This window comes from Dermacentor variabilis, chromosome 6 (assembly GCF_050947875.1).
Source record: "Dermacentor variabilis isolate Ectoservices chromosome 6, ASM5094787v1, whole genome shotgun sequence".
NCBI classification, from domain to species: domain Eukaryota; kingdom Metazoa; phylum Arthropoda; class Arachnida; order Ixodida; family Ixodidae; genus Dermacentor; species Dermacentor variabilis.
Genome location: NC_134573.1, coordinates 148,588,905 through 148,874,352, shown reverse-complemented (window position 1 = coordinate 148,874,352; position 285,448 = coordinate 148,588,905). Strand labels below are relative to the sequence as shown.

Genomic DNA, 285,448 nt, shown 5'->3' with positions numbered 1-285,448 from the left:
CAGCGGTCAACGACTCTGGTATAGAAACACTGAAAGATGAGAAACGTCTGGCAGACGTTGCTCTATGCCTCCTCTGCTTCTCAACTGTTCTCACAAATTAAAATCTTATACCCCCGAAAAAAATACCATTTGCGCGCGTGGCACTCGACGCTCCCACCTGCCATCTTTTTTTTCTTCCTCGATTGTCGGCCGCGATAACATTTGAGCACCGAGAAGGCTTCCCTTGAAACGGTGAGAGCACGGCTATATAGCAGCGTATCTGCGCTAACGGCTTCTTTTTTCCCCGCCCTCCAGAATCACGGACTGCGAAGTAGCCACCGTGCGCTCCCCGAAGAAGTTAACACGGAACGGTGTACGGCTCAAATGTATTCGGGGTGCCGAAGAATAACAACGAAGCAAAGGAAATAAGAACAAAGGAACAGCTGTCATTATCCGCGAGAGAGAGATAGAAAACGGTCACGAGCGAGGAGGGCGCCTCTTGCGGCAGAAGTCTGCAGAAACGGCGTGTACTGTGACGGGGGCCAACGCGAAAACGAAACAATACTAAGACACGCAAACCGAAGTGTGTCTGCATGCGAGTGTTTGCGTGCGCAGCCGAATGCGCTACACGTAAGGAGGGCTGGAGGGAAAGCTCGTAAGTTTATAAACCGCAGCGTGCGCTTGTAGTGAAGAGCTCGCGGCGTGCTGGCGGCGCGTGGTGGATTTGGAGACCACGGGCGTGAACTGAGGCTTAGGGATGCGCGGCCGGAGCGGAGCGGCAATCTGCGTGTCTGTCGCCACGAGGCGAGCGCGGGGAGGATTTCGGGGCGGGGTGCACACGACGGGGCCGAGGCAGGCACGGGGCTGTAATTAGCTAATGGTTCCCGAGGAACACCGGTTCTTCAACTACCCCCCCCCCCCCCCCGTCTCCTGCTGCTGCAACGCCCCTTCGTGCCTTTCTTTCGCTAGACACGTAATTGTCGGGGGCATCGAAAGGTGTTAATGGCCTCTTTAAGGTTAAGCGGCCACGTTTGAACACTTCATTTCCTCTCCCCGATAGCGTGCGTGGAAAAGGTGACATTGTGTTTGTTGTCTTGCTTGTGTACTTATTTTTCCCTGCTCTGTTGATAGCTCTTTTTTGTCGATCGCTGAATAAACGTAATGTTAGAAGCGTTTATTCTTTAGCAGCGTGTCCTGTACGTAGCCTGCTTCTTCGGCTCTCGTTTTTGCTGCTGGAAATAACACGTCATGTTATAGGGCAGTCACACGTCACCATGCGTGTTGGAATGCATGATGCCTCGGTGAGGAGTATAGATCACGATATATTGACAGCGTGACAAGAGAAAAAAAGGAATGTTGTTAATAAGATGGTTGGACGAGGGCGCTGCAGACACTGAGCCTTCCTTTACAACTACACTGCGGTATAGTTACAGGACGTGGTCATGAGGAGTGAGAGAGAGAGAGAAAAAAGCAAGGATAGGAAAGGCAGGGAGGTCAACCAGAAGAGCATCCGGTTTGCTACCCTACACTGGGGGTGGGGGAAGGGGGAATAGAAAGAGGAAAAGGGTAGAAAGTGAGCACTGAGTGCGTGTGGGCGGGACACTATGCACAGGGACACTATAAATGGTCTCGTAAGCCGGTGCACTTCAAATGCGCTTTTCGTGCCAGTGACGGGTTTGGAGTGAAAGTACGGTAAACGTATGGTGTCCTTGACAGTGTTGGTGGATTGTTATTTGTGTAAATCCGTCTTTTTTTAATTGTTATTTCACTTTGAGAAGACAGAGAAACTAAGATGAAAGGTGTAGCGGATAACTGTCCGATTTGCTACCGTGCACAAGGGGGGGGGGGGGGTAGAAATCCGATCAAGGCGCCTGATCAAGATGCTTATTAGTCTTTCATACATCCCCGTATACAGTTTTTCATAATTTTTCACGTCTATCTTTCTCTCTCTGTCCCCCTTCCGCTCTCTTTTTATCCCCCTACTCCCTCCCCACCGCGCAGGGTAGCCAAATAGAACTACACCTCTGGTTAACCTCCATGTCTTTCTTTGCGTCCTTTCTTTCTCTCTCCCTCTTCAATTCGAGAGAAAAGAATCAAGTAGCGTGCTTATTTGAGGCACCCATTTCCCTCCGGCACTTTCTTAGCGGCCAACAGCACAGTTACTGTGTTCTAGCATCGGATGCATTCCCAGGGCTGACTGTCGATGTCGTCACTGAATGTAAAAACAGCGCAATCCGAGTGTCGTGCTAATGCAATAGAAGCATATATTAGAAGGCTACACGCAAAAAAAAAAAAATCGAGCTGGAAGTACACCAAGTAAGGCTCACTGATGCAGATGAATAAAGCAGAAAGAGAGGCACACTCGAAAAAAAAAAAAAAGGTGGGAGGGTGTGGTGTTGAGAGGGGGGTTGTGTAAAGCCGCTGATGGCGGGTGTAAAACCTGCGCAGGAACTATAGCGCACGCGCGCCTGGGGCGCAATACTAAATCGCACTTCAATTTCGGAACGGGTTGCGTGCGTCGGCGGCGGCGGCTTCGAGGTAGGCTTTAATCGAACCATTACGTTGTGCGGGCAGGTGCACGGCGCAAGCGGCCTCGCCTCCGCGATGGAAAATCGACAGCCCGTCAACGGGGGGTCCGCCTCTCAGATGTGGGTCAACAGAAGAGAAGCACCACGGGCGAGAGCACAGGCACGCGGGGTGCGAACGAATTGCACTGCGTTTTTTTTTTTTCTAAACTGAAGAGAGAGATAAGAACATGTTGGTGAAAGAGCCACATGATACGTATTAAGACTTCTAAACCTGTATTTTATTGCGTCATTATTTGTCGTATATATATATATATATATATATATATATATATATATATATATATATATATAGTGAGTGAGTGAGTGAGTGACCGCGAGGAAGCGGTTCGCCTGGGAGGAGCACCTCCCGCCGTCATCTTATTTCAGCCGTAAACCAATTGAAACGGCGCACTCATCTTGTAAGAAGTGCGTGTGTGAGCTTCCGTGCTGCCAATATTTGGATGTCACAACAAATTGATTTTTTAACAGCTTACGTCTGAGGTTCTTTCACGGCGCCCTTTAAACGCCAAGCTGCGACCAAACAGTCTCAAGTGGTCGACGTAATAATAATCGGAATCCGAAAATTAGACATCTGCGGTTGCCCCAACATCCTTTAAGATCTTTTCCACGTCTCAGTTTTCTTCTCTTGTTTTCTTTCCTTTCTTTTTTTTTGGGGGGGGGGGAGGAGGGGTTGGTACGAATCAAGCGCGCGGAAACCACAGGTCTTCGCGCTTAATCGACGATTGCGTGGCATAGCCAACAGCGTCCCCTCCCCCTCGCCCCCTGGTGGTCAACAATCATTTAGTCATCGCCGTCGAAAGCAGCAGCAGCTGATGCGGTCGCGAGAAGTTGTTCACAAAACTCCGCCGGCTTCTCCAGCCCCAGCCGCTCCCTTTTTCGGACGAGCATCAGCCGTTAAAAGAATTGACCCCGGGGCGCACTGTATGTACACCGCACGCGGGCAGCAGAGCACGACCCGTGTAATTACCTCGCGTTGTCCCTTTGTTACACCTGGGCGGCGCAAGGGCGTTCGGGGGAGAAGGCATGCGCAAGAGATTAAGAGGGAACCGACGGGTGCCTTACGTCGCAAAGGGGGCCCTCTGCGCAGATTGTTGGCTATAATTCAGCTCACCTGCGTTCCGTTTTTCGTCGTTTGCTTTATCGTTCGGCTGCGTGCCCACATGTAAAGTTCCCGGTTTCGGGACGTTGGTTTCGAGCCACGGAGGATGGCCGCGTGCCACGTGGAGTAGCGGTGCGCTTAGGTAGGAATGCTCGAGACGCGAATGGGGCAGCCATATCTGAGCCGAGATTTGTTTCTGTGGTATTGCCATATCTGGTTCGGACGGCACATTTTCATTCCTTGCTTTTGGGCAAAAGCTCCACAGGCGTTCATTCCGTCGATCTCTATATTTAGAGTGTCAGACAAACACACGTGCTGTATGTATGTATGTATGTATGTATGTATGTATGTATGTATGTATGTATGTATGTATGTATGTATGTATGTATGTATGTATGTATGTATGTATGTATGTATGTATGTATGTATGTATGTATGTATGTATGTATGTATGTATGTATGTATGTATGTATGTATGTATGTATGTATGTATGTATGTATGTATGTATGTATGTATGTATGTATGTATGTATGTATGTATGTATGTATGTATGTATGTATGTATGTATGTATGTATGTATGTATGTATGTATGTATGTATGTATGTATGTATGTATGTATGTATGTATGTATGTATGTATGTATGTATGTATGTATGTATGTATGTATGTATGTATGTATGTATGTATGTATGTATGTATGTATGTATGTATGTATGTATGTATGTATGTATGTATGTATGTATGTATGTATGTATGTATGTATGTATGTATGTATGTATGTATGTATGTATGTATGTATGTATGTGCTAAGTGAAGTACGTTAATCAAATAAATTATGGGCTGTACGTGCCAAAACCACGATCTGCGTGGTTATGAGGCACGCCGTAGTGGAGGACTCCAGAATAATTTGGACCACCCGGTGTTCTTTGACGTGCACCTAAAACTAAGTACACGGCCGTTTTCGAATTTCGCCCCCATTGAAATGCGGCCGCCCTGTCCGGGATTCGATCCCGCGACCTCCTGCTCAGCAGCCCAACACCATAGCCACTAAGCACGAAGAACGTTCAAATAAACGTGATGTACGTGAAGGACATATATATGTCCTTTACGTATGTCCCGAGAAAATGCAACTGGTGGCAGGGCGCCGTCACAAGCTACTCATCTCTAGATCGCGTACCATGTGGCGGCGCCTCCCAGGACCGTCTCGACGAAGAACTGCACAATTTATGCGAGCACGTCCGTCCCGTTTCAGCAACCGCGCACAACACTGCACGCAGCGCGCGCAATGCACACCTGAGCGCGCGGCCAACATGCGTGCGTGTGCCGCCGGCTCGCGTGCTCAGGCGGGCGTGCGTAATGTGTCCCGCGCGTCCGCTGTGGGATGGCTCCGCGGCTGACCCTCGGGGGTCAGTGGGCCGTGACCCCGGGCAGGGCGGCCACGCGAGGAGCGCATGCGCAGGCACGCGCCCCACGTGTGGACAGCACGCGCTCACCGGCCGCACCTGCAGTCGGCTGTATACGTCTATAAACGTTGCCCACGGTTTGTACAGCGACCGGTTGCGAGAAGTTTCCCTCCGCAAGCTGCTTGCGCTGATATAGCTTTGGCTGTGCTACTCATCAACGCTCAATCTACATGTACTTACGAGATAAGGAAATTTTTGTGCTTCAGAGAACAACTTTGGCTCTTGTATAGGTGTGTTTCTCTTACGCACCGCCTATAGATGAGGTTACTGAAATGTCAGTTGCTGCTGTTTGAAGGTGCACGCTAATCTATTCATTTATTTATGCTTTGTTTCTATACTGTTCGCAAGCTTTTTTTTTTTTTTTACTTTCCTTCTGCGTCCTGTCATTTCTTTAGCTTTTTCCCTCAGCTTCCTGGTGTTGAAGCCCTCCTCGATATTGCATTGCCATTTCATCTACTAAGGCCAGCACCTTTTCGTGTTGATTAATGTCTTCTTTGACCTCTTGCTGATTTGTGTTTAGCTGATTTTTAATCTTACTACACCCTTCATCGGAGTCCAGTGATGGTTGTGACTGTTGCCCTTGAAATCACATGCTGTGGTTACCCTGTGAGGAACAGTCACATCCTCCCGGCCAAGCAGGGTTTCCGGCTGCGGATGCGTGTCTCTGCTTTGGTAGGTACCTTCTAGTTAAAGTTACATGTGTCATGATTGTCACCTGAGCGCTGCGCTGAGAACGATTGTACAAAAGAAAAATGCCATCGACCACTGTGGTGTAGTGATTGCGCCAGCGGAAGACGCAATCAGTGCACAATGCATCAATTTGTATACAATGTATTTTGGTGACGCCGAAAGGGCGAAGTTCACCGCAAATAATGCCGCTATATCAGTTTGCCTATATCTATAGGACTTAGACGTATATGGTGCAGTGGGCAGCAGCGAGCAATGAACAAGAGATAACAGGTCGAAAATACGAGCTCCGATTAGGCGGTCGGAGGCACATTCGACTCTGTATGCTGCGGACGACTAGAACAGTTTGCAAGACTCGTGCGCTGCAGCGGCGTCTCGAAACCAGCACTGGGCACGGCGTATCAGATACTCTGTAAGCCTGTAGACTTGCACTCCCAATCGTATCCCGCCGTTTGTGCGCGGACAATCGTTTGTGCACGTGCGGACAATCGTCCCCAAACCGTGCCGATATCCTGGCCACGTCAAGCGACCGCAAAGCGCACGCAACCACTGCAGGGAAGCACATACGAAGCCAGTTGAGCCACTCAGCTGCGCACCAGTCCGGCGCTCGAACATCGCGCCCCACGACCCTATGTACTCGCGCGCTACACACATATAGCGCTCAACACGCTGACGCGGCTTACGGGCCCGCGCAAGCGCCGAGCCCAACGGATGCCCGCCGCAGGGCTGTGCCCGTGGGGGTGGTGATGTTTCCAGATGGGTAGACAAGCCACCCACCGCCATCGCGCCGCTGAGCCGGCAAATTAGTAGCGGCGTCCGCGCGGCGTTCCTCACTCGAGCCGTCCAGGTGCTTCGCGAAAAAAGCCCGCGTCGACAAAAGCGCCGCCGACTTGCGCGCCGTCTGCAGCTCACGCACCTTGGTCGGCGGTGGCCCGCGGCGCCGACTCGCATGAGCGCCCCGGGCCGATCGCGCCTTCGGACGAAGAATCCTTCGAGTGTTGTGCGGCACGCACTTCGGGCCCCGCTCACTCTCTCTCTCTCTCTCTCCTCCCGGTCCTCTGTGCCTTTTGCTGCCAGCCTTTCGCTTGGCCCCGTTTATGGTCACCGACGTTTCCTTTACAACGCGCGCGCGCGCGCTCGGTTCGCGTAACGACTGATGGAAGTCCCTCCCGTAAATATGAGTTCGTGGCGCTTCGCGCGTGTATTGCTGCCGCCGCCTGGCCCGCCGTGATTGAAGGAAAGCGGGAGCGCAGCTGAAAGACCGTTATACTTGGTGACTTGAAGCCGGAAAGGAAACCGGAGAGAGAGATGGTTTGAGGGCGTTGAGGCTACGTAGAAGCTCAGGGTCAGGAAATGACATGGCTCTCGACAAAAAGTGAAAAGTGTTGGTTGCAGGCTTGTGCTTACGAGACTCCCTGGGCCTTGAGTTTAAGCACACCGGCGACGAAAAGAAATGCGTAAGGAAACTTCAATTTCACATGTGGTTTCGGGGTACGCAAGCAAACCGTTGCTTACCATATTGGGTGCCTTGTTCTCTTACGAGCCCAAAACGGCCACAGAAGCTCTGCTGCGATATTTGAAGGCTACTGGATTGAGTCAGCGTCTGTGATCCGGACTGAGGGACCGAACGATATACCCAGTAGACTTTCTCTTCTTCTTTTAATCTTTCCATCCCCTTTTCCCTTTCCCCAGTGTAGGGTAGCCAACCGGGCTCAGTCCTGGTTAACCTCCCTACCTTTCCTTTATCATTTGCTCTCTCTCTACGAGCCTGAAATAACTATGAATATTCGGGGTAAATGTTGGCTAGTGGATAAATGGATCACACTGATTACGAAAGAGAGGACAAAGCCGCCCATAAATGAAGATAACAACGAAACGCGCAGAATGAGCTTTCAACAGCTAAGTTGGAGGGAGGGATCGCCAAGAACTCATCTCGCACTTCAAGATGTTTGCCACTCAGTTGCGTTGAACTCGGCATTCCATGAAAGTATTTACTTTAAGGCAATAAGTGATTTAAAAATGAACGCCCGCAACCATCATTCACCCGTTACCCTGCCTCCAACCTCTACGCCACTCCTTAAGAACACACACGCGCACTTTTTTGAGACACTGTGCAAGTTGTGCCACAAAGCGAATTATTAGGCTTGAGACAAACCTGCATACCGTGAACCCCCAAGATAGATGCCCACCCGAAATGAAGAGTCAATCCACTCGAAATGTGAAACGGACTAACATTCGGTGTGATTACCCACCGCGACATATATTTCAACGGCTGTAGCGTTCTGCTGCCCAGCATGAGGTCGTCGGCTCGGCTGCCTGCTGCGGCCACCGCATTTAGATGGCGCGAAGAAGGGGGAGGGGGCAGTAATTAAGAAGCAGTTGTGTACTTAAATTTAGGGGAACGTTAAAGGACTCCTAGTCGTCAAAATTAATTCGGAGCCCTTGGCCCACTACAGCGTCTCTCAAAGTCCCGGTGGCGCTTTGGGACGTTAAATTTCTGTGAATTGATCAATCACTCTGTATGAGGCCATGGACGATATAACCTAATGGCGGAGGGCGCGGCCTTGTGTCCATTGCTCCACAAAGACATTTTTAATACTACTACTATTCCAATTCTTTTCCCTTCAGTGCTTATATAGTCACGGTGTAACGCCTATGACAACAATCGGCGGGTCATGACCGGTGGATGACAATATTATAAGCCAGGTTTTGATAAGAAATGAATAGAATCGAGCTAATACAATCGTTACGTTACACCGGTCCAGTGATCATTAATGGAGATGAAGCGTTTATTGTTCTCTATCCCTTCCATCGAACACGTGCGGACGTATCCAGACGCGTTCACCAAAGCCACTACATTTGTTCGTTTCCCTTATAACAGTGTCATATTAGGATAGCAGTTATAAAGGTTCTCGGCGGTCAGCGCCAGTGATTACACCAAATATTCGAGAAACAATATTACCCTTTTGGAAGTCCTTTCACGAAGATACAAGAGTTAAAAATGTAATTAATTCAATCCGATCACGAGCACATCATGGCTTTCATTAAGTAATCACGTTTGTTGAGAGTGAAAATCAGTTTTACTTGCGCGCACTGATCGTGCGATATTTCGGATGCGTCATGCAGCGTCTACTCGTACGTATAGTATTTACGCCGCTTTCTTGACTCTATCATTTCGAGAGCTGATAGAAAAAAAAGCAAGCTATAAGAAGACTAATTGTGTATTGAACAGAACCGTAAGGCCATTTGCAAGGTGTTCTCTTTTGGTGCATCTGTGTTTATTTACGCATGACATTTACTGTCCGCCCCACTGCGGTTCACAATACACTGGCACAGACAGTGACAGTGGCGCTGCACTGCGCTTGCTGATTCGAAGATAGGATCGAACTATCCGAATCACGTGACGCACGCAATGTAACAGGGGACGCTGTCACGTTCCGCTTCCGTTGCTCGCGTCGAAGATGCACGCCAAGCAGTGAAGGCCTGCGCGGACCGGTACATTTGCATAATGACAGTTCGGGGAGCATCGTGCACGTTTAGAAATTTCCGAGACGGCGTAAGCGACCCCGGAGAGTGCACAGCTCAACGTAAGAACGAAAATTTTGAAGGAAGCAACTGTTTGTGGGGGGAAAGCGCCGCAGATGTTTGAATACATCGACGGCAACGTACAGTGACGTGTGCATGTGTGCATGCTGAAGAGTTCAGACACAGAAGTCAATGAAAAACAGCTGCGCATCTTGAAACGGCTTCATGGTCCTCCGTTTGAAACGTTATTTGTTAGTTTGTGTACAGTGCAATAGCCATAAAGAAATTGTTGTTGTTGATTGACTGATAGACGTAGTCTAACGTCTCAAGGCTTCCCGCACCCATCGGAATGTGGTGGCCGTGGACGGGGCTCGAACCCGGAACCTTGCGTTCAACGACCGGCGTCTACCCACTGCGCCACCGCGAATGTTGATATGTTTTTTTTTTTAACGCTTACATTGTGTAGAGCAAAAAGAAGCTTGTGTGTTAACTTTACAGGCGTTCTGCAAGAATCAATGTGTTGAGATCGTGTGCGACAGAGCACATCAAATGTGTCCGGAGACTGCTGTCCTTCTCAACTGCGTAAACTCACCCTGTATATCACACAGGTGAACGGTGCCTTCAAGCAAAGTGCAGTATTCTACGCACATCCTTATGACTTTCAGTACCAGCGCTACGCATTTGGCATTTGGAAAGTTATGAATTATTTCCGTGGTGCATCTGGGTCCGAATTGAGAAGTCTTTTCTTTCACAAGAACTGTTTGCTAATCGGATACGTTCGCCACCATGAACGTCGGACTTTCGTTCTTACGAGCAACATTAACGTACGAAATGTGTACCCAAAACGGGCCTTGTTTAGATTATTTCGTGTTCTTACAGGAAACTGTGTGATCTTACAGGCATTATAATAAAGCGCTATATTAGAGGGTATACCATCAAGTACTGCATCAATAGGAGAGTTTCGGCTGGATGGATGGATGGGCGGGTAGATGGATGCTATGAGGGTCTCCTTTAAAACGGTGCCTACAAGCACCTTCAAGTTTTTATTTTGCCTAATGTCCTGCTTATGTTAACACATATACGCACATACACTCATGCGCGCGCGCATTTGTGTGTGTGTGTGTGTGTGTGTGTGTGTGTGTGTGTGTGTGTGTGTGTGTGTGTGTGTGTGTGTGTGTGTGTGTGTGTGTGTGTGTGTGTGTGTGTGTGTGTGAGAGAGAGAGAGAGAGAGAGAGACCACAACACCACGTTGTTTGTGGTCTCCCTACTTTTCGCCACCAGACTTGCTTACTTATTTATTTATTTATTTATTTATTTATTTATTTATTTATTTGTACATACTGCAGCGCAACTCTATAGCAGGAGTGGATTAACAGAGAGAAATTATACACCGCAAAGTACGATAAAACGATGAGGGTGATGTGTTAAGACCATACATTTTAGATGGCAGATACAAAACTTTGGGATGGGCATAGGCGAACAAGCCCACGTAAGGAATTCCAGTTTTCTGTGGAACGAGGGAAAAGCTGAATCTAAACATATTAGTGGGCGTGCAAAGTAGGGCATCAAGTTTAACTTGTGATGCCGTCTTGCCGATGACTCTGGCGCGAGGTTAGTGTAGTTATCTTTTGAAGGTCTAACGGGAGAATTGACAATGCTGTGCAAGAAATCTAACGATGCTATGCGGCGACGTGAATGGAACGATGTTTAATTCAAGGAACGAAGTGCAGAAGAGGATGAAATGTAACGATCATAATGATGACATTGAGCCGTGTTTACTTTCCCTCTCTAATGTTGCTCTCTGAGCGCTCTCTGGTGGTCAACGGCCTCGACATGGTGAATGGTGAACATACGAGGTGCTACCCAAAAGTTCGGAGAACTTGAAAAGTGTGGGCAAACTGAGTGTGGTACACGTGTCCGCCACTAGATGTGGCTAGTAGTATGCCTTGCGGACCGGTGTGCTGAACGGAATGTATCTAAGAAGAAGCATTGTTTTGCAAAGTCTTGGTTTGCAACGCATTGTTTCACTGATTTGGCGCATTTATTAACAACCAATATGGCAGACTTTAAGGAGCAAAGAATTTGCTTCAAGTTTTGTTTTAAACTTGGCATAACTGCGGTATAAACTCATCATATGCTAGAGGACGCTTTTGGAGTCGACGCCATGAGCCAAGTAGGAAGTTTTTATGGCATAAAAGTTTCAAAGAAAGTCGAATATGTGTTGGCGATGATGGACGTTCTGGACGCCCATCAACGAGCACAACCCTGGAAACGATAGTGGAAGTTCGTAAGGCTATCTTTGAAAATCCCACGCTATCTATAAAGGGATGTCTGCGACATCGTATCACAATCGTACGGCCCAGTTCAGCCGATTTTGTCGGATATTTAGAACATGAGGCGCATTGCTGCAAAATTCGTGCCAAGACTGCTCAGCGACGAACAGAAGCTGCACCGTGTTTCTCTTTGCACGGAATTGAAGCAACAATTCAGAGACAAACCCGCATTCCTGTCCACTATAATATCCGGCGATGAGACATGGGTTTATGGCTACGATCCGGAAACCAAAGAGCAGTCGTCACAGTGGAAGTCGCCTGATTCCCCGCGGCCGAAAGAGGCACGTAAAGTTCGTGGCGATGTCGAGTCCACGCTTTTTTTTTTCCCACCTACATGGCATTGTCCACAAGGAATTCGTACCTCCTGGACAAACAGGGAATGGCGAGCTTTACTGTGACGTTTTGAGGCGCATAAGAGATAGCATTCGTTGCAAACGTCCGGAGTAGTTGCAAACGCCCGTCACGACAACGCGCCCGCTCATACCGCTCGTTGTTCGACAATTCCTGACTTCCAAACGAATTACGGTACTTCCGCACCACCTGACCCCGCCCCTTGCGACTTTTCCTTGTTTCCAAAGTTGAAGTTGAGGCGGAAAGGACGTAGGTTTCACAATGTTGAAGAAATGCAGTCGGAATCGCACGCAGTCCTCAACACACTGTCGCCTGTAGAGTTCCACGAATGCATGGAATTGTGGCAGAAACGCTGGGATCGGTGTGTACACATGCTCAAGGGGACTCCTTTGAAGGAGACATGCTGATTAACTGTTGTGGCGAACACATTTCTTTTTTACGACTGAATTCCCGGAACTGTTAGGTAGCACCTCGTACTTCTGGTTCGCTGTCAAAGAAATTCCGACGCCGCCGCTAAAAGTGGCACGTTATGACCACTGAAGACGTTTAGGCTAAGTTAGCGCGCCAAAAGAATTTGGAAACAAGCCATACGAGTATAGATCTATTTCTGCTGTGTCCACAACGCTGCATGGATGAAGACACATTTGTTCTAAGTACTTGTTATATATATATATATATATATATATATATATATATATATATATATATATATATATATATATATATATATATATATATATAGAGAGAGAGAGAGAGAGAGAGAGAGAGAGGTGAGGAAAGACAGGGAGGTTAGCCAGTATAAGTACCGGCTGGCTACCCTGTGCTGGGAAAAGGGGTAAAGGGAATAAAAGGCGAAAGAAGACAAAAACTGAGAACTTATCATATATATGTTACCAGCGTCAGCCACTGGCATCTCTCCGCTTCTGGCGAAATCGCCCACGGGCTTGCAGGACAGATAAGCACAAAGTATCCAACAATATAGTTACTATAGTAGGATACAGCTTAAAGAAACAGCAGTTGGCAACCAAGGCACACGGACTGCGCGGGTTTGTGTTACTCTGCTAACCAATCACAGAAGCAAACGAAGTCGTCGTCATGTGACGTTTTCAAAATGGCGTCGCACTTGATACCTCCGGAGAGTCTGCGGTCCTTGAAGAGTCTTTCCATCGCCGGAAGGGATGAGGTGTGCAACAGACATCGACAAAGTGTATGGAGTCTGAGCATTTCATTCCTCAGAACTCCACGGTACAGTTCATTTCACCGCTGAGTCCGTTTTACTCATGAAACTTCAATGCCAACTGAAGTGAAACTTTACAGTAAATAGTTGCAGCGAAGCAAGCGTTTTATTTCAGTTCAATAAAGACTTAGGCTTTCATCATTCCACTGTAATAGAGGCGTGAATACGTATGAAATTAGGCGCTTATAATTTTATTTTTGTGGTTACCGCCTTATTTAGGAAACAGGGAAAGTTTGAGGTACGAACTATTTACAGCCTTGCGGCGAAACAGTGGCTGGTGGTTATGAGGGCGTTTGCGGGGCTCCACTGCAGACTTGAGTTGTATCCGACTATAGAGGGAACTCTGGTTCTGTGATTGGTCAGCTACCGCTCAGACGCTGCATTTAAAGCTAACTGTATCACTGAAAATTAGCGATTTGCGGAGTCACAAATGCGATTGAAGCCGCAAGGACGAAGTTCACGCATTATTAATTTACAGCTCACCGTTCCACGCTGGCTGAATCGTCATTGTTGCAACTCCTGTAAATAATAACTCTGTAGTGGCTTTTAAAGAAAATGTGCATAAAGTCACGTCCTCGGTGCCGCCATGTCGCTGCATTCACTCAGAGACATGGTAAGACACGTGTTATTGTCTCGCTCACTTAACACAGACGTCAAACGACCAGCGACCCCGGGAGTACAATTTCGTTATACAGGTTCTTCGCTATAGACCCCGATTTTACGAGCGGCACACGAATCGAGCGTATAGGCGCTTCTCCAGACCACACAAAGTCTCGCGACAGCGATTAATATTGGTGAGTGACAGTGCCACATTGCATGATATCTATAACCTTCCCAGCTCGGTGCACTACAGTGGTGGTCTTTTTTTGGCTCATTGAGTATTCATGGCCGACTGAGTCGTAAAAACCAGAGTCGTAAATGGAATAAAGAGACCTCGCCGGCATTGTGATGCTGACAGGCGTCTAGATGTTTTGGAGCCTCCTCCCTACTCTCCCTTTTCTCCCCTTCCCTGCTTCTCTTGCCTTCTCTCGCGGGACTTGGGGGTTGGGCTGGGAGTAGTAAGTACGCGTTTTAATCGTATGGAGACGCTCTTTCCGCTGACCGCACCACGGAGGGCCTGCCGAATTCGTGCGCCTGCGATTCATAAGGAATACTTGCGATGTCGTGGACGCATAGTAACGGTCTGTTCCTCCATCTGATAATCGGAATAGGCGGCTGCAGTGAGGCTAAGCCATGGGTTTTCCTCCTGTGTAGTTGAGACTGCCAAACACGAAAGTCGAGTACGAAAATCTCATCTTTCGAGCGACCTGCCGAATTGCCTCAGCGCCTTTGGTGTTCTTTGCTTAGGCACCATGCAGGTCACGGGTTACACTATACCACCCGTAGCAGCTGCGTTAATATGGCGGCGGTATAAAAAAAGAAGTTAGTGTGCTTAAAGAGCCCTATGCTTTCGAAATTAATCTGAAAGTCCCCCAGCACGGCGTCACTCACTGGAACATTAAGTCCCATAAGTTGAATTCGAATTCATTTTTCGTGCACACATGAGAAACATTAATGTATAGTTTGGTTAATATAACCGTTTGTGTTGCCTCATTTTTCCCGTCATTAACCTTGGCTGAACCTGGAATGTTAAACCGTCTAACGCTGTAAAGTGCCGGCTGGTTCAATTATTTAGAAACCTCAGAGCCTGCCTAAACAGTGCACTTGAGTGACCAAGCGCCGAATTCACTAAGGCTTACGTCCGTAAGGGGCTCTCTGCCGTTGGCTGGCTGCCTTCGCCACTGCGTCCAGCGTCAGGATTGGGCACGATTTCCACTTTCGAACGTTTCTAGCGTAAGAGGGGAACACATGCCTAGGTTTTTTTTCTGCAGGAAAGTGCAATAACAAGAAAAGAAATTGCACGATTGCCGCGCGAACAGTCGCGCGGCGTTCGCCGATGCAGCGAACTCCCACCAGCTCGCTATCGCGAGTAACGACTTCGTTCTCGAAATGTGCCAGGCTGTGCTTAACTTGGCCTCTCGAGAAGCGCCGGCGTAAGACGATGGTGCGCACGGGTCGAGTCGACTACCGAACACTGAGGAAACGATGCCTGCGTACGTCGGCTGGAACTATCTCGGACCTCCAGCTTGATGCGCTGGCAGAGGCTGTGGCGGGCGCGCAATCGAAGCACTGCAGCTGTGTGGTAGTAGACAGCGCCTGCGTGCGTATTTGCTGCGGCATGCGAGACCCCAACAGCACGCCGCACATGAGGCCGCGCGTACGCTATCGCGGGGGAAGGAGGGAGGAAGAATAAAGGAGCAAGGGGGGACGCCTGCGGGGGTCAACGCAAATCCCGCCCCTATGTTGTACCCCCGGCTGCGTGTTGTATCCGTTCGCAACCTCGTCTTCTACGCAACGCGCCTCTTCCGTGATCGCTCCATGTTCGGTCTCTCTTGTATTTGACTTTTCGTCATTGTCTGCTGCATTAGTTTACGTCATTTCCCCGATTGCCTCTCCTCGTGTTGTTGTTTTGCTCTTTCTCGTTATTAGGAGAAGCGCGCTTCATCGATGTGTTTCGGGTGTATCGAAAGTTGCGGCTTCAACGAATGGTAAAATTTGACTGCTACACATTACGCGACCGCATGCCTGTACCCCACCCCCCCTCCCTCTCTCTTTCTTTCTTTCTTTTTACACGTCCGTGATTCCAAGTTTATTCGCTGGATTGCGCCTTGTCGTACCAGCCGTTGCTGTTAATCGCGCCGACTAGAATAGCCACCTAAAAGAAATACGCAGAAAAACCTGCGTGTCTGACTTATTCTGAGAATTTGCGCGCCTTCTCAGAGGCCATTTGCGCAATCGCAGTCCTTCACTCAAAGGCAGCCCTACAATCTGTGCTATCAGCTCCGCGTCGCGGGCCGTACGAGCAGCTCGTATTCGATATTAGATGCCTGCTCCGTACATCACATGAGAAAGGATACAACGTGACGTTTCAGTGGCAGCCAAGTCACTGCGGCGTCATAGGAAACGAAGACGCCGATAATGGCACTCAGGTAGCTCTTGAAGACACACAGAGTTCATACCACTTTTACGGTCCGATGCAGCCAGCAGATTTCGAGTGTTTGCACAGGAGATCACGCTCTCTTTATGGTGCACACCAAGCAGCCAGACCAACCGGAGCAATCGTCAATACCACCTGCCCTCTTTGATGTATCTCTGTAAGCCAACTGGACTCCGCCGAAGAGAGACCACTCTGCTTTATCGCTTATGGCTAGGGGTGGCATTCACGAAATCTTACTACTTTCGCATTGGAATGACCGACAACGCTCTCTGCAATGCCTGTCCTTGCGAGGAGACGTTATAGAACACATTCTGTGCGACTGTCCTGAATATATTGTTCAGAGACAGTCCCTGGCGTCCGTTCTGGCGCGCCTTGACAATAGACCATTGTCAGTTGAAACGATTTCCACATGTCGCCGATAGAAGACATCGCAGCTGAAAGCGACGAAGGGACTACTTCGGTTTTTGAAAGAGACGTGCTTGGAAAGCGACTGTGACAGTGATGTCATGTACCACGCAAGAGTGACGGAATGTAATTGACGATGTCTGTGCTGTGCTATGTGCTCCCTCTCTCTTTCCTCCCCATCTTTAGTCACCCCATCCCGCTCCCATGTGTAGGGTAGCAAACCGGTTGAGCTAAACTGGTTAACCTCCCTGCCTTTCCTTTTCCACTTTTTCCTTCCTTCCTTCCTTCCTTCCTTCCTTCCTTCCTTCCTTCACTCGTCTTTGAATTATCACAATTTGTGTAATAGTATTTGCTTAGAGACTAATTGTAAATAATTAGTTACGAATTATTTACTGTTCACACCTCTGGCAACGTTCCTTCCATAAATGCTAAAACGACCCCTGAGTATAGAGTGTTGCACAGCGTCCTCAAGCAGCCAAACTCTCTTATGTGTAAATAAGTGTGCCGCCACGGCTTGGGTGGTGTTTAACAATGAAGCCTCGTGCGTTTTCGTTTACTAGTGACCGGCGGAGTGAAAGTACATTGATATGATTAAGACATTAACATCCTATATATGGGGTGCCCCAGCTTATGTAATCCAATCGGTTATAAGAAAAAGAAAGTTAAATATAGCGTGGTGCAAGATACGATTTTAATACCTATGGTGTTCTGACGCCAGAGGAACACCATAGATTCTCCAAGTGCATATTACACCGTGTTTTCTTGCTTTTTTTCTTGGAACAGCTTAGCCAAAGTTATCTGCGACGCGTTATAACATGCCCATTCCTTGAGCACCTTTACTATTCTGCACTGTGTTTCCTTTAACGTGCTTTTGTTGCTGACTTGAGCTCCAATTTTGTGTACTCTCTTGTCGGCGGTCTGATCCCATCAGATATTCCACACCCACCACCGTTGTAAGCGCTATTACCTGTGAACAGTCGCAAAGCTGAGCACAGATATAATCTCGCATCAACACGGTTGGTATTGTAGATTGACGCAGGGAGCAGGCTAAATCGGAGGTGCAGTCTCGAGGGACAACATTTACTCTTTCTTTATTTTACCTAACCTCAAACGGACCCTTTATTCCGTGCTTCCCTTGGTATCACCCGCTATCTTCTCGTATAAATTATTCCCATATCGAGCCTAGGTCGTCTGCAATCCTTCCAATATCCAGCCGCTCGCGGCCAACTCGAGCGAAGAGATTACGTCAACGACGCCACACTCAATCCGCAGCATTTCCCCGGTCGGTTCTGCCGTCCTCGCGGAGCAGCAATAGGGCGGCCAGCGCGCGATATCGCGCTCCTCAGTCCTCTCTCGCGCGCTCGACCTCTCCGCTGAGCGCGTCACAAGCGCAGCCGACCGAGCAGCGCGGGCGGAGACGCGCCTGCGCCGTGGCTTCCAGCGCGAACGCGTGAACGGCGGAGATAAAAAGTGCGCGCGCGAGTCCGTCCCGCGGGCGAGAGAAGCGCGTCGCCTCGGGAGAAGCGAGAAAGAAAAGGAAATAAGCCTCGCGAGGGCAGCGGCGGCGCCGATTCAATTAGGGAAGCGGCGCGCGAAGAGCCACTTCTGCTTCCCCTCCTACCTCGCTCGTCGCGAAGAGCGACCCTGCCTCCCTACGCCGTTGCCCTGTTCACCCTCGCCCGCTTTCCCGCGGAGCGCGCCAGACACGACGTCGGCGGCGATCTCCGTTGCGCGTCGCCGGAGCGGAGCGAAGAGCTCGCTCTGGCATATGATGGGGATGGAAAGGTGAACGAGGTCTCTGCAGCGGGCTCCCTCCCTGCTCGTCTGCCTCCCGCGCGCGAGATTCGGGAAAATTGGGAACGGCGTCTTGCTTGCACTGTCGCCTGAGACGCTCGTGATATATACGTGCTTGCATGGAAAGTGGCTCGCCGACGCTATATGGAGCACGCCGTCCGCCATTCGCCGTGGCTCGAAAGGAAGAAAAAAAAATGGAAAAAGAGGAGCACCGCTGGCGGTAGTTGGCACTCTCGAAGAAACAGTGCCGAAGTCTGTTCTTCACGTTTTGCTTAGTTTTTACTTCGTATTGTTTTTGTCTTTCCAGAGCCTGTGCTCTTGCATATGATATGCTAAGTGAGGCGGCATTAAAACGTGAAACTAGGAAGACAAAAAGTAGCTAGGTCACGTTGCCTGCATGACTGAAGCTTTATTCTTGGCCATTAAATGCCGGGAAGACGGCGCACCCATGGTTGCAAGGTTATAGTCTCCGTATTTAGTGAGTTAGTGCAAGAAAAGGGCTAATTACAAATTTATAAATACGTTTCTAAGTTACCGAAAACACATCGTTACACCATCTGCGTTTATTTGCAGATTTATATTGGAAGCGATTTTCGTATCCCAGTGTTCGAATATTCTATTGATGTGGCTAAAGTAAGAAAGAAAAGAAATACTGGCCGTCGGGTTTGCTATCTGGCTTGCGGTCGGACAGCAAGTATAAGCGTAACATATTCTTATTTAACTTTGACGCATTTGTCCTCCCAACGGACGTCGGGGAGACAGTAAATACACGAAATAATGTCACACTTAATTGTGAAGGTTATGATTGCCTCTTTGAAGTCAATCTATATTCATAAAGTTGTAGCAAGTTGTATGATCAACAAGTTGCAAGCCATAAATACACGTCAAATGTGTGTAACCAGACATCAGAAAAAAGAAGTTGCTCACAAGTCATGCTTTTCATAACCACAGACAAAGCACGTAGGCAGGCGAGCCTGTTTATGCCATTTCTGTCTTCATTTTTATTTTCAAGAACGTGTTGTCGCATAACAAATAACTTGTTATCGAAAACGAGCTATTAATATTTCAGAAAGCTCACTCCTTTCGTCAGTGCTAAGATTTTCCTATATTATGCGTGACCCTGCTAATTTCTTGTACTTTTCATTTTACTGTACATCATATCCACTAGTGTTGCATGAGGAGAGGTCAACCCCCTTGTCTAGAACGCGCTCCTGGCGGAGCAGCTCCTGATGCATTAGCTGACCAACAGTTTGCCCTGTTGGTCAGCTAATGCATTCGTAAGCGTAGCCGTCCTTGGTCACATCCAGCCGGTTTCCTACAACGTGTTATCGCGAATGTCTCTATAGCACAGCCCGCAGAACGTTCTAGACAAGTGTCTTGACCTCCATGTGTTTCGTTCTAGTGAAAACGATTTCCCAATTCGTTTTTGCTGCTATCAGTAGCTAACATGTTAGCGAACTTTGGCCTCTTTAGAACCAACCAAGTGCTGCCCACCGTCCTCGAATCTTCGCGCAGCGTATAGCACGTTCACACCACATACTCAACCTTTGTCGTCGCGTAATTTATAGCTCTTAACCGCACATATCTGTGGCTCTTTTCAGGCACTCAATGAACGAAATATCCTTTAGCTCTGAGAACGCTTCGCTATATGTATACTGGACTCGGAACAAAGCTTTGACTAAATTTATATGCTCGTCGAGTATACCCTATCAAGAGGCCGTCCACGCTGATTTAGGATGCACTTTCGTCAAAGCGTTTCAAAAGCGCGCGCTCCGTAGAGCCGTATCGCGTTACGCTTGCGCCCTGAGCTGAAGCCACGGTCATAAGGTTTCCACTTTCAATGCTGCTGGCGCATTCAACGGCGTCAGAAAGAGCGGGGTGCCCATTGAAAAAAGCGGTATCGTCGCGAAGTCAGCGGGGTTGCTTTCAAAGTGCACCGCGAACCACGGAGATGCGCCCCGTTTATTTTCTTTTTTTTTAACATTCTTGTGAAACGGTTGAGCCATCGGTAAGGTCGTTACGGCTCGCCATAAATAGCTCGTGTCAACACGAAAGGCACCTGCCGCACTGGAGGCCGTAAATTCCGGGAGCAACTCGTGGTTCGGGAAGCTCTCCGAATCTGAAAACGTGAAACGGAAAAACAAGATGGCAAGACATCGCTCGGCTTAACACTCCGGTCGCTAAAGCCACCACAACCACTGCCACAACCACAACAACCGCTGTCGCCACAGCCAATACGGATAGCGTACACTTCACCCTGGAAATCAAGACGTATACCACTGCTCATTAGTGAATTTTCGAAACGGTCTTGTTCAGCCTCTTACAGCATCACACATATGAGTTCGGAAGAGAGCCGGTTATAGCTTTCATTAGGCAGTCTGATGTTCCTTGTTTCTATGTCTTGGCATTATGTGCATGTCGCTGCTTTATTACTGACTTCAAGAATAAGAGCAGAGAGTGCTGCCGCGTCAATAAATAAGATTAGGCGTGTTTTTGTTACAGCCGGTATTGCCTTATTTTCATCTTCGCCTCGCTCTATTTCCCTAACTCTGTTTCCTTCTTCAAAATTTTCTTAATTATGGCGCCGCAATTACGCGTATTCGCTACGGTAACCGATCATTAAAAGCGGCAGATTGCTTGATCTACACGCATGCTCGAGTCATCGGCAACGCGATAGGTCATACCTCCATGGTGTTTGGCATTAGGTTTTGGGTGCTATGGCAGCTGCTTCGTTGAATTTCACACAATGGCCGCGTCGCGCTAGTATTCACTGGACACGTGAAGCGTATGTAGTCGTGTTAAATCATGCCACTCGACCAATGTTTCTCTGAATCGCAATCTACGCATAACAAGGGAACGATGTTACAGCTAAACTCGGCCGCAAACTTCAAAGTTTTCACAGTGTGTTCCTACTCGGCAAAAAGAAAGTGTAATCGGTTGCACCGACACGACTCTGGTCGCCCTCCCTGGCGATGGCACTTCGACTGGGCACGAGGGCCCCCCCTACGAAAGTCACTCACGTATGAGGCGCCAACAATGACTGTTCAAACGAGCTCGCTCGCCTGGGGGCGAATCACAATGTAACCATTAGAAGGGTATAACCTCTATTGCACGAGCGTGGTATACAGACGCTGGCATAGGTGCAGCCATGATACCGGCAGTGAAAGTCAAACTGCGGGCGGCGTTGACAGCGCACCGGCTGCCATCGCGCCATCGACATATTCCTCGGGGAAACCGTAATGCTTCCTCCACTTCCTTTCTGTTTTTAAGCTCTTATTTTTACGCTAGCTTCTTTCAGCAAGGGGGAGCGGGAGTCATCGACGTATGCCAGCTCAGAAGAGTCGGCTCTCGCTGCACACTTTCCGCGGCATCCCGCACATGCGTTGTGTTGGTCACACAGTGGGTGAACGGGTCCGTAGTTGCGTGCAGCCTCGTGGTGATGCTGCGCGCATCTTTGTGTATCCGAAATACGGGCGGATACCCAGGATGACCGGTCGCCCGCTGGGTGCCTCGAGTATAGGTGGTCGTTCGGGGGAGGTGTGGTGGGGCGTTGAGAGGGGGCCGGGGGCAGTGAGCGACGGGAGCCGCAGCGGGGTGGCTCGGTGTTGTAAGCGAACGTGTCAAATAGACAATAAGTTGAGATGTAGCGCCCTGGTTGCTGCTCCTATTTCCCCCGACGTCCGCAGCAGCAAACCGTGGGTGGGGAGAGCGCATCTGCCGCGGCCATTGCGGTGAATGGGTGGCTGGAGGTTCGACGCTTTCTCGCGAAGCACAGTGTAGGTGCGCACGCATGCGAAGTGGCACCACTTAATCCTCTAGGGTGCGCGAGGGGCTTTATGCATTGTTGATGGAGGCTGCGGTTTATGATACTGGCATCTTTCTTTTCCTTTCTCTTTCTTTTTGAAACATTCGGGTCTGAGTCCGGAGGAAAATGGGGACGGTCGGCGACAATGCATGGTAACCCTTCCTATAGGAAGAGTTAGCTCATTGTTTTTAAAGCAGGTTGGAAGGTATGCGAGCATCTTACTTCTCTATGTCATAGTCTGCTGCGCATAGCCTTCTATGTCATTGCTGACGTGGAGGAGCGCTGTGTATACAACGAAATAGTGCTATTGGAGGCACTTCTAGGACTTGTAGTGTAGGGTCTACCGTTATTGATGACAGTGTTCCGTGTAATGTGACAGCACTCACGATGTGGGTCTCACTTGTTTCTTTTTATTGTTCTTTCTGTTTACGGGGGCATGCACCAATAGTAGCTGTAATAAATGTAGTGGGGCTGTGTCACCATGTTCACCGTGGCTCATGCGAAGAAGCGTTTTGTTAAGGAGAATTGAAATTCGTCGTCCTCTGCGCGGGTTGTTCAAAACCAAACCAGCCATGCTCTGGTAAAAAAAAAAAAAACTAATTTTTAAAAGTATCTGCGAGAGTTTTGTATACCACTTTCTCGAAATGAATACGAATGTAGTCACGGAGACCATATGCTTTCTATTCCAAAATTCGAATATTCCCGCACTCCTACCACCCGGAAAATGTTTGTCTCCCCAGTCCCGCCTGCCCCTTCGCGCAAGAACCTCACTCTCCCTCTGACAGAATCGGTGCATTTCGTATGCAGCAAAATGTGATGGTCACAGCAAAGAAAATTTCATCCGGTGAACATGACTTCATATTCGTACATCTATGGCTCCCCAACAGCTCCCCGCCACTCAGCGGTACACGTAATCCCTAGATAATCCCTGACCCGTCGGTCTTTTTTATACCCGTACGTGTTGCATCGGTGTCCTGCAAGCGACACCTGGTTTCACCTACCGCTCAAATCCCCCGTTTGTGCCACGCCTGTGCAGCTTAGTCGTGATTAGGGGCTTCCTGCCGCTTTACCTTGCCTGGAACGGCATCGTTTTTTGCAGCCTTGCTGTTCGGGAAAGGTGCTGAGGACGGCAGGCACGTGAAGCCGTCACGTCGCATTAATTATTGACGCGTACGATGTGGCATCTTATTTGGCCCTCGTTTTGCTTCGATGTGAGGTCACGCGACCCGTGTGGCTTCTGGAGGGCGTGCATCCGAAGGATTAACCGTTCTTGATCGGTTATACTGTCTATCTCGCTCACAAATGTGCCGTACAGCAGATAACAGGCCTTGCGATAAATGACTCGAGGACTCACGGTGTTCTCGCTATTGCATGATCGCGAATAAGGTCATGGGTGATTACCAATAACATTGACAATTCTATGACTATTCCTAGGGAGCTTGAGACGTGTAAGGGTGCTTGATTCCCGGAAAGTCAAAATAGACAAATAGTTTATTTTTCTATGTGAAAATCCAGGACATAAGGGCTGAGAAAGAAAGCTGCTCGTTAGGCAGCTTGACACAGCTCTCACTCCCCGATAACAAAAGCAGCAGTACACTCTGCACGTATATTCACTCAAGAAAGGTGCAAAACAGGCCAGAGCCAGAAGGATATACACAACTTCATTGTAAAATTTGTTCAGTGACATAAAACAAACTACAAGAACATTTCCCTTATCTCTATTTCCGTAACACGCACGCACACACACACACACACACACACACACACACACACACACACACACACACACACACACACACACACACACACACACACATATATATATATATATATATATATATATATATATATATATATATATATATATATATATATATAAACGAGAAGGAAAAGGGGTTAACCGAGGGGCCCGATATTCATTAATCATATCATAAGAAGGGGGGGGGGGGGCTACGAACAATGACGCCAAGGAAAACACAGGGGAAATTACTTGTAACTACTAGTTCAATTCAAGAAATGATGCCTTAATGAATGAAAAATGGGATGAAAAAACAACTTGCCGCAGGTGGGGAACGATGTCTATGCCATGTCTTCGCATTACGCGTGCGATGCTCTACCAATTGAGCTACCGCGGCGCCGTTTTCCTATCCACTCCAAATTTTTTGACCAGTTGCCATCACGCAAAAAAATCACGTACTTGTACCTACTTGCACGTACTCGTGGTGCCTGCGGCAGAAAGGATGTTCCACATCCGCCGCCAAGTGGTGGCGCTGGCTAATTAACACTTCCAAGGTTAGTTGTAGCAGTAAGACATAAATATCCAAGAAAGTAGGTGAAAAAACGGCGCCGCGGTAGCTCAATTGGTAGAGCATCGCACGCGTAATGCGAAGACATGGCATAGGCATCGTTCCCCACCTGCGGCAAGTTTTTTCATACACTTTCATTTCCATTAATGTATTGTTTCTTTAATTCAATTAGTAACAAGTAATTTCCTCTATGTATTCCTTGGTGCCATTGTTTGTTGGCTTCTTATAATATATATATATATATATATATATATATATATATATATATATATATATATATATATATATATATATATATATATATATATATATAACTTGGGAATGTCGGAATGGTGTTCTTCAGCATTTGTTCTGCGTAACCGGACCTTACTGCTGTGCGTTTCCAATATTCTGGATATCTCATGTCATAGCTACTCGGTGCTAACCAAGCAAGTTATCTTAAAAAGCAGACTTTATGCTTGCTATGCGATTGTTGGCCCCTAGACATGAAAACTATAGCGGTAACATGATAAAAACAATGCGGCAACTCCAACGAGTTGCAGTCATATACAGTGAAGCTTTGTGTGACTGTATAAAGAGTCGGGACACTCACTCACTCACTCACTCACTCACTCACTCACTCACTCACTCACTCACTCACTCACTCACTCACTCACTCACTCACTCACTCACTCACTCACTCACTCACTCACTCACGCACGCACGCACGCACGCACGCACGCACGCACACACGCACGCACGCACGTACGCACGCACGCACGCACACTATACCTCATCATGGTTTCAGAGACAGCTTGAGCATACGTACGTAGCGGAATACCAATCGATTCTACCCGCAGTAAGCGTTTACTTCCTCATTACCGTGCGGATGTACGGAGGCGAGCTTTCGTGATCTTTTTTTTTCACTCCCCCGCACGGCCGGCGTCGCCGCCGGCGTCGCCGCCGACTCGGATGCGCCGAGGCGAGGCCGTGGTGTTGGCCAGCTACGTATTTCGATGGGTAAAAATGCGAAAACACCCGTGCAAATAGATTTAGGTGCACGTTAAAGAACCCCAATTGAGTGGTCCAAATTTCCGGAGTCCCGCACTACGGCGTACCTCATCATCACAAAGTGGCTTTGGCGCGTAAAATCCATAATCTAATCTAATCTATCTAGTTTATGTACATGTATCGATCCGTTGCAATAAACTCTTTTCAAAACTATAGGCTTCGGTAATGCAGCCCGTGTATGTGGTCCCGCCTATTTTCTCAGTGCTAATTCCTACCCTTGCTATTAGCAGACGTCGAAAGCGCTACATTTTGCTGCATCAGGAAGGAGTATAAATAGAGTTACCGCTTTTTTATGGATGACACTTCGGAGCAGGAGGAGCAGGAGGAGCGAGAGTGTAGCTTTTCCTTATCTCTATCAATCAATCAATGGAACTTTAGCTTCAAGAAGAGAATAAAACTTGTACAAAAATACTTGGACTATAGTAGGCAGTAGGTTAGGGAATCGCCGCGGAGTTTTCGCATTCGTATCCATCGCACGATCCATGCACGCGTTACCGCTTTATGCTATATCTCGGCGTTTGGATGAGCTATCTAAATGGAAAGAAGCCTTCACATATGTATGCCAATCTGAGCAACTGCTGCATAGGCTGCGTTGCTCTTCCGAAGAAGTTTGTCCCGACAAATCATGATACGAACATTTCGAATCACAACGGGAGTACAATATATACCACCAGTGCGATGTCATACAAGCAACTATTCCCTAGCTCTTTCCCGTTCCCCAGAATAGGATGGCCAGCCAGACGCATTTCTGGTTAACATCTCTGCCTTCTCTCTTTATTTCCTCGTCCCCCTCATACAAGCAACTGTGCACTACACCAAGTGTTTCCTTTTATGCAAAACATATTAAAATACAGTCTACGCGGCTCGGTGGATGTTAGCAGAGGGAAAATTTTCAACATAGATTTCATTAATCAACTTTTTCATTAAATACCTTTTTTTTAAGTGTTCGGCAATAATAAACTGGTATACCATAACAAAAGGAAATTTATTGCTATATTTGTAACAACAGTTCAGGTGGCCGCAAATTGGAAAACCGTGCACACTAACACTTGCAAGTAAAGCAAACAATTCTCCCAGCTGCTATTTGCCATCCGATACCGAACATTCCCTCAGCTTTCACGGCTACAGCCGTACTGGCACTACGTGTGTAACCAAAATACAGACAAATGGCTAAAATAAACCGCTCTGAGAAGTTGTTTTCTATTCGAGTGAGGTAACTTCTATCTTCTATAATCGCTGATAATCACGATCAAAAGCCGATTTGGGGCTCCGACTCAAGTTACGTTGCTGATTCTTTTTTGATTGGCATTTGTTGCAGACCACGCCGTCGCACGCCGTCCTGCCACTGCCGCAGAGAAGCATTTTTGGAACTTGCTTCGCATCACTTTTCGTGCGAGAAGAACGGCGGCGCCACCTGAACGCGCCGACGGAAACTTTACTACTCCATATTCTAGCGACACCAGTGGCCGCGCGGCAAAGCAAAGTGATGCTCTTGTTGGCCTCCGAGACTAGCATACGAAGCGCTCTAAGCCAATAGAGAAGCTATGCTCGCTGTTTCTCTCCTTTTCGGCAGATGGCAGCACGCCTCAATTATTATTTTTACAGAGCGCGTGCTTCTACACGCGGTTACTACTACCCAGACGCTGATTCTTTATGCCCCGACAGGCCTGAGCTAGAACTTGACGCTTTTCAGTCACTGGAACAAAGAGGGGCCCACTGCCGTTTTACTGCGCTGTCCAACAAAGCTTGCGCTTAGCTTGGACACGCGCTGCTGATGTGAGGTACAGTGAGATCTTTTAACAATATTTTTTTTTAAAATATAGTGAACTACCACACAGACAGCCCACAGCAGTGGCGTAGCCAGGAAGAGGGGCACGCACATGACAGAGGGCAGGGAGCCAGGTTGTGAGAGGGCTGGGAAAGCCTCCTGCTACACCAATTTTCTTTATTTTTTGGTGGGATGGGGGCGGGGGAAAGGGAAACATGTATACAGGGTGTCGCAACTATCATGCACCAAGTTTTAAAAATGTGCAAATGTCACGTAGCTGGACGCAACCAAGGTAATGCTGTTTGCCGTCGCTTGCAGATACTCAGATTAATTTTTGCATTCCTCCCAATTACAGTGTTAATTATTTGATCAACTTCTCAAATATTATACTTGAATTAAAAGTGTCACTGAGAAAATTGCAGAGCATTATGAGAAACTCCCGGTACAGCTTTCTGCTGCTCAATATGTGCTACATAAAAGTGTTTCTCCGAGCGTGAAATAAGCCCGCGAATGCACGCAAGGTGCCTCCAGCGTCAATTCGCACGGCAACTTCGCGTGTATTCGCGGACTTCTTTCATGCTCGTTGCACGTCATAGAAGACACCCAGATGTTTTGAGATCCTGGCCTCACAGAAGCATTTGTCCAGAAAGTCACACGAGCTTTTCCACGGTACCTCAAGGCGTCAAATTGAGTACCTGGCCGTTGATTTGCAGCGCCTTGTCTAGCGCGCTTGAATAACTTATTTACTGGGAAGGTCTAAATTAACCTGTACACTTTAAACATTAAGCAGCACAGACGATGCTTCACTGTGCAGCATGTCCACGTTGACTGTGGAACCCTACTACATACCAGGCTTGCCTTTTTGCCACTATTATTGTGGTTCACTGAAGTACACAAGATGCTTCACTGCGGGGAAATTATGAGATTTTTTGGGGGGAAACATATAAGATTCCTGCCGTGTTAATTTCCTTTTTTCCGTGCTTTCCCTTTTTTTCGCTCATAGGAATGAACGAAGTAAAGATTTAGGAATTCAGCCGACACCAACGCTAGCGGTTCATAGGATGAGTTCGTCAGTGCTGGTTGTCCTAATCTACATGTTCATACATCGAATCCAGACGTCAGGCCAGACACTGCATATTTAGGTTATTTCTAATGGCCAAAAAAAAAAAAAACACGTGACTTCCGGCACACTTTCAATAACGCAGCTGGGCTGGCCGTGGCACGGAAGCATGGAGGAAGGTTCCTTCTTCCATGATTTGTGTTTTCCCCTCCTTGGTTTCCCAGGCTTAGCAAGAGCAGGGTTTTTTAAGATAATAAATTTGAAAACATTTGACACTGTGCAATGACATTATTAGGGAAATGCACACTCACTGCCATCCACATGGATTGTCATTGTTATTATCTTCAGCTTCCAGTAGTGCAACATACTAAAGAGAAACTACAAGAAAAGCCACGCGGATTATTTGGACAATTACGGAGGCTGCCGGGAAAGCATGTAGCTGATGTCGCTTCGAAGTTCTCGGCGCCATTTCGGACGGTTGCATTACGGGTGACGGAAATTTTACGAATTATATCTTGTTGTGCTTGTAGGTCCATACAGTTCAGGTACAGCAAACGTATAGCTGTAGGGTTCTGTAATGAGGCCCCTTCGTGTTGTCTGAGGACATACAGTGGCGCCATCTTCCGGGAGCGCACCTCTGATGTGGCATGATGTACAACACGGCGAGCTCCTCAGTTTGGCTGCCGGCGCTCAAACGAGGAAACACGCGGGCACCCTCTTCGGCGTGTGCCCTAAAAACAAGTGAAACTGAAAACTGACGGGTCCTATGCAAACTGCAAACGTACAAAGCTATGCACGGGCCTTGTGTTCTCGAAATACAATGCAAGGCAACTGGGTGTAGGCGATGCAACGCAGGAAGATGCATTGCATCGCCCACACCCAGTTGCGATGCAGGAAGAAACATTCGTTCGTTATATTCGTTTTGTGCACTAAAGACAGCAGCCATTATCATCTCATTTCAGCGATCGTATGGATTCTCAACGAGAAGCTGCACGTGCGCGTGCGGGATAGTAGTTGTACAAACAACTTCTATCCTGAATTGAAGTGCCCCAGACAGTCTGTATGTTATTATTGCGCGACCTTTACATTTTGCTGTGAGTGGCACCTCCTGTGTCTATCACGTTCCTTTTCTTTTTCTGTTGTAGTTGGAGCATATTTTTTCGAGATCGCCAGTTAACAAAATTCTGCAGCTTGTTACACTCCTGTAACGCGTGAAGGCGAAAGCCTGCTGCCCACGTGGTAATGCATTAAGTTATGCGATCCGAGGAGTCAGACTTCTTGTAACACATAACGAGCCGCATGTGCGAAGTAAACGATCCGAAGTGTGGGTGTGCACTGTAGTAGTCGAAGACGTGGCCACGGCCGGTGATGATAAGGGATGTTTGCAAACAAGCTTTTTAAGAAATAACTGTTGCTGCGTGAGTGGCCTTCCGAAAATCTTAAATATATGATTGCCCCCCCCCCCAAAAAAAAACAAGTTGTCGAAAAATAAAAGCGCTCTTTGCAATGAATAACTCACTGGTTGTAAATCTGCTACATCTCTAGACTGTCAAAAACATTAAATTACAGATTACGCGGAAAAATCGAGTGTTGTCATGTAGGCTTCCACCGCAAAAGCGAAAATACAACTTGCATTATCCCTTTCTGTTTCTACATTGCTTCAAAAGCTTTTGTAGTTGTTTCGCTTCTGATAAATTGCGATACTTTGTTTAGCAGACGGAGAGCAGTTACAACACTTTAATAAGACGTTGTTGCGAACGCCACCGCTTTCGAAAGAGTCATTTGTGCCTGAAATAAATAAATGAAAGGAAAAAAAGTATGCGTGGATCACTGTGGATAGCGTGTACGACTCCCAAATGCATATAGCTGTTGTGACATGAGTTGGAATGGTCATGGTTGCAGGCGAGTTTGTTTATATATATATATATATATATATATATATATATATATATATATATATATATATATATATATATATATATATATATATATATATATGTGTGTGTGTGTGTGTGTGTGTGTGTGTGTGTGTGTGTGTGTGTGTGTATTCGCCCTGTGACGATCGTGAAGCTAGAGTTGAAGAGATAGCCTGACGGCGACATAATGTTAATGACGACAATGGTTGTCGCCAGCGCAACAAAATGAACACAGAAACAGGGAAAGCGGAGTATCGAGCGCATTTACTTCTGTCGCAGTTTAGAAAAAAAAGAACGGGCAGCCGCAATTATTAGTATTATCATCATCACTATGTCATTATGGCAATGACGGCATCGCAACAATATAAAGTTTCAGCTTCGCCCGAAATACGAAGCATCGATTGCGATAGCAAATGATTAGACACCTATTCGAAGCAAGGATAGTAACCTTATCGGCCTTATAACGTTGTGAACATTCGCTTACTAACCAAATTAACAAGCATGAGGTCACGCGCGCACAGGCAAACATAGCACATCACACTCGATGACCGCTGACGCTCGCCGTCGAAACGCTGGCGTGAGGGAGAGCGGCAGCAGCAGTGAGCGAATTGACCTTCGTGCTGCCTCTCGCTATAAGTGGCGATAACAAAGCGCACACGAAGCTATCAGCACTGGGTGCACCTAGACTCTGTACTCACCGCAGGTCGTTTTCAAGATAGGGCCCGCGCGGCCGCGCTCAGCCGCGCCATACGCAGCCGCCGCCGGAGTAGAACGTCTCCTTGCTGCCTTGCGCGCGATGGCAGACGGCGCTTTCCACCCCGCCTTCCTACCTTGCGCGCGCGTCGTCGAGCCACCATCGTTCTCCGCTCGCACTCGCAACATGCAGCGCGCGGCCACGATGTTACCGCGCTTGGAATTTGTACAGAACATCACGGCGACGCCGGCGACATTGGTGGAAAAGCGCCTGGAGTGTCCATATAATTGCTTTCGCAATAAAAGAAAGAAAATCAGTCTTTCTGTTCGATAAAAGAATGTAGGTGCACGGTTGAGAAGTGTATCTTTGTTTGTGCGTTATCAGCAATCTTATTCTACATTGTGACAGCGCAAACGGGCCGACACGAAGAAGGTCACCGACAAGCGGTTTCCGTGACGTTCTATATAATTCCATTCTCGAGAATGGAATTATATATATTATATAGCAGAAGCCATGGAATAATATAGAAGGCCGCGATCGCGGCCTTCTAATTATTCCATGGCTTCTGCTATTATCCATCAAGGTGTCTGCAACATTTTAATTCCCTGAGAAGCAGCCTGGGACTGCAATGCACGTACTGGCTGCTATTAAGAACGACAAGAATAGTTGATCTGGTACTAGAAGAGAATTGAGTGGCGCTAAATTATTTCAGAGCCTTCCGATGGCAATATACAAATTAGCCGGAGAGCAGATGGAGGCGTCATTGTAATACATATAACGACAAGAACGACATTGCATCAACCTCCTAGCCAGTGTTGCGTTTCGCCTGCGACACGTGGTTTTGCCGGCGCGACTGCGGCGGGGCGGCAGACATTTTGGCCCGATCGTCGTCGCCGCAACGCTCCCCGCCAGGTGTTTCCAGGCGCGACTGCGGCGATGCGACCGCAAAGGATCACCCTCTCCTTCCAGTCATTGTGCCTGAACCAGGCGATGCGACAGCAGGGGCACCCTCTCCTTCCAGTCATTGTGCCCGAACCAGGCGATGCGAAAGCAGGGATCACCCTCTCATTACAGTCATTGTGCCCGACCGGCAGCGCTACGACAGTGTGCGTCACCATTAGCCCATTGTACATTCACGTGCTCGTCTATTGAGGGGTTCCTTCTTGCCCTCAACTGCGAGAGTATAAAAACAGCTGCCCCCGGACGCCAAAAGGAGGGCTCCGATTTCTTCTGTTGAGTAAAGTGCTCTCCCGTCTCTCTTCTTCGATCAACCTGACCGCCAACTCTTTGCGATGTTAAAATAAACAAGTTGTTTTGTTGTTACCAGTCGACTCATGCTTTGCCGGGACCTTCGGATGCTTCCAGTTGTACCCCAGGCCGCCAGGCCGACGCTACCCTTGGGGCTTGCGACCCAGGTACAACCACGGGCGTCAGCGCCGAGTTCCCAACAACAGATCGTACCAGCGGTGCGATCCAAACATCTGGTTGGCAGCGGTGAGATCGCCTCCGACTCCAAACAACTGTCTGCCAGCGGTGAGATCGCGACAACGGAGGCCAGCAGCAAAGAGATGCAGTTGACTGTATGCTGAGCAGCTCAACAACGATCCGGGAGCAGTGCAACGAGCCCTGTGTGATGACTGGTTGCCTGCAGCGGAACGACTGCGCTGGACTCTTGGCTGCGAGGTTTGGTGAGTGCGGGACTTTCTTCTTCTGAGCTTTGCCAGGCTTTTGTTAGTGTCAGAAACAGAGCTGGTAATTGTGGTTGTCGTTGCTGCCGGGTTAGAGTGCGGCAAGACAATAGTAAGCAGTAGAGAAAGCAGCATTCAGAGCAGCCATGGATTTGAAGTCGTTGCGCAAACCGAAATTGTTGGAGCTTGCAAGAGAGTTGGGTCTGGATGTCTCAGACAAACTCAGAAAACCAGAACTGCTAAAGGCTATTCTTGAGTTAGAGGCTGAGGATGACGAGCTGTCGGAATGCCTTGAGACCATTGAAGAGAGGGAGACTGCAAAAGAAAAAGAAGAGAGTGAACGTAAAGAACAGAAAGAGCGAGAGCAACAAGAGCGTGACCGTCAACACGCTTTGGAAATGAAGCGTCTTGAGGTAGAGATGGAACGCGCTCGTAATGGAAGTCAGGCACACGGTGCAGGAGAACGCGTATTGTTCAAAATGACTGACCTGATGCGGCCGTTTAAGCTTGGAGAGGACATTGGTTTGTTCCTGGTTAACTTTGAGCGAACGTGCGAGAAGCAGGGGTTCTCTCGGGAAACGTGGCCACAGCGCTTGCTCACTTTGTTACCCGGCGAGGCGGCCGACGTAGTCGCTCGCTTGGATAGAGAGGAGGCAGAGGATTTCGACACAGTGAAATCGAGTCTTCTAAAAAAGTACCGGCTGTCTGCGGAGGCGTTCCGTCGGAAGTTTCGGGAAAATGAGAAAGGCAAAAGTGAGTCATATACAGAGTTTGCGTATAGGCTTATGTCAAACATGCAGGAGTGGCTCAAAGAAGAGAAAGCGTTTGGTGACCACGATAAAGTTCTGCAGTGCTTCGGGCTAGAACAGTTTTATAGTCGGTTACCGGAGAACGTGCGATACTGGGTCTTGGATAGGCCCGACGTTTGTACGGTGGCTAAAGCCGCTGAGCTAGCCGAGGAGTTTGTGACGCGTCGGGCTCGCGGAGCTAAGGACGGTCAAAAGGGTGAATTTGGCTCGAAGTTTGAGAGGCCCAAATTCACGCCCATGAGAGCAAAGGGGAACACGCGTAGTGCGGATGCGAGTGGAAGCAGTGCGACCGAACCTAAGGAGACGGCGGCAGCCGAAGCCGAACGCAGAAAGCGGTTCGAGATGATGCAAGCGCGCGTTTGTTATACGTGCCAGAAGCCGGGTCACTTTTCGGCGCAGTGTCCGGAAACAACACCAAAAGTTGTGTTTTTTTCAATAGGCAGCACTGACGAGAACATGAAGCTTCTCGAGCCTTACATGCGAGACCTCCTCGTGAACGGGAAAGAGTGCCGAGTGCTTCGCGATTCCGCAGCTACGATGGATGTAGTTCACCCGTCTTACGTAGAACCCCATATGTTCACGGGCGAGTGCGCATGGATCAAGCAAGCCGTGGAAGCTCATAGCGTGTGTCTGCCGGTAGCAAAAGTGCTTATTGAAGGACCTTTCGGAGCGCTTGAGACGGAGGCGGCAGTGTCATCTATGCTGCCACCCCAGTACCCGTACCTATTTTCAAACAGGTCCGATCACCTCCTGCGCGAGAAGGGGCTTTTGTTTGGTGAAGCTAGTGTTCAGGCCTTAACCAGATCGAAGGTTCGGGAGCTCGCTGCAAAGGCGGTAGTTGCGGGGCCGACGTTATCAAACAACGAAAAAGGGTCAGAGGCGCAGCAAGCTGATATTCAGAGCACGCCCGAACTGAATAAACTTGAGTCTGTAACGTTAACGGCGCCAGATACTGGAGAGGAAACGCCCGACACGGGAAAGTTAGAAGAGCTATCTACTGATTTGCTCATCGCGCCTACGTCAGACGGACTTGATAGGTTGCTAAAAGTCAGCCGGTCGGCTTTGATAGCCGAGCAAAAGAAGGATGGCAGCCTAGAAAACATTCGCTGCAATGTCAAGGAAGGTATCGCCAGGAAAAATGCGCGTTTTGTGGAAAGAGGTGGAGTCCTGTACCGGAAGTATCTAGACCGCAGAGGAGTGGAGTTCGATCAGCTGATCGTGCCTCAATGCTATCGTCAGGATCTGTTGCGCTTGTCACACGGGGGTTCGTGGTCCGGACACCTAGGAGTTAAGAAAACTAAGGACCGTCTCTTGCAAGAGTACTATTGGCCAGGGTGTTTTCGGGACGCAGACCACTTCGTGAGGTCATGTGACACCTGTCAGCGGGTGGGCAAACCAGGGGACAAATCAAGGGCGCCGTTGAAATTGGTACCTATCATAACGGAGCCTTTTAGACGGCTCGTTATTGATACAGTGGGACCTCTGCCGGTAACAGCCACGGGGTACAGACACATTTTGACTGTGATCTGCCCAGCGACAAAGTTCCCTGAAGCAGTGCCGCTTAAAGAACTCAGCTCAGTTGAGATAGTTAATGCACTACTGTCCATATTTGCGCGAGTTGGTTTCCCTGCGGAAATCCAATCAGATCAGGGCACAGTGTTTACTAGCGCTTTGACGACAACTTTTCTCGAAAGGTGTGGGGTAAAGCTGTTACACAGCTCAGTGTACCACCCACAGTCGAATTCCGTTGAGAAGCTCCACTCCGTCATGAAGCGCGTGTTGAGAGCGTTGTGTTTTGAACATCGAACTGACTGGGAGCTGTGTCTGCCTGGGGTGATGTTTGCTTTAAGGACCGCGCCGCATGCGGCTACGGGGTTTTCGCCAGCTGAACTGGTGTACGGTCGCTCGCTTCGATCTCCGCTTCGCATGCTTCGAGAATCATGGGAAGGTAGGGGCGACGACCCAGTCGTGGTGGAGTACGTACTTAAGCTCCTCGAACGCTTAAGAAGGGCACAGGAGTTGTCAGGTGAAGCAATGACAAAGGCCCAGCAGAGGGCCAAGGTTTATTATGATCGGACAGCCAGGGCCCGTCGTTTTGAGGTGGGCGATGAGGTCATGATATTGCGCACATCGCTAAACAACAAACTAGACGTGCAGTGGGAGGGCCCAGCACGAATTGTTCAGAAACTGTCGGACGTTAACTACGTGGTAAGTCTGCCAGGAAAGCGGAAAGCACAGCAAGTTTACCACTGTAATCTGCTCAAACCTTATAGACAAAGGGAAGCAGTGGTGTGCATGATGGTAAACGTTCCTGAAGAGCTTCCGCTCGAGCTTCCGGGACTAGGCTCAGTGACGAACAGGGAAGACACCGGTCAAGTCATTAGTGACCTTATCAGTAAAGCACCGCTGTCGCCTGAGCAGAAAACCGAACTACACCAGCTCTTACAAGAGTTTCAAGGTCTGTTCTCTGAGAGGCCTGGTAGGACTTCTGTACTTACTCATGATATAGAACTTACCTCCACAGAGCCAGTACGATCCAAGGCGTATCGGGTGTCACCCCGCCAGAGCGATATTATGGAGGCTGAGGTAAAGAAAATGCTACAGCTCGGTGTTATTGAGGCAGGTGAGAGTGATTATACCTCCCCTTTGATTTTAGTTGAGGTACCGGGCAAGGAACCTCGTCCTTGCGTCGACTACCGCAGGCTTAATTCCATCACTAAGGATCAAATTTATCCGATCCCTAACATCGAGGAGCGCCTTGAGAAAGTTAGTAGCGCTCAGTTTATTTCCACCCTAGATCTTGTCAGGGGTTATTGGCAGGTTCCACTTACAGAAGAGGCTAGTAGGTATGCGGCGTTCATTTCACCAATGGGAACATTCCGTCCTAAAGTGTTGAGTTTTGGTTTGAAGAACGCGCCATACTGTTTTTCAAGCCTCATGGATAAAGTGTTGCGGGGACAGCAAGAATTCGCTTTACCGTATCTAGACGACGTAGCGATATTCTCCGCATCCTGGTCTGAGCATATGGCACACTTGCGGGCAGTGCTAACCCGCCTGCGCGAAGCGGGCTTGACAGTCAAGGCTCCTAAGTGCCAGTTAGCACAGGCCGAGGTTGTCTACCTCGGTCACGTGATTGGTCAGGGTCGTCGCCGCCCCTCTGAAATAAAAGTGGCCGCTGTGCGAGACTTTCCGCAACCGCGCACAAAGACCGATATTCGGTCGTTCTTAGGTGTCGCCGGCTACTATCAGAGGTACATCCCCAGGTACTCTGATATCGCGGCTCCCCTGACGGATGCTCTAAGAAAGACAGAGCCTCAAACAGTCGTCTGGGACGAGACAAAGGAAAGAGCTTTTAGCGCCCTAAAGAGTGCCCTAACGAGCCAGCCTGTGCTACGATCGCCAGACTATACAAAAGGGTTCATTGTTCAGTGCGATGCTAGTGAGCGAGGCATGGGCGTTGTACTGTGCCAACGGGAAAAGGGAGAAGTAGAACACCCCGTCCTGTATGCTAGTCGTAAGCTGACCAGTCGTGAGCAGGCGTATAGCGCCACCGAGAAAGAGTGTGCATGTCTCGTGTGGGCCGTTCAGAAATTGTCATGCTATCTAGCCGGCTCGAGGTTTATCATTGAGACGGATCACTGCCCTCTCCAATGGCTACAGACCATCTCTCACAAAAATGGCCGCCTCCTGCGCTGGAGCCTCGCTTTACAACAATATTCCTTTGAGGTGCGTTACAAAAAGGGGAGTCTCAACGGTAACGCCGATGGCTTAAGTCGAAGCCCCTAACGTAGGAATCAGCCTCAAAATTGTTGGTTACGGATGTTTTTCTTCCTGAGGCAGGATTTTTTTTAACATATTGCTTTTGTTTAGTGTTTCAAAGTGATGATATGCTTTCTAGTGCAATTTTCCAATTTGTGGACGCGTTCTGAGTGATGCTAGACTACTGTAAGGAACTAGGCAGTGGTATAAAAAGGGGAAAGAGCCTGGCAGGGCTTAGTGAGGGTTGTGCCGTGCTTGCTGACTGAGCGGTTGAGTTTCAGCGTAGTTCTAACGCTTGCCGGGAACGAGAACAAAAATGTGAACTCTCCCGAAGTCACTTTGCAGTGTCCCGTGCGAACCTGAACGAGAGAACGAGGCCTTCTCTGTGCGCTGCGCTCAAGAAACGTCGAGGGACGCCCGACTTCGGTTATGAGCATCATCGAGCGACATCCCTCCGGACAGCGGATGCAGTCCCCTGTCCATCGGGATCTCCTTTCCCCGGCGGGGCGGTCTGTTGCGTTTCGCCTGCGACACGTGGTTTTGCCGGCGCGACTCCGGCGGGGCGGCAGACATTTTGGCCCGATCGTCGTCGCCGCAACGCTCCCCGCCAGGTGTTTCCAGGCGCGACTGCGGCGATGCGACCGCAAAGGATCACCCTCTCCTTCCAGTCATTGTGCCTGAACCAGGCGATGCGACAGCAGGGATCACCCTCTCATTACAGTCATTGTGCCCGACCGGCAGCGCTACGACAGTGTGCGTCACCATTAGCCCATTGTACATTCACGTGCTCGTCTATTGAGGGGTTCCTTCTTGCCCTCAACTGCGAGAGTATAAAAACAGCTGCCCCCGGACGCCAAAAGGAGGGCTCCGATTTCTTCTGTTGAGTAAAGTGCTCTCCCGTCTCTCTTCTTCGATCAACCTGACCGCCAACTCTTTGCGATGTTAAAATAAACAAGTTGTTTTGTTGTTACCAGTCGACTCATGCTTTGCCGGGACCTTCGGATGCTTCCAGTTGTACCCCAGGCCGCCAGGCCGACGCTACCCTTGGGGCTTGCGACCCAGGTACAACCACGGGCGTCAGCGCCGAGTTCCCAACAACCCTGAAAAGTACGGTATTCCAGCCAGAGGATGCGCCCTTATTGCCAAGTGATCAAGACCGAGTCAAGCGACTGCGCTGCGCCGCCATTGTGGTATTCCCCTTCCGAGACCTGCAGCCCATGTAAACTGCCGCGCCGCCGCCGACTCGCGAAGGGAAAGGCGAGGCATGACCGCTAGGCGGAAAAGAAGAAAACTACCACTATACTGCGGGGGCGCAATCGGTTGCTTCCGCCAGCCGTGATGAGTGGAGGGCAACACCATATGTGGTAGTGTCAGAGGAAACCGGGCTTGGCGTCACGTCACCGGACACTCCTGTCTCATGAGTGGAATGAAGCACCTTCTGGTGCCTCTCTCCCTGCGAACGCGCGAAACTAAGCAAAGAGGTGAGAAAAGCTAACGCTCTTTAAAAGGCTTGCTAAAGTGGGATCATCCAATGTCGACAAGCAGCCCAAGCCAGCTAATACTAAGCCATTGGCGCTTCAGGCCAACGTATTCAGCGAGCCAAGCTGTGATTACTGGGAGAGGTGCTGCTCGCGCCTGTTATGTTGTTGACCGCTTTCCTCTTGCCACTGGGATTGTGAGCATTGTGTTCTCCCTTTCAACACTGCGCGAAAAAACGAAGACGCGCGTGTGCTTGCGTTTTTTCGGCACGGAAGCGGAGAGAACAGCGGTTTCGGATAACCAGACTTGGCGTACATGACGCCATTTGTATCCCTGCTATGGATCTGTGGAGTACCGACGATTTATATACGGGACATCTTGTGTGTTCAGGATGTGCTTCGACTTAGCACGTAGTGTGCTGCGACAATCATGTAGGCGACTAAATCGTTGATCGTGCAGATAGCTGTGCTCTGTTATAACATGTAAATACGTGAGCCCCAAAAGTATCTCTGTTGCTCAACTTCACGTGGAGAGATGAATAACTCTCTTTATTCTTCCTTCGACTTCGCGAACTCTAACTACTCACCAACCAGCCATTCTAGTCATGAAGATAGGGATGACGGCGTGGGCCCACTTATAGCGTCTCTCATATAGGCATTATTGCGTTACAGCGATGAGAGACTCCGCAGGCAAGAATCGTCAGCCAGTGCGTGTTGTTCTGCTCGCGGAATCTTTTAATGAGAAGTATTCTCTGAACCGTAACAATTTAAATGTGTTATATATATTGTACCAGAGCACTTCAGCGCCATTTCTGTGCCAGCACGGCGGTAGAAGTTGACATTCGTGTGTTTCTCGCTCTGTCGTTCTTTCGGGCTGTGGCTGCCTTGTGTTAGTGGCCCTTTTCCAGACGCTGTGCCCACGTTGCTGAGACAGATGTGCCTGTTACAATATATGTGTGTGTGTGTGTGTGTGTGTGTATATATATATATATATATATATATATATATATATATATATATATATATATTTTTTTTTTTTTTTTTTTTTTTTTGCCCGGAACCCTTGTGTCACCACCTCTTAAAGTTTGCCTTTGTGAAAGACTGCTCTTTTGTTACACAGGCCCATATCGCGTGCTTCGCCACGTGACCGATGGCACCTATGAAAAATCATTCTAGCCACTCCTACTACGTCCTCCGCTGTGACAACCAGCAGTGACATTGTCCACGTCGCCAGACTTAAGTCCTACATCTCTCTACGCGCCTTAGGTCTTTAACAAAACCGGACGGTGCTTTTGCCGCCGAGGAGGTAGTATTACGATACCATGAACAGATGCTCAAAAGACGAGCCGCCGCGAAAAAGACGAGGAGGTGCCTAGCTCTTGGCGCAAGCGTGTATCTGCCTGGCGGTCTGGCTTCAGCGTAAATACAGTGTAAATAGACTCTTTTGTCTGTGTCTTTCCACGCGTAGCAATACATATATATTGTCCCACGGCGGGATTCGAACAGACAACCTCTATAGCACAGCAACTCAATGCTGCAAACATTACGCCATAGACGCGTGCGTCGACAAGCGGAATATAGAAGACCCTTAAGAATTTCTCGCGTCTGTGCACCATGCTGAGGCGCTTGTAACCCTTCGCATTACGAAGATGTCAACTGCAGTTGAATCTGCCGAACTTTCTTTTATCAGCCTCAACCCCACCACCCCCTCCCCCTAAATGCAAGGTTAGTACTGTTCTTATCGATAATTGTGAGACAAAAGCCACAATGATAGTGCGAGTTTCCGACAGATCCAGCTATGCTTGGCACTATTCCCCAATGGGAAACACTCTTCTGGCCCAACCATGGTCGGGTGCATCGTGGTTATCCAACTATTGGTTGGGTCGAGCGTGGGAATGGACACTAGGCTTAAGTAGGCAGCTGACTGCTACAGGGTACATACGCTGTGGCAGCTACTATATGGGTGGCCTGGTTTACATTGCGCCTTGCATTTCCCGGCAAAGATTATAGGAAGTCTCCGACTTGGCCTACGGCAGATCCAAAATTGAAAGAAAGAGCTTTCGGGTAGATTTGGACATTTCGTTTTGACAGACAAATAGTTCTATAGTGGGCGTACACACGGCAGGCGCATTTATTATTTCCTGTGTGGTAAACTCACAAACTCTGAGCCGCGGTCCTCTATGCCTCCTCCCGCCATAAAACGGACGCATAACACCAGCGGACGTGCACTGTTATTTTTCTCTCCGTTACATAACTTGTATTTTTGCCTTGTGTTAACAATTTCGCATTTGTATTATTATTTCTTGTTCGATCCTTTTTATGCCTTTATTGTTGTCTTACCATAATGCCTCCTCCCCCCTCCCAACCTACACACACACACACACACACACACGCACGCACGCACGCACGCACGCACACACACACACACACACACACACCCCTCCGCTACTGAATGCTCCTCTGGCGCCGGTAAGGAAATATGAATAACTTGATAATATGAGAAGTTCTGTAGACTCCTGATGTATCAAAATTAGACTCAGTCCAGTGAACAACACATGCAAAGAAGAGACGCCGCGAACATATACAGCAAGCACCGCGGCGTCGAAGCACAAGCAGAACAGGCGCGAACGCGGCGGGTCCCTTCTTCACTTCCAGGCGCCTTCCTCCTCCCTCTCGGGGACAAATATAATCTCGCCGATTTGACAGACGGGTCGTATAAACGCACGCCGGCAGCATACACTTTATACAAATACTTAACAATGCCATAGAGAAAGCCAATGCAGCAAGGAAGCTTGCAGATCCCCTATTTCTCGAACCGCCGCAGCTCCCCGCGTATAACGCGGTTGACGAATCAAAATTTTTTGACGCCGACTGAAAATATTTACCTACGATATCGCGCACGCTTGAGCTGCGGAGCTGGTAGCGTGCGGTTATAATTTAAATGTCACAGGAAACGTGTTTCTCTCCGGCGAAAAGCGATATTTCTACTCATTAATCTGTACCACGTGCAGTTAGTGCGCTGCGCCGGTCGTATATGGTGACTCGGCGTTACTCCAACTCTGGATTCTTGTTGACCTGGTAGGGCATTGGCGAAAGTGTAGTTGACTATAGAGTGGGCCCCGCTATTGCCGACATGTGGCTGACGGCGAAAGTAGGCGGCCAACTCATTGCCAATCGTCGGCTATCTGTCAGTTCTGCCTATAGGTCACCGCTGCTTCCAAAATGCATGATTAGGTGACTCCATATTTTGGGGCGTCGTCGCGTGCGCTGCCCACAAGATGCCTAATTTAGGCGATATCTCAAACGAAAAATAGTTCTGTGGTTAGGTTGCCTGGATTAAACAGAATACACAGGCTGACATTTTCAGCTTATCGTTTAAGTTGTTTCTGTTGAAGTTTGTATCTCTCTAAACCATGCCACGACATGGACAGAAGATGCCTGCCTTGTATGTCCAACGACACAGATGGAGATTTTGCTTTTCACAGCAGCATGAACGAGAGGGTCACTTGTGTTGGATTTTATTGACTTGTATTTGGATTGTATCGTTGAATTCGGATTGGTTTTCGCACTGTTGAATCTGACACTCTAAACTAAAACTGTGAAGCTGGGCAAAGTTGGATGAAAAAAAAAAAAGAAAGATTGCAAGTTTAACATGAGACATAGAAGAATGATAGGTGTAACGTTAAGGGATAAGAAAAGAGCAGATTGGGTGAGGGAACAAACGCGAGTTAATGACATCTTAGTTGAAATCAAGAAAAAGAAATGGGCATGGGCAGGACATGCAATGAGGAGGGAAGATAACCGATGGTCATTAAGGGTTACGGACTGGATCCCAAGGGAAGGGAAGCGTAGCAGGGGGCGGCAGAAAGTTAGGTGGGCGGATGAGATAAAGAAGTTTGCAGGGACGGCATGGCCACAATTAGTACATGACCGGGGTTGTTGGAGAAGTATGGGAGAGGCCTTTGCCCTGCAGTGGGCGTAACCAGGCTGATGATGATGATGATGATAGAAGAATGGAAAGCAGCACGTAGATTTCCGGTTCTTCTTTTGAGGACTTTCGTTCTTGCATAGCAGACACGACCTTCGGTTTTCACTGCACTCCAATGCATCAGCGGAAACTTGTAGTTCTCGCTGGTTGGCGCTTGTGTGTTTACATTAAGTCAGGCGCAAAGCATACGACCACACGAACAACAAGTTTACCGTTCGTCCAGTGTTTTGTTTGTAAGTGTAGCTGTTTGCTTCGTGCTAAACTTACTGTAAGAATCCAGAACATGAATCGGTGACAAAATGTGGATTCGCTCTTTCAATGCCGTCGTATTGAGCGGGAACATTGTTCGCTGCGCACCAATTTACAGAAAGCGCAACAAAGAAGAAAGAAAGCTGTTTGTAATATGAGACTGACAGACTCCACGCTGCAGAATGCAAACAAACAATCCCAAAGACCTCCACTCTATAAGATCACTTTATTAATTCGAGGGACACAGCGCAGAAGTACATTAGTATACAGATACACAAAAAGCACAACCGCACACTCACGTCACGGTTAATTCACATTTTCTCCAGAAATACACCTGTTGGGGTATCGACAACAGTTCTTTGTCTCATACCTCTCTCCGTATATCTTCCGCGTGTGTGTGTTTTGTCCGAGTTATACAAGGTGTTCACTCGTTTTCATTCTTTTTCTTCTTTCACCGTTCATATCTGTCTACGCAGCACCCACATAAAGCAAATGCATAACACGCTTGGGGCGTAACACACCTACTGCGTAGCGCAATTCTTTGGCCACGTTGGTTTACACATTTCCGCCAACACGCTCGTCGACGGGCGTGTTGGCGGAAAGAAACTCTTGGAACGATCGAAGCCTTTTCTCCCCTCGTTCATACAGGCTGGCACAAATGCATTGCAGCTAGACCGGCCGCTGTGAGACGCCACATATTTGGACATATAAGTTACGCAATGCACCAGTTCACGCCGAGTTCACACTGTTTCATTTATATATATATTCTCAAGTTTGGCAAAACTTATATTCTCGTTGTTGTGCTCTTGTCGTGGCCTCGCGATGAAGTTTTCGGTTCAATAATGTGATGTGGTATTTTACAGTGGACAGATACTCAAGAAGATGCACTCATACTTGCTCGAGAAGGTAGACGTAACCGGAAACAAGGAGGTGGCCACACACATGTACGCTCAGCTACACCAAGCCGAGAAATAACGAAAAAAAAACGTATGAAGAGAAGAAAAAACTATATAGAAAGGAAAGCGAGGACAGCACTATTAACGTAAATCAACGTTCCAGTATCAGTAAAAAAAAAAGAAATAAAGTGAGGTATCATGACCCCACCGCATGAATTGCCGCAATAGACATGAACTTTCTGGCAATCAAGAATAAAAAAAGAAGTATAACGCAGTTAAGCGCTTCACGACGGTGTACTGCTTTAAACCTTTTTTTTTTTTTCGACCACGTTTTGTAACACTCACAAGAGCTCAGCTTGATTCATACTTGGATACAGGCTGTGCTTACAAATATTTTCATGTCTGCAATAAATAAGCGTGTTGGAACTTGTCCGCAGCTGCAGACTACATACTTCCAGTGCGGAGGATATATAAATATACGGTTTGATCTACTTTTCTTTTTTTTTTTTCTGACTGTTGAGATGTTTGCGTAGCTAATTACATCTCACTGACCGTCTCTGTGGCGTTTTGCTTTTTTATTTCGATGTAGCATTAAAATAGGCATGAATGTAGCATCACTATACATTATTACTGTTTCTCAGTTCAACCTACTCAAGTGCCTAAAGTTGAGCTAGCGCTTTCTACAGCTTACAACGGTGCTGGACGGAAGCAAGAATTGGAGCGTGTGAGCGTAAGAGGCCTTGCAGTATGTGCTAATTTGTGTCATTTAAACGTAAAATAATAAATTCTGGACATCAGTGTTTCTTAAATATACTTCAGCAGCATCAACGCTCAAGCACACTCGCACACACGCTCACACAAACACGAAAATATACTAGTTAAATTTTTTAACATCCCTGTCTTACATATGTGACAGCTCTAAGCATGGAAGTTCAGCTTTCCCTGAACAAGACAGCAGTATTCCGTGTTCACAAAGTACAGATCAGGGCACATTAGTGTCGAGCGTGCTGTGAACACTGATGACGTGTCGTTGTAGCAAAACACATAATGTTTTCAAAAAAAAAAAAGAAAGAGAAAATGCCGCTTGTGCAAGCGGGCTCGGCTATAAAGAATGCTAGAAAACAAAACTACACAAGAAACACTGTATATTTGAGTCCAAACAATCGTGTTTACAGGAAGAGGCGTGTACAAAAGTTGAGGTACACTACGATCTATGACTCGCATGCTTCTCACCAATGCGTTTGCTTCCGACGTTTCCCATTCGCTTGCGTTTCGTGACTTTCGCGAGACACTCGCACAACCGTTCGCAGTTGCTGTGACCTAGCGTACGCGTCAAGTCAGTGTACGAGTGACCGGATACGACATCGGACCGCGTATTGGGACCACCACTGTGGAGCTTACACCCGACGGCAAAGGTTTTTCCGAGCACGCGTAGATAGCGCGAGACACTTTCCCCCAAATTCTCAACTCAGCCTACATAGAATACAGGGTTTGCTTAAGGTGGAGCACTCTATACACATTTCGATTGAAGGCCGAAGGTGCTGGTACCAACAATCTTTTGTGGATGTCGTCCCGAAAGCGCACAGTTTGAGAGTCCTACAGTCCTAGTCAATTTCGCGAGCTTTGAAGTGGCAGGCATGCTCCAGAAGCCCTGTGACAGAGACTGGTGACAAGGTGGTGTCGCTTGCGGGTTGGTTTGCGAACGCTGTCAACGACTGCACACGAGTTTGTTTAACCTCGAAGATCAATTAGCGTCCGGAAACGCCGCTACTAGTGTGCGCGATTCTCCAGAGTTTGGATGCTGCTCCGAGAATCGTTCTAAGGCGGTCGTTGCTCACTGCTGAGACGCTTGCGAGATGGCTTCTTTCCTTCGCCACTTCTTACTTTCCGACCCACACCTTTCCGTTTTCGTAGAAGTATGGGAAGCTTCACGTGAACTGCTAAACTCGGTGTCTGAGAATTAGCGATTTCAGTGCTTGTCGTCACAAGTCGCCATATGGCTTATAGCTTGTAGTTTACCGTTTAGATGATGGCGCTGCGCATTGCGAATGTGGCGAAAAAAAAAAATAAGATGGCAGAGCTAAAGCGCCTCTATGGGGGTTCTATACGTTGTTCATTCTTATAGTTAAGCATCTCCTACTATTTCTGAACTGAGATTGAAGTACACATGAGTCTTTCTGGCTGATTACGGGTTTCCTATACGCTAGTGAGATGCTGTAGTGAGGCTGTTGCTATTGTGACCACACTAAATTAGAATACGGTTTTCTTTGTCCTGTCTTTTGTTCTTCGAACAGACTCAGGTTAACGTTCAGTCTTGTCTTTCGCATTCATGTACGGCCAATCACGGTTCAAAAATCAAACATCTTCACATCTGGCTTTAAGTCCACATCCTTTACCGAGACCTATGGATTCCATAAATACGCAAATTCGCCTAATTTTCCGTCGCTCTTCTACTTCCAATGGTAGCAGTAAACGCATGCACAACTCAACATTGTCTGAGTTCTTGCTCTTTTTTTATAACTTGTGTATTTTTTTTTCTCAGACGCCTAGTTGAACGCTTTATAAGAGTACATCAGAGGCCGTTACTTCCACAATATCATTGCTGCCAGCGGCTTCCGTCGCCACGGGCCAATCCAACGGGAAGTGGATTGCGACAGAGCGCCGTTCCTCTTGCTTGCGTTCTAAGATTCATTCTCCATGTTACCCTGCAGCGCTGAAAAACCGAGAAAACACAAATATGCCGGGCGAATAGGCATTCAGTCCGAGTTCCTACTACCAGACCTCATTTTCTTACAGTTCTGAGGCATGGTGGCCGGACAACGCGCACAGGGAAACTCGCGGTCTGCAGTTTCCCCCACACAACAATCAACACACACTTGGGGCCGGGGCGAGGAAGGAATCAAGACGTAAGCGGGGACCACAATCCTGCATAGTGCTGAGTCAGTGAAGGGGCTTGCGGTCGAACGGCGAGGAATCGCCAAGCACGCCAAAGGAGACCCGCCCTCACCGAAGGAGACGCATGACGCAGCTATTCTTTCGCCACTGCCGACGTATGCACAAGTCAACGCCGAAGCTGCTGCCGTCACGCTGGTTTCAGGACAGGGCCGTCTTTTCGCTGAGTCAGCGACTGCTGCGAGATGGCAAAGCATGTCGAAAGAGGGTCGCGGCATGATTCGACGCACGACACAGCATTTTTCTTTCCGCCGCTATCGATGCGCACGTCGATGACGAAGCTGCGGCTGCCATCCTGCCACCTGGATTGGGCCTTCTCTTTTGCTGAGTCAGCGGCGCGGCTCGCTGGTAACCGGTAAGAAATAGCCAAGCATGACGAAGGAGGCCCGCAGCCTGACAGCACACATGAAGCAGTGATTCCTTCGCTTCTGCCGATGAGCATGTCGACGCCGAAGCTACTGTCGTCACGCTGCTACAAGGACAGAGCCGTCTTCTGCTGCTTAACAGATTGGGACCACAGGAAGGTTTCGTTTTACTTTATTTTTACTCGGCGGTCTCGTTTTGACGGGTCCGAGAAGTGTCGACAGAAGCAGAAGGCATCAGTGCGCAAATCGGTTGCTGAACAGAAGCACACGGCACATTTGCAAGGCAGTCGGTGCGTATCACGTGACGGCTTACTGCTAGGAGAACATGTTACTCCTGGTGATGGCGCTGCTTCGTGCAGGAAGGCCCCGAATAATACCCTTGTTAAACAGGTATTCTTAACCACGGCTACCGCAAACCGCCGTTATTCACTTATACAGTTCTTCTCGTGCCGCCTAGTTCCTCCTCTTCAAGCTCAGTGGTTTCCCACTTGCTGCCCGCCAGTTACACTTCGCCGCCACCGACGTGGGCGCGACGCGCGTCTTCAGCAAGCACACGCTCCTCACAGCTGGAAGTTGTGCATGGACGTGGAGTACTCGGAGCGGTAGTTTGGAGCGGCGGCTTGGCCGCCCTTGGAGCGCGTCGTCCGGTGCGAGTACTCGGAGAACCTGTCTGCGTCGTGTTGCGGCGGCGCCAGTCCTCCACCGGGCTGCGGCATCAGCATCACGGGCTGCAGGTTCATGGACTTCCGCGACGCCGTCGACTGGTTGTCCGCCATGAAGGCGCTGTTCACCTCTCCTGCATCGGAGGACACAAGACAGACAGGGAAACGCGGATGAAGCGACTGCACCGCTGCCAGGTGAGCAGTAAACTCATTCTGAAGTGAGAAAGGCTTTAAAGAAAACAGGAGAGAGTGGCGGCAGCTTTGTGGGGCTCAGGTTTGTTGTAAGCCCAACGATTGGGATGGCGAATTCGGTAAACTGGAGGAAAGAGGAGAAGAGGGAAAGACAGAACATTTTACATTTCATACGCGCCATGTATTCGGCTTGATTTACGCTTCTTTATCTTACGCACATCGTTTTTCCTTTCTTTTTTTGTACTTTTATACTTTTCTAGGCCCACGCTGGACGTCCGCTTCCTTCCTAACGTTTCTTTCTTTTCCTTCACCCATAATATCGCGTCACCCATGTCCTGTCACAATCTTTTGTCAAGCGACCCTTCCTGTCCTACAAGAGAGCCTCGCGAACGTCGCAGCGCGTCACGCAGGAACACGAGCGCGGCAAAGCCCCATTCACGGGAGACAAAGGGCGCGTTGAAATGAGAGCTACATACGAGTTGGGTTCGACGATACAAATAGCGCGGCGAGTTCATTCTGTTCCGAACAATGGGCCCTCGGAGGATGTCTCCGCCCCTGCGTTTATGGGTGCAGGTCGCCTCCCGGCGCCGTAAGCTTTTCAATGAGCCAGAAATAACAGCTCACGCGCCGGCGTCGCCGCACCTCGCGTGTGTAACTGGTAGGTGCGACACGCGGAACCTGCGAAGACGGTTATTTATTGCAGTGCTTCGAAGCCGGTTCTTCTAGAGACGGTTTTCCGTTGGCGCCGCTACTCGTAACGATGGGTTCGTGAACACATGTAATGCAGGTGATAACGTGATGTGACGCTGCGCTTAAGTTTGAGCCCGCACTTAAATCTTTGTCAAATGTTTCGAAGCCACGCCACGGGTAACCGAACTTTTCACCCTGTTTTGTCTTTGTTCACTTCATTCAAAGAGGAAACTAGGACGTAAGAATATGCCGCAAGGCTGCGTAGGAAGACGCCAAGGTGTAGCGCGCCCGGTAATTCGGACAATTTACAGGCACTCCGGGACGCCTGCCTGAAAACAGTTTCAATGAATTTAGTGCACCATGACTTAGAATCTTTTAACAAATAGTGTAGATTGCGTGGATTATGAATTACCCGCCTATAGCTCAGCGACTAGGTGCTCCGGTGCCGAGATGAGGTCGTAGATTTGACCCCCAGTTAGTTCCAGTGGGGAAGGTATGGAAAACACAATTAGAAAGAAGAAGAAGAAAAAAAGAAGCGCCTGTGAACTCAGGTGTAGATGCCTGTTAAAGATCAGCACCCTACAACTTCTGTCACGGACCCTAAACTAAGATCCGGAGGGGAAGGACCGATGTACTATTGTGCAGGTATCTATCTGCTTCAGCATAAAGAAAGGACATAAATTAACGATAAGTTTTCGTGAAAAAAGAAAGCAAAGTGCTCCTTAATCTGCTTGTCGATTTCAAGCTACATACGGGATACCCTGTGCGCCAGGAAGCCGGAGAGCGATCGAATGAGGGCAGCACAATCGTGGAATTCCTTGCTGAGCCCATTTCTACGCTGTAGTCTGTTTCACAGGAACCGAAATAACCATTTATTTATTATAAATGTGGCAAGAGCAGTCGTAAGCGGCGATAATTTCTGTACGAACTGAACGTTTCAGTGCACATGTTCGTGCCTTTGCACCAAGAACCTGTATACGCATTAACTTCTCCGTGCCCCCCCCCCTCTTTTTTTTTGTTTGTTTTGGAGGCGCAACGCACTGAGTCTGTGCTTCTTATCTCTTGTGGCGTGTCATTTCTGAGCTGGTTGCTTTTTCGGCGCAGAAAGTTAATTGCATCTGCCCAAGACCACTGCCGAAGACCACGTTCAGCCAAAAACTTCAGAAAAGATAACGGCCAATAAGCCCGCATATAAATAGAAAGAAATGGCAAGGTCTGGACTGTGCATGCGAATATAGTAAGTCCTGCGGAAACATAGCAGGCGAGCACCAACGGTTGGCACCGAGAACTAAACACGTGCGGCGAGTGGCCGTCTTCTCTGGGTCGCCGGTGAAACGCTTCGCTTCACAGGCCTTTCGGTGCATCGCAAGAAACTCCCAGCGTTCTTTTTTTCTTGTCTTTCTTTCTTTCTTTCTTTCTTTCTTCCTTCTTCTTCTTCTTTTTTTTTTTTTCAGGCACATGAGTTAGGGCAGCGAAGCGTTTCCCCTAGCCGTTGTCGACATGCTGCCCTCGATCTGTTTTGGACCGTTCTTACAAGTTTCGCGGCGAATAAATATCGGCGATTGACACCGATAGCTAAGTGCGTGTTTGTGTGGAGAGTGGGGACGGGGATCGTATACGAGCGCGCTTGTGCCCACGTGCAAGCTGAGTGTTAATTCAGACTCAAACAAAGACATGGCGAAGACAAGTGACAGAGCTGTAAACAAGAGAGAGAGAGAGAAATTTATTTACAGAAAGGCAGAGAGGTCGGCCTGAGCTATAACTTGCTCTGGCCTGCTACTCTACTCTGGGGAAAAGGGACGGGGAGGGAAAGGGCTGATGAATGATGATGGTATAAGGAAGAGATGCGTATATACAAATTCACAGAGTTGTGGTATCTCTAAAGGCGTGCGTCCAGCCCAGTGGCTTGGAGAAAAGCTACAGCGGCTCTTGTGACCAGGGCTGCGCTGGTTGCATTAGGCCAAGGACCTAAAAGAAACTCGTCCGATAGCGGTCTCTCATGGATGTTTGCTATGGAAGAGACAAGTTGCTGTCGTTCTTGCGCGTACGCGGGACACACGCAAAATATATGTTCAAGTGTTTCTGGCACCTCACAGCATTCACAGTTTGGGCTAGTATCACTGGCACCTATCATATTTCTATAACGGTTGGTGAATGCGACACCAAGGCGAATCCGGTGCACCATGCTCGTGTGGTTTCTATTGAACTTTTGAGGCATACGAAATCGCATTTCTTGGTCCCATTTGTGTAATCGCTTGTGTCGTCGATCAGGTTGGGCCCAGTGTTCCAACGTAGAGTTGTGGTTTACGCGACGAAGTAGGGCGTTTGTGTCTGTTCGTGAGAACGGAATGCGTACTTCACAAGCATTATCTAAAGCAGTTTTTGCTTCAGCGTCTGCCTGTTCGTTCCCTATCACGCCACAGTGTGACGGTATCCACTGAAAGGTGACATTGTGGCCATTTCTAGTTGCGTGGTCGAGATACTCTGTAATTTCTATAGCCATAGAATGATACGGGCCCCGTCTGAGGACACAGTCAATCGTTTGCAGAGCTGGCTTGCAATCGCAGAATATCGTCCATGCGTGAGGACGCTCCTCGGAGAGAAATCGAAGTGCTTCCCGGATAGCAACAAGTTCTGCGGCAGTTGATGTTGAGCTATGGTCTAGTTTAAACCGGCGAGCGATGATCATATGTGGAATGACGAAGGCTGCAGTGGAGGCATATGGTGTGACAGAGCCATCGGTATACACATGTACAGTATCTCCGTACTCTGTAGAAATGTGCAACAAGGTGAGTTGCCTGAGGCCAATAGATGCAACGAAAGACTTTTTAGTAATTCCAGGGATCTGCAATGTAACGACAGGTTTAGGCAGAACCCACGGGGGTGTTCTCGGAATACAGGCGGGAGAGAATCTCGACGGCAAAACACTCTGATGCCGCGATATAGTCATTGAAAAGCTGGAACCTGGGTGTGTGGTAGGGAGCGATGACAGAGGATGGTGCCTGTGTCGGGTCAACACGCGGAGGTACATTCGAAGAGGCTCGCAGAGCAAGTACACCCGAATAGGACAAGCACGAGCTTCCGCTATTGTTCCATTGGTTGACGTGCATCGTGGGAGGCCCAAACATGTGCGCAATGCCTGAGCTTGAATGCTCTCGAGCGCGCTCACACAACTAAGTCCCATGCTTGAGAGCGCCGGCATGCTGTACCGTATATACCCTACGAATAGGGCTCGGTACAATTGGAGTAATGACGACTCCGAGGGGCCCCATCTTGTTGCTGCCACGACGCGAAGGACGTGAACAAAAGTCTTCAGCTTTGACTTCAGTGCGGCGACGTGTCTTGACCAAGATAATCCCCGGTCTATGACTAAGCCAAGGAATCTGTGGTGTGTAACCGTAGGTATCGCTACGCCGTCAACAATGATCGGATACCTGGTCATTCTTTTTCGCGTGAACGTAATCACAGAACATTTTTCAGTTGAGAGTCGGAGGCCTTGACGCCGAAGATACTTAGCTGTGATTGTCACTGCACGTTGAAGCCTAGCACGCATTTGGGGACGGGTGGCTCCAGATGCCCATATGCATATGTCGTCGGCATATGTGCTAATCTTTACCGTGCTAGGAAGTTCGGATGCAAGGCCAATCAATGCAACATTGAAAAGAGTTGGACTGAGAACTCCCCCTTGTGGAACACCTCGATGTATATGGTACTGTCCGGTGTCGCCATCACTTGTCGACATATACACCGTGCGGCCACTGAGGTAGCTAACAATCCATGTATATAGTCGGCCACCGATGTCTAAATCTTCCAGTGCATCAAGGATTGCATAATGTAGTACATTGTCGTATGCACCCTTAATATCCAGAAAGACAGCTCCAACTAACCGACGTCGACTTCTTTCCTGTTCAACAGTGGAGACCAAGTCGATAACTCCGTCAATCGAAGAACGGCCTCTTCTAAATCCGTGCATAAAATCAGGAAAGCAATTATTTCTCTCTAGAAACCATTCCAGTCTTGACAAAACCATTCTTTCCATTACTTTGCCGACGCAACTGGCTAAGGCGATCGGTCTGTAGGAGGAAAGCTCGTTGGGGCACTTTCCCGGTTTAAGCAGCGCTACAACGCGACTGCATTTCCAACCATCTGGAACATTTCCTTTCTCCCACGTCGTATTATAAAAAGATAGGAGAAGACGTCGTGATTCGGTGCCAAGATGGCAGAGTGCAGCGTACGTGATTCCGTCTGGTCCTGGTGCCGAGGAGCGTCGAGAAACTGAAAGCGCAGCGTCAAGCTCTTGCATCGTAAACGGTACTTCGAGCCGCTCATCAGGTGACGGGGGTGCGATGGTGACAAGGGATGAAGTCACTGCATTAGATGCGTCCACAATCAGTTTACAGTAGTCCTCTGCTACCTCCAATTCGGTCCGGCGTTGATGTAGAGCCACCGCATGGAATGGGTGTCTTTGTTGTGGAGTTGCCTGGAGACTTCGTATGACCCGTGTTTGGATCTGACTGCTGGTACGATCTGTTGGGAACTCGGCGCTGACGCCCGTGGTTGTACCTGGGTCGCAAGCCCCAAGGGTAGCGTTGGCCTGGCGGCCTGGGGTACAACTCGAAGCATCCGAAGGTCCCGGCAAAGCATGAGTCGACTGGTAACAACGAAACAACTTGTTTATTTTAACATCGCAAAGAGTTGGCGGTCAGGTTTGACCGAAGTAGAGAGACGGGAGAGCACTTCACTCAACTGAAGAAATCGGAGCCCTCCTTTTGGCGTCCGGGGGCAGCTGTTTTTATACTCTCGCAGTTGAGGGCAAGAAGGAACCCCTCAAAAGACGAGCACGTGAATGTACAATGGGCTAATGGTGACGCACACTGTCGTGGCGCTGCGCACGATCTCGTAGCACCCCGTCGTGGCGCTGCGCACGATCTCGTAGCACCCTGTCGTGGCGCTGCCGGTCGGACACAATGACTGTAACGAGATCCCTGCTTTGGCATCGCCTGTTTCGGGCCCAATAACTGGAATGAGATCCCTGCTTTGGCATCGCCTGTTTCGGGCACAATGACTGGAACGAGATCCCTGCTTTGGCATCGCCTGTTTCGGGCCCAATAACTGGAATGAGATCCCTGCTTTGGCATCGCCTGTTTCGGGCACAATGACTGGAATGCGAGGAGGATCCCTAGGCGGTCGCATCGCCGCAGACGCGCCTGGAAACACCTGGCGATGAGTGTTGCGGCGACGACGATCGGGCCAAAATGTCTGCCGCCCCGCCGCAGTCGCGCCGGCAAAACCACGTGTCGCAGGCGAAGCGCAACAGACCGCCCCGCCGGGGGAAGGAGATCCCGATGGACAGGGGACTGCATCCGCTGTCCGGAGGGATGTCGCTCGATGATGCTCATAACCGAAGTCGGGCGTCCCTTGACGTTTCTTGAGCGCAGCGCACAGAGAAGGCCTCGTTCTCTCGTTCAGGTTCGCACGGGACACTGCAAAGTGACTTCGGGAGAGTTCACATTTTTGTTCTCGTTCCCGGCAAGCGTTAGAACTACGCTGAAAACTCAACCGCTCAGTCAGCAAGCACGGCACAACCCTCACTAAGCCCTGCCAGGCTCTTTTCCCCTTTTTATACCACTGCCTAGTTCCTTACAGTAGTCTAGCATCACTCAGAACGCGTCCACAAATTGAAAAATTGCACTAGAAAGCATATCATCACTTTGAAACACTAAACAAAAGCAATATGTTAAAAAAAATCCTGCCTCAGGAAGAAAAACATCAGTAACAAACAATTTTGAGGCTGATTCCTACGTTAGGGGCTTCGACTTAAGCCATCGGCGTTACCGTTGAGACTCCCCTTTTTGTAACGCACCTCAAAGGAATATTGTTGTAAAGCGAGGCTCCAGCGCAGGAGGCGGCCATTTTTGGGAGAGATGGTCTGCAGCCATTGGAGAGGGCAGTGATCCGTCTCAATGATAAACCTCGAGCCGGCTAGATAGCATGACAATTTCTGAACGGCCCACACGAGACACGCACACTCTTTCTCGGTGGCGCTATACGCCTGCTCACGACTGGTCAGCTTACGACTAGCATACAGGACGGGGTGTTCTACTTCTCCATTTTCCCGTTGGCACAGTACAACGCCCATGCCTCGCTCACTAGCATCGCACTGAACAATGAACCCTTTTGTATAGTCTGGCGATCGTAGCACAGGCTGGCTTGTTAGGGCACTCTTTAGGGCGCTAAAAGCTCTTTCCTTTGTCTCGTCCCAGACGACTGTTTGAGGCTCTGTTTTTCTTAGAGCATCCGTCAGGGGAGCCGCGATATCAGAGTACCTAGGGATGTACCTCTGATAGTAGCCGGCGACACCTAAGAACGACCGAATATCGGTCTTTGTGCGCGGTTGCGGAAAGTCTCGCACAGCGGCCACTTTTATTTCAGAGGGGCGGCGACGACCCTGACCAATCATGTGACCGAGGTAGACAACCTCGGCCTGTGCTAACTGGCACTTAGGAGCCTTGACTGTCAAGCCCGCTTCGCGCAGGCGGGTTAGCACTGCCCGCAAGTGTGCCATATGCTCAGACCAGGATGCGGAGAATATCGCTACGTCGTCTAGATACGGTAAAGCGAATTCTTGCTGTCCCCGCAACACTTTATCCATGAGGCTTGAAAAACAGTATGGCGCGTTCTTCAAACCAAAACTCAACACTTTAGGACGGAATGTTCCCATTGGTGAAAGGAACGCCGCATACCTACTAGCCTCTTCTGTAAGTGGAACCTGCCAATAACCCCTGACAAGATCTAGGGTGGAAATAAACTGAGCGCTACTAACTTTCTCAAGGCGCTCCTCGATGTTAGGGATCGGATAAATTTGATCCTTAGTGATGGAATTAAGCCTGCGGTAGTCGACGCAAGGACGAGGTTCCTTGCCCGGTACCTCAACTAAAATCAAAGGGGAGGTATAATCACTCTCACCTGCCTCAATAACACCGAGCTGTAGCATTTTCTTTACCTCAGCCTCCATAATATCCCTCTGGCGGGGTGACACCCGATACGCCTTGGATCGTACTGGCTCTGTGGAGGTAAGTTCTATATCATGAGTAAGTACAGAAGTCCTACCAGGCCTCTCAGAGAACAGACCTTGAAACTCTTGTAATAGCTGGTGTAGTTCGGTTTTCTGCTCGGGCGACAGCGGTGCTTTACTGATAAGGTCACTAATGACTTGACCGGTGTCTTCCCTGTTCGTCACTGAGCCTAGTCCCGGAAGCTCGATCGGAAGCTCTTCAGGAACGTTTACCATCATGCACACCACTGCTTCCCTTTGTCTATAAGGTTTGAGCAGATTACAGTGGTAAACTTGCTGTGCTTTCCGCTTTCCTGGCAGACTTACCACGTAGTTAACGTCCGACAGTTTCTGAACAATTCGTGCTGGGCCCTCCCACTGCACGTCTAGTTTGTTGTTTAGCGATGTGCGCAATATCATGACCTCATCGCCAACCTCAAAACGACGGGCCCTGGCTGTCCGATCATAATAAACCTTGGCCCTCTGCTGGGCCTTTGCCATTGCTTCACCTGACAACTCCTGTGCCCTTCTTAAGCGTTCGAGGAGCTTAAGTACGTACTCCACCACGACTGGGTCGTCGCCCCTACCTTCCCACGATTCTCGAAGCATGCGAAGCGGAGATCGAAGCGAGCGACCGTACACCAGTTCAGCTGGCGAAAACCCCGTAGCCGCATGCGGCGCGGTTCTTAACGCAAACATCACCCCAGGCAAACACAGCTCCCAGTCAGTTCGATGTTCAAAACACAACGCTCTCAACACGCGCTTCATGACGGAGTGGAGCTTCTCAACGGAATTCGACTGTGGGTGGTACACTGAGCTGTGTAACAGCTTTACCCCACACCTCTCGAGAAAAGTTGTCGTCAAAGCGCTAGTAAACACTGTGCCCTGATCTGATTGAATTTCTGCAGGAAAACCAACTCGCGCAAATATGGACAGTAGAGCATTGACTATCTCCACTGAGCTGAGTTCTTTAAGCGGCACTGCTTCAGGGAACTTTGTCGCTGGGCAGATCACAGTCAAAATGTGTCTGTACCCTGTGGCTGTTACCGGCAGAGGTCCCACTGTATCAATAACGAGCCGTCTAAAAGGCTCCGTAATGATAGGTACCAATTTCAACGGCGCCCTCGATTTGTCCCCTGGTTTGCCCACCCGCTGACAAGTGTCACATGTCCTCACGAAATGGTCTGCGTCCCGAAAACACCCTGGCCAATAGTACTCTTGCAAGAGACGGTCCTTAGTTTTCTTAACTCCTAGGTGTCCGGACCACGAACCCCCGTGTGACAAGCGCAACAGATCCTGACGATAGCATTGAGGCACGACCAGCTGATCGAACTCCACTCCTCGGCGGTCTAGATACTTCCGGTACAGGACTCCACCTCTTTCCACAAAACGCGCAGTTTTCCTGGCGATACCTTCTTTGACATTGCAGCGCACGTTTTCCAGGCTGCCATCCTTTTTTTGCTCGGCTATCAAAGCCGACCGGCTGACTTTTAGCAACCTATCAAGTCCGTCTGACGTAGGCGCGATGAGCAAATCAGTAGATAGCTCTTCTAACTTTCCCGAATCGGGATTTTCCTCTCCAGTATCTGGCGCCTTCAACGCTACAGACTCAATTTTATTCAGTTCGGGCGTGCTCTGAATATCAGCTTGCTGCGCCTCTGACCCTTTTTCGTTGTTTGATAACGTCGGCCCCGCAACTACCGCCTTTGCAGCGAGCTCCCGAACCTTCGATCTGGTTAAGGCCTGAACACTAGCTTCACCAAACAAAAGCCCCTTCTCGCGCAGGAGGTGATCGGACCTGTTTGAAAATAGGTACGGGTACTGGGGTGGCAGCATAGATGACACTGCCGCCTCCGTCTCAAGCGCTCCGAAAGGTCCTTCAATAAGCACCTTTGCTACCGGCAGACACACGCTATGAGCTTCCACGGCTTGCTTGATCCATGCGCACTCGCCCGTGAACATATGGGGTTCTACGTAAGACGGGTGAACTACATCCATCGTAGCTGCGGAATCGCGAAGCACTCGGCACTCTTTCCCGTTCACGAGGAGGTCTCGCATGTAAGGCTCGAGAAGCTTCATGTTCTCGTCAGTGCTGCCTAATGAAAAAAACACAACTTTTGGTGTTGTTTCCGGACACTGCGCCGAAAAGTGACCCGGCTTCTGGCATGTATAACAAACGCGCGCTCGCCTCATCTCGAACCGCTTCCTGCGTTTGGCTGCCGCCGTCTCCTTACGTTCTGTCGGACTGCTTTCACTCGCATCCGCACTACGCGTGTCCCCCTTTGCTCTCATGGGTGTGAACTTCGGCCTCTCAAACTTCGAGCCAAATTCACCCTTTTGACCGTCCTTAGCTCCGCGAGCTCGACGCGTCACAAACTCCTCGGCTAGCTCAGCGGCTCTAGCCACCGTACTCACGTCTGGCCTATCCAAGACCCAGTATCGCACGTTCTCCGGTAACCGACTATAAAACTGTTCTAGCCCGAAACACTGCAGAACTTTATCGTGGTCACCAAACGCTTTCTCTTCTTTGAGCCACTCCTGCATGTTCGACATAAGCCTATACGCAAACTCTGTATATGACTCACTTCTGCCTTTCTCATTTTCCCGAAACTTCCGACGGAACGCCTCCGCAGACAGCCGGTACTTTTTTAGCAGACTCGATTTTACTTTGTCGAAATCCTCTGCTTCCTCTCTATCCAAGCGAGCGACTACGTCGGCCGCCTCGCCGGGTAACAAAGTGAGCAAGCGCTGTGGCCACGTTTCCCGAGAGAACCCCTGCTTCTCGCACGTTCGCTCAAAGTTAACCAGGAACAAACCAATGTCCTCTCCAAGCTTAAACGGCCGCATTAGGTCAGTCATTTTGAACAATACGCGTTCTCCTGCACCGTGTGCCTGACTTCCATTACGAGCGCGTTCCATTTCTACCTCAAGACGCTTCATTTCCAAAGCGTGTTGACGGTCACGCTCTTGTTGCTCTCGCTCTTTCTGTTCTTTACGTTCACGCTCTTCTTTTTCTTTTGCAGTCTCCCTCTCTTCAATAGTCTCAAGGCATTCCGACAGCTCGTCATCCTCAGCCTCTAACTCAAGAATAGCCTTTAGCAGTTCTGGTTTTCTGAGTTTGTCCGAGACATCCAGACCCAACTCTCTTGCAAGCTCCAACAATTTCGGTTTGCGCAACGACTTCAAATCCATGGCTGCTCTGAATGCTGCTTTCTCTACTGCTTACTATTGTCTTGCCGCAAACTAACCCGGCAGCAACGACAACCACAATTACCAGCTCTGTTTCTGACACTAACAAAAGCCTGGCAAAGCTCAGAAGAAGAAAGTCCCGCACTCACCAAACCTCGCAGGCAGGAATTCCGCGCAGTCGTTCCGCTGCAGGCAACCAGTCGTCACACAGGGCTCGTTGCACTGCTCCCGGATCGTCGTTGAGCTGCTCAGCATACTGTCAACTGCATCTCTTTGCTGCTGGCCTCCGTTGTCGCGATCTCGCCGCTGGCAGACCGTTGTTTGAAGTCGTAGGCGATCCCACCGCTGCCAACCAGATGTTTGGATCTGACTGCTGGTACGATCTGTTGGGAACTCGGCGCTGACGCCCGTGGTTGTACCTGGGTCGCAAGCCCCAAGGGTAGCGTTGGCCTGGCGGCCTGGGGTACAACTCGAAGCATCCGAAGGTCCCGGCAAAGCATGAGTCGACTGGTAACAACGAAACAACTTGTTTATTTTAACATCGCAAAGAGTTGGCGGTCAGGTTTGACCGAAGTAGAGAGACGGGAGAGCACTTCACTCAACTGAAGAAATCGGAGCCCTCCTTTTGGCGTCCGGGGGCAGCTGTTTTTATACTCTCGCAGTTGAGGGCAAGAAGGAACCCCTCAAAAGACGAGCACGTGAATGTACAATGGGCTAATGGTGACGCACACTGTCGTGGCGCTGCGCACGATCTCGTAGCACCCCGTCGTGGCGCTGCGCACGATCTCGTAGCACCCTGTCGTGGCGCTGCCGGTCGGACACAATGACTGTAACGAGATCCCTGCTTTGGCATCGCCTGTTTCGGGCCCAATAACTGGAATGAGATCCCTGCTTTGGCATCGCCTGTTTCGGGCACAATGACTGGAACGAGATCCCTGCTTTGGCATCGCCTGTTTCGGGCCCAATAACTGGAATGAGATCCCTGCTTTGGCATCGCCTGTTTCGGGCACAATGACTGGAATGCGAGGAGGATCCCTAGGCGGTCGCATCGCCGCAGACGCGCCTGGAAACACCTGGCGATGAGTGTTGCGGCGACGACGATCGGGCCAAAATGTCTGCCGCCCCGCCGCAGTCGCGCCGGCAAAACCACGTGTCGCAGGCGAAGCGCAACACCCGCCATATCTTAGATAGAGGCTGTCTTGGATCTAGGGATCCACAGAAAGCCCTCCAACGCTGTCTGTCAAGCTTCTCCAGATGTCGAAGAACATGTCGTTGAGCTCGGCGACTGCTCGAAAGATCGGACGGTGACTTTGTTCTTCTGTATCGCCGTTCTGCGCGGCGACGGATCGCACGAAGGGCCTCATATTGTATGTCGACCGATGACCTGTGCCTCGGTATGCTGACTTCTCTAGTTTTGTTCCGCAGGGTAGAGGCAATGATGTCCTCTATTTCGGATGGAGATGTCATACTCTGACAGGCGGTGTCGACAGAGGTCTTAAATGCAATCCAGTCTGTTTGACGAATGCAACGTGAGGCTGAACGGCGAAACCAGCTAAAGTGAACGTAAGTGGGGAGGTGGTCGCTACCATGAGTCTCTAGATCCGTCGACCAGGATGCTGAAGACAGAAGGCTCCTTGATACAAACGTTAGGTCAAGACAACTGCTGTAGGACGTGCCACGAATAAATGTAGGAGACCCGTCATTGAGCACATTTAGTCCCCGACTACACATAAAGTCAGCCAAATATTTGCCACGAGAATTCATCGAAGTGCTACCCCACAGGGGATGGTGCGCGTTAAAGTCACCAATCACAATATGAGGGCCTTGCGATGCTTGCAGCAGAGACATCAGGTGCGAGCAATCGATCCTCGCTCTTGGGTGGATATATCCTCCAATCACTGTAACCGTGCGACATCTGTATTTTATGGTGAGGCATACGTAATCATTAGTAGTATGCGATGGGACGTCATGTCTGAAATACACCAGGTCGTGACGTATACAAACTAATACTTTGCTCGAGGTTTGGTCGTTACGAGACCACATCTGGACATAACCAGAAATACGGAAAGAAGAATCCATATTAGGTTCACAGATAACAATAACTGGAAATTGGTATTTAAATATCCGCTGTCGGAAATCCGACAAACGACCACGCAGACCGCGAGCATTCCATTGCATAACAAACGATTGACGCATCCGTTCTTCAAACATTATCGCCATACTTGCTTAGTGAAGAACCACTAGCAGTGGTTCCAAGACTTCAAGTAGCTGCACGGCAGCCTTGGCAGCCGGGGTATTTAGGCCGGAAAGAATCCTGCGCATGGAGCCCATCAAATTTTTCACCATACTCGTGACGTCAATGTCATCCATCTTTTCGTTTTCTTCAGTACGTGCAGGAGCGGTGCATAAGGGCGTTCCCACAGACCTTGACGGTAACGAGGGCCACGGAGTCTCCGATGTGGCTAGTGCCGATGATGGGTCGCCTTGCACTTTCGCGGCATACAAAGGCTTTGAGGCACGTGCTTCTTCATTCCTGAGACGAAGAGGGGGTGGATGTTGCACTTGAGCTGTCGTCCCTCCAACGCGAGGAGGGCTGCGATCCCGTTGATGTCGGTTTCGTGAACGACGTCTGCGGTGGCGGATAGCCCTTGCCGCTTCCCTGTGCGTGGAACGATCTCTACCCATCTTCTTCAGAATACCCATTTCCTTCCTGATCTTTGGGCACTCTTTTGACGTTGCGTCATGAGCACCAGAACAATTTGGACATTTCGCAGCAACGTTGCAATTGCTGTCTCCGTGAGGTCCACCACATCGTTTGCTGTAAACAAGACACAACACGAATGTCTATATTCGGACCTACGACGCGCGCAGATGCAATAGGGTAGCGCTTGCGCATTGCAGGTCCTCAATTTTAATTGCTTGCACACACTTTTAGGCTTGCACATGAGCACCGTCCACCCAGTATACGTTGCTTCGCACGCAAGTTCTTTCTGTACGTCGTATTACAGCGAGAGCAAGAGAGAGACCAGGAAGTAGAAGAGGAAAGGCAGGGTGGCTAAATAAATGAACACCCAATTGGCTACCCTGCACCTCGGGAAGGAGAAGTGATGGGAAACACGGGGGTAAGAGCTTCAATGATATTGGCTGGCAGGCTACTTGGTGATGCATTCTTCGTATACCGGTGTTACAGGACACATATACACGCCGGAAAAAAAGACCAAGCAGGGGCAGGACAGCGTGCTGCCACGAAGAATGGGAGTATGTGAGGAAGCGATGGTGTGAAACATTGAACCGTACGCCCATGCACAGTGAAACGAATGACACCGTTCCCAGTGTGTCTCGCAGTCACGAGTCTTCGAAGGAAAAAGAAGAGAGAGAGAGAGAGAGAGAGAGAGAGAGAGAGAGAGAGAGAGAGAGAGAGAGAGAGAGAGAGAGAGAGAGCCGTGCCTTCAACGTCAATCTAGCTAACGTCAGTTGGGACAAGGATGAAACAGCTCTGTACCCCATGAAGGTAGACGGTTCTCCTGGGTGTCCAGCGCGTCCGATAGCGTTGCTTTAATACCGAAGAGAGATCTATCAATAAGAACACGAGCAATGATCTCTCTGACCGTACGAAACTAGCGTTCTCTAACGGAGATACCGAGGTTTAATTATCAAATAGCGAATGCGCTGTAGCGTTCGTGTACCCTTGTAGACGGATCCGTTGGAGATGTACTGGTCGGGCAGCAGCTTGACGTATCGCGTGCCCAGCACGAAGGCGAGCGCCGCCAGCACAACGCAATCGGCGACGCCGATGACGGCGAGGATGTAGGCCCAGCGGATGCCGCACTGGCCCGGGTCGTAGTCGCCGGCCTCGGGCCCGCACACGTCGCGCACCACGGACACGTCCCAGCCGGCCGGGAACGTCAGCACGCCGATCACCATGCACACAGCTGCGGCACAGAGAAGAGAGAACACTGTTTATGAGGCCTGCGCAGTTTAGAAAACAAGCAGTCGCTGATGCAGTGTCAAAAATTTTGGGCAGCTTATAGCTTAGCGATTAGACATTCATGGTACTCGAGGTAACACGTATTAAATATGAAGCGGCACATTCATACACAAAAATGCACACGTAGGAGCCACACGAAGCCGCAAAGTAAGAGGGTCTCCTGCCAGTGTACGGCTGATGCCTTTGACAAGAGATGCGCAGGCGAGTAATTCGTCCTGTGTATGCTCGGGCCAAATTTGCGGGAACTGCATTCAGAAACATCTTCCGGACTTCGATAACATTTTAGTGCCAGCAGAGAAGGACAGAAAAAAGGGGAGGGGGCGTAGACACCACGATGCGCCACGTTATCCAAGTTCGTATGCCAACACGCCCAACACAGAGCAGCATTTCCAGGCAGTATGGATCCGATATAATAGTCTGAAATTCTTTCTATTGCCATATCGACGTTGTGACGCGGAGCCCAAAGACATGGCCTCTATGGGAACGAAAATTATCCCGTTAAGCTGTAAAACCAGAGCACGTGACAAGCAAAAGGGAAGAGCGCCTGTGTGATTTTTAGCGCATTTTCTTGTTTTCTTCTTTTTTTCGATTCCCTCACACGATATCAAGGATGTGACCGGAGGCGACGAAAAGCGGTCCCGGCTACTCCCTGTCTCATTAAAGAAATTTGGTATACACTTCTACAAACTTTCACTTGTAGTTTGTGCAGAAAAACGAGTTTGCTGCATCTAGTGAATGCAGGTACACCGACAGTACGAGCGTGCAACACCCAAAGCACAACGAAGTTACCAAGTACTAATCAGACCAACTGTGCGGGCAATAATATCGACACAAAGCGTAACAGCGCAAACTCATGAACAATGGAACATACACAGCTAGGTTCTCTGACGGTCCTCTAGCGCCTAGGCAAATCAATTTGTCCGTGTCTTCTTCTTCCACCCCCCCCCCCCTCCTTTTTTCCCCAGCTATGGCCAGCGCGTGAGCACCGTGCTAATCTTGAGTTTTGGGTTTAATCTTCCGAGTTTGATCTTGAAAATGTACTTTCTGGTGAACGCTATACGCTCCTGACCATCGTTTATAGTAACCGCTCGTGCTTATTCGCTCAGAAAATGCCGAACTGTGCATGTTCAGCAGGGGGGATGGGGGTTGGGGAGTGACGGAAAGATCACATGTTGAATGCCGTGCCCATACTGACGTCCTTAAACCACTCAGGATGTGACGCAACTAATTTGCATAGAGAAAACTATCAAAGGATACACTTAAAGATGAAGGAGGCAAGCCACCACAGTAGTGCAATCTGGCTTGCTTGCGAGCTTGCAAGCCATGGCCCATGCTGTCGCAGCGCTGTAAATTCATTACGGCCGACTGAGCGCGTTAATAACCACGCTCGGAGCTCAATCATCATTAGGTAATAACTTACAGCCGGCGTTCTTGTTTAACGCATGCCCATTAAAGGCGGATCAGCTCGGTGCGCAGTGAACCGCACGAATCCCACGGCGATCACTATCGGTGCTCGCTCTGCTCCGCGTAATGAAGCGCCCTGGATGGCGCTGCAGGCGCCGGCAGTTGACGCTCCCGGAAAGAGATCAGGTGAGCCTGCGCTTCCTCAATTCCGCTTGCAACGGCGGGATTAAACGCGGGCGGCGCGCGCTGCGGTTAACGAGCTTCCTGCTGGCTGACACGTCCGTTTGTAGTTCGCCCGGATGATGCTCCTCTATATTTAAACCGACGGCCACGTAACTGAAAGAACGAGAAAGGGAGACATTTAGCGTTCGTTAGGACGTCGCCGGACGGCCGCGTGCGACATGTTGCATTGTTGACTGACGCCACGAGGGACGCATGTGCGAGAGGGGAAATGAACAACGACTCTTCTTCCTCCTCACAGGGACGGACGCTCGCGAACTGTTTGTGACGGGTATGATTTAGGTGATGTCCTTATTTCCTCGGCTTAACTCGCTACTCCTGTTTTTCAGTGTGCAACTTGTGGAGCAGCAAACAAACACGGAAGTCGGCGGTCGACCATTTTATAAGCGTCGACTTACGTCGATGTTTGCCGTGAACAACACACTTCTTAGTACACAACTATACATAGTACCAGGACTACGGAAGTTCGTTAGTGAACACATGGTTTGAGAAGTCAGTGATAATTAGTCTGTGATAACGTAAAAACAGTCACGAAGTGGTGTCTTTCGCGTTGTGTTCATTGGACCGTGATCAGAATGAGTTGTGCGTTTGGGTCTTCCGCAGTACCAAGAGCAGGCAAGTAGCTTCATTGACTGGTCTGCTTTAACGTCCTAAAGCAACACCTGGAGTACAGTGGGCTAGTACCCGAGCTGTGGGCCTCTGACAGACCGCTAATACACTACCTATAGCGATAGCACCAACGTTTGTTTCTATACAAACCCATGTGGCGTACGAAGAGCCCTGCAAGTACGGTCCCAGATTTTGTTTACGGATACGGGCCGCATACCGCATAAACTTCCGGCGCTGATAGCGAAAAAAAAAAGAGTTTCTGCATTACCGACTCAGGCCATGCGCAGCGTATCGCTTCTGCCATACGCGTGCTGCAAAGCAGACGTGCGCGTCTTGCTTTAGAAACAATACGATTGAATGCAAGAAAACAACTGGGACGCCACTAAATACAAAACAACGGCTAGAGACAGAAGCATCCGCTGCTCTCTGACGCGGAAATCCCAAGACAAGACTGATCTGATTGCGGTCGAGTGGAGGCTGCAGCTCCGTAATCACTCGCACTTAGGATCGGGAAAAAAAAGAAATACGAAATAAGCAAATAGATTGCCCGCACGCGACGCGGTACCGAAGATATCGCGCTCCGTCGCATGCATGCGAACGGGAAAAGCGGATCTCGCCGGAGAGGGTTACGCTCTTCGCACGCAATCCGAAGGTGTGTGTACCCGAGTAGCTCGATGCCAGCGGACGTGCTCCAACCGCGCCTTTTTCCAGGAGATCCATCATCGAAGCGGCGGCGGCTATTCACCCTCTTCCTGGGCTCCTCTGAAGGCTCCCTTCCTCCTTTCCTGTCGAATGCCAGCCCGGAAATGGATCTTGGACTGCTTCAAGCAGCACGAGCGTGTGTGTGCGTGCGCGCGCTTGTCAACCGCACTTGATGAATGTTTGGCGTTGGCGAGCCACATCGCAACACTTTTTTTTTTCAGAAAGGGCTGGGACACACCGGACACGTCGGTAAAGACAGCGAAAGTGCCGCTGAGCCGACAGGTATAGTGGGTTCGTGGAGTGTTTCACCGCGGTAAGAGTTAACTGCAGTTGGCAGGATTAGCAAACGAAAAGGGCGTATTTACGATACAAAGGAGAGACCTCCTGTGCAGATTAACTTCGAAGGCGGATCAAAGCGTTATGCGTCACGGTTACGCGAGCGAGGAGTCACGCCCGCCACGTCGAGACACGTGGTCAGCTTCAATTGCGCCACGTTCAAGATCGATCATCGTGAACGGGATAGCTAGGTGATGCTTCAGTGCAGTTTTTCTGCTTGCAGTCTCGCGACAGTTGTTTCAGCTCGGCGGGGCCTTGTCGCTTTTCTGTGGTGCCGCCTGTATTTCGCATTTGCCTCGATCAATTAAATTGCACGAGCCAACCGGTGCACGTTACAGGGAAGTTAAATGAACGCGAACCGTTTATTGTCTTCGTCCCCGGCACATGTGCATAAAGGAACCGACCTCTATGTAAGTTTTGTGTGCAAGGTGACGAAGGACATTTAATTAGAGCTGTTGTTTTTCTGCTCCATTACAACCACAAGCTTCTATGTAGGCGATGATCAGAATAACGATGAAAAAGATGGACGTTCTGTGGCGAAAGGAGGTGTCGGTAATTTTACGACGGCCGGTGAGTATTTTTCATTTTTAAGTTTTAAGTTCTTTTTTTCCGGAACCATGCGTGTTGTGATGTTTCATTTATAAACACCAGTTTCTCCGCGTTTCTCGCTTCTTTCGAGAATGTGCGATAGTTCTTCTCCTATAGTCTTCTGCGGAAGTATCGTCGCGGTGGGATGGGAACAGAAGAAAGAAAAGAAAGCTCGGAGTTTACAAATTTAGTGCTAGGAAAACGATATCGAAGGCCCACGCGGGCCCGCTCACAGAGATGCCAAAAGAGCTCCTTCTACGGCACCGTGTCGCAGCCGGAAGTGGCCACGTCCGTTTCTCAGGACGAGTGCCAGTTTCGAATCCCGAGAAAGCAGAAACAAGAAGCGGAGAGCCCGAAGCGAGAAAGATCTTTCCTCAAGACACCGCGTATGAAGGACCAACAAGCCGAGAATAAAACAGGAAACAAACAAACAAAAAGGAAAGGTTTCACGCTCCTTATCTTTGTTAAGATTTTCTGCGCAAAGTAACTCAGTACCGAGTAACGACAAATGAGTACAAACGAATTGAAAGCAGAAAAATACAGAACATCGGAAGGGACTCGTCTTTCCGGTTTAGTCACCCCTTGTTGGCGCTTTCAAACGCACGGTATATTTACTCGGAGAATGAGAGAGAGAGAGAGAGGGAGAGGGAGTTCGAATGTATACGCATATTGTTTAGAACATCGTCAGTGGCGATCGCGTCCTTCGCGTCCAAACTTCGAGGAAAGCGGCGCGTATACGCGCCCGCTGTCGTGTACCTCGTTAGCGATGACAAGCCCTTCCATTCGCGGGGAGACTCGCATACGACGCGGTAGTTGCGTATACTCGTTGCGGCGTGGCGGAACTGAGCAGTGATAACCCGTGGAGTTGGAAAAAAAAGATTGTCTTTTGTTTGTTCGTTTGTTCGTTCAATTCTCTGTCGCAGTTTTCTTCCGAGTTCCGTACACTCTGCCGGCGTCAGTTACGAGGCACAAGAATAAACTTTCCACCGGCGGTGAACGGTGACAGCTCGCCTCCGGCACGGAGAGCGCGGCGAGGGCTTCGCTTGTCACTGTCTGGCGGCGCAAGCGCGTACAGTACGGCGCGGCGCAACGAGCTCGTCTCCGTTCTGTGGGAACGAATGCGTCTCCTCGGAATAGAAGTGACGTACGCGTGCGTAGTACATCCGTCGTCTGCCGTGTGTTTCTATGCGGTTGTGTGTTGAGGGACAGGCGAGCCAGAATAGAAAGCGCTACAGAAACACTCATTTCCATTTTGCCTCTCGCATATATATACCACTCGAAGCGAGCGCTCGTGTCCGGGCTGTTGACGTCATTGCATTCGTCAATGCATTTGTCCATCGTTTGCTTTGCAGAGTCGAGACGATGTGTGCAGTTTGGACTGCTGTTGTAATCGGGTGATAAATGGCTTGTGGCGCTGCGCCCTTAACAGTGTGTTTCGGAGGGCTTGTTCGTGTAGTATGGCGCGGCGGCAGTCAGTAAACTTGCGAGACGCAATTTCTGGAGGCCGCGCTGTGCATATCCATTGCCACTCGTGCGTCCAGATGCGCGACGGCGCATAGAAATGGGGAGACCGACCGCTGTTTCAGCGGCTGCCGCATTTCTGCCCCCGCGGCAACGCGGCAGCCGCGGCCGGAAGTCTAAACCGTAACCTCGTGGCCAGCAGCAAAACGCCACCCCGGGTACAGTGGCTGGTTGGACTCGACGTGTGACATGTGTCCGCGGCATTTATCACGCCACGTTTCACCCAAGGTGTCGAGTAGCGCGCTTTCATCAGCCAGTGTTCTCTCAAGTTTCGCGATTTCTCGCTTGCATAGCTCGCCCTTACAGTAACGTAGCCGTCCTTATATGACGCCGACTGTGCAGAGCTCTTCTTAAAAAGCTGTTGGGAACGCTGTTTGAAATACTTATTTTCTGCGAGCGGTAAATCGGCGCGATATACACTTTTGTTAGTTGAGCCAGGCATGTAAACACAAGCATGCTGTATATGTCAAGATCGCTCTAATAGATGTGCCCACACATATTTCTGCTGCCCTTTTCTTGCAATTCTCGTGCCGCTCGCTGCATTTAAGCGTTTTTATGGCGCTGTGTACAGCGTGGAACGCCGTGAAGAGAATTTTTTTTCCAAACCATAAGCAATTGCTGCAGCGAGTTGGACGGCAAATAAAATAAAAACATGCCCGCATAAGTATCCTGGTGCTGTTCGGCCGAGTTAACTATTAGGACTGAGCGAACAAGCTTGCAACCACCGTTAAAGATGATAACCCAATTTACACACAGCGCGTTCTGGAACGTGCTGTGAGAAACAGCACAAGTATATAGTTGGCTGGACAAACATGTTCCCCAGCAGGTGTAGCTGGCCAAGCCAGACGCCAAGCGTGTAACGAGTCCTTGACAGAGAAAAGCAAGAAAGCGCGCGTCTACGGGGCGACACAGGTTAGCCGAATGCCCTTTAATTGCGGGCTCTAATTGCACTGTAAGGGCAACACTTCGCGCAAAGACCCGCGTGCATACAGATCAGCCTTCGCTGGTGCCCAAGCGTCGGCGCCCGTTCACAGCGCAGCGAGAGTCGCAAGCAGAACGAGGTTGGAGCCCGCGCAGTGACACCTCTGTCTCGCTGAACTGAGATGCGATTGTCATCGGCAGGAAGAGATCTTAGTCAACGGGGAGACGCTGGCTTCCGCGTCGGCAATAACTGAATGTCTGAATGTTCCCATGACCGCAACTTCAGAGTATTGAGTACAGACGGTGTTTAAGCGATGCCTTCAAGTAAATTAATAAGAGAGAGAGAGAGAGAGGAGTGTTCAGGAAAGGCAGGGATGTTAACCAGTCAATAGTCTGGTTGGCTACCCTACACTGGGGGATGGGAGAAGGGGTTTGCTCGAGCGACTCTAACTGAAGTGCTGTCCGTACAAGTAAATTAATAAAGTAGTGCACTAGAAATATAGGGATGATTTTCTTTTTCGACACATTAGGGGGGGGGGGGGGTGCGTCCGCTGACATGACATTGTACGATAATCATGCTCGAAGTAACTCCTCGATAAACTAATTTTACAATAGCTTCAGGGCACACGTTGCAAGGGCGGTGTTGAAGCTATTCAGTGTTCTAGGCATGTCAATTCGCTAAGTACTATGAAACTATAGCGCAAATTTCACGATATCCAACCTTTCATACGCGCTGGCGGAACCTAGCTGTGAGGGACACTAAAATGTGTCCCTCACCGCGAGGTCGTGATACGTAGTGAACCTTTTCATCACAATGAACACGCAGGTCATTGTAGATTGACCGCATGTGTATGCACTTTAAACAATAGGGTAATGTGCCACACCTGCCGTGGTGGCTAAGCGACTATGATGTTGCGCTGCTAAGCACGCGGTCGCGGGATCAGATCCCTACCGCAGCGACCGCATTTCCATGGGGGCGAAAGATGGAAAAACGACCGTATCCCGTGCCCTGGGGCACGTTAAAGATCCCCAGGTGGCCAAAATCAATCAGGAGTCTCTCAATACGGCGTGCCTCATAATGAAACCGTGGTTTTGGCACGTAAAACCCCAGAATTGTTTTTTTTTTCTGTGCCATTGTTCAGTGCACTACAGTGTTTTGAGAGAGTACTTTCTGGCATCATAAGGGCAATATAAATCAATGGAGTTTATATAGAAGAGCATCAGACCCAAATCTCGTAACTGATGTCGCTTAGTGGAGCTGCACTTAATGCACACCCTTCCCATTCAGTTTCAACTTGAGTTCAGATTCAACCAGAAAACCTGCAGTTTCACGTTCAGATCTTGTTCCAGAAACTTCTCAGCTGCAGAGTTACCCTGGCGCTTCTGGTCAGAGCGAATGCAGGCATGCCACCACTACAGTGTCCGACTTCAATGTGCCTCTGTATACCCTCAGCTTTCTGTTGCTTTTTCTTTCTGCTCACTGAGGCGCTATCTCGGTGAAATGGATGGCCAGTTGAGCCCGATACAAGAGGAAGGACGTGTACGCGGCGTGGGAACGGAGGCAGTGGACGTCAATGTCCAAGCACGCTGCTGATTTCTGGACGCGATTGCAGTCTCGAGTTGCTCCCCTACACAGCTCCACACGGCTTCATTTCGTTATGTGAGAACTTAGAAAAAGGCTGGCGCGAAATCGGCTAATGGGTTCCGGATAAATGTCCTTAATGAAACTAAAGACTGAAATGATCTTGGGTAACCTCATTTTGCGCGTGCTAACGGGCTACTTTGTCGCGAAAGGCGGGGTTGTGAAACTGTTGTGAAACGTCATAAAAGCAGTACATTTTCTTCCGGCGTCCTTCTTTTGTTTTTGTTTTGTTTTTTCTGCTTGGAAAAGTTATACAACTCTGGCATTCATAAGTTGAATATTTACGTAATGGGGTTTTGAATGTCGTAATTTATATTAAAGAAATTATTTTGTAATCATGTTGAATGTTACGACCCTATACCTCGTTTTCATATACGCTTCGTACGAGTGAACCTCTTTTGTAAGTGATTATTTGAACCTTTCATATAATGCTCATGAAATATAGCAAGAAAAAAAGTTACTGATTTGAATGGACGATTACCAAATGTGACCACCCTAAGCGTCGGCCGATGTGCCTGCACTTTCGCGGTTGAGTCTTCTGTCCAAACAAAAGTCACGGCTTCCGCAAAACCTACACTATAGCGCTGTATACTCTGTTCCTAATTGACGAGCAGCGAGGCTTCCGCGCTTATCGTAAACATCGTAAGCGACAGCATGCCGCGCACATCAAAGCCAAATTCGAATTTGCTCGGCGCTTCCTTGCATCACAGATGATTATCATATTACGATGTTTAAGGGGCCCCCGAGGCCGTCCTAAATCGTCCCCAGTGCTGTGTACGGCCATTGTATAACATCAAAGATCCCTCCGAGGGCGAAATAAGTGTGCGCATCGGCTTGAAAAGACAGCAATCGTACAGGCTTCGCGACGGGGGCCCGTTACCACTGCAGGCAGATACACTGGTCCCCTGACTTCGTTCGGCGCCGAGCCCATTAGGGACGTCTCGGATGTTCGCCAATGTCATCGCGGACACGGAGGTCCGCTATTAACCTCGTATCAGAAGTCGATCGCAATCGGACCTCGCTCTTCCCGCCTTCGTAAAAAGAACGAAAACCGTGGCTTGCACGGCGTCTGCTTCGAGATAAGTTATCCAGCGGGGGTCCGCAGCGCCTGCCAGATCTAATGGCCGTATAGGCCAGGGGCCGACAGGCGTGGCGACGACGAAGACGACGACTTTGCACAAACGACACCTTGTCACGCTCGACATTCAGCGCAGATGTTGAGCTCAATAAGAAAGAACGAAAACGAAAAGAAAGGCAGGGTGCTCTGGGAACGCTGGTCCGGCCCCAAATGGCGTTGAAATGCGATAGCAGAGCGTATGGTGGCGCCCTCACAATGACGCTGCTGGAGCGGAGTTTTTAGTCTTGAAGTGCACAGTAAAACTTGCTCAGTATCATGTTTAGCATGAATAGTTTGCACGTGACGTCACAGATGCAGCTTCTCACCGTGCTAGTACTCAAACGCTCTTAAAAAAAACTTAGAGCGCTATGAACACACAGGACGTTGAAAAGGAACGCCCACACCACACGCGCTCTTTGTTCCTTTTCTATGTCCTGTGTGCTTATAGCGTTCTAAGTGTTTCCTAAGAATGCATTACTAACTAGCCCACATAGCCATCCTTTTACCCAAACACGGTGGCCACGATGACGTCAGTGAACTATATCATCACACCATAGACATCGCTTTGCTTTTTTCCGGTGGCCGTTTTTCACTGGATTGTCCGTTATCGATTTGTCGCTCGGTCCAAGACACGCCTGTCGTGATGTCACGTTTCTTGTCAACGCAGCATCTCGACGCGCTAGTACCCTAAGGTGGCGGCCACGATTGAGGTCAGTGCGCAAGCCTGACCTCAATGACGTCGATTAGGCCATTATAATATGTTTAAATTATGGGTTATTGTTTGCACATGCTGAAATGTTCTTTTTGGGTTTCGTTGTGTTTCTTAAAGAAAGTTCCCATTTTTCTTATAGGCGAAATAGAGCGGCCCGACATATGCTACTTCTGAACTCTTAAGCTCCACTCCAGTTAACCCTACCTAAGTGTGACGATACGCGTGTTGCAACGAACGTTTAAGTTCACATTTATTTCTGAAACTTCAAACCGACATTTCAGTTTAAGCAACGTATTGTTTCTTCGCTTTCATTCAACGCTCGCTCGCCGTTGGCATCCAAATCACCCCGGTCAACCTGTGCGCGTGCACATAACGCGATGGATATCGTGGCTCATCTCCAGTAACCATGTCCGAGGCGCAAGACCTGGACACGATCTCCGATCGCCACCAGCTTGAAGATCGGCTCGCTTGTTCCTGCCCGACGGCCCAGATCTGTGCCTTGGGAGGTCCGCGCAAGTCCGGCAAGACGGCCCCGGTGAAGAAGCAGCACAACAACGGGACCTGGCTATCCTTGAGAAGTCCCGCGCGAACAATGCCTGAGCAATCAGTTGCCGTCTGCGGCAGCACCCCCCCCCCCCCCTAGCGGCCACCCTCCCCCAACCTTTCGCCGTTGGCCGGCCAGCTGGCTGGCCCGCTTCCTACGCAGATTGCAACGCTTTTTAAACGCACCGGGCCGCCTGGCATGCCGGGGCAACTCGAGGGGTCTCCCGGGACGCATGCATGCCAGATAAGCGTCACGCTTTCTCCATTGTGATCGTCTCCTCCACAAACTCCGGTTCCGAGAGCGGAGCCTTGCTCTCGTCATGCCGGACAACGAGGGGGGCATTCATCATTCGCCCAAGGTCCTCGCGCGCGGCGCAATGGCCACGGCATCGCGAGCAGGGCTTTGGACACCAGTCTACGTAGACGACAATTGGCGCGCGCAGAGCAAGAGCATTGTGGCCATCCGGAGAGTTGCGCACACTCGCACCTTCCATCACTTCAGCCGCCTGGCGCATTTCTAGTGAAAAAAAAAAAACACTGCGGATTGAGATACGCGGCTGTCAGTCGCCTGCGATGAGTGTCCGCGTGAATTAGAGGCGAAAATCTGGGCCGCTCGGAGGCTTTCTTTCGCAACGACGAGAAGCAATCAACTTACGAAACTTGGGGTTGGTGCCACCGCTTGAATGCTTTCGGAATGAACGAAAGGGGCTAAAAGGTGGCCTGCTATGCAATTGGAAAACACGTCAAAAATGGCCGATTCGCACTCACAAAAGTGTAAAGCCTTACGCGCGAAGTACGCAAGCCGAATTACGTCTCGTGATATCAAGGGTCTTTCGGTTTTATGACAGGACAAGCACGTGACAGGCAAGCACGTGACAGGCAAGCACGTGGTAGGCGGCTTCATTTCATATGTAAGGCAACACGCGTGGCACGATAGGAAACGGAACTTAGAATCCACGAGTAACGTGTGTCGGCCATATTCGTGATAGCTGCTACGCGGCCGCAAGCGCGTAATTAGCTTCCACTCGCATTCACGTCAGTCTCGAAGAGCACGGAAAATGAAACTATAAGCTTTCTGCATTGCTGCATCCGGAGTGAGGATGTTTCACCTGGAGTGCCAGGCTTTGAAAACACTGTTTTAGGATGAAGTTGAAACGGATACTAAATTCATCGGCGATCGGTCCGATTCAAAACGCACGTTCTTTAACTTTCTCTACGAGACATGTGTACCGGAATACAGAATTGCAAGCTGCATGCTTCACCCGCCAAGGTATTACTCGGCTATAGTATCCACGTCAGAAATAGGTGCTAGAAAAGTTGGCGTCTACCATCACACTATACTACGAATCTTCTGGTGAAACGTAGACGGTGTGAATTCGGCTGCATGCCAGCGTTGTGGCATTGTAGCTACAGCTCTTTCCCTCAACCGTGACTACCAACCAGAACCTAAAATGAATGCCCGCTTAGGGTAAAGGACAATCCGATTTCGCTCTTTCTTTTCATTTGCCTTAGTGACTACTGGTTTCTGTGGGACACAGTTGGTTCACATCGACATCGTCTGATGTTGCTTGATGGTTCTCGCGTCTCTGGGAGCAGCGGCGGAATAACAAATGGACGCAGCGTCGTGCAGGCCAGAGTTAAAGCACAAACTGGTGGTACTCAGGTGCCAACAACAGCGCTGAAAGCTGTGATCTCAAGAAACGTATACCATCTGATTGTGTATGGGAACTGTGCAGCGCCTGCCTATATAGGATAGTCGAGTTACCCATTTCGGTGTGGTCAGTATCGTTTATTTCATGCTTCGCGTCCGCCCTTATATGGGTTTGCGGGCGTGCTACATACGTAAGTGCCGGTTCTGGCTACTTAGTAACTCGCGGATTAAACAGCGCGTGCAAAAGACAAGGACAAAGAAAACGACGTCGCTTTCTTGTCCGGTCCCTTTTTTTGTTGTTGTTGTTCTTTTTGCTTAATCTGTTACAACTTGTGTCTGCGTTCTCCCGCCCCGCATAGCTGTAGCACTCTCGCTATAGGAATGCTACGCCCGCAGAGACATTCGCACCTTTCTCGCGGGCGGAAAACTCTGCTTCCTTTAGCACGCGCGCGCGAAGAACGCAGCCGCCTTCGAGAGGTCAGCCCTCGCACAGAGAGAGACCGGCCAGCCTATACTTGCAAATGGAGGCCGGTTCACCACGGCAAGCACCGCGAAGGACCCTAAACACTTCCGAAGGAGGAGGCTAAGGGGGAGGGGGTGGGCTGATGTGTGCGCCGGCCTTGGCGGCGCGCAGACCGCGTCGCTGTATCGCCGATCTCTGCTTCCTTCCGAAGAACAATGGCGCGCCGTGTTTTTTTAATATATTGGTCCATAAAGCTCGCGTCGAGTGGACGACCATTATAGAGAGGAGGGCAGCTGAGGGGGGAGGGGAGGGGGGTTCGGCGCGTAGGGCAGGATGTTAGCCCGGTTAGGTTGTGACCGCCTGCTAGCCGTCGAGAGGACAATGCGAATCGTGTCACAGGACTGATGGCTGCGCGAACGAGCGGCGGGCGAAGCGGAATAACAGGCAGGCGAAAGTCGCTAATGACGTGGGCGATGACCGAAAAACTCCCCGGACAGCTGCGTTTCCCGCCTCCTTCCCTCTTTCCCGCCTCTTTCCTTTTCCTTTCTTGTTTCTCAATATTGCGCAGCATATTTCAAAACGGAGTGAAAACCGAGCAGGGTGGGGCCCTGCTACCGAGAACAGTCGATCTGGAGATATCGTGCGCTCAAACTCGATATATATCCCTGGTAATGTATACGCACGACAAAGACAGAGAACGGGGGTAAAATACAGTACATAAAAAAAGCACGTTCTGATGCCGAAGTAAGGAGCGTAGTCACCTGAACGGCAGACGAAAGCCGGCTTGCGATCTTTTTTTTTATTTATTTATTAAAGTGTTCGTTTCTACAAGGACGCCCATTTCTTCAGGGTAAAGCAAAAGTGATTCAGCTCATCTAGATGTACAGCAATAGTTCCGTAAGCTTGAACCACCGCAGAACCCTTAACGTTACCACAGCTCATTCAGGCAGCTGTTTTAGCACGTTTGTGTTGGATGAACAAGCAGAAAAAAAAAACGAGAAGTTGCTGGGGTGATCATTAACTTTCCATTTCTGACTGTCAGAATCGCGTCGCAGAGCTATGTGACTATATATATATATATATATATATATATATATATATATATATATATATATATATATATCTGTGTGTGTGTGTGTGTGTGTGTGTGTGTGTGTGTGTGTGTGTGTGTGTGTGTGTGTGTGTGTGTGTGTGTGTGTGTGTGTGTGTGTGTGTGCGTGTGTTTTATTTGCATGTCACTAGGCGCTACGGTCAATGAAAAGCGCGACCTTATACCTCACGACGAAAACGAATCTGGTGGTGGTGGTGGGTTGCAGCAACAGGCGGGTTTAGCCTGGCAACCAGGGCCGGGAATTGGCCAGCCCGAGCGTCTCTTACAATATCACTGCGGTATTTCATCGCATGTCCGTCAAACCAGTCTCTCATAAGAATGTAATAACCAGACGTGAAGCTTCTTTGCGTGCTATAACTGATCCCCCTGGGAACACGAGGTGTTGCAAGCCCTCAAGCGGAAGGTCCTTCTGGTGCAGCCTTCGAGTCAGTAACAAGTACCACATTCTGTGCAGGTAAAGAGTGCTTTTTTCTTTTAAGTGCCATAAGGACTCTCCTCTCGTTCTTTTGTACGATAAACGTGTTGTATTTTATGAACCCATGCTCCCCGTAACCTCCATATCTATATTACCATGTATGATCATATTAGATCATGCATAACTATAAGGAAAAATGTGGGATCAAATACAACACCAATGTTATCTTATTGTGTCATCATATATAAGGAATGAGAGGCATGGGGGTTTCCTTAACAAACGTTGTTGTTGATGGTGATGATGATGATGGTGGTGGTGACGATGACGAAATGATGAGCGGTGGGAAAATAGGGCACCTAAAGGACGCCTAATCCCAATCATCAAACATACACTCCAGCCGTTAAGGAATGCATGAAATAAACAAAACAAACGGCGTGTTCCTCACCGAAACGTTGGGAGGGGGGACTGTTCGCAGTATAAGCATTAGCGCACTTTTGCTCATTTAGCGCAGGCTTTCATTCGCGTCGTGTGCCCTTAAACCGTTTCAATACTGCCGCTTGCTTCTTTCTTATACTCTCGCAAAACTTACGGGAAGAAGTTAATTCTCCTATCTTAATTTATTCTTTATCGCAATTCAACTCAAAGACGAAACTAGCACGTCAACTGCAAGCATGCCTGGCAAACAACGACCAGTTTCGCGTGCAAAAATAAAAAAGAAGAGGCAAAAGTGTTGTTCCGCAATAGCTATTACTCCATGGCCACGCCCGAGCTCCGTCAAGTACCAGTGCAGCTTAAATGAATCCCTGACAGCACTCCGGCGACGGAGTGCAATGGAAGAGCACCACTGGCCTTCTCACGCTTCGCGTCGGACCGCTGCATATTCACATTTCCCTTCCCCATCCGCCGCACCCGACCGCCGGCGCAATACGCTCGCGTGTGCACGCAACCGCACGCCCCTCCTTCGCACGACGTCCGGCAATGGGCATTTCACGCTTCACTTGATCGGCGAATATATAAACGGGCTCGAGTCACGGTATACAGGCAATCGAAGCTGTGTGGGCGTCGTTTGTTTGCTTCCCGCGACTGCGCAGCTGTAGGGCGCACACGCGGAAGCTTGCGCTTTCTCTGCCAGCTGCGAAACGTGAGAAGTATATATGGCAACAGAAAGGGCAGGCCGTCCCAGAACCTTAACTACGAAAAACAACGAAAAGATAATCAAATTACCACGCACTGTCAAAGTCTACGACGAAATTACAGAGCAGCAACAAAGAATTGGTGAATCAATGAGACACACTCAAGAGTGAGGAGGAAAAAAGTTATAAGACTACAAGAATAACACAAGCATGAGCAGGTCATGGGCATGACCTGTTCAAGATGCGTGGACCAGGAACGCATGGTTCATGCGTGTCACGTCCTTAAGGCGAACGCACGTATGCGTATATAGACAACACGTACATATCGCGAACGTACGCAACACGCACATCGAAATCTCGCGTGTACGCATGCGCACAAACACACCTTCACTTCTCAGCCGCACCGATCTGTTTACCTTGACCTGCGTGTTGCAAGAAAAGAGAGAGAGAGAGAGAGAGAGAGAGAGAGAGAGAGAAATATTAATAAAGCGTCTACGGGCGCGTCCTATGCGAACAGAGAAAAAAAATCTCTGGCGTCAGCGCACGGCGGGATCGTCGAGTCGGATAAACTTTCCTACGCTGAATTGCAAACATTTCCTAGTAGTGCAGGCGGCGCGCGGTCAACGTGCGCTTGGCAAAGCCACTGCAACAGCCGCTATATCCTATAACCGTTATATCCTATAACCGTTATCGTTCTGCCGTTCTTCGAACCACTTCACCGTGGCCCTCAGAGGGTGTGCGATATAAGGACCAGTCTTCAGCCTACGCAAACGTGGGCTCGGCCTCAGTGTTTCAGATATCCTCTAATGGTTTTATGCAACCACACGCATCGTCATGAACGTTGCGTCACCGCTGAACACGAGTGGCGGCTCAAACGCGCTTGACGTAACGACGAAATGCTTTCCGCTAACCCATTTACATGTGGAACGGGTCGGTATCACGAGATTACACATCTGACACAGCCCCGACACTTCCCCCCGCGCTAACGCCTGCATAGTGAAATTTAATACGACATCGATAAGCGCTGACGGTGTGCAGGAAGGGACGAGGAAAACGAGCCTTGTTCATCGTCCAATATTGCACCGTACACGCGTTTCAACGCAGCCCGTGTAATTGGTAATAATAGCTACCGCTGCGCTGGCCATACATACACGCCTCTTGCGGCACCACTATACCACGATTCGTCCATACGTCCCGTGTATACACGCGCCGACTCGGTCGTGACGTCATCTGCGCCCGGCTCGCGCGCCCTTCCTGTGAAATTATATGAACGGCACTCCTAACGGTAGCGCAGGAAGCGCCAGACTTTTCCGCACGCATCGATTATGAAAGAATAAGCACGCCGCGTCGCGTCGAGTGCTTCGCGCATAACTTAAAAAGAGCGATGTGTGTTGCGGAGCTGCTGCGAGAGGGGTGTGTAGCAGTTTGCTTTTAAGTGCGGGTTCGACCGATTGGCTTTTATATGCCATCGGTTTAAAGCCAAGCACTACCATGCGTCAGATAAGGACTGCCCGTACCGACAAAAACAAAAGACCACCACTCCCTCTTTGCTCGCTCAAGCTTGGCTCAGTCTATTCGCGAGTAAAGGCAGGCGAGGGTGTCGGTGTGTATTGCGAAACGCCTCCTGCAGCATCTATAGGAAGCTGCATCCCGTTCCGCTGGCGTGATTTGTCGTCTTCGTCATATAATAACTAGGCTTATGCGTAACCACGAAGGGCGGGTGTAGTCTCTTCCGGCTTCGTATATGCAGCCGCGCTCGCGTTCCCGATCGCGTGTGGAACGTATAGACGCGTCCACCGTCGCGCGATGACCACAAGCCGCGGCCGATCGGTCTCAGATCGATGAGCGCTGGTAACCAGGGAATCGTAACTACCCATCTGACCCGAATCTGTGATGGTTGTGGCCGTACCGGGTTATTTCGTTACGCAGTGCCGTTCGCCCTGTGAGGATGTCTCATTGTGCGTGCGCGTCCCAGTTTTGCGGCAAAGGCTTAAGCGAAGTTGGAGGAACAAGACCCTATCTCACTTAGCGCTCGCCCGTATACTTTCTCATTGTTACATGTTTCTGCGAGGGTCCTTAGCGACGTATTGAGTAACCGATTATTAGCGTGACCCGAGTGCGGAACTAGTAAGGGGCCGCAAGACGTAACTCTCACGCGTAGTCGATCTTTGTTCTGTCCTGATGCGAACTGTGTGTTATCACACGTTTCATGAAATCTCATAAGAAGCTCAGTGTTCGCTATGACAAGCACTTTTCGGGATACACGCGTAAATTCTAGCTAATGCATATGGTCGCACATTCAAACTCTACGTGTATACTGTATGATGCACTATATAACTCCGCAATAGCAGTGACATATCTTGAACATATATAGTATAGCGGTGCTTATCAGTGATGTACTCAGAATTCTTGTTCTTATACATGTGAAACGGCGGTTCTTCCAGAGAGCTCTTACACGGCCACATGTGCAGAGATGTGGAGTTTAGATTAGAGAAGAATGCAGTGATATCAGTACGCTGCGTTAACCTCCTGCCTTACTCGGCCTAGATATACGATGAACAAGATTAGAAAGGAAATCTGCACGAAGTTTTGTGCGGACACACGTGTGCGCTTGTGCACTTACATATAGACTGGTCAAGTTACGACGGCTGCGTTCCGACCGCCTGCAGAGCAGGCAGTAAATTTAGGGGCTACAGCAATAAGAGATAACAAAGGATACGAATGGGGACCTTGGTAGCGCATTAACTAACCACCGACAGCGTTTCTGAAAGCACTGGCCAGAAGCCATTCTCGTAAAAGGCGAGGTCTCGCTACGTACCACCGGACACTCCGGGCGTCCGTGCCAAAGAAACGCAAAATTGTCAAGGCGCGTTCGAGAAACACTCGCCGTGTGTACGGGGGACAGTGCAACCGGAAAGTCCCCGAGAGATCTGATTTAAAACTGGAGCCCGTACATTCAGCGCTGAGGACGCGATAATGTATCGTGCGTCATGGGCGTTTCACCACCACAGGCGACCCAAGGCAATTAAAAGTGCGCTGCGACTATGTACTGAAGGAAACGGCGCAATCGTTAGAGAGAGAGAGAGAGAGAGAGACAGAGAGAGAGAGAGAGAGAGAGAGAGAGAGAGAGAGAGAGAGAGAGAGAGACAGAGAGCGGAATGCAGTGCGAAGATTTCGTGTCTTGCGATTTTCGACAGCTGCGACACAAACGCTCAGGTACGAGACGTTTGGCGGAGGAAGCTCGCATTACAGCTGATTTACTTCTATAGGTCTCTCTTTTTCCTGTCAAAACGCTGATATAGCGTTAACTAAATGCGCCCAACTCTGAACGCGCAATAACGAGATGTACTAGAAACAGCCATTGTGGCTTCGTTTTTAAATTCAGTGGTCGGTTCCTGAAAAAGCTTCGCTTGAAAAGAGGGTGCACACAGGTATAGCGCGGCTCCGCAATTCCGCAATGCACTGCCGCGAACCGCTCGCTCGAGGCGCTTCTATATATATATATATATATATATAAAGAGAGAGAGAGAGATATGAAGGCCGGAGGTTAACCAGAATAATTATCCGGTTGGCTCTTTTGCATTGGGGAGTGGTGTATAAAGAGCGAAAACATAACGAACGTGAAATATGGCATTTCATCGTCTCCTGTTAAGCACGCGGTCATTGATGACGCGGTCCCACAAGGCCCTAAAACGGACTGCTCGAGCACGCACACCAAAGCACCATCACCTTCTACAGATGCCGTTTTAATGTGACGTAACTGGAGTACGTGCAACATACGAGACCCACTCTGGCATTCCAAGCTCTGCTCAAGACTGCTCTTGAGCGACACGCGAAATAGGGTCACGTACTTTCACGTGACCATGCTTAAATGTGGCTCATGCCACCTGTATAGCTTCCATACCACGCAGTTCCACGTTGTTTGGAACAGTATAACAGTGAAGCTTGTGCGTCACGTGAACTGAAGTCACATAAAGGAAAGTCGACGTTTCGATTGTAATCCATGCTTTGAATAATAATAATAATAATAATAATAATAATAATAATAATAATAATAATAATAATAATAATAATAATAATATATGAAAGTGAAGTAGCGCTTTGAATGCGCGGATTGACGGCTTTCATATAGCAGCCATTACGTCTATGCGAGTACAGGCGTTAATCTCACGCGGTTCACAACTATATCTTTGCCTACTTTGCGGTGCTGTAGCATCGCGATTCCAGCAAGAGCACTGCACAAGTTCTAAATGTTCAGAAAACGAAACCAGGTCGTGCTTCATTAGATTAATACCGCGTGCTGTATACTTCTCGCTGCGATTGGTAACCACTTATCGCGTATGCGCGGCTCCCCGAAGAAGCACAAAAAACCCGAACAGTGTTTCGCGTCCGCGCTCCATTTAAGAAAAAAAAAAAACCAGCCTTTTCGAGCATTATGCGAGACCGAGTTCGTGAACACAGCGCGTGCGCTATGCGTCGTGCTCGCCGGTGTCGCAATAACGTGTCTGCGTCGCGAGGATGAGGGGTACGTATACGCACGGTATACATATCGCTGCTTGCTGCGCTGACGAAACCTGGTAACGTCATGTCGACGGCGTCAGCAGTGTTTGTGTCTCTGCGGCGTGCGCACACGCTTGGCGAACACAGCGTTGAAACGAGATCTGTCACCACTTGTCGGGGCCGTTAACGCGCCGCGCGCGGTTCCCCCTGAGGCGATCGCGCACGATCTTTGCTCGGCGGTGACAGACAGGAGTGATGTATATTGAATCGCGGAGCCTTCCATCTCCGCCTCGCCACCGCGCTGTGTCAACAGCCTGCGGCGAAGGGCTGCATGCACGGTTATGCGCAACGTGTATGTGCGCTTCGGAGAGCGATATCGTGTCAGGCGGGCGACGCATGGTAGACGTCCTTTTTCTTTTTCTTCTGCAGCGAAACCAAGTAGTCGTCACGTGCCTATGGAATTCTACTGATGAGAACGAGGTCGCAAGTTCGATTCCCCGCCGTGGCACTCGTGTTCTGGGGTGAAGTTCTGTAATTCGGCCGCTGCTGATTGGCTAGGGCCGCTCGTCTCCTCCTCGCTCGTATAACTGCATCCAATCTGCAGCTGCCGAAATGGACAGTCCACTAGGTGAACTCTTACAGAATACCCCCCCCCCCCCCCCCCTGGTGTGGGTCGCAAAAAAAGAAAAACCGCTCATAAGGTTGTAAAGGTTCCCCACATTGTCGAAATTATGCCGGGACCCGTGCGCTAAACGGCGTCTCTCATATAGTGCCAGTGTAGCTTTGGGAAATCAATCAATCAATCAATCAATCAATCGCTTATTCGTTCCATCTAATTGGCCGATACACGCCAGTGAAAGTGTGCGCTTAAGTTTTCTTTTTCTAAGTGTGAAATGAAGTACCCGAAATTGTATTTCTCCCATCTTCTCCAACTCGATCACCATTGTCAAACCTGTACAGTCGCCGACTTTATGAAGGTGATCGCGGAAGCGCCGAATGAAATTTATTTCAGCGCTCCCCGGCGGACGTACGTCTTCGCGCGATGCTGGGACGAGATTATGCTAGCTTCTCGTTCTCTTCGGCTCTTGTATTTGAGTCATTACATCAATGATAAGGGCAAGATTAATTAGGTTTTTGTCGCTGGTACCGCTATCACCTTCAAAAAAGTCGGCGAATGTACTCATATACCTATACTCGGTGTTAGTAAAACGTCCTCTCTGACTGAACAAATGTTCTGATGATGTTCACTCAGTTATAAAAAGAAATGCTTGCAAATAAGTTCAGTAAAATTGAGACAAAGTCCACAAGGAGAAAATTATTAGTAAGAAAGGTTCCGCTTTATAAGAAGTGACATGGCCTCTGATTTGCCTTGAAGTATGCGTGCTTTAAGTGTAAATGAACGCGAGTAACGTCAGTTATGGTTTCTTGGTATTGGTATGTAGCAATTCCTTGTAATCATGGTGAACAAGCACGCGCGTACTCAGACGTAACGTATAAACGAGAAAACACTTCATATCGGGATGGAAGATTATTCTACGTCCAAAAACTTTGTTCTTCCCCATCTAATTTACTGTTCTTTAACCGTTGCCCGTGACGCCTGCATTTAAAACCTCGTTATTGTTTGTTCTTCTTCGAGAACATTTTTTTGAAGCCCCCATTGCAAGCACCACCACTAACCTGGACAGCCCCATTTTTCTTCAACGTCCATTTGACGCAGCGCAATTAGCCCAAGTGTGCAGATTGCGCGGCGGTGCGCATTGAGCGTGCGCCAACCGCATCACCGCAGTCAGTTGAGAAACGTCCCACCAGCTCACGACGGCGACAACGCGAAGCGCTGGAGGCTTCGCAATACACTCGAGGCTCGTTCATTGCAGGCCCAGCAAGCGCTCATCGTTGTTCACATTGGCCGTTTCTTTCCTTCGCGAACCGCCTGACTGACAGCCCGGCTGCTCGGCAGAGTCACGAGCTTTTTCGCCCGACGAAAAGAATTAAAGAGGCGCGAAGCACACAAAGGCAAGAAGAAAACGTTAAACGGCTACGACGGCGGGAAGAAAAAAAAAAGAAAACGCAGGCTGCCGTTTCCTTGACCCAGAGCCGTCCGTCTCTGTGCCGGACGGCTGTGCGGTGTTGCTGGCGGCGGGGGCCGCGAACCGAGTCTCCGCATCGGCGGCGCGCACGGTGCGGTATGCGCACACTCGTGACCACTGCAACCTGGGAGCGGTAGATCGCCTGCGCAGCCGCGGCTGTCGCGAGGCGTAGGACAAACACGACGCTCTGTGATGTCGCGGCGTCGTATCTTCGTTCGCGGCCGCCTGCCGTTGTGGAATTTGTCCCGTGCGATCGGGGTTGCATTTAAAAACTGGGTTGACGCTGATTGGCCAACAAATAGGGAAGGGGGGGGGGCGCATGAGTGGTGTGCGCTTGTCTTTGCGTCCGTGTGTGTGCGCGTGTGTAGGTGAGCGTTTGTGCGCGTGCGCGTGTTTAGCGACGGAGGATTCGAAAAACGTCACCGCGTGTTGTCTTGGAGCGTTGCGTGCGCTCCATTGCGTAAGCGCAACGGTGGCGTGTATAGCTTACGGGAGACGTTCGTTCGAAGTTCTGGTGAGGCATAGAAGCACGGTTTCCCCGAGGTCACGCGGCTTAAGGCGTTTAGAAACGGTTACACAAATCTTACGCCGGCGATCCGCTACGCGTTTAATATGCAGAGATCCAAGTCTGCTTCTTGAGCGCACGAACGGCGGCCTCCAAGATCGCGCGCTTGACATACCTCCGGATCTTGAAGGCTGTCTTCTCTTTGCATGAGTAGATTTCGCGTCAAGTCGCCACTTCATGAAGCACGTAAATATACCAGGAAAAAGCAAAGCAAATGCGAGGATTGCAGCGAGCTTCAGCAGCTTTCAAATTCTTTTATTGCGCGTAGCCCCCCCCCCCCTTCCTTTTGCGTAACGTTCGAGCATTTCAACGCCTGAAAACAGAACAAGGACGTTGTGGTCTCCTGTAGATAGGAGGCCATCTTCAACCTCGCTCCAAGCCTCGGATTTAATAGTGAAAAGGCGCTCATACGCGGGTACAATTGTTCCACCTGGTGATGTTGGATCACGTGCCTGTACATCATAGTGTTTTCGCCAACGAAGCAGAAACAATTCGACAAGTACAGAAACTCGCCGCAACAAGAAAAATTGATTAGCGATGAAAGTAAGGTAATACAGAAGCCAGAGAAAGCACGGAAAAAATACCTATGTTTAATTAAATGGAAAAAATGTAAATTCAAGGTACAAATAAAGTAATAAAGAAAATTAATAATAAGGTAAATAATTTAGTTCATGAAAAAAAGATATATTCATTCTTAAAAGAGAGTGAGAGTGGAGACGTTTATTTAAGAAATGACAGAGAGGTTGGCATGAAGTTGACTCGTCCAGCCTGCTACTCTGCACCGGGAAAAAGGAACGGGGAGCGAAAGAGGGCTACGAGTGGTGACGATGTGAACTTTCGAAAAGGCGCGTATAAACAGTGTTTCAGATGCACTTTCACAGCTATGAGTCAAGTTCCCCTGATGTGCAAGAATGCAAAAGTAACGCCCAAATTGCCTCGCAGCTCGATTTGTGGTCCGGCCTAAAAGCGAAGTTACTCGATCTGGGGTACGGGTTGCGTTGCCAGGCAACGACGCAAATGACGTCTGTCTGATCCGTGGTGCCCTTATACGTTCGTCACCAAGGCTGTTCGCATATCAGCGATTCTCGCATCGCAACTGTCCACGTATCTATATGATCCTGAAAGAAAAATGAGGTTACGCAACCTTTGGACTCTTACTGCCATCATTCTAAGGTCAGCCCTTCTTCCTTTTCTTCTCTCTCTCGCTCTCTTCAACCCCCACGCGTTGCGGTCGTGTCAGGCACGCGGGAAAAGCGTTCGGCAATGGCCCATCAGGCACGCTCGCACGACAGACCAGGGGCAACGCTGGAGGTCCGATCCGTTATACGCATGCACGAAACGCGCGTGTAGGCGAAGTGACACGTCCGTATATAAGGGTTGCAGCGCCGCTAGCTGCTGACCTTCTTAGCCGTCGCGGCTGCCCCGGCCGCGCGCAGATATATATACAGCCGGAGCGGGGCGCCGTGCTCGTCTCGAAAGCGAAGCGCCAGCAGAAGAATCGCGCGATGCCTACAGCTCCCTCTAAGCCTCACACACGCCTCACGCACGTCTCGCACTGAGAATTTTGAGACGTGACGCCACGCGCGCCGGTATGTGCTCTCGCTGCTCGCGTCTATACGCTGCGAACACACAGTCCGAGAGACCTGGAATGACAGGCGTGTACACGTATCGATGCGGTTGCCAAGCTGAGCGAAATGCCACGCCGCCTGTTCCTCGGTCAGATCCCGGCGGCCGTGAGACGTCCTTCAAACTTCGCAGTCATATACACGCATATGTGGTTGACGTCTTGAAGATGCAATTAGAATGCCTTATTCACGCGGTTTCTCCCTCTGTTTCTCTAAGCAGTTGGCGCGTCTTACTCCTCTGAGGTTTATCCATGCATCAGGGCCGCTGCTGTCACTGTCTTACGTTGCGTTCATGATAATGTTTGTAAAAGTGCACATAACGTCCCAGAGCAACATACAAGTGCAGTGAGAAATGATAGAGGCCGCGCGGACTACTCCGTATGAATGTGTACCAGCCGGAACCCTTTAACGTGTCACTATACAGGCGGAATATGACCGCGGTTGGATACGAACTCACACCTTCGTATGCGCTGATTCCACACCTAAAGCGAACACAAAAAAGCGCAATGTATAATATATACTTCATTCCACTTTCTTGCTGAGCGTTTATACTGACATTGTATTCCGCCTTGGGTGCCCCCATTGTTCCAAAAGTGTGAAAAGGCTGGTACTAAGTAACAACATTGTCTATACGAGGTAACTGCCGAGGAAAGGGTAGAAATAATGGGAGCGAAACTGCCACAAATCGAAAGAAATGAACGCTTACTGATAGGCGACGTCGATTGCCCTCGTCCGAAAACGGCGGCTTCTTTCTTTCGATGAAAACATCCCGCAAATTACAGGCTGCTATGCGATACGCTAACATTCTACCGCTCAGTCACCGAGGAAAATTGCATGTGTGTGCACACGGCGCCAGATATTCGATCTTCAATGCCGTGGCAGAAATCACGCGCCGCGCCGGGCATTCGTCTGTGTGCACTGCCTTATCCCATCAGGCGTGAGCCAAATGTTACACAGCGGCAGAAAAAAGAAAACACGCAGAAAAGCGGACGAAGAGAAATGCCCTCCACAATGAGTCAGCGTTGTTTCGCAGCTTGCATGCGCCCATGCAAAGGAGTCACGAAGATAGATTGCGATCGGAAACGCCTCGCCCCGCGCCACTCTTGAATCTCCGGACACTGAACGCGTTGTGTCCCAACGTGTGTGTGTGTGCGCGAGTTGTCACTCACCTCGTGCGAAATCCAGCGCCCTAGCGCCACGGACCGCTAATGGATGCGGCCCCAATTGTGAAGCTGCACCCCCCCCCCCTCTCCCCACCTCCGCGGAAGACAACAAAAGGCAAATTGCGCGCTGCGGCAACTTCGCAACACAAACGGCATGCACCCCGTGCAACGCTGGCTGGACGGCGGCGGCGGCGCGGTTTCTCCAAGGACCGCGGGTTGTCAATGGGAGAACGGCTCTGATCTGACGGACCGGCAGGCGTGCGGCCGCGCCCACCTTCCCCACACCCTTCATTTCACGCGAACGAGACGCGGCGCCTTTTTTTAAACGTGCACGCCTCTCCCAGTCAATCAGTCAAGAGTTTTTCTGTCGATTCGCAGTGGCAGCGGCGTCGGTGCGAAAGCAGCCCGTTAATATTGCAAATCACGAGTCGGGCCTAACAGAAAGCGGGGAGCGCGCGGCGTATATCAGACCTCACGGTATAAACACAACGTCTGCGTGGGAGGCCTGCGTAAGGATCGTGCATATGTAAAGCGTCCTACGCGACATCGAGGAAATGTAACCGTCACGAGAAACGCGATTTTGATACCCTGTTTCAATACAATGCAGGACTGGCGTGAAAACTGCGAGCTGACGTGTGCTAGTCAGTAGCGTGATTGTGTGAGAAGACGTGCGGCTACACACCGCGTGTCCCTCCGCGCCAGTATAGTCTTCAGTGCTGAGCTCGGTCCCGAGCGCGAATATCAAGAGCCATATCACTCCCCGCATGCGCCAGCGTCCGCGACAAAGTATAGTTTCTTTTTGACGCTTCACAGATTTTTACTGTGCGTATGTCTTTTAGCGACTTGGTAAGTGCAGATGCATTACCACTTTTGCTAAAGGAAGTCAGCCAATCTGCAAGAGAAAGTCGGACAATAATGCCATGCTGTCCGGGTATTTTTCACAGTGTGAAAGAAAAATCTCGTGATGAAAGCCAGCCGCTCTCCTTGGCCATGCATATACCAAGAGGTGCTGACCAGGCGCTGTACTAGGAAACGAATAAGTTGTTAGCGCAGCGCTTGACGTTCGCTCGAACGTTTTGTGATTTGTGTGGCAAACAGTGGCCGAAAAAGGGATGTCGCAGACTGGAGCGAACGTGCAATGCGGAGGCTTGTGGTCGCCAGGGCAACAACCGGTACTAAGTAGCAGTTGTTGCCAGTACCAAGCCCCTGCTCTCACTATAAAACAAGTTCCCTTATTAAGACGTCGGCTTGAGGCCTCCTGTGTTCGGCCGTTGTTTAAAATTTCAAGTCGCCATCCTAATTCTTGGTACCTCTCTCTGTCGTCCATCCTGTATTATCAAATGCCCCATCGTGCACCATTAACGATGCCTGCCAAAAGTTTGTAAGAATGGGTCGGTCATTCAACTAGCTAGCTGCAAATTTTAATTTAAGTTGCCCCACCTATAAGCGCAGCGGGCGAGGCGTGCTAAATAGTAATCTTCGTTTATTTTATCAACGAATAACCGCACTCTTTCAACAACTCGCGGCCGCGTTTCGGTGAGTAATGGGCATGCAGACAAAAGCGCAGCGTCTACTCCTACTTTCAGGTTCTTTGGAGAATAATTAAACATACGGTGTTGCGCCAACAATAACGAACCACATATTGTGTTTTCAACTACGTGAAACGAACGCTCCGTCTCCTTGCAGTCGCTACTGCTTCATTTTTTCCAGGACTGCCGTGCCTATACGCGATATACCTCAAGCACGAGGGAGGCTCACAAATCAGGAGCGTCAGGCACGCGCGCGTGACCCGCTTTCATTTAGATTTACGCGATTACGCGAGGGCGGGCTTAATGGCTAGCACGTGATCTCCTTCCTGGCCGGATGAACGCGTACGCATGACACTTATACCACAGGTATGGTGCCAGCGCTGGAGCTCGTGCCCGGTTTCCGGTCGGCCGGCTTGATACTTCCGCGCCGCATCCTTCTAATTTCTTTAGCTTTGCCTTGCGCGCGCGCCGATTCTTCGGAGCGCGACGTATAAGCGGCCTCTGTCGTCTCGCTGCATGATATCGCGAATGTCACCCTCACCTCACAAGAACACACACAGTCCCGTCCTATATAGATCAAAATCTCCGAAGGCGCATCGCTGGTCAGTCGTATATACTGACTTGATCAAGACCGCGCGCTCTCGAACTTCCATTTCCCGCATGCGTTAGCGATGGACGAAATGATCCAGAAATCAAATAATCTCGGAGAGCAATGCACAGGGAAAGTGCCAAAAAAAAAAAAACAGAGCGTGACAGGCAGTGCTATCGACACCGGGTCCCCGCTGAGTAAAGACAATAGCGGGATCAGAGCGTGGCATCGTGGACTTTATTTTATCGGTGCGGCCACTGTGGCTGCGTCGTTCGGCCGTCCGCACTTCCTTGCTTTGACGGGAAAAGGGACCAACCCCGAGAGGAAAGATACGGCACGCAAACACAAGCAAGCAAGTCAGCGAGGCTATCTAGCGTGAGTGCGGCTGTGCCCGACGCAGGAGAGATCGTGCGCGGCTGGCGGCGCGTCGATTGCTCGCACGCGATTAGAGCGCGAGGGAAAGTTCGCGCCCTGTGCATACGTATATGTACTACATACGTACGCGCGCGCTATACGCGTTTCAGCTGGTTACGAGCGCCGTAATCGGAAAGGCACGAATCGTGTGACCGCGACCGACGCTCTCGCCGCGGCGATGCGATGTCGTTGTTCTCGCGAGGATAGGTAGTATATGGGGTGCCTGGGAAGCGGGCCGATCGTGATTCGAGACGGCTATTGTTCCCATCGGACTCGCGGCACCGACTCCGCGGGGGACCCAAACTGCACGGTTCTGCCCTCGCGCGTCAACTGCGCGGTCCTCCGCACTCATTTCGTGCGGTATATATACTCCCCACTTTCACGCATTATAGAGCGCTATACTCCGACCGCTAGTTCGCATCAAGTGTGCTGGTATATAGGAAGTTGCATTCCCATGCGAGTTCGTGTAGGCGCACGGAATCCGATTCTGTTTGCCCTGGAAACCGCTTTACGTGCACGTGCAGCAACCTGAACTCGCATTCAGACTTGAAGAAAACGTCGAGAGCATTTTACATGTATACGTCCCAGTTGTTGATGTAGTATTCGAAAGTCGAACGTTTGATACTTGTGATAACAAAAAAAAAAAAAAAAACAGCGTGAGCAGTACCCGGTCTTCAACAGCGACAGGCAAGGCATGCATAGACGAGGGAAAAAAATAAAACGCATGGCTTGATCTTCGTATGTTCGCGACACCTGACGTGAGTGCGCAAAGTTGGCACACTCGCTCCAGAGCAAGTGTTGAACATTTCAAGCAGACTTACCAAACGTAATAGATAACGATGGCATTCGGTGTTATGTTTTGAATGCGACAATGTTCTTCGCAGATTTTGAGCACGAGGCGACCTTTCACCAGCCGAAATGGTGCTTGCGCGCAAGTTGGAATGCTGCAACAGTTGCTTGCAGCGCAGGTAGTAATTTTCAAATATACATCATAAGTAAGAGAAGGAGCAAATGAGAAGGATAACTTACTTCAAAGAAGGCTATAAGGTCGGCCTTAGCCCGTGCTCTACTGCTCACGAGACATCACAAACACGCGACTACTAACAGCACTCGTTGGTGAGGCCGAAGCGCAGTTGACCGTGGAAAGAGAAATTCCTATAGCTGCCTGCTGTGCATCAAGTCTGCCAAATACTTAATCGAAGGCGACGAAATCGACTTCTGCACTTGCCTCGCCGTGAAACTGAAGGCGATATTGCAAAGGCCAACGTCAACGAAAAAAAATAATAAAAATAAATGCGCGACGGTGCCTGAAATATTTCGAATGATTTCAAGCTACCACACCGAATGCAGAAGTGTTTCCCACATGCCCAAGAGAAGCACGTGTCGACACGGACCACGCCCGTCAAGTCCTCTTGCGCAGTGGTTGCGGGTGCGCGCACCGCTTTCGTGTGTGCCCGGCTTCGTTATACCAAGTGCGAATTCGGTCACCGCTGCACACGAATACGGCGCGTGCTCTCAGACGCCCCCGTCTGACACCGCAACCTGCTCGGAGCGAGCGCAAAACACAATGAAGGCTCGCGGGATCCCATTAGACATTCCAGCGTGGCCTACATTGCAGCCGCACTATGCTCCCGCCTCGGAACTACGGGCACGCTCCTTAAAGCAGCGCCTATATATGCAACGCAGGCTGCTTGAGCGTCATATCCTTGGATTTAAAGTGCAGATACTAAAAAAAAAAGCAGTGACTATAGCGGAATGTATACAAAGGCACGTGCAGCAAGTTATTCAAGTGTTAAGGGCTCGCGTGGTCCTTACACCAGCTGTCCCCTGCAGCCATGGAACTGGCCGCAGTTTTCACTGTGTGCAATGTGTTCAAGCCATCTCCTTCCAGTGAAGGAAGCAGATGCCTATACAGCATAGTATGGCCTTTTCCAGACTTGCAAACGGAACACACCCCCGTCTCCTACTGCAAGGCTACCTTACCACGACCAGCTATGATCGAAAGGTGTATGACAATAGATTCAACAAAACACAAAACAGGCTTTACAGAACGCATATAATACATGCCAAACGTTATACCTTACGATAAGGCTCCACTGCAAAAAAATTTAAAAATTAATAAAAGTGTAATTCACAAACGGTTATGACAACGCCGACAAATCTGGCTACTAACGAGTGAAATCCTAAAACCATAGCTTACATATATATATATATATATATATATATATATATATATATATATATATATATATACATACATATATACCGCGTGACCGGCTTCCCACATTTTACACCCATGCACTTGTCACTTTGACACTCGTAATGCTAACTCATTAAATAACGATGCAAACGCGTACACACACGTCGCGACCGCCATTCCAAGTGCATCGAGTTCGTCGGTTGTTCACGTTTCTGCGATACACTACCGGCGACTATAACCGCGACCCAACGCATTCGTTTTCTCCCACAGTATGTTTTCGTTCTGGCTGTATGTAAGCAATTAAACAATTCTCGCTATCGAAATAACTGCTTGCTCTCTTTGTTTATTTTTTCGTTAATTCGGGGACAGGGTCACGCGGTAAGCTACAATATAACGACTACACCGCCGGGGCAAACAATCACATCTCGAAAAGTGAAGGCGTGCTTCAGGGTATGCAGTGTCATAAGTGCGCATAACTAACAATTCGTGCGCACTTATCGAGCGCCACACACACGGTAGATACCGTACGCTGTGACACATACAGTCAGCGCTGAAAGAAGTCACGCGTTCACAGCAATGCTCCGCCGGCGTGTATATTCATAAGCTTACTTTAAAAGCCCCCCCCCCCCCTCCTCGTGATTCGATTAAGCCTCTCAGTTGATTCTGGCCTCACGTATTGTACGGGGCCGCTAACAGCGTTTTTCCGGCGCACTCATCCGGAACAATGTAGTGTGAACTTGAGAAAGGCTGGAACAATATACGTTGAATAGCCGGAAACGACTCATTGGATCACGAATAGGCGGCCGCGTGCTGCGCGCGTGTACATCTCACTGCTGTGCGAGTCGCCTCCATCGTGGGCACCTCGGCCTCGATAACCAAGGAGTTTCCGTGGATATGCATACGTGACCAAACTGCGTACAAAGAGCGTATGCTGGTAGGGCGGAAGATATTGCTTGACCCGGTTGATTAATGTGTTTCGAGGCCATTGTAATTAGGAACAAAGGAAGCCGTTCCCAGCTACCGAATTCTCGCAGGCTTTCCCACAGGAAACTAATCGAGCTTCGAACACATGCAAGTGACGAGCCGTTCATTGTTCTGACCGCTGCATGAAAGGGCCATTATGAGTGTGTCGTGTCATGAAAAATGTTTTTATATAATGAAAAAGAAAGATCTCTGGGATGTCATTTCCTACGTTTTTTGTTTGTCTTAGCGCTCAACTGTAATTTAGTTTTATCGCATATAATATATAGGCAACAACGAGTTATGGCCAAATTCGGAATCTAATGAGAATGTTGCGCATATTTCGCAACGTTTCCTCTTGCATCCAACAGTTTTACATAGAAGAGAGACTGCTGGACGAATTTGAATAAAATTTGAGAGTGCGTGTCTTAATTACTAGCTGTCTGTCTATTTAAATATGTTCTGATTATTATCATGACGTTTCCTTGTCACTTCATATTATTTTGCGATATCTACACGTGCTTTGTCATTCATATCTACTTGAAGAATCACTCAGCTTGCATCAATCCATATACGTTGACGAATACGTCATGTCTGTTGCCGGCCGACGTCGAAAACCAGGCATGACTTGAGCATAACGCACGCACTGTCTATAGTCTTCTGGGTCGGAGCACCTTTGCACGAAGACGGAAACGACCGGGGCTCTATTTTGGAGCAACCTAACCTAGTTTAATAATAGTAACGTTGATTCTGGACATTGTCAAATGTCGCCATGTTGGCGTTTTCATCTAATCGTAGGCACACTGCGAGCCCATCAGAACCAAGATGGCTAAGTTGATAATATAGCGGAATTGGACGCTGTCCAGATAGCACATTCGGGTGGCGTCTTACGCAACACACACATTATTTTTTTTTCTGGCTGCTCTTCTACACTAACGCTATAAGAGCTGCTGCGTTCATCTCCATATGCTAATTCATGTTGAATCACCGCAAGGAAAAAATAAAGCGAGAGAAACAGAAGGAACGGAACAAGCCCGCAGCGTGCGCCGGCCAAAGTCGCATGCAAGCAAGTCTTTCCCGGAAACGGCATCGGACAAGACACTCCGCCGTATATAGCCGTGCGCGCGCCTTCCAGGAGTACGAGAGTCACGGACTCGTATAGCGAGACTCGCCGCACGTATACGTGCACGTATGAGCTGCCCACACGCCGGCCAACGCGTGAATGAGCCGCGAGACAAAGACGCCGATTACACGCCGGCCGGAAATGAGGCAAGCCTGTCGTGCTTTATGATGCGGCAGCCCGCGCTCGCCTCGGGGCAGCACGCTTCCCATGCAGCCGTGGTGCATACAACGGCGTTCCCACTACGTTCCTTGTTCGCGGAAAGTATATGTGGTTGCCTTGCACGTATACCCAAAACGCTTCCCGCTGCATCTTTCTTTTCTCCGAGCCTTTTCTTTCTTCTTGTTTGTTTGTGAGGGTCGCTGTTGTCTTCTCGCGTTTCTATCGAGAGTTTGGCCTCTAGTAAGACTGCGTTTCCTCTGGCCAGGCTCAAAGTCAGGTCACGGCCGCGGTCATGGCTGTGATCGGGGCTGTGCGTGCTGGGTGGATGTGATGATGAGACTCGTAGGCGGATTCATTGAATCGCCGATCTCCGTAGGCGCGCCAACTGACGGTGGTGGGCGACTGAAATGACGATGCTGAATCTGCTGGTCTTGCCACGGGCGAAAGTGCCTAGTTTGAGAGCAAAAGATGCGCGCATTTTCAGACTAATTTTGTGAGGAGACATCATGATTTGCCAGGTTTTTTTTTTGTTTTTTTGTTCTTTAACTCGAACATTACGCCCGGCGGCTTTGATGGAAGCGTCACCTCGTGTAAAAAAAAAAGTATAGTGCTTAGAGAACTTATTGCTTTGAGCCAACATGTTTCCGTGCTAAAGTTCAGCATGTATACATACTCGTGAACAGAGGATGCATGCTGGTACAACAAATAGCTGTTTTGCGTATACTCTATACATAAAACTATCATGCCGTATCTTCCTTAAATGTTGTAACGAACGTTGGCGAGTTTTACCTTCGCTGTCGCCGGCTTAGCTTGTGTTCATAAGTGTGTGCGAGGGGAGGGAATGTGGTCTATGTGTTTGTAAAGGATTTGGGGGGGAGGGGGGTCGTGAGGGAATTGTGCACGTGAGAACATCGCAGTCAGTCAAAACTATGTCCCTGCAGGCTTGCGCGGCGGCTGCTGGATAGATGCTGTGGCTGCATGCTTGGGGGAGGACATGCTGAATTGTCGCTTTTCATTGCTGCGATGACAGTGTATGGTTAAAGTGATGATGAGAACACAGATTCATCGTTATGGGAATGTGCCAGCTGATGAAAATGCAGTATGTGCGCATCAGTTTTGTTACTTTACCTTTGGGAGTGAACGTGCGCCCATTACAGATAGACAGATGCGGATAATGGCAGCATCCCGACGTATGCCGTTGAAGATCGACTTGCCTATGCGCTCTTAGCTTGAGCTTACTGAATTACAAGTAATTCGGTAGACCTATTTCAAAGAAAAAAGGGAAACGCAAGTGGTTCAAGGTGACATGTAGCGCAATTAAGCCGCCGATACGCGATCTTCTTAACAGCGTTTTTACCTGATGATGCGATTTCGTCATCCAGAGCAACCAGTTACCTCTGTGTCGTGTGTTCGCCTGCGTTGTGCAGGCGGCATTTGTGAATTGTGTGTGATGCTTTAATTTTAGCCTTGTCTCCAGGAACAGCGTGCTAGGAGTTCGACTCAAAGAATGTTTCCTTCCATTCAATTAGGAGCCGTCTTTCCTTCTAAATAGTAACTATATGGATATAGTATCCATGCTATCCCATCTGAAATGCGTGAACATGTTTTCCCCAAATTATAAGCAGTAACGCAGCTTTCCGATACGCAGATAGTGAATAGCACGCCAACGCTTATTAGGGAGCGTGTTGTGAAACGTGAGTATGGGTATGTTCGAAGTGGGGGAGGGGGAAAGTACTGGAGGAAAAGGCCTCCATTTTTATCACAGAAAAAGAACGGGTTTCTACACGCGTCAACGCGCGCGAGAACGGCCACAGCAAAACTGTGCTCTCGAAACTGTCGCTTCTCCCGCCTCCGATTAACGAGCGCTGAAACAAAATTGCCGGTTGTAAATCTAGGTTATAAGTTACGGTGTATCGCGGCGTTCACACTCTTTCGAGAAGCAAGGCCGGTCTTCTACATATGCGAATGAAATAAGCACCAAAGGGCCACCATCGAAAACCCGCGTGGCAGAGTCGAGACAAGCATGGCTAAACGGTAACAGGAAGCGTATGCACCGTGTGCTTCTATATTCAACGCGTGGAGGGAGGGGCGCGGCGCGAACGTTAAATAGCAACGTCGTGGAGAAGAGACAGGCGACGCAAAATGTAATTCGAGATAAGGAGAACAAGAAGGGGTGAGGAGACGGGAGTTTGCCAGCGATCGGAACTAAAAGAATGGACCAACGTATACGTGCAAAAGGCCAGCGCTCGAGGCGACCCTTTCGGGCATCGCTTAAAGGGATCATTTGGCGCTCTTCTTCAAATGTAGCTTCCCCGTCCACCAGACGCCAGCGGGTGTCAGAACGGCAGCAGCTTAGACGAGCGCCTGGAGACGAATGGGGAAGGGGGGGGGGGGATGACCGGTAAATAGAATCGGACAACTTCGCGAAAGGCAACACGGCAGCCGAGGAGCCTTTCCATCCAGGGCCATACGTGGTGGAGACCCTTAGAGACAGACACGGTTCAGGAAGAAAGCGAGCATCCAAGAGTAGAAGTGGAAGATAAAAAGAGCGCGAACAAAGGGGGTGATGCCCAACAGCTTTTCGAAGGCTAAAGTGGCTTCCAGAGCCGCCACTTGTGCCGGCACAGAGAGGCGAAGGCACGAACTCTCTTCAGGACTTGAAGGCATGAAAATAAAAGGATGGAGAGACGGTGCGTGGTTACGCAGAGCCAGCCGATCTGTTTTTGATACCTGAGGGTTCAAGGTGAATTCACGCCTGTCAACCTGAAAGCAACCCCCCCCCCTCCCCCCTTTTATTCACGCTGTTAACGATGCGGGCCTCAAAAAAAAAAAAAAACGGTGAATGGCTTTACAGGAATCGGGTGCACTTGCTACAGCTTGCTTCCTCGTCGGGGCGTAACCTCTACTCTTCGTCGGCACGCTGCAGCACCCTGCGGTCAGGGCGTCCAGGACAGCTCTTTGTCAGCATGGTTACGGGCTTCAACGTGGGAGACTCGGCTCGCTCGGCCTACATTGACCAGGCAGGCAGGCTCATTCGCAGCGCATCAAGAAAAGGGGCGTTTTGTGTCGCTTCTATATATGCAGACGCCGCGGGTCTCTGCGGTGGCCACCGAAATAGGGATACTGGAGCAGCCACATAATGCGCAGCGGCCGTCCTGGCCACTGGCAGGGCAACGGTAAGGTGGAGACCGTGAATTTCCTTTCTTTTTTTTTTCTTCGTTATTTCCTCTTTCGCAGTCACGATCTCGCTTGGACGCTAAAGAAACGTGATCCGTGTGAAACTGCTGCCGCAGGCGGCAGGCCGCTCGCTCGGCTTTGAAGAACGGAGCACGCATGCGCGAGCTTTCGTTCACGCGTAAGTGCGCTTTGTCCGCGCATCGGGGCTCCGCCATAACGTTCTCTGTGGCGTGCCTGCTCACCGACCAGTCTTAACGGAGAAGAGAGTGGAGGGAGGAGGAAAGGGACGTTGTGGACGGCAGAAAGATGCGCACACTCGACCACCAAGGATGTGCCTGACACCGTATAGGCACGAGAGTTGCCTGGTAACGTCATCATTGCAGCGGGACTGCTGTTGGGCTTGCGACGCTGAGATGCAGCGAAGGTCGCAACAGAGACGCGACGCGGGCAGAGAGGCCGAATGTCTGAAGAGGTCGTGCACTTGCTTACGAAAAAGCCAGCCGGGATATTAGAATAGGGGGCGCACGTTCTGTACGTCGGCGTAGAGGGACAAAACGATCACAAGCTCGTGCGGCGAGACGCGTACTATTTGGGTGTCCGTGTGTACGAGCGTGACATCATAGTTCACGGAATACCGGAACACCGCAGGCATGCATATACAGTTGCAGCAGTGCGAGCAGCGACATCTCGCCACACTTCGTTCAACCACATGCGGCGAAATGCGAAAACACCCGTGTACTTAGATTTAGGTGCACGTTAAAGAACCCCCAGGTGGTCGAAATTTACGCAGTCCTCCACTACGGCATGCCTCATAATCAGAAAGTGATTTTGGCACGTAAAACCCCATAATTAAATTTTTTTTTCAACCACATGCGTTAGAAAAGTGTCTGTGGAGTGGTCTCGCCAAAGGAAAGATGGAAAAAGAAAAGCCATTGTGCGTTAAGGATAGGCGTTGTCGATGCCTTCACGCCGACAATTAGGCAGCATATGCAGGGTGTCCCAACTATCATGCACCAAGATTTAAATATGTGTAAATGTCACGTAACTGGAAAGAGCGTAGGTAACGTTGTTTGCCGTCGCTTGGAGATACTCAGATTACCGCCTAAATACACAATTAGTCTTAATTAATTAATCAACTAATTAATTATTATAATTAGACGAAAATCGTCAATGAGGAAATTGTAGAGCATCATGAAAAACATTCCAAGGCCATTACGCCCAGCGGAGGCGGATAACCAACGGAGCTGTAAACATCGTGGTAAGAACACTTGTGGTAAGGACTTTATTGTGTCACTCAGTAACGAAGGTCGCAATGGCTTCGTGGTCGCTATGATATACACTGATCGGCATACTCGCAACTGCAAACACATTATTTGGCAATGTCAAATCGATGCACGTATGGCGCTGGGTGGTCGGTTGGGCCGGATCGGTGTGGCGATGCGAGCGATATGTCTGCAGCACGAAATCCGTAAACCACTACCTTTTCGGTCCCGACTCATCTACATTGAAATCACCGACAACGACTACAGTGTCATCGCCACTAAGCCACGCTAAGTGAATAGCCATGAACCTTACGGGTCTACGAGCCATATTTTGCTTGCTTACGAGGGTATATGAGCTGTTGCTTACAGAGGTATGAGCCATTGAACGATGACAGCTTTCCACATTCTGTTCTATATGTTGTATGCGTAATTAGAAAGAATGCAAGCACTGTTCGCTTTACTTTGCTAAGTGCTTGTGGCCTCTGACTTACGGGATTATCAGCCATTGCATCTTTTGCTTGCTTACGGCAATACGAACCACTGTTAATGACAGTTTCTGTGTGCGGACAAGAAAATTCTGTGGTATCTTCGCCATGTACAGTTCCGCTGTAGTACACCCGATACAGCTTTCTGGTGCTACATAAACGTTTTTGCGAGGATGAAAGAAGCCCGCGAATACACGCAACATTGCCACACGACTGGCCGCTCGAGGCACTTTGCGTGTATTCGCGGGCTTCTTTCACGCTCGGAAAAACACATTTATGTATCCCTCATTGAGGAGCGCTGTACCGGGAGCTTTTCATGTTGCTATAATTTTCTCATCAACACTTTTCATGTAGTTGTAATATATGAGCAGACAGTTAATTAATTAATTAATTAAGACTAATCATGTCATTAGGCAGAATGCAAAAGAAATAATCTGAGTATCTCCAAGCGACGGCAAGCAACATTACCTTGGTTCCGTGCAGCTACGTGGCATTTGCCTAATTGTAAATCTTGGTGCATGATAGTTGGGACACCCTGCGCAGTACGCATACCATTGTAATTGTATCTCTTAGTATTCTAGTTGAACTCGCTAGGTCAGTACTCTCAAAGAACATCCGCGCTAAAAGCCTTACTCGCGTTATTAAGGTTCCTGCGTTCAACGGGGCTTCACGATAGACTTTTAAGTACGCCTCCCCCTACCGCTCTGTAGTGTACGCGGTTTGTTCGTGCTCGTCTCTTTCTCTCTATCTCACCCTTCCACTCTCTTTCTCTTTTTATCCCCCTTAACACTTCCCCCCGTGCAAAGTAGCCAACCGGAACTACCTCTGGTTAACCTCCTTACCTTTCTAAGCATCTCTCTCTCTCTCTCTCTCCACAAGATGGCACTTCTAGTGTTGCCGCTCTCAAGATTCTCTCGTCTGCTTCTCCCGCGTTCCGTTGTTGCGCAAATCGGTAATATGCATATGGCCAAGCTCGAACTCGCTATTCTTGCTTCTTCATTTTACGTGGGCCATGGCGGTGGTTACACCCAGGAACGCATTAACAAGAAAGGTTTGGTTAGTGGTTAATCATTACTGCAGATGCAAAGCTTCGCGAATGTACGCTGAAACGTCGTTGAAAGACAAGAGCTTGGTTACGTCCATTTCTGAAGCAATGAAACAAAGAAATGCGTCCTAGCGAAAACCCGTACATACAAGTTGCTTCGATAGACTATAGTATGCTTGTCAATCCACCTTTATATTTTACGAATGGTCATTGCTGGAACTGCACACAACTGGCGATTTCTCCAACACATAGTTCTTCTCATAAGCACGCGTAGAAAAACAGAGCGATGAATGAAAGTTTCGGAGCGTTTTGAACGCGAACTGTGGGTTACACCAACGTCTCCAACAAGCGACGCCGAGACGTCTCCTGCCGAAAGGCAATTTTGCGAATCAGTTGTTGTTACGCTCGCAATGCGTCCAATGCAGTTTCTTCTAACGACATCCGATCGCCAGTTGATGCATGCTTCGCTTTATTTCGCACTATAGCTCTCTCTCTCCTGTTTACTTATTGCCTCACCTGAAACCGGCGCCCGCAAAGACTACCGTTGCCCCTTTCTCATGCATGACACTCGGGGACAACGGACTTCTCGTTGGCGCGGAATGCGGCGGGGGCACCTGCCGAATGCAATCGAAGCCGAAGGACGCCGACTGTCGACAAACTGTGTCACGCTCATATAGCGAGGCGAGCGACCGCGCGAGGTGCCCGCGGACGCCTTCTTCGTCCTCACCTTGTGTGTACGCCTTCCTCGTATGTAGAAGTCGTGTGTTCCGTGGCTCTGATTATAACTCTGGCTATATACTTCAACACCCGCATGCTCAATAAAACCGGTCGCGCGGCCCGCGGATTCTCACTGTACCGCTGCGAAACAGCACTTCTCGCCGGCCAACACAGTCGGACAGGAGATGTGAGGAGGGGTGCGGGCCCCCTATACGCAAAAGCACGCCACTCCTGTGGGCACCGGTCTTTTCTCCGTGTCCACCTTGAACCCGTCATTATGAATCTTTGTGCCCACATGGCGGTGCTGCCACCGCCTCCCTCAGAGCGACGTTGTCTCTTCAGCTGTCATATTATGTTGTGATCGAGAGTCGGAAGGAATTGTACTTTCAATGTCGCAAAATTGAACATAGTACCAAAAAAAAAAAAAAAAAGGAAGAAAGGCTCTAGCACGGAATTAGTCGCCAGTCGAACCTCTCTCTTCATTTATTTATTTCTCTCTTTCTATTGTGACAACCCAAAAGCCCAAAAACCGTCGGCAAAAATACGCGCCCGCAATGTTTGTGTGGCTATAAAGCATCATATTTGTATTTGAGGCGCGAACTGCTAACTCCCTCGTAACGAGAATCAAAAACGGGGAAGCTATAATCCTTGATTAAGTGTGCGTGATAGAGCCGCCCTATACAATACAACTTTACGCGAGCCCCTGCATAAAGGGTGACTTTAAACATCCTTTCTTGCTGACTTCAAAAGAGCCGCTAATGTGAAGTTATTGGTATGAGATGAAACCTTTGTCACTTTTTTTCGTCTGGAGCACTGCTTAGGTTGAAATGTAGATCCAGCAATGCATGTAAAGTTTCGAGTACCTACGACAGGCCGCGCCGCGCGGGAAGACTGCGTGGTTTTATACCTTAGCTTTAGCTTTCGGAATTTCAAAAGCTCTTTTTAAATCTGATACAATGAATTACGCCATTCAGAAGATAACAGTCCCCTGTTTGCGAGCATTGGGTACCTACAATCACTTATCATCGGTCCACACTATCAGATGAGAAAGTGTGTTTGCTTGTTTTAAACTACCGTCCAACGTGAACTGGCCAGATGTAATGTCTCAGACACCTAATTAATAACGAAGTATTTCTTTACCTCTTTTTCTTTTTTGTACCCAAGGCAACGACTGAGCGTTGCTTCCTATAACGCCACCACCACTTAGAAATGTCCACGGGCTATCCAGACAAAGTTCCACTATGATAGATGCTGTTTGAGGAATCTCGAAAATTGTAGGCCGTCCGGTAGCACGAAAATGAGTTCTCGACGCGCTGTCTTCTCTCTCTCTCTCTCTCTCTCTCTCTCTCTCTCTCTCTCTGGATGAAGCAGAACCTGCGCCACGAAAATCCGCGTATCAATTTACATTCCTATAATTGCGGCCACCAAAGTAGCAGCAGCACCCGAGAGACAAGGATTAAGCGGCAGGACGAAACTAGGTCCGACGGTCGTCGAGATGTCGCCGCAGATTACGAGCCCGCGAGCATAAGACGAAGGGGACGAGGCATCTTTCTATTTGGGTACCGAACACACCCGAATAAACCACTTTCCCCGTGCGAAAGCTGCCGAATCGCTCGCCACGCAAGTGTCTCTGTGGAAAGAGGGGCAACGGAGGCTGGAAGGGGAGGGTCGTCTTCCTGTCCGTCGCATCTGTGTATTCGCTCGGGTTGCCTTTAAGAGGGGGCTGCAGAAGTCGAAGCCTGCCGGTTTACTTCCTCTAGGAGTTTCTTCGCAGCGCGCCACCGAAGTGGCAATTTTGCGATTATACTCCGTCTATAGCCTCTGAGATCGGCCCGTGAGCGCGCCGCCTGATCTCGAAGGTTATACTCCGTCTCCCAAACCCCGTGCAGTGCAGCGAATTCTACGGCTCGGGTTTCATGCAAAGGAGGACGGCTCGCCCAATGTGCGCCCCTGATCCTTTCGTGAAGCTTCCGTTCCAATCCGTGAAGCTTCCGCGCTCAGGACGATCAGCGTCGGACAGTAGGGGGTGCTTCTCCTGCTTCTCTTTTCCGATTGGCTGCCGCCACTCATAGCTTTCGCCGTACTGCGCGCAGTTCGTAAGATGGAGTGTAGAACTTAGGAAAACTCGGAAGAAAAAACCAATCAACGATTCACTCTATATGCACAATTAACGAAACCTTTGTGAGACGATGGTGAGCGCAAGTTGAGAAAAATAAAATTAAAAGGTGGAACAAGAAAAGACAAAGAAAAAAAAACGCTTTATATTTTGTTATGTCAGAACAGCGCTTCGTTTGTTACGCACAAGCAAGCCCCACAAAGGCGCCGACCTAACCGGAAAGAACCTGTCGTTGTTTAGCCGGATGAAAAAGAGACTCGTGCCCAAGTGAATCTAACAAAGCGCATTCGTCTACCGTGCTACAAAGCAAAAGAAAAGAACTTTAACAATATAACTGGACTAACTGTATTACAATTCAAGGGTCTCGCATGCAAGTAGCAGAACTGGAGCATACTGACAGCCACTTCGAAGGCACGCAGGAAGTTCCGGAGCGTTCGCTGAAAGAGAAGACGACCACGTTACTTTATTTCCATGCACTCACGTGCAAGCAGCCGATGTAGAGATATGGCCATGCACAGCATGCCGAGTTCTACAAAGTGACACGGCATCGAACAGCAAGAGTTTCGTCTTTCTCTAGCTTGAACAGCATTGCATCGAACTAACTGCTCAGACGGGCGGAAAAGAAGGTATTCGCAAATCGCTTGAGGGACAGCGTTACAATGCTGGGGGGGGGGGGGGGGGGCTTCTTCCTTCAACCGCAGGCTTTACTCCAAAGCTTTGCACTGTGGTGTGCGTCGAAGTCCTTCGAGGCGGATGGTCAGCGCCGTCGGCGAAGGCAAGTAAGATGGATGAGATTGCGACCGCCAAGAGGGGCACGCGAACGTTCGCGTCTGTCCGCTGTGGCGTGGACCGTTGGATGTGTCCAACGCCAAATTCGGCACCATTAAATGCTATTCGGGCGACCAGTTCCTGGTTCCTGAATAAGCAGCAGGCAATTACCGACGGCTTCCCTGAAAGGGCGTCTATTGCTTGGAGCGTTTAAGCCGGGAAAATGAGAGCTCAATAAAGGCGCACTGCCTTTGCGGATTTCCTCTAACGGACACGCAAATTAGAAACGTTCGGGTACGATTCTGCTAGGAGCCGGTGTTTCTGGAAAAAAACAGGCGTTATTATATGTATATATATATATTTGCAAAATATGAGGATTTTCGCACATTTTGTAGAAACTGTTAGTTTTTGTTGTTCAAGCGTACTTACTGACATGATACTTATCAGGTACTTTTGATTATTGTTACCAAGGCTTAAAGGAGCAAGAGTGTTCGTTATTGGTGCTATGGAAAACAGGACTGGATCATTGTCGTTTTTGGCAAAGAACATATCGAAACACCGAGAATACGTAAGGCAAACGGATGTCTAATGCAATGACCACACTCTGCCCCAACGACGTTAATGTAGGGGCATGAGGGCGAAAAAAACGTCGCTTTTTATATGTTAGCAGGGCAGTAGCTAATGTTTATATACGAGGGTGAATCAGAAAGTCTTTGCCCCTATTTTTTTGTCAGCCTAAATAAGGTACATACAGGTAATTACAGATATACGTACTATTCTGCGTACTTTACACTATTTTTCCGCATAGTCCCCACACCGGTTCAGACATCTATCCCATCGCAGCACTAAATTTGAGATGCCCTGTGGTAGAATTCGTCCGGCTGACTGTCATTGTCATGCAAGTCTTCACGGCATTTTGCTAACTCACAGCACCACCGCCTCACACTTCTCAGAGCAAGACACCTTTCTCCATGCGTGGGCTGCACTTCCCTGTGGATTTCGATGGGCGTTCGACCCCCTTGCTCCGAAGAAAAGGAATCACACTTCGTCGCTCGTACGCCGCGGAGGTGTGAACCACAACCGCTATCTTCAGCAACTGACAGCAGCGCCGTGCCTCAGAGCTACCGGCAGATAAGGCTGGCCCGGTCCGTGAAAGGTCCACCGCTGGGAATGGCTATGTTGACTTCGCATTTACAGCCGTAATTTGGCTAAAAAAGAAAGACTTTCCAATTCGCCGTCGTAGTACGCGCAATCACTCTGTATAACACGGGCAGAATGTCTCAAGACCCCGTTGAGCTGGGCGTTTTGGAGGTACGAATGTAATCGCGCTTATAAAAGCCAATCATCCTTGCAGAACGAAACATCACCCAGCCAGTCACGTGCGGTTCACTTCTTAGAGCGGTGCTTAAAGCTCTGGTGGTGCCTTGGGCCGCGGCCAATTACTTCGCGGGCACATGCAGAGAGCGATCGAGACATTGCAGCTGTCCTTGAACTTGGGTGGCCTTAATGACCGTTTGTAACCGTGACGTGCCTATACACTGCGAGAGTTGTCGGAGCACGATGGAGTGTCGTACTGAGTTCCAAAGTAACGAGACAATTGAAACTTCTCAAATTTTCGTGCTCTCAAATCTTTTTGTGGCATGCGTTTGCGTAGTGTTCGCTACCTCCCCGCTATTTAATTTCTATCCTATTATCTTCCGTTTCTAAATGTATCGAGTACCAAACCGGTCGTGCTACTCGTCGACCCTCCTACCTTTTATTATTCCCTCCCTCTCCCTCTCTCTCTCTCTCTCTCTCTCTCTCTCTCTCTCTCTCTCTCTCTCGCGCGCGCGCGCGCGAAGTACATGATGCGATGACGTGCGCTAAAGTATACGAAAGACAAAAAAGTACACGAAGGTTGCAAGAAATTGGTACCACTGGTTAGTATTGCGTAATATAAATGAAAGCTCTCGCTCCCGCTCGGAGCACTTGAAATGAGACAAAGTTCAAGTGGGCGAAGCTAAAGACCTCGTTAGCAAAGTCTTGTGCGCTGTTCCCTTATATTGTCTTCCCCAATATTGCCAATTACGGGATGCTAGCTTCTGCAGCCGAAGCAAGGTGTACTATGTACACCAGTCGACTTCAGAGGCAGAATAACGTGCGGACGCGAGATTCAGACGAAGTGGTCATATCTGTGGCAGACTTTATAAGAACAACTCTGCACATCATTTGGAGTAACGAAATGCGCCATATGAGTAGAAATTGGGCGTCTGTTTCAAAGGAGTTACTCCGATACCACTATTATTTTTGTTGATACACCATGATTGCACGATTAGGCACCGCCTTTACTATGTTCCCTACAAGTTTACACGTTTGCGAGTCATTGCTTGCTGTGTGCTGTAAAAAATTCGTCCCAAGTTAACCGCGTTAACAACACGAGTGGTTGACTTCCATATGTGACCAAATAAGAGCAGATATAGCTACGACCTCATCAGAACGTGCTAGGTCAAGCGATTTCTCCTCATATAGAATAAACAAGCGCGCTTTTAGTGCGAGTTTAGCGTCAGAAGCCTCGCTTGAACAACCTAGAAGACAGAAGTAATCCTTAATGTTCCATCAACCGATAGCGGGAAAACATCGTAAAACTTCGGGGCGAGTCATTCCTTTAATGTATTGTTATTTGTTTACATAAAGAAAAAAAAATGATTTTCAGGCCAGTACAGCGAGTCGTCGTTCGGATATTGGGATAACGTCTCTCGGGCGACAGCTTTATGCCTCGACGCAACCTACCTGCATTACACGCGTACAAAAAAGACAACTAAAACAAAGCAGAGAAACAACAGCATGTCGTTAACCCGCGACGAATATCATTTACGACGCTCGCCACCACGGGTGCGCCTGCTGCTTCCGTCGTGATTCTCGAGGTGCCCCGCGCAACATCGCATAGGAGAAGGCGAGTTATTGTATCTCCGAGACAAAAGCGGCCGAAAAGCAATAACAGCCAAAGGAACGAAGTTCGCGAACGTAAAAACGCGAGCTTGGAAGAGGCGCGAGAACAAGTGCGAGAGGGGAAGGCGAACGAGAACGAAAGGCCCTTTGTTTCGTAACAGCCGAGAAACTGGCTGGCTGCGTCGATGTCGGCCCCGCTGTAGCGGAGCGGTGGCGGCTGGTCGGCGAACCTGAAGGAGGCAGTGGAGTGTTGTATACGACGAGCGGAAGCGACTAAGGCGCGCATGCTGCCTGTGTATGAACGAAGGCCTACAGCCGGGAGGCGCATGTTGTCGATGGGAATTCCTCGCAACTATAGCCAACGGCCGCCGCGCGGTGGGCTACAAGGTTCTTCGCCCGAGCGCTGTTAGACCGTCCCGAGCGCTTCGCCGGTAGTCCGGCTTGCACTCGGATCGCCTCCTTCCCACAGACGCGAAAGGGCTACGCACAATTAAGGGCGTCCGTTCGGCCGCTCGGCTGAGAATCTTCCCAGGAGTCTCCCACGCCGCGCTCGCGAAACGCCTTCGATCATGCCGCGGCGTTTCGAGCGAATATATTTCGGCGACGTCACGAGCTCCGCACGGCAGAGTGCCACTGCGCGTGTGCTATGCGCAGCAGGGAACGAAGTTGTTCCTTAAATCTAGCAAGAGAGCGAAATGAAGGAGAGGAAAGTTAGGGAGGTCAACTATATGAGCATCCAGTGTGCTACCCTACAATACGGGTAAGGACAATGGGGAACAGGAAGAGAGGAAGACACAGTGAGCACCGCCCGCACACACTGTATAAGATGCAAAGTATGACCACAATCGGTCACTGGGGCAAGTGTTCTTAAAAAAAAAAAAGACTCCAGTTTCCGCATAAATAGCTCTCTACGCCAGGACGGGTGCGTCGAGGGTCCAAGAATTTTTTTTTTTTCATTTCGGAAATAGTTCGAGTCCAGTAGGCTTAATAATGGGGTCCGTAAAGAGATGTGCTCATATTGGAGGCAAATGTACAACAAGTGTTCGATAGCTTCTTCAGACTCACAAGTGTCGCACATTGGTGTAACGGTCATTCCAAAACGGAAAGAATACGCGTTTGTAAATGTCACACCAAGCCATAGTTGGTAGGGCAGTGTCAATTGCATCCCCGCGGGGGAGGCTAGTTGGCACTTGGCGCGCTCACGAATGGTCCTGTGTAGGTGTATGGTCATTGGATCACGCTCGGGGAGCTCCAGAAAGATTGTGGCGTTGTTTGAGCAAGCAAACCAAATTGTCTTACAACGTGGATCCTCGACATGGGAATTGACATAGTATGGGTGCCTCCGTGGGCAGCCTTGTTAGCGAGGTCGTTATTGACAACGTCACAGTGATTAGGAGTCCACTGAAAGATCATTCCGTGTCCTTTTCCAGAGCGTGATGGCTACCTTCTCTTATTTCTGGTACCATCTGCTTATGCGTACTGTGGCGTAAAGCAGATTTGACGCTCCGAAGAGCTGTTTTTACTGCTTGAGACATAGGGAGACTGCATACCCATTTATACCGATGGTTCAACTTCGCCTGTCACTTGTGCATCCACTGTTGCCACTCAGCCAAAGTAGATCTCAGTGTTGGTGAAGGTGTCACACATAACATCTACAGTAGCAGAACTTGCGACCCTGCGTGCCACCGTGAACTGTGTCACTGAGCAACCACCAAAGAAGTGGGTCGTGAAATCTGTGGCAAGCATGTGAGCGTGCAGCTCACATTTCACAGAACCACACTTTTTCTCCTCTTAAGAAGCTATGATAAGATATTTACGCGCTCGTAATAGACTACGCGCCTTTTTTTTTTTTAAATAAAACTGATTCTAATGAGGGAGCTTTAGCTCCGGCCCAACTCCGATGCCGTCTATTCAAATACATGTAAAACGGAGAAACGCTTTTCTGAGGTAACGACTGGGCATATTTTAATGAAATTTGTTGCATTTGAGGGACAGTTACATTATATTGACTGTTGTAAGTGGAATGTTGATTTAGGGCCTGAATATTTTATAAGGATTTTCAAAAATGGGGAAGTCTGAAAAAATATAGAAGTAACAAGTTTACAATTCGTAGCTCTGCAACAAGAAGAGGTATCACGTTTCTGTAAACTGGGATGAATCCGTGAGGGCACTCCCCCAAAACGGGCAAATTTTATATACCAATTTATATCTTACGTGAATTTGTTACATTGTTTACAAGGCTGTTGCAAAAGTCCTACTGACATATTTGTGGCATATTTGAGAGCCATTTATAGTACATCAAGTTTGGCCGCTTTAGATGTACTATTATACCGGTGTCACACGTACACTTCTGATCGCGATCGGCACCGATCCGGATGGAAATTCTCGACTGCGATTGGCTCTCTTGCGCATGTTGCGCAAAGGAGCCAATTACTTCCGGGAAATTCGACCCGGATCAGGCTTGATCGGGATAAAAAGTGCGCCGTACATGTGACACCTCCTATTGAAACGCTGGCAACCTGAGGCACCTTATTCCTGTTTACAAACTTTATACCACAGCGTGCTATTCCATCTGTCAGCCCCTTTCTTGATTTTGGACCCGTATTAATGCAATTTACAGAATTGTGATGTCGTTTTTAATTGCTTAGTTAGAATTGTAAACCTGATAGCTTCGTTTTCTGAAAATTTGCGATTTTCTACAATTTATATTTTAAACGTTAACGTCCTAAATAAAAAAAATCATTATCATCATTCACTAGATTTCGCCTCTTTTATTTTTTTTTTTTTTGAGTGCAACAAACCTCATCAAACTTGGTGCAGTGGTTGCTGAAAAAAAAAAAAACACAATTTATCCTTTTCCATGTATATTGATTGGGGTCCCTGAGCTGTAATAAACGAAAAACATCTTTCATTAACAGTTGAAAAATATGGGAGGCTTGACTACTGTGAGGGCCCGATATATCCTGAAAGCCTGACCAAGTAAAGCAAGAAAAAAAAAGTATCAATGACACCAATACACTATTAAAGCAAGTCTACGTATTAGGAAAAACAGAAACAAAGGGGAGCCTTTAAAAATCAAATAATAGATAGAAAAGAGGGTAGCGTTCCCGCGTTTAAAATGAAAACATTAATTGATCTATGGAGTTTAATGTTTAGAAACTGTACAGTGTGTTTTGAGGGACGCCGTAGTAGAGGGTTACCCGGATCAATTTTTGGCAACGTGTGATTATTTAATATACACCCCAAAGCATGGTCCACGAGCGTTTTTTGCATTCCTCATCCATCGGAATGCGGCCGTCGCAGTAAGGGTCGAACCCGCGACGTCGTGCTCAGAGCGCGCAACATGGAAACGTGTATTTCAAACAAAAAAGGGCCTCTTTCAAGGAATCGTGACAAAGCAGAAGTTACACGATGAGCGTCTGTGAATGATTCGTTGCACGAAGTTTTTACCTGAACGGCATGCCATAGATTGCGGCCAATAATCCACCCTTGTCAAGAAAGGCCGGAATATTCAACGAGGGGGACTTACCTGGAAGAAAAGAAAGAGAGAAAGAAAATACACCGTTAGCACGTAAAGACACACTTGATGCATTCATTCAAACACGACATGCTAAATGCGTACGACACACGTTAGCGCAAGTAGAAATTTTCAGGTACGCCACTATTGGCGCTGTCCGCCATTCCCATTAGGAATACAGATATGCGTTCGTAAACGCACATGGCACCGAAGAAACTCTCAAGCAGCTACTGTGTGATTGTCCAATCTCCATTTGCATGTTCAATTTGCAATCTCCATGGCATGCCCCTCGGACTATATTAAGGAAACTAGATGACAGGCACTTTACAGAACAGGAGACTTTGCGACCGTGGCCTCGTGCGTGCACCATGTGCAAACCCACGAAAACATTGCTGCGCTTCTCGAGACCAACCAGGTTTTATAATACAGACTGCGACAGACTGAACAACGGTCGCTTGTGCGTGTGTGAGCTTGCATGCTGTAAACTTTTCTCCTCTCCTTATACTTTCAACTTTCGCTTCCCTTTCGCCAGTGAAGGGGGCAGCCAACAGGGCTCGGTGCGTGCCAACGGTTTGTGTGTGTGTGTGTGTGTGTGTGTGTGTGTGTGTGTCTATATATATATATATATATATATATATATATATATATAATAACTGCTCGAACCACCCCGGATCACCACGGGGTCTAAACTGCGTGAGCGTGAGCACAGATATACTGTCTTCATTAAACAGAGAGAACAAACGATAAACAAGAAGAAACGCAAAGCAAAGAAGCAGAAAGAGCAAGAAGAAAAAGAGAATCGGCTGATTGTGCTCACACAAAAGGGAAGTAGAGCTTTCACATCTACTGCAACCTGCTATACAAGGCACACAGAGTCACCCATCTCACAAAAGAACCGGAAGGCACGATAGGTCTAAAACCACGCTTGCCGTCATCTGTCGGACAAATTACTTGACAGACATCACTCAAAGGAGCGCAGTTACGCGTAAGCACTCCCGATCCGAAGAAGCTTGTTGTCGAAACATAGAAAGCAAGCTTCAAGAATTCTCAGCGGTCTTCTTGCAGAAGGCTTTTGTAGACGTCTCGGATCTGCAATTACGTAACGCCGAAGAGCCTTTCGTGCTCTGCAGCGTAGCGCAACGAAAATAAAAATTGAGGGGGAAGAGGGAGGAAGGTTTCGAACAAACTGAAGGCGAGGAAGGTAAGGGAGCAAGCAGAGAGGGCCTGTCGTAACCAGAGAGCGTGACGTAACATCAACACGCGCACAAACAAGCAGCGAGGAATCTGTAAAGGCTCGCCAAGCAAGTGTATAGAGCACGGCACACGCTTGCCAGTGGAGCCGGTATATATAATCACGGCCTGCGATCATCTTTGCCGGGCTTGCAAACAGGAACAATGCTAATTAGCGGGAGGATGAGTGAACCGTCGACGGGCGAAAAGGCGGGTTGCCGTTGTAAGCCCTTCGCTTGCAGGTCTTTCTCTTCTTTCTACGTTGGCCGCTACGTAGCCGTGCTTACGCTCCCGCTGCGTCGGTCGACGGCACAGACAATGGATGTGGAGTATGGGCTACAGACGCGGCGGGCATTACGGAGAGCCGGTGAGAATGCGGTGCGTCCGGTCGGTTCCTGGGCCGACGCCGTCTCGGTGTACCGCCTGCAGGGCATGCCGTTATAAACGCGGCGAAGCTTCACCGAGGCCCGAGGAGGTTCTGTGTGTTTTACGTCACGTAATGGAGGGGGCGAAGACAGCGCTGCACCAGTTTCTCCGAGGCCCGATAAGAAACCGCCCGTCGTCTCCTTTTGTCTTTGTCTTTGCGGGTTCCCGCTATAGATCTGGTGTGCGCGATTCGCGCCCAGTCGGCTGGTATAGTATGAAGTTATGGAATGAAACACTACGTTAGTCATCTTTCGAGTCACTTTTCCCCATGTGTTGCATCTTTCTCTTTCTTTCTTTCTTTCTTTCTTTGCTCTTTCTTTTTTCGCTGCATCATACACTCAACGCAAGACTAACATTGGGTCAGCAAGGGCTCACCGTCTCGAGGACCGTCAATGCCTCCACATAAATTTAGTGCGGAGCACGAGCGAAACTGCAAACATACGGTTTTCGGTTTAGCTACCTCCATGCCTGTTATTAACTTACACAGTTTACCTCAGGCCTGACACACTTCGATAGCGCTTGCACATATGTTACCCTGTTTATGACGTCTCTGTACGGAACTAAAGACGAATGATTCCACAAGCCTGTCATCCTTTGGTGTGAGGCAGAATGAGGAAGCTCAGACCAACGCTTAGATAACTCGGCTCCTGTGCGCTTTGAAATGCGAGTTTGGTGAACCAGCGCATTTGAAAAAGAAAAGAAAAGAAAAGACAGTCGCGCACAGATAAGTGATGACGACATACACGGGCACTGATGTGACATATGACGACTTGCAGGAAGGAGTAGAATGCTCGTATACTCAGAACAGCGCGCCACGGACGTTTCGTGCGTTCATCTTTCTTTGCAAAAAATTGTTCTAGTAATAACAATATCGGTACCCGTGGCGTCACATATTAAACGCCGCTGCGTTCAAATTCCGGTTAAGGAACTGCATGTGCTCTGAGCATGAATAAATAATTCAACCAATCAATTTCGGCGCTGGGAGTGTGCCATTTAAGATGCGTTGCTCCCACTCTTAGACGCGCACGACGTTGCAGCACCGCCGTCCAAATAGGACAGTGTCCAGCGCTCCGCAAGCTCTTATCGACAAGTTCCGGTGTGTCTCCCGCCCAACTATGTCGCTCGACTTCGCCCTGTTGCGTCTTCCTAATCTCTAAAGGGTTTCGCGAGGGGAAGGACCCAAAAGTTACGCAAGAAACTGTGTTCTGTAAATGCGCGCTTTGCGTCTCTCTTTCATCGACCGAGCAAATGCGCTCGAAACACGGAAGGCGGAGGTTCCGCCGCATTTCCCCGACAGCGAAGCGAAGTCCTAATCCAATCTCGCGTATCTCGCGGGCGCGTCTGTTCTCTCACTGAGTCGGCGGAAACTGTAAGATCTCTAATACAGTGAAACGCAACGACACAAAGCTACACGGACTGCACGTAAATAGGGCGGACTCTTGGGAAGACAAAGCAAGCGAAAGCGGTGCATGCAGGGGCGTTTTGGTAAGGCCCCTCTTTTCTTTTCTTTTGTTCATCTATTCATCTATTTGAGGTTTAGCGAACAGCGACCGGCGTCGGTGTACCCGAAGGCTCGCCGGGCCACGAAGTAAACCCCTTTCCGCAGCACGCCCGTCTAAGAACGGCCGCAGTTGCATTTTTTTCTTGTCTCCGTGAATGCTCTGTATAGTCGCCGCAGCCACACTAGACGACTTGAAAGGGAGGGTGTGCGTTAATGTCTTTTTGCAGGAAACGGCGTTCTCCTGACACGCCCGCTACCGCGGTGACTCGTCCGCCGTGTTCCGTATCCAGCAGACGGGGAGACACGTCTACCCGGACACTCCTATTATTACAGGCGGAGCGGTGCTATTTCTAATTGCGTAGGGTCCGTCTGTAACACAAGGAGAAACTGTGTCGTGCATAGCCGGCGTCTCGATCGGGACAGGCAAACTTTAATAAGTATTTCGAGCCGTATATTTACATGCTAGTATTGGGCCGGCTCTTGATCACGTGAACTGGCCGGCAGTTGGTGGCGCTCGGCGACTTCCAAAGCCCAGCACACCAGCTGTTTCTCGACAGCTGGGTCGGAACTGGACACCGCGACCTCCCATCGCTCTAGGTCGATGAGTAGCCAATCAAAACATGGCTGGAGCTGAGAGCATTTATAAAGGATGTGGTGGAAATCAAGCGAGGAGTCGGCCAACATATGAAATCATGAAAGGGCTATGCGCAGCTCTTTCGCTTGCGTCTTACAGCCAGTATTATAGTTTATTTCGACGCCTCGTTTAAGCCTTATTTCAGCCTGCTTAAGCGTTGACGCCTCGAGAACTGGTCACTTAGTTCGATGGACTAAACTTGGAAATGGTCCACGAACTGTCGTATAGCGCGAAAGACGGGAAAGCATAACAAGCACGATTTGTGCACACAACCATGTATTTTGTACGTTAGCCGAGAAAGTACACGGTCGTTGTACTGAACTATGCTGCTCGGCCGTGAAGTGTGCTTCGGTGGAGAGAGTGGTGTGATACTCGTTCAATTTTTGTTGGGCGACAAAAGTGGGAGAGTGTGTTTACAGTGCGCACGGTTTGATGTCGAGTGAAAATAAGCGCCCCCTAAAGTAGAACCAAAATGAGAGCTTGTCATCAATGTCTTGATTCGTCTGTTGTTGGTATGACTATAGAATAGTGACGTGCACGCGTGAAGTGTCATCATATCGTTCGGGGAGCCTCAGGTTAGCGCAGACGCACACAGCGTATAGAGGGATAAATTAATGAGTATTATATCGCAAGGAACAGAACTGATTTCGGTAACTTCACTATAGTGCTTCAGTTTCGTGCGGAAACGGAGGAGGTGGTTTCATTATCATCTGATCATCATGTATCACTACTAATACGGGGGTGCACACCTTTGGCGAAGCCATATTGTCGCAAGCCCTGCACACAAGAATTCCTGCGGACCCATCGACAACGCTGTGATGCCGCAAAGGTGCAGTACAGTAATTAGAAAAACTTCCATTTATTCGCCTTTTTTCTTCGTACTTGCACGCTTTTTCCAAGCTAAAAGGTGCTGAAAACGTTAGGAAAATTACAGACCTACAGAGATTTAACGCAGAAAAAAATGAGCGAGCTTCGTGTTCCTAACGGTATAAGCGTATACGCTTTGGCTAAGGCACACAACGCAAAGTGCCAGGTCGCAGCAACCATTCTGAGCGACAGACGGCACACTCTCCTCCCAAGTGAACTTTGGGCTGTCTTAGGCAAGTTAGCACGGCCACTCATTTCCCTTTATTTATGCTTGAAAGATACGGCGCAGGAGGTCAAGGGCATGCTCCTTCTGCCCAACCTCTCCGCATTTAGCGTCATTAAACTCTCTTATCTCTTTCTTTCTCAGTACCTGCCACACGTCATGTGAGTGATCCTGCGGCTCGCACTGATTTGCCCGTACGCCGCCCGCTGGCGCTGATAAGGGTCCCGATAACACGTGCGACGCAAGCAAACATGCACACACGCATCTCCAGCGATGCGACGCCTGTCCCCGAGGTCTAACCTCATTATTTCTTGCGAGCGCCGCTTTGTACGTGCTCGCATGCCAAGCAGGGAGGACCCGAGAGGAAACCGTCCGTCCAAACGGGCCACAAAAGACGACGAACGCGCGGTGTTTGTGTGTCTCTCCTCACCGTGACCCAATTAGGAGCTTGCTATAGGGCTTCTTACGCTCCTCCGGGCTACGTAACCTGCTAAATGAACCTTTCGCTTCCCTTATACACAAAGCGGTTGGCCGTTCCTCCCTCGTATAAGATGCACAACTCCGTTTGAGCACAGCACATGCATGCAAGGGTCTGTAGCGTGTGGAGGCGTGTACGCATTACAAGCGTGCCCGCCAGCCGGCATAGAGGAACGAGCGCAGGTTAAAAAAATATATATATTTGACGACGCCTCCCTCACAAAGTGAACCACCTCACGCAGATGCGTGGCCCAGAGGTGTGCGCGGTAGGCTTCGGTGAGAGAGGATATAATCGAGCTCTCGCAGGCCACCGAGATAAAGATAAGTAAATAAAGACAACGGTGAAGGAAGACAGAGTGCATCGATGCCCATGCATGCATCGGGCGCGTGATCGCGGTTAATGGTCTCTTTGGAACTGATCGAGTCGGTGCCTGTCTCTTCGCCGTCGACGCAGAGTTTATCCTGACCGCCGCGGTGAATCGTCGTCCTAGTATAATACCAATGAAATGAGGGAGTGGAACGTCGCAGGAAAAAGAAAAACAAATACACCGGCTCGATGGGTCACCACGTTCCCCCAGAGGGTTTCGGTTTCCCGCAACTCAATGTTTCAGGTTTTCTGCGCAGGCGGTCAAAAAGCATGCTGAGGCCGCTGAGGTCGTATAACTCGTTTTTATGTTCGAATGACGCCGCTCGCCGGTCGGCCAAATCAATCAGGGACGCATCTGTGTATGCAGAGAAACAGTGCATGACGAATCCCAGCGCAGAGGCGGGAGCATCGTTACGAAGAAGCATCCACGGTCACAACGCGGCGCGTGGTCTTTGCGTAATAGCCACCGGCCGAAAACGACGTTAACGACTCTGCCAAAATGTGGAACGAAGCCCCTCAGTCGCTGTGACCACGTAGTTCCTAAAACCCACATCAACCAAGAAACGGACGATTGCGACATTTGTTCACATATCCCCGCAGAGACTACTACTCGAAATTGCACTTTCTTTCAAACAGAACAAGTTGAGCTTGGTTCCAAGGGGACGCCAGACAAACTCAGTTTTCTTTCAAGTTCTTTATTTACATACCACTAAGGTCGTGCATGCACGTTGGTCATGAGGCGAAAGAATAGAAATGCGGTCAAGAAAGTTGGAACAGTGTTCGTTTCGAGCAATGGGAATCGGCGAACGCTGTTAAAACACCGTGGCCTTGCTTTTCAAAGACTCGGTATTATTTCCAGCAAGCCGGTTGGTTTAGGCTTTGCAATCACGGGTATTTTCGGTCATATTCTCTGTGACGTGGCTTGACTGGCTTCTTTCTATTTCGTCGATACACCCAAGCGAACCCACAGAACAACCACTGTCATCCATCCGGCCAAGGTCTTCGCAGAAAAAAAAGAAAAAGAACAAAAATAAGGAGAAAACAAGAGAATGGAAGGTGGCAGTTGGGTGCCCCTGTTTCGGACAGTCGCAAAGGCGTGCGCCAGGATCAAAGACCTCTGGAGTCGGGCGCGCAAATTGCCGTCTCAACCTTGCCCAATCGACAGTTCCACTCGTCGCACGCGCTTTTCGTATTTCTTACCCCCCCCCCCCCCTTCTCCGAACGCAATCGCCTTGCGGGGGTCACGAGAAAAACCAGTAGCCGACGGTTCGACTGCACCAGTGACCGGCGAAATTCGACCGGTCCTCTAAGACACGTCCAGGTTCGAAGCGCGGTCGCGGTCAACGAGTGCTGGACAACGACTGCACAACGACGATTTGCGTGCCACTGCCGCGGCTCCAATCTTTTGATCCCACCACAAGGTTCGTTCGTCGTGTGGCCTTCCTTTCTCAAGAGCTCCATTGTGGCGTGCCAGCAATTTCCACACGCCACTTCACCCATGTCCACTTTTCACGCCCTTATTATCCTCTTTTTTTTTCTAACTCTACAGAGACATTTATAGAGAACGGCTTTCAATTTTATCTTCACGCCGACCACCACGACGGGAAAAACTGCGTGCTTTTTGATATAACGTGACCGTGAGCTCGACCAGGCCCGCTTTCTTCACGTGTACGTATATATATATATATATATATATATATATATATATATATATATATATATATATATATATATATATATATATATATATATATACTACGTACGCGTGCACGCAAGGTCGCCAGCAAGGGGAGCCGAGCGTGTTGCGCGGCCAGAGATTGTCGTGCCTTCGGTGCGGAGGCAATCACGCGCTTGTATACGTGTTCTCGGCTGCTGTTGCTGCCGTGGCCGGTGAGGCGGCCCTTCAATACTTGTTACGCTGCGCGGTTTGTATACAGTTCGGAGGTTCGCGAGCGATGCGAACTACGCAACTTTAGCTGAGGGAGAGAGAAATAAAGAGAGCGAGACACAGTGAGTTGATGTTTGACCCGCTTGAAGGCGAATTCACTTGATGGACAACCGTGCAACGCGCGTTTCGACAAGGGACTAAGCGTCGGAGTCGTGCGTTATGCAGTCCGTCCTCAGCCTTGGCCAAGCCGCGCGAGATTACTTCATCACGAAAGTTTGGCCCTATGAGCGCGTATAGGCTACTGTTCGTTGTATACTGCACTCGGCGATGGTTCGACACAAACGTCTTTTCAGTGTGTAGTATATGGCCCCCGTACGTGCTCGCGGGCTGCAGGCGCCATCGTTTGAAAGAAATTGGGTTGCGTGAGACGGCTCAATCTGCGCGTAAACGTCAGATCCCGTAAACAGCGTCGCAAATTTAAGTCCGAAGACGGGTTATTAACTTTTCCAAATGCATAGCTAAATTATTCCAGTTAGCAATGCAATGTTAGTTAGCAATGAAACAGGGGCAAGTATGGAAACCACATTCCCGCAGTAATTATTCCACTTGCAGGCTTACTCAAAAGAAAGGAAGCTGCTAGAAATATGAGTGTTGCTGAGCCCATGGCTGGCTACGCCGAGCCACACCCATAGAAGCCCTCGCGCTAGAAAGCTCTGGATGGTGAAGACGGGGGTTCAGGTCACGTATTCTAGAGATTTCAAGCTGTGTATAGATGCAACAAGAGGCATAGATGCACCGGAGTCAGGCGGGGTCATAGGCCTAGTGGTTTCGTTCCTTTTGACAACGGCTGTACGCTTTCTTTTCTCTCTCTCTCTCTTTTTAAATATCGATAGCGTCGTTTTCTTGGCCACACGCGTAGCGTTTCCCTCCTCTCTCATGACGGTGAACGCCCTAACTTCGCCTCTTGATTGCGGGTCGGTACGGCCGACACAAAAGCACTTCCGTCGTGATGCGCACAACGTTACAGCGCGGCGCCCCAAAACTCGAGCGGCCGCTGTGCAGCGAGGATGCACGAGATAGCATCTGCGGAAATGCGCTCGAGCCGGCCGCCAGCTACGTCCGGCGCACAACATTCCACGCCTGTCCCGCCCGCACAGTGCCGCGATATACGGCGGCTCTAAAATACACGAACTCGAGCCACGGAATACGATTTCCCCGCGTCAGCTGATGCGCGAAACAAAAGATAGCGTCTCAACGGAGCAACCGGAAGTGCGCTGCTTCCAGCATCTCCATCACGGTCCAGAAGTTAACTCTGCGGCGCCACCTTAAGCTCTCCTCCGCTCCAGCCTTGGTTGAATACCTAACTGCAAAACGATATCGTTCGAAAAGTCACGACCTCACCCTCTCACGAGAGTGATGAAGCGAGCGAACGGCAGCCCAGCCGGAATATGCTAAAGAAGCTGCACACCGGAACTATGCAGATTCCGTTGCGTGTATATAAAGAAAAGGAACGACGCTATTCGTTACCGCTCGAGTTCAAGGGACGCTGCACGGAACTACCTGACCCGGCGCGCAGAAGGTCACACCGCACCGCAGTCTCTCTGGAGTGCGCGCGCGCGCGCTTTTGTGTGCATGTGTTTGCGCGCGAGCGACGTCGCGACTCGTTGCTTTCCACTCGACGACGGCGCCTGCAGTGCGGGAAGATGGAGTGAACAATGGCGGCGAGGTGGTGCCAAGAGGGCATGGTGCAGGGGCGTCGCTGAAGAACGTCGCGGCGGCTGGCGCGCGCGAGTTTCGTATGTGCGCGTATGTGCGCCAACGCTGCTCCAGGACGAGGCACCCCGCCTCGTGGGGCCGCCATATGATTAAGGTCAAGCAGTTCGCAGCGTGAGTGAGAGGAGGCTGCTGTTGGCTCTCGCCGCGGGATCCTCACGATTGTACCGGAGACAACGACGTGCATGTATTCGCAAAACTACGTGGGCATGCGTCCTTCGTGTGCAGGATATATAGATTCCGAGACGAACATGTTCAGCTGATGTAACTGCTCTATTGTCCAATTCATATTTGGGATTTGCCCCATTTGAAACCGGCAGAAAAACACCCCGTACAGGCTCTAAAGTAAACCATAAATGGCCTCAAGTGGGCAATTAATTTCGCTTGGGTACTGTTATTACAACATGTACTTTGAAGCCAGTAATAAGCAAGAAAGGATGGTCAACCAAGTTTTATTAGTTGGTGGGTGCATCTACGACGGCTACTACTGAAGCACTGAGTGGACGAGTAGTAACAAACGTCCTCACAGCGGTTAAATCCTTTTACAAAAGAAATTTGTTTCCACTACATGAAAACTGACTCGGTATACCTATATATAAGCTGACTGGCCGTTGTGCAGCGTTTCCAATCTGGGATATATATGAACGTCGCCTACCTTTCGAGCAAACGTCGGTTGCTCACACGAGCATAACCAGCCTTACCGCACGCTTGCATACTCTCTTCTTTCTTTCCGTCTCTTAATTTTCCCCCTTTCCTCTTCCCCCAGTGCAGGGTAGACAACCGGGCTAAGGCATGGGTAACTTGCCTGCCTTTATCCTTTTCCTCTATTTCTTCTTTCTCTGTTTGTCCAGCATTCGTTTATCAGTCTTAAAGCAGTCATGAGGAAGGGCCAGCCTCTGTATCGCTAACAAGTCACGAGGAGGGACGCTACTGCCCGGCCCGCATGTGGCTTGCGAGAACAGCAAGCCCACGTCGTGCAGGTTAGGTTCTTTTTTGCTCCTTGACCACTTGCTCTATACCTGCTCCACGACGCAGAATGAACTGCGGGGCGCAAGACCTGCAGGAAGCGCACATTCTTCACCGACGAAACCGCAGCGCAGCCTATGCGGCGCTGAAACAAATGGAACGAAAGCCAACAATGAGGCGTCTCATCTAGAACGTGATCGCGTTCCCTAATAACGAAACAACGTTATAGTATGCCCCAGCAATCGCTCAGCAGTGACCGTGCGCGCGTGTTGGCATTGCGTAAGAGCTAGGCGGCGCCATGCAAGTCGTTGCGGCGCGAGCATCTCAACCAGGAACGCATGCACTTCCTTTGTTTCATAAGATGTTCCGGGCTGTGGGCGCGATCGAGTGGCGCCCGCTTCGCAACGCGATCGAGAGCTCTTCGCGCGTGCAGCTGCGATGAAACCTCCCCCCCCCCCCCCCCCCCAAACCCCCGGCGACCCCGTTGCCGGCGCAAACGTGGGAATCGATGTGGCTGCGTGGGCCAGCGACCTATAGGTGCGGAGTCTTCGTCAGAAGTTTTTAACCCATTTCGCGTCAGACAAGTCCTGTCACCGCGGACCTGTTTCAGAGCTGACGTCGAAGTCCGACGCCATCGTGCTCCGAAACTGGGAACGCTGAGAAATTTTTGTCAGGGAAGTTTCTCTGGCCAAAATTTCCCCGTACAAGAAGTCATCCGTACAAAGCTCTGAAGGCAGTGCCTAGCACTGATTTGAGAGCTTTGTGCGGATGAACGATCTGCAAAAGCGTTCGACTGTGGCATGTACTAGTTCTTGTAATAATGTAATATTCTCGTTCTCATACGCGCACGATCGTTAAGAGGAAGCTTTAGCTCGGGCCCAACTCCGATGCGGCCTATTCAAATACATGTAAAACGCAAGAACGCGTTTCTGAGATAACCCCTGGACCGATTTTAATGAAATTTGTTGCATTAGAGTGAAAAAGTTAAATGCTAGTGAGTGTTTGAAACGGAATTTCGATTTAGGGCCTGAATTCTGTTAAAAGAATTTTAAAGGATTCGCAAGTTCGAGAAAAATTGATGCACGAAGTTTATAAATTATTACCTCTGCAGCAAGAACATATATCGCAGTTATGTAAACGACATCCATTAGACCATTCAAAGGGCACAAATTGGATATGTCAATATATATCTTACGTGAATTTGTTACGTTGTGTACAAGGGTTCTAAAAAAGCTGTATTTCCATATGACTGAATTTTTTAAATTTATGTGTAACCTATCAAATTTGTCCGCTTTAGATGTACTATCAGATGCAATTCACAGAATTGTGATGTCGTGTTTTCTTGCAGTGAAACAGAGTTGTAAACTTGATAGTTTCGTTTTCTGAAAATGTTTGATTTTTGCCAATCTTTAATAAAAAATTGACAACCTAAATAAAAAATTTGAGACGAACAGTCATTAGATTTTACGTTTTTCTTTTAAATGCAACAAACCTCGTCAAATTTGATGCAGTCATTTCCGAGAAAAAACGAATTCTCCTTTTACATGCGTTTAAATAGGAGCACCCGAGCTAAAGCTTCCTCTTAATTATATCAGGGCACGCGTGCACTGGCTCTGAAGCTTCGAACTGCACTGGTGCGTGCAAAAGTTCAGGAAACGTGGCAGTTGAGAGACAAAAGAAAGATGCCGTAGTGCTGTCTTCCTCGCCATGATCACATGACATCGCATCGTTTGGAATAATTTCATAATAGGTAAAAATTATTGCAAATGAACAGTTTGACGAAAAGAACGGGTGGTTTAACAATTCTCGTCCGACGTAGTCTGGCGTACCATATTGAGTCGCACCTTGGAAGCAGTCTATGTGGCGTGATCTTGCGATCTGCAAAAGCGATCAGTTGCACGCTCCTGTCGCCGTTCAACCTGCTTTCCCTCGTTATGTAGACGAACAGCCCTGCTGCTGCGAGGGTACTTGACCACTTGCCGGCGTCAGACTTATTACCACGGCGTGCCTGCCGCATTGACCCGCGTGTTGTTAACCTAGCTTGATGGTCGGCCGAGCGGGAGATTCCATTTCGTGGTGAAGCAACTAGGGAAAGCGGTGCCGCTGCGGCTGCATAACTGCCGTACGGTGCGAATATCATGCACGAAGTGCGTGTTGAATGATGAAAGAAAGAAAGAAAGAAAGAAAGAAAGAAAGAAAGAAAGAAAGAAAGAAAGAAAGAAAGAAAGAAAGAAAGAAAGAAAGAAAGAAAGAAAGAAAGAAAGAAAGAAAGAAAGAAAGAAAGGTAATTGCCTGCTGTGCAAGCCACGAAGATGCACCAAATACCTTCAACTCTGCGCGTTCGAAACCATATGCAGGAAAAGCTTTGAGGTTCTACATGTTTTAACTTAATCGATTATTTATAACAATCGTTTACTATATTTTATTTTGTAACCGAAGCTTTAAGTCATATTCAAGTAATGCCACATTTCGCTTAAATCTTCCAAGAACCCATCGCGGCGGCTATATATGACTTCCTCTTTGAACTGCTTTTCCCAATACAGATACGAGCTGCGCAAGCTATTAGGCTTACTGAAGGTCTATTTGGTCGTCAATATCCGAGTAAGTCGCGCTGCACAAGTTACTGGAAAACAAGACGAATGTAGAACGAAAACGGGACACGGAACGAAGATGCATTTTCTTTTGCTTTCTTTATTTTTTGCGCACTTTTCGGGCGCCATTGAACACTTCGTTTCGTGTATTGTTCGATCCATCACTCGTTGTTTATTTCCAGTAACCTGTGTAGCGCAAATTACTCTGTCCTGCGCCAACCCGATATCACTGCTGCTGCTAGCATTGTTTATATATTGACGTTTAACGTGTTCGCGCTGTCCGTTTTTTTTTCTTTCCCACACGAGTACATGCAGTATTGCAAGATAATTTCTTGGGCGAGTTGGCGTTTACTGTAAGACATGACTTTGTAGCGCAAGAATTTAGAAAAGGAAAAACTAGTGAAAGGAGCCCTTCTGTCTGCTCTTTCTTTTCACGTGCCTACTTAAGCCCATGATTCTTTATAAGGACCACTGCATGTTCAAAGCTGAATAGTGTTTAGTTAATAAATTCGTTGGATAAGTCATAAAGGTAAAACAGACCGAGCTTGGTGGCATGTCCGCTGCCACTCCATTTAAAAGAGATGCTAATACATCATCATGATCATCATCATCATCAAGGGGCAAGCTCCACGTGCTTTAAAGATCAGTGGAACTACATTCTTTTTTTTGACAATGTAGTTTGCTGAGCGACGTCGCTGTGGCGTTGGCGCACCCGTTTTCCCCGCGGTGGCTGCAGACTGCGTAGCAGTAGACGCGTCGTCAGCTTCCATCGGCAACTTCAGAAAACTGAACGGGTAACTATACGTGCCGCGCCGCGCCGCGTTCCGCCACAAAGTAAAACAGTCCTGCGATCAGCACACTTCGGCGACTCCCCGCGCGGCTCGACCCGCTTTTGACCCGGGCACCACCGCGGCGACAGCGCGGCGAACCCGGTCAAAGCGAGAGGCCACAGTTCACCGCGATAGGGGTCGCCTCCATTACCGGGTCGCGTTCGGCGGCAGCAGCAGCGCCGTGCGCGCCTCCAGGAAACGCTCAATTATAGGGCGCAACAATGGAGGACGCGCATCGACGAGACGCCTGCAGGGTGGTGGCATCGAGCGTCGCAAAAGGTCCCGGACAGCCTCCTTCAACTGATCGCATATAGAGAGCTTCCGTTATGCGACATACCGCTGTCACCATTGAACGAGAGGATAAGGGAGGGGAGGGGGGATAAACGCCAACAGAGTGAGTGAGCGAAATGAAAAATTGTCATCCACCAAACTGTAGCTACGAATCTACAAGGAGAACAAAATACGCCATTTTCTCAAAGAACTGGTCTGGGCATTGTTGCGTTTCGCCTGCGACACGTGGTTTTGCCGGCGCGACGGCGGCGGGGCGGCGGACATTTTGGCCCGATCGTCGTCACCGCAACACTCATCGCCAGGTGTTTCCAGGCGCGTCTGCGGCGATGCGACCGCCTAGGGATTTCGTTCCAGTCATTGTGCCCGAAACAGGCGATGCCAAAGCAGGGATCTCATTCCAGTTATTGGGCCCGAAACAGGCGATGCCAAAGCAGGGATCTCGTTCCAGTCATTGTGCCCGAAACAGGCGATGCCAAAGCAGGGACCATCTTCTCGTTACAGTCATTGTGTCCGACCGGCAGCGCCACGACAGTGTGCTGCGCAGCGCCACGACAGTGTGCTGCGCAGCGCCACGACCAGGTGCTACGAGATCGTGCGCAGCGCCACGACATGGTGCTACGGCATCGCTACGACAGTGTGCGTCACCATTAGCCCATTGTACATTCACGTGCTCGTCTTTTGAGGGGTTCCTTCTTGCCCTCAACTGCGAGAGTATAAAAACAGCTGCCCCCGGACGCCAGAGGAGGGCTCCGATTTCTTCCGTTGAGTGAAGTGCTCTCCCGTCTCTCTGCTTCGGTCAAACCTGACCGCCAACTCTTTGCGATGTTAAAATAAACAAGTTGTTTCGTTGTTACCTGTCGACTCATGCTTTGCCGGGACCTTCGGATGCTTGCAGTTGTACCCCAGGCCGCCAGGCCAACGCTACCCTTGGGGCTTGCGACCCAGGTACAACCACGGGCGTCAGCGCCGAGTTCCCAACAGATCGTACCAGCAGTCTGATCCCAAACATCTGGTGGCAGCGGTGGGATCGCCTACGACTTCAAACAACGGTCTGCCAGCGGCGAGATCGCGACAACGGAGGCCAGCAGCAAAGAGATGCAGTTGACTGTATGCTGAGCAGGTCAACGACGATCCGGGAGCAGTGCAACGAGCCCTGTGTGATGACTGGTTGCCTGCAGCGGAACGACTGCGCTGGACTCTTGGCTGCGAGGTTTGGTGAGTGCGGGACTTTCTTCTTCTGAGCTTTGCCAGGCTTTTGTTAGTGTCAGAAACAGAGCTGGTAATTGTGGTTGTCGTTGCTGCCGGGTTAGTTTGCGGCAAGACAATAGTAAGCAGTAGAGAAAGCAGCATTCAGAGCAGCCATGGATTTGAAGTCGTTGCGCAAACCGAAATTGTTGGAGCTTGCAAGAGAGTTGGGTCTGGATGTCTCCGACAAACTCAGAAAACCAGAACTGATAAAGGCTATTCTTGAGTTAGAGGCTGAGGATGACGAGCTGTCGGAATGCCTTGAGACTATTGAAGAGAGGGAGACTGCAAAAAGAGAAGAGCGCGAACGTAAAGAACAGAAAGAGCGAGAGCAACAAGAGAAAAAAGAAGAGCGTGACCGTCAACACGCTTTGGAAATGAAGCGTCTCGAGATAGAGATGGAACGCGCTCGTAATGGAAGTCAGGCACACGGTGCAGGAGAACGCGTATTGTTCAAAATGACTGACCTGATGCGGCCGTTTAAGCTTGGAGAGGACATTGGTTTGTTCCTGGTTAACTTTGAGCGAACGTGCGAGAAGCAGGGGTTCTCTCGGGAAACGTGGCCACAGCGCTTGCTCACTTTGTTACCCGGCGAGGCGGCCGACGTAGTCGCTCGCTTGGATAGAGAGGAAGCAGAGGATTTCGACAAAGTAAAATCGAGTCTGCTAAAAAAGTACCGGCTGTCTGCGGAAGCGTTCCGTCGGAAGTTTCGGGAAAATGAGAAAGGCAAAAGTGAGTCATATACAGAGTTTGCGTATAGGCTTATGTCGAACATGCAGGAGTGGCTCAAAGAAGAGAAAGCGTTTGGTGACCACGATAAAGTTCTGCAGTGTTTCGGGCTAGAACAGTTTTATAGTCGGTTACCGGAGAACGTGCGATACTGGGTCTTGGATAGGCCAGACGTGAGTACGGTGGCTAGAGCCGCTGAGCTAGCCGAGGAGTTTGTGACGCGTCGAGCTCGCGGAGCTAAGGACGGTCAAAAGGGTGAATTTGGCTCCAAGTCTGAGAGGCCAAGGTTCACGCCCATGAGATTTAAGGGGGACACGCGTAGTGAGGATGCGAGTGAAAGCAATCCGACCAAACGTAAAGAGACGGCAGCCGAAGCCGAACGCAGAAAGCGGTTCGAGATGAGGCGAGCGGGCGTTTGTTATACGTGCCAGAAGCCGGGTCACTTTTCGGCGCAGTGTCCGGAAACAACACCAAAAGTTGTGTTTTTTTCAATAGGCAGCACGGACGAGAACATGAAGCTTCTCGAGCCTTACATGCGAGACCTCCTCGTGAACGGGAAAGAGTGCCGAGTGCTTCGCGATTCTGCAGCTACGATGGATGTAGTTCACCCGTCTTACGTAGAACCCCATATGTTCACGGGCGAGTGCGCATGGATCAAGCAAGCCGTGGAAGCTCATAGCGTGTGTCTGCCGGTAGCAAAAGTGCTTATTGAAGGACCTTTCGGAGCGCTTGAGACGGAGGCGGCAGTGTCATCTATGCTGCCAACCCAGTACCCGTACCTATTTTCAAACAGGTCCGATCACCTCCTGCGCGAGAAGGGGCTTTTGTTTGGTGAAGCTAGTGTTCAGGCCTTAACCAGATCGAAGGTTCGGGAGCTCGCTGCAAAGGCGGTAGTTGCGGGGCCGACGTTATCAAACAACGAAAAAGGGTCAGAGGCGCAGCAAGCTGATATTCAGAGCACGCCCGAACAGAATAAAATTGAGTCTGTAGCGTTGAAGGCGCCAGATACTGGAGAGGAAAATCCCGACGCGGGAAAGTTAGAAGAGCTATCTACTGATTTGCTCATCGCGCCTACGTCAGACGGACTTGATAGGTTGCTAAAAGTCAGCCGGACGGCTTTGATAGCCGAGCAAAAAAAGGATGGCAGCCTGGAAAACGTGCGCTGCAATGTCAAAGAAGGTATCGCCAGGAAAACTGCGCGTTTTGTGGAAAGAGGTGGAGTCCTGTACCGGAAGTATCTAGACCGCCGAGGAGTGGAGTACGATCAGCTGGTCGTGCCTCAATGCTATCGTCAGGATCTGTTGCGCTTGTCACATGGGGGTTCGTGGTCCGGACACCTAGGAGTTAAGAAAACTAAGGACCGTCTCTTGCAAGAGTACTATTGGCCAGGGTGTTTTCGGGACGCAGACCATTTCGTGAGGACATGTGACACTTGTCAGCGGGTGGGCAAACCAGGGGACAAATCGAGGGCGCCGTTGAAATTGGTACCTATCATTACGGAGCCTTTTAGACGGCTCGTTATTGATACAGTGGGACCTCTGCCGGTAACAGCCACGGGGTACAGACACATTTTGACTGTGATCTGCCCAGCGACAAAGTTCCCTGAAGCAGTGCCGCTTAAAGAACTCAGCTCAGTTGAGATAGTTAATGCACTACTGTCCATATTTGCGCGAGTTGGTTTTCCTGCAGAAATTCAATCAGATCAGGGCACAGTGTTTACTAGCGCTTTGACGACAACTTTTCTCGAAAGGTGTGGGGTAAAGCTGCTACACAGCTCAGTGTACCACCCACAGTCGAATTCCGTTGAGAAGCTCCACTCCGTCATGAAGCGCGTGTTGAGAGCCTTGTGTTTTGAACATCAAACTGACTGGGAGCTGTGTCTGCCTGGGGTGATGTTTGCTTTAAGGACCGCGCCGCATGCGGCTACGGGGTTTTCGCCAGCTGAACTGGTGTACGGTCGCTCGCTTCGATCTCCGCTTCGCATGCTTCGAGAATCATGGGAAGGTAGGGGCGACGACCCAGTCGTGGTGGAGTACGTGCTTAAGCTCCTCGAACGCTTAAGAAGGGCACAGGAGTTGTCAGGTGAAGCAATGACAAAGGCCCAGCAGAGGGCCAAGGTTTATTATGATCGGACAGCCAGGGCCCGTCGTTTTGAGGTTGGCGATGAGGTCATGATATTGCGCACATCGCTAAACAACAAACTAGACGTGCAGTGGGAGGGCCCAGCGCGAATTGTTCAGAAACTGTCGGACGTTAACTACGTGGTAAGTCTGCCAGGAAAGCGGAAAGCACAGCAAGTTTACCACTGTAATCTGCTCAAACCTTATAGACAAAGGGAAGCAGTGGTGTGCATGATGGTAAACGTTCCTGAAGAGCTTCCGGTCGAGCTTCCGGGACTAGGCTCAGTGACGAACAGGGAAGACACCGGTCAAGTCATTAGTGACCTTATCAGTAAAGCACCGCTGTCGCCTGAGCAGAAAACCGAACTACACCAGCTATTACAAGAGTTTCAAGGTCTGTTCTCTGAGAGGCCTGGTAGGACTTCTGTACTTACTCATGATATAGAACTTACCTCCACAGAGCCAGTACGATCCAAGGCGTATCGGGTGTCACCCCGCCAGAGCGATATTATGGAGGCTGAGGTAAAGAAAATGCTACAGCTCGGTGTTATTGAGGCAGGTGAGAGTGATTATACCTCCCCTTTGATTTTAGTTGAGGTACCGGGCAAGGAACCTCGTCCTTGCGTCGACTACCGCAGGCTTAATTCCATCACTAAGGATCAAATTTATCCGATCCCTAACATCGAGGAGCGCCTTGAGAAAGTTAGTAGCGCTCAGTTTATTTCCACCCTAGATCTTGTCAGGGGTTATTGGCAGGTTCCACTTACAGAAGAGGCTAGTAGGTATGCGGCGTTCATTTCACCAATGGGAACATTCCGTCCTAAAGTGTTGAGTTTTGGTTTGAAGAACGCGCCATACTGTTTTTCAAGTCTCATGGATAAAGTGTTGCGGGGACAGCAAGAATTCGCTTTACCGTATCTAGACGACGTAGCGATATTCTCCGCATCCTGGTCTGAGCATATGACACACTTGCGGGCAGTGCTAACCCGCCTGCGCGAAGCAGGCTTGACAGTAAAGGCTCCTAAGTGCCAGTTAGCACAGGCCGAGGTTGTCTACCTCGGTCACGTGATTGGTCAGGGTCGTCGCCGCCCCTCTGAAATAAAAGTGGCCGCTGTGCGAGACTTTCCGCAACCGCGCACAAAGACCGATATTCGGTCGTTCTTAGGTGTCGCCGGCTACTATCAGAGGTACATCCCTAGGTACTCTGATATCGCGGCTCCCCTGACGGATGCTCTACGAAAAACAGAGCCTCAAACAGTCGTCTGGGACGAGACCAAGGAAAGAGCTTTTAGCGCCCTAAAGAGTGCCCTAACAAGCCAGCCTGTGCTACGATCGCCAGACTATACAAAAGGGTTCATTGTTCAGTGCGATGCTAGTGAGCGAGGCATGGGCGTTGTACTGTGCCAACGGGAAAATGGAGAAGTAGAACACCCCGTCCTGTATGCTAGTCGTAAGCTGACCAGTCGTGAGCAGGCGTATAGCGCCACCGAGAAAGAGTGTGCGTGTCTCGTGTGGGCCGTTCAGAAATTGTCATGCTATCTAGCCGGCTCGAGGTTTATCATTGAGACGGATCACTGCCCTCTCCAATGGCTGCAGACCATCTCTCCCAAAAATGGCCGCCTCCTGCGCTGGAGCCTCGCTTTACAACAATATTCCTTTGAGGTGCGTTACAAAAAGGGGAGTCTCAACGGTAACGCCGATGGCTTAAGTCGAAGCCCCTAACGTAGGAATCAGCCTCAAAATTGTTTGTTACTGATGTTTTTCTTCCTGAGGCAGGATTTTTTTTAACATATTGCTTTTGTTTAGTGTTTCAAAGTGATGATATGCTTTCTAGTGCAATTTTTCAATTTGTGGACGCGTTCTGAGTGATGCTAGACTACTGTAAGGAACTAGGCAGTGGTATAAAAAGGGGAAAGAGCCTGGCAGGGCTTAGTGAGGGTTGTGCCGTGCTTGCTGACTGAGCGGTTGAGTTTTCAGCGTAGTTCTAACGCTTGCCGGGAACGAGAACAAAAATGTGAACTCTCCCGAAGTCACTTTGCAGTGTCCCATGCGAACCTGAACGAGAGAACGAGGCCTTCTCTGTGCGCTGCGCTCAAGAAACGTCAAGGGACGCCCGACTTCGGTTATGAGCATCATCGAGCGACATCCCTCCGGACAGCGGATGCAGTCCCCTGTCCATCGGGATCTCCTTTCCCCGGCGGGGCGGTCTGTTGCGTTTCGCCTGCGACACGTGGTTTTGCCGGCGCGACGGCGGCGGGGCGGCGGACATTTTGGCCCGATCGTCGTCACCGCAACACTCATCGCCAGGTGTTTCCAGGCGCGTCTGCGGCGATGCGACCGCCTAGGGATTTCGTTCCAGTCATTGTGCCCGAAACAGGCGATGCCAAAGCAGGGATCTCATTCCAGTTATTGGGCCCGAAACAGGCGATGCCAAAGCAGGGATCTCGTTCCAGTCATTGTGCCCGAAACAGGCGATGCCAAAGCAGGGACCATCTTCTCGTTACAGTCATTGTGTCCGACCGGCAGCGCCACGACAGTGTGCTGCGCAGCGCCACGACAGTGTGCTGCGCAGCGCCACGACCAGGTGCTACGAGATCGTGCGCAGCGCCACGACATGGTGCTACGGCATCGCTACGACAGTGTGCGTCACCATTAGCCCATTGTACATTCACGTGCTCGTCTTTTGAGGGGTTCCTTCTTGCCCTCAACTGCGAGAGTATAAAAACAGCTGCCCCCGGACGCCAGAGGAGGGCTCCGATTTCTTCCGTTGAGTGAAGTGCTCTCCCGTCTCTCTGCTTCGGTCAAACCTGACCGCCAACTCTTTGCGATGTTAAAATAAACAAGTTGTTTCGTTGTTACCTGTCGACTCATGCTTTGCCGGGACCTTCGGATGCTTGCAGTTGTACCCCAGGCCGCCAGGCCAACGCTACCCTTGGGGCTTGCGACCCAGGTACAACCACGGGCGTCAGCGCCGAGTTCCCAACAGATCGTACCAGCAGTCTGATCCCAAACAGCATCCAACCCGGGGCGAACGCCCTTCAGGGCGTAGCTTCGTCGGGTGGATTGCAATTGTTCCTTTCGCGAACCTTTCTCCACCTTGCGGCATCTCTGCAGAACCGATGTGCCATATTTAACGCTGTGAGTGGAACGTATCAAACAACCGGGGCCGTATTCACGAAAACCCCTTTGCGTTAGAATTGTCCGTAAGAGCAAATTTCAGTTAATCCTTGCGCTAAACATAGTACACAAGACGGCCAGCCATGGCAAAGAGCACTTACGAAGCTAAACCTTTTGTGAACTCTGTCCCGTGCGGTGGGCTACTTGTAACTGAGCGCCAATAAAAATTTGCGTTTTAGTTAGTTGAAAACCACGACCAAAACTTGCTGGATTTTCACTTTGTGGGCTTGCCATTCTTTAATAACTCATTTCCTGACATAATATTTCCCGAAAGCATCCATTGTTTGCCGAGACGAGAGGTGTGATGAAATTAGTTAAGAGAGATAGTTTGGGGAACTTATTTGGCAGCTAAGGCTTTTCACTAAGGGTGAAAATGAATGTCAACCATGACTTCCTGAATTGAATTTCGAGCTTGCAGAGAGCGTATTTTCGCTTCTTTGGGTCGTTCTCGTGCACGAAGGGTTCTCAAAAGTTGTCACGTTGAAGATCAGCAGGCATTTAGCTAACGTAATCTTTCTGCATTATTAAAGGTTTGACTAGACCGTAACAGAACACGGCGTCGTTATCTATGACGTCATGGGGCGCGAATTTCAAGGTGTCGTCGAAAAGGCACAAACTGGGGCGTTTGGTTATAGCGTGCCGAGTAGTCGACGGTTTTCACAACAAAACGTGACAACTCGCAAGCCATCGTGGTTGTTAAACTAAGTTTCCGATACAGCGTTTTCGGAAACGCGGAAGCTGGAGTGTAGGAATGATTGCTGTTTGAGCATATACTGCAAAAATGTTTACACCCTTAAGGGTGTTTTCTTGTCGCACTGGTATCACCCCTGGCGTTAGGGCATTACCAAAGTTAATAGAGGACGATAATCTGGCTCTTACGAGACGTGCGGAGACAAAAGAGGTAGTTGAAAACCATGTAATCATTGTGAAAGTCTTGGGCGCAAAAAATATCCGACAGGAGAGTTTCATAAATCTCCCTGTGAAGTTCTCTTTCCGGACATTTCTGTGCACCCCAGGCTGTAAGAATAATTACAATAGTCTTCAACTACGTCTTTCTCGTCGCACGTCTCGTAAGAGAGCAATTGTCTTCCACTATTAACTTTTGTAAGGCCCTAACGCTAAGAGTGTTGCAAGTGCTACAAGAAAACACCTTTAAGGGTGTAAACATTCTTATAGTGTAACTATACGTTAATAATAATAATATTTGGTGTTTTACGTGCCAAAACCACTTTCTGATTATGAGGCACGCTGTAGTGGAGGACTCCGGAAATTTTGACCACCTGGGGTTCTTTAACGTGCACCTAAATCTAAGCACACGGGTGTTTTCGCATTTCGCCCCCATCGAAATGCGGCCGCCGTGGCCGGGATTCGATCCCGCGACCTCGTGCTCAGCAGCCCAACACCATAGCCACTGAGCAACCACGGCGGGTGTAACTATACGTTGCAGTGAGTAAAAGACCGGAATACAGAGGGGCCCACAACGTCGCGCGCGCATCCCAACGCATGTACAAATAAAAAAAGAAAGTGACGCCGCAAGGACGTCAGGTGGCAGGCACGCTCACTTGCTGTCATCCTCGACATCGTCAGCAGTCTTACCGCTGCTTAGTGCCCATATGCATGTTAATAGCGCCCATCAAGTGTTTCATAACCTGCGTGCCAAAACCAAGAATGCTTAATGCGACCCGTTCTCCGAAACAGGTTCCGGTAAACGAGCACGACAGCAAGTGTGAAACCCACTCGCTATTCGGAACGACAACCAGATGCAATCTTCCACCGACACGAGCTCCGTCGATGTGCATACGTATACGACAGTTCACAAGCTAACACGCTGACGAAGCGCAATGTTAAACCGCCACTATGCACTCCTGAAAACAATCTCAATGAACTGCAGATGACCGAGAAGTAAATATGCATCTATCCAGCGACGCTTAGTTGACAGCATCTATCCAGTGGGGCCCCGTCCAACGCAACCCTTGCATACGCATCGCAGTGGCGACTCTTCCATGTCCAGCGTTGGCTGTAAGGCAGGCGAATGTCGCGCATACTTAAACACGTCGTGAGTTCTTACGAATACGTAAACACCGACAGAAGATGCTTGATCGTCGTTGCGCTGTCCTTGCTGCCGTGTGTGCTCCTTTCTTTCGTATATGCCCGCACCGCGTACGCGTGCTGCTCGGACGCTACGTGATTACGCACAGATGTTCGAGGCGGAGGACGATGTAGGTGACGCTGTAGGGCCCCGTTCTTGTACAATCTGCAGCGCCGCTGTTTGGCGGCAGCAGCAGCTGTCGCCTGTCGAACGACGGGGAGACACCGTTCGTGCATGACGTCTTGTTCAAACGGCCAGAGGGTCGGTGTCTGTGACGTCACCGGTACGGAGCGTCGCGCGGCCGGTGTGCGCCTGCCGCAGGTTTCGCGGGAACGAGCGGGTCGCTCATGTTACCTGCCAGTCAACTACGTGCCAGTCAAACACGAGCCTTCACTCTGTTCGGAGTTCATCCAGACAGGCTTGCGTGGGTCCCGCAAGCCGTGCATATATACGCGTGGTCTATATTCGCCTAATGCAGGCCTCTCCAGCCAATGAGGGCGCGTTTCGGAAAGTGTGTGTACACCCGTCAGCTGTCGACTCTTGCGTAATCAGTGAATTGTCACTGCGTCACAGTAATGATTACGATTGAGAGCACCCTATTAATATTCAAGCGAAAACGCTGGGCGCCCGGCCAGCTGTTTGTTTATTTGTTTCTTTATGGCATGGTTTATTTGACATTTAAGAAGCAAGAGCAAGACAATTTGTGATGTAACGAGAACAGACGGGAGTTACATCGGCAAGACCGCAACGATAATTGATTCGTGGCAAGGACAAGAAGGTGTCAGTAAGAACAACTGGGACGCTATAGTGTTTTAGCAGGGCGCCCCTCACTCACCGTTGTTCAGCTTAGCGAAAGCAGACTGCCCCATAGCTATCACGTGACGTTGTCCTAGCTAAGCGTTGAGCGCATTCCACAGATACACCTGGCCGTACTCAATAATATTCAGGTAGAAAATTAATCATTATATGAATGGTCACGTTATATAACAAGTCATGCTACGTTTGCTGTTTTCGGGCTGTAAGAAAAAAACGAAGGTAATAAATTATGGAACAGCATAAGAAGGAAAGGAAGAGCGATACTTGCTGCAAATGCCTTGGAATTAAATAACCACGCGTGTCGCATTCTCGGAGGTCCATGCACATAATGCGATGATTTACAGAAGTCTGTGTCAGTAACCATGGCCTGCATTCCGATTTACTTTCTAAATTATTGAAATGGTATCACGCGCATTGTCCTAAAAAGATATTGAGAAAAAAAAAAAGAACAACAGTAAAGCCACGCAATTCTTAAGCTCCAAAACATCAAGAAATTCTAGCGTCACGTCAACTTCATTTGTCAAGCTGATTTTTAATGGCAGCTTTTAACAGCAGTTCCCCTATAACTTTCTTGACGGAGGAGGAGGAGGAGGAGACAAAGGGCTGCAAAGACAGGGAGGTTAGCCAGTGTAAGTACCGGCTGGCTACCCTGTGCTGGGAAAAGGGGTAAAGGGAATAAAAGGAGAAAGAAGAAGAAGAGGAAGAGAAAATTCACACAGTAACGCGATACTACGCGCTACAACATTCAAAGGCGGTCGCACAATTCGCATGTCCTTAAAAACTTCAGCAAAGCCCTTAAGGCCTTGAGTGCCGAAGCCCGCGTCTGGACCAATGTCCTAGAGCTTTTTCCTCTATAAAGGAGCGATTGTCCAGTTTTTCGAGCGCGGTCACGAGCACTTTTCTTGGCTTCTTTTCCTGGCTTTTCTTTTCTTGACGGAAATGACGCGTTATCTGTATTGCACTGTGTTGTGCTGTTCGTAAGAAACTGTCTGACGATTTCGCATGTCTCAAACGACGAGCTAGAAACTGTGCGACACATCGCGTTCTTTCGTCGCTATTTGCTCTGTGGCTATGCCGCTGCTTTCCAATCAGCGCGTGAACCTTACTACTCGCAACATCCTCCGCCCTAACCACACAATCCACTTGGCGCCAAGGCGAGCGTCCCTGAGAGACAGAAAGTGACGCACGCAGCTATAACGCGCCAACCAAACGTACTCGAACCGCGTGAATATGCACGCCGTGCTATCTATCTCGTCCTGCCGTCGCGCTTGTCGACAGCGTCGACGTATGCCCCGAGCAGCCCCGGAAAGATACGTACATCGGATGCTCTGCGAACTCGATGCATGCAGTGACGGCTGTCTTCCCGTGTGAAGGCTGAGATGACCGTAAAGAGCGCGCTGCTGTCAGTGCGCGTCATCGAAGTCGTTGTCGCCGCGACTGCTGTCCGGCTCTCGCGCGATACGATCTCCGGCTCTGATCGATCGCGCAGCCTTCGGGAATACCGGCCGAACCGAATGCCGGCTCAGCGGACGGTTATAGGGTCCGGAAGAGGCTGTAGTTGGGCTAGCTTGGTATATAAGTCAGTTCTGCGAAAGAGCGGAGCGACTATCTTTTTGCGTAATGCGACCGGAAAGATACCTAAGATTTCACAGGCCAATCATATGTACAGAAAGTAGCGTAAAAATATTCCGATAGGCTAATGACCTGACGACAGCGATAGCAGCACCACAACGAGGATAACGACAACAGCAACGGCGACACGCGCGGAGATGACGACATGACGACGATGATGTGACGATGATACCGGCGAGACAGCGACGGCCCGGAACGATGACTCGCGATGGGATTAGCAGGTGGGGAAAAACAGATTTCTCTAGCCTGTTGAATTCTCTATAAAAAGAAAATATGATTTTAAGCGTGATTGAGGCTGCTTGATTATAGCTAATTAGTCCTAGCAGCTTAGCATTCCGAGAACGAAAAATTTAACACTCCCTTTTGTTCTAAGCAAGTTGGCCCAGCGGACATATCGGCGACATGTATCCGCGAGGTGGACGAATTTTCATGACATGAACGTCTGCATAGTTAGATTTAGGTGCGTGTTAGTAAAGAATTCCTGGTGCTCTCTACGCTACGGCGCCCCTCTTAGACCACTGTGGAGTCTCGAGACGTTAAACACATAACTTTTTTTTGTTTTGCTTTTGTTTTAGTTCAAGTACACATAGCTTGATCGTACACATTGTGAACGCATCTACGTATCTGTATTACCCTTCTCTAATTTTCGATTCTCTTTCTTTTTTTATCTGCGTGTTAAATTGGCGCCGCGAGGACACTTCGCTTCCAGTCGAATCATTTCTACGCTTCGTCCGCGCAGTCGTCGCGAGTCGCGTTATATATCGCTTTCGATTCGGGAGCAAGACGAATAGCGCGCGTGAGCGAAGGGGGGCACGCACGCGGGCGAATTACGCACGCTGCCGCCGCCCTTGCGATCTTGAAATAAAGTTTCGCTTCCCGCATCCAAGAACAATAGACGAGAGAGAGGCCGGCCCCAGACACAAACAGCGCAATATTGAAACCGTTTCTAATTATAGAGGCACCGCCGTCGCGCCCCTTGTCTCGCGACCCGGCTACCACGCACGAACCACCGCCGCCGCATGCCGCCGCTTCCACGCACGCATCTGCATTGTTTTTCTTTTTCTTTTTTCCAGCCTATCCTTTTTTCTTTCTACCTTCCGCGTGCTTTAGCGCCCGCCGTGTGCATTTATTTCTTCCTCGTCGGGCGTGTTGAGGCCGCCACCGCCGCCGCATCTCCTTCTTTTCTCTTTTGTTGTCCCCCACGAGCAGCGACTCAGAACGGCGACGACTGTCTGTATAACCGTCCCGGACCGTCAGTTTAGGCGACACTGATGAAAAAAAAAAAAGATAACGGCACGGCTGACCGCAAGGCACGCCTTGTTGCAGCGGCGTGCGGAACGGTGCTATATTTGACGGCGCCTCGACACAAGCGGCGTTTTGTGTTTTTCTTGTTCCTTTTCTTTTTCGGGGGGGGGGGGGGGGGGCGTGATTTGGGCGGTGCGCGAGTGCATGTGCGGCTGCCCGAAAGCACGCCTGTTCTTGTCTCTGGCCGTTCACGTATAGCCCGCGGGAAGGAAGCGAAAACCGCCGAAAGTGTATATGTACACGTCGCCGCTATCGACGACTTGTGCAACCGTTACCAAAAAAACGGGAATCCCCGCCCCTCTGCCCTGTTCCAGTGGACGAGTTCCGAACGTGGCTCTAAATGGCAACGCCGCGGTGCTATTGTTGCTGTTTCTCGTTTAGAATGCTGCCGATTGTGGAATACATTACGCTTTAAATTGAGGGTTTCCAAACTCGGTTATATGTCGACCGCATTTTTCGAGTTCTCATAGTACTGAAATCAGTGCATGTGACAGTTCACGTGGAGACGGGACTTCCGTAACAATATATAGCATCAGTGAAAAAGCGTATGGAGAACTTAAGAAACAATAAATTCTGGTGTTTTTACAGGCCAAAAACCATGATATGATTAGGAGGTACGCCGTAGTGGGGGATTCCTAAAGGGGTTTTGGGTATTTGTGGCTTCTAAATGTGCACCCAATGCACGTTACACGAGCGTTTTTGCATTCTGCCCCCATTGGAATGCCGCCGACCTCAAGCTCAGCACAGCAACGCCATAGCGACTGGTATATCGCTGCGGATGAAACTAGATGAAACTCATGGCGCATTCCATTGGGCCAACAGCAGCACTCACAGGCGCCCCCTAAAGTGCCCTGTCATGAGTATAGCTGCGTTCCAGTGGGCGAACAGGAGCAGGAGCGTTGTGATCCAATGGCAGAACCGGAGCAGTTTGGCGACGTCGAGAGCAGCGGAGAGTATAGTTCGATTTGCTCCCGCGCGAGAAGCGGAATGCGACGGAAGTCACGTGACGCAAACGCGTCACACACTTTGTTTTGGTCAGCCGTCATTGGCAGCAGTGACGGCATGGGAAGCGGAGTTTGCGTGATAATCACCAGCTTGAGGTTTCATTAATTGCCGAGCCGGCTGCCCATGGCAACATGGTGGAGGACCCGACACCCATCGATCCAAATTATAAAGCGATCTTGCAACACTACAGGGAATTGAGAAGGCTCTACCCAGCACCGCATAGCAACCTTTCAGCCGTGGACTCAGCGACGTTACGCAGGCTCCAAACGGACACATATATAAACCTACATAAATTGCACATATACTACCCAACAGCATACAAGGACATATGCCCGTGGTGTGGGAGCACACCAACACTCTACCACATCACATGGGAGTGCACAGCTCACACAGAAGAACAAGAAGATAATAATACGATAGCGAGGTGGGAGGCATTGCTATCCAGCTCCGCCCTCGGGGATCAGCTCAGGCTGGTCCGGAGGGCAGAAAGGATGGCGTTACCCCGTTTTAGGGGCAACGAAGTCCTTTCTACCAATACGTTTTGTTCTTCTTCTTCTTCTTCTTCACCGCGGGAAGTTAAACTATCTGGTCACGCGATCTCGTGGAACTTGGATCTAGTCACGTGACTACATGGAGCTCATGGAACGTTTCACTGGGGTAGCAAGCCGTCGCACTCTTGCCGCGCTACTGCTCTGTTCCTCGCTGTTCTTTGCATCCGCGCTCTGCTGTTGTGCAATGCAATGGAATGCACCATTACTTTGTAGGACAGATTTCTCACACATGGCTATAGATGTAGTAGTGCAAAGTTGATCTTTACTTCTATAACACTTAACACCACAGATACAATCTTAAGACATGTTTTCATTTTAGCAAACCACGAATGGGCACAAGTCTACCGTGATGCCAATGCACGAGGACGTGTACTTCTCCGCTGTCGTTTCGTTCCACGCGCGGTTCCAAAAAGATGTGATCGATTGATTCCTTCAATGAACAGGCTCTCATAGGTATGTCGGCGCTCACTCTGACGAAGCTTAACTGTGAGAAGAGGCCGATACTGCGTCAAAAATGATACAAAAAGATAGAAATCAATCGTATAACGTTCTTCGTATACACTGCGCTTCGCTGCAGCTGCAATTACCGCTACCTATGACACCGCAATGCGACAAGACTCGGACTACCCGACAATTCCAACGGACTGCAATATCTTGCTAAAGTAACATTAATTTGTGGAACAGAAACGAAAAAGAAGAAGAAATTCGAAATTTATGTCCTTCCCAGAAAGTGTTGCTTAAAATTGCGCTTTAGTGAGGCGAGCTGAGGTATATATATATATATATATATATATATATATATATATATACGTGAGCTTGGAGACGAAGCTGCACGTGTCGCGGGCTCGATAATTGCGCTCAACTGCACGCCCAAAGTGACAGGCGAGTGCTCGCCTCGGCAGCCTACATCGCGGAGACACCCTGTCTTCCGAGGCGGCAATTAGGCCGCAGAACCGTTGCGCAACACACGCGGGCGATTCAAGCCGGACGACAACGCCTTTTGTGCGCGCACCACCGCGCAGCAGTGCCTCCCATGTTACGAGGCCGTCGAATGCAGATATACGCGTGCTTGCTACGCGGGGGGATCGTGTACGAGTCGCGGGCGATTAGCCCCCCCGGCTCCCCTTTTGACAACGCCACGCGCGTGGGAACGCGCCACGCGCCCGCGTCTCTTGGAGCTTCCGCGCGCTTCATCGGAACGACGAGGAGGCGGAAGTGAGAAAGAGCGAGACGAAACGCGTACAGTGGCGCTGGCTGATAATGCGAACGCGCAGTCGTTGTATCGCGCCTACAGCACTTAAGCGGCGCACCTATCTAGCGAGACGTCGTTACGTCACCGAAGAGAAGCTGTACGGCGTGCGGCTCGATGAGGTAATTTGTCGTTATGATGATTTGTTGCTGTAGTATATCCTTACGCGTAGCCCGAAGCGACGCGGGGAAGCTTCTGCCTATTAAGCAATACCACCAGCTTTCTGCTACGGTGTCTCTTCCTCCCAAACTTGCTTTTTCAAGAATGCGTCTATGTGTTACAAATCCGAAAAAAGACGGATGTTCGGGAGAAGATGGAGAGTTTAAACCGTGACCGAACAGAGGGAGTGTCAGGCTGAAGCCAATGATTCGATAAGGGGACATGTATTTCTCAGGAAAAACCTGACGAGGAGACACGTCCCCTTGTCGAATCATTGGCTCCTGGCTGAGGCACCTTTGGTTCGGCGATTCTTTATGTACATGGTATACTTACTGCATTGTGGTCACATATTCCTTAAAAGATGGATCTGTATGACTCTTGCGCTAAAATTGATGTTACGTACAATTATCAAGGAGTTGCTCGTTTGAGCCCCTTTGGGACTACTTTTACTGCAACGACATATATACTGCTTACGACATTCAACGCAGGACTCCCTTTGTGGCAATGGTAATATTGCGTTAAATGAAATACACCTGCGCCGAGATGTCTTTGTCGCGACTGTTTGAGCTTTTCGACTGTTACGAGTGTTCCGGAAACATTTACGCAAGCTTCAAGCACCGAGGACCGGTGACAGGCGATGACACTTCGCCCGACGTGAATGTTCCTCTGCTTTGCTACACATTGCTCAGGTTAGTCCTTATTATTAAGCCTCATATATATACTTCATCAATCAGTTGACCTTCAAAGTTCTTGAGCGAAAACGCGTCGGCGACACAAAAGGTGCAAAAAGGCTACGAACCCTCGACCTTTGGTGGGAGTCGAACCCACCGCTCTTGGTGATAACTAAGGCTAAGTCCACTAAGGCACAAATAGCTAAGATGGAGTTCATTGAAGCACTGGAACCCGCGACTTTTGGTTGGAGTCGAAACCTCGTCCTTTGGTGGGAGTCGAACGCTAGACTTTTGTTAGTAATTAGGGCGAAGTTAATGAAGGCGAAGTCAATTAAGATACAGTTAATTAAGGCACTCGAACCCGCGACCTTGGGTGGGAGTCGAACCCTCGACCTTTGAAATTAAGAGGGATGACTTAAGCGAAGTACACTAAGCGAATTAACGGAGATGGTTAAGCGAATGAGGAGGATGAGTAAGCGAATTACGGGGCGTGACTAAGCGAAGTAGACTAAGCGAATTAAGGGGGATTGTACGTCATGTGTCCGTCTTTAATGCATTTCGGGCTTTCACCTTAAGTCGACTTAGGGATTACATAAGAGACTCTGTGATTTTTTTTTAATCCCCTGCCTTACGAAGCCTTTTGTTCTTAATGTCCCGTTTCTCGCATTCTTCTTCAGCAAGGCAATGAGAAGAAATCGCAATCTATGTGGGCCGACGATCCATGCCTGTCAGCAGGCAAAGATGAAGGGCATCACGGTAGCTTAGAAATAACCTCCTGGAGCCGGAACAAATTACCCGTCAGTCACTGCGAGACTAGTTCAAGACAGGCGAGTCGTTCGCGCGGCTCGCGCATCGAGAGCCAACGTGCGAAAAGCAGAGAGCGCATATACATGAACGACGAATGCCGTGGTGTCTGTCTGCCCTGTCAACCTTCCTCGCCGTCTTCATCGAGTCGTTATGTTGCTCCCGCTCGGGTTACCCCTGTACACGCCCGTCGTTGTTTCAGTTCGCGAACAACGGACGCATCGCGTCATATACCGGACACGGAGCATCGCGAGGCGGCCTGCAGCTCGCCACGCGAACCGGCCAACTCCGCGGGGACCACTCGAACACAAACCCCCTTTGGCTTTCTCAAGACCTGTCCTATCCTGGAGCGCGGCTCAGAGCACCGCGGAATAAAGGCGTGCGCGCATATTGACGTATTCAGGTCATGACTGAGACGCCGAATGTCTCTCTTCTCACGCCTCGCCTGCGCCGCGCGGGACAGTGGTCATCGCCGGGTCTGTATATGCGCGACAGGGCATGCAGTTCCCGCGACTGCCGCGCCAAAGCACACCCGCGCTTGGTTTGCACGGGACAGTATGTATGCAAGCCGCAGGCTGTGGCCACTGTCCACTCCCCGTCCTCAGCGATCGCGCTTGATACACACTGCCGAACGGTAGGTTGGGGGGCCCGGCAGCTCTGAAAGCTACGTGCTCATACGGAAGAAAAACGGGTGCGCCGCTTTCATACGGCGCGGCGCGCTCGACTGTTTGCCTTCGCGAACGGGGTTAACAGGCGCCCGGACTGCTGTGCGACCGCTGTTCGGGCAGTCGGCCAGGAGGCGTGGAAGTCTTGATGAATAAAAGGGACGTAAATCTTTTCTTCGACTCAAAGGCAGCTTCTCCGTACGCTTACGGTTTGAGCAGCTCTACATGGCTGCGCAACTCTGGCCAGTGCTTTCCACGCGTAGGACGATGTGTCGATTATAGAAGGAGATATAACCGGCGACGTGAACAACCACACGCGACGGCGTTATTTCTGACGGATAAGCGTGGTAGGTACTAAGAAGAACAGCTGCGCGGACGCGTAACCGAGAGGCCGTGGAAGCACTTTGGTCCGCCGTCCTGAGTGCATGCGCGCTTTAATCATTGCCGGCAAAGAAACACCTTTTCCGACTCTCCTATTCTCTTTCAATCCTCGGCAAGCCATCGTCGATTCCGTTGCGTTGCTGTTGCTTTTGTTACGTCAGTGATGGTGAAAAGCCACGTTGATCGCCTTCTCTGTACCAAACAGGGCGAAGCCTGCGGTCGTTATGGCAGGCAAATATATAGAGTAACAGAGAGACATGGAAGAAAGATTACTTAACATAAACTGGAAAACGCTTGCTGGCCGTAGGCCTTGGCTGATACCCAAGTCGTAGGTTGAAAGGCACCCTCCCTGCACTCAGCGAACACATTGCCACAACTCAGGAGAATTTGCTGTTGGGCACGTTGTTACGTATTATAGTGAAGTTAGAACTAAACCAGCGTACAGCTGGCGGAGAAGTCAGCGCTGTATCCGTCATCCTTTCTTGTAGCGTCAGTGTTCACTGTCTAGACTCCATATGGTGCTACAAATGCTGTAGCGGATTCGACCCACGTACCGCGCTTGCAGCGAGTCGATTTGACGTGAGGGGAAAACCTTCGACGACAGAGCTTTATATAGGTAGGCTCCCGCTAACAACATTTTACCGCTGAACCTTGCAGTGATTCTCAACACCGGCTCCAAAGATTTGTCGATATGGTCGCCACAAACACACAAGAAAACAGCTGAAACGTTACCAAAAAAGCGGCTTCCGCTTCGCAGTAAGGTTGCCAACGGATGCGCGGAGCGTGAGGGGCGTCGAAGCCAACGTCGCCTCGTGAGACGCAACCCATCCGGCATTGTGGCCAACGACGAGCGCCAAAAGAAATTCCGGCGCCACCGCACCCAGCAGCGCAGTACAATGCGACAAAAATAAAAGTAAAGTAAAATTAAGAAATAAAGGGAAAAAGAGAAAGGACATGCGGCACACGCAGTCTTCGTGACCTTCGCGCGCAATTAGCAGCTGCCTTCTGTGAAGTCTTCTCCCGAGAACCGGGTCCTGAAGCTCGCACGCGTGCGAAGCGGTGATGGCATGCCGCCATCCCGGAAGGCGGCTTGCGCGCCTCGGGGACGAGGACGATTGCGGGCGCGTCCCCGGTCGGCGCGCCGTATCATGACCTGTTGTCTTCGACGTGCACTCCCTCCATAGTATTGCTCGCGGCGGGTCCAGAGCACGGGGGCCCCGGCGTGCAGAAGGCGCGTCTCGGGCGATACGAAATGTGGGCCACGACGGAGAGAGACAGACGGCTCGTGATTAGAGCTGTAGTATATAGCGTGCGCCCCGTGGCATTTCGCGCTGCGTTATATTCACGCCTCTCTGCGTTAAAAAACGGCACCGTGGAACGACGAACTCGGCGAAACATGTCGGCCCGACATCAGTTATTATCGAAGCGCGAGCGAATTAGACGAAAAGGGAAGGAAAAAAAAAAGAGATAGCAAGCGTATATAAACTCGTAATCCAGATATAGCCGTAAGATGAACCTCTCCTAAGTTTATTTCATGGATAGTACTAGTCACCGGTGGCGGAATGCTTCGAGGCCAATGCGGATTTTCAGCGCTGATTGTGGCTCGAGAGCTCAAAGCCCAGAGAGTCTAGCAGTACTTATTGCTGTTCTAGTTGGTTCACGCATTTATCGACGTTTAGGACGCGAAGTGGAAAAAATTCACAGGCAAATAAAAGAGTGTCCACTCGCAATTCAGTTGTGAGTGGACCAGCGATGTCACATCCTAGTCAACAGTTCTTGCTTGTACTTTTAGACAGTGTACTTAAGCTGCTGCAGGTTTTTGAAGTCCAGGAGAGCGGTAAGTTGGGCTTGTTGGTGGTTCATATGGCTGTGGGTACAACACAAGAACACAAGACGGACAGGAGAAGGCACACATGGCACTTTACATCAAACATGGCCGCCATCTCCTTATGTACAATTCCGAGGTGACAATTAATTTGCAGTTTCCGTGTATTCGAAACCGTAACACTATTGTAGACGTTATCAAGATCGCACATGTTAGAGCGCTACATAAATATATACCGCTTGTTGTAGTGTCGCATAATGCCAGACAGTAACTGTTTGTGCGACTCTGGTGACGCACCGAAGTCCGTAGGGAGAAACCTTGCCTCTCTGATCCTGCATCAAGGTGACTAATACACGGAGCTGCAGATGCGTAAATATATAGAATAAATAAGCTGTATTAAGTATGCTTTGGCATATTATTCATGTGCTGGAGACATGACTCACGAAGTACGCTAAACCTGTGAATGCGACAATTATCATCACTGATTCTGTGTTCAGAAAACACATGCAGCACTTGAACACGGTCATAATCTACGGACAGCAGGTAATATTAATTTGCGATTTGTGAATCGCAACAAAACCAAAATTGGGTCACGCGAGACGCGCTCTGTCTTGGATCTCGTTAAACTCTTCAAAAAGGAAATGCGCAGCAAAGGAGTCCAGGAAAAGAAAGCTGAGGGAGGGCAGAAGGGGACGGGGGGAGTGGGGAAGAGAAAGTTGAAATCGCATCAAGAAGAGAAAATGAAACGCGACAAGTAAACGCGAAAGCAGAAAGGCGACGTCCGATTATTTGTTGTTTCTTCGCGCTGGAGCGGCATAATGCGAAAGAACTACCGCACGTCAATCACTACAGCCACGTATCATCCGGGAAATTTATAGCAACTGGGACCGGTGAACGCGATAAACGAAACGAAAGGAAGAAAATGCGCCACTTCGCGCCGGGCCCGTTGTCAGACATCACCGAATTACTGGAGTCCCCTTCTTTCAAAGCCCCGGAGGCGGCGCAGATCCGCGCTCAAACGGACACACGCGCAAACTCGCGCTTCGCTCGTGGCGTTTGTTAAGGCCATCGCGTCACCCCGGCACTCTCAAGAACTGGCGTGCTATTCCCGTACACCTGCGCGCTTACTGCTATTATAATACCCTGACACCCGGTTCGCCGCTCTCGGGGGGCACGCGAATGTCGAGACCTCCGCAATTGGACGAGGGTCCCTCCTCGCGGAAAAGAGGAAGAAGAAGATGAAGAAGAGGTCGGGGGCGCGGGGAAACGAAGCGAGGCGCTCCTTACGAACCCCGCTCCGAGCGGGCTGTGCGCGCGTGAGTGGCAGCTGACGTTCTAGATCCGTTTCGGAGTGATCACGGAATCGTACGCTATGTACACCGGCGTCGACGACGCTGTTTTCGCGCACGAATAAGGTGCTCGGAACCTATGGCCCGTTGTGTAGTCCTCGTCCCGTTTGGAGGAGGGCGGCGTCCCGCAGCGTCCAGAGTCTTTTCGGTGCGAAGGGTCAGAGTTCTCGGGAAGACGAAGACAGTGATGGCGAAGAGACGGCGTGCGCCGTTATCGTCGGCGAGGTTCGGGGGCTCGGAATATAGAAAGATAGTCGCGCACGCACACCGTGTGAATGGTATATATACCCTGATATTTCCTTATTTGCGAGTTCAAAGTGGATGCACCCCAGGGGGGGAGGGGTGATCCGTCCGGCGAAGGCGGGATAGGCCAGCGATGGGCAGAGCTTTCGTGCATCTCTAAGAAAAGCACGGTAAGGGATCAAAACGGGAGACGAAACTGTCTATGAAATATGAAATAATAATGAAAAACAGCCGTACGAAGAAAAAAACATATAGGAACACGAATATATGACGAGGCTGAGACGGGCCTCTATACTCGACATAAATAGCAGCGGTTATAGTTCATCCCTGTCGCACGGATCATATGCAAGCCGTCGATGCGGCTCGCGACCCGGGAATGGTTAACTCCTGATGGAAACTACACTCGAATGTGAAGAACGTCCGACATTGCGGTCTGAAACTTCTGTGACGTAAATGACACTAGCCGTCAGTTGACTGCGACATCAGATGCAGTATACTTGTCAGATGCAGTAATACAAGATGCACACGCGTTACTTTTGTCACGTCAGCGACGGTGCGTGCCTTCGCAAGCATGAGCAAGTGCGCTCTTTATACTAAGTTATATACGTCATGCGGCATACTTGATAGCTTCCTCCTTGTTTTTCAATTGTATACTGCGCTATATCGCTTGTAACGTAAGGAGAGCGCGCAAAATAGGCATTGTAACACTGTTTAGGCGTCTTGCCGCTAATGCTGTGAGTGCATGTGACGTGACAGGTCAGGATTTCAGAAGCCTCCGCCAGGGAAGGAAGTTCGTTCGTGGAGCAGTCAGGTTAGTTCATAAAAGGTATACCAGTAGTAAGCGCACTGACACGCGCAGATGAAGATGAGATCACTGAGTAAAGGAAAGACCCTTAATCAATGGCATAGAGACAAAGTGGAATCGTCGCCCACTGATAATTGTTGTATACTCCTGCAATAGTCCTGAATAGAGCTGCAGTATTAGAACATCAATCAATCAATCAATCAATCAATCAATCAATCAATCAATCAATCAATCAATCAATCAATCAATCAATCAATCAATCAATCAATCAATCAATCGTAAGACTAAAGACAGTGACGGCACCCTTGCACACTCGTGCAGTTCCAAAGGATAATCTCAACATTGATCAGCTCGTTAATCATGGTTATTAAAATTAAGTCTGCAAAAACTACAAACTCGCTCTAGAAGAACTGGCAGTCGTGCTAGTCGGTTTTGATTAACTGCAGGAACTAAAGGCACTCTGTGCATTCACTGCGTCTCTGTCCGTCGTCTTCCTGTCGCGATGCAGTCACTTATGAAACTCGCCCTAAGCCGAAGACAAACGCGAAGGCTTCCCTGTATAATATACGCTGTTACAAATGAGCCTTCATGCACCGTATTAACTTTCGCACGTCTTTCTTTTTCAGACCGCGCCTGTTTATCCTGTCATAACGGAAGGCTCTAAACTGGGCTAAATGGCACACGCGCAGTGACGGCCCCGTTTTCACGTTCATGCAGGCGTTTCGGTCACGTCGCCGATTTGCGGGACGCGATTGCCGCGACTGAGACGCGCGACATGCCGTTCATACAACATCGATGTCGTCGCCGACGCATAGTGGGTCACTGAATTTTTCAAAGCGGAAGTGCGAAAGAATACACCCCCCGGAAGGAGAGTGATAAACGATCGCGCCAGAACTTGCATTGAGAACCGGCCATGGTATATCTATACAAGAGCAAGCTGTTCCGAATTGCGACGGGCGTCCGTGGAGGACCCACTTTGCGTCGCTTTGACACTTGCCCGTCGCCGGCGCGACTGGAACCCGTTAAATATTCGCCGATAAATCAGTCATTCAAGAGAAGCCCGATTCCTGTTTAGCGCTGTCCCAGATGCGGCGGCTATACTTCGATGTCCACCTTCAAAAAACCGCCCTTCTGCCCGTCCCAAGCTCAACTTGTCTTTGCTCTCATTGCGTTCATTAAACGAAATAATGAAGAACTAATCCAGTATCTCACATCTCTGGAGTGCTGGCCTCTTCATATTCCTAATCAATCATTCTTGTTGGTCGCAACGTTGACGCACTTTTTTATTATTTCCAAATACTGTTGGCCGTCTTGGCCGTAACAGGGTGGGTACAGCTGGTTTGCACATAGCGTAAAAAAAATGAAAACACTTTACAAACGTAAACTGGACATGAAGCAATGAATGTTGGAAATACAATGCGAAACAAATAATGAAATACAAAAACAATAGTTTGGCTAAGAAATACATGTTTCTAACATTGTGACAGTGATATTGGAAGCAGCATGAAAGAAAGACTATTGTATGTATTTCTAGAATAGTGTGACAATGTTTGCACGGCACCACTAAGATTAAAATTCATAAAAGGTTTTTAACGTGTTCCTCAAAGATTTCAATGCTACTCGACTGCAAAACAGACGCTGGCAAACTGTTCCATTCCTTAATCGTTCGCGGAAAAAATGAGTAAGTGTACATGTCCAGATATGCTTATGGAATTGAGAACATGCAATGGTTGCTTGATCTGACGTTTCTAGCCTGCCTGGGAGCAAGATAGGACGTGGTTTCAATATTGAAGTGACCTTTCGACAACAAAAAAAGAAATTTAAGTCTAGCTAACTTCCGCCGTTGAGCCAGTGGAGGCAAATCAAGCAACTGAAGCATTTCGGAAACAGAGTCAGTACGATAATACCGGGAAAGAATGAACCTTGCAGATTTTCTCTGTATCTTCTCAATGCGGTTTATAACTCCGGATTGAAACGGATCCCAAATGACACTGGCATACTCTAACGTTGGTCTAATGTAAGTTAAATATGGAAGTAGTTTGACGGGTGTCGTTGCTAGTTTTAATTTTCGGCGAAGGAACCATAACTTTTTTTCAGCAGCTCCACAAATTCTGTCTATGTCTGATTTCCAACTTAAGTCTTTCGAAATTGTTAAACCTAGGTATTTTATCGTTTCAGCTTCGGTAAGAATTGTTGAGTTCATCTCATAATTACACTCAATAAAATGCTTTGTTTTGTTTGTAACTCTGAGCATGACTGATTTAGATTCGTTAATTTTCATTTTATTTTTTGCGGCCCAGACTTCTACAGCTTGAAGGGCACTTGTTAATCACAAGAAAGAAAAAGAAAGAAGAAACGATACTGCTTTCGCATGCAGTTATGGAACCAGTCTGCCAGACTGTTTGCTGTGCAATACAGTGTGCTTATCATTTTCTGTCTTAGCTGTACATATATTTAGCAAGAATATCTAATCACGGTCAGGGTATTTCGTTCTTCCCGGCATGCTTATACACGCCTGGTAGCAGTAGTTTGGGCATCTGCTGTACTATGCAGCTTATCCACCGTCATCGCAAGTTATAGCTACTTGTGTACAGCTCATTTATAGTAAAGGGGCGTGTTCTATATTGGACCTATACTTATGCGTCATCCTCCCCTTCTCCCTGTGTAGGGTAGCTAACCGGCCTCAGTCCTGGTAAACCTCTCTGCCTTTCATTTATCATTTTCGCTCTTTTTCTCTCTCCCTCCAGCTATGTCTTCGATCGTTCAGTTTCCTTTTTTTTTTTTAAGGGCTTTGTAAAAAAAATCAATTTTTGCTTTTTGATCACTGCAACAGAACAAAAAGACCAGTGATGAATAAATGCATATGGAAAATCTGGAGGCGAATATGTAATACTGGCAAAATCAAGGTTTGGGATAGACGGTGCTTCAAAATTTTTCCATCTGGTTTCAGTTCATGTAAGGTGTAAGCAATCTGAATTCCTGCTTCCTGCACGCAGACCTCGGGAAGGATTCCGTTAACCAGGCAAAACAGCCTCGATCGAGTTTCCACGGTAAAAATTTCGCTAATAAAAAAATACTGAAGCTAAGCGTCTGTTCGCGGGAAAGAGCGAAAGAAAAATGCACCTACCGATTCAACAGAGTCGGCCGGCTCAATCGAACGCTTTTCCACCTCATAACCGCGACTCCGTTGTCTACGCGATCCATCGACGCGTTCCCACGTACCACGGACGGCGCCGTGAGGCCCGATGGGCTCCGGAACCAAAGGTGGGGTGCGTGGCCAGACAATGGGGTTACAGGTGCTGCCCGCGTCACCCTCGCCTCCCCCCCCCCCCCGCCCCTTTGTCTTTAGTGGCCCTTCGCCACCGCGCCTTCCGGACCGTGTAATAACTCGTGCGCATGCTCGCGCCGCTCGTCGTGTTCGTTCGCATTGCGCAACGCAGGCCGTCTCCGTGTGCGGAGAGGAGGACGAGGAAGAGGCGTTTATGCAGAGGGCGGCGAAGTACGAGGATCGCATGCCGGACCAGGCGAAGGAGCGGCTGTTAGAGGACGAGCACGCAGTCCCGAATGCCCGTGCTTCGTGCCGAACAGAGGCGCGCAGACCGCTTCGCCGCCGCCGTCGACGTGGCTGGAAGCGTGAGCGCGCACGAGGTGCGATGAGCCGGAACACAATAGGCCGGAGCCTGACCTCCACCGAACTTTTCGTTTACTCGTTTGCTGGTTTCGTTTTCCTCTTTTGTTGCGTTCGACTTCCCCCCCTTCCCATACTTCGATCGCAGAGCGCGATACCTTCGGCGGTGTTCTAAGGTGCGGACATGCCGGCTCGAACCTGGCGCGTCACGTATGTGTACGCGTGGGGCGTGCTTCTTTGCCTTCTGGAATCTTGCTCTTTTTGTTTTCTTACGTCTTTGTTCTTGCGTCGACTTCGTGTTGACTTTGTATTCACTTTGTCTTCGCCGTGTTTGCGCTTGTTATTGGCCCATTGTCGTGGGCGATCGCCTCAGTCCTCACTCGAGTCCTCGCCTCTTGACCGCAAAGTTTGCTGCTCTCCATACATTGTCGTCACGCTAGAGGTGTGTTGATTAAGTTATACGGCTTCGTAGATTTGAGTAACGATACGGAAGCAGGAGTTTCGCGGCAGTCTGTTGTGCTCGGATGAAATAAAGTACCGTTCGTGCGCCGTCATTGTCTCCAATCTTGTCTTGACGGAATAAGTACACGTCTCGGTATCCCTGCTTCTTCGCGTACACAGAATGATTTTATACATCGATAAGCCCTGTATTGATGCGAACCTTCTGTATACGAGTCATTTATTACCTGACTTCTGCTGTCCAGTGGCTTGCCGGAAAACTGAACTTCGCCCATCGCGGTACCCGTTCTATTCTTTACCACGAAAGACTACGCGCTCAGTTCTCGTGGTGTATCGTCTTTGCTTTGACGGGCGTCGACAGTGCGGCGTTGCTTCGCCGCGCTTGTCAGTCATGGAGGGAAGCTGCGCATCATCGCACCGCGAGTCTTCGCATTGGGGAACGAGCACAGCGCGCGTGGATATGTTTGTTCTGGCTCGCCGCGAGTCGTCGGTTAGTCACGGATCAACGTCCGGGCCCTACGTTCCCCTCGACGTGGACGCAGAAACAATGCCTCGCGGAGAGGCCGCGATTCTTTTGACATCCGTGGTGCATTGTACCCGACGTGTAGGCGGCTTTCATCCTGTCAAAAGGAGCTGCTGTCATCGGCCGCTCGGCGTCCGCCAGTTTAGAGGACCACACACGATCTTGCAGTGCGATATAAGTGATGTTATATGGCCTGATACCATGGGGCGAAATATTAAGCGGGCCCGAGGAAGACCAGCTTAACGCGTGCAACTCATGAGCGACAGGCTACTTGATTATTTATCCCAGCACGCGCATTTCATTCGCAGTTTTTTTCTAAATAGACCTTGCTCGGTGCTATATATGCACCACTGCTATCTCCCATGACTCTGCGAGCTGTCGCATATACAGATAATGCAGTGCGTTGGAACGCTAGATCACAGCGATCACAAGCTATTTCGGCTTTAGTTTTGCAGCTATAGCTGATGTGGACTCCTTCTGATTTGGACGGCGCGTACAGACTAGCCAGTAAAGCCAAGATCACTAAACCATAAACCGAGCCTGCAGAAAAAAAGAGAAGAACGAAATTATCCGGGCTTCTGCAGAATTCCATCTAAGGGCCCTAGGAGAAATGAACCGAGAACACTACCCCACAAGAGATGCAGACTGATGTTAACGAACAGAGCGTGCCACATTCGGCTGTTTATAGTTCGAGCTGAACCACAGATTCGAGCTTCGAACCACAGATTCGAACCACAGATTTTCGGCATTCGAAAATAAAGGAATGCCTGAGACTGAATTGGTAGAACCACCACAAGAATCATAGCAGTACGAATGGATGGATTCGTGCCGGGCTGAGATATTTCTCGTTTTGGGCGCTTTGTCTTCTTTAAGAGCACAGTTATGGTTTCCTCAGTTATTTGTTTTAAGTCCAACAGTGTATCTTATACGCCTCGAAACGTTCCTCTATATCAACTAAATGAATCGCATTCTCAGTGAAGAATTTTAAACACATTAAATAAATAGAACTGCCTTGCGTATAGGCATGTATACCAGCAACGAACATTCACCACAGATCAGTTACTATTCAGAATCTAAACGACAACTTCCCTCTGAATATCTCGGAAAGTAGTCAAATAGCAGCGCACAGACGTTTAGCTAAACTAACCATCTCTAACCAATTCGCGGTAGTAAGAAACAACTCCCGACAGCATTTGAAGAGCGAAAGTCTAAGCAAGTACAAAAAGCAGCAATTCCTTAAATTATTGTGCTGGCTGGAGCGTCACATCGCCGCGTCAAGCAAACACTGCTATCAGACTTCACTAGCCGCAATATTTGCACGAAGACTCCTTGTTTCGCATTGGCTTCCGAGATTGTCAGCGCGGTGCATGCATGTTTCCCCGCAACCTTCGCGCAGCGTCGAAAATCTCCGAGGCAATGATCCCACTAAGCACATCGCGACGCGTTGCCAGCACGAACTATAGCTTTGTCCGTCCGCATTTATGGTCGCGAGCGATGTGCGGAAGTTTGCCTCGTTTCCTTTGCCAGAACGACTGACGGCTGCGTCGTATGTATGCTATAACGTGCAGCCAATCGATCGCACGCGCAGGCCGCTTTGGCATTGAAGCAATCACGGCTGCAGCAGGATTAACGGCACGTACGTGCGAACGCTTGGTCGAGCGCGCGCATACCTCTGGTGTACACGATGGCATAAGCAAGGGGGTGGTGTAGCGTTCGGGGGGTCTTTTTTATTGCGCCAGACATTACCGGACGCGGAAACTTGCCAAGTTCACTATCGGCAACTCACATCTATAGGAGTGTGCTTTTATCATCTGCTATTCTAGGAAATGGCAGAAAGGGAGAGAGAGAAAGAGGGAGAGGAGAGAGAATAGATCGACGAACTCCTCGAGTGCGCTTGCGTACATGGAATTCTAAGAACCGTTGTTTGACGACGTGGCTTTCATATAGTACGCCACGGCTATTGAAGAGTCACTCGCCCAAGGCCTCTGTCGGTTGTGCAATAGGGAAGTAAACTCGCTTCACTCAAAGGCCCCTAGGGAATCCTTTCACCGCTCGCTGCTCGCGACGGCGACTAGCGAAGCGTAATTTGCGGACCTTGCGGGATACGTTGTTTGCACTCTTGCGCAGGGCGCGCTCAAAGTGTTTGTCCTGTGCGGGGGGTCCGTGAGAATTTCCAATCGGCCACCCCTTCCTGCGGCAGTACGTATACCTTGGGTCGAAAAGTGCGTGGACGAAGCCGCGTTCCGGTTTTCGAATGTTGACGCCCCTGCCCTTTCACTCGCGATTAAACCGCGAGTCGCGTCGTCTGTTAACCTCGAGTTAGTGTGGAGATGAATGCTGAATACTAATAAGCTGCGGTGGAGAAACGTGATGTCGTGTGTGCAAAGGAGCTAATTTACGAGAATTTTTTTTTAAATTGTTTATTTACGCATGGCCATTCGATGTACCTGGTGCTATAAGTTGTTTTGCTCTGTTGTACTCCCGCTCAACTCATGTAATTGTCGTCATCTCTGCAGAAGAATGACTTCAGCACACACAGCGTCCGCATAATTTTACGGCCCAGTTTCGGCAGCCGTAGCTTCATCGCTTCGGTTCAACAAGATTATGTTTGCCCTGCTTTTAAATATGTTAGCATCCGAACCCCCACTTACAAGAGACGCTTGCTTTTTTTTTTTAGCACGCCTACAATGTGCACATTGCATCAGCAGGTTGCACAACAGCACCACAATAATTCGCGAGTGATCCCTGCTGCTTAGCCGCATATGCCCTTGTTTCTCTTACCGCATGATAGTCTTCATTCATATGCTGCATTTCATGTGTGCGTGAAGAAAATGTGCACACTGCATCGGCACGCAGTCAGCACTTGACATTAGCAATTTATCCTCCTTCTTTCTCTACTTCATAAGCGTAGATTTTATCTTCGTCCGCTTAACCTAATCACTGCAGATGACGATATGTTGGCGTTATAATAGCCCACTAAGTGTTAAAAGAGAGAGAGAGAGAGAGAGAGAGAGGCAAAGGAAAGACAGGGAGGTTAACCAGAGATTATCTCCGGTTGGTTACCCTGCACTAAGGGAGGGGCAAGGGGATGATGCAATAGGTGAGAAAGAAAGAAGGATAAAAAAAGGGAAAAAGAAACCTAAGCACACACACACATGCACGTACACACGAACTATTTCTGTGGGCACTGTCACGCAGCCCGCAAAGGCGTTCCTAGTCTTACGCAGTGTCACCGTACAGTCCTACGTCACACAGTGTACAGTCACAATTTGTCATAAAGTCCCGTGTCTTTCAAATATCGCAGCAGCGCCTTCATAGCGGATCGCGCTGACGTTCGCGTAGGCCAGGTTCCAAGGATCTTGTTTTCTGTCATTGGACGCTTGTCCAGTTTGTCTAAGGTGGCTGAAATGACTGCTCTTTGTGGGTTAAAACGTGAGCACTGACAAAGAGGATGCTCGATCGTTTAAAGCAGCCGAACAATCATTCCGAGGTAAGCTTCCTAAGGCTTCCTAAGGCTTCCTAAGCTAAGCTTCCGAGGTAAGCTTAGGACATCTTCTATACTCTTCATAACACAATAAAGAGCACATGCGAGCGACACATACGCAAATGAGGACACGCGCAAGGACACGTGCACTTGTTAGAAAATTACTGAATCAATTAAGGGTTGTGGCGAAAACGCCGCATTTGTGCACACCTGCAGCCCAGACGTTTAGAATGAAATTGAGTACAACAGTTCGAGCTTGACTTTGCCAGCGCCGCAGTGGCCACAAAGATTTGCTTCTGACGTACAAAGAAATTTGGGTGTAGATTTCCCAAAGCTTTTTGGTCGTAAGGTCTGCATTCTTAAGAGCCGCTCTGAAGTTAACATCCGTTTGTGAATGCGTTTCTTTTTCTTTCTTTTCTTTTTTCGCGTAAACTTCTCATGCTTCTGCCCAAAGTTGTACACAGGAACTCTATTGTCCGCACGTCCCCATTTCTCGTGCTCGTGTTGCCCCCGTCCTCTTTTGCGTTTTTCACGTCTTGAACTATGCCGTGCCAACTTTCTCAAACCAGCACCCTGTGTTTTCTGTACGCTCCTCGGTCCTCGCTATACGCTTTTGAACAAAGCGACGGGTTATACCGAAGGAGGCGGCGGCGCGCGTTTTGGCGAGCTGGGCTTTCCAGCGCGCCCAGAGTTAAAAGCACACAGTCGAACGCGAACACACACTCCGTCTATACAGCAGCCTCGCAGCGGCTGCTCTCGGGTATTACAAGCCCGAGAAGCGCGCGTTGCAAAAGTTCTCGCGAGTGGCGGCGGCGGCAAGCAACAGCGGCGATTAGCATCAGGTTGACCCTGCAGCTTTAGTATACAGCCCCGGCGGCAAACGTGCTGCGCACGTCGGCGGCGCTGGCACGAGAGAGCAGCGACGCTTTCGGGCCCGCTTCTTCGGGCACGCCGCTACATGAGCAGCACAAAGGAACTAGGCTTGCGTAAGCGCGGACGGGCTGCGCCGCAGGCTATGGGGGAAGCCTGAACGTTCGTGTAGATGCGCGTGAGTATGTATACACGGGAACGCGCGCACGCGAGCGCTGCATGCAAGTCGCGGGCTGCGGAGTGTGCCTACGCCGCCACGTTTCCAAACGGAGGAGGAAAAGCGGCTAGAACTTATCAATGTAGCATCGTTAAGCCGGACGTCGCGGCGCTTCGCAGTTGGCTGAAAGCCCTGCCTATAGGGCTGTTTTAAATGTTGAAGGAAACATGCGTTTGGCGGAGGAGGGCGCATGATAGTACAAAACAAAACCCCTACCTTTTCGGTTAGGATGTAGCTGAAACCAATTTTGGATGCATTGCGTATTAGCGAGCGTTTTCGTGTGGAAGGGGGCCATTGACAAAAAAAAGAAAGAAGCGTGTATTGCACCTGAAATCTTTTCGCTTATGATGATGCAGGAAGGATGAAAATTAGAACTACACTGGTTGATAGGCGTTCCACTGAAGTTGTCGAAGAATTAATTCCTGCTCATTTGGACAAGCTGCTTGATGCACGTACTCGAATGCATTCGTGTAACTTACATTAACCCGCCGTGGTTGCTTAGTGGCTATGTTGGGCGGCTAAGCACGAGGTCGCGGGATCGAATCCCGGCCACGGCGGCCGCATATCGATGGGGGCGAAATGCGAAAACACCCGTGTGCTTATATTTAGGTGCACATTAAAGAACCCCAGGATGTCCAAATTGCCGGAGTCCCCCACTACGGCGTGCCTCATAGTCAGATGGTGGTTTTGGCACGTAAGACCCCATAATTCAGTTAATTTACCTTACAGTCCGGGCAAATTTCTCTTTCTCATTTCTAGTGTACGCAGTAGGTAGGATAAGTCCTGCGTTTGAAATCCTGTAAACCGGCACCAGCATTATTTATTGTTTGGTCCGGCTCTGCGAAAGTTTTGACAGTTCTTTCAGCGCTAGGACCTCGCATTATCACTTGCTTTTTCTACATCGTTTTCGGTTCCTATAGCAAGGTGACACACAGCTATCACGTCTTGACACTGTGTCATCCATGCGGCCATCTCATCCATAGGACTTGTGACCGACAATAAATAAATTTGACTGCGGAATTATTTCACCTAAGCTTAGGGCTCAGCGTCTCGCGGTTCAACTAAGTGCTGCATGATCCGTTTCAGTCTATGATTTATTATTAGCAGTTCGTATTTCATTTCATCCTTGCTGTAACAGGTGAGGGTGCTTGCGTTCTCACGTATACAAACTTCAATGAACTTCGCACGTACTTCAATGAACTCCGGCTGTTATTCTAGGTCACTTTCCAGCCTCCCCGTACACCTTCCGTGAAGCGATATTGCAATACGGTATGATAGTGAGGGCCGAAATGAGTTTCATCTCAACCTGTCAAGCCATCTAATATCACAATGTGATAAACCATGAATTGAGTTTTGTGCGTATTTCGAGCATAGGTAGAGAGCGTTAGCCACCTTGTATCTCCAACCCGCCATGGTTGCTCAGTGGCTATGGTGTTGCGCTGCTGAGCACGAGGTCGCGGGATCGAATCCCGGCCACGGCGGCCGCATTTCGATGGGGGCGAAATGCGAAAACACCCGTGTACTTAGATTTAGGTGCACGCTAAAGAACCCCAGGTGGTCGACATTTCCGGAGTCCTCCACTACGGCGTGCCTCATAATCAGAAAGTGGTTTTGGCACGTAAAACCCCGTAATTAAAACAAACAAAGAAAACCTTGCATCTCCATAACAAAAGGCTACTTGGTCGTACGGTAAATGCTGCCGTACGGTAAATCTTAGTGTCCTGGCAATTTGAAAATGTGCACGTCTGCGGATTCCCTCATTATCCCCACGAATGATATGCCAACCTGCAAGGCGGATCCCCTTACAAGTGTACCTGTTGAGATCCTAAAGAATTCCTGTTACTACAGCCTTCAATGAGCACTGTATAGAAGAGTTACTGAACGTCAGTAGCCATTTCTGCGAAGGCAGAGTTTAAAACTTTCGCTGTCGACTCGGCAATGTTCGGGTTCTTTCTCTGCCTGCAACGCTTTCCTGCGCTACGGTAGGTCCAGCGCTAAAACAAACGTATACCCACGCATGCATTCGCACACGCTGAAAAGCCTCGCCCGCCATCGGACCGAATCGGCTCCTTGTTTTACGAGGGCGTACGTGACGTGTGTACACAGACACGTGCTCGGCACGCTCTGATTATCCACCGCCGCGCCGAGAAAGCCAACGATACGCGCACCACAGAGAAGGAAGGACGCCACTGGCCAGTGCTCGCTGAGGGCTTACGCGCGATCCTCTCGAGAAACACCTGAGAAACGCCAGCTAGAACGTCGGCGAAGTGCGGGCGGCCCGGTTTCTTAGAAAAATAAAAATAAACAAAAAGCTATCTTGTATCATAATTGCGCGCAACGAAAATGGTCGGCCACTCTCCGCTCCCGGAGCTTGAAAAAAAAAAAAGGAAGATTCGAGAAGGAAGCTTTCTAAAGCGCCTGTTTTCCACAGTGGGCCTCTATGCCTCTCTTAATATACTTTGCCCGTGGGAGCGCCCGTTGTTTTAATATTTCTTTTGTTTAATTTTCGTGATGCAAGTCGACAACGGCGTTACCCGTGCTAGTTTGTGCAGCTAGCACTGCGGCGAATTAGCGCGAAAATGCGTCGAAACCTGCGCTACTTCCCTTTAACGCCGAAAAGTCACAAACGAAACACTAATCGGTCATTATTTTGTCAGTGTTCATGAACACAAGCGACTGTCCGTTTTAGTTTTCTTTCTTTCATTCCCTTTTTTCCCCCTTTATTTTTCTGTTATTGCATAACTCGATTCTCGGAGGTTTGGTTGCCTTGTTAAGTTAGAGTTGTTTTCCTGGCTTGCTCTATACCGGAAGTAGAACGTGAAGAGGAAATGTACAAACGCACGGATGGGGCTCACTGATTAAATAGCACGTGGAACTAATTTCTGATCTCTGTGCTTGTACGCCTTTCATTAACCAAAAGATCGGTTCTAGGCTAAGCCTTTGTTTCCGTCCAGTAGCAACAAATGATGCTCAGCTCCAATGTGGACTGTAAGATGGGAAACCTGCCGGAAAAACCCGAATGTACCCACGAAGCCACACCTCTAATCGATGTCCACAACGCGCTGATCAACCACCGCGATAGGGAAAGCTACAGCGGGTGAACTGCGATGGGGCGCTGCGCAGCCTAAGCACAAGAAAGATGTTCAATTACGATTAGAAAGGGGGCCATCTCCAACGCCAGGAAAAGTACAGATGTCTTCACCAAACGAGAACCAGCTGCATTATGCCGCAGGGGACAATAGTTAAGGAAGTGCAATAGCTGCGAAAAAAAAAGTTCAGTAGGAAAGCAACGAAGAAAGTATACATTTCCTTGTCGCTATAAGACGTATCCTCCGGTTGAGCAGCCCAATCTGCATTCACACGTGCCACCATCGCATTTAATGGTTCAAGTACAACTTTCTATTCCAGGCTCGGCGCCTAATTCAATGGGGAGTGTAGTTCCTTTCTTAGTATATTTTCTTTCGCGGCTCAGCGCGTCGTCCGTGAACATTTGTTGCTGGTGGCCAGCTCTTAGTGCCTCGTCTGTGCATACAATTAAAGAACAAGGCAAAGGGAAATTGTTATTTTTTATCAGGTAATTCAAACTATAAAGTTATTGTTCCTTCCTTTAGAAGTTTAATTTACTCGTATTCTCTTTATCTTCAATGACTGCAAGAGCTAATTTAGTTTATATTTTATGTAGTTTACATATATCAACTCCGACCATTGCTAGGCACTCCGACCACCTGCATAAGCAAATAAACTTCAATATTCAGAGACTTTAGCACATGTTTAATGTACTTTCTGCTTTTTGAAGCGTTGGAAACCGTATTGTAGCAATCTAACTTGATTCTTAAGTCCTCATTTCTTACGTTCATAGTAAAGCGAACTCACTCCCCTTCTTGCTTTTTCCTAAAGCAAGTAACCCAGCGATATTCATACGTATTAAAATACCTATTTTAGTTTATTCTTCCTAGCAAGCTATATTAATTTAAAAGGTTAAATTATTCTTAAATAACTATCAATCGTTGTATTCGACTTGCCGCAGCATGTCCATCCTCGCAACTGTGCATTTAATTGAAATGGCGACAACAGAAATGCGGGAGAGAATCGGGCACGGTCAATCTACCGATCTCTCTACGTACTATTATTATTCGACGTAAAAAAGCCTGCGCAGTTCGGCACCTCTGCCTCCACACGTCTCACTTATGCCGCCACTGGTCGCACGCGGCGCGCACAGCGTGATTCACACTGATTCCGCACGGCGGGATGTCGCAGCACAGCCCCGCACAGCGGCGCAACCGTTGCTAACGCGCCTTGGCAGCCCCGAGAAAGCGCACTGCCAACAACGCATGCAGTCGCGTTTTTCGAACGCTTTCATTCGCGGCAGTCGAGCAGCTTCGGAACTGCAGGCGGGTGGCCACATGCGCCTGGGTGTCTCCGTTTCGGGTCTCTGATTCACTGCGCGCATGTCTTCTTGACGTTCACTATACGGTTGCATCTATGTACACCTCCGACAGATGCCTATGCGCTCTTCGAATGTTTCCTCACAATTTACCGTCCTTTCTGACTTGAGAAAAAAAAAAGTATTATCTCGACCGCTTGTACAGGAACTCTCCTCTAGCAGCGCGCGTTTCACGTTAGAGAGAGAGAGAGAGAAAGATGCGTCAGGTTGAGAAGCGTCAGAAATCAATGAGAGAGAAAACCGTGCGGCCGGTTTCTGCTCAGAACATGTTTTTCGGGCGATCGCACGCAACGCGTTCTTCCTGGGACCTTCTCCCAAAGCGCGTGTTACGAGCCGACCGCCCACTGGATTCGGAACAAAAGGGCCGTTCGCGTGCTTACTTCCCTCATGCGCGCACCGCCCCAGCGGACGCCTTTCACATTTCTCGTTATTTATTTCAAAGAATAGCGGATGGGCGGAGAAGCTAGAGTCTCGAAATAGATTTGTGAGTCCTCCCCCGTAGGCGCGCAAGAGGCTCGCGCTTGTCGCATGAACAACAGTATATATGCACTGACAGCGCGACCCGTATGCCGAGTATGAACGCAAAGCGCACGAGTGAAGACAAAAGAAAAAAGAGAGAAACGGAGAAACGGCAGTCGAAAAGAAGCTGCACACGGAACGGGGCGGATCGGTCAGTGGGTGTTGGAATGGGATCAACGCGATATGAAGGCGCCGAGCTGTCGGGAGCCCCGGACGGTCCGAAACTATAGCTTCAAAACCAAACCGCCTTCATTCGTCGATCCAAAAGCGAAGCACTTTCGCTGTTTCTTCGCGCCGCTGTCTGCTCTCTGTTGCGGTTTTCAAGGGGAAAACAATTTCTGGCCGCCGGAGTGGCTTCCTCGTTGCGACTTTGGCGGCGTCTGTAGAGAAAAATGAAAGGAAAAGAAATCGAGATTGCGAGCGAGAGGAAGTATGCCGACGTGTCATCGCGGCTTGCGGTCTTCTTTTCCTGCTTGTGCGGATACGAGTAAAACTGAATCTATCGTGACGGCGTCGGCCTGCAGACAGCTGCGACGCCGTGAGCACAGGAGGAAATCATGGCCGGATTTTATGCATGTTAGCGTTGGCTTTTCAACGCGCAGAGCGTGTGTCTGTCTCTCTATGCCGTGGCCAAGCGCTGACAACGCGCCATGTCGGATGGGCAGGCGTATAAATAAAGCCAACTGCTCGTCTGTGTGTACGTGTACGCATACACTACGTTGCACTGCGCAGTCACCAGCTCATATTCTGATGCCCGAGATATTGCCTTATAAACAGCTTTTGCTTTCTTTTTTTCTACGGACGTTATTAGTCATTATTTAGTCTCGCAAAATGATGCTTTTTGACATTTTGGCACCGCGAAGTTTGAATGTCTGCAGAGAAACATGAAAGGTATAGAAACGCGGCGGTTAGCCGCTGTAAGGCCCGGCTTTTGATTACTATGTTGCAAGAGCTAGAAGCACAATACATTTGTGCAACGCTATTAGCTGACATTCAGTTCTCTGAGGCTTCCATATTTACTGCAGCGCAGCCGTGTTCACATCTATCGTTAGATTACTCTCTTTACGTGCAATGCATGTCATCACTGTTTTTACACAGGGCAGTGACAGCAACATCTGGTTTATGCTCTGGGAAGGCCTGAAGAGATATTAAGGGTCAGCAAAACGCAAAGAAACGGAAGTCGACCACATTGGTCGTCATTTTCAGCACGTTTGCGACAAATTGTCATCATTGCGTGCGTGCGTGCGTCTATTTAGTTTATCATGCCGTTGTTTGCCATTTGACAGTCAACTGTCGTGGAAAAGATGAAAATGCAAGTCACCAACATTTCCAATTATAAATATACGGTCCAACTTTTCGAAAATGCACATTGGGTTATAAGGAATGCCCTAAGCCATCTCCGAATCAATTTGGACAATTCCTGCGGCATCCGCCGCAGCCGGGAATCGAACCCGGGAACCCGTGCTCAACAGAAGAACGCCATAATTTCTATGCCTGCGCTGCCGGTGTTTCCAGTATCATCAAATAAATAAGAAAACCTACGCAATATATTCCATCCATCTACTTTCGCTCGCCTGGTTTCCCAATGTAGAGGTGAAAAGGCACGCGTCGCCTTAAGCTACAGCATTTGTCATAAGTATATGCGTGCTACTCCTGTCGCGCCCTCACCATGCCGCTTTGCGCTGCAGTTTTCATCGCGCTCCTGACACTTCGGATCGCTGGATTTTGAATGCGATGTCGTTTCCCAGGGGATTGGTACTTATGGCACGAACTCCTTTAAAGAGCCTGTAATAGCATTGCGGTCGCACGCAACGTAGCCCGCGTACTTTTGACAAAAACTGTAAACGAGCACTTCAGTGTCGTCGTCTTCTTCCTTCTTTTGTGGCGACACTTGGCTTGCCCTCTTCAGCGCCGTGCAGTTACGCCACTATCGCGCTCCTCTCTGACCACGCCGGAACAGACGACACCGCTCGCTGACGCAACGAAATGGCGGCAGTTTTGCGAAGAAGAAAGTTGCTTGCGGGGGACACCGTGCCTCGCGACGCGAGCCAGCCAAGCGTACCGAAGAAGACGACGATGACTACGCGGCAGGAAAGGAAGAAAAAAAAAAAACAACCAAGGTGACGGCGAAGAGGCTCCTGCGCGCCCGCGACGCTCGCCGTGTTGGCGTATATCGGCCCCTCGCTGCTCCCACGCTCAGCATTTGTTTCTCCATGACTGCAGCGTCGGACGCCGGCGACTTTCGCCGTGCAGCACGCCCGAGGTTTCTCATGCGGAACGCGCATGCGCGCGCGCGTTTATATACACGCCCGCACTTCCTGCCGCCTTTCGCTACGCCCTGCACGCATCGCCGGCATCGTCCCGTTGGGTGTACGCACGTATGCACTACACTGTACGTACCGCGCGACTCAAAGCGTTGCTGCGCGGTAACCCTGAGTTAGAGAGACACCGCACTGCACCGAGTGGTGCCTGGCGTGTTATACAGGCAGTTTTGAGCGAGTCTTTAGCCGTTTCGTTGCGTCTCTTTTGTCGCCAGGAGTGAAAATAGTAATAACACGGAGCATTTCGCAATATTACTCACTTAAAAGCAAAGTTGGCATGCCTCAACTGAATAAATTCAATCAGCGCCACAATCGTGCCGGTTAAATAAACGGCAACACAAGCCGCCGAAGTGTGTCAGGCTAAGCAGGTATCGAGGCACAAATGTAACAGAATACTAAGATCAGAGATGCTGGCGAGGAGGAGAGAATGGGACGCGACGAGAACGGAAGTAAAGCGCGAATTCCTTCGTTTTGTAACTTGGTCCGTGCCTTGCGCGCGAGCTTATGCAGTGATGAAGCATGCGAGCGCGTCAAGTTCAAGCACGAAACCTCGCCGCGTATGACGCGCTTCACTGTATAGCATATACCGCCTGGTCAACTATATACAACCAGGCCTGTCATGTGCAGTCGTGTATGAGACAGTTCAGGTCCTCGAAAAAAACAACGAATAATGACAAATTGCGACAGCAGCGCTTTCCTGATCACGTTGTCGCCAGCTATAGATGACAGAACAAAATTCTATATTTAAACTGTCCCATGCTGAGCTCCGGAGACGTGTCGTGCGTGCTTCCATACAGTACGCGATACCAACGCGAGCCATCAAGATCGCCGACGACAGACACTTCTTTTCCGTCGAGGAAGTATTATGCTGCGAGCTCCTCAGGGGCTCTAAAATTGGTCTGCTCGATGAATGATACCGGAGGACGCCTGCGATGACAACTACTCCACACAATTTTTTTTTTCTTCTGAAGAACCGGCCTGTTATTGCCGGCATGACGGCATTTCAGCGGTATGCCTTAACCACAACCTCACCAAACCGCGTCCACGATGCTTCACGATGCACATATAACTACGACCTGTGAGAGATGACGGACGAGGCGATGCATTTCCTCAATCGTTATGCTTCGACTCTCGCGACCTCCGGACTGGTAGAGACAGAAGTATGAGAAAAGAACGCGTTTGGCTTCCCAAGGGCATAAAGAAGAAAAACTGAGCCGTTCCGTTGATGCTACCTTCATCTGCATGCAAAGGACTTCACAGACATATTTTATGGTTTGTTTGTTTCTTCGTTATTCTCGCAACTACGTAGCATATGAGGAAAAAGAGCTGTGTTGTCCCAGGCCATCGAGTGATTTCTGTATTTTGTCATTGTTTCTCTTTAATTTCTTGTATTTGTTTTTAAGAGTAGTGGCATTGTAGTGATATAGTGACATACATAGTCTTCCAATATGTATTCCCTTCCTCTCTGTAATCTATTTATATCCTGACGGTGCTGCAATTAAATAAATAAACGAATAGTGCCTGCTTGCGAAGACAGCGATAACCAGCGCCTTTCCCCTTCCCCCTCGCAGTACACACATACTCACCCAATCACTACAACCCACCCCCATCTTTTTTTTTTATTATTATTTCATCTCTACAGCTGTAGTCTCGTGCACCCCCTGCGATTCACTTCAGCGACTATGGTGTTCCGCTTCTTAGCTCAAGGTTGCCGGTTCGACTCCTAGCCGCCGCGGCTGCATTCTGAATATGGGAGGGAAATGCTCGTGTAACACACACGCAACCAAAGGCACAGACACACGCACTTAAGCAGCTATGATGTTCCTCACTGCCCAAGCACTTCTTTAGGACGTTCAGAAAATTAGATGATCGTCCTCTGAGTGGACAGACAGTACTAGAACACCGTCCCCACCGATCATGGGCTCAGAAGGCAGTGAAGGCACTTTTGTGATTTCTGAGAACGTCTGGTTTGTACGAGCGACTTTGACTCTAGTACTGTCCGTTCACATCTATATACCCCCTCTCTGTCTTTCCATTCTCTGTTTCCCTTCTCCCTTCCCCCAGTGTAGGGTAGCCAACCGGACTCTTGACTAATTAATATCCCTGCCTTCCTTATATATATCCCTCTCTATCTCTCTAGGTCGTTAAGCCAAAGCAATTAACCCGTTAACGTTAGGAACGAACCGTTTTAGCTGTGCGCCGTACATTGCCGATAGTTACGTTCATTATAGTGCTCGAGTTCTCCTGCACGATATTGTTGCTTCTTTAAGGAGAGGAACGTCTACCTCGTCTATTCTTGCCGAGCAGCTATCGGACAACAGGTTCATGCCACTTAGCCAAGCGAGATTGCGCCTGTCTTTTTCACTGGGCCGTGGATACGTAAGCCGCATTCTCGCTCGAAACAAGGCTGCTTTGTATGCCACGCCGACTGTGGGCGAGCCATCACGTACGCATCCCCGTTCTGAGTATTTCTTTTTCTTTCCTCGACAGGCAGCTGCTTTGCAGATATTGGTAGCTGCCCAAGACGCGCCACGCCACCTCGTGGTACGTCTTACCTCGTCCGCCTGCGCACATCCGCCCCTGCGCGACGCGATCTTGCCAACTGGCGGCCGGTGGCGTTGCTGAAAGGACGTACCACCGCGGTGCGCGAGATTACCACTTTCACTTTCTTTTTGGAGACTCGCTAGGAATTCCTCGCATCTCTGTTCCAAGCGACGCCTCACGTTCGCTAGCTTCCTCCACGGCGGCGTTATATACGCGGATGCTTATAATCGCATGCTGAGATAGGAGTGCGGAAAGGACGTTTTCTTCTTGTCACTTCTCGGCGTGCGTGGGCTTCGAATATGGTGACAGTATTACAAAGTGTAGGTCGGAAAGAAGCGGGAATCGAGTTTTTTTTTCTTGTTTATTCAATATCTCTATTTTGTAAACAGTCCTTGTCGCTTTCCTCTTTGGCAGGGATGCCTTGCAAAAAGGGCCAAGGCGATTGGTCAGAAGCGATTGCGCGCGAGGCAGGAAAAAGGACAGGGATTTCTTGTTTTTAATTTATACAAAATTTCTTTTGCGGATGCTCACACAGTCAGCTGCGCTTCGGTAAGTGCACTCTAAGGGAAAGAAAGGATCGGGAAAATTTATCTACGAAACTTGAAATGTGGCGACCGAACGCTGTCGTCACATCGCCGGTCGCCTGATTGTTATCACTTTGGCTCGTTATATATCGCTTTGCAAAATGGTCTCAGTGCAAAAAAAAGCGCCGCTTACTCGTACATTGCTGAATTTGGAATACCCAAATATTTCCCGAGAGATAAAAAGAAACCATGTCTTATCTCGCGCAAAATGTTGCGGGGGCACGCGAACGCGTATAGCTGCGCTCCGCGGAGCGCCAGTGCAGCTGCCACGGCCGCGCACCCAAGCTAATCTGTGCAGGGATGGCCTCCGAGTCTCGGAGGCCAGGGCGCAGGCGCAGCCTCCGAATCTCGGAGGCCATGGTGCAGGCACAGCGACGCTTCGAGGCGTGGCTTCACGTTCGTCTACTGCACTGATTAGGCCCGCCAAGCCTGCGCCCCGGCGTTTTACTGCACCGCATGTGTGCAGTTCACGTTTCATACCTTCCTCCGGCACTAATGCCCAGAAGGGCGCTGTACGAACCTGTATATATAAATAAAAAATAAATAAATAATAATGCTTTCGGGAGCATATCGCCTGTGCGGCAAGTCAACCTTGAATTTGTGTGCCCTATGCGAACAGACGGCGGTTTTACCACCTCAAGCCCCGTGCACTGCGTCATCGACTCCGGCAAGCGTTGCCATCGGCGCGCCTAGACATCGCAGCAGCAGCCACACCTCTGCAAGTCACTGCGCCTGCGCAGATTAGTTTTGGTGTGGTGCCGCGCCACGGTACGCTGCCAGGCCTTGGCGTGTCCCACAATATTTCTTTAGGTGGTTGTACGTAGCAATGAGGTACGTACGTATAAGCGCTCGACAGGCTTGCTTTAATCAAAGATAGATCGGTCTGCATAAAAAAAGAAAGGAATGCATACATAATATAGTGTGTGCGTTACTTGTGACGTTACTCGTACTCCAGTAACATCACGAGTCTCTCACTCGCCTATAGTGACATAACCTGCTGGTTCGATATCGACAGCGATGATTCTTCTCGCATGAACATAAATAAAAGAATAAATAAATAAATAAATAAATAAATAGCACATAGACTTCAAGGTGTGGCGCAAAAGCTCTAGAAGCGCACTTTTCATACACGCTCCTGCTTAAAAAATCTGAAGTTGAGCATCAAAAAGTGACAAATATTTGCTCTATAGCGAAAAATCTCGTGGTTATTGAGCATCGGGCGCGCGCTAGTAGGGCCTCGTTCGCTTCTGCCTAGAAACGAGAACGCACCCTACCACCAGCTACGTAAGTGGCACGACAAGGTGTCGCGCGACAGGGCAGGCGCGGCAAGCGAAACAGTCCCAAGTACAGACCTCGAGCGGTCTCATATATGCAGCCGCGCGCACCGACCTCTCACACGCGTCCTTGAATCGCGCGGGCTCGCTCTCGATGTCGGTATGCGATTACTGATTGTGCACGCATCAGCGATGCAACGGCAAACGGGGAGGGGCCGGGGTCAGCCGCGACACGAGACGCGCGACCGCTTCCCCGGCAAGACTTCGCTCTTTCTCTCCCCTTTGCCGCCTCCACCTGCGCGGGCGTAGTAGAACGATCCGGGGCTTGGTGCGCGCGCTCGCACGCTCCATTTGACGCCTGCAGGAACCGTCGGGGCGACCACGGCACGCTCGACCTGGCGTGACGCGGTTCGACACCCGAGCTCCGGTGCGCGTGGCGCAGCATCGTCTTTAACCAAACTGCCACGTAAAGGTCGCTGTTCTCGCGGGGATGAGTGCGGAAAATCACAAGTTGTTGTTGTTGTTGTTGTCGTCGTCGTCGTCTTTGTTTTTGCCGTCTGTGACGGTTGCAGTGCTGATGACGGTTTCGGTGGCTGGTATGGGTAATCAGTGGCGTGGACCTATTGCGGGAGACTCGGCCCAGAATTGGATGTATATATATATATATATATATATATAGCATCGAGTGATTGAGGTATTCTTCAATGGCAACACAAATGACAAATGTCACAGTGACAGTGCACAAGAATGCCAACTCCGCTCCCGAAAAAGAAAATAAAAAACTGTGACAGCGATGGTCAAATCTGGGTCAAGCACGTCGAAGCGGCGCTTCTTTGACCGTGCCCGCTTGTGCTTTTCAACCAACTGCGCTGTAAATGATGTCAAGGCGCGGTGACTCTCGTATGCACGTTCCGTTACGCAAGCGACACGGTTTCAACTAATGAGCGTCACACGCGAAACTAAGTCGGCCTACATTCTGGTAGATTGATTCGTTTGTGATCACTAAATTTGTTCAACTATTTAAATAGACATTAAACACGGTTGCTGGGCCGGCGAATGTTTTATAATTTAAGTGGCACCTTGACGCCCTTGCGCAAGCTCCGCCCGCGTTACAACGTTGTTTGCCTAATCACAGAAAGCACTCCCATCGATAAAGCACGGTATAATCCGTAAGACCTTGGCGATTTTCCTTGCCTTGCCGGTACAGCGCTTCCATCTCCTTTAGCCTCTAAAATATCGCCACCGTTGCAGAGTGGGCTTGTGCTTCTCAGCAATGTCAGAATGAGTTACGAACGGTCTATATACCGATGAAAAATACAGTAGCAGCTAAGTTACTGTGGAATAGTCCCAGTGTATCTTAGCACGTTGAGATTAAGCTGTTCACATCTGATTTGAAAGCCAGCCGTGTATCCTACGACCTCGCGCATACGCGCAAGACTAATCAAATACACTTACCGAACGTTTGGCGATGTGATATACCTAAAACGTTGCTGCCGCGGCAAAAGAAGATGAATTATATGGAACATATATATAGGCAAACGAATATATATTATATTTTTAGCAAGTACAGTCACCGAGGCTTACTGATTAAATAGGTTACGTGCGCAGAAGAATTCAGACACAGCTGAAAAATTATTGGCCACGGCCGTTGTGATACATGCCATACCTACAAGAACACCACCAAGGAGGAGGAGGAGGAAATAAAGAGAGAAGGCAGGGATGTTAACGAAAAATGCGCCTGGTTGGCTACTGTACCCTTGTGGACGGGAAAGAGGGAATAAAAACACCATGTGTTTTGCAACTTGGTCACAACGGAAAACTAGAGCTAGGTTTTCGAAAACAGGGTCTCGCAGAACTTCCCATATTGCAAATAAAAAAGCGGCACTATATCGTCGTTGTCTTAAAGGGCACAAAACTTATCTCCGCTCGACCGACAGAGTTATCTGGTGCACAAACTTAGGCCCGCAATATATGGATACCAAAACGCATTGGAACAATGAGCAACATCGCCAGAAGATTGAAAACTCCCTCTCGAGAAGAAGAGATGCTGTTTCGAGAACCGCTCATTCCGTAAATACATGGTGGCTGATTCGGTGATTCGTACTTTGAAAGCCACAACGCGTCCTCGGTGCTAAGATTGAGCCTTCCTTTTTTTTTTTTCATCCTCCTTCCGCTGTCGCGCTCCCCATCGCATATGCCGATACGAAGAAATGCCCAGCAAACCACTTCGGGAAGTATACAGTGAAGCTACCGTTCGCAGACGAATCAATGTCGAGGATCGGCAGAACGCCTCGCCATTGTTGAGCTCCCAAATATGCAGTTCCACTCCAGCCGTGATATAGCTGCTCTTCGCTGGAAACCGAAAGGAAAGCCTTATATAACGTACGGGGCGCGAAGGCATCTTTTCTATCGCGCGATAACAGGGCGTCGCGGGACAAGGAGAAAGGCGGGAGCGCAAGACGTGTGTGCCTTCGAATTTGTCGTCTCTTCCTCGATGACCTGCTTCGCGCCTGGGTCACTGAATATAAAAAAGAGAGAGAGAGAGCCTGTCTTGTGTACTCTTTTTTCTTTAAGTTTACAGGAAAAAAAATGGAACGATGCTATAGATTCTTACACGGTCCCGCCGGCGCCGACGTCGCACCGTGTAAAGTCTGAGCGATCCGACGTGTGCGAGATGCGCAAGAGCTTCCGCAAAGCAGAAATACAGCTTTGCGCAAGCGCCCCCCCCCAAAAAAAAAAAAAAAACATAGCTTCATACAAGCACAAATACTCCTTCCTTGACAGATTTTTGTTACGAACGACTTCGCACGCCAACGTCCGTACGGCCACTTCTTTTTTCCGCAGAAAATTGTAAGCTGTTACCTCTCAATACTGCGATGAGCATTCCTTCGACGTTTACTATGAGGCAACGCAACCCCCCCCCCCCTCCCCTTTCCTCAGCACCTATCCAAAGGTCGACGCAGAGTTGACGCCGACTGTTGACGGGTAAACAAAAGACCCCTCTACCTCAACTTGACAACTTGAAATAATTGATGAAAAGGACCAATGTCGAATGCTACCGTGGGGCCGGCTTCGACCTCGTACTCCCATATTGCTACGCGCTTGCGCCGTATGCGGGTGCGAATGTGCGACATAGGAAGCGGAGTTCGGCGGAACTGTGCGATATCATGGGCGGGATATTGCGACCGATTCGAGGATTGTGATTGGCCGCGATACAGCCATCGGATTCCCTAGTCTACTCACCTAGGGAAGACGACGGTATTAAACGCGGAGACCTTTGGTGCAATGAGGAAGGTGGTGCTGAGGTGTCCTGATGTGAACTCAGACATTTAACATGCTCCTAGATGGAGTGAGCTTCCGTATCTGGAGCCATTGTAAATAATGTAAAATAAGCCATTTTTCCTTCCTTCCTCCTACCGGACGTACTCGTCAATGGGCTTGGTGAATTCCTGGCCCAAACGCTACCTTGAGCCGCAATAAAACGTATAGGAAGCGGATACGCACGGAACAAGTTTTAAGCAGCTTCGCACGCCTATACGTCTGCACGTTCTCCGAGATGCGAACACTCTTAAGTTATGATCTATTTAACATACCTGCAGTACAGAGCATCACACAGGCGGTCGATTGAAGACAATCTTGCAGGCCTCGCATAATTGGATTGGTCACTTACGGGAATACCTCCAGTTTCGTTCTTCCTTTTCTCGTGACATAATACCCAGACTGCACATCGCTGAAGCAACAGATGTGCTGTCAATGACTTACACAACGAATGCGCAAACACAGTGAAAGCGATGTTCCCGTAAGTGCTTGGCAAATTTTGCATCAACTGTGCCAGCTACAGAAATATACTTGATCTGGAGCAGTGCATGTCTCAACTTTCGACTGCCCCGAACAGACCCCGAGCCCACATATTTTCACGTACTAATGCCCTGCACGTTCTGTTTTTCTTTAGTACAGACGGCTTATGGAGACGATAAAAGAAGCCGGTATCACGCGCTCTGGCGTTGTCTGTCTGTCTTCTCGTGCCATACTTGCTTGCGCTGTAGAAACATTCGCTGGGCGCACGTAACTCTTTGCCCTCACCGGCAACCTACGAAGCTTTCCTTCCCTGATGCTCCCAATTCTCTCAGTGCGGAGTAACATAGGCTCTGTTGAATTTGAAACCGTATTTCTCTTGAACGCACTTCTAGAAGAGTGCGGAGCTTAAGGCTGAGAACGCTTTACAAGGGCTTCTATATTTGCATCCCTTTAGAACATCTAAAGCCCGCTGGAGTAGTCCACACAAGGCCGATTTCTTCGGCTTTTCCTATACGAGTCCTATTTTTCTAGATTCGACGGAGCAAAATTGCACATTTCGTTTTGCTCGAAACATAATCACCACAGCTCGCACCAGAACACTCAGGCTTATACTCACTGTCCTGGTACCTCAGAACGACACTTCACGCAGCCTGCAGCTTTACCTGAAAGAAAAGTAACCGCACCTGCTACAAACGTGCCTGCGTAGCTGTTTCGGTTTCCATTTCCATGTCGTTCCGTCACCCTCTCTCCTGTCCACTCTAGGACGTGGACACGCCAGCTGACCCTGTCGCGCAACGCGAAGTGGGATGAAGGGGGAGGGGGGGGGGGTCGTTCGCGAATACAAGCGTTCCGGAACGCAAGGCGAGAGTGTACACAAACAGGACCTCCAGGTACGTAAGGATAAGTACGGGCCGCCAAGCACCGAAGGAAAACAAGCAACGGCAAAGAAAAAAAGTGAGAAAAAAAGGACTGAGAGACAGCGCTTTCCCAGCTGGCAAACAGTGTCCTCCTAGCAGAACGCGTGCGACCGAGGCCCTGCAATTTCTCTTCTCTCGACCTGATGGGGCGTTGGGGACCGGAAGAAGTAGAAGAAGAAATTGCGGGCGCCATTAGAGACCACTCTCGAAGACCATTACGCGCGCGGGGGTATAAGGACGCGAACAGCCTTTTTCCTTTTGCCCTCCACTCTCACTGCAGTTGTTCCTTACTAGCCGCGGCGCTTTCAATAAGGGCGCCCAAGGAGGTTGAGGCATCGAGCCGTTCGAGATGCCTCCCCACGCACTTCGATAACTTCTTCGAGCCGTATTGTTCGCGCAGGGTACCGACTACGCTAGTGGGTTATATGAGCGCCACTCCATTCCTCGTTGGCTTGTTGATGGTTCTCTGTTCGGTGTTCATTGTATTAATCCAGCTGAAGCCGTGCATGAACGATTGTACCCGCAGGAAACCTCGCTTGGCAATCGCACCGTCCTGAACGATTAAAATGATGATACGAACGGCGATCGTAAGAGTTGCGAGCGTTTGTGTCATTGTAGGAACAGACACCAGCATAGGAACCGCGGGCGTCCTCTGGCACTGTTCCGCCAGGTAACGTAGCCGCACATTGTGTGGAAGTTGAGAGACTTGCGCTCTTTGAGCTTTGTAGGAAAGTTATAACTGATAATTATATTAGCAATAATCCTAATGAGCGCATGAGAGAGAGACATAGAGGGACAGTTTAATTATATGGGAGAGGTTAGACAATGGTGACAGGAACTACCACAGGTGAGTAATGAGTTCGTGGTGTTCAACGTGCCAAAGCTAGTGTTGGCTAAGGGGCCCCGGATCAACTTTGATTACGTGGGGCTCTTCAACACGCACCTAAATCTAAGCACATTATATTTTGCGTATTCTGTACCCGACGGAATGGCTGCGGTGGCTGGGATTCTATCATGTGACGTTAACCAGAAGAACGCCAAGGTATACGGGGTGATCTGTTAAGTTTTTCCTCTATTTATTTAACATTGCTTGTTGCAGATGACATAATTCTAGTCCTTGAACAGGATTACTCAGAAAGGCGGACATTACTTGCTGGAGAAACTGAAACAGCCCATTCAACTAATTAAACCAATCACTGATTAGCTTCTTAATAACTGCGTTACGGTAAATGGTATTGCATTTACGAAGTATAGCCGGTGAGTTGGCAAGGTGGAGCTACTTGAAATGAATCTACAGGATGACAAGTCATTGTCACAGTTTTTATATGCATGCATAGAATACAGGTTGCGCCCTTTCGCTCAAGAATGTGATCTTCGAAATGCACTTCGAAAAACTGTCGTTTACGAGTAACAAACACTGAAAATATTTTCTGTGACTGCGTCAGCATAGAGACGTGCACAAGAGAAAGCACGTGTATACAGTCGCGTGCCCAATGATGGATACACGCATACGTCTCAAACCTCAATGCTTATCAAAAGTGCCGAAGTCACAGTGCGCAAGCCAACACCTCTTTCCAGGTTCTATTAAGCAGCACTCCCGTAGAGCTCCTGGCTCTACAAAGCTTGTGAACGTGAGGACAATGCCTCTCACTCAATTTCTGGGGCTTCCCAATGACGAAGAGAGAGAGAGATAAGGGAAAGGCAAGGAGGTTAGCAGTGACGAAACTTTATACAGCGCAGTACGGCCTGCCCAACAACCGGCTCGTCTGTGAGCTGCGAAAATCAGTCGTTCAAACGCAAACAATCGCTGATATACGCTCTGTTTATACGCGGAACAAGTATATAACGAAGTGGCACGTTGTTTTCCATAATTACGTGCGTATCTTATTTCTGAACGCAACCTTTCTTAGAGAGCGCTGCTTGATGTACACATTTTACGCAACAGAAAACGGCAGCATGTCAGGCATTTCGCTAGGCCAGTCACTCCAGCCTGCACTAACGTCTCCCTCGAGTCCAGCAGCGGCACGCTCATTCAGTGCAGCAGCAACGCGCAAGTTAATTATTACAGTGAAGAGAGGAGGACGAAAATGCCCTGAAAATTGTGGTGCACACACGCACCGGCGCATTCTAGTGTTGCCACCTGCCCCCTCCTTTTCTTTATATGTATTTACTTTTGACGCAGGACAATCAACATTCTCTCCGAGGCTTACTGGTGCGAGAAAAACAGCACGCGAAACCACCTCTCAAGACACTCCGTCGGCACACAACGGACCTCTCGAACAAAAGGCGCGCGTGCTACCGAAATGGGCAAACCGAGCCTGACCCGCTTTACAAGAAACGTCGCCGCCTTCGAGAGCGCGAGCTCTGGCACAAAAAAGCGGCGACAGCGCGTTTGCCGCCGCGTGACGCGGCCCGTCAAGCTAGCGCGCGTGCGAATTTCTCTCGGCGTCAAGAGGCCACGGCTCGCGATCGCAATTGACCGGCGCGGTCGCAACGGGACGCTGCGCCGTCCCGGAGCGCCCGCAAAAACGCGCGCGGTCGCCCAGCCCGCGCGCGTAATGTGCGACGCCGAAAATGACGAGTAAAGAGCAGGGTTTGTTTTGGTTCCGGGTGGCACGCGGCCATGGACCGACCGGAAGGGAGCAGGCGATGTGGGAACGCTGCATCCTGGCATCGAAGTTGCTGAGCCAGTTGACTGAACTGTGCTTGCGTACTGAGGACTGTCATTTTGGGCGAGGGTAGGGACGGGGGGATGGAGAGACGGGAATCACTGCGTTCACGTGCCAGACGGAAGTGTAGCGTGAAAAGGGTAGCTTCCGCGCCTCGCGTTATGCACATCGTTTAGCGGAAGGAACAACGTGGTCACTTCCGTCTTCCATTAAACGCTGCGCCCACGCTCTTCGCTGAAGCGGCTTCCAATCCGCAGTCGCAACACAGTAGCAGTGCGCTTGCCGCATCGATTGGCCTGCTTCTCTCGAAAGCTAGCCGTAGTGTAACGGTATCGAGCAGGAACTCGTTCTGCTCGTCCCTAATGTGCACGTATAGTGGGCGCTCGATTGACACGCGACGCGATTGAGCAGCTTGCGGTTGGCCGTGCTGCCTGTGACATTATGCGGGTAAAGATTTCGCTGATGGGTGATAATCGTATTGCGTGACCAGCACGTTTTCGCCTCTCCACACTCCTAAACACCATGCGGTACGTATCAGCGTGAAGTCCTCGTTCTTGAAATATGTCCTGACTCATTGTTCAGCGTCCGTATTAGAATAGAGCAGGCAAGCAAAAAAAAATGTAAATGAATGGTAATGTTCACACTGGGGAGGACGCTGTTGTCGCAGTAAACGAGATCAGAGCCGAATGAATCCATAAAGTATGTAGCGTGTTTGTTTTATTTTGTTTTGTTTCCAAGCTGTACCTTGGCGTTGAGGGTACTGTTTCAGTATCATTGTGCCAGAAATATAAACAATCTCATCTCCGCCAGGAACGTCGAGCGCAATATATGCTCACAGGCATTCACAATTCACTGCGTTTATGTTTGTACCTACGACGTGCGCTGTGCATATCATTTCATTTTCTTAAAATCCTGCCCACCTGGAGCTGCATGCTAATGCACCAGGAAAACCTCTACAGGTTTCATTAAACAGCTCTCTCTCTCGATCTCTGTCCTATGTATACTATAATGGTTCTGTGCTGCCGACACTGGGCACTTCGACTCCCGAACTCTAACCACAACGCGCGTTTGCTCAGCGAGCCGTGCAACGATGGTATAATAATCGCACGCATCGATAACCGTTACCGTCGGGTGCGTGATCGGCTATTCGACCGCAGTGTTCCTTACATCCGATCGCACTGGTGCCCTGCCGCGCAGGCGTGACAACTTGTCGCACATCGGTGCGTATACGACGACAGCGGAGGAAGGGCGCGCGAGAGAAAAAGAAAAAAAAACGACAACAAATGAAACGCTCAAAAGCAAAGCGTAGAGGGCAGCCGTGAAACAGTTCTGGCCGCTTGCTTTCGTTCCGGGTACGCGGCCATGTGTCGCTTGCACCCCGCGTGGCCCGGAAGACAGTGAGAGTGAAAGTGGCGAAAAGAGACGTATACACACGCACCGACGGGTGCTTCGCAGGCTGTCACTTTCTCCCGGAGCGCAGTCGACCCCGAGCACAGTGATTGCGGAGAAAGTGAGGCCGGAAGTGTAACGAGCCAGCTAGAAGCTGTCAGCGCGAGCGGCCAGTGTGCCTTTTGTAATGAGGGAGAACCAGCCGTGTGGGGAAAAAAAAAAAAAAAACGACGCTGACCCTTCGCGCGTTTGAACTGCGGCTGGCACCTTGTCGTCGTCGCGTTTCGCGGAGCTGCTCTGTCACTTTGTCCCATTTCGTGCGCAATTCTTGCCCGCCATCTTCTCGCGGGAAGTGTCTCTGCCCCCGTGGCCCCGCATCTCGGGTGTGCGCGGTTATCTGTCGCGCTCGCGTAATGAGTTGATAATGGCTCCATGCCCATGGCCCTAGCGAGGTAAGCCTTCGCGCTGGTCGAAAGCGGAAGTAAGCTTGCAATCGGTTCTAAGGTGCTCCCCCTTTGACCTCCGCCAGCATTCAGTTTGACGCGCTGTAATGCTGTGAGCCACGTCTTACGATCCATATCTGACGACGGTTTATAGCTGGCGAACAACACTGTCGACCAGTGGTCTGACAGACCGGAAGATTTTAAGCGGCACCACCCTACATAGGGCAACTCACCACGAGTAGTGAACTGTCTGCCGGGTGTTGCCATGGCAACTACTGATCCGGTGAGAGTGAGGATCCTGATTGACAGCCCTTGGGCCCATTGATGTGTCGTCTTTGCTATTTGGCCGTATTGACAAGTTGTGTCGGTCATGAGTGTCCCGACCGCGCCAGACACGATTGACTGCTGCAAGAAGCTATACGGCTGGGTTTCCAGTGTTTCTAGTAAGGTGTTCGCACAGAGCAGGCAATGCAAAAGCTTTAGAAGTGTACTCCGATAATAATCGAACTTCTCGCTGGGCTGTGTGTCTGAGCTTCTACAAAATTTGGTGCTTCAAAGCTTCAGACGAAATGAGAAACACTTCACATAGTGTTGAGCTCTATAGCGCCACGCCTGCTATCTTTGGCCGTCCGGAGCCTGAGCATGCGTGATGGAAACTCCCGAAAATTTTCGTGGCCCTCGAAACTTCAGAAACAGAAAAAGACTATACATAACTACGGAGACCCGTTCTGCCGACTAGTAAGCTTGCTTGCAAGCTTTGGAAGCGGTTTGATTTGGTTTGGTTTGGTTTCCCTCTAAAAATGGTGCAGGTCTATAATGGCTAACTGGAAATGAATCTGATGGGATGGGAACAACACATTTGCTCTTACCTAAAAAGTAAAGGCGACATTTGGAGAAAATGCGGCAGTGAATCTCGTAGTTTCACCTTTCTCTTTCGAACTCATTGTAGTGAATGCGTATATAAATTTGAATGAACTAAATGTTTGCTCTCTTTTTTTCTATCCGCAGCGACTTCTTTTTCATTAATCTTGTGCGGATGTGTCAAGAAGGCTCGCTATAACGCCGAATCTGGAAAAAGGCAGCCGGTGGAAATAATTCCAGAACAAAAGCGGGGGCTCAGTCTATCGATTTATATACATAGTCATACTCTGGAACCGCCGTGGTTTCTTAGTAGCTATGGTGTCGGGCTGCTAAACACGAAGTCACGGGATCGAATCCCGGCCACGGCGGCCGCATTTCGATGGGGGCGAAATGCGAAAACACCCGTCAACTTAGATTTAGGGGCACGTTAAAGAACCCCGGGTGGTCCAAATTTCCAGAGTCCCCCGCTACGCGTGCCTCATGATCAGATCGTGGTTTTGGCACGCAAAAGCCCATAATTAAAAAGAAGATCATCTGAAAAAAAAAATCCTAAGCAGCCGCATGCTATCGCCATTGGAATCACCATTCGCCCAGAATATGTATAATCTAGACAGATTGTTGCCTAGTATAGCGAACGCTGACCGAAGACAGGTATGTGGACGTTTTATTTTTGTACTTTATTGCCTCTGCCAACGGTGAAGATAACAGACAGGAGCGCACTATACATAGTGTGTGAAGGCCGGGGGTTTGGTTGAGGGGGGGGGGGGGCGGAGTCTGAAGAGAGCTCAGATCGTCAGTTTAATTGAAGACCGTGGCCGAAGGCAACGAAACAGCGCAAAACCAGACAACTGACGTAAGCACATCCGCCAGAGACGGAACCAGGGCGCACCGCCCTTTTGCTGGTGCGCTGGCGGCAAAAACAGCGTAACGCCTTTGGAATACACCATAGGCCACGCGGTGGACGCCGATCAGTGTTACGAGGCAACCAGAGCGCGGCAAGAGGTATAAAGGAAGAACGACCGTGTAAGTATGAGCTCTTTCCGCAGATATGTGCCGATGCGTGTGCGTACGGCCAACCGGTTACGCATGCCAGGGTCCGCTCAGCGTGGGACCGGCCCGCCGCGAGAGAGAGCGATCTCCATCATCGCTTCAGCGACACGTGACCCGTGAAGGACCCCTCCTCCCCCCCCCCCTTTTTTTTTTTCATTTCGTGCTTTGTGTCTTTTTCCGAATTTTGAAGCACGCCCCTCGAGCGCACGAGCAGGCTTCGACGATGACCGGGGTGTCGCCATTTATTTTTTACTATCTTCAATCTCTCTCTCTCTCTCTCTCTCTTTTCTTGTGTTGTCCTTTTTCGGCTTGGTACGCCTTGAAAGGCAATGCCGCATGCACACGCCGTGGTACACTTTTTTTTTTTTCACTGGTCTGAATTCTCGTTTCTGCTCGACCGAGCACGGTCACCACGAAATTGGGGGCCCCGCGGTGGCGGCGCGCCAGTGTTGGCGACGGCGCATTTTACTTCTCTTCGAGCCCCGAGTATATAGCATATCGCGTGATTCACCGTGAAACCCTCTTGAGCTTCTCGTGTGCCTCTGCCGATCAGGACTCGACTGTGATGACACCGTCTGTCTTTGGGACTCGCAGCGCGGGTTATTATTCTTCTCTCTCCAAGCAGCTAGCATGTGTCACTCACTGTACGCGAGCTGCTTTCAAGGTGTCCGCGACTTCCCCCTCGCCTCCGCATACCAGGACCCAACTGTGATGACACCGCTGTCTCCCAGCGCGTATTTCGCTTCGAGGATATATATATATATATATATATATATATATATATATATATATATACACACACACACACACACACCAAGCCTTACTCTTGGCAGAAACCGAAGTGTGTCTCTCCGCGTATCGACAGCCGAAAGCGGTGACACCTTTCTCATGTTTCTGCGTGCCTCGAGAAGATGAGAACAACCTGGTTACGGGTCGAGCGCACGTGCGCATGCGCCGTGAGCCTAGAAATACTGAAAGGATACAGAAGCACGCATACTAAGTGGCTAGATATGTCGCATACCGGCGACACGCCACTCCTCAAGGCAAGATCTGCCCGATGTCTCTATGGGCAGACTGGCGCTCAGCAGATCGCTAGTGCTAGTTGCTTTGGCCGACCTATTGGATATATGCCGCGGGTCACGCCTTGAGCTGCGTGCGAGATCTGCGAGATCTATGCATAGACCCTGGAACAGTACCGCTTGTGACACTACGAAAGCGTTTTTAACTTTCGTACGGGACAGTGACCTCGACCAGGCACTGGTCAGCTTTGATAGCGCATGGTTGTGTATGTGGGGTGTGTGTATGTGGATCATGGTGAGCTTAGCGTATGCCATTTCAGATGTCATTGCTTTCGTTTGGAAAATCATATAATTGGGCAGCGGTAACGCAAATCTCTTTAGTCTCAAGTAGTATCTATTTTTGTCTTTCCTTGTAACAACTGACGTGGCCGGCTGACATTGTTGTTTATTTAATGAAATGACCATAATGTACATTAAACTGAAAATAAATTCGCACGAAAATGTCGATACATTCTTGTGAATCAGAAAAAAGTACAACTCAATGTAGAAGGCAATACCAGCATTCAATCGAATTTCGACGCATTCTTAGAAACTAGAAGCTTTGCCGATACTTCTGCTGTTGCTTCTACCTTCGCAACAAAGTTATTAATTCTTAGGCTGACTTTCGACATGCGCAGGTGGGACAGTTCTTATGGTAACTTTTTTTGTTTTGCACATTGTCGTTCACAAGAACAGAAGACGCAACAGCCAGATTCAATAGTTTTAGAACAATAAAGTACATCCATGCAGAGGCATTTAGTACAGGAGGTTACGCTATAAAGCCATAACGCAGCGCTCAACTAAGGTACACTCACTGTAACGAACTAGCCAGCTATCTTGCAGCCTGCTTGTCTAGAACACCATAATTCGAGAAATAAGCTCGTAAATGCATCTCGTCTCCTCTATTACAGCGAACCTCTCTATGGTTAGGATCTCTGGATTTCTTCGTGGCGTAAGGTCGATAGAAAACTATCAGAAACTATGGCTGATACCCCCAAATGCAATGGCTCATACCCCCGTAGGGCAGATGCTACAAGCATTCAGCAAAGTGAAGCGAACAGTTCATACATTCTCTGGAATCACGCATACAACATACAGAAGAACATAGGTTTCAATAAATAAGAGGCTCAAAACAAGCATCTGAACCACACAACTGTTGATAAGGCGCTCCTACGCCTACATGCAACGCGAGGCACGTAGCGCTCCCGGCATGCGCTTCCCGGTAAAGGTTACTGTTGTTCAAGCTGTCGCGGCGACAGCAACTTGACTGTCGCATACGAAACAGGAAGTGACGTAACTACACTTTCGTATGCAAAAGAACGTAACTGATTTGTGTTGTGACAGTGCTATGGGAAGGTCACGCATAGTAAGCACTACCGAAGAGCAGCGTGCATACGAGGCGCGGCGAATTTCTCTTCTCTCTGGTCCACTCTATGTCGATACGCCAAGTAGCAACGCAAGCCAAGTCGCAGGTAGTCGAAACATCTTAGGCTAATAATTAGGTAAACTAGATGTGAATGTAGCCACATGAATAATTTCAACCTACGTCGCAATGGGTACTCGTTCTAGCTGTCGGTTACAGCTTCACTGTCCAACCACCTTCACAGCTTGGATTGGAGACTATTTTTTCGTTTTATGTAATCGATATTGGTGAACTCAAAGGGAAAGTTGGAAGCCAACAATGCAGAAAACTATAAGGAAACAAGGCCTGGGTCTCATATCCCCGTGGCTTCGAGGCAAAGTGCCTTTTGTGAAATTGCTTGTGTCATAAAAAGACAAGGTACAGCACAGAAGCGCGACGCACAAGGAAAAGGACGACCCAGTCGCCGCTCCACTACGGTTTCTATTCTTGTCTCTGTACACGTAATGCTAACTAGCCCAGATCGCGATCGTATGTTGTTTGCAGATATATACTGTTACGTTAACCTACTACAACGTTAGCCAGCGCGGACGATCGCCACGCTTGACCGCAGCTGTTGAGCTATGGCAGTCAGTGCCATACTAGGCGAACGGTTCGAAGCTATAGCGCAGTAAGCAATTAATCAAAGGGAAGAGGAAAAAACGAGCAAACTTGTACGCCGACTCGCGTAGCCACTTCCCTGTGAAGAGAGAAGCGTAGACGCGAGTCTCAGGTATGTTCAGCGTTGGACACGCTGTCACTTCTATCCCCCTATCCACGACGTTCAGCACACGGCTTCCCCGCGACGCACCACAGACATCTGTCTTGTAAAACTACGAACCTTCCCCGTCCCGTCACTTGTCCTCTCGAAACTGAATCGTCAGACGCGCGCCGCGCATCGACTGCGGAGATCAACAATAACAACAAGAGCAAAAGAAAGCCCGCTGTGTCTCCGTTTCTCGACAACGTACACTGGCGCAATGTAGTTCTCAAAAGAGCGCGCGCGGGCACCAAACTCAGTCCTTCCAGATTCAGATTTCTTTATTACGTTCGAAGCTCGCTGGTTCTGCGAGTCCGTGGCCCCGCGGAGTAGAGACGCGCAGATATAGGACGGCGTGGCAAAAGGGGACTGGGTTGGAAGCTGTGTGGAGGAAGGGGGGGGGGGGGGGCGCCAATATTGTAAACAGTCTGTCGAAGTTCTAGGTCAGCCGGGCGATCGCCGGCGGTGCCGCCGTATTCTCTGGAGGCGTCGATACGATCGAAACGGAGCGGCAACTGCTGGGCCAGCGGAGGGTTTGCAGGAAGCGCTCCGAGCGGCTGTTGGTACCGGAGGAGCCAGGCCGGGTCCGTCACGAAGCGCTCGCCATCGTTAGGAACGGTGCGCGCGTGACAATTGGCCTCGGCTGAAGCCATTGCCGCTTTCCCCTCCCCCCTTCACCCCCCCTCTCTGAACCTTGCCTTCCCCCCATTTCCTCCTCTCATCCGCAGTTCTTCACGCACCGAAGGCGTTCTACTCTTTAACCCTCGCATTTCTTCCTTTGTTTTCTTGCCGCAGTGCTTTGCAGTAACTATCCTGTTCTTTCGCAGTTACTCTGTTCTTTCTTTTCTTTCATTTTTTTTTGACCGCTCGACAGCGGAGCACCGTAAACCAGGCGGACGCGCGTGTACGCGCCTCCATGGTATGTATACGAGGCGCGTACGGCCACGTCGTGTGTGCTCCTTGCACCTGGGCGACCTAGAAAGATCTTTGATATAGTTGCGTTTAGAGGATGAGCGCGTGACCCCCGCGGAGGCCTTTGAGTATATACTACCTTATGATGTGCCTCCTCGGAGGGTTTTCTTACAAGAGGGGGCGTGAGATAATGAAGGACGAAGAGTGAGCCGGCTGACGTCATAGAAACGACTTTGCAGTTCTGTCAGCGCGCCGTGTGGATGATAGAGAAGAGTATGTATTTGAAAGAAGGCGTTTGCGTACTATGCGCAGAGCGATGCGAAATGTCCTGCGCTGCGCCGATCTCGCGTTCGTGGAGTGCCGGTTTAGTGCTTGCGTAATGAACACTTAATTGTGGCTCATTTTGAATGATAATTATTTCTTTTTCTTAGAGTGATGGTTGGTTGAAGCTTACGGTAAAACGGCATGTGAACACTCCTTGTGCACTTAGGGGATGATTAAGCGTCCATGCCATTGATGGAGGCTCAAATTGGAAATTATTCGTTCAGGTTTAGATCATTCTCCATCAGCGTTATATTGCCAAATCGGGGGGAAAGGGCACTTCCTACATGTGTACCGGCATTGCAGTCAGTCGTCCTGTGCCCTTGCGCGCAGTTCTGGCGCTCACATCGCTGTAGCATCGATGTATTTCGAGATACTCGGTTATTCGCTGACAAAAAAACTGACTCTATATTAAGAATGAACCAAAAAGAAACAGAAAAGAAAGATGAGCGAAGTAGACAGGATAACCGCTCCTTTGGCAACTGCATACTGCAAGACACTTTACTGACATCAATCATCTCTCCGGTCTGTACTGCCTGAGGCGAAAATGCGTACGCGTAGTAAAGGCCCGTGCCAGTAATCTAATACAATTCCGTGTTCTGTAAACGCAACACTTAACTAAGAAATGCTTGCGGTAGTAGTCGATCTCATCAACGTAGGCTTTACCTCAAAGCTGAAGGTAACGGGGTGAAGCGCTTTTATTCGTTTCGGATGACTGCTGTGACCCCGGACATTGTTGTCCGACAGTACGTCATCAGTTCGTAATTTTCAAAGCGAATAGGTTCCCTCGCTTCTCCCACCCGTTTTCGTGGTTGGTCGGCAAGGAAAATAACCGTTCGTTCTTTCGTTCATTCGCTCGTCCGCTCGCTCGTTCGGGCCATTCGCTTACATTGGCAATCATCGTCGATGAATTTCTTTTTTTTTTGCGGGGAATTATAAAGAGCAGAACGCGCCGCACATGCCGCGATGGTCACCGCTGTTTGCGCACACCGCGACGCTTTCTTATTCTTCAACCTCGCCTGACGCGTAAACGGACAGCTTCCGCGCTGTTACTCACGCAGGGCCAAAAAAAAAAAAAAAAAAAACGCACCTACCGACCACACCCACTCACCTACCAATCCCGGGGCTACCGCGTCAACTCGCGCTCCTCTATCGCATCCTATATAGGCTGTTCCGGAGCGGTGGGATATACACAGGGATCGCTCACCGCCTGCGGCATTTAACCCTCGTGCGCGCGCGACCCCAATTTCCCGCCGCGAATAGCGAGCCGAGGAAGGAAGGAAGTAACTTCCGGTGACTTCCGGCTGGACCGAGCCTCCCAGCGTGCGCGAGGCTTCCGAGGGCGCGTCCTGTTGTTGCAGAGGCGCGCATGTAGCTGGGAGCGCGCGCACAACCAGCGAGAGCACTCTCGGACGCGTTCGCTCGCTCGCTGCGCTCCCACGCTCGTCGTCCATCCAACGCGTCGTCGCAGCGGGGTGTTTGAAATTCAAATTGCCGGAGGAAACCGGTACGCGGGCGATGGAGTGAGTCCGTGACGAGACTGTGTACAGCGTGCGGCCGAGAATGGGGGGGGGGGGGGGAGCGGAAAACAGCCGTGTAAGCGAGTGTTCCCGAGGAAGGGAGAAAGTGTATCGCACGAACACACACTGTCGGCGATGATGTCATGGTGTTGAGATTACGGAGATAAAGAAGGAGAAAAACGAACGGTTGGAAGTGCGAAGTAAAAAAAAAGAGAAAGCAGCTATAGCCGAGGAGCCTGCTGTTATGTCCACACCTGGGTGCGGAGTAGGTCGTTTGTTGATCGGGGCTTTAATCTAAGCAGAATGGCGCCTAGCTGCTGTGACGTTGCCTGCCCTGAATGGGGGATCGACAAGGCCCAGCGGGGCGCCGGAGAATCTCGCGAATTGGGAAGACGGGTCCCATGTGATACCTGCCGCGTCGTTCGTGTCTTGTCTTAATCAGGTGTGCTATGAATGACATCTTCCCTAAACATCGTCCTTTTATAACTGTTGCTTTTCATTCGTCCCCCTTCTATACTGACGTATAGTGGGAGTATTCTGCTTTGCCTATGATACTTTCTGTTTTTTTTTTTTAATTTTTCATCTGTCGTCGTTGATGTGGGCAGATTCTTGAGCGGTGACGGTTTCACGAAGATGAGCGTAGGCACAGCTGGAGGAGGCAAGGCGCGTTGATGTATGCGGTGAGCGTATGGGCACGGCGATCGCCTGGTGAGTTTAATCTCCGGATCTGACAGTGACGACATCGACATGCGTGGGCAGTAAAAAAAGAAGTGTTACGATGTCAGCGGCGATGAGGTCATCTCATCCGGCGTATCAAAAGTGCATGAACCTCTTGTGATAGATGGGCTCACTCCTAACCTGGACTCTCTCAACCCGTGTTTCAATTTGGATCTATTCAGCGTAGAAATGCGGAAGCCGTAACTCTATTTCGTCATAAACGTAGTGCTGCCGTTAATGCTAATTTGATTACAACCGAGCTAGAGGTAGGATAGGCTGCTTTCAGGTCGAGACGATGAGATACCTGCGATGTGGGCGAACCTACGTCTGAGAAGCCTCTATTGCGAACTACCATGAACAGTCGCAGTTTCCGCCGAGCTTCAAACTGAGAGATATTCGAATTCCTTTTAACTTACACGTTCAGTTTCTGTTCAAGAAGGACTTCTTTTCCCTGAGTGTCCTACCAACTTTCTCTCATATTTGGAACGGTCTAGCATGCCGTACAACCAGAATGTCGGAAGACTGGCACGGTGAGATTACCACGACGGCTTCTGAAAATGTACCATAGGTGCGTAGCTTCCGTGTTGAATTCATATAGCTGTCCTGTACATTTCTTCAAGTTATCTTAAAGTTTATCTAGAACGATTTCCTTTTCTTTTGTCGCACAGTCTCAGCAGCTACGCTGATAGACTCCGTGACCGAGTCATCGCATCACTCTTCCTGTATTTCTTTTTCGTTTGTTTACGATGAACGCCATTTCAGACTTCGCGAAGAAATCACGTTACGATTCCACAGAGAAAAACGATCCCCCCCCCCCCCCCCCCGACGCGACAATTTCCTCGGTAGGAAGTGCCGAGAATAACTTGGTAACCAGGCTAACGACAGGCATTCACTCACTCGGCGTCTCTATCACACGCCCGCCATTCGTAGTATCTCCGCCTGCTCGGCGGGGAAGTCGCCCGTCAGAGCCAGTCAACGCATCGAGCTTCTTCAGGGAACCTCGGCGTGACAGTCGAATCGATCAAACGTAGCTGCCAGCGTCTAAAGCGCCATTTCTCTCCGGGCGCGCCGGCAGAGGCCTTTCGGCACGTCGGTGTCGGGTCTACCGGGCGAGGCTGGCACGGAGGTGCAGTAAGCGACCTATACGAGGACGACCCGAACTTGACGGCGCAGGCGCATTCCTGCCGCTGCCGCCGGCGACTCGTTGTGTAGCCTGCGCCGAACCTTGCCTCTCCTTCGGCGACCTCTGTGAAACGAAGGGGGAATCCTGTTTGTGCGAGATTCTCGTTATTGTGAAGCCCCGGTTAATAGAAACCTGCCTGGCGAAGGCGACGATTGAAGCGGTCTTTTCTTTGTTTCTCTCTTTTTTCGCGAAGTTCGGGCAAAAAGAAAAGTCTTTACGAACGTTACGACAATAGCGAACGCATCGTTAGAAAACGATCGCATTCGGTAGTATAAGACTCAAAACAGAGTGCCCCGCGATTAAAGTCTTCACTCGGTTGATTTTCATCATATTGGAAATGCTTTTTTCGCCGGTCCTACCTTGATACGCGAAAGAAAAAAACAACAACCAGTTGCCGCAATGGACCAGTCATCGTGTACTTGTTGCGACAACCTGGATATGTATACTTGGGCTATAGACTATAGCGCGGTGCTACTACAAACGAGCTGAAAAAAAGAAAGATCACGTGAATACTAATTATGGCTTATTATATTAGTTATTATATTAAAGCTAGCTTGTACAGCTACAAATCTTCATTGTACTGCAATGAAATCTGTGTGAATGCGTTGGTTCGTACAAGACATAAGCACCAGCGGTATTACAAAACGACATTCGCTAGATAAAGAGCCACACTTGACCGTTTTACTGGCTTGGTTATCCCGTCCTGATCAACTGTCAACTACAACTATCGAGTATAACGTGTCCGGTGCTCCAGAACTAGGCATATTTCAAAACCTTTAGTTTTCTTAGTAGCAAAAGAAAAAAGAAAACATACGCAGATCCCACACATGTTGGAATCTATGTGAAGCGAAACTTTCGTGAAGTAGTTATTTAATTTAATATGCAATGCGTACAACGGTATTTCTCATACTATGCAACGTATAATATCGTGCAATGTTTCTTTGTGTACCACAGGTCACACATTCAATGTCATGTAATGTTTTATTTTTATCCACTACACTATTCACAAGCTATGCGGAAATGCTGACAGCATTTTCTAGTGAATGAGCACTGTGAGGTGTCGACGGAGTGACGTCATGAGGACGAATTCGATATTTGTCGCGGGAAGACCTGTGAGGAGACGCGACCTGTCTGAAAGAGCTACTTGGCATAGTATGCAGCAACGAAGTATGCTTGCGGTTGTGACCGAATGGTGAAGGCTCATTCACACTAGGCCAACACGACACCGATTTCAGTCTGCCGAATGTCGGCGACAGCGGTTTTTTTTTTTTTTTTTTGTATCGACGGCGAGCTCTCCGCCGACCGCCGGCAGACTGTCGGCGTCGGTACAATGTGACAGAGGCACCGACACGCGAAGGAAAAAAAAAAAAAACTGTCGCCGAAAGTCGGCAGACCGAAATCGGTGTCGTGTTTGCCTGTAGTGTGAATGAGGTTCGCTCCCGGCTTCGCACTCGCTTTAAAATGTGAGGGTTGTACACAGCTTTCGAAAGTTGAAGAAAGAGCGGGCACAAGCGGCTTGGCAAGAAGCAGCAGCGCCAGTAACACTCACATGCGAGGAGCCGTATGCCCAGGGAAGGTAACGTACGCTGTCTTTTGGGTCTACCATTTCTAAATCTCCCCTACTGACCTCAGTGCCTGTGCGCATCATTTTAATTTAATCAGGCCGATGAATTGTGCCACTCCGCGTGCAACGACGTAGAACTGTCGCGCTGTGTACGCTTGATTACTATAGAGGAATCCCGCCGCGTCGCCATGCGAGCGTGCTCTTGCGTGCTCCGTCTCTTTATGCGGCCGAGGAACCCGCACATAAAAAGGGGATCCACATTAGCGAGACACCGGTCGAGAAAAGAAACGGGGCTTTCGCGGCGAGCGTGTCACTGCGGCGGCAGCGTCGGTGGCCTACATCCCCCCCTTCCACGCCAACCCCCCTCCTCACTTCTACGTCCGCAGCCTCTCCCGTGCAGAGACGCGTTCCTTCCGATGACGAGATCTCCAGTTCCTGCCGCGGGACCTTCCTGTATCGCTCGCTTTTCGCGGCCTGCGGCGCACGTGCGTTTCCTTATTTCTTCTTCTTCTTGCTCTCAAGTTCTTCGAACGCTTGAACGTACCGCGCTGACTGAAGAAGCAAAAAAGAAATTCAAAACCAGACACTTCTATCACGCTCACTGGCAAAGGATCGGCTAAAGTATACCCGATGCGGGAAACGTGAGTTACCAGACGTTAAAACGAGAAACAGCTGCAGGGACACGAAAGGGACGCGCGAGCCCTGGCAAGCTCCACGGGCGCACTGTAACGATCCCTTATTGTTCTTCGAAGAGGAAGTCTTGTTTTTTGTAGAGACACGCTGGTGATCAAAGCACCGGGAATATGTTTGCGAGCGCAGTATCCAGCTTCGAAAGCGCTGACGTGCGCGGGCTGTTTGCGACGCAGACGGGTTTCCACGCGCGAGAGAGTCTTCGTAGCGCTGACGCGCTTCTTGAAGACGTGCGGGCGTTTGATGTTTCGGGGACCAAGTGCACCGAAGAAAGAAAGCATGATCCCGCGCAGGCGCAACGACAGTGACATCGAGAGAAGAATTACTGCGAAAAATTAGCGCGTATCTCCTATGATCGGGTGGCCCCGAATATATTGTCGGATACACCGGAGCTCCGTCTAAGAAAAAGAATGCGTTTCTGTAATGTTTATTTCCCTTCCGGCGGTGACATTACATATATAAGCTAATTCAAAGCGGATGACTGTGAGGAGCATCAACCGAGTTTCATTTACCATAATTGCAGTGTTCTCACACATGCTCAGTAATGTATCGTCGAAATCTACAGTAGTATCTTTAAAGGCACTGACCTGCCCTATAAAAAAAGGAAAACGGCCGCTGACATCCTCTTTCCCTCTCCTTTTACACCCCCTCCTTTGTCCACTGGTCACCCTGGTACAGCTGTCAGTTGTTACTAAGTTGTCAGACAGTTACTAAGTTCAGTAGCAAATTTTCCTTCCGTTCCCATTATTTATCAAACTCCTTAAACAAACCAACTACTACTATATTACTACTACTACTACTACTACTACTACTACTACTACTACTACTACTACTACTACTACTACTATATTCAGTTAGGATTCCGTCAGTGACGACTGATCACAGAATAATTGTCGTATTAGGGGCATTTTATAAGAGACTAATCAAGCCTACGATCTGAATTCCCCCCCCCCCCCCCCACAAAAAGAAAATAAATATATACATATGGTCTTGGCCACTGCTCGGTGGCATTTGATGAAGCGGAACGCGGCAATTCATTGCGACTGCAATCTAAATAGAACTGCAATTAAACTATCAGCAAAATACTCGTTTCGGTTCAGGCTATAGTGGTGGCTGTGTCCCATATATATCAGGCAATGTGAATGTGGAACGTAAATGTGAGATTGCATGCGGACCACCCACGCGTTCACGCCTAATAATAGTCGTAAGCAAGTATATACTCGGCTTTTTGCGGCATTTACTGCGACCACCGAAACCGTTGGCTGACGTATAGTGTCTTCGAAACTACCCGCTATATAGTGGGGCAGTTATGCCTTGCGCGATGAATAACCAAGCACAAACGCAAGATCCCAAAGTTGTTCCGCGAGGAAAAAAAAAAATAAAGAAGCGGCGAGCAGTCTCGGGAGGTCATCGGGCGTGTATGCCAAGTTGCGGGCACCGCATTTGGGACGGCGGCCTTGAAACGGCGACCACGGGGCTCACCAGCGCAACGTGATCACCACGCCGTCTGCAACATCCTTGCGGTATATGTGGTCGTATAAGAACACGGAAAACCTGAAAACCGGATCGATGCTCTCCGGCGGCCTTTTTTTTTTTATGGAGACCGCTCTTTCTTTCTTTCTTTCTTTAGGTCACTCAGCATGCAGCTTTCGCATAGCTGTGTTGCTCATGTGTTAGATAATTCGGCGTTCGCATGCGGACGCTCTTTGGAACTAGGTTGTGGGTTACTGCTCTTGAACGCAAAAAAAAAAAAAGAAAACGTACACGTAATGCAAATATTCGTGTACACGCAACACGAACGCTACGTGGAACGAGGCTGCGTTCTATTAAAGTTGCTGTTAAAGTTGATGGTTTGTGCTCTTGAATTCGCGAAATTAGAACAGGCGCTGGTTGTACGCAGATGTTGATTTCTATGATAAAAAGGAATTGAAGGCAAATAATTATCAGCCTGCGGACTTTAATTAGACTGCTTAGCTTTTTCCGGATTTGTCGTTATGGAAAAAATTAAGTGCGCAGTTTATCTGCAGAGAAAAATGCCCACAAGGCGGGTTCGTTTGGTCTAAATGTGGTCTACAGACTTCAAATGACGCGTTTGCATAAAACCTTTGGACATTAGTCGATTATTAGCAATTAGTCGCTTAACCCGTGCGATCACATTGCTGTTTCTGTCGTGTTACGTGTTTCTTATATAATATATATTTCTGACAGGGGGTCCCCTTTCAGTTATGTGCTCTTGGACCCTTTTCTGCTTATTCATGTACGTAATTTAGGTTTCTTTACGAATCAAATAAACAGAAACTATGTGCTTATAAAGCTCGTGAAATAACGAATTTAGGCAGCCTGTCTTTCTGTAGACTCCAAGTAGACTGCTTTGCCTTTTTATAGACTTGCCCTTATCGTTATATAAAATAAGTCATTCGTCTATATAGACAATAATCATTCAGACGTCTGCTTCGTTGGGTCTCATTGTGGTCCACAGACTTCAAACGGCATGCTTTCAGGAAGTCTGTGGACATCAGCCAATAAAAGTGTGATTGTTTAAGTCCGCAGGTTACCTTTGCACATTTTGTATTCTTTACTGTAAAATATTTGCATACTTGCTGTAGACTGTCTCGACGAATGTCTGAGAGGAGGGGGGATCTCACAGAGTAGATATGCAATGAAGAACCAACACAGACGTATTTTGAAAAGGTGGAATCAAACCACAGGTGTGACTTAAGCTGCCATTCCGATGCTGTCGTGCATGCCTTGATCATTAGTTGCTGTCATACCACATCATGAGCATGTGATCAATAATTTCATACTTTTCGCCTCTGAGCATAACGTCAGCCCTTGTCAAAACAATATGGAGCTAACAGGTAATGATGCCAAGGAAAGCACAATAAAAATTATAATTTTTTTTTTGCCCTAAAGGTAGGACTAAGGTAAAGGCAAATGAAAACTGACGATGAAGCCACTTTCATTCCACTGTAATTTTTATTTTACCTCATCATTTCTTTACCTTATCACTTTTTTTTCGTTATTTCTTAAAACAGCAAATGATTTCCTCTATGCTTTCCTTGGCTTCATGCTGTTGTGACTAACTACAAATCGCGCCCCTCGGCTTCCCCCGCCCTTGTCAAAAGTCAATGGGCCTCTGTGCATATAACCACAGCTCACTCCGGGAAGTCAAGTTGTGCTATGGTTGCATGTACACTGCTAAAAAGTTCTTGAGAAGGGGAACAACTCGCCTGTCCACCCTCCACGGCCCTCTAGCGACAGGGGTTACACGAGCACGACATCACGCAGCCAGGACTCAGCAGTAGTAGTTGTGAGAAGATTCATTTCTTTTGTAAAGTATGAAAGTATGTGTTATATAATTGAGGACATGACTGTTTGTATTATCCTGGTGCCCCGCTGTAAACGTGCAATTCGCCTGAATCGTTAAACGAGTGGTAACTAGAACCGCTGATTGTAAGTTGAAGAAGCAGTACACATTTCAACGGAAAGACAAGGGACAAATCCTTTAAGATAATTTTCCGTGCCACACACATTGCAATATGAGCATACTGGACAAACTCTGCGCTGACGCGCATAACCTGGTCCTTGAACTTACTAGCACCGAAAAACCTACTAGCACCGGAGCGCACACAACTGGTAGATCTTTAGGTGAGAATGAAGACAATAAACTTGCCACGGTAAAAAAAGCTGTAAATGCTGGCAAGAATAGGGAACGTCAGCTAGATATGTTTGTTACATGTTACATGCTCTTCTACGTTGGCACAGTATATGGGAGATGCGCATACGATATGTGTCGCTGGGAGTATGTGTTATGTCGGCTTCAGCAACTAGAAGCAAAGTTTTTGTGACCGTGAAACCGGTAGATGACAAGATGAATTTCGACCAGAACTGCCATTTGTTGTGAAAGTTCGATGTACGCATACACAAAAAGTATCGGTTCGTACAAGGAGAAAATAACGCGTATGATAGTTTGGTTTCGCATCTTTATCACGCGATGACCAGGGGGCGCCGTGTGCGCTGTACTCACCGCAGAAGACCTGCATCCAGCCACAGATGTGGAAAACGGTGGACGAGTGGAACACGAAGAACAGCAGCATGCAGCAGATGCACAACAACACCATGACAACCGATAATCCGACGAACACCGTGGCCGCGCGGAACGCCGCAGACGGGATCGAGCTGAAGTCGTCTAGTCGTCCCTGGCACGTTACGTCTTGGCCGTCCTGGATCAGGTGGCAGTACTGCCACAGGCCGAAGTGGCCCGTGCCGCGCGACTCCTTGGTGTCGCCGAGCCAGTGCGGCTGGATGAACACCACCACGTTGATGATGGCGAAGCAGATGGTGAACACGGCCCACAGCACGCCGATGGCCTTCGAGTTGCGCATGTAGTTGGCCTGGTAGAGGTTTAGTTCGCTGGCGTACTCGTACTTGGGCTCCATGATCGCGCCCGCTTCGATCGCTTTAGGCTTAAGCGCCGCCGTCTTGACCGCTCTCTGCTCACCGCACACGACAGTCCCTCACGTCGCCGCTCGCGCCGGGGGCTCGCCGCACAATCGCGGGACGGCGTCGTCGTCTTCTTCCTTCCTCACCGCCGCTGCCTCATCGCACACAATTCCAAACGACGGCGGAATGCTTGCCCGCACGGCGGCAAGGTCCTGCGCGCAAGTCGAAGCTCGGTCGCTCGCGCACGGCGCAGTTGAACCTTCGTCACCGCCGAAGAACGCGGCGGCTGCGATGGCACGCTGGCGCGGAACGGGCGAAGGACAGAGACAGCTGGAGGGGAACCGAGACGCGCCACCACACCGCCGTGAACTCGCACTAGGGATTAAACGCCACAGCCGCCGCCACTACGCTGCGAGCGGCACAACGAAAGAAGAGAGGGCGCGTGCCGCCATCATCAGCGAGGAGGTGACTTCCCCCTCAATATGGCGGCTTTGCCGGCTGGCCAGGTAGCCTCATCCATGCCAGGAGGACTGGTTTGGCCAGTTACCCTTCGCTTCGTCCACGGCTGCGGCGCTGCCGCCGTTGCTCACGCTTTTGTTGGGCCCTGCCGGACCAAGGAGGTTGCAGTATGAAAGGGCCCCCTCTCCACAGTACGCGAAGCCGCTCGGCACTACGCAGCACGCATTCGGCTCCGCCGTCGCTAGAAGCAGCCTGGCATTCCACGGCCGGCCAGGAACGCCGATGGGGGGGCGGGTTACCTCCTGCCGCGGAGGAGCGCGAGCGGTGGCTGCCTTTGATGCGACCGGTATGTCGAACGTCCGTCCGCGCCGATGCGGGCAGTTCTGGCCGCTGACGCAAGAGGCTATATCCGTCCTGCGTGGCGGCCAGTCCCGCTACCGCGTAAGCGGCTTTCGGTACCGGCGGAAGGAAACGCGGAAAGAAAATGTTGCCACGGAGAATGCCCCCCACGCGAATTACACGCGAGGCCCTTGACCCTTCCGTGCAGCATCGAACGGTGGGCCGGTGGCGAATCCCGGAAGCTGAAGCGTTGATGAGACGTGGCTAATCTCGCGGTGGAAGATGTGCAGCGTGCGCCACGCAGCCCACGGCGTGTGGCAAACATGCAGACAGCACATTACCACGTAAATGGCTGTTGACGCTTGTAAGGAGGTTTTAATCGTTTCCTGTCGGAAAAGGAAGCGTGTTGATGGCGCGTACACTGATGTCGCCTCTTGCGAGAGTACAACGGATTCGCCAGGAGTCGACATCTTCACTGTCTACAGCTGACTTCGGAAGAAGTAAAGTGCCGAGAAAGCAGGCTACTGGTTGGATTGAGCAAGCGTTCTGTATTAACTACAGTAAATTATTAAGGATAGTATCTGTTATATACAGGTCACAAGATTTGCTTACGACATGGGCATTCTCCATGCTTTCACTCACCACGTAAAGCTGATGATCTGAGTGAAGCAGTAAGTTCTGTGTAAGTCGGGTGAATCTCGCAGGGTACTGACGGCAAAGTATACGACGTTGGGCTACTTGGTGCATAGCTGTGGATGTTTCTGGTGCAAAGCTTAAGACAGGAAAGTCTGTCCGTTTCTTTTTTTTTTTCCTTTCTTAACCTTCGCGCCACAGACATCGACAGTAATGGCGAAATTTGGTTGACATAGGCGTGTGTGTTGGGTCAGCTCCTTATAAAATGCTGAATCTCCCTATTCACGATAGATGGTGAGGAACAGGAGTTCACTTATACGAAGCCACTCCGAAGAGAAAACTCAGCTGCTGTGAAGTCGCGCAATACAGTACTATAGGCTCGGAACGATCAACTCGCGAAGTGTGTGTCTCATCTGAAAAGCGCTTAAATAATTGCCGCTTTAAGTGATAATCACTTTAAACATCAACCAGCCTTCGAACAACCTGGGCACAACGCAGCTTACAAGAAGGAGTCGAGACGGCCACCGAGCATGCGTCGAAAATACGTCGCGTGGTGTTTCCAATACTATACTGGTTCTTGCCTCGTATCTCGGCTTTCTGGCTAAGATTAATATAACTATATGTTACTGGTTCTTTCAAAGTTGCGAAGCACACAGCGCATTTCGGCGAAAAAGGACACTCTGGCAAGCAAAGAAAATATGTGGGCGATGATGACTACGAGAAAACAAGTGAACGGTCCTGCCGTATGCCCATAAAATAAATGGTGACGGTGTTTTGAGAAGCACAGGGGAGTATTTCACACGCCCTATAGCCTTCTTCGTATAACTGCCATCTCCAGAAGCAGCGTGCGGCAGGTAATAGTAACACCGTCATTACTTTAGACGCAAATTAAGTTTAAAACCGGCATAGAAAATGTCCCCGGTACTTTTGCTGCACGACGCTTTCACCGAGCGGCGCACTTGCACTTTTAGTGCCCAAGACGACGTCTGCTTGGCTGTTGCAGGCGTGAGCATGAATATGAATGAAAGGAAATTATTGTTTCCCGCAGCAGCGTTGGCTGGCGGCGCGGCTCCTCCTTTTGGCTACTCTGTCTCGAAGCGGCGCTGTCAAGGCTGTCGAGGTCATGCGCGTGTGCCTGTCTGGTGTAAGCTGAGAAAACGTTCCCTTCCAAACCGGTAAGGTCACGCGTGCCATTTGTTCTCGCCTCCACGGCCGTTTCTTCTTTCGGCACGGCCGCCGGGAACAAAACAAAAGGCCGCTGCTTCACACTCACTGACCGTCTGGCGTCGTTATATTTTAAACCATAAGCGGTGACCCCTACGAACGTACCAAGGTACCTGTCGGTTTCTCAGTTATCGTGCGGCCTCACTCGTAGACAGCAGGTTCTAGATGCAGGTATCCTAGTCTGCATTGTCAACGACTTCCAGACACACTGTGAAAGACTGCCGTTGAAATGCAGATGCGAACGCTGCGCTGCCGTTGGCATGTGTGCGAGTGTTCAAGGAGAAGAGAGAGAGAGAGAGAGTAAAGGGTAAATGAACTCGGCCCGGCAAATCATCCCTCTAAGTAAAGGGTAAGTGAATGGAGAAGGAATCAAATATGCGTGCCAACCATGCATATGCTTGACGTCGCCATCAGAAGGCATATCAGAAGCGCACGCACTTGGGCTGGTTGGTTCACGATTCGAGCGGAAACAGCGCAAAATAACAGAACGTGAAAGAAGTGCAGACAATATCACTGTACAGGGGAAATGATAAGTGGAAAAGTAGGAGACGAAAAAGTCCACTTGGCAGATGTGCCAGTAACTACTGTACACTGCGATCATAGTGATCGCCGTTCAGCATGCAGACCGAGCACCACTCTGCGAGGCATTATATCCTCTTTGTTCATTACAGTTTTAGTACCTTTACCTATCTGTATTGATGGTTACTGTTGCCACTGTGACGTCATCGGGCAGACAATGCCACGAATGCAAGAGGCCAGCTTTCCCACACTATACCTCTTGTTGCGGAGAAGCCAGCCTCCACGAGTGTTTTCAGCAGCGCACGTGCGGAGTCCTTTCGACATGCATCGAAGGAAAGAGGGTCTCAAGTGCACTCGGTTCGCGCAGCTCAGCATTTGCTGTGTAGTTTTAGTTCAAAGGAAAAAAGGGTCTGAGATGGACTGCGTTCATGCAAATCAACAGTTGCTTTGACGTTGCTGCGAACACAGACTTAGTGTTCCCCCGTGTTCGATACATTCCTAGCGCCTGTTCGAGTTGTCCGTCTCGTTTATCGTTTGTCTGCTACCAACTCGGCTACCCTCCATTCACGTCGAGGCTTCTTGAATGTGCTCATGTTTAGCTATAGCTAAGTTTGCACCCCACTCCACCCCCTTTCACATTGAAGGTTTGCTTGAAGGTGTGTTTCAAACATCGATGTACCTCGTTTGCTTGTACCGGTTTTTAGCTTGGGTTCACGGTTGTCTTATAGGATAACCCAAGCTATTCTAGTCGAAATGGCTCGTATTCATTGCTCACGCCGCTAAATTAAAGCAAACTTACCTGATATTGTCACATCGTGTGATGTCCGTTGACGCTTGAGTCCACACGTTTCAAAACTGAGAACAGGGAAGCCTTTCAGGATTTGCGGCATTAAACTTGCGCAAGTTTCAAACTAAAACGATCGCAAAAGGCTTGTAGAGCGAAGCAAGAAACAAATCGGGAATTATAGTGGCACACCCAGAGCAGTTCACAAGCTATGGTGCAGAGCGCCGTCATCCCACGCAGAGAACCCACTCAATCTGCGTTTGGGACACTCGGGGTCCAATAAAAACAAGCGACGGTGCCCTTGCACTTCCGGACACAAAATTTTTTGTCATTCCCCACGCTGAACGTGCGCTTGTTACCTACTTCTTGAAAAAAAGGCAGTAATATGGAGTGCTTACTGAAAAAAAATTAACATTACGTTAGAACTCTTCGTAAAAGCATAAGCCAGCCAAAAGGGATATTGGGCATCTTAGCGAAGGCAGCCGGCCGATGACAAACAGCACTTACGAACGAAAAGCTTTGTCAATTCGGATCTGGAAGGGAGAGGGGGGGCGTATTCTGTAAGTGTCCACCTAGTGGACATGTCTATTTCTTCTCCTAATCAACTGCTGATTGGCTGGGGGCATCTTTCTCCTTCTGACACGTGCCCCAGCCCAGCCAATCGGAATTTCAGCAGAACGCGAAATGGACATGTCCACTATGTGGGCACCTACAGGATACCTCCACCCCCCTGCTTAACTCGCAACCCGGCTGTTGTACTGTTGGGACATGCTGAACTGACTTCGGAACTGCAGTGATCTCAGTAAATAACTAGAATGCGAACTATGTGAACATATATGATTACTGAGGCACTCGCGTCTCGCCTTTTTATGTGAGCGATGGGGAAATGGCCCCTCGATGAGTCCCTTTGGACCATTTGGTTGCCAGAAGGAATAGGGCTTTGATGGCGCGTCTGCAAGCGCTATATTCTTTGTCGTCGTGCGGGACAACAACCTAACTACTCGAATTCCAGAGGTTGTTCTCTAGTAGTCACTTTCTCAAAGCAGATAGTGTGACGACAGTCACTATCCATCGCTGCAGCAAAACTACGATGCGCTCGTCTACTGTATTTTGCCGTCTGTGCTGCAAGGATGCTCTCGGTCGACGGTCGCTATAAAGGGCTTCGTCGCGCAGACTTGCAGTTGACTGCCAATTGCGAGGTAGAACTGCTCGCATGAAGTCAAGTCTCGACCGATCACTCGAACAGATTCGCTCTAAAGAGAGAATTTTTTCTGCGGACGTGCTCAGAATCGGCCAATTTAATACAGCGTAATATAACGCTTACCGGAGGTGCTGAATATGTCCGCTATCTACAAAGTTACTATCGGACATTTTCCAAACCAGACTACATTTCGATAGCGTTCAGTAGCCACAGTAATGCATTCTGTATTCAACAGCTGTGTCCATGGTAAACGCTCGACAGGGTAGTGGTGGTGATGGTGGATGTGGTGGTGGTTGGGGTGGTAGGGGGTAAAATATCTTGTGTTTATCGGAAGAGAAAAACCATGTTAAATGAGCAAGTTAGTGCGCCCACGCTCACTCAGTTATCATTTAGGTGCTTAAATGTTACAGACTGCGGCAAAATGAAAACTTCTTTAATGTTGCGTTCGAATAACTATTTTGACCGAAGTCCGAATTTTCAAACGCGAAGATGACTTCCTCGGTGCCGTTTTGAAGTGGATACAAGGTGATTCGCGACGCAGCATGTTGGACTCAGGATTGCGGACAGCAGCAGAAGAGGCGGCGGAGGACTTTCCTACGTTGATGCCTAGAAGGAACAATAATAAATAATGATTTATGGTGTGCCTGAAGCGTTTCAGAACACAACATCGTGTCACCCGCCAAACAAATTAACAGTGCTATAATATAGGAGTTTCGTCTTCGTAGACTCCCCTGTCATCGTCTAGCATACTGACTACGTTTCAAATACAGAAAATGTGATCGTAGTATATATAAAGGGGACGCGTTATCTATGGTAAAGAAATCACCGTCTGCAGTCAGACGTAGTCTTAGAAGTCAAAGCGAAATACTCTAAAGGACAAGCGAAGTGGACATAATCGTATGCAAGGGCCATCAGTTGGCGTTTCATGCAGTTTTCCCACATCTTTTCGAATGTTTATAAAGACCAGCAGATCGGGTGCGCTTATGCGTTGTTAGATAAACCACATGCTTTAGAGAGGTTGATTAGTCGGGTATTGGTTTCGTGTCACAGGATGTTGCTTTCGTCTTCGTTTGTGCCAAAAGGGTCCCATATGTCGCTATATAGGTTATCGCCGAGAAGTTTACAATATGTTGACGGTAGATATCGAGCGTTGTCTTTAAAATATTTTCGTTACATGGAATTCTCATAAAATCGCCTGTACGCAGATACCGCAATTTTAGTCGCTGAGCTGAATCGCTCGAAGAAGGCGGACCTTACTTGCGTGATAGACCCAAGTGCATGATCCACTAATTACCAAAATTTCGCTGATTAAATGTCCAACCAACGTCCTTACGGCACATCCTGCAATTTACTAGTTGTAGCCGGCGGGTTCGCACTTGGAACAAGTTCTCAGAATGGCGCCAATTTCGAGATATTGGTTTTCTAAGTTTACAACGGTATACATTGGCGTTCCGGTTATTTTTGTCAGTCAGCGCATAAAACGGCGCTTTGTTAAAAAAGAAGTAAGCGGAAGAACAGTGCACCTTTATCGTGAGTTTAACGACGCGTACGGCCTGACTGGCCCACAGACAGCAAAGCAACGTAAGAATCCAGTGTCTACAGACCAAACTCACTGCTGCGTATTAACAGGAAGCTTTAGCCTTGCCGCTTGTATGTAAATACTGGGGAATGGAGAAGTCGTTTTTCTCCGCAACCACTGTACAAATTTCGATGAGGTTTGTTGCATTTGTAATAAGTTCAAGTTTACTGACTCTACGAGATAGACATTTTTATTTATGCTGTGATGTTGTTTATGCTGTCAAGTGTTCTTGAAGTTCATAAAATATCAAAAAATATTCAAATACCAAGCTAACAACTCTGTAACCCGACAATAACAAACGATAGCACAACTCTGTAAGCTGCACCTAATAATTAATGCATGTTAGGCAGATTAAATAGATGTATTGTACGCCACTCCAAAGTATATAACTAACCTTCGAGGAGGACGTTTGTAAAACCCTTGTAAACGTTTAACAAGTTTGCGTAAGCTGTAAATTCATATATCAGGAATTGTCCACTTTGGGTACTCTAACAGGTACAGTTAACAAAGCTGCAATGTACGTTGTTGGTGCAGAGTTGTAGGGTTGTAAACTTCGTTCTAACCTACTTCTTTTAAGCTTTCTTATTTGAAGAAATATTTGTAGTACAATCCAGGTTATTAATAAAAATCTGCTTCCTAGAGTACTGTAACTTTCTATCTCCAATGATACAAACTTAATTCAACTTGTCGGTCCAGTGGTTATGTTATATAAAGCATTTCTGCGTTTTACGTGTATTTGTATAAGGAAATGTGGGTTGGCCAGACCTAACGACAGAGCAACGCGCGTGCTTCGTTCCTTTCCTTTTTTTGAATTGCAGGGTTTAACGTTATGAAACTGCGAACTAGTCCACGAGGGACGCCGCATCGGGAGGCCGCCGGTTAATTTCGCCCACGTAAGGTTCTTTAGCGTGCATCTAAATTCTACCACTCGAGCATTATCTTATTCCGACACCGTCGCAACGCGAGTGCTGCGGTCGGGACACGAACCTGCGCGACCTCATTCTCGGCGGGTAAAAGCGCCGGGTAAAGCGATTGTACGTAATATAGCGTCGCTTACGTGCCACGTATCGGCATGACGAACCGCCAACGAGCCATCAAGATGAACAGACATCTTCCATGGCCCGTCGGAAGCACCGCGCTTGCGTTTCATTCGCAGAGCGGATTGAGAATATTTACAGCGAAGCGCCTTGTGGCTAGGGTTCCGTGCGTTTTTCGTGTCAGTCAACGAATCTGTGTGAGCAAAAACTATCATCATTAGCAATGGCTCGTGTCACTGCTCGTGCGTACATGCCCACAGCGGACTCGATCCGAAGCCGCTTATCATGCCAGCGTTCCCATACTGCCCCTCCCTCTGCGAGGGCGCTGACGGCACTGGCCCACTGTCAGTCGGTGCGGTGATTTCGGTCTCAAATTATTTCTCATTATATCGCGAAATGAAAACACGAATGTATGTAACGAATGTATAACACGAATGAACGCGGATGCCTTTTGCATCCGCGATGTGGCTGCAGTGCGTTCATGACCCCAGAGAACTTCCGGTCCGCCATTTACGACAGTTCAGTAAGCCGAGAAAAAAAAAAGATGTATTTTGTCGCATAGTATACTCTAGCCACATATTCTTGATGTTTTAAGATATAAGGAACGTGCGCCGTACGTCGAGCTCATGTACGGGCTTCTTTTGTTGAACTTAACGCTACAATTCACCTGTTAAACATTCCAACTCTGCAGCAAAACTGGTGCCAGCCGGAGGGCCTGATAAGTTTATAGGCTATTGTAACATGTGCTGCTACTGAGGGCTTAGCCAAAGATTTTCAGGAAACGCTGTTTGTGTGAAAAGGGTCTATAAAAATAAATGTGTGCATGCCTTTCGTCACGATGACCACCGATCAAGAAAATAAGTGTGTTATTACCTTTGTTGCAAATTCTGTCTCACCTTTTTGTCGTGCGCTACACAGCTTCTCTGGTCATCCACTTTCACAGAGTAGAACGGCTCATGATTTAAAAAAAAAATATAATTGCGTACGTCCTCTGACGAATGTCGTGTATAAACGAGGGTAATTTCGTGTCGGAAACTATACTTCTGTTACAGCGAGGCATATATGCACCAACCTACCGTTCCCAATTTTCGCTGAGCACGTCCAAGGGCCGGGCGTACTGCGAGTAGAGAAAGATCGTCTCCCACGAGGCCGACCTGGCTAGGCTGCGCGCTGGCGTCGACGCGCGCGACTGGGACTCCGGGTCCGTCACCAGCTGCAGGTCGGGAAGCACCGCGGGCGGCAGCCGGGGTGGCCGGGTCGTCAGCGCGCCCCTCACCACGCCCCGCAGACGACGGCCCAGCAGCAAGTCGGCCACGCACCAGTCTCGTGGAGGCTCCGCGTCAGCGTGGTCTGCGCATCCACGCACTGTATATACCCATCATTCCCACATAACAGCTCAACGATCGCGATGTCCGAGTTCACTCTAGAAGTCTTAGTAAGAAAGAATGCCCTCACGGATTGCGACATATTGGTGGCGATATGCCGGGTGTTTTCTACGTATATACGAAGACTTCAGGTAATATTTAAGCGTAGCTGTTTTGGAATAAAAGCATTGTTCCTTCGGAGACACGTCGTCAGTGCATGGTGGCGACCACGGGGCGACAGCTGATACGTGGTGATCAGTCGCTGATTAACAAAAAAATAATAATTTATTAACTTTTCATGCTTCTGTAGTTTCACCGGGCTCAATGTAATCGGCAAATTGAAGCGCGCTCCGTACAAGCCCTATAGTAACTTTTGTATCCGGAAAAATGCGATTAACCAAGGAATTGTGGAACCACTACATTCGGCCATCAGAGCGCGCGAAACCGAAACTGGGAGGCCGCAGCGAGCTTAAGGCCACGCCCCTCGCGGCGACGTTCTGTTACGTCACCCAGCAGTGGGCAGCGAGCGCGCTGCGACAGCGAAGGAGTACGGAGGGGCAGTACGGACGAGGCAAGTTGATTGGAAAAACCGCATAATCCGAGTTGTTGGTATGGACACTCGCGGTAGAGCCTCACATGCCTCACCGCAGTGGTAACAACGGGATCGTCTGTACGAAGTATATACGCCAGATATCAGACTTCCGTGTGGACGCACGGTGGCTGTCCATGCTTAAACCAGCACGTGCTGATTGGATCGCGGCTAAGGCATAGTGTGGACCGCAACTGCAGCGCGAGAAGTGGGCATGGAGTGTCGCAAGCCTTCAGCATATGTGAGGCGCTGAATGTCTGTGGACAGCTAGAGACGCCGCTATCTCGGACGCGGGTGTCTGTGAGCCTTGGACACTTCATCCCGGACAACACTGGCGATCGCAACGACCACAGGCGGGCCCATTCCGTAGACCTTTCGAATTTCCTTGTGCGCAAGAAACCTGCTCGACGAAAAACTCGACGAAAAAAAGAACCTGCTGAAAATTGTTTATACCAGAATATCCGGTGGTCTCCGAGACAATGCTGCTTCTGTACGCGCCGTCCGGTTCCGTGGAAAGAAGCGCATATCGTGTATATATGCACTATATAGGCCTTACGCAAGGTCTCTCACGATACATGTCTTGGCTTAGGGAACCTGCAATTACGCGGCGGTTACAGTAGTACTTCGTGATGAAATCTCGGGAAGGCCACGCGGGCCTAACGTTTAGAAGCGTAATTTTCCGTCCCTCCAAGCTATCCACGACGCTATATAACAATGGCACGCAAAGAGAGAGAGCAAAAATAAATAAAAGAAACTCTTTCTTACCGCTTTGATGTGTGTTCGGCAAGCTCCTCGCGGAGTCGACGTTACCCTCGGAGGGTCCACCTGTCCGGGTCATGTCTGCAGTCACGCCCAGGTAAAAAGAAACCTGCGCGCTTCGCACAAAGGTATTCGGTGTAAGCGAAGGCACATTGGAAGTAGGCGCCAGCTACACTATTGAACAACGGCTTCAGTAAAACATGCACGACGTACGGAACGCCTACTCAATGTGGCCACGGTCCCTCGTTAAACACGAAAGTGCGCTACACCCGACAGATCGGCAGTGGCTCCGTATCGGTATACCAGCCTTAAGAATAGCCTCGTACCAGGAACCTGTGGGATAATTTGTAACATGTGACAAGGCTAGCGAGCCGCAAAATATGGGAAGCTATCAGAAAAGAGAGTTGAGCCGTTTTCCTATCTCTCTCATTTCTTTTTCTTAGGATGGGATAGAAGGATGTGACCTGGTCACGGAACAAAACTTTCCAAGCTTTCTTATTCTATGGAGGGACGGTACTCTCTGATGGTGATCGGCTGTCTTGCAAGGCTCCTTTCCAACCACAAAATTCATTTTTCTGAGGTTCAGACTGTTCTTTTTTTTTTTACCTAATACTTTGAGAGCTTAGGCGTATCGTCACCGCACCCGATACCGCCTGGAGTTATTTCACGACAGCCGGTTAGAAAAAGCCCCTGTTTCCATCGACTAAGCGATAGCGTGTTCCCGGAACCGGGAATTAGTCCACGCTGATTTCTCAGCCCTGGCGGACCCAGCTGTAGTGCACAAAGTGCGGGCCATTGAGTAAGGTGGGGCGGGGTCTTTCTTCCCCTGCTGCGGAAAGTCTAGCTCACTGTTCTCCTGCTTCGACCATAGCGCTGAAGAAAGGCCCACGCAGGCGAAGCCGCCAAGCACCAAGTCTCTTCCATATGTTCCCGCACACCAAGGCAGTTTTGGAAATTTCTGCCCAAGTTTCCACTGGCTTCAGTGTCCCCATGCGGGCCGAAGAAAAGCCGGCTGTCACACGTCAGTCACGCCAGCAGACCCGCACTCAGAAAAAGGTGAAAATCGCGGGCTGGTCAGTACAATCTGGAAAAAAAAACTAGCTAGCAGACCATTGTAGGCCCGGAGCCTGGCCCACATGCAAATGCGCTTGAATCGACACCTTGTAATGTTAATCTTTGCGTTTGACGGGCCGCGACCCTCCACGATGTAATAACGCAATAAACAGACACAGAAAGTAATAAAACGGACAACGGCAGTCTGAGTCAGTTTACTTGCGTTGCCACGTCATGAACGTAATTCAACTCGCCAAGTTCTCTATCCTTGTGAGTGTCATGACGTCATATATGTCACGTTCAACTGCCTGAAGCTTCAGCCATGTTTCTATGGCATAATCTCCACGAGGCTGTTCTCTGCAAAATCAGAACAAATGCATCTGAAAGAGTAGGAGTTGCGAGTGTGCGACGATGCCAAGACCTGCTTAGTTAGCCTTGTGAGGCTCCTAGCTACACGCCATAGGATTCTGCAGGTCGCCGTAAGGAGACTCTTCATTAGGCATTCAAATGGCCTCGCGCCACACTGCAGTGGGAACGAAAAGTAAAGGACTGAGCGTCCAGACACGATGACACGTGTCCATCACGCCGTGAAAGTCACCGTTCGTGTCGCTCTGCATCATGTCATTACTGAACTGTACAAGTTGCTAAGAAAATGTGATTAAGCTATGTTTCTGAGTACCAGAAAAAAAAAGGTAACTGAACAGATTGCCAATTACTATATCTTTAAAAGAAGTACCTGAGTATAATATCATTACTGGAGAGTGTAACTGGTTCCTTGCAAGTTACCTTCAAATAGTTGCAAGTCATATTTCTAGAGGTCAACCGTAGAGTTCAGCAACTTAAGTGGCACACTTGCGCTCTAAAAGAAAAGTTTTTCTAATTTCGACGCGCAGCTTGGCTTCTGTTTCTCACGGGAAACTGTCGCTGAAAGATAGGGTGAAAAAAGCTGGAACTAGCTCTTCTGGGTCCAAGCACCAAGGTTGATAAGCTGCAGCTGTGTCTTGAGAATTTGTCATAGAAAGAAAAACGAAAATTATCTCGAGAAAGCTTGCAGTGGTAATGAGCTTCTTACTGTATTTTTGCAAACATCACAGGCTGCAGTTCCCGAAGAACGTTTGAAGTGTGAACTTTGCAGAATATACTGAACACTTCTTTTCTGTATCTGTTGGTCCTTTTCTCCTCTTATACTTTCATACAGGTATTCAGGTGTCATCCTTGAGCTAGATAGCTGCGACGCGGTCAGCAGGTTTTTCCTCTGGTGTTCATATTTGCGCTATGGTTCATCAATGTTCTACGTACACTATTGCGGCACTTTATCTGCGAGTACAGGCTCGGAAGTACTGCGCATGAACCATACGCAGAGAATCATCTACTTTCTTAGTCATGATCTTAGTCATGATTAGAACGGTGTGACGCAATAAGGCGTTCCTGAAAGAAATATGGCCTGCGACACATTACTACGCCTCGTAGTCTACTGGAGCTCAATTTTTTTCAGCAAATGACTCTAACAAGAGAGCGTGCCGTGACCTAAGTTGATGATATCAAGGCGTAAGGTTTCGCGCCGTGGTGTCTGCTAGCCTTTGGACCCATGCATGGGCATACGTCCATTAGGCAGTACCGTTCACAGTGCTGGGCGTTGAAGCCCAGTACGATGCCTACAGTTTCGAAGTGGACAGTGATAACAGCAATTTTACAAAGAGTATCAGCCTGGAATGATGATATCTTTCAATGTCATAAATATACGGTAAGTTTCGTTTGAACGGCGAAGCGTTGACTGCGGCAGCAAGGTTTAACGTAGCGTTTGAAATCCTCGGACGAGTGCTACGTTAATACTCCTCGGACGGTGTATTATAACTATATGCAGGTTCGACATGTTGGCACGACGCAGTGCGCAGGGCAAATTATGCTTGGCAAAGTGTGCTAGACGTCTCACAAAGCTGTAGAGTCACTATAAGAAACTGTTTGTTTAGTGACTCTGCAAAGCTGGCGAGTTGAGCACCGCCGGTGGCGTTGTAGGCGTCGCACCTCGATCCTGCACGAGATGAGACCGACGGGTAACCGTCAGTGTTGTTCCATACCCATCGAAATATTGACGCTAACTTGAAGTTTACTGGTCGTTTCGCTCAGGCCAGTACATGTCTTAAATAGTACACAGCAGCTCAGCAGGAACGCTAGTGTGCCGCGCACACCGCTCGCGCCAGCAGAGGATGGCAGAACGCCACCGAACCGAATGGGCAGTACGTTGACGGAGCCTCCACTTCGCTTTCTAATTTTTTTTTTCGGACAAACGCACTTTCCGTGTCTAGAGACGCTTTGAGCATTCCGATAGAGGGACAGCACGATGACGGCAACCGCATAGTTGCTATCCCAATAAAATATAATCTGCCGCTTATTGGGTTTCCGATAGACACTTGCCTGCGAAAAACTCCAAGGAGTCCTTAGCTATCGCCTACGATACGCGAAGGTGAAAGCCAGCTGTGGAAGACGTCGACGACGACGACGACGACGAACGCGCGAGCAGTGGCACGAACGCGTCTCTGTGACCGCGTGATATTTTTTGTATGGTCATGGCCGTACTGTCGTGGCTGAACGGTTCCTGGCGATAAGGTCGTTCGAGGACACCTTCTTATAAGACATATAAGGCCCTAATAATGACGACAACATGTGGACGCTCCTCAGCCCTCCGCTCAATCGGCACTCCCGCGGAACCGGCGCAGCGTTTCGCCTTCCGCCGCTGGCAATGAGCGTTGGGCGCACAAACACTCGCGTGCCTGCTGAGCAGCGGTGCGCGCATGCACCACATCGTGGCGCGTACAATGTTCTGAGCGGAAAGTACAGTACACCCCAATCTACGAAGGCTGACGGTTTTTGTTCTGCTTCATCTTGTGCACCCAAACAATTGGCGATGTCTACAATGTCACCGGCGGCACGGAGGAAGGAAAAAAGTTGGGAGGGAGCGTTACGTCACGCAGCCAGCCTTGGCAAGCCAACGCTCCGTGAAGCCCATAGATTTGCTCGGTGGTGGCGCAATAACACGTGACCTCTTGCGTCGAGATCACGGAGCAATAATCGAGATTTGCTGAGACGTTTGGTTCCCAGTAGTCATGCCAGTAGTTTTTATTCGGCGCGCGCTTGTTCAGCTGCCCTTCCATTGCTCAGCCTGGAGAGCAGGAGCACGAAAACCAACCGCGCACTTTGACGTGCGATCACGTGTTGGGCCACCAGGTTTGGCTTCAATCGCGTTGCGCGACGCTCTCTACTAACGTTTTCCTTCCTCCATGACTGGCGGTGCTCCTCATTAAGCCTGCTTTGTGAGACGCCTGCTAGCTGCCGGGATGCTCATCCTCCTGCCTAGCAGCAGTTGCCTTGCGTGTTCGGTTTAGCCAACTTGTCGCACGCGTATGGTTAGAAACCGTCTGAGGAGTTCGAACGCAACGCTAAACCTTGCCATCGCTTCAATATTTCGGCTTTCGGGCGGAACCGCAAAAAAAAGAAAAAAAAATCTTTTTCTGGAACGCGAGTGTTTCTCGCCGTGATATTGCTTGTTGACAGCTGCTGCTATTTCTCTAAATATTAAGTTGTTCCTGCCCAAAACGACAGTGGAGCTAGTGACACTGTAACCTAAAGCGCAACGAAGACACAAAATACACCTCTCCCCCCTCCCTGGGGTGAGATTCTGGACATTGACACTTTTCGACATATTGTCGGATTTCGTACAGGTGGTGTTTTCAGCTAATCAGCGAGGCCGTAGCAGCTCTCTGATTGGATCAAAATGCCGCCATTACCGAATTCGAAATATGGCGGATTTTGAAAATGTACAGTATGACACCCTTGTTCGCCTTTCCATAGCGTCAGAACTTTGTCGCCCCCCCCCCCCCCGCTTCCGACGGAAGTTCGCACTAAACCACTAGAAGCATCTTGAAATAGGCGACCAGTATCATTTATCAAAGCTTGATTGCTGTAATACAACGTTTCGTTGGCATTGTGTGCAGCTAATTGACACAGACAGCCTGGAATAACGCGCAATGGACGCTGCGCACTGCTCGGAGTAACCTGCCCCGCTGTCGGGTTGATGATACCACTGCGACGATGATGAATGTATGTAGAAGCGCGAGCGAAAATGGTACTTACCAATGGAGATATTCGTCTGACGAACTTCGGTCGCAACTCCAAGGGGAGTGTCAATTTTGCTACAGTCGAATTTTAAGCGTTCACAGCAGCGCTTGCTGCTTTCTGCCCACTAGGCACTGCCGATGGCAATGGTACTTTCCAGGAACGCGCTTGAAGCGTTGTTTATGAAAGTTTTAGAGTGCGTTGCCAGAATCTTCGTTGGTCTCTCAGAATTCTCATTCGCAGGCAGTTAATTTCCCTAGCACTTTCCTTGGCTTCATTGCCTGTTGGCTGGTATAGATAAAAAAATAAGAAGAATCGAACCATTCGGTTTTTGCAGTTCTTCTCATCCAATGATATTGATTGCTTTTTAATTGTTATTATTTCGAGCAGAGCTTCCATAAGGCGTATTAAAAAATATATAAATATGTACATAACCGCGCATTGTGCAGGAAGTCCTGTAAGGCTCCGTAATGACAGTAATCTCGACTCCGATTGCTTACATTTTTTTTATGTTCTTTCAGTGTCTATCTTTTGAAAAGTTGACTATATTTTTTCATTCAATAAATTTACTATTCGTCTTTCTCAAAAATATTTCTATTTCGTTGGCTTCTCACCTAATTACCCTCATTTAATTCCTCATTTGTGGGAATGCTCTTCGTAGGTATGTACCATGTTGAATAGGAATCAACGTCAACCTGCCAAAGTCATCCTCATCAGCATCCTATATTTAAGTCCACTGCAGTACGAAGGCTTCTCCCTGCGATCTTGAATTACCCCTGTCTTGCGCTACCTGATTCCAACTTGCTCGTGCAAATTTCCCAATTTCATTACCCCACTTAGTTTTCCGCCGTCCTCGACTGCGCTTCCCTTCCCTTGGCACCCATTGTGTAACTTTAATAGTCCACCGACGACCTACCCTATGCATTACAGGGCCTGCCCTGTTTCATTTTCTTTTCTCTCTTAATGCCTACTACAATATCGGCTATGCCCGTTTTCTCACTGATCGACACCGCTCTCCTCCTGTTTCTTAACGCTACCCCTAACATTTTTCGCTCCATCACTGTTTGTGCGGCCCTTAACTGGTTCTCGAGCTTCTTTGTTAACCTCCAAGTTTCTGTCCCATATGTTAGCGCCGGTTCTACGCAATAATTGTACACTTTTCATGCTTACCGTATGCACCCCAACCAATTTTTATTCATCTGTAAAATTCCTTCTCATCACCAGGGTCCCCTCTGAGTAATTCACCTAGACAAATGCACTGCTGTACAGACTCCATATGTCCAGAATAGCACCCCCGGTCAGTCTGAGCAATGCTTTTGGGTATGTCGTGTGCCTGTGAAAGTCCCCAACAGCTGGTGCCCTATACCGTGGGGCTCGATCATGAAGACAGTGAAATCTAACACAATGGTAAAAACTGCACAGTGACAACGTTGGTACGGCGGTAAAGGGGAGCATTTTCGCATTGCATTCCCTCGTGACAGCTAGCGTTTCGAGACGATCTCTTTCAGACGCTGCGATTCGGTATAATCGAAGACGCAGGTGCTGCGCGTTTTTGGCGCTGCACCTCTGGTGGCGGACACTTGCGTCAGAGGCGATCGCAGACGCTGCTCGAGGTTACCGAACCGGTCTTTGAGGAAGTGACTCTCGAAGTACCGGTTCGCTCCCGCGTTCGGGTAAGGCTCGTTGGTATGGGTAGAGCCACCCATAACTCATAGACCAACGTAATTCGACATATAACCACCTATACCAAAGCATGCTATACGCATTCTTGGATATGGCAACCGGACTTGGTCCTTGATTTCCTTTTTTGTCGTTTCTGATGATTTATTTATTTTACCATTGTTTCTTTCTCATCGGTTTCCTGCAGTCTTTTCGTAATCACTCATACGGGGTAATCATTTTTATGTTTAATTTTTAAAGATCGCCTGCTACAGATAACATAATTCTAGTCCTTTACCTTGATTATTCAGAGGCCGACATTACTTGCACGAGAGATGGAAACACATATTCAATAAATTAAGAAGAATTGTTTAGCTACCTTTTTTAATTAATTACATTACGGCACTTACTGCAATTTGCAAACTGTAGCCGGGGAGTTTGCAAGGTCTATCCACTTGGAATGAGTCCGCCTTGGCGCATCCGCGGAGGTTGGATTTCCAGAGTCCAAACGCGATTTTATGTTTATCGAATGTCCGCACAAAGTGACACAAAAGGCTTTATTCGGAGCTTGTAGAGACGCTAACGCAATGCTGCCGATGCTGCCGCGGATGTGTGGAGGGGAGCGCCATCTAGTGGTGCTGCAAGGAACCCAGCAGCGATGACGTCGTGCGCGTCCTCCGCTGTAATTGGTTGGCCTATTCGGCAAGAGAACTGCGACGCAGCACCAACGCTCACGAAAACCCGGAGAGGTTCGCAATGAAATGATTCGCTTTTAAATGTTCTCATCCCTCTCTGAAAGATGAAATGCGCTGTTTCAGCCATTCTGCGCCGAAGAATCCCGCTTCTCCGTCCCACTCGCGCGTGCCTGTCTGACGCTTAACGGGTGCGAACGCAGACCAACGCGGGGCGTTTTCTTTTCTTTCGCGTTTGGTATATGTGTCTCGGCCGCGTATGGAAGGCACGAACAACAAAGCGTGGCAGACAATGCAGCTTGCTCCGGAAAGCGGGTGGCTTTATACGAACTAGTCAGTCGTGCTATAGCTGTCTGCGCGGTATTATTTAGGATGGCATCCCTGCCGACGGGGCAAGGCCCGCCCGCCAGTCTCGCAGACTGAGGAGCCGTTTCGGGCGTTGACGGGATGCCTGTGATCTCGAGGAGCAGCCAGTCATCAGTACGGTCGTTTCCCGCATTGTTCGCAGCTGCGTATGTATGCCTCTTCCGGCGTCTACGTCGTCTGCCGTAGGAGCCAGCCCGAAGGGCGATGGCTCTGTCTAAAGCTGCAGTGCATAGTCTGCTGTTGGAAGACTATAGCTCTAGAGGATGGCGTTGGGTAGATAACGCCGCAGGGAATGCGCAGACAACTTAAGCGCTCGTCGGCGCCTCTGAGCAATCAACCGCATTTGCGGCCGATTTCTTGAATCGTTCTTTTTACATGAATAACAGATAAGGAATAGCAAGGTGACTGATCTGCATCATTCATGGTTTGGGAGATTGATGACAACAATGCGACGCAGCAACCGAAAACTGAGACCACTGTATAACGGCGTTAATTTGATGGAGGTATGAGTGCTATTTCAGTCATTCTCGTTCTGCAGTGGTATGGAGGGGGAATAGCAGATTTACCCCCCTATTCAGAAATGCATCTTAAGTCGAAGCCCATGCTTGACTTGATTTAGATGACGCCTGGCGATAACGGGCCCAAAGACGCTCACTGCGTTTCCTTCGGCGCATTCACGATAGGCGTCACTTAGATCAAGTCAAGCATGGGCTTCAAATTAAGTTGCATTTCTGAAGACGGGCGTAAAAGCTCAAAGAAAAAGAGAAACTTCACTAGCGGGCACCTTCAGTGTTCCATCATTAATGCTGCTTAGCCCATTGCGTTCTTAAAAAGAGGCTGTCAGTTAGGGCTTCTAGATCATCTCTCGATGATCTGTATGCATGCTTCTACGACAATATTAAAGCAATTTACTCACAACTTCCTGCTCGTTATACGGGTCTTCGGGCGATCTTTATAGAGGACATAACGATAAAAAGGTCACTACCTTGCGACGAAGTTTTCATTACTAAAGTAGGATCTTCGTCAGTAAGTCCTCCCTATTCGAGTTTTGTTGACCGATTTCTTGCTCGCGGTTACTGGATCAGCCAGAAAGGTCGCAACCCCGGAGGCTTCAGCAACTGAATTCACCTCCACCTCCATAATATTATTGCACAATTCTAGCTTGACGTGCACGCAACGCGTCTGGCGCTCGTCCACAAACAAACCCGAGTACATTAAATTTTTCTCGCCGTCGAAAATACTCCGCGTTTAACTCGAGTTCGGAGCACAGCACGCCTTTGTGACAACCGTGCCCAACGCGGCATTCAAGCGTTTGCGTGTGCAGTTCACGCGTGTACAGTGACGTAACGGAATTGCTCGCGTCCGCCTTCGGACGACTTACTAAAATGCGCCCCCCCCCCCTCTCCAAGCTTTTATGCGAGGCTTTCTTTAGAGCGCAGCGTAATGACATCGCGGCACCATTTCCCTGCACCTAACCGCGGTGCTTTTAGTTCAGTGTGCTTGTTGCTCTGCCTTTTTTGTTCGTTCAGGGCACAAGAAAGGCATGTCTGCTTTTCTCACGCCGCCAGGTGCACGCAACTGCAGGGCCCTGCTTGAACAAGCACGTAAAATTGGCGTGAACCGGGCAGGCGCTGTGAAATGCCGCTCCTTTTGACAGGTTCACGAACAAAAGAGAGGTTCGCAAAGGCGGAAGTAGCATTGTGTTCATTCTTGTTTTCTTCCTATCCCATCTGTCACGCGTACACTGTCTTTCGGGCATGCGTTAGTACGTTCTTTTTCTTTTTTTTCTTTTTTTGTCCCGCTAAATTTTACTTTATGTCGTATTTCAGAACGATATGTCGACGTCGATATCACAACGAAAAAATAGCAGTCGTTTTATCGTTCTCTTTGTCGCGTCTTTAACTTGGATAGTCTTTTCAGTATCGTTGGATTCTGTACTGTATCTGTGTTAGGGTTTCGGTGATACTGAGACCTAAACGTTCCTTTTCTTGGAAGCTTGCTTCGACACGAGTTGGGCATTCCGACGACAAGGGAAGTTCTCGATGTTGTCGTAACATCAAAGGCGTATAATATCTAAGCTCATGGAGGAGAACTCATGTCTTAGAGCCGAAAGTTACGCCCCAACACTGCTTCACTCGGCGTCCCTTACTGTCAGACATCTTTTTGCTGACCTAATCAGTTGTTAGACAGGCCAGTGGGATTCGTTGGAAATCTCTATCAGTGCACGTGTGCAGTTCTTGAAGTGCACCAACCTGAGGGACTGTTTACAGACTACCCGTGTATACTCCCGCGTGCACGCAGTCCTCACTCTCTTCCTCTTTTTTTCTCTCTTTCTGTCCACCCTTTCCCTCCCCTCCTCCGGCGTAGGGTAGCAAACCGGCCGCTCGTCTGGTTGGCCCCCTTTCCTCGCCTTAATTTTTTTTATTTATCCCTCTCCGTATAGTCCACTTATGACGAAGCACTCAGACCGTTCTGAATCGACCAGTTGAGCAATTGAGAAACCGCTATGATCGAACTATTAATTAGAAATCCATCTCCGCTCACACACTTACAAGCGTATAACTTTGTTGTAATTGGTAACAACGAGGAGTGCTTGAGCGCATTCTGGAACGCCGCCATCACGCCGAATTATCTTCAGTTATCCAGATATCTCCCTGCACTCCGTATACACACTGCGAAGCCGCTGCTGCTCGCTGTTTATACGTGATCATAATCGGGCTCTTTAGCGGCACACCGCAACAATAATTGCAGGTTCCTGTTTTCGCCATTGCTTTGGCCGCCGATATCACTTACATTCATTGCAACTGCAGTACCGAAACCGTGACGCACTGCGCTCATTCGTGTGCGCTATCAATGCAGGGCACGCATACACACACACACACTCTGTGTCACGGCGCAGTGGGACACGCCTCGTCCGCTCTTGTCAGTACGGCGTTGCGGCCGAGAAAAAAGTACGCATAATGAGCGATTTGATCCGAGGCTCGATCGACTTGCTTCTCCTAAGTGCCTGCTCGTGTTTCACTCTGGAGGAGCCGTTTCACACGGAAGCGACGAGAAGGTTGCTGTGACCACGCTGGAGCATTGGACCGAGGCCAAAGCTCGATCGACAAAGCTTAGACGTACGTGCTACGTTAACAAGCGGTGGCCCCTATAGAACACAACTGACTTCGTTGTTCTTGCCTCATCTGTTGTTTTGCGTGTTTAAATATGTGCTTAGGAGGAATTATTTGCTTTTTTGCTTCCGTGGAATATTTGCTCACAGTGGAATAGCGTACCTCGTTCTTGTCAGTGCAGTACTGAATCAGTTGATGGGACAAATGAAATATAGATGGTGCAGGAACCATGGAACAGACAGAGGGAGGGAGAGAGAGTTCTTTAATGAAATGCAGAAATTTCTGCTCACATGTGTACTACATGCAACTCTGCATGGGGGAGGGAGGAATGACCCCGTGGGAGAGAACGAGAGAAAGAGATTGAGAGGGCCGAAGAAAAAAAATCAATGTTGACTTAGCGGTGAATTCGAAAGAAATGCATTAGCATTATGTCGCACCTCTTGGCGTCCTGGACCCATGATTTAAACCACTTTCACCATATTGCAAAGTGTTGAAGAGCGAAGTGCAAATGACGGTGGTCTGGAGCAGCTCACCGTCAGGGTTTTATACATACATACATACATACATACATACATACATACATACATACATACATACATACATACATACATACATACATACATACATACATACATACATACATACATACATACATACATACATACATACATACATGCATGCATGCATGCATGCATACATACATACATACATACATACATACATACATACATACATACATACATACATACATACATACATACATACATACATACATACATACATACATACATACATACATGCATACATGCATGCATACATACATGCATACATACATGCATACATGCATACATGCATACATACATACGTGACATCGACTTTTACCTTTACTACTTCGCACGGACATACACTTCGTTGTTCCATTTTGACACTCGACACTAACGCTAGCGCAGTCAAAAAAATATGATAATGATGGACTTGCTATCTTCAAGTAAAATGATGTTCGACCTGTTAAATTCAAAATGAAGGCGATGTGAAAATTAAGTTCCGTTATTATAAAGTGCATGTGCCTATAACATTTCCTAAAGCTTGTAAAACAGGCCGGTACCCCTGATATAGGCAGAGAACAAGTTCAAAGCCTATCATTGCCTTCAATGACAAGCCATTGGACCTACTGGGCTTCTCAGCGTCAGTGGTGCCTGGCTAATTTTGTCCATTTAGCGTTTATCAAGATCGAGAGAGAGAGAAGAGACGCAGGGAGGTTAAACAGAGGCGAATTTCCGGTTTGCTACCCTGCACAGGGGTTGGGGAAGTAAAGGTTGAAAAGAGCTTTCATCAAACGTTCTCGAGACCCTATAGGCTGGGAATTCGAAGAGAATATGCCGAACCATTTCTATAACGCCACAATTGTCGCTGTAGAGATGATATATTTTACGAGTCGGCAAAAAAAAAAAAAAAAGCTTGTCAATACAGTGTTCAGGCAAAGACGACAGCACAGGTTTTCTTGCCGAAGTTGATTACCAGACTAAGCGATGTATTTACTGTTTCGTGCAACAATGTGCTCATCTGTTTTCGTTTCTTGTCTAATTGAAAATTTCTCGCTTGGGCATTATGAAACATCGTTCCAGCGCACATTTTAACACGGACGAGAAGAGAACGACAACACGAACGCCGGTCCGTGTTCAAATGTGCGCTGGAACGATGCTTCACAGTGCCAATGGCAACCAAATAGCCCAGCTGTCCATACTTCTCGCTTTGTGCGGCTGTTGCACGGTGGCACCTACAGCAGCCCAGCACATGCATGATTGAATAGCGCGATTGTGCGTCACCTTCGTCGCCAACATACGTCTCGCTTTTTTCGTGTAAACAAGGTGTTTTTCGTTAGCTGCAGAGTGTACCTCAGGCTGACCTCTCTGCATTTCGTATCATTACACCTTTCTCTCTCTCTCTCTCTCTCTCTCTCTCTCTCTCTCTCTCTCTCTCTCTCATTAGCTGCGCCAAACTTTAAAAAATGCTGTGGCAGATAGCACAATTCCACCCCTAAACTCAATTTACTCGATGAGTCGACCATTACTTATAAATACTTATTTAAATAATTAACATGACTGCGTTAATTAAGTTTTTACTTAATTACCTTGCGGCACATATTTGCAGTCTGCGAATTATAGCCGGTGAGCTCGGAAGGCGTATCCACTTGGATGGAAGCCTAAGGACTGCGCCAGTTTCGAGATATCAGTTTTCAATATGTCCGTCGAGATGCATTGGCGTTCCAGCCACTTTTTTAAAAAGAAAACGCTGTTTCATGCATTGAAGGACAAAAGTGGCTGGAACGCCAATGCATTTCGACGGACACGTTAAATATTGATATCTCGAAACTAGTGCAGTCCTGAGAACTCGTTCCAAGCGGATACATACGCCTTGCGAACTTGCCGGCTTCAATTCGTGGGCTAAAATACGTAGCGTACGCGCCAAATGTGTCAAAGCACCGGCGGCCTTTGGGAACGAGAGAAGTACCTATGAGAGAAGGACAGAGCTGCAGTGCTCGGTGGCAAAGGTTTACGTACATTCCAATATGGGTGACACATTATTTTCTTTTTACTGAATCAAGGCGAGACAGTGAGCTACCTAATACACCTAGATACCACAAACTGTCATTAATTAGTCAGAACGCTTTCCTTTAATATTTGAACTATTTGATTTCTGAAGTAAACTAAGTTACCGTGACGCGCGCTGAGAGCCATATGAATAGTGAAAGAAGTCACAAATGCAGTGAGTGTCTCAGCGAGCACTTGTATTTTTTTTTTCTAATTGCCTGTAGAAGATAACACAATTCTAGTCCATGTGCTGGTCTACTCGAAAAGGTGGGCATTATTTGCTAAAAATTTCAAATGCATAATTGAATAATTAACAAATTTTGCTAATTAATTTCTTTAGCTAATTATCTTATGGCATATGTTGCAATTTACAAATTCTAGCCGGGGAGTTCGCAAGGCGGATCCCACTTGAAACAAATTCTCAGGATGGCACCAGTTTCGAGATATTAGTTCTCGGATTTTGCGGATAAATCCGTTGGCGTTCCAGTTCCGTTGGCCGACGATATCACTAGCACTCATTGAAACTGCAGAACCGAAACCGTGAGGCACTACGCTCACTCGTGTGTGCTATTAATTCAGAGTACGCATACACACACACAATTCAATTCAATGCCCAAAACGACAATTTGTTGAGAAAGTGGAAGGACAGTGAATTTCTACCGCAAGTTTGACGACGCATATCTCGTAAATGGTGTCATCCGCACAATTCTTTTCACGTTGCTGTGCCTCGCTGGCTCACCCGCTAGAATTTGCAAATTGCAATATGTGCGAAATTTCATTAGTGAAATTTTGTTAATTAGTTAAATATGCATTTAAATTTATTGTTCAAGTATTGTCCTCCGCTTCGCGTAGACCAGCTCATGGTCTAGATCTGTGCTTGCCACAGGCAATTTTTTTTTAATTGTAAGTGTTCGCTGGAACACCCCGTATATTCGCAATATCCGCAGAAGAGTACACTTGGAGAGGTCACATACACGGTAAAAGAGTTGTTTGCTCAACAAGGCTAAGAATCCGACTGCACAGCATGGACAAAGAACTACGCTTGACGAACCGTTAAGCACGTGTTCCAAAAGCTTTAGTGCACCAACGTTCTAACAAAGTTGCCACACAATGCTGTCGCGACGAACCGTGCAAGTTTCTCAGCGTTTCTCTGCGATTTCGTTTTCAAATTTATTTTCTAGAAACTGCTAAAAGCGCCGAAAGTTCGCAGCGAGAGCACTTACTCCTCGTGATGTTTGCCTTTTAGCCAAATTTTTTCTAACTCAAACATTAAGAAAAAAAATGGCTGTGGCTTAGCTAAGGTTAAGCCCAGGATGCGAAGCATACTAGCCTTTATTTTAACGCGACAGCCTTAAGGAGCTCGTGTCGCAGAAAAGCCGGTGTCGTCGGCGTCGGCTCAGGCGTGCGGCGCTTGCTCAGGCGCACATTTCGTTGTTGCGCCGAACGCTGCGTTGCTCGACGCTCACCGCGTCCGATGCGGGGCGCGTAGTCGCTGCGCCGTAGCAAAGCCACCTAGAAACAGTCTCTGTAGCACGCCGCAACCTTCGCTTCTCATTCCAACGAGCAGCTCTGTCTCCAGGAGGCATCTCACCTCGTGAGTGTCTAGCAGAGGCAAGCGCAGCTGCTTATATACCGCCGCGACGGCGCGAGCGACGGCGCGAGTTGGAGCCCTGTTTCTCCTCTGTCGTGACGCACGGTGTCACGTGGTCAGCCTTGAAGGCGACGCCGCGAGCGACGGCGTGAGTTGGAGCCCCGTTTCTCCTCTGTCGTGACGTCGCGGTGTCACGTGGTATTGAAGGCGACACCGCCGCGCCTGAGGAGCTGGGTTGAGCTCTAGTAATATGCTTCGCATAAAAAAAAAATTGGGGGTAGCTTCGCACTAGTGGCCCGAAGACTGGGCCAACAGCGAAGCTTCGGTTTCGCGAGCTCTGACCGCCGAAATTCGTCGGGCCATATAGTGCCGCGGGTGATCGCATTTTTCCGGATACAAAGTTGATATGTCTTGTACGGAGAGCTCGCTTCAATTTCACATTTACTATGAACCCGCTGAAAATAATTGTTTAAATGTTAATTAATATATTTTTTCTTATATACTAATTACAACGTATCACCAGTCACCCCGTGGACGGCATCGCTGCATTAGTCACCCCGTGGACGGCATTGCGGTTCTCCGAAAGAACCGTAAATTCATTTGAGAACGGCTATTAGTTAAGTAATTAAATATTTAAATATATAAAATATAAAATTATATTATATATATTAAATATAATTTAAATAGTTAAAGTCTTCGTAGAAACACCCGGCGTACATCAGTGAAGCGGTTAATCACAGGATCCGGTATGGTATGGTATGATGAACTTTATTTAATGTCCTGAAGATCAACCCTCAGGTTGACGCAGGCGGCTCCCATGTCGGGACAGTAAGGTTTAACCTTACCGCCGTATCATGGGCCTTCTGGACGGCCTGTACTTGATCTAAAAGACCTCCACTGTGTAGGACTCGCTGCCACCAGTCTCTCTCCTTGTCACAGTCTGTGAAAGTCACAGGACACTGCCAAAGCATGTGATCCAGAGTAATGATGCCATTACACTTCTCGCAATTGATTGGTATCTCTCTTTCAGGATATATCTTGTTAATAAAGTTTGGACTTGGATAAGTTCCTGTTTGCAACAATCTCAGAGTCACCGCTTGAGCTCTATTGAGCTTAGCGTGTGGCACTGGGAATTCCCTTCTGTTGATGTAATAATGCCTCGTGATTTCATTATATGTTAGTAATTGGTCCCTGTTCTCCTCCTGTATATTATTAAGGTCCTGGTCGCGTAGTGCACGGATAGTAAGTCCTCGTGCAGCTGCGTTAGCCATCTCGTTTAAATTCTTCCGAGATGGATCGACAGACCCCATGTGCGCAGGAAACCAGCGGATTTCGATCTCTTGGCTGTCCAACTCACCGATCAGCTGGGCAGCCCTTTTGGTTACAAAGCCATTGGTAAAGTGTCTAATAGCCATCTTAGAGTCACTGTAAATCTTCGTCCACTTATTATTCCTTAAAGCCAATGCTATCGCTACTTGTTCCGCGACTGTCGTGTCTTTAGTCATGATTGTAATAGCATCCCGAGTGAGACCATCTGCATCTACTACTACTGCCGTAAAGGCTTTCTTTCCTCTGACCCACGCAGCATCTACAAATGCCGCATGGTCTCTGTCGTGTTCTATCTCTTGCAGGAGAGCTTTGGCCCTTGCCTTTCGTCTTTCCAGGTTGTGCACCGGGTGCATATTTCTGGGGAAAGGAGTCGTCTTGATTACCTTTCTTATGCTATCTTTTAGTTCTACTGTGCCTTCACCTGAAATTTTGGATTCGGTTGGGCACCATCCTACCTCTTCTAGTATTGCTCTACCTGGCCTTGTTCCAGAGAGCCTCTCTCTGTGGGCAATTTGCTGAGCTTCAATTATCTCGGCTATTGTGTTGTGGAGCCCGAGTTTCATTAATTTGTTATCCGGAGTGTTAATCGGTAACCCCCACTGTTGTTTTGACTAGCCTTTTAATTAATCTGTTCAACTTGTTTATCTCTGTCTGTGTCCAAGTGAGCATCCCAGCTACATATGAGAAGTGACACAAGGCGAAAGCGTGGACCAGTCTCATGGCGCTCTCCTCTCCCAGCCCTCTGTGTCTGTTAGTGATTCTCCTTAGCAGTCTTATTACCTCCACAGTCTTGCTTGTGATGTGTCGTATTGTTCTTCCATTTGCCCCGTTTGCCTCCAGGAATAACCCTAAGACTCTAATGGATTCTACTTGCTTAATAGATTCGCCTGCCTTCGTGGTCAGTAATAACGTGGGTTCTTCCTCGGGAACGTATCCCCTCGGTTTTCTACCCCTTCTTCTGTTCTTGAGTACAAGGAGTTCAGACTTATTAGCAGAGCATTTGAGTCCCATGCCTTCTAAAATAGACTCTACCTCATAAATGCTCTTCTGAAGTCTGCTTTCCACATGTCCCATACTTCCTTCAGCGGTCCATATAGTCACATCGTCGGCATAAATGGTAAAGTGAATGCCCTCTATCCCTTTTAGTCCCTTTGCCACTTTTGACATGGCCAGGTTGAAAAGCATAGGTGACAAGACCGACCCTTGTGGCGTCCCTCTGTCACCGAGATCCATCTTCTTTGATTTAATATCCCCGAATCTAAGGTGAGCTGAACGATTGCCAAGAAAGGTTTTGACCACTTCGTAGAGTTTTCTCCCCAATCCCAGTTCGGAAATCACTTCAAGTATTGCTCTATGCTTAATTCTGTCAAAAGCTTTTTCGACATCCAACCCCAAGAGAGCTCGAGTGTTTTTTGGTTTAGCTAATAGCAGTTGATGTTTGATTAGCAACATGGCATCTTGTGTGGACAAGCCTGATCTGAAACCAATCAGATTGTACGGTAGGATGTCATTGTCCTCCACATATTTCGTTAACCTGTTCAGTATGACATGCTCCATTGTCTTCCCTAGACATGATGTTAACGAAATTGGCCTCAGATTATCCAAGTTGAGTTGCTTGCCCGGCTTTGGTATTAAGATAGTACTGGCCGTCCTCCATTCTTCTGGATATACCCCATTTTTCCATAGGTCATTAATGTATGTGGTCAGATATTTTATTGAATCGTCGTCCAAATTCTTAAGCAATCTGTTAGAGATGCCATCCGGGCCAGCTGCTGACCTACTATTCAGATCATACAGTGCCGTGCGTACCTCACTTTCGGTGAATTCCTGATCCATATATTTGCATTCTACCCCTAAGTAATCGGGATAACTCACATCCTGATCTTCTTTCCTGAGAGGCAAGTATTTAGTAGCCAATCGCTCCATTATGCTCTCTGCGCTTGCAGTCTGACTCTCCTGGTGTACCAGTTTCGCCACTGCCGTACGTCTATTCGATTTAGTGCCTTTTTCATTGAGCAGATGCCTGAGCAGACTCCAATTGCCTCCACGTTTTATCCTTCCGTCTAGACATTTACACACCTCATCCCATTTTTGTTTCTGCAAATATCGTGCATGTTCCTCTATACTCTTATTGAGCTGAGAAATTCGTTTTCTAAGTCTCCTGTTTAGGCGTTGTGATTTCCATCTTTGTAAAATCGATTGCTTGGCTTCGATCAAATGCGCCAATCTACTATCAATTTGTTCAACCTCTTCCTCTGTCTCTATAGCCTTAGTTGCTGCATTCAAGTCGTCCCTAAGCTGACCCACCCACTCTTGTAGTGTGATGCGCCCCTTTCTATCTGTGTCTGCTCTGTCTTTTCTGATTTTTCTAAAGTGCTCCCAGTCTATGTAAGTGAAATGCTTTACCTCCCCCCCTGTCGTTTCGACCATTATGTGTAGTATGTAATGGTCGCTTCCTAGGTCCGTACCAGAGTTGATCCAGTCTGCCCTGGGTAAGTTATAAGTGAATGATAAGTCCGGGGTAGTGTCCCTACACGTGGAACTGCCACACCTGGTAGGAAAGGCTGGGTCCGTGATAAGAGAAAGGCCTAAATCTGTGGCGAGATGCCAGATTCCTTCCCCTTTTTTACTACTCCAGCGGTAACCCCAAGATTGGTGTGGGGCGTTGAAGTCCCCTCCTATTATGAGTGGCGCAGTTTTGGCTACCCTCATGGCCTTATTAAAAATTGCTCTGAAGCTCTGTCTCATCTCTCTGGGACTGCTATATATGTTGAGGCAGAACAAGCTTTGCGCTTTACCTCTGTGCCTTTTTAGGACCATTTCTATCAATATGTATTCAATTTTACTCGCCCCTAATTTTAGATCGTGCTCTATGTAGGGAATTTTCTTGTCAATTAGGGTGGCAATTCCTCTGCCTGGTTCTTTGCCTTTGCAGACCGAGTTGAAGCCGGACAGCCCGATCTCCTCCGCTAGAGTTTCCTGCAACATTATTAATTTCGGCCTATTTTCAACCGTTTTGATTATCTGTGCTAGTGACGCTCTTTTTTGCTGAAATCCTCTGCAGTTCCACTGCCACACACTAAGTCTATTTCTATTATCCATTATTATTGTCGCTGCCCCCTGACTTGCTACCCCCTGTCACTGTTCGCTTGACTGTACCACCTACCGCTCCTGGGGGTAATCTAGCGCTTTCTGCTTCCAAGGGCAGATATTCTTCATCCTCTCCTTGGGCCTCTAGCCTTTTCAACCTTTTCTCGGCTATTAACTTCCACTTCCATGTTTTATCCACCTTAAGGTTAACGCTGTCTACCGTGTCCTTTAGGTCCCTAATCGCATTCCTAATCTCTGCCAGAACCGAGTACATCGATTCTGCCTCCCGAACTACAGCTCTCTTTTTGGGCGCCGGTGTGTCTTCTTCCTGGCTGTTACTTCTACACACCGGCTTAGCTATTTCCACACTGCCGCTTTCTGTCCTCAACCCTTTTTTCATTTCCTGAATCTGCTGCTTAAGTTCTTCATTTGCTTTCTTTAGTGATATAACCTCTCTGATCAGCTGTTCTACTCTGGCATCATTACTTTGTTCCTGCGAGGCTAGCGCATCTGTGACTTTCACAGTACCTTTGACTTTCTCGGCCCAGGTCGCTCCTGGCTCCTTTTTCTTGTTTGTCTTCAGCTCCTGCTCCTTGAAGCGCACCTGCGCCTCCCGAGACCTGGAACGGTTTCGTCCCCTCGATGTTGAGCGCTGTCTTGATCTTGATGTGCTTCTGGAGCGTGAGCGCCTTCCGGCGCCTGGAGGGGTTGCCTTTGTCGGTTGGGCCGATTCCATCTCGGTCTCCACTTTGGAGCGTTGTCTTCTTCTTATTCTTACTACATATGGTATTTGGTACCGCTGCTTGCAAGCCCTGTCACCTGTGGGGTGATCTTCACCGCAGAACTTGCATTTGGGAGAGCAGATATGAGCCTCACCTGGGTCTTGCATACCACATCCCCTGCACTGCACAACGTCAGGTGTTGGACAAACGTCTGATCTGTGTCCGATTCTTCCACATGCGTAACATACGTCAAATTGCTTCCTGTACAGATAGCACCTCACGAGGGTTGACCCATATTTGATGAAGTTGGGCACCCTGAATCCGTCGAAAAGCACAATAACCGATCCCGTAGCTTTGATACGTTGTGCAGCCAACGCCGTTGGGTTGTATTCATGCACAATCTTTTTCGTGATCACACTCTGACTGTCATTGAGGTTCACTCTTCTAATAACCCCCTTGCACGTAGAGTGGGGGGCTGTTTCATAAGCACTCACTTCATATTCTGCCTCCATGATCGTAATGGACTTGATTCTCACATACCGTTCAGCATGAGAGGAGTCCGGTGTACTAACCACCACAATATTCTGTGTGAAGTTGGGGCAGACGATGTCTTCCTTCGCTTGGTCTGCTGTAAGCCCGGCTGCCTCGACGACCGCTTCTCCGATAGCTGTGCTGACCTTGTTCAGGTTGAGGCCTCCTCGAGGCCTAACGATGATTTTCCTGTGCTCCTCCGGCAGTTGCGGCATTCTTGACGCCTTCACAATCCGGCGTTTGAGCTTGTCGGCCCCGGCAGCACCTTTGTTGGCGATCTCCTTTCCTTGTGATTCTTGGATCAAATTGGCGGCTCCGCCAGCTCCCCAGGTCTTTTTCGCAGATCGCGATCTTCGGTTGGTGACCACCTGCCAACCCATTCTTTCCTCGCCGTCTTCCGTCTCCGAGGAGAGTTCGTCGTCCATGCGCATATCGGCCATGCCGGCTTGGCGGGCTCGCTAGACCTACGTGGCGTTAGGCCCAGCGTGGCGCCCACTTGCGATGCACAGAAAAGAGGCTATAGAAGTCCAAAAAATGCTGGCCGACCTTGTCCAAAGGTGTCCACCGATTCGGGTTAACCTCACGAATCCGATGATGAGCTTCAATGCGTGTTCCTGCCAAAAGTGCCGGCAGAATCATTCAAAAAGACGGAGCCGATGCGGGGCACGTCCGCTTTCTTCAGCTTCTTCTTCATCCGGTAGTGAAACATGTAAAAGACTAGGAGCACGTAGGAAAAAGTTCACCGACGATTACAATACTCTCTGATGCGAAATTTGAGCGCCCCTCTGTACGTGTTTTGATGTATCGCTATATTGACTTGCGCGGACGCTCTGTCTCGTGTGGCCCGTTGCATACGGAGCGAAATGTGTGTTGGCGTATGCTGCCTGAAGCAACGTCGATCCAAACCATTGCATGGTAAATGGGCCTGTGACACGTTCGTGCGTCTGCGAACGTCCATGACTGAATTTATATGAATGCCGACACAATCGGGTCGATTCGGAAATCGCGCTGACCGAGCACGACGGAACCACGTTTACATGAACTCGCTTCTGACGAGTCTGGACAACGACAGCACAGAGTGTCGAGCCGAGACATCGTGAGTTGACGCTGGCATGGCTGGGCTCGGTCGTCCGGGTCCCGAATTTTCGGGAGGCGTTGAGAAGAGGCAGCCGCCGTCGTCGTGGTTTATTTTGACCGGCCAGCCATGCATGGTGCCGCGGGATCCTGGTCGCGGCCGAAAGCGCGACTGCTCATCAGGTCGCGCGCGCTATGGCGTGTTCCATTCTCGCGCTATACCTGCAGGGGAGCCCATCTTCGCCTGCTTTGGAGGCGATAGTCGCGCCGCGCTTCAACGCGTTCGAACTAGGATTCCGGTTTCCACTGCAACCAATGTTTACAGACAAAAAAAAAATGTCTGCAAGCGTTGATCTGCAACAGCTCTATTTCGTGGGTCTTATCACTTCCATGAGGTTGCACTGCACAGTGCTTGTCTTTACCTTGTCCCAATACTATTCCCACTGCCGGCGCGTGAATCACGACGTCACGGTGGTCCCGCGCAAGTCTCGGCGTTGGCATGCCCGGCCCGTCTGCGGTTGCATGAAAGCTGCAACCGGGTCGGGCTGGGTCAACCGGCATCATGTAGTCGGGCTGACTCAGTTCGACTCGACGCTCGTTCAGCCCGACCGGCTAGCGTTTACACGTGGACTCAACAGCCGTATAACAGTCAGACACGCCGACTCGATCTGCTTCTGTCGTGTTCATGTAAATGCCCTGAATGAGCTATTCAGTCAAGGCGGGAGCTCCCTCGCGATCGAGGGAGAGCTGAAAGGATCTAAACTGTGTGCGTTCTTAAGCGTTTTGCAGTAGGGCTCACTGCTGAGGCTTTAGTACATTTCGCTGAACGTGTGTCTTTCTGTCGTTTACTTCGTACAATTACATCTATAGAAATTGTGTTTCGACATGTTCGTCTATTTGTGTGCGTCAATGTATGTATCGTATCGTACGTTCTGAACAAGTCCATTTCGTCTGCTGCTGAAGTTCTGATTGGCTTGGTTGGGGTATGCGGGTCAGAAGGAGACAGACGCTCCCATCAAATCAGCACTTCCTTAGCAGACGAAACGAGCATGTCCCCTAGTCTACTAGGTGGACACTTACAGGATACCCTGGTATCATATATAAAGCTCGTCCTGGAGCCATAGGGAACCGGGCTAGGTGCTAAATAAAGATATGTATATATCTCTCTCGAACCCTTTAAGCACTTGCCACGCCAATGCTTTCTAGAGCCATTTTGTTTTGCCGGGGATGTGCGTCGATACCGTGACAGCACGATGTCGGCAGCGCCGACGGCGCAAACGAGCCTCGAGTGTCAGTATAATTGCTATCACAATAATAAAGCCCACCGTGCTAAGCTAATACAGCAATAGAGATCTTTCACGATATATTTGATCGGCCTCAAGAAAATGCAAAACATTCTATGAAAAAAAAAAAGAACACCACAGGTCTGCGCAGCACACGCAGCACAGACACAGCGTAAACCGGAAGAGCGTCTCCATAGAAGACCGTCATAAACTGACTGAACAGGGTAAGCGCAAGTAGTAAGTATATTGAAAGTCGTGTTTTTACTTTCATACATTTATTGAAACACACTCCGGTGTGCTTTATGGCCGGAAATGTAGGTTGAGAAGGACATGCAGCGGGCCAACAAGGGTATTTGCTGTCTGTAAATCCAAAGTCCAAACAAGAACCGGTGCGCGAAGAGCTGCATTGTGTATTTGACACAAATTCCTTGCCGAGGTCTTCTTGCAAACAGTGTACGAGCCAGGCATTGTTGGGATCCTTCGTGTTTGAGTGGAAATCGCCAGTAAAAATGAGGGGCACGTCGTGTTGAGAAACGAACGTATGCGCCAAGAAGTCCGCAATCATCCCATGTCGAGCACCTGGCGACGCATGCACTGAAGCAGCCACAGTACCCTCGGAGCTACGCACTGCGCACACGTCGGAAAAGTCTATGTCCGGTGGTCCTACGAGTTTGAACTGCACACACTCGTTTTCTCGTTCGTATATTGCCACACTCGAGCCCCGGTGCGCAGTTCTACTTGCTGACACAACACACCTGTAGCCGGTGATGTCATGTGGACGGCCCCAGGTCTCAGAGAAACAGAGTAGGAATACTTGGATTAATTAGGTAGTCGTGCATGACGTCAAGCCTGTGTGCAGCCAGAGGATGTATACGTTGAGAGAGCAGATGACAGATCGGTGGGGCTGATCGAGTAGTGCAAAGCAACGTCACGTGATTGTGCCAAGGCGATGTTGTTTGAATCTAGGGAATTCGTCACGCAGTGCTCGTTCTGGGTTTTTGGCGACATGGTAAAACGTGAAGTCGTCTTCAGCGTTCCTGATTCAAAGGCCATCGAGTGAAATGGCTCGACTCAGTGCCACGCACACAAGTTTCTGGCGGTGACGTTTGTTGCATTCGTAAACAACGCTAGTATATGTGCCATCCTGAGACTTACGAATCGTTATTACTCTAGCCTGCACCACGGGAGACTAACTGTGTGCGGCGACATATGATGCCAGCCTTACGGTCCAACGTTGGGGTCGCCGTGCGTTGTCCGTTTGGCACCCACTCGGGGCTGACCGCGCTCCCGTGTACACTGTGCAACGGTGGCGCCTGTAGTCGTGCCAGTCTTCCCATGGCGCCACAGTCGAACCTGAGTTACAGTCTTTTTGCGAGTCCCGACTGGTCTACCTCAGTGTGGGCGAGGTTTGCAACCGCATTATTGACCAGCCCATCTATGACGTCTACTTTGATGGTTATCATATACGGCGAAGCTCCCAGGACTCATTTTCGTCCGCTCGCACGTGAGAGTCTGCGAGGCGAAGCCTCCGGGCTTCATTTTCGTCTGCTCGCATGTGAGGATCTGCGCGGTAACACTCCCGGACCTCATTTTCTGCTGCGCGCACATGAGGGCCTTCGCGGCGAAGATGTAAGGCCGCATTTTGGGCAGCACGCACTAGAGGGTCTTCGCCGCGAAGTGTTTTTGCGTCGTTTTCTCGATAACGAACTAAGCTGTCCGCCCGGCATCGACGGCGACCTGCGGCTTGTGCTGCTCTCTGCACAGTGGTCTGGTGAGCCCGACGTCGCCTGGTTACAGCCGCGCGCGTAGCTCTGCGAGTCGTTTCTTCAGCAGCGGTTCGCACCTTGCGAGGAGGCGCCATAAGGCGTTGCGAAGAGGCAACACAAGTAACGAGACTACGTGGCGCACATGACGCATTTCTGGATACGTGTCACGATTCGATGCAAGTGAAAACTGGAGGGCCCAGAGCACTCAGTCCGTAGTAACAGTAACAAGAACGGACTGTCTAGTACCGCGTGCTAGTCACTTCTTGTTCGCTATGTTTCTTCTAAATTGGGTTTTCGTCACCGTCCTGGCTGCACTACAGACACGCCATTTTCCTTACTTTCAAAGGATGCATGGTCCCAATGTGAAAGTTAAGCGTGTGCGTGCACGAAACATTAAAATGCGAATCATTTGGATAAGTATGGCTTTATACGCACCACAATATGTAACTGCAATGCAAAGTGAGCGCGTACCGACGCTACGCGGCGCGCCTATGACATCGCGTGACTTTTCGCGCGCTAGGCGATAGCTGCGACTGACACCGGCGGCGGACGCCATCGCCAACCAAAACGGCTATTAGAATATTTAAAAGAAGGACGGCCTATAACAGGTTACGCAACACGTACGGATGGCACAGAAAAACAGACGGAACAAGGCGAAAGAGAACGGAGCCGAGAGGTTCTAGGCGGCCTCAGATAACTGCTATTCTACACAGCTTCCCTGATAGCCCAAGTCATCCACATGTCTTTTGTTTGAGTTTCTATTCAGTATCTTTGAATGCGGCGAATTGTAAATATAATCGCTGTTTAATTCGATGCCAGCGTACGTCTTTTTACCTAATGACGCCTTTGCAGAGATCAAATATATTAAAATTTCATTATATTAAAGAATATCGGTCAGCTTTTGCTATGTGAGAGATAACAAATTGACTTCAGGGCAACGCAGAAAATATAAATAAGCAACGAATCAGACTTAGCCATCGCAATGTTGTAATCAAGGAAGTGGTTCAAATAAACCTCCTTGTTGGTAACCAAGGCCCTTTTGCTCCTTGATTGAAACCTATAAGGGCACGAAGGCAAAGAAAGCATCGCTTTAATACATCGCTTTCGGTTAGGATGAGCAACAACCACTCTCTGACATCACTGGTGTAAAAAGGAGAAAAGAGAAAAGCAGAAGGCAGGGAGGTTAACCAGAATAACGCTCGGTTGGCTACCCTACACCGGGCGAATGGGAAAGGGGAAAACAAAGATGACAGGTAGAGAGAGGAGGGAAGGAAAATAGAGGTGAGTTCGCTGACGTATGTGACGTCACTGATGTACATACATGAAGCAGAAGTGAGCTCTGAAGGGTCAATAAATCTGCTACGGTAGTGAGTGATGTGTTCCGTACACTGCGATATGACGTCAGACTGTTTTGCAGCTGCCAAAAGGCCCTCGAGACAATCAATGTATTGTACGCACATTTGACGGCCACGATGGCAAGAAGAAAAATTTAGCACATGTCCACAGCAGGCCTCAGGAGAGGCAGATCACCCAGCTAGCTTAAATTTGCAACCTTCGTTATCTGTATGTCTTACCGTTTTTACTCCCTTCTCGTCGAATCTAATAGGCAGTAGCAGCCACCACAAACATGAAGCTGCAAGTATGCGCAGGAAATTACATTCGGGCTCACCACCACCCCGCGTTCACTGCAGTAACTCGTGCTCCACCAACGCTGTTAAGCCGCTGCCTTCGGAGAGATTTAGACGCCAATACGGATGATAACAAATAAGCTGTTGCTCAAGCCTCGCCCCCTCTCTCAATTTTTTCCTCACAATTTTCACCCGTGTTCAATTCGCTGTGCGTATGAATGCTGTCGTCATAATCCAGTACACTACATGCACGTATGCATGGGCGAGCTTGAGCGAGTTGTACGGCGTGCGAGCTTTAGCACACCATAAGCTAAGTGCACCTAAACCCCATAAATTCGGGTCTAGTCAGCTTGCCCTTTATCTGACCCTGATGTGCGGGAAACCAATAAATGAAGTGGTGCGTGATTGCCTTGCCCCCAATAAGTCTGAGGGCCTGTTTGGAAATGGTGCCTTCTTCAAATGCTCTGACTGCAGATCTTGAATCACTATAGATGACATCCCGTGAGCTATCCAGCAGGGCTAGTGCAATAGCCATTTGTTCAGCTATTTCGGAGTCCCTCGTCCGAACCGAGGCGGCATTGGTGATTCCTTGCCGACCATCAACAGTGACGATGGTGAACACCCGACGTCCCTTACAAGAAGCGGCATCCACAAAGCTGACCTGTCGCTGATCACTGTGTATCACGAGTCGGCTCACGGGGCTGCGCGTGAACTTGCCCACCGCGCTACCCTCGACCAATCGGAAGCCGACTCCCCAGAGAACAAGGACACGCCCTCCACCTACAACGAGATTACTAAACACTACTATCTCAGCTGTAGAACTTACTTTGTCCCCCATCCGCGCCTCAATAGCACTCAAGCATTAACGCTCCGTCTACTACAAACGAATACCTATCCCAATCCGTCGCTTTTACATAAAATCTATCCGGATACTTACACCAATGCTACCTGCCACGATTGTGGAGAAATAGCCACGTTAGACCACATGCTCTGGCGGTGTGCCCGGTCACGCTGTATCATCGCTAACAGCTCGGCCAGATGGGAGGCGGTTCTCCGCAGCCCTCCTCTGGCTGACCAACTCTGGGCTGTCCAGCAGGCCCACGATGCGGCCGAGAGGCTCGACCTTCCGGTTCCCACGTGGGAGCGGCCCGCTTCGTGAAGACTCACGATCTGCAGGACTTCATTAAAGCTTTACCATACCATACCATAGTCGGCTTGCCTGGCCGAAATCTGGTTATCTGGTTTTCGTCTTCGTGTAAACGCCAGCGGGTCGCGCCAGACGAGTGTCGAGGCTAGGTCGATCAGCTTGGCCACAAAGGATGGGTTGACTCGTTCAAGCCGCTTAACAAGATTCACGTAAACGCGACTCGGTCTGGCTTGGTCATCTCGGCCTCTAACTCGACCAGCTCGCGTTGAGTTCATGGAGAGGAAGACATGTAGACAACGCCAACTCAATGCCATTTTGCTTTCGTCGTCTTTCTGGTGCGCCGAAGCTGCCACGATGTAAACAATTTTCATAAGTTCTGTCGCACATGCGACGGCGGCACCGCTCCTCCTCCTCCTCCTCCCGCCTCCCCTCCCCTCATACAAGGTCGGTCTCGAGAAGGCTCGCCTCTGAACTCCAGCAATCATGCTTGTCTTGCAGGTAACATGATTTTGGCTTCTAGCGCGAAGTGAAACACAGACACAGAAAGGAGCAGACAGGACGAGCGCTTCGTCCTGTCTGCTCCTTTCTGTGTCCGTGTTTCACTTCGCGCTAGAAGCCAAAATCATGTTACCGTACCAACTCGCCCAACTGTCTATCCTTTTGTCTTGCAGGTGTCTGACATGTAAAGCCAACAAGCGTGCCATCCATTCAAAGCGTGCGCCATGCTTCTTGCAGGGTGTGTTCGCAACGCCTCTGCCAAGCAATTCGAATTGGTCCGTTATATTTTTGTCCAAATGTGCCCTGATAAGGTCTCAGCACGTGTGTTTCACTGAACTACAAAAAAAGAAAGTAAGTAAAAAGAACACTTGAATGGTCTCATCATGTTTCAATGCAGCTGGTATCAAGCCCGTAAACTTTTTCGAAGCATTACAGCGGCGGAAGATTTTGATTTTTCATTTCTTCCTGTCGTGTTCCCAACACCAAATTAAATTTCATTTCTTAGGTCCCGAGAAGAACTTTCATTACGATGAGAACTCAAAGGTGGGCACGTGAAGACAAACCGTGCAGCGTGAGGAGAAGGCAATTTTTTCCGGAAATTATCGGGCGCTCAACAATGGCTAGCTATAGCAGAAGAAGCCGTCGCATGCGCCAGGTCAGATGAACGGGCCCGTGGACCTGCGCAGACGCTGCTGATGCGAAAGGTGTCTTTCAATGGCACAGAGGAAACAATGCTTCCGGCCAAGCCCTCCCAGTCTCGACCTGTCCACCCGCTGCGAGAGAGCAAACGCTCGCGTCTCCTCCAACAGGCGCCTGCGAAGCCGTGTAATTACGTAAGGCCCGCGTACGCTGCAAGTCGAGAGACCAGCCTTCCTGTCTTTCCACGCGCGGAAGATGGGGCCACATGGGCATCCACTTTCTCGCGTCGTAACCTCGCTCAACGGTTTCGTTCTGCTGCACGTATGCCTCTTGAATCGAGCGAGTTGTAGCGCGGACCGGGAACAAGGCCAGGCGAAGGCACAAAAGAATACAGGCAAGTGTAAGCGCTTTTGTGCCTTGTCGTTTCTTTGTTCCTTGTCTGCGCTAAAGCTATAGCTAGTTTGACGATGAACAATCAATAAGTTCGCATGGCCGCTCTCGTCTGGTGCACAGCCGCGAGGTTGGCGGGCTCGATTTGTGGCCGCCGTGGCCGTATACTCTGTTCTTTCTTGCAGCTTTCGGACGTCTACGCGCGAGCACGCTAGTAGTTCTCGTTCCATGAGCGCTCGTGAACGCAACTTGCAGCTCTTGCGGCTTTCGCGCGTTATGCTCATGGCACGTGAACTATATACTATAGCGTGTTCATTAGTAAAACGCCAGCGCGACGTTGTTTCGGTGTATTTCTTTTATGCGACCAGATGAAGGCTGACATAATAAACGTTTTTTCGCACGGCTATACATATACAGGCACTCCAAGAGCTTCTCTGCGGATGTTTAAATAAAAGAAAAGCAAGCAGACAATTTACTCTTGCATTGTCACGAATAATCAAGCTTCTTTCACTCTTCGTGCTGCCTTTGTTAGTTAGTTAGTTAGTTAGTTAGTTAGTTAGTTAGTTAGTTAGTTAGTTAGTTAGTTAGTTAGCTAGTTAGTTAGTTAGTTAGTTAGTTAGTTAGTTAGTTAGTTAGTTAGTTAGTTAGTTAGTTTGCTTGTTTGTTTGTTTCTAAAGCGGTAGCTTTTTTAGCTCGTTGCTTAGTATCGCTGTGTTGGCGCCTTTCGCAGCGAGCGAGGTGAGAGATGTGCCAAAAGGCGCTTCCTTTGTCCTTCTGGCATTTCTGCGTCAACGCATGACGTTGTAGATCCGCATTAACCGCTTTCATTTAGCCCTAGCTTGTGGATCGTGTAGTGCGTAGATATACACACTACATGACATTAAAGTTTTTACCTGTGTGGTGCACACGCATGAATAATACATGAGGCTACACGTTGCATCGGATTAGAATAAAAACAACTGTAGGTATTAAGTTATGTAGCATTTAAGTAACCGCTTCACGAACGTTTTGCTTCACATTCCAACGTGTACCTTGTATTTGCATGACTTGCATGCGTCGTGAGTTTCTTTGCACAGAATCTAGCTTCTCTTAACCCTTCCATGTTTCCAACCTTTGATTCAAAGAAATGCGTTGCATCAGCTACATTTTTTATTCCTTTCTCTTGCACATGGCAAAAAAGCTACTACTTTATGAAATACCATGCTTAAAGTATCATTCTCTAAATATATATTATTTTTTCCTTGTGCGCTGCACAGCAAGATAATAGCTTCAGAACGGTAACCACATGTGGTTATCGCAGACTGTAGTCATAGCCTGCGTAAGCAAGTAGCAACAGGCGAATCGAGTAAACAGCTTCTGCAATACTGCAGTTCGGCCAATACAGACCAACAGGGAGCAAATGATTACGTCTGTACTAATGGCACGCACTGGCTCGTGCGATTGATTACACGGAGTCCGCAGCCTCGGTTGGTTGCCCACCCGCAACTAAACTACGAGTGTATACTACGAGCCTCGGTGATTGGTCTTGACGTACGACGCCTGTGCCATTCGTTCGTCATTACTTGCACGGAAGCCGGTAGCGCGATCGCGATCGCAATGAGGCCGATAAAAGCGACTTCGTGAGGGAACAAATCTCAATTACGAAGCCGCTGCTGCTACTGCGTTGCGCGCGGTTCACAAAGCGTGCACTTCGTGTACAAGTGGCGGTAAAACCAGTAGCGCTGCAGCGGTATGCCCTCGGTGAAGCCACGGCATAACATGTAAGGGCAAAGCAAACCAGCTGGCGCCGAGCGCTTCTGATTTCCGGTCGCATTACGTGGCATTCGGGGCCGCTAAACAGAATAGCCTGGTTCCTGCGCCGGGCCGCGTTTTGATTGTGTGCATGTGCCGCCCAGAGACTCAAGGTTAGGGGCGCACCACCCCTCCCTTTGTGCTAATAGGTCGGGGCGTCGTCGACGGCCATGCCGGTATTTAGATCCCGGGCCGCACCATGACCGCACGAAGCTCGTGCGTTAGCTTACGGCAGTGCGGAGGGGGGAGAGAACGGGCGGATACTATACGGCAGCTCGAGAGGAGTCTCTAGATGTATCCTCAATTGTGGGCTTGGGGCAAGCGCCCTGCCAGACGCACTCGGTCGAAGGTCGAGCGCGTCGATTTATCCCGGGCGACGGCTAATTGGTCGATTCGACTCGCGTGCCTGCGCGGGAGCGCATGAATTAGTAAGTAACCTGAGAGCCGACGCATGCAGGAACCGCCGTGCGCGCGACCGATTGTTGTTTTCTGGCCGAAAACTACAAAGGGGTGTGGACGTGACTCCATATAGGGTTGCTGAGATGTGATGAAACACTCGATGTCGCGTGTGCTTCCTCTTACTGTGTCAGTAGTGAGAGCAATGCCAGATCGGACTCTGCGTCATAGCTATTCTTGTGTCAGTTGAAGCGAGAGTGAACGAAATTGCCTTACTTGTCCTTAGTGATCACGTACACGCCGGCAGATCGCGAGTGTCAGCTCTCGCATCGTCGCATATTCTTCTTTCTTTGGAGTCTGTAGAATGAGCCAGTTGAATGAACAGAAGGCGCTTCCTGCATTCGGATCCACAGAGTTTCCTACAATCACTAGAGACAACTCTGGCACTGCGATCGTTCAGCCACCATGGGAATGATGGGTATTACGTGGATGCGCTTGCATGCTCTTCGTGCTTGGGGCTTCAAAAATTCTTGTGGCTTCGTTTATACCCCTTTGTCAGGGCTTAAATTGACCTAACTTCAAAGAAATGTATAGTTCATTTAATGTCGAAGGTAATAAGACTGCAAGCAGGCATAATCGCTGCTAATTGCAGTGGTTCCTCTTGTTCCTGAGACAATGGCGTAATGGTTTCAATATCGGGCTTCTGTACTGGTGGTCCTGTGTTCGTATCCTGCCAATGGGCAATGCAAGTTATTTATAACGCGATACTTTCTTGAAAATGACCACATTGCGAAGTCGTACGAAGGCAGTTAAAGCCAGTAGGACGACGTTTAGACCCATCCATGCACTATACCCGCCATTCCCGCGCTGGCTGAACTGCCCCTGCTTGCAGCTCCCGCAGGCACTAGCGCCACAGTTTCCTCCAGGAATTTGTCTGAAACTCTATGTTCCGATCTGTCGTGATTTTCTGTTCGTGTCGTTCATTGCTTTTTGCTGCGCACGCCTTCACTGAGCATTCTTGTTCTGTGGTGCGACGGCGTGCTCATAATCAAGCGACAGTTGTGGCCAAATTCGAGAGCGAGGTCACGTATAGCGCAGCGACGCGTGTCGCGTTACGATGCAATTCCTGCGTAAATGAGGAACGCCTCGAGTGACGACGTGCCGGTCGAAGGTCTGGGACGCACGCATATGTTGAGCCAAGAAACGGAGGGTGTTCGTAATTGGTCTCATTACGAGCGCGCGAGATTGTTATTATAATGTTACGAGTGTTATTAGGTTTGCATCTCGTTGTGTCGCTGAGTGGCACTTTCTAAGTTAAATGAGTTCGCGCTCGCGAGACTGCCGCAACACAATGAGCCGGACTTCGACACGTTGTTGTTTGTTGTTTATTAAATGACGAGTTGTGGGAAAATAGGCCACCTAAGCGCCGGCTAGTCTGAATCATCAAAAATAAACCACAATCATTAACGAATGCATGAAATAAACGAAGAAAAATAAGGAATATAAGGAAGGAAAGATAGCGGAGAATATAGTATCACTTAACTACAGTGTAATTCATTAAACGTGCTTTATCGGCGATGTACGAGCGTCCAGTCATAGTTGAGTAGAGATATCATATATAGAAAAAGACAGTGAATAATAAAGGACATGAAAATAGTGCAAGTTCGCATAAAGTAGAAGATGTGGTCTTCAAACACAGCGCGGCATCGCGTATATTCGGCGTGGTTTCTTCTATCTTTTTTTTTTCGCATCATACAGAATTTTTAAACATCGCCTGTGGCGTATAGCGTAATTTTAGTCCTAGCTTTGAACTACTCGGCACGGCTGATATTACTCGCACCCGAGATCGAAATGAATAATAGACTAATTAACAAAAAACATCGCTAATCAAAGTTTTCTTTAATTTCTGTAGGCCTCATGTAGTAATTTACGAATTGTAACCGGGGAGTTTGCAAGGCGTATCCACTATGAGCAAATACTAAGGATCTCGCGGGTTTCGAGGCATGCGTTGTAAGACTTGCAGTTAAAATGCAGTATTGTTCCACTTACATATTCAAGATACCGCCGTTTTATACACTGAAGCACAAAAACAGCTGAAACGACCATGTATTTTGTTTTACACTTTTGGAATTATCTCGACACTAGCGTCAACCTGAAAATTCTATCCGAGTGGATAATAAGCCTTGAGAACTCACCGATTACAATCCGTAAATTGCAATATGTGCCCTAGAGTAACTAAGTAAAACGTTAAATAGCAACTTTTCCTTAATTAAATGAATATGCATTTCGATTTACTTTCCACGAAATGTCCGCTTCTTTGAGTAATCCAGCTTAATGAGTTGAATTATACTATCTGCCGCAGGCGATCTAAAAAATATTGCATTCCGCATGGCAAAAAAAAAAAGAAACAAAAACCCTGCATACATCAAGCATGTTCAATTTGATTCAAGTCGAATGATAAAAGTTAGTCTTTGAACATTACGTTTTAGCGGCATTCAACGCCTGACTTATAGCTTGTAACCGAGTATTATACTACATCGGCAAACCTCTCTACTTTTAGATGACTATTCCTCACACTCCAAGTAAGGGTGCAACAGCATCAACGTAACGAACTTGACGTATTGGGTCAACGACAGCGTAATGTTGTTAATGGATGCCCGGCAGCTTGCCTGGAAGCAGCTTTGACGTGCTACAAAAAAGACTGGGTGAAAGGCTCAAGTGACAGCATGCTCAACTAACAAATGATCACTACACGCGCAAACAGACTGTCTTGTGCATTTATTCTCAAGTTACCTAGGGAAGCGTGGAATGCTTCTTATCGCCATTATGAATGGTTTCTGGTTCCAAATCGGAGATCCGGGGTAGCCTAAGAAAAGTTATCAAAAACAGAATTTAAAAAAAATCAACGATCGAGCGAGAAACCGAATGTGGAAATACATCGGAAATCGAAGCCACCCAAATGTAATCCCGCCCGTTCACTGTAAGCCAAAGCAAAATGAAAGAAAATTAGGTTTCTCCGTGACAGCAATATTCCAGCGAGTCTCCCGGTGGTCAGATTTACTTACAGAGAGACAGCATTATACAGGCACTGCTATGGTATGAGTTGCTGATCGTACGCAACCCAGCCTCACATACATGGAAGGCTGGAAGCTCGAGCTTCACGAACGCAGCGCACGTGGACCCACTAGTGGCTTTTTGTATGTTGCCTGTATAAAGTGATTGCGATAAATGGGAAATGTCCAGGATAATTAGGACGAGAAGAATGTTAGCAAGGGTCCACCGAATACAAGTTGGTGCGAGACAAAAAGTAACCACCGCATATCTTTTTGAGAAAGGTTGCCCATATCGCAGGGCCCACAGGATTGCAGAACTCGAGGGTATGTCACTGTATCCCGTAAAAGGCGATAACAGTGACAACGGTGAGTCATATTATGAGGATATATCACGTATGCAGGGGGGGGGGGGGGTAACGCGACAACGAAGTTGATCTGTGCTGGCACTGACGTAACATTTTATACTGTAATTGTTTAATCCGAATTTTTTTTAAAGTGTAGTTTTCTAGGCGAATACTATCGAACTTTGCTGACCGTGCTGCTGACCATGCGGGCTTTGCTGCGGGTTGCCGTGGCTGCATTGCTGAAGAGCTCAAAAAACACAGAACAGCGCTCATGTAACCAATCGGCTCATATGTAACCCCTTCTGTGCTACCTCTACGGATATGCCAGTTACAGGCTCTCTTTTGTACGGAATTACGCAGTGAAGCAGAAAACGGTGCTGGAATATGATCAGTGCAACAAACATACGCCTTCAAGCGGGTAATTCCTTCAATAAAGGACAGGTTTCTGCGCCTTCTTTCCCCGATTTTGGTGCGTCTGCTTCGTGGACTTCTTGCCGAGCATAGTCGCCCCATTCTGGAGGTAGTAAAATTGCGAACTGGGCTGATTCCGGAGATGGGCGCGATGAAAAGAGAGACGATTCCGAGGGCAGTGTAATCTGCGGCGGCGTGGATCACATGGCTGGGTCGCGTTGGGTGGGGGAGGTCCGCGTTGGTTTGGTTTGCCGGGCAGGCCCGTAATCGCTATATATATGCTGGAAAACGCGATGCAGAAGATGAACAGTTTTATAGCATTTAATTAACTCATTCACGAAAGTATCGCTTTACACATAGATTTCGTAATGTGCGTTGAATAAAACATCTTTGTACCACTGCACGTATACGCATACGCGTAGGCGCAACGCGTCGCGTTTCAATGTACCTGAATTAAACAGCGTAAGTCGTAAACTTGTGGAGTAGTATCAACAACCTTTACTTGTTACTCGTTGCCGGGATTAAAGTAATAAGTGGGCTTAATCCTGATCGAAGCCGGTGTCGCTCCTCAGACTCCACGCTCTCTTTTGTATTTCTCAAACTATTTTGTATTTCTCTTTTGTATTCCTTCACTTCGATCCGATCGTCACGATCCCCGTCGCTCCGGCATTACCGGAACTCGCCTCGAGCGAACAAAGCACTTTGAAAGAATCTCATTAATAAAGTGACGCCATATTATGGCTCCCTGACGCCGGTCGTACAGATTGTACAAACGGGGAGGCATGCCATGGCTTGCGAGTGTACGAACACTTCAGTTTCCTCCGGCATTGTTGTTCTCCGGTACGCCGCACCCTCGCCGTCCGCAAACAGTTACTCCTACGTGGGCTCGTCCGCCAGAGGAGGCCGTAAAATTCGGGCACGCGCCCTCGCACTGGCATCGCGCGCTGCAGTTCCGCGCGCGGGCCACCATCGTTATCGATGGCGGTGCGCCATTTTGGAGGGGTGCAGTTCGGCGGGCCCGGCGCTGGCTGCCGTGATTGCTCTGATCGCTCTCTAAATAAGCGAATTGAGGTCAGGGTGCGACCGGCCCGGCGCAGAGCCTTGCGTGCGACCAGTGCGCGCGAAGGTATAGACGGACGCTTTCCGACGTCTCTCGTCGTGGAGTCCCAAATAACAGACCATGCGTTACTGACGCAGAACTCGGAATAGCAGATTTACGTGTGTTTGAGTCGTTTAAAGACTTTCGATTCATTACCCGCCGTGGTTGCTCAGTGGCTATGGTGTCGGGCTGCTGAGCACGAGGTCGCGGGATCGAATCTCGGCCATGGCGGCCGCATTTCGATGGGGGCGAGATACGAAAACACCCGTGTACTTAGATTTAGGTGCACGTTAAAGAACCCCAGGTGGTCGAAATTTCCGGAGTCCTCCACTACGGCGTGCCTCATAATGAGAAAGGGGTTTTGGCACGTAAAACCCCATAATTTAATTTTAAATTTCGATTCATTTAGTTGCGGTCCCGACGATTACAAGAATTTGTAAGTAAAACGGACAAATTAGGAGCCGTTAAAACGCAGGATGCTGATTTGTGATAAGACGCCGTTGGTGCGTATACCGCAAGGTATGAATTTCGTCTTGATGGTACGCAGTAGGATTAGGCATAAGACGATGAGTTAAAGGTTTCTTTCGAAGTGGGAATGAACTCTGGAACGCAGGAGGCAATATGCTCGCGACGTATGGATTGCGCACCAGAGATTCTGGCCAACCGTTCGCTGTGCAGGGCTAGTCGACCCATGGCGCCATCCGCAGCCGGATTTCCTTTCTATGTGCGCGCGCGTGTGTGCGTGCGCGCTATCTATCGCTGATTGCTAGTTCTCGGTAATGTTGGTGTTCTCAGTGATTTTCGATGCGAAGCGTCTAGGCAGCTCTCAGAGACCGAAATCCTGACGAGCCGATGTAAAACGCAAGGCTCTCGTACAGTTCGTAGAAAAATCGATGCCCATTCATCTGGTCGTTGTGGCTGCCCAAGGCCACGCCGAACGAAACAGTGCTGCATCCTTGCTGCGCACTGCTTGCCATTTATCCACTGGAAAAGTGTGTTGCGGTGTGTTCAAGCAACCAAACATTATGTAACGCAACCACATATGCTGCCTCGTAGCATACACACTCATTTTGGTACGGAGTAATCTTAACAGAACTCGTCCTTGAGTGCCAAAGAGCTCGCCGTAGCAAGGGTTATCCGGAAGCAATAAAATGGCCCCGGCAGACGGGCAATAATGCGACCCCGGTTCGAGTCATTGTTCTCTTTGGGAAGAACACTGACCATCACTTAGCAATCAGTTCCGTCTTCCACGGAGGCTAAAGTGTTGCGTTATAACCCAAGTTTCATAACAAATCGCTGGACTGACGTTTACCACGTGACCCGGATGACGCTACAAGACGGGGCCGCGAGCAACGCTGCTGAATGCACCGGGCAGAAGAGGGGCTCCCGAAACGCCCCTCGCCTCCATGCGCGCGATTGTCCAGAGACGAACTAGTGTAGGAGCTGTCATAAGCGGTCTCTTGAGCGAAAGGAGTCGCCTAGTAATTTGGGCCGTTAGCGGGTCGACTCGGCGTGCATCCTCCTGTCACGGCCATTTTGACCTGTTGCGCAACAACCAACTCTTCCCTGGCTCTCATTGTGCGAATGACAAAAGGCGTCGGTAAACGGGCGGCGCAACTTCAACGTGACTTGTCGGAAGTAATAATAACGAAAGGAGTAATCACTTTCTGCGCTGCGAACGTGGGTCAAAGCGAAAAGAAGAACGATGAGAGCAAAGACAAAGGTCGAGTGTTTTAAAATTTCCGCTCAGCGTGAGAGAGAGAGAGAGAGAGAGAGAGAGAGAGAGAGAGAGCAAAGAGAGGAGAGGCAGGGAGTTCAACCAGACGAGCGCCGGTTTGCTACCCTAGACTGGGCGTGAGGGAAAGGGGGAATAGAAAGCTGAAAAGAACAACTTCAGAACACAACCTCCGAGGTAGCTAACGAAGCTCGTTCTCGGGCTTACAATTCGGACGTAACCAGTCTCTATTTCAACACTTCCCGTGTTTGTCATCGACAGTTTTGATTACAGCTTTTAGCTGCTGTCATCTTGCGACTGACCAACGTACGTGACGCCAGGCGTCATCTAGATCACGTCATGCATAGTTTCAAGTTAAGGCGCATTTATGAATACGAGGGCAAGTCAATATGCAGGTGAAAAGAAAAATCCTTCATGCATGTATGCATATCTCGGCAACTGACAGATGAAATGCGGCGAAGCTGTTTGTTGGCAGTTGTTATGATTGTTAATCACCGAAGCACTAGCTGGTCCACGTGCCTGATTAAATGCCCGCCGTGGTTGCTCAGTGGCTTTGGCGTTGGGCTGCTGAGCACGAGGTCGCGGGATCGAATCCCGGCCACGGCGGCCGCATTTCGATGGGGGCGAAATGCGAAAACACCCGTGTGCTTAGATTTAGGTGCACGTTAAAGAACCCCAGGTGGTCAAAATTTCCGGAGTCCTCCACTACGGCGTGCCTCATAATCAGAAAGTGGTTTTGGCACGAAAAAACCCAAATATTATTATTATTATTGGCGTTGCGCTTCTAAGCACGAGGTCGCGGGATCAAATCCCGGCCGCAGCGGCTACATTTTGACGGGGGCGAAATGGAAAAAAGAAAAGAAACTTGTACCATGCATTGGGTGCACGTTAAAAAACCTCAGGAGGTCAAAATTAATGCGGAGTCCCCTATACTACGGCGTGGTTTTGGCGTGGTTTTGGCGCATAAAGCCCCAGAATTTGCGATCAAACGGTCGCTTCGAGCGCCCACGCAGGCGGCGTTGCTGGAAAACGCATTCAGCTTTTACCGCCACCACCGTACAAACTCCCATCTGTCCTCCAATGTGGAGCCGATATAATGCGACATGGGGAAACAAAAAATTAAGGATTGCTGTCTAAAATGAAAGGTGCAACGAGGTTTCTATTCAAGTGCGGTATACTCAAAGTCTGTTATATATACATACATATATATATATATATATATATATATATATATATATATATATATATATATATATATATATATATATATATATATATATATATATATATATATATATATATATATATTTGATAATTGCTTTTCAAAGCAATATCGGGGCTCCGACACGCATTGCGTTGAATTCACATTTGATATCGACCACATCGTCGCGCGTCGTCGCACGCCGTCACACGCCACTGCACGATAATATGTGATAATTTAAATGCTAAGAAATTAACATAATTATTTTAGAATATGAGGCAGTGCCAATAAACCGAGAGTAAAGCTGTGCTGCACAATTTCCGTGCACGGTCTAAACCTTAAGCCGGCATCTTAAAACGTATATCTGAGAGACGTTCTAGCTGAGGCATCGTTCGCCGTTGGTTCCTCCATTTAAGACCGCGCAATCATAGTGTTGCGTTTACAATCAAGATTTCTTCGGAATGATCGTCCATCAAAAAGATTATCTCGTAGCACCCACTTCCTGCATTATAGCAGCGACCTTATATGGCTTGGCTTTGTTCAAGAAGAAAGCTATAGGAAAACATCCACTCGCGAGCTACAAACTTGCTACATAACTTATTGCCCGAAATGAAAAGTTTTCGGGGTCTGTTCGGATGCTGCAACAAACAATCAGCAGTGCTATAGGGGGAATGTACTGATGACATCGCGGGGGCCGCGATGTTACACGCTACTGTCCTACAAGCGCCGTCGTAAATACTTTACTGCCTCTGTGTAAGGCTGTAAAGATTCGTATCTGAAGCTGCCAGCTGGCAACTCGTCGCTACGACAACCGCAACCACAATGCTTCCCACGAAGAATGCTTCCGCGTACAGAAAAGGCGATTCCATATGGAACAAAAGACCGACACGATACGCGTTCGAACGCCTGAGGCTTAAGCGACCCCGAATTGCTGCGCAGTCTCCAACGGAGCGATTGAGTGGCGAATGACATGAAAAAAACAACAGAAAGACGATGAAATGGGTGCGAAAATTGGACACCACGCTTCCACGGCGGTGGTGGCCATCGCCAAGGGCGTAATTGCCTAATCAACGGAAAAGTGTTTGCTGAGGGAACAGCGTGGTTTGTACCAGAAAAAAAAAAAAGGAGAAAGAAAGTAGAAACAGGCCAATGCGTTGCTCACGCTGAAAGCGGAAGACAGTCGAGCAGGCCTGGAAAAAAAGAACGACGTAACAAGAAAACAAAAACCGCCGATCGGAGGGATTGAAAGCCGCAAGTGACAAAGATGCGAGACGAAGCGTGAAGAAGCGTCCGCGCGGAAAGCCCCACTTCTTTTCGTCTCTTCGTCGTTGTCATGTTGCCGCGGTTAATGCTCAGCCGTCGAAGCAAGCGGCATGGACGTTCTACAACAACGAAAGTGCAGGGAAAGCCGAATGAGTGCTTCTTGAAGAGCAAACAGAGCTGGCAGAAGGGAAGAACAACTTCGCTTTCTCCCAGCTGAGACGAAATTGGTTCCTGTTTTTTTTCTCGCGCACGCGAGGCCTTTTTCCTGCAGCGGTTGCCGTGGTGCTCGGGCGTGCAGGTGCGAAGCAACCTGTCCGTGTCCGACGTGTCTTTTGGTCCCGTCAGGCACCGAAATCGCCATTGTGAGCGTCAGCGCGCGTCGTGCTGCGTTGTGTTGTGTGAGCTCGGCGTGTACGCGTCCGCGCTCCCGAGCGCCGTCTCTTCAAATGAGCCACGGGATTCGCTTTGTGCGAGATGTGAATTGACGAAGCTAAGTTTAGACGCGTCCCTCCGCCATATCCGCACGTCAACCTCGTTTCCTTCTGTTATCTTTATTTGTCTCGTATTCTTTCTTTTTGTTTTTTATTTCGCGTAGCGTGTTACGCATCTCACTCACCTTTGCCGTTGCACCTAACTCGGTCTCACCCAAAGCGTGCCTGATCTGCGGAAATCCGGCGGTAATTTGCGTGCCCGTGCCCATCCATCTTCTTAGGTGCTCGTACTTGTGTACATGCGCGCGCATTGAGCTGTCATTCGAGCGCGAAGCCAATTATTGGTGTTTTTCTTCGCTTTCTTTCTCCTTTTGAGTTTGCACACAACGCGCGTTAAAGCTGGTGGATGAGATCCTAACATACAGTCGCTCGTTGAACCTTACTTTCTTTCTGTCAGTTTTTTAATACTTAACCGTGCTTTTTATCGCTCCTTACTGCTTCGGTTCGTTGATGGTTGCATTACTGGAACAACTAAAGGTATTTCCGGGGTGGAGTGCAGTTCTCATGCGAGAATACCGCTCAAATTTCCTTGCCCTCTGACCCTCTTTTAGGTTTGCTTCACCATGCACTCTGACTCTGACGGAAGGATCCTGCGGAACAATTCGTGACGTCTTAGTTCACAGCACGAATATAGTCGATAATTTCCTTAACCCGTCAGTGCGCTGTTTCTCTATGAGCATCACCTTCACGCCGCTCGTGAGGAGAGTATGACAAGCCAGACGGGAAAAGCCAGCCATAAGCAAGTGTCAGTTTATTTTCTGTTAACATAACTATTCGTCGAGTGATAGCACGGAAGTGGTGCTCTGAAATTTCTGCCAAAATTTGAAGGCTCACATGAATGTCCTCAATGAATATTCAATCAATCGAGCAATCTTTGACGAACTTTTTTTTTTGTAAGTGTACTTACTTTATCCAGTTTCCGTGGCGCTTAATGCACATATCATGGTGATGTTTATTATGATCATGCTTTATTTGCTAAAGGAGTCACTTGAAAGGAAAACTGTTTGTCGCAGCGAGGATTTGACCGCGTGCTCAAAACATTCGAGCCATCGTCCCACGATCATTTTTGTCATCATGCCGTAGTGGTATCGCTGTTATTGTCGCCATTATCGTGATATTTATACTCAAGTAAGCTATCGCCAGTTCGTTTTGCGGTCGTGTCCTTCCTTTTGTCAGTTCTGATTCAATTTCTTCCTTTTCTTTTTAGGCAGCGAATGCCTTTAATGATGAATACAGCTTCGAGGAGTACTGGCACGACATATTTTACTTCTTTTTTTACATTATTTGATTGTCCGTCCGCTCTAAACGTTATGAGAGAACACTTACAAGCGCCAGGGCATCCTAAATAATTTACTATGCTATCGGTTTCTACGAATCAGTTTTGTACTCAGTGGGGATGTGTCATGACGTAACGTTGCACCGACTCGCTTGCTCCAATGCGAGCGCAGGCAGAACCGCGTGCAGTACTGTATAGGTAATGTTTTTGTGAGCAACGTCATCATACGTAGCCTGATCACGACACGGCGTCAGGAAATTTATCTCTCCGTCATGACGACAGGGTGCCGCGGTGAAGATGATGTCTTAAACGTGTTTTCAAACCTTCATACTTCTGAAGTTGTCTCCTAGTTTGTTCTTCTTTTTGTTTACTGTTGGGCCTCCACCTCAAAATGTGTAATGCTTTGACATATGGATTGGGAATGCATTTTATCCTTACATACTTGAAACTTTTGAAAACTTCTACATGCGAGAAGCATGCGGGTAGAGTTTCTACAAACTCGGAAATGCAATCCCCTAAGCCCCAGCCTTATTTATCAAGGATAAGCGAAAACGGGGAAAGACTGGGAAGCTTCTATGAACGAAAAAAAATTATGCGGTGCATCTTTTCGTGAGCCCTGTGGTGTGAAACGCCATAACAAAGGAGGAAGAAAAAAATCAGTTAGAGCTCGCAATCCGCCTCACGCGAGCGGTTAAAAAGATTCTCGTTACTCCACGTATACAGCGCGTGTAACAATGCGCGTTCCTTTCGCATTCAAGAAACCATCAGCTGCGCCGTCACACCTCTCGGCTCAAACACGAATCGCCGTGGAACGGTCAACAAAAGACAGAACGCGCCGCCGCGTCGTAATGCAGTTTGTTGTTGCGTGACCCTACATCGTGTAACATCGAAAGCGTTGAACCCTGTGGTCCCCCGCCTGCGTGTTGTTGTCGTACGGAAGATGAAAAACAAAAATGAATAGGAATGAGCGAGTCTGCGGGCAATCCCATGTACCATTCGCTTTCACCCCGTAGTTCCCACTGACGCTGTCCAACACGAACGTGCGCAGAGTCCCCGAGAGTGCGCAACGCGGCCGAAGATGCGCAACGGAACGTCGCAAGCGGCAGCCGCAGCCGCCAATCAGAACGGTGGCTGTGTGCGCGCATATCTCAGCTCACCGACACGCCATGCGCCTTGCGCAAATGTTGCGCCTATCGTATTACACGCTCGTGACTTGGGGACGTCTTCGTCCGACCTTGTCTGGCGAAGGAAATCGGTGATGTGGAAATAAATAAAAAGAAAATAGAAGAGAGAGAGAGAGAGAGAAATGGAGAACTGTTGTACGTCGAGACGGGGTCGCGGCTTACATTCTTCGCAGCGTTGCTGCGCTGGTCGCTTTTTATGTTGCGTCTTTCAAATTGCCTAGGCCTATGCGTTTACCGGCGTCAATTCTCATTTTTTCCTCTTTATAAACCCCCACAGAAACGATAAAGGAAATGACGTACGTACGGCGTTGCGCAGAGCGGTAATCATGCGGTAGCCGCATATAAGCCTGACGCGAAGAATGTGCCTATACCCAGCATGGCGGCTGGTAGGGGCAACGGTCATGCACAGGCGAGCCTCGAAAGTGATGCGCTGTCAACACCTACTTGATTGATTGAAGTGGTGTATTTCTTACGCCTTCTTGGGCGTCGGGTATCCTTCCTTTAATTACTTGTCGTTTAGGCTTGCGTTATCATCGCGCTACGACAATCAGGGCTCATTTGTGTGCTCGTCGGTAATGGTATCAGCACCGAGCACATAAATCATTACAAGTGTTGTGTCGCATGTGTCAACGCAAGCTGCAAGAGGCTAGGGCTAATTTTTACCGCAGTCGTGTCACTACTTCTGCTTGAAACCTTAGTCGTTATTATCGGGCCGTTCCTGGGTCGGTCTCGCCTTGCAGCCCTTATTTCTTTCTCAGATGCAGCGTCTCGTCTCTTACGATGAAATGGCGCCCGCCGACGTCGCTGAGTGGCTGCGGCGTTCTCCTTCCGTACACCAGGTCGCGGGTTCCAGTCCCGGCAAAGGGGGTGAACTTACTTTGGGGGCAGGCTGCGCTCGCGTGCCCCAAACGTTCAGGTGCACGCTGAAGAAACGCAGGTCGTCAATGAATAATCTGGCGCCCATCCATTGCCCACAGCGAGCTGAGAGACATGAAATCCCATCAAGCAGTTTCACTATATACGGCCAAGCCATACCAATCTTCCCTCCTGAACAACTGGCCAGTGGGTTGATAGCCGCTAAACTGATTTGTCTTCTATGTGTAGTCGCTTCTGACCCTATTTTTCGCATCTATAAAAACGGCTTCCAGCCCACGTTAACCAATTATTTTTGAATCTCGAGTGGACAGCAAAGTAAAGAAAGAAAACAACTAATTTTATTGCTACGTTTTAACATCTTGCTTACAATAACCTAAGAAGCCTTTTCAATATATGCAAAGGGAAGCATGGCTACAGTTTTTTGTGCGCATCCGAAGCTTCCACACAGCTTCGAGGTCAGCTGCTCAGCCGCCATCTTGTTTAGAAGGCCCGAAGTAGCGTGCATTGTTCTCGACTTCGATTGCTGCCTTCGCGAAGCTGTCTTCATCGCGGGCTTCGTCAGAATCGGAACGAGACCTTCGCCTGAACGTCGGGCTTATTCATTTCACTGTGCTATTTACTTAACTGCAATGGATCGCTTCTAAGTGATTTTGTCACGTTTTAGCATTGTCGTGCACGTTTCAGTGACGGAATGTACGTGTGATGCAATAATTGGGTGTCGCGGTCTATGTGTGTTCGTTGAAGGAAGTGGGCATACCTTGGCGGCATCAACCGGAAGCGGCGAATTAATCTGCCCCCCTTTAGTGATACTTGAGTGATTCCGCTTTTGTGCTAGTTGTTTTTCTTTCCGGTGCGACGGGGCGGATGTACACGGGCACGTCAGTTTCGTGTTTACGTCTCTCCCTCTTCCTCAGATTCAGCAGCGCGGCCAACATTCTGTCTTGGAGCGCTTGAAGCTGCGATGAACAACGCTTTCTGCACCTTTTCCCTCTGTTTATTTTATTATTGCGACGGCCACATACTTTGTCTCGTTAATTCGGTGCAGCACTGCGAACACTAGATCCGTAGCGCAAACGTAACATGGTTTTAGAAAAAAAGGAAAGGGGGCCGGGCCTATGAGTGGCAAATTGCACATCATGTGTATACTTTAGTATAATTAGTTAGTAGCAGCTGAGTAAGGTAACCCCGCAGTGAGTTAGTAAATGAGTAATGGTAGTAATTGGTAGTAATGATAGTAATAACCCGGAGTATAAACGGAATTGAAAGGGCGAACTTCTGACTAAGCTGACGAGTTTCTTACTTGGAGCTTCCTTCCCAGTCGGCAGTTTAGTGCTGCGTGTTCGTGCACCTTTCTGCTGCGCATCTGCTTCGTTTGAGGTGAGTGCGGGACAGCAGCTAGCCGTAATTAACCTACCCTAACCAGAAGCGATGCGCCAGGAGATGAGAACCGCTCCTGCGCGTGCGATAAATGAGTCGCTCATTGGGAAATGCTCTGTAGCGTTGATTTGTGCCACTGCTGACTGAGATACGCCAAAAATGAAGTAATGGCCTTTGTAACTCTTTGAAACATAAAAGGTTTTCACGATTCAAAGAGAACTTGAGGAGAGCCTAGATGGCGCTGATGATAATCATTATGGCAATGATTATGTATTGGGCACGAAACGGCGAATCAGTTGAAAGAGATGCGAAGCAAAGTGCTGTAACTCGCTTTTTTTGTTCTGTCTCTTCCCGATAGAGACGAGCCGCAACGCTTCTCTAGCTTCACAGCAGTGCACAGATTTCGCCGCACGCGTGCATGCTCAGCACGAGGAAAGTCGAGCGGACGCCACACTAGGTAGCAGCAACGGTGACCGCCCTGCGAGCGGCGGCGCCAACGTTCGCGTCCTCTGTCACGCAAAACGTCCGTCAGGCTTGCGAAGTAGGTGGGTGTCGACCTCAGCGCCCAAAAGACAGCGGAGCTCCTATATGTTCCCCTGGCGTTTACCGCAGAGCGGCCGGAGCTCTGAAAGTGTTCCGGTCATCGCTGTGCGGTGCCTTATAGTATTACAGGAAGAAGAGCAAAGAAAAGGGCCGATGACGCAACCTCGAGACCGAGTAAACTGGCGCTCCCTTCTTGGCCTCCTCCCGTCTTGTCCGAGCGATCCCGGCCTTGTCTCGTCACCGCTAAAGTGTGGCGGTCCTCTTTCGCGCTCATGCCGGCGGCCAGTACAGAGGCTCGCTGTAAGGTGTTCCTATACCGCTGTTCGCTTCCGTACGCACCCGCGGCGCCAGGCAAGCCGCTGTGACTCGCGAGCTGAAGCCACGGCCGCCCGGAGGTCGGCGGACGCGGCTTCCCGCCGGTACGGGAGGAAAAAGCGGACGCACCTTTTGACAACCGTAACGTCTCTCTAGCTCTGAGGCCGCTTAATCATTGTGCGCTCTCCGGACAGCTCTGTGTGCGCAGTCGGTCCATTTAATTAGGCATTTCCGCGTTTTCCCTTTCTATCAGGGATGGTCGTGTGTGCGTGTATGATATAGTGCCCCGGTGCGTTTTCCTAAGCCTGTCTGCTTGATATTCGAGGTCAGAATTTGCGCTCTGCAGAACTCGTCCCGCAGAATCGTATAGGCCCGCACTGTGCAGCATCGCATCGCAGCAGGCTATAGAGAGAGCCTTCGTGTATACGCACACATGCTCACTCGTGATCTGTAGATGTGCCCGTCAAGGATCCCGCAGCAGGCGCGTGAAAGCTGCCATCTCTCGGTAACTGTAAACGTTATGCTACGGAGGTAAGTCCTACGCGTGACGTCGTAATTCCCAGCGTGAAGGGGATAACTCGAATAAGGGGTCAACTTTTTGTGGCTGTGCGGACCCGAAGTGATAGTTAACGAAGTGGATGCGAATATCGCCTGCCATGGGTGGTGTAGATTATATAGCACGTAACTTCAAAGCCGCATTGAGGCCGGTTGCATTAAAACCGTAGACGGACGTCTTTCCGTTCCTATGGAGATAACGTTTAAACGGTGGGATTCATAAACAAATGAGAGAATGGCATGGCCTGCCGGTCGATCCGAGGACTTCACTACCACGTGTTATTTGCGCGTGCGTGCGTGCGTGTTTTCATTTTATACGTCGAACTTGTTTTTTTTTTCGTCGTATCACATGTGACATATGCGATGTCCCGCGTACTAATGAGTACTATACTGCTAGAGACAGACATTACTTGTAAGATAAATGATAATGTACATTAATTTGGCTAAATTAGGAAGTTGTACTCATTCATTTTCTGATTATCCACTTTAGTGCGCATGTTGCACTTGCAGAAACGACGCTTGCTAATACTGACCACGCATTTACTTGAAACAAATTGCGTTTCGAGAGATCTGTTCCCAGAAACTGTTTAATAAGTGCGTCAGCGTTAAACTTAGTTTAGTTGCTACGTGTACGCGAGTACGCGACTTTTCTTTTTTCTTGAACTGTTACATCGAACGCCAGTACATTGCATAACGCATATTGAGACGAATATATCTAAACTGTTGCTGTTATTAGGGTTTGTGACTAGCAGATAACACATTATTGCTGCCTGGTTTAAACTTAGCAATAGCAATAAATGTCATAACGTAAACACCTAGACAGGTAACTAGCGAAAGAAGTAGTAGAAATATCTCAGCATTGTGATTTGTCACACAGCAATGTCTGCCTCTTCAGGTAACCCATCTCAATCAAGAGGCCAGTGGCGCTATATATGCAAGAGCTGCTTCTTATAAACGCGATCTGTACCGCACGAAAAAAGAAAGCGCGCGAACAAATATGAATTCTCGCTCGGGTGCGTGCAGGTTATAAAGGGGATTGGGGTTGCCTTGGCTGCCCAGTCATCTGCAGGCTTTCTCCCTCTTTCTCTACCCCCCCCCCGCCAACCTCTCTCTCTCTCTCTCTCTCTCTCTCTCTCTCTCTCTCTCTCTCTCTCTCTCTTTCTCTCTCTTCTTTTTGTAATAGAGAGCTTCCGATTAGGGGACGCAAGCTGCTTGTGTCCACTAACTAAAGCTATCTAATGTCACATCGCTATTTTTGAGGAACAGGCTTCTTTAATGAAAAAAGCTAAGTGCTTTATGTATTGTCCCCTTGGAAATTGTTCGACGTCAGAACCTTAGCAATTTTGCTTAATCTCCGTGAGAACACTCTAAAAATTGAGAAAGAAGGTTCCACCGAAATAAACATCTGGATACGCGGCACACCCACGGATGACGTGCTAACGGCAGAATGTATCCTAAGGGACGAGAGCCGGACTGAACGATGAACAGTCCACTTTTTCTTCTTGTCCGATTCCTGTATGCGCACGTCATCCACCTACAACGAACGTGGGCAGCCGTAAGACAAATCGTTCTTCAAGTTTATCGACGCTTGACGGGGCACCTCACTTGGACGTGCGGGCGCGTTCAATTTCACACTCAGAGCACCACTCCTGCGGTTTGCCCTCGACTTACAGGCGTCGCCAGCTGAATTGATCGTGTGTGGTCTCATTGCAGTTCTTTCGGTGTGAACCGTTATATCCGTGCTGTCTTAAACAAAAACTTCAAGAGCCTGTGGATTCTTAACGCTGTCTTGCGTGAGAATGGACAGACGATTGCCTGCTGCCTTCGTATCTTCGACAGCCGGACCACCGCGTTCCCTTAATCCAATACACAAACAATCCTCTGTAAAACCTAAAAAAGAAAAAAGAAAAGATTCAGAGGTGGGGTTTACCACAAGAGTAGGGTTAATGTGGAGAAGCCAGCTTTAAAAAGCACTTTTTAGTCAAGCAAGGACGTGCAGACACGTCGGCAAACGTTCCGTGTTTCGCCTGTATCGCAGGAAATCCAGAGGGAACAAATTAAATATAGAATGGTATACGGGTTGGCATAGTACAGCCGAGAAATATTTGAAGGTTTCAAGGTTCGGTATATCGCCTGAAAAATAACTGTAAAGTTCTTTTTTTTTTTTTCTGCAAGAAGCTTCGTTTTCAACGTCATAAATGTTGCTTTGGTGGTCTGCCTGCAAATATATGTAATATATCATTAGACAGCTCTACATGTCTGCTATGCATGTGAGAAGTTACGAAAAGGTATTTTTTAAACTCGAAAAAATATTTTTTGAGATGTTGGTACGCAAGTCGCGCAGACAGCATAAATATATGAAGCCTTGGCCTCTAGCAAGGAGAGATTGTTTATGAAATAAGCCCGAGACACTACTCAACAAATTGTGACCGTGCTTTCTTTTTTTCTCAATACGAAGACAAGCAACATCAAGCGCTGCAGCCTCGACTCGTATATATATATATATATATATATATATATATATATATATATATATATATATATATATATATATATATATATATATATATATATATATATATATATATTTCTTTTTTTTTCTGAGTGCGAAAAGTGGACGTCGCCCACGTCTGAGCACATCAGCCTGGACACATTAATTTTATAGCCACGTACGTTCAGGCTGTCGAAAAGTGGTAACACGCAAAACCAGATGATTTTGTTCACGCTCGTGTAGGCTTTCAGTCGTAATTACGAAGGTGTTTTCCAGTTGCATCGGATATGACAGTCTTTGTGCTACACTCTCAATCAAATGTAAACCCCTTGGGCTGTATATTTGCCATACAAAAATCTTCGTCATCTGTCTTGCTTGCGTTTCCTTCCTTGAAAACGCTGCGCTCGCTACTTTCCTGTCGAGAATGCTCTGTCATGCTGATAACGGGCATGCCGTTCGTGACTTGGAAGTACCGGGCTCGCCGCGTTAAAGAAATGTAGACAAGACAGATGACGATTATTGTTGTGTGGCAAAAGGGTGCAATTTTGCTTAAGAGTGTAGCAGGGCACAAAGTGTCTAGCTCCTTGTTTGTCACACTGCATTGCGTGTCGCATTGCGTGTTGATATGTCGCACCTCGGTGCGGTGTGACATATACACAAATGTTTAACGTGTCTGCGTGAACGATATCAGTGCCTTTTCTGGATTGAATGGCTACTTAACTGCAAATGTTCCTATTTATAAACTGCACGAAACGTACCTTTCAACTCTAACATCGTGCTATTAACACATCGTGCATGTGTTAATGTGCATCGGCTGTATGGTTCACCTTGCACACAACCAGCACACGCTGCATTGCATTAGAGTGGTCGTCTGCTGGCAGTGAAATGCAGACCATAACACTATTTCTCTGTCATCTGCTTCGCAGATGAAGCCAGCTTTGTCGTCTGCATCACAGGCCGGCAAGCATGGGGCAAGCACGACAGAGAAATGCCGGTGCTGACAAAAGAATTCAAGAAAAAATTTTTTTTTTCGCGTTTAGTAAATACCTTTTTGTGTCTTATCACATGCATAGTATACATGTAGAGCCATCCAAAGATTTATCACATATATTGTTAGACCGACCAGCAAGGCTTCGTTTTTTTTTACCTTGAACACAAAGCCTTTTGCAATAAAATTGAAGTTTAAAGTTCTTTTTTCAGGCGATCGGCAATCTTGAAAGCTTTAAATATCTTTAGGCTATGCTATGTCAATCGCGCTACCATTCTATATTTACTTTGGGCCTTCTTATTTTTCCTGCGTTCTGAAAAAAGGTCAAATTTTGTAATACTTGCTTTTGCCGGTGCCAAAAGCACTCTAATTATTGAAATATTTGAAAAATTGGCTATTTTGGCAGCCACACCGCTTCAGTGTCTTGTCATACACACCATTTCAACGACTGGATCTCACAATGTGCCTTTGAATATATATATGCCTTCCAGCTTAGCTGGGCAGGAAAACTAAATTGTCGTCGCCAAAATGCTAGAAAATGTTTCGCAAGAAACACAAGCGTGGAGAACAAGTTCCGAACTTCAAAAAAAAAAAAGGTATGTGCACATTTTTTCAGCTATATCTGTGACGTTCGAAAAACAAATACGCTGGTTGGTTTGGCGTGGCATGAACCTTTTCTTAGTGGCACTTTGTGAGTGCGAAAGGCTTTGCGAATCCGACCTACAACGTCTACGATATAGTGACGAATAATTTGTCAGCTTCGAGGCGGCACCATCTTCGTGTGCACTTATTCTCTTCTGAGGGCATCCACGTGACCTCGCTATAGCGCATTTGTTCATTTCGCTCCTTCTTCCGGCGTGCGGCGAAGGTACTTTACTAGAATCACTCACGCAACGCGGGCTGTATGCCCTCCGTTCCGAAATCAAGGAGGTCAATGTGACGACTTTTGAAGACAACGGGGAAGCTACGTACGACGAAGAAGAAGCGCTCAGGTCAGCAGTACCACTTCGCGAGCGAGGGTGCTTTGCGGGGCAGTTATCCAATAATGTGCCCGAACAAAGACTGCGACTTATCTCGCCCTATTATATCTCGAGCCGTATACACGGCAACAGCAAACAACAGTGACCCTTATACGCCGAAAAGACAAGCCTGCGCGGAAAAGTGTGCGGAGTCTTGTACCTAAGATTTAGAAACCCTGTCTGAATCCTGTTTCTTCATCGTTCATTTATTTTGTTCGACGCTCAGACAATGCCCAGAGAAATAGAGAGAGAGAGAGAACAAGGATATGAAAGAGGGAGTTCAACTAGGACGAGCGTCCTAGCGTGTGTTACAAAAAGAACCGATGTAAAACACAGTTAGGTATAATAAAAAATATGAACAACTACTACTAGAGGTTCTACACGAGGAGAGCATCTACGCTTTTATTTGATTACAAGTATGCCGCAGGACAAGCTCACCGAATAAAAAAAGGACAGTTTATAAAACTCATAATAGTTGCTGCCCGCGGCTGTGACGGTTCTGCCGATGAGCACGATGTCGCAAGCTCGATTACCGGTCGAAGTCGCCGTATTGTGATACGGACGGAATGCAAAAACGCTTGTCTACAACGCTTTGGGTGCACGTTAAAGAATCCCTAAGTGGTCAAAAGTAATCCAAAGCCCTCCACTACAGCTTCCCTAAAGCGCACTGTGTAGTTTCGGGACTCTATGGAAGCGAGCAATTTAATACGTAATAGTTGCTCGGAACTATAGCTCGCAATAACTCCTTTAAGTGCTGTCGTGCTATGGCTCATGCTATGAAAGCAGGAAGGCAACTTGAATATTTCTTGCTCCGCAAGGCGGGTAGGTTCCATAGTAAGAGAGCATGTGCTCCAGCGCTAGCCAGTTAGTTCCCCGGTGGTCAATGAGGGATCGAAAGCTACGAAAAAAAAGAAACGTAAGCAAGAAAGCTTGTCTTTTAAACGGTTATTTTGATGCATTCTCGATTCCGAAATGATGGTGACATTCGCCGTCGGTTGGTCTCCTCACTGTTAAATAAAAACTTTCAACATCACACAGGATCGCATTGACAGATCGATAACAGAGAGAGAGAGAGAGATAGAGAGAGAGAGAGAAAATAGGAGATGGCAGGCGGTGAGGTTAACTATAGAGTAATCGCCCATTTGGCTACACTGCACTGTGTGAAGGGTTACCAAAATGAGGAGAAAAGAAGCTATAAAAATAATTTGCCCGCACAAACTCGAGGAGGGCAGCTGTCATCAACTACTCTCTTTCACACAGTCACGAAGCTTCAATTACACATATCACTACGTGTGTTCGCGTCTTCTTGTGTGCTTTCACTCAGATTTCTCCTTCACCCATGGAAATTTATGGTAGACCGAAGTGTACATGGGAAATGGAGATAAATAAGGGAACAAAAAGAAAGAAAAAAATGAGGGGCATCCTTATAGAATGTAGTCTTAAACGGACTATAGATTGTCTACAGACTTCAAGTAGACTGTTTCGCCTTCGTGTAGAGTCATCCTCTTGTATAGAAATTATGTACACTGGCTATATGGACAAAGGAGACCAGGAAGTGTTTATTTTAGTGCACTGTGGTCCCTCAATTCCAAGATAGTTTGTGTGCAGAAAGTCTACAAACAGTATACAGTCACCAGAATGAGTGATTACTACAGACCTCTTTTTTTTTCAGTAGTTCTTTGTACTTCACAGTATCTATGATAGGTAGACCTTCTCTAGACTATGGAAATAATCTTTTTTTTTTCTCACGGAAGCCTCTGTGCGATGCCAACGTGTCGAAGGGAGCACGCGCCTTCGCTCTAGAAGAACGTTCCTCTTGGAGAGCAATCCACTGCTCAAGAACGCTAACTTTGACAATTATCTCCCCTCGTTCTCAATTGGCTCCTTCGAATGGGTTAGTTAACGAGGGAATCTGAGATGGGTCAGTGAATATAAACACGAGACCTCCTCCTTAGTGTAGCAACCTGTCCCGTGCTTTTCTTCTTCCGAAAGCATGTCTGCAGCTCTTTACAGTGCAGAGGCAGCGTACTATACCTTGAGCCGTCGAACTTCTCGCACACGGCTGGAGTGTGCATAGTTCAACCAGAGGCCGAAGCCTTTTTCGCATACTTTCGCGTGGGTGGCGAACGAGAGGTTAATGACATAGCAAAGAAGCCACGCTCTTCTCTTGGTTCGCGCTGCAGTGGGACGCCGGCTGAAGAACACCCACGAGCGACTGCTCGACATTATCCTCAACTCCTTAACACGTGGTATATTTGTTTCCCAGGAACTCTTCTGGCTTTCTCCGCGGCTACGTACATGTCGTGTTTCTCTTTCTACTTAAGCCAGAGTGAAGACAACGCGAAGAGGGTTCAACTACCTGTCTGAAACCGCTGTGTCTTGAACTGCGTCTTGAAAGAAACAACAATAATAAAGAAAAAAAAAGAAGAAGGTAGTGGAAGAAGCGGTAGGGTGCGTGTTGGAGGTGCGCGCCGACAAAGGAGAAAGCTTGCAGACTTTAGAGGGGCTTCTTCAAAGTAGGCTAAGCGTGGCCTCTCTTTTCGTCTGTGTTTCGGGGAGGCGTTCTTTGTTTCTTTATTTTGACGTACAAGAGAAGCGCAGACGGCAGCCGCTGCCGTTGGCGAAAGCTCACGCGCCTCTGCGCGTCTCGCTGTGTGTGTGTGCTCGCGCGCGCTGGGCTCGTGAGCTTGAAAACGACAACGACAATGGCAAACTTTCCTTGACCTCGATAAGTGGCCGGCGTTGACGCCGGGCATGACCCCCCCCCCCCCCCCCACTCCAGTTGACCCCTCCTCACTGTCAGAAGAGGGAAAAAAAAGAAGAGGCGAGAAACGCGAAGCCCAGGCGTCTTCCGCAGCTCAGCTCCTCTCTCGTCCCACCCGTCCCTTTCGCGGAGAAACCGTCGGCTCGACCCGGTCGGCCGCGGATATACTGCCGTCGCAATCAGCGCAGCGCTTCCTCAGCGCTTAAGGTGTTTGGAAATCGCTGAAAAACACCGAATGTATTCACAGGATGACCTATAGTGACGGGAGAGTCCCTGACGTCCCCCCCCTTCCCCCCTCACCTTCTTTGTTCCGAGCAGAAAGTTGTGACGCCTGACTCGGTCCGAACGTCAACTCTTCCGAATATGAAATCCAACGAGTCCCAGTGGACGTACATTGTGAAATAACGTAAGAAAAGTACATTTCTCAGGTGCCAATGCTTAGGAAATAAAGAAAAGCGGCTGACGTAGACCTCTGCTGTAATTAAGGTAACTTCCGAAGTGTTGATTCAGGTCTCGTCGATGGCGAACGCCCGAGGAGCTTCGATTGCAGAACACGAGTACAGAAAAGTGATAACGTGGCTTTCTCATCTTCTCAGCTCTTGAACATATAGGTTACGTGTCATCTTCGTGGTCGTCATCACTATTGCAATTAAGATGATGATCATCTTACTCATGTGTACTGCAAGGCAATGGCTTCTTCCTTGGTTATGTTATTGTACCTTTTTTGTACCAGGTGCACCCGCCTATAGCTACCGAACTTTTGTTTGCTTTTACTTATAAACGAATCTCTGTGGAAATAACGACCTGGCTTTAACCTAGCTGTTCTTGCACCCCGTAAATGGCTGAATCATATGCCCACCACCACCACCACCACCACCACCACCACCACCACCACCACCACCACCACCACCACCATCATCATCATCATCATCATCGTCGTCGTCGTCGTCGTCGTCGTCATTTAATCAGCCTATTTTTATGTCCATTGAAGGACGAAGGCCTCTACCAGCGACCTTAAATTACCCATGTGTTGCGCTAGCTGATTCCAACTTGCACCTGTAAATTTCGTAATTTGATCAGCCCACGTAATTTTCTGCCGTCCTCGACAATGCTTCACTTCCTTCGGCACCCATTCTATAACTCTAATGGTCCACCGGTTATCTACTCTATGCAATACACGGCCTGCCCAGTTCCATTCTTTTTCCTCTTAATTTGAACTACGTAGAATATCGGCTATCCCCGTTTTGCCCTCTAACCAACATCGCTGTCTTCCTGTCTCTTAACGCTACGCCACCCAACATTCTTTGTTCCATCTCTTTTTGCGCACAGCGTAGAGGACTACATAGAGGACGCCTGCCATAGAGGACAAAATGAATTCAGCTCCGCTACTAATTCTCATTCGGATGCCATTCGTTCACACACCCACATTCGTTCAGACGAGAAGCGCCTCAGAAATGTTATTGCTCACTCGAGTGTGGCTCCCAAACAGGCGGTCAAGCATTTCAGCAACACCCCTCTGCCATAGATCTCACGGATTGGCGCCATCGCAGTAGTGAAAACGCATTGAACAGGGCCAGAAAGGCGTATACGGTAAAGAAAGCTAAGGTATAACATGCTTCGTTCGAGATACGTCATTACGTAAACAGCCCCGACTGGATCAACGACCGGCTTTCCCGCATCGGTGCCCCTCGCTGGGCCATGTGTTTGCGAAATCCGGCACCTCGTTCGCTCACCTCCGATACACCGCGCGAAGAGCGAGACGGAAGGACAGTGACGAGAAGTTGAATTGCGCCACTGAGAAGGGTGCGCGGTCAGTGAAAGACTTCTATTCAACCTCGTGGAGGAAATGCTAGCCCTTGTGTGTGTGTATCGGCGCTTTGTAACCCCAGCGGTAAAGGATCGAAGTGCTGTGTGTGTGCCGAATAAGACTGTTCATACTTTTTCTTTTCTCTCCTCCTGAGGAAAAAAAAAAGACGCCTAACAGGAAGGATTTGGCGCTTGCCGCTTGCAGCACGGCCCTATTCAAAACATTGTTAGCCCGCGGCTTTCGTACTTTGCGCCGCCCGTGAGAGAAGTTACGGCATAAGTGACGTACGAGCATGTCTTACGCAACGGACCGTGGCCGGAATTCTTACGCGGATGTTGAATTCGATGCCCGCCGGGTTTTCTATAGGAATCTGGTCCTGTGACCTGTTGAATGGAACCTGGCCTCCTTCTCAATAGGGCATAAAAGGCGGCATACCCGAGCCGCATTAATGCTTCCGTATCGATACCTTACGTTGCTGCAAGCGCACGACTGCAACTATAGAGGAATGTACTCTGAAAGTCACGGAAATTCGCCATTTTGCCAGTTAGCTTGTTTACGCTGGGAACACTATACAGGTCAGCTTGCTCGATCAAATGCAAAGGATTTGTTATTTTAGTTAAGACATTTCGGTGTCGCTATCCTGGACCTTCAGCACGAAGTCCTTTCAGCTTTATATATGCTAAAGGCCGGTGTACTGCCCAACGCCTGCATGATGTTGCGGTGAATCCATCAAGCGAGCGGTCGCTTTTATTTCTCAGCTTCTCCATCGTGTTGTACTGATTAAAATAAAGTTTTCATCGAGGTAATGTTTTAGCATAACACAATTTTTTCGCCGCTCTTGCAGTACTGTCATGTTCAGATGCGTCGAGCGAATGCATACACACACGCAAACGCATACGCACGCACGCACGCACGCACCATAAAGACTACGCACCGCGAAGGAGATAATTACGTTCATCGGCAGGTAATAAGAAAGTGTAAGGAGTGTGTATGGGTGACAGAATTGTGAAGTTTGTTGCTCTTCTGAGTCACCTGTGATCAATATCATCACGAATTTTGAGCTTACATGCTGCTGCATATTCTTTATGAAATATATTGTTGAATCGTCTTCAAGGTGACGGTGCTATTTCTTTAGGAATCTGCGATTCATTTGTTGAAATTTACAAAAGCAAGATTATTGCTAATAATAGTTCATGTCGGCTAGTAGCTTGGGCGTGCGAAGCGCCTGAATATGGCTTTGTCGTCAAAAATACTCTGTAGACAAGTAACAACAAAAGTCAGGAGCCCCCTACACGCGATGACTCAGTAGTCGTGGCGTTCTGTACTGCTGAACGCAAGGTGACGGCCTGGGCTTGAGCTGCGTTTCATGTTATTAAACCTCACCTGGTCATGATTAATCTGGAACACTCCTCAATGGCGTCCCTCAACACCGCTGCTCTCCTTCGGTGCGTTACCCCCTGCAACTCTCAATTCTCAAAACCATGAGGCCCTCATTCGCAAAGCATTTCGTATGAGCCTGCCAATTGTGATTGTGAACTTATCATTAGCGAACACGACCGGCCAATGACACCGTGTTTGCTAACAAAAGGAGCAGTGAAATCGGGCCCAATTTTTAACGCGTAAGAATGCGGTCATTCTGAAACAAGAAACTTGCTTCTGAGCGGGTGAGGTTGCTGCTGTAAGAAAAAGAAAACGACTGCATCAGCTTTTTTGTTTTTGTTTTTTGCTAGCAGGAGCGATCCGGCCAGACAAAGACAATAGTCTTCCGTCAGTACGCGCGCTGGTGGAAAGAATGAGCGCCAGAACATTAGCGCGTGGGAAGTAACTCGCCATGCAACCGTTCATTTTCGAGAGGCGCCACGCCTGCAGAAAAGCAGCCGTGGACGAGTCTCTTACTGCAGATGTAGAAACGGCAAAACGAAGATGCACAAATGTAAGACATTACAGTCATCCATCTAGGAAGTGGAGGCGCGAAGGGAACTAGTGCACGTGGAAAAGGTTGTGTGCTTTTGAGGAAACGAAAGAAAGAACGAAAAAAAAATGTAAGGAATGATTTACAGCAGTACCAACTCTACTGAAAGAAGAACAAGAAATATATAATAAGCACACCAATGCAGACACCAATAGGCGTGCCAGCCGTACTGAAAGAAAAACAACAAATATGTAATAAGCACAGCAATATGCCGACACTGATAGGCATGTGACGACAATTCACATGAACCGGCGCCTCGCTTCACGTACGTACATCGTCCTCGCTTCCACGAGGACTGGACTGTGGCTCAACTTTGGCAAAAAAAGCAAGAGGCGTGCGCCTTTCCGTTCGAGCGCCGGAGAACGGAGCTGGCAGTTTGTTCGGGGCGGGCGTGGAATGAACACGCGTGGCGCCGCGTGGGAAGAACACGGGCGAGTTAGCGTTGGCTCCCCGTGCACAGCGCAGGAATCATCGTCGCGCTTGTCAAGGGAGTTCCTACGTTCTTGTTTTGGTTCCATGCTTTATTTCTTTTTCGCCTGCGAGGCCAGCTTCCTTGGTGCCGCATATTTCAGCGCCCAGCCCGCCCTCCCGTAAGAAAAGCAAGCCAGCAAGCAAGCAAGTCAGCAAGCACGCCAGCAAGCAGGCCAGCCAGCCGTATACTCTTCCCGTGAGTTCGAGCGAGCAAGCGCACAGGTGTCCGGGCGCAGAACAACGAGACGCGAGTCAAAGACAAGAGAAACAGAAGCAGCAGAGGCGTAAAGCGGCGTGCGCTCCGCGGAGGATATACGAGGAGACAGCGGGCAAAAAAGCCAAAGCGCCCGCGCGCGCGCATCAGAGAGGCGTGAGAGGCCGTGCTGCGGCATTCCGCTGCGTTGCCCGCCCGAGAGCCGGCGCACGCGCCTGACACCCAAACAACGACCTCCCGCCCATCTCCCAGCGAAGGTCCTCCCATCCCCCTGAGACTACGGACGACGAGGACGGCGAGCGAGCAGCGGTCGTTGGTGTACGGGCGAACGTCACGTCACCGCGCTGCCTACTCTAGTGACTATAGCGGCAGCCGGTTATGCGGTACGCGCATGTCTTGTCTTGCCTTGTCTACAGGGTGGTGTCATGCATAGGCCGCACTATGTGTGGTGAGAACTAGAGACCGAGAGGGCAGGAAACGTTCTTATTTCGGTTTGGGAGAAACGTGGTCACGTCATGCCATCTCCTCTTTTGTTGGCTTTGCATGGTGCAGGCATACCAAGAAGAGCTGCCGCGCGCCGCGCTGTACGTTTAGTGGGTGGCGCCGGGTACGAACTTAGTGCGCTGTTAAGCTCGAAGCACGAAGCACGTTCCGAGTGCACACAGACATTAAAGTGCAGCTGCGCACGTGATGGAAATTTCTATGGCCGTCGCCTCGACCGTACACAGAGCGCGGTTTCCTCCCGCGATGTGTGCGCGTCATGGCGACCCCCTATGCTGCCGGACAGACACTTCCCGCGCTCCCTCTCAGAAGCGGTTGCGGCATCGCACTGTCAGAAGTGTGGCTTCCTCAACTAATCAGCGCCTCCACGCGTGGTATAGGTGCGTGCGAGGGACTGCCGGTGTCCCTCGTGCGCGCATGCTTGTCGTAATGTCCTCGCGAAGGCGCTGATAAATCACCGTGAGTATTGTATTAAATTATTCGTACAGCACGTTGCACCGTGTGTAACGTGTGCAAACCCTGCGTGCACGAGGTAACGCGCAAGCGTTGCTGAAAACAAAAACATAGTTCAAAAACAGCCTACGAGGCCCACTCTATAGGGTGGCTCTTTCAAGCCGATGCAGAGCCAATTTAGTGCGAAATAGTGTGCACTGACAACATGATCAAAAGCACCGCGCCTTGTCTGCACTGGCTATGTCATTATGTTGCCGAGCACGATCGAGGTCGCGGGTTCGAGTCCTGGCTGCGGCGGCCGCATTTCGAAGAGGGCGAAGTGCAATAACGTGAGCAGAAAAAACTAGAGCCACCTAAGAGCGCACACACACGTAAAGAACCTCGAAGGCTTGTCTTGTCATGTAAGAGAGACACAATAAAAATGAATCGTGTAAGCCTGCTCCACCTTCACTGGTGCGTATAGACTGCGGACAAGCAGCCAAGCCTCGCTTGCGAATCTCATAAGCAAGAAGTGTTTCGAGCTAGACGTGCTTTGAAAAACAGCTGAATGCACGTCTTTCTCCCAACTCTCCTAGAATTCGCCCGCTATAGACCCAAGGGGAACGCGCCTATCCATGTAACGTCGTTCGACGTCGTTATGAAGGCAACTTAAGGCGTATTCGGCGCTCTTTGTCGAAGCATGATGGATCGTTTAGCTAATAGCGGCTGTGGCTATAGCTGTTTACTTTGGTCCCGCGACAAATCACCGGCCCCTGTGATTATAAAATGAGCTCAACTGCAGCAATGATGTAGATCACAAATGATTCGTTTTTCTCTTCCCTTTATCTCTCTTTAAATCGCAAGGATGTGTGGCTACGCGCCTGCGATACCCTTGGACCATTCGTTCGCTGATGGTCTGGAGCATGCAGCTCTCAATCACTGCACAAACGATCGACTACGCAAAAGGCCAAGTGAGTTAATTTTTTTCCCTTCGCAATTAACAACGATGTGTTAAGTGGTGTTTGAATGTTCGCGTATTCGAAAGACCACGGCTCCTATGCGTGCCAGCAGGCTGGCAAATAAGTGAATTTCGCTATATACGGTGGTCTGCAATTTGTTGTAACTGATTCTAACCTCGACCGCCCGAGAAAGAAGCCAGAGGAGCCGAGGAAAGTTATCTTTAGTATAAGAACCATATGGAAGTCATTTCAGAGCTCAGCCATTCGAATTATTTAATAGGAAGCGTTAAGAGCTATCGGGACCTCGTTATACACTCCTTGTTCTCTTCGCTTTTGATTTTTCGAACTTGTTCCCTTTTGTTGCAGCTGACTAGATAACTGGGATTACGAAGCTATTCGAAAAGAGTAAGCGTACAGCGTATCCCGAAAGCATACAAGCCACTAATGTTTCCAGGTACGTGCTGGCTTATTCGTCGGCGACGTATTTGCCAAAGCTCGCCTGTCACGATACTGCTCCTAACGAAAGGCCGACGTTAGTGACTCTGCCGCACAACACCTTTCGGGTGACGGCGCCGTTTTTGAGGCACACTGCATGCTCCTCAATGAAATCTTTACTTTCGAGGAAATATCTAAATGATGTGCAGAGCATGAGACTGAAGGTATGTCACAAGAACGAATAATTTTGCACATGCCCTCTGAGGCGCTTTACTTCACCGGCTTCTTTAGAAATCAGCCCTGCACTGAACTGACGACCTGCTTACACGGTCGGGCGTATCGAAATAGAGAGGAAGGGTGCAGGGTAGGCTTTCGGCAAATACGCTCAGCAAACACGAAATGACGCTTTCAATGCGTTGCGTTCCGGAGGTTAAAGCGATTACCGCAGTGACCGCGCGGTAATTCGGTTAGAGGGTCCCGTTAATCAGGCGAACCTCAAACGCAATTTGTCACGCATCCTCTCCTCGGTTCACGCCCAGCCTTCACGCGTGCGACGTCGCGCCCGCCTCGTTCGCCATCGGCCGAGCTCAAATAAAGTGTCACAGCAGCAACAGGCCGCGGCAGCACCAAAGACGCGCGAAATCTGCAATGCAAAGGTCGACAGGCAGCGCGCGCGCGAGCGCGTTCCGCGCAGTGCGTAACGACATGCGTCGCCATCCAGTCACTCACTCGCTTCTCGCAGAAATTTGCACAAAAAGCGAAGGCCTGCCGGTGGTTCCTCTCACTTTCTACCTCGCCGCGCCTCTGACTTTCCTTCCACGTTTCGTACTCGCGCAGGCTGCAAGCGGCGAAAGTGGGAGAAGCCACGGCGAAGGAAGAGTCGCGTTGCCCCTGCAGGAGAACAAGCGTTCTTCAGGCGAGCACAGAGGCCGCGGACGCAGCATTTCCGGGTTCCGCTCGCTCACTTTTGTTTGTCTTTGCGCCCGCGTCACAGTTCTGCCAGAAAACGGCCCGTGGTTACCCCCCATCCGCCTCGTCCCGCCTTCGTTCGCAAAACGACAAAGTGCGCGCACGCACGCACGTACGCGCTTGCGCCTGGCGGCCCTAATACTTATACGGGCCCGAGGGCGGCGAGAATCGAAGCGACGTGCACGTATCCTGCTCGTATATATGCATGCGTGCATTGTATATAACGCGTCCGCGTGTTCGGTCCGTCTCGTACAAGCCCCACGCGCGAGAGAGAGCCGCAGCTGTTCGCGAGACTTCCGAGCGACGACGTCCGATCGCGGTCGTCTTTTGTCTTTGAGCAAGACGCGCCGCGCGCGAGGCGTGCTCGTGTATCGCATTAGTGTCAGTGTGTTTTGCGTACGAGCGAACTCCCTCGCGTAGTTGCCGTCGCTCGCTCCCTCGCTCGCGGGTATACGCAGCCGGCCGCGGCAGCCCCGGAGCTTGGCTACGCAGCCTATAGGTATACGATACCTCCTCGCGGTTCGGCCTCTCGGAGTTCCGAAGAACGTTGTCGAACAACGACTGGCATGCTGTCGCGGCGTGCGTTCCACGCCAGCCGCGCTGACTGCTCCGAGTTGCGTGTTTCGTGCCTGTGGCCCGCACGAATGTTCTGTCCGGGACAATTTGGCAGCTCGTTCGTGATTGATGCGTCCCTTTTCCTTTTTTTTTTCCTTCCCGCGCGCTCCGTCGTCCGTCAGCGCTGCAATGAGTCGTGGGACGCTGCACCGCGCTAACGGTCGTGCAAACGACCGTGTCAGAGTGGATACAGCCTGCGTGACCGCGAAGCCGCTGATGCATCGAAGTGAAGGTGAATGGTTCGAATTGCACGTAATAATAATAATAATAATAATAATAATAATAATAATAATAATAATAATAATAATAATAATAATAATAATAATAATAATGATGATGATGATGATGATGATGATGATGATAACGACGACGACGACGACGACGACGACGACGACGACGACGATGATGATGATGATGATGATGATGATGATGATGATGATGATGATAGTCGACTGCTGTGTCTGGCGCATTACAGTCTTGGTCACTTTTGCGCCGTGAAAACTTGCCTGACCAGCCTAACCTAATCGGTGTTCTTTGACGTGACAGATGCATTTCAAGTGACGGACGCATTAAAGCGGTGGTTTTAAGGCTCGAACGCGAAGCTTGATCGCTTGTCAGACGCTGGACCAAACGTTTGACGAATGACTTCTCACACTGACTTCTGACAAACTCGATGACCGCATTTGAGCTAACTGGTGAGCTGCCTGCACGCAAAATTTCACTCATATTGCCGGCTGAGGTGCAGATGACATGATCAGTTTGTACGCAGTTCCCTGCAGCGAATGAACGTTGTTCTTCCGCGCGTTCTTTTTTTTTTTTCTTCCGCGTGAATGTTTGACGCAAGCACTTCACCAATAGTTGATGGTGTGTTGCACCTCAGGGGCGATCCCACCGTTACAACCAGTTTGTTCCATTTGTAGGCGATCCCACTGCTAGCGACCTGTCTCTTGCGTACCCCAGGGTAGCGTACCGTACTGCTGCCGAGAGGTAGCGGCGCCTGCCTTTCGAAGCTCGACCGACCTTTCCTTATTGGGTAGCGTGGCGTTGTCGGCGGGCTGCAGGCATCCGGTAGACCATGGCGACCGAGCAAGGGCGAGACGACGATTTGCTAGTGCGAAACTTGCACTGTTTATTCAAAGGTAGTTGAAAGAAAATAAGAAAAGCATGAAGTATGAAGTATGAAGTATATATCAAAAGTACATTTCGGAGCCTCTTAAATAGGCTCTCTACAATTGTGTGGGCGGGATCTTGCTTCCGTCGATGACACGTGACAGGCACCGAGAGAAGGCCCCTCCTCCTGCAATACCAAGCACGGAAAGGAGAAGTCGATCCTCTTTTCGATGAATCCGGCCCAGAGGGTAGGGTGAATGACCTCTCCGGCGCCGTGGGGTCCGGCCAAGAGAAGGTGAGGGGGATGAGGTAGCACCCATGGGCTCCGGCCCAGAGGGTAGGGTGAATGACCTCTCCGGCGCCGTGGAGTCCGGCCAAGAGAAGGTGAGGGGTATGAGGTAGCACCCATGGGCTCCGGCCCAGAGGGTAGGGTGAATGACCTCTCCGGCGCCGTGGGGTCCGGCCAAGAGAAGGTGAGGGGGATGAGGTAGCACTTGGCGTCCGGCCATACCTAACAGACGCCAGTCAATAAAGGTCGTTTTCCTCGCTGAAGGTTGGTTCGGTGCGAGCTCATGATACGGTCTGCGTTCTGCGCAATAGCTGTGCTAATAATTGCTTCAGCTTGCACGTACACGTGGCTCTTCTGAACGAATGTCCTTATGCAGTAATCCCAACTGGACAAAAAGGGCTAACATGTGCAGACGAAAACTCAAAGTAACAATAACAAGTCCCTTTGTTAAAATGTTGGCTAGGCACGATTGACCACTTACGCAATAAGGTGTCCAAAAAAGCGCGCTTTCTCGTATTTAATTGCTTGAAGCAGTGTGTGTCAGTCAGCAAGAAGACAGCTTGGCTTCCTCACCATTTCTTACAACCGGAATAGGTCGGGCCAATATCTCATTAGCCTTCCTCTCTTTTCTTTTACCTAAATTCATCTTACCTTAGGCTAGCTTCACTGCATGATAATTTCACACGATCGAAGCTATCAAGTTATTTGAGAGTACATGATATAATGAGAATACGTCAGTATAGGTTTCCATCAAGTCCTGCTGTTGTTGACAACTGGAAAAAGTTCCGTGTTCAGATTGAGCCGGCTAACTGGTGGAAGACATTCCCTGTGTTCATTCTATAGGCTAGGTATATGTCAAGCGCTGGCTAGGTTGGCGCTGGAGTGGTGGCGCTGGCTAACACTCGCAGGGTTAGCTCTTTTAGTAAGAACATAAACTCCAGAAAGTGCATAGGAAAACGGCGCCGTGGTAGCTCAATTGGTATAAGAGCATCGCACACGTAATGCGAAGACGTGGGTTCGTATCCTCCCTGCGGCGAGTTGTTTTTTCGTCCACTTTCATTTCCATTATTTTTTCGTTTATTTAATTCAATCAGTAAGTGCAAGTAATTTCCCCTATGTTGTCCTTGGCGTCCTTGTTTGTTGGCTTGTTATATGTAAATAAAAATCGGGCCCCTCAGTTACCTTTCCTTAAGCGCTGGTTATAGTTATACGGTTTGTTTGCGGTCTGGCTATCTGATGGGTTGGTTTTGTTGGTCCATCGGTGATGTGTTGGTTGGATGAGTGGCAGGCTATATATCCAGCTGCTTGTCTGTTCCATCGGGTTCTTTCCAGTTATGTCGCATTACCTGAATCCTTCTTTTCAGCATATCAGAGGGAGTATGACTAGATTCTCACCCGATAAGAGAAAGCATGATTGGGAACTTAGCACAGAAACGTCCAGATCATGGCTTCCAGTTTATTTTTTAGAGAGAAGCTGGTTAAGGGCTACTTTCCCAAGTATCGTATCCGTGTGTTAGCGCCAAACTATCGTCATCACGATTGGCTCCATCGTCGTCGCCTTCTTCCACAGCTGGCTCGTTGGCGCTCCTCGGCGCGAACGTGCTCGTGCCAGTGCGCCCGCGTTGGTCGTCGTCATTAATTAATTAATTAATTAACACAAAGGCGTAACCAATATTACAGCGAAGCTGTTAAGGGCTATTTCCCTCCGTGTGTAGACACAAAACTCCCCATACGTACAGCTGCACACGGCTGTAGAGCGAACAGCGCGGGTTCCTGACAAATTGCCCGAAGAAGACCGGCAAGTCGTTATGATGCTCCGGTCTCTGATGAATACCCTTCGAATACTCTTAAATAACCTGCACACTCCGTCAGCGCGAAGTGCAATGCAAGTGCTGGATGCTCTCAATTCAGTACTTGCAACTCTTGAGTAAGCATCATGGCTCACCCGCATCATTATATTCGCACTGAAGTCAGAACGGCTGGGGTTTAGCTTGAAAATATACTGCCACGTACTGCAACGTACTGCTGACGCCCACCGGATCCTTGGTCTTCACTGCTAACTTCAACGTGCATCACCAGCTATGAACCACCAAGATTGACGGCAGCCTAACGTATCGACGGAGCACTTGCTTCGAGTTGACTGATTTCCAAGCACTTTGCTGCGTGCAGAGACAGTGTTCCCTCTATCCCGCTTTCTTTCTTTCTGTTCCCCTTTCTCTTCCCCCAGTGTAGGGTAGCAAACCGGACGCTCGTCTGGTTGACCTCCCTGCCTTTCCTCTCTTTGCTATCTCTCTCTCTCTCTCTCCCCCATACGTAGGCCGATCCCGAAGATAATGCAATGCCGGGCCGACCCGCGGTGGAGGGGAGTTCGCCATTAAGGGGCCCAAACACACAGCTTCGCTGGTCATCCTTCTTCACAGACTGCAAGGGCACTGAATTTTTTAGGTGAACAGTTAGGTTTTTTGGTTATATTGGTCGATCGGTTTGTCGATCAGTTGGTTGACTTCAACTAATGAGTAACTTTCACAGAGGCAGATGGTTTTTTTGGCCAGCGACAGCAAAATTGACCTCGCAAACTTAAAGACGTCTGTGGAACAGCATAGCGAAATTGTATGTATGGCGTGTGCCCCTCTGTACAGGAGCACTAAGCACGGCGTGCGATTATTTTTCAGAAAATATGGCCAGTAGTTGCCGAAACAGCAGATTGCATGCATGTACAGCGTAAGAACATAAAATGAACATAATAATAATTACAAAAAAGAAGCTCGCTTCTGGCGCTCTCCCTCGCCAGGTCGACCATATTCCGCAAGAGCAAGCAGGAGCTGTTGACAGGGCCTCGTATAGCCAAGACGTGAGGCAACGTCGACACTGCAACCCGCTAGGAGCGTAGCTCTGAAAGAGGCAGACAATGGCGGCCGACGTTCGACTGGCCATCAGCCATCGCTTCGATGGGTCGTCAATTTCTTCACGCCGACGGCGCCGGTGTCAACCGCAGAAGCGAAGAAGCGGCGAGAATAACTTGCGCCCCGGTGGCGCGTGCCAGCATGAGAAGACTCGCAAAGGTGGCAGGCCAGGAGGCGTATATCGTATAACGGCGTCCACGGGAGCGAAAAGCCACGGCATCACAGGTGTGGACAGACGCGGCGAGACGGAGGAGACAAGGCCGCCCAGCTCCCGTCAGTGGGGCACGCGAGGAACTCGTTATATCGGCGTCCGCCAATTTCCAGAGGCTCATCCGTAACTCTGACGAACGGGCGGGGGATGCGAGTGTGCGAAGTGCGGCGGCGAGCAGGACTGGTAGACGAGCCCGACTGTACAGGGGAGAAGCGGGGCACCAGGCTCGGGAAGATGGGCACTTTGTGGTGTTTATTTTACCTGTTCGTATTTAAGCCGGTCTTCACGAGGTGCCCGCACCCATCATACGAACCGATGCCGTGGTGAACTTTGTACGATGGAGATATAAATTATTGGAAGGTCGGGTGTTACCTGTCGTAGTTAAGAAGACTGAATTTTGCGCTAACCTAACAAGATTCAGTCAAGTCTATCTCCGTGCCTTCCAAAACTGCTGCGACGTCATGGAAAAGTTTATTCAATATTTCTTAGATGTAAGTATGGTCCCGTCTTGTACAGTCTCGATTATTATTATTATTATTATTATTATTATTATTATTATTATTATTATTATTATTATTATTTGTTGTTGTTGTTGGTGGTGGTGTTGTTGTTGTAGCACAGCTCCAAAACGTTCAATGGTTTCAATGCACTGTGTTGGTCGAATACGCGTGCGTATACTGTACTGCTTCATTTCAGCCCATATGAGAAGGCAACGACAAAAGCAAGGAGTGAGTGAAAACTTTATTGAAGATCTCCGGCAATTTGGGCGGGATGGGGCCACAAGCACCCCGGCCCAGGTGACGGCCTCGAGTCCTTGGACGCGGCCGGCTTCTCCGGCGTGCCGGACGGCCCACAGTTGATCGGCGAGGTCATGGCTGAGCAGGGCCGCCATCTATCGCGCCCCGCGGTCCTAGACTGCCATGCCTGCCCCCCGTCCGTTGAGGACTCGGAGGGTATTCTGTAAGAGTCCACCTAGTGGACTGTCCATTTCGGCCGCTGCTGATTGGATGCAGCTGTAGGAGCGAGGAGGAGACGAGCTGCCCTAGACAAACAGCAGCGGCCGAAATGGACAGTCCACTGGGTGGACTCTTACAGAATGCCCCCCATGCTGCTCGCTACCGGTGCGCATTTCCACAGCATGCTCGGCAGCACCGCTCTGGCTCCGCACGCTTTACGCTCGCCGGATGAATGAATGTCTGGGTAGCAGAGGCGCGAAGGATCGCCGGGTTCGAATACGTGTGTGTCTGTAGTTTCCTCCAGGCAACCACCTGTGTCTCGTTTAAATTGGGGCGTGGTGATGGGTATTTGCGTCTGTTCAATCTGTATAGTGTTGCGTGATGTCTCTGAAAGTGGTCATGCGATCCCACCACGTCCACTCCCGCATCGCTTTCGCGGTGGTCGAGACGTCGGGATTGCCGGCGGGCGCCTCGGCTCGGCATTTAAGTCTTCGAGCCGCGGCATGGGCCGTAGCTTTGCCCGCAAGTGAGGGTCCGTGTGGGTGGGGTCCAATACGAGGAAACTCGTTTTTGCGACAAACGTTGCCGTCGCGAATTTGGATAATGCGGGCCGCTTCCGAGGAGATCCGACCGTGAGCGTAGTTGCGTATCACCGCCTGCGAGTCGCTTAATTCGGCAGCTTTAGTTCTGCGTCCGCAACCGCCCACGTACGCAGCGCACGAGACCGTGCGTACGTGGCGAAGCGCGTGCGCACGAAACGGCAATCTGGACGCGAAAGTTGAGAAGAGCATTGCTGACTTGCGCGCGCAGGAGCCGGTAGTGTGCTACTCGGCGCCGCCATATATGCCAGCTTCTGAAACTGTGCAGCCAATATCAGCCGCCGAGAAGTCAAACAACAAGCCGGAGTCATATCTTCGGCAAGAGCCATATCGAAGAATGCGCTCTCGTGGATATGCGAGAACACGCGAAAGAACGTTCCGCAACGACCGCAGAGCCCGCATCGAACGCTTTACGCAGCGCTAAAAAAGCTGCGGGCGCACGCAGGAGACCGTGCGTGCTCCTATGTACTGCGTACGCGCACTGTCGTCTCCGCGGGTTTCCTGCGTACGCAAAGCTGCTGCGGACGCCGAACTAAAGCCGTCTACTGTTTACTGTTGCCGTATTTATTTTCCAGATTTTGCGCGTGCCTCTTGCACCGGTTGACGTGATGCGTCGGGTATACATATTCTTAGGCAACGGCGGAATGACGATGTGCTCGCTAATCGGTGTGGGTATCCCGTCCTTTTCGCCGTGCTACGTGCGACAGCTGATGATCAACGTCTCGAGGATGTGTCGTCCGGTTCTTGTCTTTGCCAAACGCTCATACTGCGCGAAATTGCGTGCTTCGATTATCTCCTCTAGTGTATTGTGTAACCCTAGCTCTAGAAATTTATCTGTGCTAGTATTGAGCGGTAACGAAATGGCGCGTTTGTATACGCCTTGCGGATGAGGCGGAAGGAAAGAAAGAAAGAGAATGGCCATAAAAATGCAGCAGATCCAACGGGTTGAAAACTGTATACAGCGAAGGTTTGGGTAAGTGCATAAAGAGTCGAAACACGCACACACGCACACCCGCACACGCACGTGCGAGCGCACACAAATTATACCGAACATTTTGTTAAGCGGAGCTGCTGACTACTAGCGAGTACTACGGACGCCTAGAAAGCATCATTGTTTCAGAGGCAGCATGCGCATACGTACAGTCGGTGTCACCCTTGTGTAGAGCGTAGGAAGGCGGCTGACGGGGTGCTCAGGAGCCACCCAGGAGAGTCTAACGGTAGTTGCTGGGCCGAAACGTGCACAGTAGACAGCGTTAGATGTCGCTGGCTGCCTCAGGAGCCCCCCGGAGGCTGCCGTACCCGCGCTCCACACAAGGGTGACGCCGACTGTACACAGTGCAATTCGAGTCCATTCTATCCGCAAGAAGTGTTTACTTCCTCATTACCGCGCAGCCACGGATGCGCGAAGGCGTGCTTTCTGGCTCTTTTTTTTTCTTTCCCGCGCACGGCCGGCGCCACCGCTGCCGTTGATGCGCGGAGGCGAGCGACATCTGGTGGTGGGCAAAGAACCCAGCGGCGTGCGTACTCCACTGTGATTGGCTGGTTTATTCGGCAAGGCAACAGCCGGGTCACGGCCATGGTGACAAAACCCGGCGAGGTTCGCAAAGAAAAAAAAAACTTCGCTTTTAATACAGTCCTTAATCCGGAGCTTTAGTCCTAGCTGAGCTTAAGCGGAACTACACTCTACGCCACCGCACTAGGGTGTACTAGAATACAGTTGTGCGGGAGGAGCGGCTGGGGCAGCGAATGTTTTGCAGTGAGGCATGCGACGACGAAAAATAATGTGGCGGCGCGGCGACCGAAGTGGATTGGGCCGCATCAAGGTCCCGCCTTTGGTAACTGCTGGCGATACTTCTCGGAAGGGTCGGTCGTCCTTTTTCGCGCGCTGGTACATGCGTTCAGACCGCTCAAACAGTGTTTCTAATTGAATATGACATGTATTTATTCCTTAGGTATAGATGGTTCTATTTCACTTCTTTATTTCATTTTTTTTTTAATGACGCTCGGCGATTGCGCGTGCACGACGGCCGTGGTGTCGGCTTTCATTCTGCTATGTAATTCTATGGCTCCCTTTCGTCCAGCGAAATTTTCGTCCAGCCTGGTTCTTGTAGCCAGACCATCAGAAGTATTTAATGCACATAGAATGCAGGTGCCCGTGATTTCTGTGTGTGTGTGTCCTCTCGTATACATGATCATTTTTGTATATACACCATCTCGTGCACATCACTTCAAAATTGTGTAAAGTGTTCTATCACATCATCATTGTACATAACCATTGTGTACGCTGTATATATTGAAAATCATTTCGTACATGTGACATTTAGTTTATGTGTAACTGTGCGTTTCCGTGGGTATATGTGTTTATATGTTGGTGCGTGAGGACTCGGACATTACTTACGTTGAAAACGTGCTGTGTTTCGTTTCTTACATGTTATCGTCCCGGTGGAATTGTGCCGCGATTATGACTCAGTGTTCGTATCGTCTCTTGTCGAAATAAACTTTTTCTAAACACACAGTGCTGTGTTTTTGCATATGCACATTTCTGGCCGTGTCATAGCATCTTTGTACATAACCATTGTGTGCACTGCATATATGGTACATCATTTGATACATGTGGCAATTTATGTTTAACTGTGCTATTCCGTGGCTTTGTTATATGTTAGTGTGTGAGGACTCGGACACTACCATAGAGAAAGAAATTACACTACTTTGAGAACATGCCGCATATACAATACTTCGTTTCTTGCATATGTTATTGTCCTGGTGGAATGGTGCCGTGATTGTAACTCAGTGTCCGTATCGTGTCTTGTTTAAATAAACTTTTTCTAAACACGGTGTCCAATGCTTCTTACTTTGCAGATGTTATCGTCGTTATGGAATTGCCCCGTCATTTGTTGAAATAAGCTTTTTCTAAACAGATGTCTGTTATCAGCCGCAGAAGAAGAGTCTCTGCTGACGTCCTTACGTGTTTCACATGAGGGGCGTCCACCTCTCACGCCATGGATGACACCTACAGTGCTGAAGACTCCTTCGAAGGCCCAGGTCTTCGATGTTGTTTTCCCTGCGGAGAATGGTTCCGAGACCGTCGTCGATGCGACGGCACCGTCAAGAGCATGTCACCTATGCCTCTAATTGTCGACGCTCGCTGCCTTGTCATCGGTGTCCTGTCGTTCCCGTCGGCCTGCAGGTCACCAACGTAACCTGCCTCTTCCTTCGTTCCGAACGAATTCCTTGTCCATGCAGGCACTATCACCATACGGCAAGGTTCTGTCTGTCAACGCTGGTCTAATGAGCGGACGACGTCGCGTGCTCTCGGGTATACCCGCTTCGTTCAGATGGAAATGAGCACCACAACCCCTGTGCATGCCCAATTGCCTGCGAGTCTCTGGTCATCGTGTGACGTTTGGCTACCGCGACTTGCAGCACGTGTGCCGGGGGCTCCAGCGACCGCTACCGTGCACAGTGCACCGCTGCGTTCTGTGGCAGTAGTGGTATCCATGGCCACGAAAGCGACGAATCTGACCGTCCTTCCCGGCGTTGTGGGAATGGTCGCCCTAAAGCCGTGTGCCCTGTGCGGCGTTCATACTCAGTCGCTGTTGCTGGAGCCTTTCCGTAACCAAACAGATTGCCTTGACACCGCATCAACCAGCGTCAGGAAATGACAAAGAAGAAGCATACAGCTCGAGCATTCACAACAAGCCATGTTCGCCGGCAGCGTCGACTGAAAAAGAAGACTGTGCTATTGATGACGTGGACGATCGCAACACGCCATGTTCGCTAGCCTCCCAAGCACCGAAAGATACGCATGCTGTGGCTGATAGCGCTTCAATTTCAGCTGCTACCATCAGTCCTGATCGCCCCAAAGTTTTAAACACAGCTAAAACAGTTGGCCCTGCGATGTCTATGCGCTCGCTACACCAACGGAATCTGCGGTGGCTTCATCCGCCTCAATTGCGTCGCTTACAGCGCCACATACGATTTGTGGCTCTTCTGAAAAAGCCACTGCGCCGTTGCATCTGAATTAGCCCCCGGCTGCCGAAGTTGTCGGCAGCGATGACGTCGATCCCGCAGTCCAACCGCTACAAACATCATAATCATCTGAAAATAGCTTCAGCCTCGGAGTTGATATCACCAAGCCTGTACGAGGTATTTAACTCGGTCGACAGACAGGTCCGCAACGGGAAGACGTGGAACCTCCTCAAACACCTGCTCGACGACACCAACACCTGCACGAACCAGCGCCACTCACTCACCAAAGTCTTTCACCAGGCCAAAGGCACCGCTTCGCCGGATGGCGTCGCCAAGACCCCTGTGCAAAAGCACCTGCCGGTACCCACAGGCCCGCCGACCCTACATCCCTATTACACAGGTACCGACAACACGCTCCTCGACGCCGAATTTTCCGTTGAAGAGGTGCGCCGGGTTTTCCACGAACTCAACGGCCGTTCCGCGCCGGGCCCCGATGGCATAACCAACAAGCTACTGCGAAACTTAGACGACCCCTCGGTCGTGTATGTCACGGACACCTTCAACGACATGTAGTGGTGGGGCGAGTTACCCGACGCCTGGAAACTCGCCCAGACGACCTTCATTCCAAAACCGGGCGAGGCGCCTGGCGTCGATAACCTTTGCCATATATCGCTCACGTCGCGCGTGGGTAACATGGCCGAGCATATCGTTCTCAACAGAATCGGGCGGTATATCGAAGACCAAGACTGTTTCACACACCGCATGATCGGCTTTCGACCCGGGCTCTCGACTCAGGATACGATGCTTCTCCTTAAACACCAGACCACAGACGCCGGAGCCGCTTGGGACACACGCGCCATACTCGGGCTCAACCTGGCGAAGGCTTCGATAGCATCGAGCACTCGGCAATACTTAAGGCGATCGCGGACCTAGGGCTCGGGCGCCGCTTCTACAAGTTCGTCCGCTTCTTCCTAACCCGTCGCAAGGCCGTGCTCCGTGCCGGGGACCTCACGTCGGAAGAAGTCAAGCTCGGGCAGTGTGGCACCCCCCAGGGCTCCGTCTTTAGCCGACGCTGTTCAACCTGGTGACGATCGGGCTCTCCGAATGCCTCTCGAAGATAGAAGGCCTCAACCTTAAGGTATACGCGGACGACAATACCATCTGGTGCTGCTCGGGGTCGGACGGCTTTATCGAATCCGCTCTGCAGGAGGCAGTCGAAACCGCCGTGTCCTGCCTCGACCACACGGGCGTCAAGTGCTCCTCCGCCAAATCGGAGCTGTTGCTCTACTGTTCAACACGAAAAGGCAAAAGGCCCAAGGGATGGAAACCCCCGACCAAGCGCAACATCACCATCCACACCAGAGACGGTCGCCCCATCCCCAGGGTAGACTCCATCCGAGTACTGGGAATAATATTCGAGGCGGGCGGATTAAACATTCAAACGGTCCACAAGCTGACCACAAAGATGGACAACGCGATACGGCTCGTACGTAGAGTGGCCAACCGTCACCACGGCCTCAAAAAGACAATCTGCTACTTCTCGTACACGTGTTCGTCCTATGTCACTTTACCTACGTCGCAGCAACGCGCAAGTGGAAATACACAATACAAGCTCAATACACTCATCCTTAAGGTAGTGAAGTAGGCCCTCGGGCTTCCGATCACCACGCCGACGCGTCGACTCCTCGAGCCGGGGTGCACAATACGCTCGAAGACATCCGTGAGGCTCAGGAGAGAGCGCAGGTCATACGACTTACGACCACCAAGACGGGCCGCCACGTCTTGCGCGAGCTCGGCTACTTCCCACCGAACACGCAGGATCCACCGGTGTTTACGCCGGTTCCTCGCGAGCTCCGCGACCTGATCACGGTCGCACCCCGTTCCACGAAACGTTAATCCCGAACACAATTGAGGCAGGCGCCTAACCCGGGTGACCGCATTCGTCAAGCGCATAGACAAGAAAGTGGACGACTTCGCATTCGTGGACGCCGCCGCCTAGAGCGGCAACCGAGCCTTCGCCGCGGTCGCGGTGTCGTTCTCGCATTGGACCCTAAACACCGTCACGTACTCACATGCGATCCCGGGGTGGCGGAGCAAGTGGCCATAGTCATGGCAATGCTCTACGACAAGCGAGAGGTCATATTCAGCGATTCGATACCGGCCATCAAAACGTTCGAGAGAGGAGTCGTCTCCGACCAGGCGTTACGCGTCCTCCGCGGCGCCGACCCGAGCAGCCTCGAGCACCACACCGTCATCTGGTTTCCCGCAACCTGAGTCGCATCCCGGGCACCCCGCCGAACTTCAACGAGACAGCCCACGACGCTGCGCGCGCGCTTATCGACCGCGCCGTCACCCCCGGGCAACCGCGTCTCGACGAGTTGGCGGATGAACAGGGACGTCCCAGTAACGTACAATGACATCACTAAATACTTTTACTTGCGACAACGTCCCTTTCTGCCTCCGCGCCCCAAACTAAACAGGCCGCAGGCGCTAACGCTACGCTCGTTACAGACACATACGTATCCCAACCCCGCCACGTTACACAACATCTACCCTGACGTCTAACCCGACGACGCGTGCCCCTCGTGCGGTGGCACGCCGACACTCGCACACGTGCTTTGGGAGTGTAGAAACGGTCCGCTCGACTCTAGCTTGGATAAGTGGGAGGGGATCCTAGGACGCCCGCTACTCCATGACCAGCAATGGGCCGGGCCGTCCAGCAGGCCCACGAAGAGGCTGACAGCTACTCCTGTCGGTCCCTCTGTGGCAGACGCCTTCTGCGCGCTGACACGCGTCCTGCGGAACCTTTAATAATGTTTATCCAATCCAATCTCACCAAGCCTGGATGGACTCGACGTAGAAATGGCGGGCTCACGAGACCTAAAGCGTGCCCAGGCGTCAGCCTCTGGCTCGGTCGGCACCCCGGATCGCCGCGCCGAGTTGCAGCGGCCATAGGAACCTCTGCGCCCTTCGAGAGGGTCGAAGAAGTGACGTGTGTACTGCATGTCCCCTGGACTTGTTCCCGGGGCGCCGATTTGAACACGACCAGTTCAATTCGTTGACACTTTTAATTAAATATGGCTGACACCATGAATATTATTTAATTAAAAGCACAAGGGCTCCGAAGCCCTATACAACAAGCCGAAATTATAAGCGTGGCCCGCGCTAAAAATTGTCACATTCTCTGTTTGCAAGAAACAAATTTTTTCACCATTGGGCATGTTCTTGCTTTCAAACGCACATTCAACTTAGATTGCTTTTTCTCTTTCGTAGCATCACGCTGTAGTGGAGTCCGTATTATTCCATAGAGTTTTACTGCGAGATTATCATGTTTCTTTTATGATGGTACAGGGCGGATATTCGTATTTGATTGTGCGCTATCTTCACTTAGGTTACGTATTTTGTGCATCTATGGACCAGCGCAAGCCACCAAGTCCAGTGATCTTTTTCGTGACCTGGACGGTCGTCACGTGGTGCTTGTTGGGGATTTTAATTGCGTTTTAGACAAACGAGCAGATGTGCAAGGCGCGGGATGTGGTCGCTCTGATTTGAACGCACTAGAGTTGCGTCGCCTCGTCCAGAAATTTTCGTTGCTGGATACGTGTCGACTTTTTCATAGTTCTTCAATTATCTGGACATGGCGACGCGTCGCGTCGTCAAGCAGGTTAGACAGTGCCTATGTGCCAAGATATTTAGCTCAGTATATCTACCAATCTGCTGTGATTAACTTTGTGTTCTGCTTATATTTCCAATCACAGCGCAGTTATGCTTGAAATTTGCTTCTCGGCTTCCTCATCAGTTAAAACAATGGCGTCTCGACATCCGCATTCTACATTACGCGCGCTTCGCGCCCTTATTTGTCAAGAGTCTTGCACGCCTCTCTTTCTAGATCTGACACAGAGTCATGGGACGCGCTCAAAGTGCAGTGGTGTCTGCATTGTTCAGTTGAAGGTCGTACACTCAGACGACGTATGTCAGAAGAACTGGCGGATACTGCCACGAAGCTCCGTATTGCCCTTCGGGTCAAACAACTGACTACGCTGATGCGGTCATGGCAGCGTGAACTACGGAGGCGTTTAAAGAGCCTCATCACAGCGTCGTCTTTGTCAGCTGCTGCTTGGCGATGCAGACGTAATCCACGTGCCCACCCTGAAGTTCTGCGCTTTGCAAGAAACACGCTTTCAGACAGCCGAATGCATTCGGTTTTGCGGCCACAAGAGCACTTCCTGTTATGTCGCCTCCCACGCATGATTATTCGCTCTTTGTATCGCATTTTGAAAACATGGTGCGTAGTACAATGCATAATGGTAACGTAGAAAGGCTTAGTGGGCTGTCTTATGTTCCAGATGAGGTCGCTGAACGTCTTTGTGCACGACCGTCGCAGATGACGAAGTGAAAGCATTATCTTCCATGAAGCGTGGCTCGGTCCCAGGGCCGGACGGGTTACCCGTGGCGTTTTAGCTAACATTCTGGGAAGATATTGGCGCCACTTTCGTATCAGTTATCAGCCGCTGCATTGAGAACATTGAATTCCCGGCTAGTTTTCGCGACGGCTGTATTGTGCTGATACCTAAGCACGATCCATCATCACGTCGTCCATGGGGATGGAGACCGATCACCCTTCTAAATGTTGACTACAAAATCTTCACAGTTGTCACTCGACGCTTGGCAAGACTGAGGCCTTCATTAATAGGACACCACCAGGCATGCGCGGTCCCTGGCAGAAAGATACGGTCTCTCGTTCATCCTTATGGCGCTCACGCTGACCAGGTCAGCACGGGGTCTCTTGGTTTCACTAGATCAAGACAATGCATTCGATCGGCTTGAACCTAGCTACATATTCAATGTACTGACCTCGTTCGGCTTTTCATCAAGTTTTGTTGAACCTTGAATATTGAACATGTTAAATATTTCTTCTTACATCTTCAATAATTTAGAGTCACGCAGTCTGATATGACATCATAGGTGTAATCAAGACCTAATACACGAATGGAGTTGCTCTTTTGAAGACTGAAAACGGGACTTAGGCGTGTCTGTGGTGAACCAATGAACAAATAACGACATTTTGAAAAAAATAGCGCAGCACCTGAAATATTTCCGCACTCACTGAAAATTCGAAGACTGCGGGACAAGCTGTCTTCATTCCTGAGATACATTGTGATGTCATCGGCGAAGGCTGTCACCTTCACCTTGTGTCACCTGTCACAAGGCTGTAGCGGTGTCACCGAAGGCTGACACCGCTACCAGGCAGTGGGAGACCGCGCACATAAGTGTCTCTCACTACCGAGCGCAGAAATGGCCCCAGGCTGAGCACAAAGAGTACTTGGGGCAGCGGGCGCACCCCTGGCGAGCACCACGAGGGACGGGAAATAGTGCACTTTGTTCCAAATCATGGCTCACAACCGTGATGGTGGCTGAGTGGAGCGTTTCTGTGCATCCATCTGGCTTTTTGTTTTTGTTCGCTTTGCAGCCAAGCGGACTGCGCGTTACTTGCGTGTCTGGGAGATGCGCTTACCGAAAAGACGGAACCAATTGCAATGCCTGATCGCGTGAAATGGTAACGATACGAGCCTTATAGCAACGGGGACGCTCTGATAAAACTGTCTATTAATTAAAAAAAAAACTAAAAAGCTTACGCTGCATTGTTCTTTACGGCAACCGCAAAAAAAGGAAATACAGTAGCGCGTACACGACGGCATCCTCTGACAAAGCTGCGTCGGTCAACTATGCTATAATTTCACAACCATTAGGTCATGTGATATAACCGATTCTCAATGTTGTTCTTTCTTCTTGTTTTACTTTTAAGTAAGTTTAGTGGTGGTGGTGGTGGTGGTGGCGGTGGTGGTGATGATGATGATGCTGAAAATGAGGCACGTGCGCGGCCAGAATGCTGCTTCACTACATGGGAATTAATGCACGTGCTCGAAACAACCTTGCATTTCCATCGTTTATTTTGTGCCAGTCGTTACGCAAGCCCATTGCAGATATTGTCAAGAAGTTGAGAGAGGAAAGTAACCTTTGGTTCACGATCAAGAACATACGACACTACTGCACCTAAAACCCAGCCTCCGTGTGTTGCGTTGGTTTATCTGAATTTTCCTATATGTATATAAGGCCTTTTTAATGATGATCAACATTCACATCACATTACGATTACGGGTGGAACAATGATGACATTACCCTGGAAGGGTAACCCCGTCTGTGAGCTATGCTTCACTCACTCACTCACTCACTCACTCACTCACTCACTCACTCACTCACTCACTCACTCACTCACTCACTCACTCATTTTGATTAATTCATAAATGCTGGGTGGGGGAGGAGGGCCAGAACGCTTTTAACGCTAAAAGGAGGCAGATATACAGGGTGCGAAAGCGCCGAGAAGCACGCGAAACGGGCCATACCCAACCCCACCGCAGATTGCGCGTCCACGTCTTAGGCAAACGGTTCAGCCTTCTGTCCGAGGCGGCCGCCCGACCATTCTTTCGTTCTCGTTAACAATCGCGCACGCGTGTGTTGCGCGTCGGTCCGTTAGCATAGCGGCAGTGGCGGCAACAGCTGCAGTGGCCACGCGGCGGCCGCCGGTCCACACTTTCAAGGATGCCCGTTTGACTTTCACAAACCAGAGCGCATGCATCGCGCGCTCGCTCCTATATACATGCATGCATGCGAGCGGACGGACCTTCTGCGGCCGTCCAACCCTGATCTCAAGCGGTCAAGGCGAGCTTTCCCGTCGTGGGGGCCCACCAGCGAATCCCTCCACCGACTTCGCCATTGTATGCGGCGCGCTAGCACAATGCTCGGAGTGAACGAGCGACGGCTCTCTGCCGTGGCTTCGCAACCGGTGGGCCCAGCCATTCCTTCTCGCTCGTCTGCCGAGCATTGTCTCGCGAATTAAACGCGCCACCCTGCCCGCGGTCGATTCGTTTCCCGAGCCAAGGTTGCCGCATGCTGAATCTCTTGGGAGACTCCACGGCTGAAGACGACCGATCGATGCCCCGGCCGTCTGGTTTGAGTAATGGGACGCCGGTTGGATGATAGCCTGAGCTCTTCTCAGGCGTTAAGCCATGTGCATGCCTAACTGCCGAATACCAAACCACAAGCAGAAAACAGCGAAAATAGGGCGAACCAGCTCACGCATGCGCTTGAGAGAAGAGTTAGGGCAGCTTCCGTGGTGCTTTCTGTGAATATGGGGGCGCATGCAGGCGCCTTGCGTGATGCATCTGCGTGCTGTTCTATTACAATTGTTGTTTGGGGCGGGCATTTATGCCAACTTTAGTAACTTAATTTTATTGCGCAAGCAAATTATCGGCACTAGCAGAATGTGGGGGTCAGTGTATGCGCCATATCGGGTCATATTGGCTGAACGATGCTCATTTGTCCTTTGAGTGTTACTTGAGTTAACTTGGTTGGGGATGAAGTGCTATTTATGTCTGATACTTAATATCCAGCTTCATGTGTCTTCAGTCATTAAACTTCTTGCTGATTTGAGTCAGCCCACAAGACTCGCAGAAGTTAAGGAATATAAAAAGGCTGACACATTCACCTACATACATTTTACT

At 49.3% G+C, this 285,448-nt stretch overlaps 2 protein-coding genes across 5 annotated transcripts; both read right to left on the bottom strand.

Annotated features, from left to right (window-relative positions):
* Positions 1 to 43,277: 43,277 nt before the first annotated feature.
* Tmhs (Tetraspan membrane protein in hair cell stereocilia) lies at positions 43,278 to 195,275 on the bottom strand. Its single transcript, XM_075696226.1, has 3 exons — positions 194,125 to 195,275; positions 62,757 to 63,002; positions 43,278 to 48,079 (listed from the first exon to the last, which is right to left on the bottom strand). The coding sequence occupies exons 1-3, from the start codon at positions 194,534 to 194,536 to the stop codon at positions 47,844 to 47,846; spliced, it is 894 nt and encodes a 297-aa protein (XP_075552341.1). The 5' UTR covers positions 194,537 to 195,275; the 3' UTR covers positions 43,278 to 47,843.
* Positions 195,276 to 200,115: 4,840 nt separating this feature from the next.
* Positions 200,116 to 210,366, bottom strand: LOC142585450 (uncharacterized). 4 transcript variants are annotated; one of them, XM_075696223.1, is made up of 4 exons: positions 210,212 to 210,366; positions 205,034 to 205,136; positions 203,392 to 203,680; positions 200,116 to 200,305 (listed from the first exon to the last, which is right to left on the bottom strand). In XM_075696223.1, the coding sequence occupies exons 2-4, from the start codon at positions 205,104 to 205,106 to the stop codon at positions 200,251 to 200,253; spliced, it is 417 nt and encodes a 138-aa protein (XP_075552338.1). In that variant the 5' UTR covers positions 205,107 to 205,136; positions 210,212 to 210,366; the 3' UTR covers positions 200,116 to 200,250. The 4 variants fall into 4 exon arrangements, with proteins under 4 accessions (XP_075552338.1, XP_075552337.1, XP_075552340.1 ...); XM_075696222.1 differs by having other exon boundaries at positions 205,034 to 205,143; positions 210,212 to 210,365; XM_075696225.1 differs by having other exon boundaries at positions 203,392 to 203,665; positions 205,034 to 205,143; positions 210,212 to 210,360.
* Positions 210,367 to 285,448: the final 75,082 nt, after the last annotated feature.

Coding starts and splice junctions, on each gene's coding strand:
- Tmhs (XM_075696226.1), bottom strand. CDS start 194,536: ATGGAGCCCAAGTACGAGTACGCCAGCGAACTAAACCTCTACCAGGCC. Junction 63,003..194,124: donor CTGGATGCAGGTCTTCTGCG/GTGAGTACAGCG, acceptor TCTGTGCCGCAG/CTGTGTGCATGGTGATCGGC. Junction 48,080..62,756: donor CAACGGATCCGTCTACAAGG/GTACACGAACGC, acceptor CCTCCGATGCAG/GAGAGGTGAACAGCGCCTTC.
- LOC142585450 (XM_075696223.1), bottom strand. CDS start 205,106: ATGACCCGGACAGGTGGACCCTCCGAGGGTAACGTCGACTCCGCGAGG. Junction 203,681..205,033: donor GCCGAACACACATCAAAGCG/GTAAGAAAGAGT, acceptor GGGTATATACAG/TGCGTGGATGCGCAGACCAC. Junction 200,306..203,391: donor CTCAGCGAAAATTGGGAACG/GTAGGTTGGTGC, acceptor TGTTCCTTCTAG/GCATCAACGTAGGAAAGTCC.